Below are 261,508 nucleotides of genomic sequence, written 5' to 3'. Positions count from 1 at the left end.
TTATAGCTGCTGTGGTTTTGGGGGTTTTTTATAAGAAAAATTGCTGTAGGTTTAAGTGATTCTGGAAGGCCTTGAATTAAAGAGGTCATAATTTCAGTTTTCACAGGTAACTACACTGGTGATTTAGAACCAGCAATTAATTTTCTTTTGTGTATCATTTGCAAGCAGGCAGCTTTGTGAATGTTTTCCAGTAGTTGGTTGGGGGTACCAACTATAGCTATAGGGTCCCCCCTTTCCAAGGGGTTTAGCCCCTCTGCCTGATAAGCTGCATGCTGATTTAGGGACCATGGGTTATGTCTGTCTCCTGTTGTTACGAAGACTCCATGTCCCCAGTACCCACTGGCTTCCCATTCTCTCAATCGAATTTGATCACCTCCAGTAAGAGACACTCAGAATACATATTCTGTCTCTGACTCATGAGGCAGACTCCGTACTCCCTTTTTTTTTTTTTTATTCTTTTTTTTTTCTTTTTCTTTATTTTCAGTGGTTATATGCGGATCAAGATCCTTTTCATTATTGATATAATTATATTATAATCTGTTTTAATTAGAGGTTTCAAACTAAGACACCAGTGTTCCCCACAATTTTATCCAAGTTAGCTCCTTTTGAGGGTAAATTTGATTAATGAGAGGGGTTTCCCTCTCTTGTTTCCTTTAGCAAGTCAGCATTTTTTAAATTTTTATCATGGAGGGCTATTCACAACAGATTGATCTTACTCCTTTCTTCATCCAATTGTTTTTGCAAAATTTTAACTAGGTTTTGGAGGGAGTCTATTGTAGTTCTTTCCTCACTTCTTCACTTAAAGCGAGTTTCTATAGCTGCTGTAAGACAAGCTCCCAAAACTGAGCAGAGTATAGTTTTATTTTTGCCCAGTTTAAATTCTATTTCATGTTGTTAAAAAAAAACAACATACTCTATCAATCACATTTGCCAAATTAAACCAATTATTAAGCACGAACCTTTCCCTCCTGGAGGTTTGGCACTGTGTTTTGCTAACAAAGCATAACATGCATAGAATACAGCTTTAACTTCTGCAGACATTTTCTGTCATTTTTACAGAGGGAAAAACCACTACAGGGAGGTATCAACTTAAATTATACACACACACACACTCACAAATTTTTGCTTCCCTGTATGGGTAAAAAGAACAAATTTGCTTGGGAGGCACTCCTTCAGTTTAAAATTCTGGTTGTCTCTTTGCTACACCAAGCAGTCAAAATTCCTACACGCAACAACAAAAACAATCCAGTCCTTTTGCACTAAGACATCTTTTGCGAAATTCTGCAGACAGAGCCCTCAAGTGAGTGCGGGGTGCTTTTCACCTCGGCGTGTGCAGTTTGTGGGAAATTCAAGTTGCCCCCCTTGCTTTCTAGACACCGCTCACTCTTTTGGGAGTGTCGGGCTGGGTGCAACTGGAGCAAAACGTCCTTCCCCTAATACAGACTGCACAACAAACCTGCAGCCCCTTCTGTCTGTCAGAAATCCTGTCCGTGACTCCAGTTTAAATGCCACGATTCGCTAACGCGAGTGGGACTCGTGAGAGGTTCGTTTGATCTCAGAGTGCAAGACGGACACAAGGGATTTCAGTTTAAATCACAACAACAATAATGTACCTTTATTTTAGTGACAACAAGGGTTATGCGAGAGAGGAGAGGAAGAGAGGGAGAGATAAAGAAAACAAAGTAAAGAGAGAGAAGAGGGGGTTATAGCTACCAACAGAAGAGACGGGGTTGCTGGGGTCTTCTTCTGTGGGAAGATCTGACCGAAATCATCTTAGTCTTATGTAATTCTTCCCCAAAGTTACCTTGTTTCCAATGTGCTAATAAGCACCCAGAAGTATCCGGTATGGGAGCATTGCTGCCCAAAATCCCTTTAAGTTTCTCCATATTATAACTATAATATACCACAAATGCTGGATCTGTAACGCTATTGCAGTCATCTGACAGACGGCGCCTACGCAACTAACTCAAAGATTTCTGGGAGTAATACTTTTCTCTCTCTGAGAGAAAGTGCCTTGCCTCCAAGGGAGAGCCAGGATCTCTGAATCAGCTGGTTTCCTGACCCCCACAGTAAAGCACCTTACCTTTCTCTCCTGGGGAAATTGTGAGCAGCAGAGACGGTCGCAGCTGATGGGGTCCCCAAGAATCCCTCGGTGCCGGCTGGAGCGTGATCGGGTCGTGAGTTTGCTCAGCAGCACTCACAAGGTCCCATCTGGGGTCGCCAAAATGTTAGTGTTCAGGAACACACATAATCACAGAATGATTAAATTAAGGTGCTTTATTAAGAGCTCTGGGTGTCAGGGTTACACATACCCAAATCTGACCTGACTTGGTTTTGAGTTGAACATACTTTTATACTCTATCATTATATAACTTTCATATTAATTATTAAACTTACATTGTTCTATTGTATGCATTGTTTTTACCCAAGCATGGATTTCTCCTGATCCCCCTCAACCCCCTAACATTGTTCCTCATGTTCTTTAAACAATAATTATATCTAATCACACTTAACAATTGTATCATTCATCATATACCAATTACACAGGTACAGTTTGACATGATCTTTAGCAAGTACAAGGCCTAACACTTGCCAGGACCTACTCTTCCTGGGCTCACCAAACCTAACTTTCTTTCTAAGTCCCCAAATTTTCTAAGATTTTAAAACCTTATACTATCAGAGTGACACTTGTCTTTACAAACAAGCTGTGAGTCTGCCGATAAAATGAAACTATCACTGAGAGATAACAGAAACAATGGGATGGATTCAACTGAAAGATGAACGAGACACTGGGGAAACACCATAAAATTCCAACAAGGGCTAAGAACTAAGAAGGAGATTATGCACTGGGGGGAGGGGGGATGGTATCTCAGGTATCATGAGTACCAGGAAGTCTGTACCTCTCAAATCCCTCAGCCTATGGGGAAAGGGAGAAGGGACGTACGGCCTGGAATTGGGATAAAAGGGAGGCTGCGCCCTCCAAAAATTAGAGAGATCCCAGGGGAATGCCCCGTGGCCTCTCCCTTTATTTGAAAAAATTGAAAGCACTCCTCTGTCTCCTTTTTGGATATAAACCTCTGGTGTTTGTGGATTAATTTTTTCTGACACTAACAATTAATACGAAGTTCAAAACTACAAACCTAGGCAGTGCAGAATATGAAAAATATGAAAGCTAAAACTAAGGGCATCATAGCTGGGGGGGGGGGTGGAATTGACTAATTTTGGGGTGGGACTGATTAGCATTCAGAGGCACTGAGAGGTCTTGAGGTGACAGATTGAAGCCCCTCATCTCTTTGAGTGCCAAGAAATGGAGACAACTCCAAATACCCCACAACCCCTAAATACTCTCAAGTAGCTCCCTGATTCCCAGTTTCTCTTGAAGCACTAGTAAAATGTGAGGTTTTAGGTGCCATTGATTAATTAGATGCCATTAATTTGTTGATTTTTACCCCAATTTAGTCTGTTCCAAAGGGATGAAGATGAATCTAAAGATAATTCGAACAAAACCAAAACGACCACCAGCCCAGTGTCTTCCCAACACAGATCACAGAGAACATGGGCCATCAGGGCTCTGCCCAACGTGGGTCCACTGATGGGGGATGGAGTTGGAGCAGCGCACGAAGCTCTTCCTGCACTTGGAGCACTCGCAGGGCTTCCCTTAGTGGTGCCTCCGTTTGTGTCTGGTCAATTGAGAGCTGTCTGAGAAGTTCTTCCCACACTGGGGACACTCATAGGGCCTCTCCCCGGTGTGGATGCGTTTGTGGGTACTGAGGCTGGAGCTCTGGCTGAACCCCTTCCCACATTCGTCACACTTATAAGGCCTCTCCCCAGTGTGGATGCGCCGGTGGGTGATGAGGTGGGAGTTTTGCTTGAAGCGCTCCCCACAGTCACGGCAGCGGAAGGGCCTCTCATCCGTGTGAATCTGCTGGTGCCTGAGGAGCTGGAAGCTGGTCTGAAACCTCTTCCCACATTCTGGACACTCGTAGGGCCTCTCCCCAGTGTGGATCATCTGATGGATGGTCAGTTGGGAGCTCCGGCTGAAGCTCTTCCCACATTCCTCACATTCATAGGGACATTCCCCGGAGTGGGTCCTCTGGTGGCGGATCAGGTGGGACCTCCGGCTGAAGCTCTTCCCACATTCCCCACACTTGAAGGGCCTCTCCCCAGTGTGGATGCGCCGGTGAATGGTGAGGGTGGAGCTGTGCTTGAAGCCCTCCCCACAGTCAGGGCAGCAGAAGGGCCTCTCCTCTGTGTGAATCCTCTGGTGCACGAGGAGACTGGAGCTGATCCGAAACCTCTTCCCACACTCGGGACACTCGTAGGGCCTCTCCCCAGTGTGGCTGCGCTGGTGGATGATGAGTTTGGAGTTAAAGCTGAAGCCCTTCCCACATTTCCCACACTTGTAGGGCCATTCCCCAGTGTGGATCATCTGGTGGCAGATCAGGCTGTTGCTGTGGCTGAAGCTCTTCCCACACTCCAAGCACTCGTAGCGCTTCTCCCCATCCTGAAGCTGCTCATGGACCACCAGCTCAGAGCCCCGGCTGGATCTCCGGCCGCCTTCCTGGCACAGGGTGGGTCTTTCCTCCTCAGAGCACCCTGGGATGGGTTTGGAGCCCCTCCTCCTGCAGGATCTCCGGGGCTTTTCCTCCCCATTGGATTCCTGCACTGTGGAACTGCTCAAATCAGCCTCTTCCACAAGGTTCTGCTGCAGGGATTTGTCCTCCCTGGTCTCCATCCTCAGCTCCTTGTCTGGGGGAGGAAGGACAAGGAGAGGATGGGATTTGCCTCCGTGCCAGATGGAAGGGGAAGGAGATCCCCGCAGTGTGTCCCTGGCAGGACAGTGTTGGCAGTGGGGTTGTCCTGCAGCTGGGGGCCATGCTGGGCTGGGAGATGGAGCAGGAGAGAGAGGGAAAGGGGCACTGACTTCCTCCTCACCTGCCTGGGTGTCCCGGGGCATCTTCCTCTTCCTCACAGCCTCCTTCTCCATCCAGCCAAGGTTTGGCAATGGGAAATCCTGTTTTGGGGAAATACAAGGGATGAGGACATTGAGTTTGCAGGTCCCTCTGCCCGTGTTCATCTCTAGAAGTCACCGGACATCTGGGGTCCATAAAACCTCCAGAAAACACCAAAATTCAGCCTGAAAATGCCTCCCAGGAGTTCCCCATCTCTGGTCTCTCCTGTTTGGGGTTCAAGGGTTCCCCCTGTCCCAGCTGCTGGGAGTCACGCTTGTACTGGGGATCACCTGTCGGCTTGGTCCCTGCCCTCCCCGGGCTGCTGAGAGTGCCAGGAATCTGAAAAGTTCCCCCTGTTTCCATCTCCCCACTTAAGGATGGTGGGACCCCCCCAATGTCCCCCCAAGTAGGATTTTCCACTCAGCTTTGGAGTTCCACATTCTCCAAACATCCCCCCCCCAAATAAACCCAACCCAGGGACCCCCCCAGGATATCTGGGCAAAGCTCCCGCTCCCCAGTCACCTGTGGGATGGTGGGTGATGATCGCACAGGTGGGGGACTATAAATTCAGGGAGTGCTCGACCTTGTAGTTCCTTCTCCTTTCCCTGATCCTCATTTGTCCCTCCTCCTCCTCCTGCTCCTCTTTCATCCCTCCCCCTCCTCTCCCAGGAGCAGTGACACCCTCGGTGCCCCGTTCCCGAACCCCTCACAGCCCATGGGAGGAGCGGGGATGGAGCCGGGACAGGTCGGGATGGGCAGCGCGGGGCTCTCCGCTGCTCCCACCCGCTGGGGATGGAGGGAACCCGGCCTGGGGAAAAGGAGAGGGAAACTGGGAAAATTGGGGGCAGCAGATCCAACCTGGGGCTGGCTGGGGACCCTGGCTGGGGACTGCCAGCCCTTGGGGCTCCTCTGGGGAGATGCAGGAGGGGGGAACACAGAGAGGGCTGGGGGATTCCAGGAGTGGCAGCACTGGCAGGGACTGGTTTGTACTGGGATCGTCCTGGCACTGGCTGAGATTGCACTGGCCGTGTACTGACATCATACTGGGATATCATACTGGGATCGTCCTGGCAGTGAGTAGGAGACTGCAGGGGGCAATTGAGATCAGGTTGTGAGGAACTGGGAATATGCCCTGCACTCCCTAGAACCCCGGCATCGCCCCCCATATGTCTCGTAAGTCTCCCCCAAACCCTTCAGGATCCCCGAGTGCCCTCTCAGCGCTCGTTCAGGACCCCCCAAAGCATCTCTGGATCCCTGAATGCTCCCGACACCACAGATGCCCCTTCCAGACACAGCTGGGAATTCATCTCCCATCATCCCAGAACACAGTTCCGCGCCCAAACCTCCTGCCGTGCCCCACGCCCCAAAGAGCCCAGTTACAGCTCCCCAGGTTCCCCCCAAGTGCTCACGAGCTGTATACATTCACCCCGAGGACCTGCAACCACAGCTCGAACGGAAAAGTTCTCTCTGAGTGTTTCCCTGCAACACCAAACGCGCCTTCCGAGCCACTTACGGAACTACATCTCCCATCATGCTCCGCGGCGCCCATATGGTGCTATTCCAGCCATGACTCCATCTCCCGTCATGCCCCACGCCTCACCGGAATCCACTGGAGCTGCGCCTTTAACTCCCGTGATGCTCCGCGGCCCCATTAAACTGTATTATATCGGCACCTACAACTCCCATCATCCCCTGCGACCCATAGATTCCCCGTTACAGCCCCCCAAGTGCCCGCCCGGACCCCGAAGGGCCCCCAGATTCTCCTCCCTGACTTCCAAGCGCCCCCCTGGACGCTCAAGTGCTCCCCCAGACCACGAATTGTCCCACAGAATCCCTAAGTGCCCACCTGGCTCCCCCAAGTGTCCTCCAGACCACCAAGTTCTCTCTAAATTCCCTCCCCAGACACAAAACTGCCCCAAATGTTCCCCAGAAAAGTTTCCATGGACCCCAAAGTGGTCCCTTTTACCCTGTCTGAGAAAATTATTAAAAAATATTATCAAAGGACTAAAAGTAGGACAAATTAGCATAAAGAGGGAGAAATAGTGGTCAATTAATTAATGAAGGGAATGGTGGTACTTTGAACCAAGGACCGATAATGTTTTTTGTTCCTAAAATTGTATAAATTCTTTTATATAAATATAAAAATTAGGTTCTATAAGTACAGAACAATATTATTATAAAAAATAACATTTTATTTTTTTAATTAATTAGATTTTAATGATAAAGAAAAATTCTAAAGAGAAATGTTATCAATGTTTTGGGATGTCAGTCCCAGGTGGGCCATGTCAGACATGCTGAGGCTCGGGCTGAGGAGCAGGTTGTCCAAACAGGGGCAGCCCACAGGGTCCTCATTCTTCCCTGTGACCAGACTGCCTAAGGAGACATTCAGCATCAGGATTGTAAAGAGTAAATCATGACCTCCTGATCAGTACAGAAAGATATTTTACAGTTTGAACAGTAGAATGTTGTCACCGTAAGGTGCCTTCTTTGTTAATATAGCTCATATTGTGTCATGTTTGTTAAATACCAATGTTGTTGTACCAGCTTTCTTTGCTAAAATATTGTTATAAATGAAATTAGAATTTTGACAACTAGGTCCCTTGGCTTAATGGCAGTTTAATTAAAAATGAATACCATTTACTAAAGTGAATAGTAATGTGGTATAAAAGAATACAGTTTAGTAAAATAATACAGTTTAATAAAAAATTAAAATTTATATATATAATCTACTAGCAATTAAGTATGATTAAAGCATAAGCAAAACCGTCCAGGGTACGGAGGCTTCCCACCCTGCTTCACGTTCAAAACAAAGCACTTCAAGCTAAACTCATATACTGTATGCTTATACATATTCATTAATGTTTCCTGTAAGTTTCCTCCTATTTCCGATTTTTCTGACTTTACATCATTTTCCTTCACGGCACATGCCTCACTTGTTGTTAGGAGGTCTTCAGTCTTCTTTTGGTGGTCTTTTGGTGAAGGCTTCTCCTCTTCCTCATGGTCCTTTGGATAACCTTACAGGTTTGTATGTGCGTACTAAGCCTTGTGTTATATTAATCTACTAATTAGCCTTATATTTACTAGTCCTTACGTCCAATGCTTAAATTTGTTCTAATTTTGGTCCATCTCAAGGCCATTTTGGTCTTGAGACACCATTTATCTTCTAAACTACATCCTGTACCTTAATTTTGACATGTAACATCTGCAAAGGGGCACATCTGCTTTGTAACACTGATTCTTGATTGTTTCTAATAATAACTTTAAGAACAGCTACAATTTAGTTAGCACAAACCAATTCCATTTATTACCACTGCAAATACGCCTTATGCACCTTTTTATTGGTTTCCATGCTAACGGCCTTGCTTTCTTCCTTGCTATGGATAAACCTGTATTTTCTCAATTTCTTCTTTTGCTCCCTCAATTGTTTGGCCTGCAGACCAGTTGCTAAGCCCATCCACATTCACCTCTTAGTCTTCAGAGGGAAACTTTGAGCACAGTGAGAATCTCCCAGTGTGCAAGAGGGTCCCTGTGTGCCAGCTGCAGCTGGGGCCTCAGCCATCTCCTCTCTCAACAGGTTCCCCTCTGCAGCTTCACAGGAAAAGCCAAACACCTCCCTCAGGGACACCTGCACCACACATTTCACATCTCCATGCCCATACGTGATGTCCCTGTCACAGCTGCATTACCAGCTTGCTGCTGTGCAGATGCTGCCACCACCCAAAGCAAGGCCCTGTGTCCCTGAAGGGACCTGCCCTGCTCTGTGGCCTGGACTGAAGGTGGGTCCCTCCTGCCAGGGCAGGGCCTGACACAGCTCTTCTGTTCCAATAAAGAGATGGAGCTGTCACCCCAGTGTCTGGCTGGTACCACCAGCAAAGCCCACACAGCACCAGCCCCGGCTGAGCTCCATGTCCAGGAGCAGGCGGGGCTGACCACGGTGTGGGCAGGCAGGAGCCAGGCAGGGGCTGCTGTGACCAGCAGCGGGGCACTGAGGGGCTGGGGGAGTCTGTGTTGAGTGTCCCTGGGCTGAGGGCACATTTCCTTCAGTGGCATCACCTGGGCCTGGACCTCCTCCAGTGCCATGCCCAGGAAAAGAGGCAACGATCAAGAGCATCTCCTGGGACAGAACATGACCAGCAATGTCAGCAGGCAAAACCAAGGTTTTGTTTAGCAATGACCCTTAGATGAAGTCAAATATTTACAATCAGTCCCGTACAGTTTGGAGTACAGATGGGAGTACACTCGGGGGGTACAGCCAAGGCCATGAGGTCACAGCAGTCTCTGGGGTGACAGCAGGCTGAGGTGACAGCAGGCTCTGAGGTCACAGAGGTCCCAGAGCCCCGTGGTTGCACAGCACCACAAGGACCGAGCAGTCAGTCCTTGACCACGACTGTTGTGGCAGCAGCGGCGGCGGCAGCAGCGGTGCTGACATTGGGACAGCGGTGTCAGGACAGTGGTGGCAGCAAGAGCTGCAGGACTGGCAGTGGGCAAGGCACCATGGCCTTTGCTCTGCGCCTCTTCCTCCTGCTCCTCCTGGCAGTGGCCCTGCCTGACAGGGCTGCCCAGGCTGCTCCGTGGCGAGCAAGGCGAGCAGGTGAGCCCAGGGCCTGGCTTCCCTTTCCTGAGACAGCACTTCCTTCTCCCTGGGAAGCGTTGGGGATGGTTTTCCGCAGGGCTTCAGGGAGGGTTTCCTCTATGGATGGGAGAGAGTCCCCAGGGGCCCTGGGCTGGTCCCGCTGCCCCATCAGGGATGTTGCATGGGGCCTGCAAAGAGGGTGGAGAGTGTTCAGAGCCAGCCCAGAGCTCTCCAGGCCCCTCTGCAACTTTGGCCATGTCCATTGACATCTGGCTCCCACGGCCTTTCCCAACCCCCTTGCAGTGCCCAGTTCCCTAAGGCAGAAGGGGGTCCCAGCACACCATGGAATGGTTCTGATCTGTGCTCCCTTCTAGATGAGGGTGGTAGGAAGGCTTCTCCAGCAGCTTGGCTTCATGAAGATTTTCTGCCTCTGGAGACCCATGCAGGTATGTTCTCACTGTCCCAACAAGAAATAATCATTGACAACCTGTCACAAACCAGGTGACAGAAGCTTCTGTGGCTGTTGAGTTACAGGTGTGTCTGCATCAAGGACATTTCAAGCTCCTTTTCTGGTTGCTGCACGCAAGCCCAGCTCCCATCACGGGGGTGAGTGGTTTGTCCCTGCTGATCCCCCAGGCTGAGCCCTGGTTCTGTGGGATCCATTCATCTGAAATGGAAATACTTTCTGTTAAGGTTCTCTGAGAGGGAGGAATAAACCCACAGAAGACAAGATGCTGAGTGAACTGGATAGACGCTATGGTGGGTCCATGTCCTTCAGCCTTCTCCTGAGACTCAGCAGCCAGGGGCTTTCTCTGCACATCTGGACATGCCGTGCCTGGCACAGTGGGAAGGGATCCATGGCAGCCTTGCTGCCCCACTGCTGCTTTCTTGGCCTGCAGGGCTGTTTCCCAGCCTGGCCTGGCTACAGCTTCTCCCCAGCCTCTGCAGGAAGGCATTTGGCATCAGCTGACAGGGAGCCCAAACTGCAGCACAGGCCATGCACAGCCAGAGATCCCCTGCAATTTCCCAGTCTTGGGGTAGATGTGGAATGGCGGCTCTTTGGAGGAGGGAAGGCTCTGGCCTGGCTCCGAAGTTTTGATGGCTTCCTGAACCTTATTCATGACTTGGACAAGTATTGCCTTTTGAAGATGCCACCTTCCTGTTGGGGAACAGCCCCACCTGATCCAGCTGTGGCTCTTCTTTTCTCCAGAGATGAACCCTAAGGCTGTGCTGAAGGCAGCGTTTCCCGGAGGAAGCAGTGGCTCATGGGCAGCCTCTGCTGCAGGAAGGGAGGCCATGCCAGGCACAGTCCCAGGAGGTAATTGCTGTGCCTCTGGGCCTGAGCCCTGCTGAGGCTTGAGCTGCCATCTCTGTTGCTTGGCTTTGTGAGCACAGTGCAGAGGAATTATCCTGAGCAGGCTCAGGGCACTCGGCTACTGAGCAGTTCTGCTGAAGTCCCTCCATGGGAGACACATCCCAAAACCTGGCAGCGGCTGCAAGGAATGCCCATGGTGGGGAAAGGGCTGAGGGGAGGGTAAAGCTCCAGTGTGCCCTGAGAGGGCCTGGCTCTGTCCCCTTGGGCTGGGGGAGCTGTCCCAGCTGAAGGACGGAGGGCAGGAGAGAGGGCAGGACGGAGGTAGGGATGTCTGTGGCACTGAATGCTGCAGTTTGGCCCAGGGCTTAATGGTTTCCTCTGTGGCAGGGAGAGCCCCTGGGCCCTGGGCTGGTGCCGCTGCCCCACCAGGGATATTGCACAGGGCCTGCAAAGAAGGTGGAGAGTGTCCAGAGCCAGCCCAGAGCTCCCCAGGCCCCTCTGCAGCTTTGGCCATGTCCACTGACATCTGGCTCCCTTGGCCATCCCCCGACCCCCTTGCAGTGCCCAGTTTCCTAATGCAGAAGGGGGTCCCAGCACACCATGGAATGGTTCTGATCTGTGCTCCCTTCCAGATGAGGGTGGTAGGAAGGCTCCTCCAGCAGCTTGGCTGCATGAAGATTTTAAGCCTCTGGAGCCCCATGCAGGTATGTTCTCACTGTCCCAACAAGAAATAATCATTGACAACCTGTCACAAACCAGGTGACAGAAGCTTCTGTGGCTGTTGAGTTACAGGTGTGTCTGCATCAAGGACATTTCAAGCTCCTTTTCTGGTTGCTGCACGCAAGCCCAGCTCCCATCACAGGGGTGAGTGGTGTGTCCCTGCTGATCCCACAGGCTGAGCCCTGGTTCTATGGGACCCATACATCTGAAATGGAAATACTTTCTGTTAAGGTTCTCCGAGAGGGAGGAACAAACCTACAGAGGATAGTAAGTCGCTGGAGACATCCAAACACATGGATAAGATGTTGAGTGAACTGGAGAGACGCCATAGTGAGTCCATGTCCCTCAGCCTTCTCCTGTGACTCAGCAGCCGGGGGCTTTCTCTGCACATCTGGACATGCTATGGCTGGCACAGCAGGAAGGCATCCATGTCAGCCTCGCTGTCCCACTGCTGCTTTCACGGCCTACAGGGCTGTTTCCCAGCCTGGCCTGGCTGCAGCTTCTCCCCAGTCCCTGCAGGAAGGCATTTGGCATCAGCTGACAGGGAGCCCAAACTGCAGCATGGGCCATGCACACCCTGAGATCCCTTGCAATTTCCTGGTCTTGGGCTAGATCAGGTGTAGGGGCTGTTTGGAGGAGGGAGGGCCCTGGCCAGCCCAAATAACCTGGCCTTTCTCCTGATCCTTAACCATGACTTTAACAAATATTGCCACTTGAACATGCCACCTCCTCAATGGGGAATGGTTCTATCTGATCCAGCTGTGGCTCTTCCTTCCTCCAGAGATGAACCCAAAGGCTGTGCTGAAGGCGGCGTTTCCCGGAGGAAGCAGTGGCTCATGGGCAGCCTCTGCTGCAGGAAGGGAGGCCATGCCAGGCACAGTCCCAGGAGGTAATTGCTGTGCCTCTGGGCCTGAGCCCTGCTGAGGCTTCAGATGTAAATCTCTGCTCCTTGGCAGTGCCTGCCTTTCAGGGATTTTGCACAGAGCATGGAAAAGGTGTTGAGAATGTCCAGAGCCAGTCCAGAGCTTTCCTCAGGCCTCTCTGCAGCTTTGGCCATGTCCATTGACATCTGGCTCCCACGGCCTTACGTGACCTCCTTGCAGTGCCCAGTTCCCTAAGGCAGAAAGGGATCCCAGCACACCATGGAATGGTTCTGATCTGTTCTCCCTTCTAGATTGGGATGGTGACATGGAGCATCTGGAAGTGCTGGTAAATGGCGGTTTGAAGACCTTGCCAGATGCTGGAGGCAAGTTCTCAATGTCCCTTTCCGCACAGAACAATCCGTGTCAAGGTGGCAAAAGCTCACTCATGTGCCATTTCCCTCAAGAGTCTGAAGGTTGACGGATTCTGGAAACCTTGCCCTGCTCCCTTCTGGAGCCCTGAGTGATCCCACAGCATTGCTGTCAGTGGGAGGAAGGAGCATTTAGCTGTCGATCCTCTTCCTGTGTGTAATGCCAGTGTCTCCTTCCGTGTGCTCTGTACAGCCACGGAGAAGAGCAGAGAGGGAAGGGCTGGGCTCAGGGCTGTGCCCTGGGGCTCTGCCTTGTGTGGCTCCTTTCTGGCCCCAGGGAACCTGAGATGCTCCTGCTCCAGCTGCCAAGCCCTGGCCCTGCTTGAGGCTCAGTTCAGAGCTGCTGGCAGCTCCAGGGAGTCCTTTCTCCCCTGACTGCCGTGCAAGGGGCTCCTTCCATCCCACTGTGGGCCCACTGCAGGCAGGTGGTCCCCCTGCCCTTGCTACTGAGTTGAAAGCAGAGATGAGGAAGTGCCTTGGAGGGCAGCAGTCACCTGGGTGTACTCACTGCCACTCCAGCCTGAAGAAGAATCTTCAGCAGTGTCACGGGAGTTGTTCTGTCCTGACTTTCTTTGCAGATGAACCTGATGATGAAGATGATCCGGATTCCCAATCCATATCAGTTACTGAGCCTGATGATGAGGAAGATTCTGAGGGTAGGTCAAGGCCTTTCCCCCTGGGAGAGCCGCCAGCTCAGAGCCCAAGGGTCGGCCACGGTGGCATCTCTGCAGGTGCCAGGACAGAGCCGTGCATGGTTGTGCCCTCACCCTGCGTGATCCTCTCACTGCTCCTGTGGCTCAGTGCTGCCTGTGCAGATCAGCAGACATGACTGAAGCTTCTGTGGCTGTTGAGTTATAGGTGTGTCTGCAGGGAGGACTTTCCCAGCTCCTGAGCTAAATTCTGCCAGCAAGCCCAGCTCCCATCGCTGGGGTGTGTGGTGCCTCCCTGCTGATCCCACAGGCTGACCACTGGTTCTGTGGGATCCATTCCTGAGAAATGCAAATACTTTATATAATGGTCCCCTGAGAAAGAAGGACAAACCTATAGGAGATAGTAATGTAGCAATGGGGGAACTCAAATACCTGGACATAATCCTGAATGATCTGGAGGGACGCCATGGTGGGTCCATGTCCCTCAGCCTCCTCCTGACACTCAGCAGCCAGGGGCTTTCTCTGCACATCTGGACACGCCGTGCCCGGTACAGCAGGAAGGGATCCATGGCAGCCTTGCTGCCCCACTGCTGCTTTCATGGCCTACAGGGCTGTTTCCCAGCCTGGCCTGGCTGCAGCTTCTCCCCAGCCTCTGCAGGAAAGCATTTGGCATCAGGTGACAGGGAACCCAAACTGCACCATGGGGCACGCACACCTTGAGATCCCCTGAAAATTTCCAGTCTCAGGCTAGTTCAGGTTTAGGGTCTGTTTGGAAGAGGGGTGGCCCTGGAGCATTTCCAAAACCGTGGGCATTTTCCTGATCCTTATCCATGTCTTTGACAAGTATTGCCTGGAGAAGACCAGCACAGCACAGAGAAATTGTGCCATTCGAGCTCAGGGGGTTGAGCAGTCTTGTGCCAAGGGGTGGCAAGGTGCCTGCAGGCCCCAGCTCTGGGGGAAACAGAGAACGTCCTGGCTGTATCCAGCGTGCTGCCAGCTCAGCAGTGGAGCACAGCAAAGGCTCACGCTGCCCATTGCTCCCACAGATGCAGCTGGCACCACAGCACATGCTCAGAAGATCTGGGAGAGCATGAGAAGAGTTTTCTACCAGGGAACAGATGGTTTGATTAAGTTAATGGCCATTGTGGCTGGTGGAGCAGTTTTCCTGATGATGTGCTGTGCCGGAATCTGGTATTGCTGGAAGGGAAAACGGTGAGTGTTTTGCGATCTCAGCCTCAAACAGCTTCTTGAAAGGCTGCTCATAGTCAGGAAACATTCCCAGTGAGGCTGCTGTGCACTTGTGGGTAGGCCTTGGTTGCCCAAATAACTCTGCTGAGAGTTCTGCTGCTGCCCAGGCCTTTCATTGGCCTCTTAATTGCTGGGCCTTGTCCTGGGGAGCCCGCTGGGGCTGCAGCCAGTGCTGGCTGCCACTGAGGCTGCCTGGCCAAGAGCAGCCCCAGGAGCAGTGGGCAGAGGCAAAGCAAGGTGGGCAGGAGAAAGAGCGGGGACGAGATTGCCCTTGAAAGGCAGAGGTGCTCTGGGGCCCGCTCCCGGCCAGGGACCCTGCCCAGAGCCATCCCCTGCTCGCTGGGGCCTTGAGGGGCAGCTGTCCAGCTGGGCCAAGCTGTGCCAGCAGCTCCAGCGGTGCTGGGGAGCCTTGGCCGCTCTGGGCCCTGCTGTTCAGGAGGGTCCCTGAGTGCCAGCAGTAGCTGGGGGCCTCAGCCACCTCCTCTCTCCACAGGAGCACCTCTGCAGCTTCAGAAGAGCAGCCAAAGATTCCAGTGTCTGAGAAGCTGACCTGTTATCCTCGCTCTCCACATCTCTCCCTATCTGCTGTGCTGCAGCTGCAACCCCGTCTTGAGGGCATCCCAAGACCCACACCTCCCAAGCGAGACCCTCTGCCCCTGAGCCCCCTGGCCCTGTTCCCTGGCCAGGACTGAAATTGGGCAGCCCCTGTCCACCAGAGTGTTGCCGCCTGTTAGTTTACCTTCATTAAGTATGTTTGTTCACCTTCATTGAGTTTAGAGTTGGTTTGCCCCAGTTACTCCCCACTATCCCGATATAGTTTGTTCCCAGTTGCCTGTCATTGTAAACCTCTCCCCTCTTTCCAGATTGTTCCCCATCCATCACTTTGGTCCTACCCCCAAGCCCTATCAATCTATGTACACCACACCTTTTGTTCTGGTTCCTTCCCTGCTCATCATCCCTTACTCGATGCCCTATTGGTTGTATAGCTATCCTACCTCCCCCAAGTCCCTACCATTGGATTTGTGTATTGTAACCCCTTCCCACAACACCTCCCCTGCTGCAATATTATTGGTTGTTGTATGAGCCGCCCACGGGCTTTAAAACCTGGTGCACAGAGGTGCCCAGGGGCTCGGCTCGGACTTTCTCCTCGAGATCCCAGCCCTGTCCCTCATCGCCTTCTCCCTGCACCTGCTGGAATAAACTTGTTCCTGGGAAATTGGAGGACTCCGAGCACTCTCTCTCCCTTTACTTCACCTCGTGTCGCCCTGCATACTATAGAGCCCAAGCCCAAAGGAGCTCTAGAGGTTCCAGGTCGAGCCACATAGTGCTCACCTGGTTCCCCACTCCTGCCGCCGACGCTTGGCACAAGCTAGCCGGGCCGTGAAGGGCCGAGCAGGCAGCGACACCAGAGCAGGGGTTGGCCCATGTTTTTTGTTCAAATAAAGAGATGGAGCTGTCACCCCAGTGTCTGGCTGGTACCACCAGCAAAGCCCACATGGCACCAGCCTTGGCTGAGCTCCATGTCCAGGAGCAGGCAGGGCTGACCATGGTGTGGGCAGGCAGGAGCCAGGCAGGGGCTGCCGTGACCAGCGGTGGGGCCCCGAGGCGCTGGGGGAACCCGTGCTGAGCATCCCTGGGCTGTGAGGGCACATTTCCTTCTGTGGCATCACCTGGGCCTGCACCTCATGAGGCACACAGGGAAAATTTGGGCTCTCTCCTAAGGTGTGCAGGGATTCCCCATGAGGAGTGCAGTGGGGTTAAATTGAGAGGGTTTTTTACTCTTCTCAGCACAGCAAAGGGGACAGTCTTGGCCAAGGTTTTGCAGAGCTGGGAGGAAGCCTCTTGTGAGCCCTTGGGCCCGGCCTGTGGGCACAGCGGGCAGGTGGAGCCCATCCCTTGAGGCCAGTCTGGGCTGCTCGGGCCAGGCTGGGCCGGGTGAGCCGGGCCATTCTCTGGGGCACAGGAGGCACCCAGGGCTATAACTGGGGCCGTGGCTTTTCAGCCTGAAGGGAGGCTGGCTCTGTTGGTTCAGAGGGCACAGCTTAGATCCCAGTTACCTTTGTAAACCTGCTGGGGAAGTGTTGAGGGCAGAGAGTTCCAACCCTTCTCACTGGGAAGCTGGGCTGATGCTGTGGGGTTTTGTAATTTTTGCCCTCTAAATTTGTGTCCTGGCAGAGGATTAAGTTGCTCTCAGTAAGCCCCTTTTCTTCTTGGTGCTGTTGTAAATGAAATTAAAATCAGACAACTAGATCTATTGAATTAACAGCAATTAAATAACAAGGGAAAAAATTATACAACTGAGTGAATTGAATACAAGGATGCAATATAATAAAATAATACTATTTAGTGGATTGAATAGAAATTTAGTATAAAAGGAAAACAATTCAGTAAAAGAGTACAATTTAGTGAATATCTTCATATATATATATATATATATATATGTGAATATAATTTGCTAGTAATTGAGTATGATTAAAGCATGAGCAAAACTGACTGGGGTATGGGCAGGGCTTCTCACCCTGCCTCACGTACCAAAACAAAGCAATTCAAACTAAACTTATATACTGTATGCTTATACATATTCATTCATGTTTCCCCTAAGTCTCCTCCTGTTTTTGATTCTTTAATTTTACATCACTATTCTTCATGGCGCAAGCCTCACTTGTTGCTAGGGGGCCTTCAGTCTCCTTTCGATGGTATTTTGGATGAAGGCTTACGCTCATCCTCATTGTCCTCTGGATAAACTTACCGGTTTTGCATGTGTACTAAGTGTTATGTAAATAAGCATTGCGTTCCACTAATTAGTCTTACACTTCATAATCTTCAGGCCTATGCCTAAAGTTGTTCCAACTTTATCCATCTCAAGGTTGATTTCTTCTTGGGACACCACTTACCTCAAAACTACATCCTGTACCTTAATTTCAACACGTAACATCTGCAAAGGGGTACATCTGCCTTGTATCACCAATTCCCTTGATTGCTTCTAATAACAACTTTCCAAATAGTTACAATTTAGTTAGCACAAATCATTTCCATTTATTACGCTCCCCAAATTCCACTCCCAACATCTCCCCCGCTTCCAGCTCAGGATGGTGCCCTGATGAGACCCCTCCCCAAATCCCACCCCCAAGACACCTCCCCATTGCTGGAAAATCCCCCAAATCTCACTCGAAAATTGGGAATCCTCCCTGAGACCCCTCCCCAAATTCAGGCCTCCCCAAAATGCCCCTCCTCACTGGGATTAGGACCTCTCCCCATCAATGGAAATTCCCCCAAAAGACAAAAAATCCTCCCCAAATCCCCTTCCCAAAATCAGAACTCCACCAGGACCCCTGAATTTCCCCCCAAAACCACCAAATTTCCTCCCCCACCAAATCCCCAATTTTTTTCCCCAAACCCCAAATCCTCTCCCTAAAAACCCAAAAGTTCTCCCCAAAACCCCAAATCTCCTCCCCAAACACCCAAATATTAGAAAAAAGTCCTTAAATTCTTGCCCTAAAACCCCAAAATTCCCCCCAGGACCTTCAGAGTTTCGCCCCAAAACCCCAAATTTCTCCCTGAACCCCCAAATTTCTCCAATTCCACCCCAAATCCTGGGAGAACTCCCCAAAAAACAGCAAGCCTTCCCAAAACCTCCAACAAAACTGCAACTCTCTCCCCAAAAATCACCAAAAATCTGAGAACATAAATTTTTTCATACCTTGGGTGGGGGGAGAAACACCAGAAATCTCAGGATTTTTCCCGTATTTTTGGGGAGGGGGGTCTCCCTGCTTCCTGTCCCCCCAGGTGACCCCACCCCAAAATTCCTGCCCCTTGGCCCCCCAAATTAAGTGTAAATAAATAAAAAGATGAAAAAAGGAAAAAAAAAGGGGGGGGAAGGTAAAAAAAAAAAAAAAGCCAGAAAAAATTTAAAAAAACCATTTTCTCACCTCAGTTTGGGGGGAGGGGGATGGAGGAAATATTGGGGGAGGGGGTGAACCTCCAGAAAAAAAAAATTGAGGGACCCCCCGTGTCCTGGGTTGATTATGATGTTAAATTGTATCCCCATTCGTCCACCTAACCCAGACACAGATTTTGTATTCTTAAAATTCCATCTAAGAGTAAAAGTGAGTGGAAAAGAAGCACCGGGTCTGTTATCAGACTGTAATTGCTCCCCACACATCGGGAGTTTTGACTACAGCACAGACAGACACAAGACACAGATCGCCTTGGCTTTCCAACTAGCCAGAGCAGAGAGGTCTTCCTGGACTGTTTTCTTTCCCTTTTTCTGAAACGAATCGAACCTGCTCTGGACTGGGGACTCGGGGGAGCACCGGGAGCTTGCACTCGTGGACTACCGGGAGCCCAGCCTGGGCAGCGGCATTTTCCAGCGCCAGAGGGACTGATAACAGAGCGAACACCCACAGGAAAGAGACCCTCTGAAGTTTGTCATCTCTTCTGAATGGCGAGAGGTTTTGTAATTTGATATCGTTCATTCTTGTGCTGGGTAGAGCTGTGCCTGTGAAATCAACAGGATTTTTCCACTTCTCTCAGAGAAATCTCTTCCGAACCGGTTGAGGGGTGGGAGAAAAGGGCCACCTGGGTTTGCTTCCCGGGGGGAGGCCCATTGGAGGTTTTCTCCCAAATTTGCCCTAAACCAGGACAGCGTCCCTCGGCAGTTGGCTGCCTTTGGGGTGGAGCCCAGTGGCACGCGAGCGGCCTTTGGTGGCTGCTGTCGGCCGGCACCTGGGCAGACCTGCTGTCAGCCGGCGGGCCGCCGTGTGACGCGTCGAGCGGCTCTCCCCCATCGGCCTGAGCGCCTCGCCGCCTTCGCGTCTCCCTGAGAGGGAAGGAGGGAGCCCTCAGAAGCCGGCGGCGCTCCCTCCCGTGTCTGGGCCCGAGCAGATGGCGGCCCTGCTCCCGCCTCGGTTTCTGCCCGGCTGGCTCGGTCAGCGGGGCTGCCGTCCGCCTGCAGGTTTCGGTGGGGCCGGCCGGGGGCGAGCGGGAAGGAAGCCGCCGTCGGAGCGAAAGCCTCCGAGAGAGCGCCGGCGAGAAAGCTTCCTCGGAAAGGGAGGAGACCGAGCCTCAAGCCGCCGGTGGCCCCGTCGGCCCGCTCCTCAGCCCCCGCAGGCGCTGCCGCCGTGCCGAGCGGCCGGCCGCTTGAGGAGCCGCCTGGTCCATGATGCCAATTTATGTCACGATCCGCAAGGTGGGATTCGTGATGTGACTCTTTTATTTGATCGCAGAGTACAAAAGATTATCAGCAAACCAGGGACTCAAACCGCAGAACACACTTTACTGAGTGCTCATCAGCACTAATATGCGATAGAGGGAAAAGAGGAATAAGCAAAGCACAAAGAAAGAGAGTAAGGGGATTATAGCTACCAATGTCGAAGTCCACTCCGCCATCCAACGATGCAGAGTCTTCTGTCTGTTGGTGAGATCTCAAAGGAAAGTAAGTTTTGGGTTTATTTTACAATTTTTATTCCAGTTCCAGCAACTCACTGTATCACAATTACTCTCTCTTTTGCTCAAAAATCCACACTTTGAACACTCCATTCCTCCCAATATACTCTGTCATGAATTAAAGGAATCTTTTTAAGCTATTATTGTCCATCTCCATAGCTTTAACAGAAAGGTATTTCAGCTTGTAAAGCATCTCCTTATTCTCTCTTCCCCATTTAAAACTTAACTCTTTTCCTCACTGTTTTTAGTGGTTTTATGATGTCTTCTTCATGTTGATTGTCTCTCTCTTTCTCTGTCTTTCTGGGAAAAAGGAGTAATCTGTACATTTTATTCAGGTAGTAAAAGAATTAAAAGCTTTAGAAAAGCTGCAAGAGTTCATGGTGTCAGGTTTCAGTCCAGCAGCAGAAACTGAAAACTAAACCAGGTTGGCCGGCTCTGCTTTCTTTTCCTCCGCCCCCACCTTCATCCTCTGTGGCCTTGTCCGGCCTGGAGGGCGGAGCGGGAGAGGAGGAGGCCAAGACAGAGCCTTGTTACCTTTTCAGAAGCCAGAAACAAAAGAGGACAAGAGTGCTCTGACTTTACATCTTAAGGTGGTGTTCACAGGGTGAGTCTACGTTTTAATGGTCAAAACTGCTGTCAATTGTTAGAAATGACTGATAATTGGTCTGGAGGAAAGACTGCCATCAGCCACCAGCACCTTCAACTTCCTTAGCTCTCAAAACTACCATAAAGGTAAAACCACCCCATGACACTGTGACACAACTGCTGTGAATGTCCCAGTTTCCACCTCTCTGTGACAGCACAGCAGGGACAGCCCCAGTGTTCTCCTCTCTGTGACACCACAGCAGGCACAGCCCCAGTGTTCCACTCTCTGTTACGCCTGTCGTGGTTTTAAAGCATTAGTTAGAAAATCACTGTAAAACTTACTCATTTCTTGCTGTGAGATGTGGATGATGAGAAGGGCAAAAGAAGCTTAAAACCTAAAGGAATGAGTAAGTTTATTAACCAAACTACAAGGTTAAGAAAGCAGAATAAAACTTCCAGAAACCCTTTTTCCCCACCACGCTGCCATTCCTGTCTTTAATTGACAACATAGAGGAAAAAAAAACAAACCCTGGTGGTTAAAACAGTCCAAACTTTGCTATAGTCTTTTCAGCAGTCTTTGTCGAGAAAAAGAAGTTCTTTTTTGTCAATCTATGGAGTTTTTCATAAGAAAACCATTTTCTCGTGGCTTCCTATTGCTCTGATGCCAGTGGCCCAGGAAACTCTGCCATCAGTCCTTTCCTCCCATTTCACAGCACTCTGAGCTGTGTTCTTGGGCCGTGATTCAAGGGGTGTCCTTTGAAGGATGAGATCTTCCAAGGCAAAAGTTCTCTTCATTTGTCTCTGTGACCATCTCTGGAAACAGAAATTTTTGCTTTGTCTCTTAAGAGCCACAAATCTTCAACAACTCTCACTTCTCCTTTTCTCTTCCAGCATCTCCTAGGATTACAACCACTTCACCCTTGACTCAGCTTTATCAATGAATTACTTTTGCTCAGATCTACACTTTGAAATACTCCATTCCCCCCAAAATACTCTTTCAGGAATGAAAGGAGTTTTTTCAGGACATTATTGTCCCTCTCCATAGCTTGAACAAAAGAAAACTTCAGCTTATTCAGGCATCTCCTTATTGTCTTTCCATCTGAGGGTTAATTCCTTCCCTTGCTGCCTTTGATCCTTGATGCTGTCTCTTTCCATGGTGATCCCTCTCTCTTCCCCTCTCTCTGGAAAAAGGATTAATCTGCAAGTCTCATCTGCCTAGTGAAAGGGTTAAACTCTTGCCCAGGCCTTGATCTCTGCCGAGGCAGCGGCTGGAGCCGTTTGCCAGGGAAGATTTTTGGTAGCTGCTCTGGAGGAGTGTGGCCACTGTCTCAGCACGCCGCAGCTCAAGAGCTTTCCCTCCCCTTCCTCGGCAGTCTCTGCTGAAAGCCAGCAGCGTCAGAAACTGCAGCCGAGCCAGGAAGTGGCCTGACCCGGCAGCCCCGCTGCACAAGGCGCAGCTAGCCCTGCGAGGGCTTCAGCCCCTCTGGGAAGGGGCTCCTGTCACTTCACAGTCGCCATCCAGCACCAGGAACCGCAGAACTCCAGCCAGCCCCGCTCCCCGCCGCGGCCTTGTCTGACGTGGAGCGGCGGAGGCTGAACCAGAGCCCTGTTACCTCTTCAAAAGCCAGAAAGCAAAGAGAAAGAGAAATTCCCAGGCTTAAAATTGAAAGGGTGGTGTTCACAGCTTCATGTCACTTTTCAATGGGCAAAACTACTGTCAATTCCAGAAATGGCCAGGTATTGGCCAGGACAAAAATCTCCAATCAGTTTCCAGCAACCTTAACTTCCTTAGCTGTTTCTCTTTTTTTCATAAATGTCAATCTAACACACACTAGCACAAGTGACAGCCCCAGTGTTCCCCTCTCTGTGACACCACAGCAGGGACAGCCCCAGTGTTCTCCTCTCTGTGACACCACAGCAGTGATAGCTACCATGTCCTCCTCTTTGTGACACCACTGCTGTGACTGTCCCAATTTCCCCCTCTCTGTGACAGCACAGCAGGGACAGCCCCAGTGTTCTCCTCTCTGTGACACCACAGCAGGCACAGCCCCAGTGTTCCACTCTCTGTTACGCCTGTCGTGGTTTTAAAGCATTAGTTAGAAAATCACTGTAAAACTTACTCATTTCTTGCTGTGAGATGTGGATGATGAGAAGGGCAAAAGAAGCTTAAAACCTAAAGGAATGAGTAAGTTTATTAACCAAACTACAAGGTTAAGAAAGCAGAATAAAACTTCCAGAAACCCTTTTTCCCCACCACGCTGCCATTCCTGTCTTTAATTGACAACATAGAGGAAAAAAAAACAAACCCTGGTGGTTAAAACAGTCCAAACTTTGCTATAGTCTTTTCAGCAGTCTTTGTCGAGAAAAAGAAGTTCTTTTTTGTCAATCTATGGAGTTTTTCATAAGAAAACCATTTTCTCGTGGCTTCCTATTGCTCTGATGCCAGTGGCCCAGGAAACTCTGCCATCAGTCCTTTCCTCCCATTTCACAGCACTCTGAGCTGTGTTCTTGGGCCGTGATTCAAGGGGTGTCCTTTGAAGGATGAGATCTTCCAAGGCAAAAGTTCTCTTCATTTGTCTCTGTGACCATCTCTGGAAACAGAAATTTTTGCTTTGTCTCTTAAGAGCCACAAATCTTCAACAACTCTCACTTCTCCTTTTCTCTTCCAGCATCTCCTAGGATTACAACCACTTCACCCTTGACTCAGCTTTATCAATGAATTACTTTTGCTCAGATCTACACTTTGAAATACTCCATTCCCCCCAAAATACTCTTTCAGGAATGAAAGGAGTTTTTTCAGGACATTATTGTCCCTCTCCATAGCTTGAACAAAAGAAAACTTCAGCTTATTCAGGCATCTCCTTATTGTCTTTCCATCTGAGGGTTAATTCCTTCCCTTGCTGCCTTTGATCCTTGATGCTGTCTCTTTCCATGGTGATCCCTCTCTCTTCCCCTCTCTCTGGAAAAAGGATTAATCTGCAAGTCTCATCTGCCTAGTGAAAGGGTTAAACTCTTGCCCAGGCCTTGATCTCTGCCGAGGCAGCGGCTGGAGCCGTTTGCCAGGGAAGATTTTTGGTAGCTGCTCTGGAGGAGTGTGGCCACTGTCTCAGCACGCCGCAGCTCAAGAGCTTTCCCTCCCCTTCCTCGGCAGTCTCTGCTGAAAGCCAGCAGCGTCAGAAACTGCAGCCGAGCCAGGAAGTGGCCTGACCCGGCAGCCCCGCTGCACAAGGCGCAGAGAGCCCTGCAAGGGCTTCAGCCCCTTTGGGAAAGGGCTCCTGTCACTTCACAGTCGCCATCCAGCACCAGGAACCGCAGAACTCCAGCCAGCCCCGCTCCCCGCCGCGGCCTTGTCTGACGTGGAGCGGCGGAGGCTGAACCAGAGCCCTGTTACCTCTTCAAAAGCCAGAAAGCAAAGAGAAAGAGAAATTCCCAGGCTTAAAATTGAAAGGGTGGTGTTCACAGCTTCATGTCACTTTTCAATGGGCAAAACTACTGTCAATTCCAGAAATGGCCAGGTATTGGCCAGGACAAAAATCTCCAATCAGTTTCCAGCAACCTTAACTTCCTTAGCTGTTTCTCTTTTTTTCATAAATGTCAATCTAACACACACTAGCACAAGTGACAGCCCCAGTGTTCCCCTCTCTGTGACACCACAGCAGGGACAGCCCCAGTGTTCTCCTCTCTGTGACACCACAGCAGTGATAGCTACCATGTCCTCCTCTTTGTGACACCACTGCTGTGACTGTCCCAATTTCCCCCTCTCTGTGACACGACAGCAGGGACAGCCCCAGTGTTCTCCTCTCTGTGACACCACAGCAGGCACAGCCCCAGTGTTCCACTCTCTGTTACGCCTGTCGTGGTTTTAAAGCATTAGTTAGAAAATCACTGTAAAACTTACTCATTTCTTGCTGTGAGATGTGGATGATGAGAAGGGCAAAAGAAGCTTAAAACTTAAAGGAATGAGTAAGTTTATTAACCAAACTACAAGGTTAAGAATGCAGAATAAAACTTCCAGAAACCCTTTGTCATGGAGTTAACTTTACCTTTAAGGGAGTTGGAGTTGCTGGGAAGTGCTTGGAGTCTTTTCTCCTGACTAATTATCGGTCATTGCTGGAAATTGACAGCAGTTTAGGCCATTGAAAAGTGGGATCAACTTGTGAACCCTACCTTAAAATGTAAAAGCAGAGCTCTCTGGGTTCTCTTTGTTTTCTGGCTGTGGAGGGTGGCGGAGCTCCAGGCCTCCCGTCCCTGCCCAGGCCATGCGGCCGGGCGGGGATGGGGCCGGGCCTGCCCGGTCTCCCGGCCGGGAGATGGGGGGGGGGGGCCTGCGGAAGGTTTTCCTCGGGCTGGGCCAGGCCGAGCCGATCTCTGGCTCGGCTGCAGGTTTTGCTGTAACTACATTCACTAGAAACTGCCCAGTGAAGAAAGAGGGAGGCCCTGGACTTGCAGCGGGTTAGAGCAGAGACTACACGCTCCAGAGCAGCCATGAGGAACTTCCCATCGCAGACGGCTCCAGCTCCTGTTCAGCAGAGATCACCGAACCATCTACAAAAGCCTGGGCAAGATGTTAACTCTTTCATTACCCAGATGAGACTTGCGGATTAATCTTTTTATCCAGAGAGAGAGAGAGAGATCAACATGAAAAGAGACTTTATAAACTACCAGTGACAGGAAAAAAAAGAAGCTTCAAGAAAAGTAGAGAATTAAGAAGATGCTTTAATTAAGCTGAAATATCTCCCTGTTAAAACTATGGAGATGGACAATGAAGTCTTGAAAAGAACTCCTTTAATTCATGATATAAGATCTAGAGAGGAATAGTGTTCAAAGTGTAAATTTGAGTAAAGAGTAATTATAGTATAGTGAAGTACTGGGAGATTAAAAGCCTTGAGAGGCCATGAGAAAACTGTTGAGAGATTTGAAGCCCTGAGAGGCCATGAGAAAACTGTTTTCTAGTGAAGCTCACAGAAACAGATGAAGAAGACTTTTTTTTGCCTTTGAATAACTTATCCTTAAAAATGCTATCTCTAGACGCATGGCCCATACACACTTCAGAGTGATGTGAAAATGGGAGGAGTGAACTCTAATAATAGCAGCTCTGGACAGCTAACATTAGGGCAATAGAAAACTATAACAAAAATAGTTTTCTTGTGAGAAACTCCATAAATTAACAAGAAGAAACTTCTGTTTCTCTATAAAGATTGGTAAAAAGACTAGCAAGAATTGGGACTGTTTTAACCATCAGAGTTCCAGAGTTTTTGTCTCTGTTGTCATGTGAACAAGGGAATAGTAGGTAGATAGGGGATGGAAGGGTTTTTCTGGAAGTTTATTCTGGTGTTCTTATTATTGTGGTTTGTCAATAAACTTTCTTTTTTTTTTTCCCTTTTAAGTTGTATGCCTGTTTTGCTCTTATTCTAATCCATATCTCACAGCAAGAAGTAAGTAATTTTCTTAGTTAGTGGTTTAAAACCACGACACCCTTTTTCCCCACCACGCTCCCATTCCTGTCTTTAATTGATGTCATGGGGTGGCTTTACCTTTATAGTGATTTTAGGAGCTAAGGAAGTTGAAGGTGCTGGTGGCTGATGGGAGACTTTCCTCCTGACCAATTATCAGTCATTTTTAAGAACAATTGACAGCAGTTTTGACCATTAAAAAGTGAATTCAAACTGTGAACACCGCCCTAATATGTAAAGTCAGAGCACTCTGGTCCACTCTTTTGTTTCTGGCTTCTGAAAAGGTAACAAGGCTCTGTCGTGGCCTCCTCCTTCTCCCCTGCCCCCTCCCCCCCCAAGCCGGACAAGGCCGCAGAGGACAAAGGGGGGGGGGACGGGGGCGGGGGGGGGCGCAGAGGAAAAGAAAGCAGAGCCGGCCAACCTGGTTTAGTTTCCAGTTTCTGCTGCTGGACTGAAACCTGACACCATGAACTCTTGCAGCTTTTCTAAAGCTTTTAATTCTTTTACTACCTGAATAAAACGTACAGATTACTCCTTTTTCCCAGAAAGACAGAGAAAGAGAGAGACAATCAACATGAAGAAGACATCATAAAACCACTAAAAACAGTGAGGAAAAGAGTTAAGTTTTAAATGGGGAAGAGAGAATAAGGAGATGCTTTACAAGCTGAAATACCTTTCTGTTAAAGCTATGGAGATGGACAATAGTAGCTTAAAAAGACTCCTTTAATTCATGACAGAGTATTGGGAAGCTTGGAGTGTTCAAAGTGTGGATTTTTGAGCAAAAGAGAGAGTAATTGTGATACAGTGAGTTGCTGGAACTGAGTAAAGCGAAGATTTTGAAGCCTTGGGGGCAATGAGAAAACTGTTTTGTAGGAAAGCTCACAGAGACAGATGAAGAAGACTTTTGCCTTTGAATGACTCATCCTTAAAATGACATCCCTAGACTCATGGCCCATACACACCTCAGAGTGATGTGAAATGAGAGGAGAAGAACTGATGACAGATTTCCGGGCAGCTGGCATCAGAGCAACAGAGAACTGTAACAGAAATAGTTTTCTTGTGAGAAACTCCATAGGTTCTCAGAAAGAGACTTCTGTTTCTCTACAAAGACTGATGAAAAGACTGTAGCAAGAATTGGGACTGTTTTTAACCACCAAAGTTCAAAATTTTTTTTGTCTCTATGTTGTCATGTATACAAAGAAATGGTCAAGTAGTGAGAGACAGAAGAGTTTTCTGGAAGTTTATTCTGGTGTTCTTATTCTTGTAGTTTTGTTAATATACTTTCTTTATCCCTTTTTAAGTTTTAAGCCTGTTTTGCTCTTGCTCTAATCCATATCTCACAGCAAGAAATAAGTAATTTTTTTGTTACTGCTTTAAAACCATGACATCTCCTTTCAAAACCTAGTTGAAATTTTGCAGAAACAATTAGATGAAGAAAGGAATGAGACCCATCTCTTGCCAGTGGCCCGAAGAGAGGAATGGGTTAAAAATTCAAAGAATGCTTACTCACCAAAGAAACAATGGAGAGGGAAACCCCTCTCATTAATCAAATTTAGCCTCAAAAAGAACTAACTGATGAAAAATTGTGGGGAGCACTGCTGTCCTAGTGTCATGGGGTAGCTTTACCTTTAAGACAGCTTGGAGGGAGAGGAAGTTGAAGCTGCTGGTGGCTGATGGGAGTTTTTCTTCCTGACCAATTATCGGTCATTTCCAAGAATTGACAGCAGATCTGACCATTAAAAAGTGAATTCAACTTGTAAACACCCCCTTAAGAAGTACAGACAGAATTCTCTAGCCCTCTTTGGTTTCCGGCTTCGGACAAGGTAGCAAGGCTCTGTCTTGGCCTTCCCCCCACCTCTCCAGGCCGACAAGGCCGCAGGGTGGAGGGGGGGAGGGGGAAGAGAAGCAGCGCTGGTCAGCCGAGCTTGGTTTTCAGTTTTTGCTGCCAGACTGAAACTTAACACCATGAACTCTTGCAGTTTTCTTAAAGCTTTTAATTCTTTTACTACCTGGATAAACATACAGATTACTCTTTTTCTCAGAAAGACAGAGAGAGAGACAATCAACATAGAGGAGACATCATAGAACTACTAAAAACAGTGAAGAAAAGAGTTAAGTTTAAATAAGAAAGAGAGAATAAGGAGATGCTTTACAGCTGAAATATTTTTCTGTTAAAGCTATGGAGATGGACAATAATAGTATAAAAAGACTCTTTTAATTTATGATAAGAGTATTAGGAGGAATGAGATATTCAAAGTGTAACTTTTGAGCAGAAGAGAGAGAGAGTACTTGTGATACTGTGAGTTGCTGGAATTGAGTTGAGTGAAGATTTTGAAGCTTTGGGGGGTAAAGAGAAAACTGTTTTCTAGGAAGGCTCACAGAGACAAATGAAGAAGACTTCTGCCTTTGAATAACTTATCTTTAAAAATAAGATTCCTAAACTCTGTGACTCATACACACCTCGGAGATGTGAAATGAGAGGAGAAGATCTAATGACAGATTTCCGGGCAGCTGGAATTAGAGAAATAGAAAACTATGATGAAAAATAGTTTTCTCGTGAGAAACTCGGTAAGCTAACAGAAAGAGACTTCTGTTTCTCTACAAAGACTGATGAAAGACTGTAGCAAGAATTAAGACTGTTTTTAACCACCAGAATCCTAAAGTTATTTGTCTCTATGTTGTCATGTGTACAGAGAAATAGTTAAGATGTAGAAGATAAGGAGGTTTTCTGAAAGTTTATTCTGGTATTCTTATTCTTGTAGTTTGTTAATAAACTGTCTTTATTTCTTTTAAGTCTTAAGCCTGTTTTGCTCTTGTTCTAATCCATATCTCACAACAAAAAATAAGTAGTTTTTTTAGTTACTGGTTTAAAACCACGACACCTAGCTTGAAACCTTTAATTAAAACAATATAATCATATTGTCATGGAGTTAACTTTACCTTTAAGGGAGTTGGAGTTGCTGGGAACTGCCTGGAGTCTTTTCTCCTGACCAATTATCGGTCATTGCTGAGAATTGACAGCAGTTTACGCCATTGAAAAGTGGGATCAACTTGTGAACCCTACCTTAAAGTGTAAAACCAGAGCTCTCTTGGTTCTCTTTGTTTCCTGGCTGTGAAGGGTGGCAGAGCTCCAGGCCTCCCGTTCCCTGCCCAGGCCATGCGGCCGGGCGGGGCCGGGGCCGGGGCCAGCCGCGTGTCCCGGCCGGCAGATGGCGGGGGGCCTGCGGAAGGTTTTCCTCGGGCCCGGGCCGGGCCGAACCGATCTCTGGCTCAGCTGCAGGTTTTGCTGTAACTAAATTCACTGGAAAATGCCGAGTGAAGAAAGAGAGAGGCCCTGGACTTGCAGCGGGCTGGAGCAGCGACTACACTCTCCAGAGCAGCCATGAAGAACCTTCCATCGCAGACGGCTCCAGCTCCTGTTCAGCAGAGATCACCGAACCACCTACAAAAGCCTGGGCAAGATTTTAACTCTTTCATTACCCAGATGAAACTTGCGGATTAATCTTTTTATCCAGAGAGAGAGAGAGAGAGTGATCAACATGAAAAGAGACTTTATAAACTACCACTGACAGGAAAGAAAAGAAGCTTCAGAAAAGGTAGAGAATTAAGAAGATGCTTTAATTAAGCTGAAATATCTTTCTGTTAAAACTATGGAGATGGACAGTTCTGAAAAGAACTCCTTTAATTCATGATACAGAATCTAGAGAGGAATAAAGTGTTCAAATTGTAAATTTGAGTAAAAAGTAGAGTAATTGTGGTATAGTGAAGTGCTGGGAGATTTGAAGCCTTGAGAGGCAATGAGAAAACTGTTTTCTAGTGAAGCTCACAGAACAGATGAAGAAGACTTTTTGCCTTTGAATAACTTATCCTTAAAAATGCTACCCCTAGACTCATGGCCCATACAAACCTCAGAGTGATGTGAAAATGGGAGGAGTGGGCTTGAATAATAGCAGCTCTGGGCAGCTAACATTAGGGCAATGGAAAACTATAACAAAAATAGTTTTCTTCTGAGAATCTCCATAAATTAACAGGAAGAAACTTCTGTTTCTCTACAAAGACTGGTGAAAAGACTTTAGCAAGAATTGGGACTGTTTTAACCATCAAAGTTCCAAAGTTTTTGTCTCTGTTGTCATGAGAACAAGGAAATAGTGAGTAGATAGGGGATGAAAAGGTTTTCTGGAAGTTTATTCTGGTGTTCTTATTATTGTAGTTTGTCAATAAACTTTCCTTTTTCCTTTAAAGTTTTAGGCCTGTTTTGCTCTTGTTCTAATACATATCTCACAGCAAGAAAAAAGTAATTTTCTCAGTTATTGGTTTAAAACCACGACATCTCTTCAAAGTCTTTCAAATTCCAGAAACATTCCACAAAATCTCCACAAATTTGTACACAAACTATGAAAAATCTTTCAAAATTATTCAAGTCTAGTCAAAATCCAACAAAATTCCAGAAACATCCCAACAAACTTCTTAAATCTTCTCAAAACCCCACTAAATTCCAGAAACATCCCACAAAAACTTTACAAATTTCCACACATCCTAGAAAAATCCCTCAAAATTCTTCAAGTCTTCTCAAAATCTCACTAAATTCCAGAACATTCCACAACATTCCAAAAAAATCGCACAACATTCCAGAAACCTCCCACAAAATTCTTTACATATTCGCAAAACTCCACCAAATTTCAAAAACATCCCACAAAATCTCCACAAATTTCCACACAATCTAAGAAAAATACCTCAAAATTCTTCATGTCTCCTCAAAGTATTAAAATTCCACATACATCCCACACAATTGACTAAATCTTCTCAAAATACTACCAAATTCGAGAAACATCCCACAAAATTCCACAAAAATTTCAAGATTCCAAAAACGCCCCACAGAATTCCACAAACATCCCAACAAACTCCATAAATCTTCTCAAAACCCTACCAAATTCCAGAAACATCCCACAAAAATCTCCACAAATTACCACACAATCTAAGAAAAAAACCTCAAAATCCTTCATGTCTCCTCAAAGTCTTTCGAAATTCCACAAACATCCCACAGAATTCCCTAAATCTTCTCAAAGCCCTACCAAATTCCAGTAACATCCCACAAAAACTCTTCCGATTTCCAAAAATTCCGCAAACATCCCACAAATATCCAGAAAAATCTTTTCAAAACCCTACCAAACTCCAGCAATATCCTGCAAAATCCCACAAAAATCCCACAAAATTCCAAAAACATCCCACAAAATTACAGAAAAATCTTCTCAAAACTCTACCAAATTCCAGAAATATCCCACAAAATCTTGACAAATTTCCACACAATCTAAAAAAAACCCTCAAAATTCTTCATGTCTCCTCAAAGTCCTTTAAAATTCCAGAAACATCCCACAAAATACCACAAACATCCCAACAAACTCCATAAATCTTCTCAAAACCCTACCAAATTCCAGAAAAATCCAACAAAATTCCACAAACATCCCAACAAACTCCCTAACTCTTATCAAAACCCTACCAAATTCCAGAAATATCCCACAAAATCTTTACAAATTACCACACAATCTAAGAAAAATACCTCAAAATTCTTCAAGTCTTCTCAAAATCTCACCAAATTCCAGAGCATTCCACATTTGAAAAAAATCGCACAACATTCCAGAAACCTCCCACAAAATTCTTTACATTTTTGCAAAACTCCATCAAATTCCAGAAACATCCCACAAAATCTCCACAAATTTCCACACAATCTAAGAAAAATACCTCAAAATTCTTCATGTCTCCTCAAAGTCTTTCGAAATTCCACAAACATCCCACAAAATTAAACAAACATCCCAACAAACTCCATAAATCTTCTCAAAACCCTACCAAATTCCAGAAACATCCCACAAAATCTCTTCCAATTTCCACAAAATTCCACAAACATCCCACAAAATTCCAGAAAAATCTTCTCAAAACCCTACCAAATTCCGAAATAAATTGCAAAATCCCTCAAAAATCCCACCGAATTCCAAAAACATTCCATGGAATTCCAAAAACATCCCAACCAACTCCATAAATCTTCTCAAAACCCTACCAAATTCCAGAAACATCCCACAACAATCTCCAAAAATTTCCACAAAATTCCACAAACATCCCACAAAATTCCAGAAAAATCTTTTCACAACCCTACCAAATTCCAGAAACATCTTGCAAAATCCCTCAAAAATCCCACCAAATCCCAAAAACATTCCACGGAATTCCACAAACATCCCAACAAACTCCCTAAATCATCGCAAATCCCCACCAAATTCCAGAAATATCCCACAAAATCTTGACAAATTTCCACACATACTAAGAAATACCCTCAAAATTCTTCATGTCCCCTCAAAGTCCTTCAAAATTCCAGAAACATCCCTCAAAAATTTCAAAAAATTTCCACAAAATTCTACGAAAATTGCACAAAATTCCAGAAAAATCTTCTCAAAACCCCACCAAATTCCAGAAATATCCCACAAAAACTTGACAAATTTCCACAAAATCTAAAAAAACCCCTCAAAATGCTTCATGTCTCCTCAAAGTCCTTTAAAATTCCAGAAACATCCCAACCAACTCCCTAAATCTTCTCAAAACCTTCCAAATTCCAGAAACATCCCACCAAATCTACAAAAATTTCCACAAAATTCCACAAACATCCCAACAAACTCCCTAAATCTTCTCAAAACCCTACCAAATTCCAGGAACATCCCAAAAAACTTTTCCAATTTCCATAAAATTCCACAAACATTCCACAAAATTCCAGAAAAATCCCACAAAATTCCACAAACATCCCCACAAACGCCCTAAGTCTTATCAAAACCCCACCAAATTCCAGAAATATCCCACAAAATCTTTACAAATTACCACACAATCTAAGAAAAATACCTCAAAATTCTTCATGTCTTCTCAAAACCCTACCAAATTCCAGAAACCTCCCACAAAATCCTTTACAAATTTCCACATATCCTAGAAAAACCCTGAAAATTCCTCAAGCCTTCTCAAAATCTCACCAAATTCCAGAACATTCCATGACATTTCAAAGAAATCGCACAACATTCCAGAAACCTCCCTCAAAATTCCTCTAGCCTTCTCAAAATCTCACCAAATTCCAGAACATTCCATGACATTTCAAAGAAATCGCACAACATTCCAGAAACCTCCCACAAAATTCTTTACATTTTCACAAAACTCCACCAAATTCCAGAAACATCCCACAAAATCTCCACAAATTTCCACACAATATAAGCAAAATCCCTCAAAATTCTTCATGTCTCCTCAAAGTCTTTCGAAATTCTACAAACATCCGACACAATTCCCTAAATCTTTTCAAAACCCTTCCAAATTCCAGAAACATCCAACAAAAACTCTTTCAATTTCGACAAAATTCCACAAACATCGCACGAAATTCCAGAAAAATCTTTTCACAACCCTACCAAATTCCAGAAACATCTTGCAAAATCCCTCAAAAATCCCACCAAATCCCAAAAACATTCCACGGAATTCCACAAACATCCCAACACACTCCCTAAATCTTCTCAAAACCCTACCAAATTCCAGAAACATCCAACAAAAACTTTTCCAATTTCCACAAAATTCCACAGACATTCCACAAAATTCCAGAAAAATCCCACAAAATTCCACATACATCCCAACAAACTCCCTATGTCTTATCAAAACCCTAACAAATTCCAGAAATATCCTACAAAATCTTTACAATTTACCACACAATCTAAGAAAAATACCTCAAAATTCTTCATGTCTTCTCAAAACCCTACCAAATTCCAGAAACCTCCCACAAAATCCTTTACAATTTTGCAAAACTTTCTCAAATTCCAGAAACATCCCACAAAATCTTGACAAATTTCCACACATCCTTGAAAAATCCCTCAAAATTCTTCAAGTCTTCTCAAAATCTCACCAAATTCCAGAACATTCCACAACATTTCAAAAAAATCGCACAACATTCCAGAAACCTCCCAGAAAATTCTTTACATTTTCACAAAACTCCACCAAATTCCAGAAACATCCCACAAAATCTCCACAAATTTCCACACAATCTAAGAAAAATACCTCAAAATTCTTCATATCTCCTCAAAGTCTTTCGAAATTCCACAAACATCCCACACAATTCCCTAAATCTTCTCAAAACCCTTCCAAATTCCAGAAACATCCCAAAAACTCTTCCAATTTCCACAAAATTCCACAAACATCGCACGAAATTCCAGAAATATCTTCTCAAAACCCTACCAAATTCCAGAAATATCCTGCAAAATCCCTCAAAAATCCCACCGAATTCCAAGAACATTCCATGGAATTCCACAAACATCCCAACCAACTCCATAAATCTTCTCAAATCCCTACCAAATTCCAGAAACATCCCACAAAATCTCTTCCACTTCCCACAAAATTCCACAAACATCCCACAAAATTACAGAAAAATCTTTGCAAATCCCCACCAAATTCCAGAAATATCCCACAAAATCTTGACAAATTTCCACACATACTAAGAAATACCCACAAAATTCTTCATGTCCCCTCAAAGTCCTTCAAAATTCCAGAAACATCCCACAAAAATCTCTAAAAATTTCCACAAAATTCTACGAAAATTGCACAAAATTCCAGAAAAATCTTCTCAAAACCCCAACAAATTCCAGAAATATCCCACAAAAACTTGACAAATTTCCACAAAATCTAAAAAAACCCTCAGAATGCTTCATGTCTCATCAAAGTCCTTCAAAATTACAGAAACATCCCAACCAACTCCCTAAATCTTCTCAAAACCCTACCAAATTCCAGAAACATCCCACAAAAACTTTTCCAATTTCCACAAAATTTCACAAACATTCCACAAATTCCAGAAAAATCCCACAAAATTCCACAAACATCCCAACAAACTCCCTAACTCTTATCAAAACCCTAGCAAATTCCAGAAATATCTCACATAATCTTTACAAATTACCACACAAAGAAAAATACCTTAAAATTCTTCATGTCTTCTCAAAACCCTACCAAATTCCAGAAACCTCACACAAAATTATTTACAGTTTTGCAAAACTCTCTCAAATTCCAGAAACATCCCACAAAAATCTCCAAAAATTTCCACAAAATTCTACAAACATCCCGCACAATTCCAGAAAAATCTTTTCAAAACCCTACGAAATTCCAGAAACATCCAGCAAAATCCCTCAAAAATCCCACCAAATTCCAAAAACATTCCACGGAATTCCACAAACATCCCAACACACTCCCTAAATCTTCTCAAAACTCTACCAAATTCCAGAAACTTCCCACAAAATCTACAAAAATTTCCACAAAATTCCACAAACATCCCACAAAATTCCAGAAAAATCTTTTCACAACCCTACCAAATTCCAGAAATATCCCACAAAATCTTGACAAATTTCCTCAAAATCTAAAAAAACCCTCAAAATTCTTCATGACTCCTCAAAGTCTTACAAATTCCAGAAACATTTCACAAAATCTCCAAGAATTTCCACACAATCTAAGAAAAATACCTCAAATTGCTTCATGTCTCCTCAAAGTCCTTCAATTTCCAGAAACACCCCACAGAATTCTACAAAAATCACACCAAATTCCAGAAACATCCCACAAAATTCCACAAACATCCCAACAAACTCCCTAAATCTTCTCGAAACCCTACCATATTCCAGAAACATCCCACATAATCTCCACAAATTTCCACACAATCTAAGAAAAATACCTCAAAATTCTTCATGTCTCCTCAAAGTCTTTCGAAATTCCACAAACATCCACACAATTCCCTAAATCTTCTCAAAACCCTTCCAAATTCCAGAAACATCCCACAAAATCTCTTCCACTTCCCACAAAATTCCGAAAACATTGCACAAAATTCCAGAAAAATCTTCTCAAAACCCCACCAAATTCCAGAAATATCCCTCAAAATCTCCACAAATTTCCACACAATATAAGCAAAATACCTCAAAATTTTTCATGTCTCCTCAAAGTCCTTCAAAATTCTAGAAACATCCCACAAAATTCCACAAACATCCCAACAAACTCCCTAAGTCTTATCAAAACCCTACCAAGTTCCAGAAACATCTCACAAAATTCTAGAAAAAGCTTCTCAAAACCCTACCAAATTCCAGAAACACCCCACAAAAACTTGACAAATTTCCACACATCCTAGAAAAATCCCTCAAAATTCTTCAAATCTCCTCAACATCTCACCTAATTCCAGAACATTCCACAACATTTCAAAGAAATCGCACAACATTCCAGAAACCTCCCACAAAATTCTTTACATTTTCGCAAAACTCCACCAAATTCCAGAAACATCCCACAAAATCTCCACAAATTTTCACACAATTTAAGAAAAATACCTCTAAATTCTTAATATCTCCTCAAAGTCTTTCGAAATTCCACAAACATCCCACACAATTCCCTAAACCTTCTCAAAACCCTACCAAATTCCAGGAACATCCCACAAAAACTTTTCCAATTTCCACAAAATTCCACAAACATCCCAACAAACTCACTAAGTCTTCTTAAAACCCCACCGAATTCCAGAAATATCCCACTAAATCTTTACAAATTACCACACAATCTAAGAAAAATACCTCAAAATTCTTCATGTCTCTTCAAATTCCTTCAAAATTCTAGAAAAATCCCACAAAATTCCATGAACATCCCAACAAACTCCTTAAATCTTCTCAAAACCCCATCAAATTCCAGAAACTTCCCACAAAAACTTTAGAAATTTCCACACATCCTAGAAAAATCCCTCAAAATTCTTCAAGTCTTCTCAAAATCTCACCAAATTCCAGAACATTCCACAACATTTCAAAAAAACTGCACATTCCAGAAACCTCCTACAAAATTCTTTACATTTTCACAAAACTCCACCAAATTCCAGAAACATCCCACAAAATCTCCACAAATTTCCATACAATCTAAGAAAAATATTTCAAAATTCTTCAAGTCTAGTCAAAATTCCTCAAAATTCCAGAAACATCCCAGAATATTCCAGAAAAATCCCACAAAATTCCACAAACATCCCAACAAAATCTGTAAATCTTCTCAAAACCCTACCATTTTCCAAAACCATCCCACAAAATCTTTACGGATTTCCACAAAATCGAAGAAAAATCCCTCAGAATTTTTCAAGTCTCCTCAGTATCCCACAAAATTCCACAAAAATCCCACAAAATTCCAGAAACATCCCACAGAATTCCACAATTATTACACAAAATTCCACAAATATCTCCGAAAATTCCAGTAAAATCTGATTAAATTGTTAGCGTTCAGGAACACACATAACCACAAATGATTATATGCGGGTGCTTTATTAAGAGATCTGGGTGTCAGGGGTACACATACCCAAATCTCTCTCATCTTGGTTTTGGGTTGAACATATTTTCATAGTCTAGCATTATATAACTCACATATTAATTATTAACCTTACATTGTTCTATTGTATGCATTGTTTTTACCCAAGCATGGATTTCTCCTGATCCACCCCAGCCCCCTAACATTGTTCCTCACGTTCTTTAAACAATAATTACAGCTAATCACATCTAACAATTGTATCATGATCATCTACTGATTACACAGGTGCAATTTTGACCTGATTTTTAGCAAGTACAAGGCCTAACATTTCCCAGGGCCAACTTTTCCAAGGCCTTTCCAAACCTAACTAACTTTATAAGTCCCCAAATTTTCTAACATTTTGAGACCTTTTACTATCACTTACAGGACTTGTGTGCTCCAGAGCCCTCACCAGCCTTGTTGCCCTTCTCTGGACACGCTCCAGCCCATCCATGACCTTCCTAAATAAATTGGGGGCCCAGAACTGGACACAGCACTCGAGGTGCTGCCCAACCAGTGCAGAGTAGAGGGGAGGAATCCCTGCCCTGCTCCTGCTGGCCACACTGTTCCTGATCCAGGCCAGGAGCCATTGGCCTTCTTGGCCACCTGGGCACACTGCTGGCTCATGCCCAGCCTGCTGTCCATCAGTGTCCCAGCTCCCTTTCTGCCTGGCTGCTGTCCAGCCACTCTGTCCCCAGCCTGTAGCACTGCAGGGGTTGTTGGGGCCAAAGTGCACGACCCGACACTTGGACTTGTTAAACCTCACCTTGCTGGGTTTGGGCCCTGGATCCAGCCTGTCCAGCTGCCTGTGCAGAGCCCTCCTACGCTGCAGCACATCAACACTCCCAGCCAAGCTGGTGTCACCACGGTTCCATGGGGCCCTAGAGTGTCACAATGGTCTCCAGGATTCCATGAAGCCTCCCAGCAATCCAGTTTTGGATCATACTGAGAGTGACTGGACTCATACTGGGAGTATCTGAGAATGACTGGGAACATACCATGCACATCATCCCCCATACTGGGGGTGACTGGGAGCAACTGGGAGCATGCTGGGAGCCAACGGCATCATACTGGGACTGACTGGGTTGATCTAGTCAGAGGCAAATGGGACCATCCTGGGAGTGCTGCCATGTGACAAGGATCATACTGGAGCTTACTGGACTCATACTGGTGTTGAAAGGGAACAGCTGGGATCTCTGAACACCAAAGGTTCCTTTCCTGCTCACTGAAGAAGGAGCTTCCCAGTGTCCATGTGTGAGGGGACCTTCACCTGAACCAGATGCTGTTAGGAGAAAAAGCTGCCTCTGCTGGAAAATCCCACACAAGTCAATGCCAAGAGAGAGCATTTTACTTTCAAAACTTCCCTCCAGGAGCCACAGTCCTTTTGGATCACACAGCAAGCAAAAGAACAGCACAAAATATAAGGCTGTGTCCAGTTTTTGGCTGGGTGAGCAAACAGAGGGAGTGCCAGGGTTGGCTGCCACAGACTCTCCTCTTGGGGAACAGAACACCCCCAGGCTCCATTCCAAATGCTGTGCACACCCTGCTGGCTACAAACAACCCCTTTTTTAAGAAGTTGTTGGCAGGAGCTGTCCCAAATAAATGGCATCTTAATGGCAATTTTCATTCAAAATCACCTCCGTTCCAAAGGATGAACAGAAAGCCCACAGCAATCCCAAAGGCACATATGGTGCACCTGGGGAAATCCTCGATTTAGGGGCCCAGTGGGTTAAAAAATACCCATAAGAAGCCACAGAGTCCAGTGTGCAAACTGCAACAACCACTTGCTGGATCATTTTGGCTGTGCTGCACATGTCTGCAGACTGTCTGTCCCCCTGAAAGGACAGAAGGACACCCATCAGGGGCTGGGCTGGCTGCTGAGAATGCCTCGGGCAGGACAATCCTCAGGCAATGAGCAGGCGCCCAGAGCCTCTCTGACACTGAGGCCTCTGTGCCCCACAGCAACGGGAAACACCACAAGGACACGGCAACGTTCCTGTGACATCACAGCAGCAGCTCCCCCAAAAATTGCCTGCAAGGTTCTCCTGGGTCACCAAGGAGCACAAAGGACCCTCAGAGGGCACAACCTATTGCTCAAAGGATCCAAGAGGAGCTCAGAAAATGCAGCAAATGAGGACACCCCACAGCCCAGTCTGAACACTGAGAACGAACAAAGATGTGACCAAACCAAAGGAAATACAACTTTTGGTCACTGATGCTTCTGACTATAACCAGCAAGGCTTGTTCCATCTGGGATCTTTGTTCTAGAAACAAGCAACATTCTCTGCTGTAACTGTACATAAAGCTGGAACTTGGGGAAAAGAAGTCTTGTGTGACTTCTTGGACATCTTGTGGCTGAGGGTGTCCAAGGCAATGAACTCACAAGCGGGGTCCCTGCCCTCCCGACTGACAGCTGCCATCTCTCCTTCAGCCCCATGCGTATCTCCAACAACCTCCATCCACACACTCCATCCACACATTCCATCACCAGCCAAAGATCCTCATCGACGAGGTCACCCAGCATCCCTGAGGCCACAGCAGGGAGTGCTCCTGGCATCTGGTACAGCACTGTGGCTTTCCTGGGATCCTTCTGGTGCCTGTGGCTGAGAGGAGTGGGGTGGATGGAACCAGGACGGGTCACAGATCAGCAGCCCCACTGCAAGCAGTGCTTTCTCCTGCTGTGTGGGGACCGTGGGGTGACTGATATTGGGACTCCTCTGGCTTTGGCTCCTGCAGACCACACAGTGGCTCAGACACTGGCCTGAGGGAAGGGGTCTCATGGAAACCCGACACAGGCATTTCTCTTTGGAGAGGGGGTTCTGCAGGGAGAAGGGAGAACGAGAGACTTTCCTGTCTCCTGAGATTCCCCCTCCTCTTTCAGCAGCCATACCACAATCCATCAATACCAGAGTTCATAGGATCACTTCCATGCCAGGGAGCACAAGGCACTCAAAACTGAACCCTGCCAGAGCCCAGCCCTGCCTGCCCATTTGGAGGGTGTGGGGGAATGGAATTTCAGCAGGAGCTGACCCACAATGATACTTTGCCACTTGTGGGTTTCTCACAGCCTTAGAAGGAGTTTGAGATCTCTGTCCCCAACACCCGCTCACCCTTCAAGTGCACACACGTGCCTGGGGGCAATTCAGGGTCCCTGGAGTGGTGGCTTCTAATCTTGGAAACAGGAGCTGTTGTCTTTTCCAATGGGCTTAACTCCCTTCTAGCTATTAGAAAGTGGGTGAGTAAAGGAAATGACCCTGGAGGAAGGGGACCAGAACCTTGGAAAAAGATGAAACATCTTTTGTCTGAATTACAAATTAAATCGCTTTCATTTATTTCTTTAGTACTACTCTATTACTACAAACAAAAACATGTTTCTGAGCTGATTGTTGGGATTCGGGGCTTTATTTCTTGGTCTTGTTGTTATTATTATTTTTTAGTATTACTTTTCATTGTCAAGACTTTTAAATCTTAGACATAAATAACAAATGCTGGATGTCACACACTGGAAAAATTCCCTTGTTTTTCCCACCAGAATTAAACTGGACACTCAACTCCAAGTTGCCAGTGGATTCTAAAGACGGAAAATCCTGTTAATGCCGGGTTTGGTGTGGTTTGGAGCTGGGGAAGGGTCTCATCCCCTCCCAGAAGTGCCCCAAGCCCGCTCTGCTGCCACGTCTGCGCTCGCGGCCCCTCACGGCGGCCCTGCCCTGGGGACGTGGTGGGACCCCCTCCTGCCAGGGCTGAGGCTCCTCATGGCCCCTCACAGCCCCTCATGGCCCCATAGAACTTCTCATGGCCTCATAAAACCTCTCATGGCCTCTCATGGTCCCTCATGGCCTCTCAAAGCCCTTCATGGCCCCTCATTTTTCCTCACGGCCCCTCTCAGCTCCAGGCGCGGGGCTCCTCCCAGAGGAGAAGGGGTCGGGCACTGCTCTTTCTCCTTTTATTTCGGTCCCTTCATAGCGACGAGTAAACAAAGGCTGAATGAAGCCTTTCCCCAGCGTTTCCCTCGGGGTTCATTGCAGGCTGAAGCTCTGTGCTGGCGCTGGCCCGAGCACCAACATCCCTGCAGCCCCCAAGGCCTTTGCTGTCCCCCCGTGTCCATTCCCTGTCCCCGAGTCCCGCCCGGCTCTGGCAGCAGCAGCAGCCGCAGCGCAGCGGGCGCAGGCCCGGCCCGGCCGGGGCTCCCGGCCACGAGCAGCAGCAGCGCCGGCCCTTCCCACCTGCTCCTGCCTCGGCTTCCCAGGGCTTTTGCCAGGGCAATTCTGGACTACAGCAACAATCCCCCACAAACAGCCCTGATTCCTCAGGCCCGCCTCTGCTGCCCTCAGCCAGCCCTCAGAGGAAGAAAGGATCGGGTTCCAGCGCTGTTTTCAGCACTGTTTTACTCACCCTGAGGTGACAGCAGGAGGCTGTTGGGGCCTTGGCCTTGGCAATTGTGGATCCCAGCTGATCTTGCCCCTCTTCTGCTTGCCACTTGAATTTTAGCAGTACAGCTGCAATTGCCTCTTTCAATCAGTGCTACCCACTGTGCTTTTCTGACAGGGAACTCGGACTGCTTGTTAAAAAGGCCTCATGAGTAGTAGATCTCCAAATGCTCCCAACTCCCTGAGCACAAAATCAAAGAGAATTAAAGCCACACAGGTCACATTTGCAGTGATCAAACACAGCCCTGTTGCTGCTGCTGCTGAAATAGAATCAACTGACAGAGGCCATCACAGAAATTGCCTTTACAGTGGCAAATAAAATGAAAAAATCGACTAGGAGAAAAAAACCCCAGAACTCCCCAACTCACTTCACTGTTTCTACCGAGCAGCAGAAGAAAAAGGAACAGGGCACCTTTCAGGCAGTTCCACAAGCTCAGGGTTCTCATTTCATGGGGAATCTGAGATGCAATTGGCCTTTTTCAAAGGATAAAACAAAGGGAATGAATTGGAAATTATTAGGAAAAAATGTACCTTCTTATATACAAAGTTCACCAAGTCATTCCCTGCATTTCTCCTTTTCACATTCTTTCTGTCATCCAGAGAGGTCCAGCTTATCATGTTCTGATGCTTATCATCAACTGATTGTGCTCTTGATTTCTCCCAGTGCAAGAGATGTAGAATCATCTAAACTGAACACAGAAACAAACTCTCTCTGTCAGCCCATTTTCATGTTCCAGATCACTTTCAAGGTGTCCATGGGGGATTTGGAATGATCAGCTCTCCACTTCTGGCTGCACACCCTGGAGATTCTTTCTCCACATTCAGCCAGGCTTGTATTCCCTAACAATTCCTGGTACCTCATCATGTTTTCTTTGGCTAGAAGAGTAACAGTGGAAACCTTACCAATGGCACAACTCCCCAGTGCACAAGGAAAAGAAAGAACAAGTTTCAAGTGCTTCAAATATTTGTTCTGCTTTGCTGCAAGAGTTGTGCTGCAGTCACTTACAGTGTGGGAAGCCAAGAGAAGCTGCAGCTGGGGGCACATCTTGTGATAGGAGCTGCGCCTTGTTCTCCAGGACAGGTTTTTGGAAAGAACAGACGGGACTGTGGAGAAGATTCTGGGAAAATTGAAACAACTTTCTTATGAAATGAGAATCAAATCAAAAGAAACAACCAATATGTTTTTCTCTATTTTTCTCTATTTATTTTTATGTTCCCCTTTTCCATCTTGCACTTTCTCCATCCCATTCATTCCAAATGGATCTCACCTCTAAGATCTGAGACTTGGCAAATTTTAGACACTGTAAAATACCATGAGCTATACCCAGTTTGCCTTGCCCTGTTTTCCTTGGAAAGCAATGCTGGAGACACAAGTGCAGTGCTTGGGTCGGGTACAAATTCTGCATTCAGGGAATGTGCTCAGATGGTGCCTGACCCTCAGCAGGGACATGGTACAGCAGCAGCCAAGGGCATTCCTGTGCCCCTGTGCAGGAGTCAAGACTCTGGCTCTTGGCTCAACACGGCAAAGTTCCCGTGTTTGGCCAGGCTCAGGGGCTGCCCGGGGAGTGCGGGGCTCGGGCCGGGGCCGAGCGGGCAACGGACAAACGGACACGGGGACAAACGGTCCCGGTGCTTCAGTTGCAGCGGCGGCAGCGGCAGCAGCAGCAGCAGCGGCGGCAGCAGCAGCAGTGGAAGCAGCGAAAGCATCAAATTTATCACTTTTCTGTCTCTCCTCTCCCTTTCCCACGGACCCACATTCCCTCCGGGTCTCCCTTTTCCTGCGTCCCCCCCTCTTCCAGGTTCCCTCTCCCCGTACCCGCCCGGGCCATGCCCCCGGCCCGCCCCCGGACCCGCCCACGGGCCCAGGCGGGGTTGCCCCGGCCCCGTCCCCGTCCCCGGCCGTCCCGCCGTGGTCTCGCCTCCGCCGGGCTCTGGCTGTGCTGGCGCTGGCGCTGCTGGGCGGGCATCATTGCCTGGGGCTGGGGCGGAATCGCTGCCCTTTGGCTCCGCCTTGCCCGATCCCGGCCCCGGCCCCGACGCAGGCTCCGGTCCCGACCCCAGCTCCGGTCCCGACCCCAGCCCTGCCCCCGGCCCCGGCCCCGGCCCCGGCTCCTCCCGGGGCCCGCGGAGGACACAGGCGGCGCGGCCGCTGCCGCCGCCTCCGCTGCGGCTTCCCCGGCCCGAGCTCCGCCGCTCAGCAGCGCGGCCGCTGGCCCCGAGCCGCCGCTGCCGCGTTCCAATGAGGGAACGCCTGCGGATGCCCGGCCCGGGGAGCTCGGGGAGCGCTCGAGGGCCGTTCCTGTCCCCGGGCCGAGCGCTGATGGCCGCGACTCGCCCCCAGGGAAGGCGCAGGAGGCCCTGCAGCAGCGCTACGAGCTGGGCCCGCTGCTGGGGCGCGGCGGCTTCGGCAGCGTCTTCGCGGCCACGCGACTCTCGGACGGCGCCCCGGTGAGCGGTGGGCAGAGGAGGAGGAGGAGGAGGGGGCGGAGGAGATGGCGGGGGCGCGGCGGGGCGGGCAGCGAGCTCAAGCCTCTGCTGCTCCTTGCTCGCAGGTGGCCATCAAATGTGTGCCGCGGGATCGCGTCCGGCTCTGGGGCGAGCTGGTGAGTGTGCGGGGCTAGCGGCAGAAGCCGGGGCGTGCCGGGCAGGGATGAGCCGGGGCCAGGCGGGGTGGGAGCCGCCGAGAGCCCTGCGGGGAGAGCGGGCGCGGGGTGAGCGAGGTGTGCAGAGCATCCCGGGCTGGCAGAGGGGTCCCAGAGCCCTGGCCCGGCCTCAGCCCCACTGACAGCACCGTGCTCCTCCCGCAGCCCGACGGCACCCGTGCTCCCATGGAGATTGTGCTGCTGGACAGGGTTTCCTCTGGCTGTGCTGCAGTCATTCAGCTGCTGGAGTGGCTTGAGCTCCCCGACAGCTTCGTGTTAGTGTTGGAGCGTCCACAGCGGTGCCAGGACCTCTCGCATTTGCTGGCGGAGCGGAGGTTCCTGCCAGAGGAGGAGGCGCGGGGGCTCTTTCGCCAGGTGCTGGAGGCCGTGCAGCACTGCAGCAGCTGCGGGGTCCTGCACAGGGACATAAAACCGGAGAACATCCTGCTCGACCTGGCCACTGGGCAGCTGAAATTGATCGACTTTGGCTGTGGCGCCTTCCTGCAAGACACAGCCTACACCCAGTTTGCAGGTGAGCCCTCGCAGGGGATGCTCCTGGCCATCTCATGGCCCAGCCTGACTGTGGCACCGGGGATTCCCCGTGGTGCTGCCAGGATGGGATCAATGCTTGAGGCAAATTGATTTGGATGGGGGTGTGAGGGGGACCAGCTGCCAGCCCTGCCAAGAGCCTTCAGCACCCACTGTGCCCTGGGCTGGGGCTGGGACAGCCAGCCTGACAAAAACCCCCATGGGGGTAGCAGAGGGCGGGGATCGGACCCCATGCCCCAGAGAGTTTAGTGAGTCAGCGAGGAAGGGCTTGAACTCCTCTGCTCCCCACGTTTGCCTTGGCCTATTAACAATGTTTTGGAGGCCATGCAGGCAGCGAGGAGAGTGTGTTTTCTCTACCACGGGGTGTGTTTTTATTTGGTTGCCATGGTTGGGCCTCCCCAGTGCTTCTGCTGCCCTCTTCCAGCAGCAGTGGCTTCTTTTCCAACCCTGGGTTTGTAGCCAAGTGCCAGGTGCTGGCAAGAGGGCAGTGGGTCACCCCGTGTGCCGCTGGGGCAGCCCCCACATGCCCAGGGATGCTGGGGCCAGGCTCTGGGAGCAGCAGCATCCCCCTGATGAGCTCCATCTGTGTTCCACAGGAACCCTGTCCTACAGCCCACCAGAGTGGATCCACCAGCAACGCTACCATGGCCAGGCAGCAACAATCTGGTCCCTGGGCCTCCTGCTCTACCAGCTGGTCATAGGGAAGCACCCATTCATGAGGGGCCAGCAGATCATCTGGGGGCGGATCTTGTTCCCACGACGGCTCTCCCAAGGTGAATCCTCATCTCTGGGCACAGGGGGAACACCAGGCTTGGGAGACAGCTGTGGGCTTATGAGCATCCTGCTCTGGCAGCTGCTGAGGAGGTGGCACATGTCCTGCTCTCCTGCAAACAGGGAATCCATGGGGAAGTTGAGGCCCAGCTCTGGGCACACCCAGCATGGCCTGGGCACTGGAAGGGGGCGGCAACTTCTCCAACTGACTGGTGATTCCTGGTTTCTCTCTTCAGAATGCCAAGATATTATTAAGAGGTGTTTGTCCATGCAACCCTCGGACAGGCCATCCTTAGAAGACCTTTTGCGCGATCCTTGGATGCAGGCTGTTCATCTGCCCTAGGAGATGGGAGAGATCCACATGCACAGTTGGATCCAGGGGCCTGGCAGGTAACAGCTCCACACATTTCTTGGCAATCGGTGGCAAAGCAAACCAGGCTGTTTTTGTCGTGCCTGTAGCTCTGAGCAGGGGTCATCAGAAGGGAACACACAGCTCTTGGGCTGGAGCTGAGCTGGACACCTGGTGTGGCAAGCACTGGTGGCCACCATTCCCCCTGCTTTTGCTTGTCTGCTTCACTGATGGCTGGGACCCTGGGCAGAGCACTGACAGCCTGGTCTGGCCCCTAGGCAAGGAGAAGGAGCCCCTGGAGAAGCTGTTACCAGCTGGGGCTGCTGCTGGAGACACCAAGGGCAACCTCAAGGATGGCAGTCTCTTCCTCCAGCTGGCCAGCTGAAGATGATGGATTTCAATTCTGGCATGTCTTCTTCAAAGACTCGCTCCACGCCAAATTTGCAGGTGAGTCCACAGCCAGGGGATGCTCCCTGATCTGGGCATGGCACAGCCTGGCCAGGCACCAAAGGTTCCCCCCTTGGCTGGGGTGGATGCAAGCAATTCTTCAGTTGGCTGCCAAGCTGCTTTTTGTCTCTGGACAGCTGCTGAGGGGCTGGGTCTGCCGTGGCTGGCTGCAGGCTGGGCACATGGCCTGCCCTCCTGCTCTGCTCCCAAAGGCAGCAGTGATGGGCAGCTTTGGGCCCAGCTCTGAGCACGGCCAGCATGGCCTGGGCACCGCGGGTGGCTGGGACAAGGGGACAGGAGCCTTCAGCTGACGGGCAGTTTCTGGTTTCTCTCCTTGCAGCCGGGCTCTGCAGATGCTGAGGCTGCTCTGGGCTCTGCCAGGGCTCTGCTGGGCTCAGCCCCAGGCACAGCTGGGCTCACCCTGCCCTCCCATTGCTCTGACAGCTTTGCATCACACGAGCCCGTTCCCAGCACAGCGCCTGAGCTTTCTGCTTTTGCAGGTGAGTGAGACTCTCCTGCAGGCCAAGAGATTGCAGTTAGGGACACACATATAATTGGCAAGGACCCAAACACTCCACAGTCCCAGCTGAATGCCTGCATCTGCACAGGATGTTTTCTGTGTCCCACTCTTCCTTTCTTTTTGGCTGCAATTGTGCAATTGCACTTTCTTCCTCCTCTAGAAGTGCCACTGCTGTGTTCCTGAGGCAGTTCAGTCTGGAGCTGATGGATGAAGAATCGCCCCTCTGCACTTCCAAACCAGAGCAAAAAGCTGTAAGTGGGACTTTGCATCTTTAAGAAACCCCTGAATGTTTGAAAGGGAATGTGCAGCTCATTCACAGGGTGAGAAGGAAGGGCACCTTCTAAAGGATTTGGGGTTTGACAGAGTTTAGATTCCCAGCGCTGCTTGGAGCTGGCAAGGCGCAAAGCACTTTCTTCTTGCTTCACTCCAATTTCACCACAATTTAAAATAACAATATTGGAATCAAACCCCAAAAACTTTTTCAGAAAGGTTTCTGAGGCCGGTAAGATGCATCATGCCATCAGCACATTTACAAAGTAAATAACTGTGTTTTATGTTTCAAAAGACCAATTACACCTTAATTCAAAGTTAGAGAAGATTTTTCACTGTACGCTTGGGTTCTGTTTTTATCTTTCACATTTTATAGAAGTTTTTTTTCTTTTATTTTTCCGCATTTTTCCCCTTAAAACAGAAATCATGCTATGAAAAAGAAGTGTCCTTTGCTCCTGGTTCCTGTGTGGAGCAGCTCCCTTCCCGCTGGCTGAGCTGCTCAGGCAGAGCCCAGCAGCTCCTGGCCCTGCAGGGCTGAGGCTTTTTCCCGTTGCTGGGTACAGACTGATGGAGCAGCACTGCTGAACACAGGGACACGCAGAGGGAGCAGAGCAGCTGCCTTTGCCCAACTGAAGCTCCAAGGCCAAACTCTGAGCAGACACGGCTGGAAGAGACTCGCAGGTTCCCTGTTGGCTCTGCTGCCCCACTTGTGCCCGGCCCATCTCTGCGTGAGGCACAGGGAGAAGAAGGGGCAGCTCCCTCCCAGCCCCAGCCCAGGGACCCCTCCAGCCCTGGGCCTTGGGGCACTGTCAGCACCCGCTCCTCCAGCCACGGCTTCTGCTGGCACTGACAGCAACAACCAAACTGGGGCTGGTCCTGAGGGAGCAGCAGCAGTGCCTGGATCTGATCCCTCAGTGTGGGGCAGTGCTGGAAATATGATCGCAGCAGCAGCACCACCACCAGCAGCAGCACCAGCAGTACCAGCAGCACCAGCACCACCACCAGCACCAGCTTCACCAGCAGCGCCAGCAGCAGCACCACCAGCAGCACGATCAGCAGCAGCACGAGCAGCAGCACCAGGGGCAGGATCAGCACCAGCAGCAGCACCAGCAGCACCAGCAGTACCAGCAGTAGCAGCAGAACCAGCTCCAGCAGAACCCGCTCCAGCAGCTCCAGCAGCAGCAGCAGCACCAGGGGCAGGATCAGCAGCAGCAGCAGCAGCAGCACCAGCAGCACCAGCAGAACCAGCTCCAGAAGCACCAACAGCAGCAGCAGCACCAAAAGCAGCACCAGCAGCAGCACGACCAGCAGCCGAAGCAGCAGCAGCAGGACCAGCAGCACCAGCAGCACCAGCACCAACACCAACAGCACCAGCAGTGCCAGCAGTACCAGCACCAGCAGCACTAGCAGCAGCACCAGCACCAGCAGCACCAGCAGCACCAGCAGTACCAGCAGAACCAGCAGCGGTAGCAGCACCAGGGACAGGACCAGCACTAGCTTCACCAGCAGTGCCAGCAGCAGCACCACCACCAGCACGAGCAGCACCAGCAGCAGCAGCAGCAGCAGCACCACCACCACCAGTGCCAGCAGCACCAGAAGCACCACCACCAGCAGCACCACCAGCACCAGCAGTAGTACCAGGGGCAAGATCAGCACCAGCACCACCAGCACCACCAGCAGCACCACCAGCAGCACCACCAGCAGCAGCAACAGCAGCAGTACCAGTAGTGCCAGCAGCACCAGCGGCAGTGCCAGCAGCAGCACCAGCAGCACCTGCACCAGTACCAGCAGCAGCAGCAGCACCACCAGCACCAGCAGCAGCAGCAGAAGCAGAAGCACCAGCAGCAGCATCACCTGCAGCACCAGGACCAGCAGCACCAGCAGTACCAGCAGAACCAGCAGCAGCACTACCACCAGTGCCAGCAGCAGCACCACCAGCACCAGCAGTAGCACCAGGGGCAGGATCAGCACCAGCAGCACCAGCAGCAGCACCAGCCATAGCATCAGCAGCAGCACCAGGGGCTGGACCAGCACCAGCAGCAGCAGCAGCACCAGAAGAAGCAGCATCAGCAGCAGCATCAGTGGCAGCAGCAACAACAGCAGCAACAATAGCAGCAACAGCAGCAGCACCAGCAGCACCTGCAGCAGCACCACCAACAGCACCACCACCACCAAGAGCAGCACCAGCAGCACCAGTACCAGCAGTGCTAGCAGCAGCACCAGCAGCAGCAACAGCAGCAACAGAACCGCCAGCGCCAGCAGTAGCACCAGGGGCAGGATCAGCACCAGCAGCACCAGCAGCAGCACCAGCAGCAGCAGCACCAGCACCAGCAACAGCAGCACGAGCACTGCCAGCACCAGCAGCACCAGCAGCAGCACCAGGGGCTGGACCAGCACCAGCAGCACCAGCAGCAACATCAGTGGCAGCACCAGCAGTGCCAGCACCAGCAGCAGCAGTAGCACCAGCACCAGCAGCACCAGCAACAGCAGCACGAGCACTGCCAGCACCAGCAGCACCAGCAGCAGCACCAGGGGCTGGACCAGCACCAGCAGCACCAGCAGCAGCACCAGCAGAAGCACCAGCAGCACCAGCATCACCAGCACACAAGCAGCAGCAGCAGCAGCAGCAGCATTTGCAGCACCAGCATCACCACCAGCAGCATCAGTGGCAGCACCAGCACCAGCAGCACCAGCAGCACCAGCAGCACCAGCAGAACCAGCAGCAGCACTGCCACCAGTGCGAGCAGCAGCAGCACCAGCACCTGCACCAGTACCAGCAGCAGCATCACCAGCACCAGCAGCACCAGCAGTATCACCAGGGGCAGGATCAGCAGCAGCAGCAGCAGCAGCAGCAGCAGCAGCAGCAGCACCAGCACCAGCACTAGCACCAGCACCAGCAGCACCAGCATCACCAGCACAGCAGCAGCAGCAGCAGCAGCACCTGCAGCACCAGCATCACCACCAGCAGCATCAGTGGCAGCACCAGAACCAGCAGGACCAGCAGCACCACCACCAGTACCTGCACCACCAGCAGCAGCAGCAGCACCAGCACCAGCAGCAGCACCAGCACCACCAGCACCAGCACCACCAGCACCAGCAGCACCAGCACCAGCAGTGCCAGCACCCGCAGCAGTACCAACACCAGCACATGGAGCTGACTTTCAGTGCAGCCTCTGCCATGCTTCCCTCCCTGTGCAGCGGTGTCACAGCAGCCTGAGGCACCTGGGAGCCCTCAGTGCCAGCAGGTACTTGAGATGGCAGCCCTGGGCTCCTGCATATTACGCCAGGAACAGAGCTGGGGACTCCCTCCCCATGTGGAGCTTCCAGATGGAAAAGGCTGCTGTGACCAGGCAGCTCCAAGGGCACAGAAAGGAGGGGCTCAACCCCTTGATCTGTGCCAGTCCCACAGTCCTGGGCAGCAGCCACCGAGCCCTGGGGGAGCAGAGGGCACAGCAAGAGAGACAAAAGCAGTCAAGGTCAGAGACTGGGAAGAGCCAGACCTGGGAGCAGGAACAGCTGCTTCATTGAACTCCTGGAGAAAGCTCTTGGCTGGTTCAAAGCCCTGAAAGGTGTGAAGGGCAGAGAAGAGGCCACACCAAACAATGCTCCTGTTTTCACACCTCCCCTCTCTGTGTCCCAGAAGGAATTGGATGAACTGTATTCTTCTCTCTGAGTCGTCTCGTTCAGTGTGAGCAGCTCAGCACCAGGAGCTGAAGGAGCTGAAGCCTCAGGCCACAAGAGCTGAGTAAGAGGGGGCTTTTGGGCCAAAGTAATGCTGCTAAGTAATGGACCTAGCTGAATGCAGCAGATGGAATCCTGCAATTATAGAATCCATTTTGCTGGAAAAGGCCTCTGAGCTCATCCAGTCCAGCCAGTCATGCAGCAGTGTCAAGCCCAGCACTAAACCTCGTCCCTGAAGTGCCAAGGTCTGAACAACAGGCCCTGAGTGAGGCCTGAACAACAGGCCCTGAGCCAAAGGTGACCTCTGGATGAACCTTCCAACCAGAGGTTATCTGTCTGTCTGCTCATTACTGAAATATGCATGGTCATTAGCACTGTGATAGATGGATCCACTCATCAATGAAACATGGATTGACCTTTCTGTGTTTAGAAGCCAGACAAGGCCATTCAATCCGACATCTGGCCTTGTTTGGGGTGTATGGACAGAGTCAACTCCCTTGGTTCCTCCTTGAGGCCTGGCCAGGCTTTGGTAGGGACCCAAGAGGAGGATGAAACCAGATGTTCCCACAGCAGAAGTGCTGTCAGTTTGTTTATTCAGCACTATCAAAGCTGGGCCCTCTCTCACAGCGGGGGTTGAGCCTCACCTGTGGCTGGAGGCACCTGCAGGATTTCCCAGTGTCCAGGAGCGGCTCTCCAGTCCTTGGCTGTGACAGCATCCCCAGCTGATGGGTGGATCTGGGGATGGCAAAGTCTGAGGGGAACTGGATCTTTGTTAATGCCTGCAGGCAATCTTTGGCAGTGATGATTGGGTGCATTGCTGAGCTGCTCCTTTTGTGATCCTTTGCTGCTTGGAGCTGCAGTAAGTGACACTGATTCCTTCAGGTGGTGTTGGTGCCTTTGGTGCTGACTCTGCCCACTGGTGAAACCAAATTGGCAAAGTCTGGCCAGATCACAACAAAATATCACTTTTTAAATGTAAATGTAAGGAATCAGTCCCATCTGAAATTCCCAGAAGGGAAGCCCTCCCCAGAGTTCACTGGCTCTGGAGTGGGGCTGAGGTGGGAGCACCGTGCGAGCAGTGGGGCAGTCGGTTAAAAGAGGCTGAACCGCAGGATGTCTTAAAATGCATCCAAACATTGCATATGGAAAAAGGAAAAGAACTTGTGGGTTTGGGAAGACAAGGATGGATTTTCTTAACAGCACCAACAGAAGGAACAGTTGTTTTTTGGAATGCTCCCACATGAAGGTACAGAAAAAGGTTTTAGTCTTGAGCTCAGATTTGTTTGTGCAAGTAACATAATAACAATAACAATAACAATAACAACACAATAATATATATTTATATATATAACCAAAACTCAATAATGTGAAATAATGCTGAAAATACCAATTTGTGAGCTTTGGCTGCTCACTGTAACACTAAATACCCTACAAAAAAGAACTGGCAAAGACCCAAATGTCAGTGGTAAACTTTGTGAATTTTATACAAGGAATAAAGGAGGAACGGATAAAACTGGCTGTTTTTATAGGGTTTGTTGATACTATGATGCAGAATGCTTTGTCTGTTCCTGTGAAAAACACACTGATTAAGACTGCTGGGTTTTTCATGTACCAGACTCTCTACAAGCTGCAGGATTGGTTGAACAGGTGAAGGAGTTGTTAAAAGAGCAGTTGATAAAATGAGGAAATGGGAACCTGTCCTGGTGGAGAACCCATCTCCCAGATGTGTTCCATGCCCTTAACAATGGGCCCACTGGGGAAATGGAAACCCCTGGGTGTGCAGGGCTGCACCCAATTTGCAAACACAACCATGGACAGTGAGACTTGGACTGCCTGGGAAATTGTTCTGGGTGTGATGGCCCCTGACAGGGCCACCCCAGAGGCTGCAGGGCTGGACCTTCATGCACTGGAATTAATTAGGAAAAAGCCAAAGCAAATGAAAGTTAACAATACAAGAATAGGAATTCAGATTCCTCCAGGACGCTTTGGTTTGGTAACTGCTCACTTGAGCTTGGCCTTGCAAAGTGTTGATGTCATGGGAGGAGGAATTGATGCAGATTATGAAGGAGAAATTAAAGAAATTCTGTTAAAAATGAATGAACAAGATTGGATTATTCAACCCCATGACAGGTTATCACAAATATTGATATTGCAGTTTAAAAACGATTGTGAAAGAAGGAGATCCACCTCCAATCAGCACTGTTTGTGGAGATAAAAGGTTTGGATGCAGCAGTCCTAATAATTGGTCCAGAGTGTGGGTCCAGAGGCCAAATGGCCCTCCAGAGGCAGCTGAAGGAACAGCTCTGGGGAAAGACAACACTGTTTGAATCCTGAAACCTGAGCATGAAGAATGGGAATATATCCCTGCAGCCAAGTGTTCTCTGCCACAACAAGTCAATATTGTTTTACAGATGCTGCCAGAGCAAATCTCCCTGTTTGGCCCAACGACCCCTTTGGAAAATGCTCTGATCCACGGGGCTCCATGTGAAGGCTGATGTGACACTGAGGGACTTGCACACCAATTCCAGCCAGGAGCTGGAAACTGGGATCCTCTCCCCTTCGGCTGGAGAAGTGCCAGGTCCCAGTCCCTGACGGGCACCCAGGCTCCTGGCTGGAATTGGTGTGGAAGTCCCTCAGTGTCACATCAGCCTTCACATGGAGCCCCGTAGATCAGAGCATTTTCCAAAGGGGTCGTTGGGCCAAACAGGGTAATTTGCTCTGGCAGCATCTGTAAAACAATATCCCATAACATCAGCTTGTTGTGGCAGAGAACACTTGGCTGCAGGGACATATTCCCATTGTTCCTGCCCAGGTCTCAGGATTCAAACACTGTTGTCTTTCCCCAGAGCTGTTCCTTCAGCTGCCTCTGGAGGGCCATTTGGCCTCTGGACCAATTATTAGGACTGGTGCATCCAAACTCTTGATCTCCATGAACAGAGGTGATTTGAGGTAGATGTCCTTCTTTCACAATTGTTTTTAAAACTGCAGTATTAATAACTGTAATACCCTGCCATGGGGTTGGAAAACAAAATCTTGTTCATTATTGTTTAACAGACTTACTTTAATTTCTCCTTCATAATCTGCATCAATTCCTCCTCCCATGACATCAACACTTTGCAAGGCCAAGCTCAAGTGAGCAGTTACCAAACCAAAGCGTCCTGGAGGAATCTGAATTCCTATTCTTGTATTGTTAACTTTCATTTGCTTTGGCTTTTTCCTAATTAATTCCAGTGCATGAAGGTCCAGCCCTGCAGCCTCTGGGGTGGCCCTGTCAGGGGCCATCACACCCAGAACAATTTCCCAGGCAGTCCAAGTCTCACTGTCCATGGTTGTGTTTGCAAATTGGGTGCAGCCCTGCACACCCAGGGGTTTCCATTTCCCCAGTGGGCCCATTGTTAAGGGCATGGAACACATCTGGGAGATGGGTTCTCCACCAGGACAGGTTCCCATTTCCTCATTTTATCAACTGCTCTCTTAACAACTCCTTCACCTGTTCAACCAATCCTGCAGCTTGTAGAGAGTCTGGTACATGAAAAACCCAGCAGTCTTAATCAGTGTGTTTTTCACAGGAACAGACAGAGCATTCTGCATCATAGTATCACCAAACCCTATAAAAACAGCCAATTTCACCCCTTCCTCCTTTATTCCATGTATACAATTCACAAAAGTTTACCAGTGACATTTGGGTCTTTGCCAGTCCTTTTTTGTAGGGTGCTTAGTGTTACAGTGAGCAGCCAAAGCTCACAAATCAGTACTGTCAACATTATTTCAAATTATCAATTTTTAATTATGTATATAAATATATATTATTGTGTTATATTATCATTATCATTATCATTATCATTATCATTATCATTATCATTATCATTATCATTATCATCATTATCATCATCATTATCATCATTGTTCTTGTTGTTGTTTTTTCACTTGTACAAACAAATCTGAGCTCAAGACTATAACCTTCTTCTGTCACTCCACATGGGAGTGTTCCAAAAAGAATTGTTCCTTCTGTTGGTGCTTTTTCCTATTTGCTGTTAACAAAATCCATCCTACTCTTCCCAAACCCCCAAATTCTTTTCCTTTTTCCACATGCAATTTTTGGATTCATTTTAAGGCTGATTTATTAAAACATGGATATGATCTGGTATCAATATCCAACTGAGAAAGACAAAGACTCCTTAACTGTTTTAGGATTAAAAAGTGTATGTTTATTCACAGCACTGGGCTGATGTGTCAGGTCACCCCTTAATACACACGGCCCCAAGCACAGGTGAATACAGGCTTTTTATTTACAGAAGTATTGAATACAAATACATATTCATGACCCAGTTCCCACCAACTTTTCACTTCCTATGCTACTTAGGAAAAAAAGCAGTTAAGCATGATCCTTGAAATGGGTCGGTGGTCTTTTTCTGAGGAGGGGTCACAGAAGGGAGGAAGGGATATGGCTCTTCCTCGTTCTGCCCTTTCAACCTTTTCAATGCAAAGTGACAAATGGACCCTTGGCTGGGCTCCTTGTTTCATATCTTCAATGAGTTTCTGATTTGCAACTGTCTTATGTTCTTGAAGTTCTTTACCAGATACTTTATTTCTCACTATAAGCCCAACTGAACAAGCATAAAGTTGACAATTAGTTATTAGCCAATGTTTAACCTCTATTTTAGCAAGGCCTCTTGTGGATGCTAACTGAAACAGAGAGCACGGTGCCTGTGGGAATTGCAGGCCACATAGCTTTCTCAGTCTTGCCTGAGAAAGTGGCCTGGGAAATCATGAGGAGGAATTAAAACAATCCTCAGAGACAGAAAACAGCCTTGCAGGTGCTGTTTGTCTGTTCCTTGTTTTCTTGCAAGAGAAGGTCGAGGGGTGGTGTACCCCACTGACCAATGATAGTGATGTGTTAGTTTACTAACCAATAAGAGTTTCTTTTCTGTACTTTTCACGTATCGGTCTATAAAAAAGACCTGAGGTAATAAACCAGAGAGAAATTCTCCTGATCGACTCCCAAGAGAGTCTGTGTCGTTCTTCTCGCCGTTCCTAATAGAGCGACATCCTCTCTATCTACCTTTAATTTTAGCAAGGCCCATCTATTGATTTTAATTAGAGTTAGCAAGGCTTCTTTTTAATTAAGGCCTCAGCTTCTCTAGAATCTTAAATTCTTCAAAGTTTGTGTCTCACCGTGCCCCTTCTGCTTTTTGTGTGTTTTGTTGTAAAAAGGCAGAATTGGCAGGATTCAGTTCTGAGGCCGATTCTGCAGCTGCTGCCTTGCGGGGCTGGTGCTGTCCCTATGCAGGCCCAGGTATTTCTCATGCAGCTTCCTCTGTGGGGGCTGTAGGAAAACTTGAGGGGAAAGTATTTTATTATCTTTCCTTGGTTAATTTTTTAGTCACCTCCCTACGCCTAAGATGGACTTGATGCGAAAAATTGGGACAGGGAGCAATTGGTTACTAAAACAAAAAATGTGATTGGCTTTAGGCAGTGGCATTGCTTGCCACTGAACTGGAACATGTTTAAAAGGAAAATGACTGGAACAAAAGGAAGGAAAATGGTACAACAACATTTGACATGGACAGTCCTCCCACAGGGATATCCGGCGTCACTGGTTTTGTTTGGGCAAGCTTTGCAGAAAATATTAAGAGAGTTTACTCCAGCCTCAGGAGTTAGGATGTTGCAGGATGTGGATGATTTGCTTTTGTCAGGGGGACAAAAGGTGGTTGAAGAGGCTACTGTAAAGCTGCTTAATTTTCTTGCTAAAAAGACTTAAGGTGTCTGAAAAGGAGGCCAGTTGGTAGGAAAAAAAATAATAATAAAAAGGTCATATATAGAGCTGTCCTGGGGTGACTTTATGATCCTGGTATCCCCAATCGTCTGGTTTATGTTATATATTAAGTTGTGCACCTTTAAGCCTGGCTCTGAGAGCAAAGGGGGCGGAAGAAGAAGTGCGCAATTTGTGTTGAAAGAAAACATCACTCCCCCACATCCCGCTCCTGGACTGTGGTGTCTGCAGCACGGACACACTGCAGGACACAGCTTCTCTCTGGCTTTTAGTTAGTTTTAGCTAGCTGAGGCAGAGGAGTTCCCTGGACCTTTGTTTTTTCCCTTTTTACCTGCATCTGTGCAAGCCTGCTCTGGACCGAACACGCAGCCAAACCCCGGGAGCTCACGCCTGTGGCCCACCGGGGCCTGGGCCTCGGCACTTTCCAGCGCCGAAAGGACTGATAAGAACCTGAGCGAGCCGAGCTACAGCACATGAAAAGGACTTTTCTTCCTAGATTTGCCATCCCATTCAACAGCGAGAGGTTTTCTTATTTAATATTATTCAATTTCTGTTAAATAAACAGCTTCTCCCACTTCTCTCCAAGGAAATTTTTTTCCTTTCCCGGAACAGTTGAGGGGGAGGGGTCATTTCCCTGGGGAAACCCCCACTTGGAGTTTTCCTCCTAAATTGGCCTTAAAGAAGGACAAAAAGCCAACAAAACTCCACAAAAATGCCACAAGATTCCTTAAATCTTCTCAAAACCCTACCAAATTCCAAAAACATCCCACAAAATCTCCTCCAATTTCCACAAAATTGCAGAAAAATACCACAAGATTGAAGAAAAATCCCACAAAATACCCTAAATCTTTTCAAAACGCTACGAAATTCCAGAAACATCCCACAAAATCTCCTCCAATTTCCAGAAAATCTAAGAAAAATCTCTCAAAATTCTTCAAGTCTCCCCAAAATCCCACAGAATGCCAAAACATTCCACAACATGCCAAAAAAATTCCACAAAATTCAAGAAATGTCACACAAAATTCAAGAAAAATCCCACAAAATTCCAGAAATATCCCACTAAATTCCTGAAAAATCCAACATAATTCCCTAAATCTTCTCAAAACGCTACCAAATTCCAGAAACATCCCACAAAATTTTCTCCAATTTCCTACAAAATTCCAGAAAAATCCCACAATATCTCTGCCAATTTTGACAATATTCCAGAAAAACCTCACAAAATCCTTGGAAAACGTCACAAAATTCAAGAAAAATCCCATAAAATTCCAGAAACATCCCAAAAAATCTCAATATCCCACTAATATTCAAAAAAATCCCACAAAATTCCCTAAATCTCCTCAAAATATTTCCAAATTCCAGAAAAATCCCACTTAATTCCAGAGAAATCCCACAAAATCTCATCAATATCCTGGTAAATTGCAGAAAAATCACAAAAAATTTCCTAAATCTCCTCAAAACCCTACCAAATTCCAGAAACATCCCACAAAATTCCAGAAAAATCCCACAAAATTGCCTGAATATCCCATAAAATTCAAGAACAATCCTTCAAAATTCCAGAAAAGTCCCACAAAATTTCCGAAAAATCCCACAAAAATAATTTTAAAAAATCCTACAAAATTTTAGGCAATTCTAGAACATTCACAAAAATCCCACAAAATTCAAGAAACATCCCACAAAATTATTTTCATTTGTTCAAAGTCTCACATACTTCCACAAAAATCCCACAAAATTGAAAAAAAATCCCACAAAATTCCCTAAATCTTCTCAAAATGCTACCAAATTCCAGAAATATTCCACAATATCTCCACAAATTTCCACAAAATCTAAGGAAAATCCCTTAGAATTCTTCAAGTCTCCTCAAAATCCCACAAAATTCCATGAGAATCCCACAAAATTCCAGAAAAATCCCACAAAATTCCAGAAAAATCCCACAAAATTCCAGTAAAATCTGATGAAATTGTTAGCGTTCAGGAACACACATAATCACAAATGATTGTATGTGGGGGCTTTATTAAGAGATCTGGGTGTCAGGGGTTCACATACCCAAATCTGACCCATCTTGGTTTTGAGTTGAACATGTTTTATACTCTGTTATTATATAACTTATATATTAATTATTAAACTTACATTGTTCTATTGTATGCATTGTTTTTACCCAAGCATGGATTTCTCCTGATCCCCCCCAGCCCCCTAACATTGTTCCTCATGTTCTTTAAACAATAATTATAGCTAATCACATCTAACAATTGTATCATGATCATCTACTGATTACACAGGTGCAGTTTTGACCTGATTTTTAGCAAGTACAAGGCCTAACATTTCCCAGGGCCAACTTTTCCCAGGCTTGGCAAACCTAACTTTCTAAGTCCCTGGATTTTCTAAGATTTTGAGACCTTTTACTATCATTACATATTTGTATTATATATTTGATATTACATATCTAAATGAAAGCATTTTCACTTCACTATAAGTGCAAATGTTTTCACTTGATACAGTTCTTTGTTTCTGAGTTTATACTTGATGTTCTTTGAATCCTTGATTGATGTAAACCTCATCCAGGTGAGCTGTCCTGGATGCTGTCAGGAACTGGAGAACCAGAAGATGGTGGATCTCACATCAGTGCCTTTATTATTTTCTGGTTCCAGGACATTTTCTTCTGTATTTCTACCTTGAAGATGCTGCAAACTAACCAAATTGCTAAGAATACAATTAGTAAGATTATGGCACTCTCAATGATAGATTTACTCCACGACCTCACATTCCACCCTAACCCTTTGAAGATTCTGCCTAACCAATTGTAGTCAAATCCTTTTGCCCTTCCTGTGCTCCATGCTCTATTTGTTGCAACTGATTGATGTCATATTCTACATCTGCAGTTACATTTGGGATGTGGATGCAGCAATGATCAATCCATCCCTTTAAAAAACCCACACACTCCATGCTCTTTCAGGAGTAGTAAACTGTAATTGTATGTTTAGTTCTTTAAATCTTTCTCAGGTCACTCTTGCTAATTTATCTACCTGACCTGTAAGTTTGTACAACATTTCTTTATTCTGATAGTTTGCTATAGGACCGAGCAAAGACTCTAGGGCCCACCCAAATTTCGCTCTACTAAAGGGTTCTTACCAAGTGTCATCTTGATTCTATTCCTATCTTAATCCTTCCTAGCTCTGCCTGTGTCTAGCCACTGAGTTGATTTTGCCATTGTTAGCATCCATACCAAGATTAATTTTTGTTTTAGCAATTTCACCAATGTTTCTGCACCCCAATGGCATTTGTTATGTTTAATTTGTAGAACTTCTCTCATTATCAAGGGGGTTAACACTATTTGTGCAGTTACATACCACTCTTCTGAATTATTTTGTGCATTTAGCAAATGTCCCAATTTCTCATCTTCTACTGAATATTTTGGTTTTGGAGGCAAATTACATTGAGATACATTAACTTTTAAAGGTATCAATGCCATTGTTGTTTGCACTTCTCCAGCAATCTGTCGAGCTGTCCAGTCTGCTTTTCGATTTTCCTCACAAATTTTGGAGTTTCTTGATTGGTGTGCTTTACACTGTATAATTGATACTTGTTCAGGTTTTTGTATTGCTTTTATCAATTGCAGGACTGCATCTTGATGTTTAACGTGTGTACCTTGAGAAGCCAGTAGTCTTCTTTCTTTCTACAGTGCTCCATGTACATGTACTACTCCAAAAGCATACTTTGAGTCAGTCCATATGTTTACCCTTTTCCCTTTACTCAATTCTAGTGCTCTGCTTAAGGCAACCAGTTCTGCCCTCTGGGCAGATGAATTTGGTGATTTGTATTTGGTATTTGCTTTTGCCTCCACTATTGTACTGACTGTTGTTACCGCATATCCAGCGTATCTGGTCCCGTTCTCCACCAAGCTGCTTCCATCTGTGAATAGCTCTCACTCTGCTTGCTCTAGTGGGATGTCTTTCAGGTCTTCTCTTGCCAAATAGGTGTACTCTATTACTTCTACACAGTCGTGCTCTAATGGGCCTTCTTCAGTTGTGGTACGTGGGAACAAAGCTGGATTCAAGAGGTTAGTTGTCTTTAGTGTGACATCATCCTGCTCAGTCAGGATTACCTGTAATTTCATCATCCTACTTGGAGATAGCCAATGGCCCCCCTTTTGTTCTACAACAGTGGTCACCATGTGTGGCACATAGACATCTATGTCTCTACCCATTGTGAGTTTCCTGGCTTCTTGTATCAGCATCACAGTGGCTGCGACTGCCCACAGGCACGAAGGCCATCTGGCACTCTCATTGTCAAGTTGTTTGGAGAAGCAGCCTACCGGCCTTTTCCAGCCTCCCAAAGGTTGGGTCAGCACTCCCAGTGCTAGGTGTAGTCTTTCATGCACAAACAGGTGAAAATCTTTGGACAAATCAGGCAATCCTAATGCCAGAGCTGTTGTCAATGCTTTCTTCAGTTTGAGGAAGGTCTCCTTCTGTGGTTTGCCCCAGGTAAACGGCTGCGTCTTCTGGGCTTCATACAGGGGTTTTGCAATTAGTCCGTAGTCCATGATCCACAGGTGGCACTACCCTGTCATCCCAAGGAAAACTCGCAGCTCATGCAGGTTCTGGGGTTCTGGAATAGCACAAATAGCTTGAATATGATCAGTACCCAGCTTACGTTGCCCTTGTGAGATTTCACATCTCAGGTAAATCACAGTTTGCCGGGCAATTTGTGCCTTCTCTTTAGACACCTTATATCCTCCCATTCCCAGCTGATTTAAAATTTCAATTGTTACCTTTATGCAGGTTGTTTTCTCTTCTGTAATTGTCAGTGTATCATCAACATATTGGAACAGCAGGTATTGTTCTCTCAGTACTTGCTCATTCTCAGTCCAAATCTCCAGCTCCTTAGCCAGCTGGCTTCCAAATAGGGTTGGACTGTTCTTGTATCCTTGTGGGAGGTGTGTCCAGGTGAGCTGAGTTTTCCTTCCATTTTCTGGATTTTCCCACTCAAAGGCAAACAGTTTCCTACTTTCTTTGTCAAGGGTATGCAGAAAAATTGAGATACATTAAGTGTGTTATCTCATATATTTGTCTCATATATTTATCTCATATATTTTTATCATATATATTTATCAAGGGGTATGCAGAAAAAGGCATCTTTTAAATCAATTACAGTAAACCATTTATATTTCTCTTTTATGGATGTTAACAATGTGCAAGGATTAGCTACCACTGGGTAAATATCTTTAGTTATTGCATTTATTGCTCTCAAATCCTGTACTAGTCTGTATTGGTTAACACAGAAATTTGGGCTCTAGCGTTAACTGGAAGTAATAGGCGCACATTTGGGACCCACCATTGCTAAAATCAGTATGTCTCCAGTTTTGTTATTCCTAGTGAGCATTTTAAATACAACCAACCTCCACCTCTCTGCTCACCCATGAGAGGCAGAGTTCCCAGTTTCCCTGATTTGGGGTTTGAGGCTGTTTGGACTCCACTCCCAGAAGCTGAGAAGGAGACTGCTTTGGCTCACAGCCCAGAGCCTGTGGAGGTGTGCTGGGTTATACAATGGGGCATTCGATACAATGAACTTGGGACAGTGTTAATTAGAAACTACTTTACTCAACTTTTAAGTGATAAGTCATCCATTATGTTTCTGGGGACCCTCTTCTTTATCCTTAGTGACCACCAGTACTGGTGGTTAGAGATTTGTTTTCTCTTTTCTGGGTTTTCATTAAGAGAACCAATGTATCTAACACCCTTTGCTTTCTCTGATTTTTCTTCTGGGATTTTTACAGGTCCATAATTTCTACTGTAATTAGTTAACTCTTTTGCAACTTTGCTCCATGTCCAAATTTTATGGTTCCTAGCAGGAGAACGCAGTTGTGAACCTGTCTGCTGAGAGGGGGTGGTGAAGGGAGTAAACCCAGGATCAGTTGAACCAGGTCAATCAGTCGGGTTCCCAAGAAATCTATCTAGTCTATCCACAGGGGTTATAGCTGCTATGGTTTTGGGGGTTTTTTATGAGAAAAATTGCTGTAGGTTTAAGTGATTCTGGAAGGCCTTGAATTAAAGAGGTCATAATTTCAGTTTTCACAGATAACAACACCGGTGATTTAGAACCAGCAATTAATTTTCTTTTGTGTATCATTTGCAAGCAGGCAGCTTTGTGAATGTTTTCCAGTAGTTGGTTGGGGGTACCAACTATAGCTATAGGGTCCCCCCTTTCCAAGGGGTTTAGCCCCTCTGCCTGATAAGCTGCATGCTGATTTAGGGACCATGGGTTATATCTGTCTCCTGTTGTTACGAAGACTCCATGTCCCCAGTACCCACTGGCTTCCTGTTCTCTCAATCGAATTTAATCACCTCCAGTAAGAGACACTCAGAATACATATTCTGTCTCTGACTCGTGAGGCAGACTCCCGTACTCCCTTTTTTTTTTTATTTTTTTTTTTTTTATTTTTCTTTATTTTCAGTGGTTATATGCGGATCAAGATCCTTTTCAGTATTGATATAATTATATTAAATTCTGTTTTAATTAGAGGTTTCAAACTAAGACACCGGTGTTCCCCACAATTTTATCCAAGTTAGCTCCTTTTGAGGGTAAATTTGATTAATGAGAGGGGTTTCCCTCTCGTTTCCTTTAGCAAGTCAGCATTTTTTGAATTTTTATCATGGAGGGCTACTCACAACAGATTGATCTTACTCCTTTCTTCATCCAATTGTTTTTGCAAAATTTTAACTAGGTTTTGGAGGGAGTCTATTATAGTTCTTTCCTAACTTCTTCACTTAAAGCGAGTTTCTATAGCTGCTGTAAGACAAGCTCCCAAAACTGAGCAGAGTATAGTTTTATTTTTGCCCAGTTTAAATTCTTTTTCATGTTGTAAATAAAACATAGTCTATCAATCACATTTTCCAAATTAAACCAATTATTAAGCACCAACTTTTCCCTCCTGGAGGTCTGGCACTGTGTTTTGCTAACAAAGCATAACATGCATAAAATGCAGCTTTAACTTCTGCAGACATTTTCGGTCATTTTTACAGAGGGAAAAACCACTACAGGAAGGTATAAACTTAAATTATACACACACACACAGATTTTTGCTTCCCTGTATGGGTAAAAAGGAAAAATCTGCTTGGGAGGCACTCCTTCAGTTTAAAATTCTGGTTGTCTCTTTGCTACACCAAGCTGTCAAAATTCATACACACAACAACAAAAACAGTCCCGCCCTTTTGCACTAAGAGATCTTTTGTGAAATTCTGCAGACAGAGCCCTCAAGTGAGTGTGGGGTGCTTTTCACCTCGGCGTGTGCAGTTTGCGGGAAATTCAAGTTGCCCCCCTTGCTTTCCAGACACCGCTCACTCTTTGGGAGTGTCGGGCTGGGTGCAACTGGAGCAAAACGTCCTTCCCCTAATACAGACTGCACAACAAACCTGCAGCCCCTTCTGTCTGTCAGAAATCCCGTCCGTGACTCCAGTTTAAATGCCACGATTCGCTAACGCGAGTGGGACTCGTGAGAGGTTCGTTTGATCTCAGAGTGCAAGACGGACACAAGGGATTTCAGTTTAAATCACAACAACAATAATGTACCTTTATTTTAGTGCCAACAAGGGTTATGCGAGAGAGGAGAGGAAGAGAGGGAGAGATAAAGAAAACAAAGTAAAGAGAGAGAAGAGGGGGTTATAGCTACCAACAGAAGAGACGGGGTTGCTGGGGTCTTTTTCTGTGGGATGATCTGGCCGAAATTATCTTAGTCTTATGTAATTCTTCCCCAATGTTACCTTGTTTCCAATGTGCTAATAAGCACCCAAAGGAGAAGTATCCGGTATGGGAGCATTGCTGTCCAAAATCCCTTTAAGTTTCTCCATATTGTAACTATAATATACCACAAATGCTGGATCTGCAACGCTATTGCAGTCGTCTGACAGACGGCGCCTACGCAACTAACTCAAAGATTTCTGGGAGTAACACTTTTCTCTCTCTGAGAGAAAGTGCCTTGCCTCCAAGGGAGAGCCAGGATCTCTGAATCAGCTGGTTTCCTGACCCCCACAGTAAAGCACCTTACCTTTCTCTCCTGGGGAAATTGTGAGCAGCAGAGACGGTCGCAGCTGATGGGGTCCCCAAGAATTCCTCGGTGCTGGCTGGAGCGTGATCGGGTCGTGAGTTTGCTCAGCAGCACTCACAAGGTCCCATCTGGGGTCGCCAAAATGTTAGTGTTCAGGAACACACATAATCACAGAATGATTAAATGAAGGTGCTTTATTAAGAGCTCTGGGTGTCAGGGGTACACATACCCAAATCTAACCTGACTTCGTTTTGAGTTGAACATGCTTTTATACTCTATCATTATATAACTTTCATATTAATTATTAAACTTACATTGTTCTATTGTATGCATTGTTTTTACCCAAGCATGGATTTCTTGTGATCCCCCTCAATCCCCTAATATTGTTCCTCATGTTCTTTAAACAATAATTATATCTAATCACATCTAACAATTGTATCATTCATCATATACCAATTACACAGGTACAGTTTGACATGATCTTTAGCAAGTACAAGGCCTAACACTTGCCAGGACCTACTCTTCCCGGGCTCACCAAACCTAACTTTCTTTCTAAGTCCCCAAATTTTCTAAGATTTTAAAACCTTATACTATCAGAGTGACACTTGTCTTTACAAACAAGCTGTGAGTCTGCCGATAAAATGAAACTATCACTGAGAGATAACAGAAACAATGGGATGGATTCAACTGAAAGATGAACGAGACACTGGGGAAACACCATAAAATTCCAACAGGGCTGAGAACTAAGAAGGAGATTATGCACTGGGGAGAGGGGGGATGGTATCTCAGGTATCATGAGTACCAGGAAGTCTGTACCTCTCAAATCCCTCAGCCTATGGGGAAAGGGAGAAGGGACGTACGGCCTGGAATTGGGATAAAAGGGAGGCTGCGCCCTCCAAAAATTAGAGAGATCCCAGGGGAATGCCCCATGGCCTCTCCCTTTATTTGAAAAAATTGAAAGCACTCCTCTATCTCCTTTTTGCATATAAACCTCTGGTGTTCATGGATTAATTTTTTCTGACACTAACAATTAATATGAACTTCAAAACTACAAACCTAGGCAGTGCAGAATATGAAAAATATGAAAGCTAAAACTAAGGGCATCATAGCTGGAGGGGGGGGTGGAATTGACTAATTTTGGGGTGGGACTGATTAGCATTCAGAGGCACTGAGAGGTCTTGAGGTGACAGATTGAAGCCCCTCATCTCTTTGAATGCCAAGAAATGGAGACAACTCCAAATACCCCACAACCCCTAAATACTCTCAAGTAGCTCCCTGATTCCCAGTTGCTCTTGAAGCACTAGTAAAATGTGAAGTTTTAGGTGCCATTGATTAATTAGATGCCATTAATTTGTTGATTTTTACCCCAATTTAGTCTGTTCCAAAGGGATGAAGATGAATCTAAAGATAATTAGAACGAAACCAAAACGACCACCAGCCCAGTGTCTTCCCAACACAGATCACAGGGAACATGGGCCATCAGGGCTCTGCCCAACGTGGGCCCACTGATGGGGGATGGAGTTGGAGCAGCGCACGAAGCTCTTCCTGCACTTGGAGCACTCGCAGGGCTTCCCTTAGTGGTGCCTCCGTTTATGTCTGGTCAGTTGAGAGCTGTCTGAGAAGTTCTTCCCACACTGGGGACACTCATAGGGCCTCTCCCCGGTGTGGATGCGTTTGTGGGTACTGAGGCTAGAGCTCTGGCTGAACCCCTTCCCACATTCTCCACACTTATAAGGCCTCTCCCCAGTGTGGATGCGCCGGTGGGTGATGAGGTGGGAGTTTTGCTTGAAGCGCTCCCCACAGTCATGGCAGCGGAAGGGCCTCTCATCCGTGTGAATCTGCTGGTGCCTGAGGAACTGGAAGCTGGTCTGAAACCTCTTCCCACATTCTGGACACTCATAGGGCCTCTCCCCAGTGTGGATCATCTGATGGATGGTCAGTTGGGACCTCCGGCTGAAGCTCTTCCCACATTCCCCACACTTGAAGGGCCTCTCCCCAGTGTGGATGCGCCGGTGAATGGTGAGGGTGGAGCTGTGCTTGAAGCCCTCCCCACAGTCAGGGCAGCGGAAGGGCCTCTCCTCTGTGTGAATCCTCTGGTGCACGAGGAGACTGGAGCTGATCCGAAAACTCTTCCCACACTCAGAACACTCGTAGAGCCTCTCCCCAGTGTGGCTGCGCTGGTGGATGATGAGTTTGGAGTTAAAGCTGAAACCCTTCCCACATTTCCCACACTTGTAGGGCCATTCCCCAGTGTGGATCATCTGGTGGCAGATCAGGCTGTTGCTCTGGCTGAAGCTCTTCCCACATTCCAAGCACTTGTAGCACTTCTCCCCATCCTGAAGCTGCTCATGGACCACCAGCTCAGAGCCCCGGCTGGATCTCCGGCCGCCTTCCCGGCACAGGGTGGGTCTTTCCTCCTCAGAGCACCCTGGGATGGGTTTGGAGCTTCTCCTCCTGCGGGATCTCCGGGGCTTTTCCTCCCCGTTGGATTCCTGCACTGTGGAACTGCTCAAATCAGCCTCTTCCACAAGGTTCTGCTGCAGGGATTTGTCCTCCCTGGTCTCCATCCTCAGCTCCTTGTCTGAGGGAGGAAGGACAAGGAGAGGATGGGATTTACCTTGGTGCCAGAGGGAAGGGGAAGGAGATCCTCCCAGTGCGTCCCCGGCAGGACGGCCTCGGCAACAGGGTTGTCCTGCAGCTGGGGGCCATGCTGGGCTGGGAGATGGAGCAGGAGAGAGAGGGAAAGGGGCACTGACTTCCTCCTCACCTGCCTGGGTGTCCCGAGGCATCTTCCTCTTCCTTGCAGCCTTCCTCTCCATCCAGCCAAGGTTTGGCAATGGGAAATCCTGGTTTTGGGAAATACAAGGGATGAGGACATTGAGTTTGCAGGTCCCTCTGTCCAAGCTCATCTCTAGAAGTCATCGGACATCTGGGGTCCATAAAACCTTCAGAAAACACCAAAATTCAGCCTGAAAATGCCTCCCAGGAGTTCCCCATCTCTGGTCTCTCCTGTTTGGGGTTCAAGGGTTCCCCCCTGTCCCAGCTGCTGGGAGTCACGTTTGTACTGGGGATCACCTGTCGGCTTGGTCCCTGCCCTCCCCGGGCTGCTGAGAGTGCCAGGAATCCGAAAAGTTCCCCCTGTTTCCATCTCCCCACTTAAGGATGGTGGGACCCCCCAATATCCCCCCAAGTAGGATTTTCCACTCAGCTTTGGAGTTCCACATTCTCCAAACATCCCCCCCCAAATAAACCCAACCCAGGGACCCCCCCAGGATATCTGGGCAAAGCTCCCGCTCCCCAGTCACCTGTGGGATGGTGGGTGATGATCGCACAGGTGGGGGACTATAAATTCAGGGAGTGCTCGACCTTGTAGTTCCTTCTCCTTTCCCTGATCCTCATTTGTCCCTCCTCCTCCTCCTGCTCCTCTTTCATCCCTCCCCCTCCTCTCCCAGGAGCAGTGACACCCTCAGTGCCCCGTTCCCGAACCCCTCACAGCCCATGGGAGGAGCGGGGATGGAGCCGGGACAGGTCGGGATGGGCAGCGCGGGGCTCTCCGCTGCTCCCACCCGCTGGGGACGGGGGGAACCCGGCCTGAGGAAAAGGAGAGGGAAACTGGGAAAATTGGGGGCAGCAGATCCAACCTGGGGCTGGCTGGGGACCCTGGCTGGGGACTGCCAGCCCTTGGGGCTCCTCTGGGGAGATGTGGGAGGGGGGAACACAGAGAGGGCTGGGGGATCCCAGGAGTGGCAGCACTGGCAGGGACTGGTTTGTACTGGGATCGTCCTGGCACTGGCAGAGATTGCACTGGCTGTGTACTGACATCATACTGGGATATCATACTGGGATCGTCCTGGCAGTGAGTAGGAGACTGCAGGGGGCAATTGAGATCAGGTTGTGAGGAACTGGGAATATGCCCTGCACTCCCTAGAACCCCGGCATCGCCCCCCATATGTCTCGTAAGTCTCCCCCAAACCCTTCAGGATCCCCGAGTGCCCCCTCAGCGCTCGTTCAGGACCCCCCAAAGCATCTCTGGATCCCTGAATGCTCCCGACACCACAGATGCCCCTTCCAGACACAGCTGGGAATTCATCTCCCATCATCCCAGAACACAGTTCCACGCCCAAACCTCCTGCCGTGCCCCACGCCCCAAAGAGCCCAGTTACAGCTCCCCAGGTTCCCCCCAAGTGCTCACGAGCTGTATACATTCGCCCCGAGGACCTGCAACCACAGCTCGAACGGAAAAGTTCTCTCTGAGTGCTTCCCTGCAACACCAAACGCGCCTTCCGAGCCACTTATGGAACTACATCTCCCATCATGCTCCGCGGCGCCCATATGGTGCTATTGCAGCCATGACTCCATCTCCCGTCATGCCCCACGCCTCACCGGAATCCACTGGAGCTGCGCCTTTAACTCCCGTGATGCTCCGCGGCCCCATTAAACTGTATTATATCGGCACCTACAACTCCCATCATCCCCTGCGACCCATAGATTCCCCGTTACAGCCCCCCAAGTGCCCGCCCGGACCCCGAAGGGCCCCCAGATTCTCCTCCCTGACTTCCAAGCGCCCCCCTGGACGCCCAAGTGCTCCCCCAGGCCCCGAATTGTCCCACAGAATCCCTAAGTGCCCACCTGGCTCCCCCAAGTGTCCTCCAGACCACCAAGTTCTCTCTAAATTCCCTCCCCAGACACAAAACTGCCCCAAATGTTCCCCAGAAAAGTTTCCATGGACCCCAAAGTGGTCCCTTTTACCCTGTCTGAGAAAATTATTAAAAAATATTATCAAAGGACTAAAAGTAGGACAAATTAGCATAAAGAGGGAGAAATAGTGGTCAATTAATTAATGAAGGGAATGGTGGTACTTTGAACCAAGGACCGATAATGTTTTTTGTTCCTAAAATTGTATAAATTCTTTTATATAAATATAAAAATTAGGTTCTATAAGTACAGAACAATATTATTATAAAAAATAACATTTTATTTTTTTAATTAATTAGATTTTAATTATAAAGAAAAATTCTAAAGAGAAATGTTATCAATGTTTTGGGATGTCAGTCCCAGGTGGGCCATGTCAGACATGCTGAGGCTCGGGCTGAGGAGCAGGTTGTCCAAACAGGGGCAGCCCACAGGGTCCTCATTCTTCCCTGTGACCAGACTGCCTAAGGAGACATTCAGCATCAGGATTGTAAAGAGTAAATCATGACCTCCTGATCAGTACAGAAAGATATTTTACAGTTTGAACAGTAGAATGTTGTCACCGTAAGGTGCCTTCTTTGTTAATATAGCTCATATTGTGTCATGTTTGTTAAATACCAATGTTGTTGTACCAGCTTTCTTTGCTAAAATATTGTTATAAATGAAATTAGAATTTTGACAACTAGGTCCCTTGGCTTAATGGCAGTTTAATTAAAAATGAATACCATTTACTAAAGTGAATAGTAATGTGGTATAAAAGAATACAGTTTAGTAAAATAATACAGTTTAATAAAAAATTAAAATTTATATATATAATCTACTAGCAATTAAGTATGATTAAAGCATAAGCAAAACCGTCCAGGGTACGGAGGCTTCCCACCCTGCTTCACGTTCAAAACAAAGCACTTCAAGCTAAACTCATATACTGTATGCTTATACATATTCATTAATGTTTCCTGTAAGTTTCCTCCTATTTCTGATTTTTCTGACTTTACATCATTTTCCTTCACGGCACATGCCTCACTTGTTGTTAGGAGGTCTTCAGTCTTCTTTTGGTGGTCTTTTGGCAAAGGCTTCTCCTCATCCTCATGGTCCTTTGGATAACCTTACAGGTTTGTATGTGCGTACTAAGCCTTGTGTTATATTAATCTACTAATTAGCCTTATATTTACTAGTCCTTACGTCCAATGCTTAAATTTGTTCTAATTTTGGTCCATCTCAAGGCCATTTTGGTCTTGAGACACCATTTATCTTCTAAACTACATCCTGTACCTTAATTTTGACATGTAACATCTGCAAAGGGGCACATCTGCTTTGTAACACTGATTCTTGATTGTTTCTAATAATAACTTTAAGAACAGCTACAATTTAGTTAGCACGAACCAATTCCATTTATTACCACTGCAAATACGCCTTATGCACCTTTTTATTGGTTTCCATGCTAACGGCCTTGCTTTCTTCCTTGCTATGGATAAACCTGTATTTTCTCAATTTCTTCTTTTGCTACCTCAATTGTTTGGCCTGCAGACCAGTTGCTAAGCCCATCCACATTCACCTCTTAGTCTTCAGAGGGAAACTTTGAGCACAGTGAGAATCTCCCAGTGTGCAAGAGGGTCCCTGTGTGCCAGCTGCAGCTGGGGCCTCAGCCAACTCCTCTCTCAACAGGTTCCCCTCTGCAGCTTCACAGGAAAAGCCAAACACCTCCCTCAGGGACACCTGCACCACACATTTCACATCTCCATGCCCATACGTGATGTCCCTGTCACAGCTGCGTTACCAGCCTGCTGCTGTGCAGATGCTGCCACCACCCAAAGCAAGGCCCTGTGTCCCTGAAGGGACCCGCCCTGCTCTGTGGCCTGGACTGAAGGTGGGTCCCTCCTGCCAGGGCAGGGCCTGACACAGCTCTTCTGTTCCAATAAAGAGATGGAGCTGTCACCCCAGTGTCTGGCTGGTACCACCAGCAAAGCCCACACAGCACCAGCCCTGGCTGAGCTCCATGTCCAGGAGCAGGCGGGGCTGACCACGGTGTGGGCAGGCAGGAGCCAGGCAGGGGCTGCTGTGACCAGCAGCGGGGCCCCGAGGGGCTGGGGGAGTCTGTGTTGAGTGTCCCTGGGCTGAGGGCACATTTCCTTCAGTGGCATCACCTTGGCCTGGACCTCCTCCAGTGCCATGCCCAGGAAAAGAGGCAACCATCAAGAGCATCTCCTGGGACAGAACATGACCAGCAATGTCAGCAGGCAAAACCAAGGTTTTGTTTAGCAATGACCCTTTGATGAAGTCAAATATTTACAATCAGTCCCGTACAGTTTGGAGTACAGATGGGAGTACACTCGGGGGGTACAGCCAAGGCCATGAGGTCACAGCAGTCTCTGGGGTGACAGCAGGCTGAGGTGACAGCAGGCTCTGAGGTCACAGAGGTCCCAGAGCCCCGTGGTTGCACAGCACCACAAGGACCGAGCAGTCAGTCCTTGACCACGACTGTTGTGGCAGCAGCGGCGGCGGCAGCAGCGGTGCTGACATTGGGACAGCGGTGTCAGGACAGTGGTGGCAGCAAGAGCTGCAGGACTGGCAGTGGACAAGGCACCATGGCCTTTGCTCTGCGCCTCTTCCTCCTGCTCCTCCTGGCAGTGGCCCTGCCTGACAGGGCTGCCCAGGCTGCTCCGTGGCGAGCAAGGCGAGCAGGTGAGCCCAGGGCCTGGCTTCCCTTTCCTGAGACAGCACTTCCTTCTCCCTGGGAAGCGTTGGGGATGGTTTTCCACAGGGCTTCAGGGAGGGTTTCCTCTATGGATGGGAGAGAGTCCCCAGGGGCCCTGGGCTGGTCCCGCTGCCCCATCAGGGATGTTGCATGGGGCCTGCAAAGAGGGTGGAGAGTGTTCAGAGCCAGCCCAGAGCTCTCCAGGCCCCTCTGCAACTTTGGCCATGTCCATTGACATCTGGCTCCCACGGCCTTTCCCAACCCCCTTGCAGTGCCCAGTTCCCTAAGGCAGAAGGGGGTCCCAGCACACCATGGAATGGTTCTGATCTGTGCTCCCTTCTAGATGAGGGTGGTAGGAAGGCTTCTCCAGCAGCTTGGCTTCATGAAGATTTTCTGCCTCTGGAGCCCCATGCAGGTATGTTCTCACTGTCCCAACAAGAAATAATCATTGACAATCTGTCACGAACCAGGTGACAGAAGCTTCTGTGGCTGTTGAGTTACAGGTGTGTCTGCATCAAGGACATTTCAAGCTCCTTTTCTGGTTGCTGCACGCAAGCCCAGCTCCCATCACGGGGGTGAGTGGTGTGTCCTTGCTGATCCCACAGGCTTGAGCCCTGGTTCTGTGGGATCCATTCATCTGAAATGGAAATACTTTCTGTTAAGGTTCTCTGAGAGGGAGGAATAAACCCACAGAAGACAAGATGCTGAGTGAACTGGATAGACGCTATGGTGGGTCCATGTCCTTCAGCCTTCTCCTGAGACTCAGCAGCCGGGGGCTTTCTCTGCACATCTGGACATGCCGTGCCTGGCACAGTGGGAAGGGATCCATGGCAGCCTTGCTGCCCCGCTGCTGCTTTCTTGGCCTGCAGGGCTGTTTCCCAGCCTGGCCTGGCTACAGCTTCTCCCCAGCCTCTGCAGGAAGGCATTTGGCATCAGCTGACAGGGAGCCCAAACTGCAGCACAGGCCATGCACAGCCAGAGATCCCTTGCAATTTCCCAGTCTTGGGGTAGATGTGGAATGGCAGCTCTTTGGAGGAGGGAAGGCCCTGGCCTGGCTCCGAAGTTTTGATGGCTTCCTGAACCTTATTCATGACTTGGACAAGTATTGCCTTTTGAAGATGCCACCTTCCTGTTGGGGAACAGCCCCACCTGATCCAGCTGTGGCTCTTCTTTTCTCCAGAGATGAACCCTAAGGCTGTGCTGAAGGCAGCGTTTCCCGGAGGAAGCAGTGGCTCATGGGCAGCCTCTGCTGCAGGAAGGGAGGCCATGCCAGGCACAGTCCCAGGAGGTAATTGCTGTGCCTCTGGGCCTGAGCCCTGCTGAGGCTTGAGCTGCCATCTCTGTTGCTTGGCTGTGTGAGCACAGTGCAGAGGAATTATCCTGAGCAGGCTCAGGGCACTCGGCTACTGAGCAGTTCTGCTGAAGTCCCTCCATGGGAGACACATCCCAAAACCTGGCAGCGGCTGCAAGGAATGCCCATGGTGGGGAAAGGGCTGAGGGGAGGGTAAAGCTCCAGTGTGCCCTGAGAGGGCCTGGCTCTGTCCCCTTGGGCTGGGGGAGCTGTCCCAGCTGAAGGACGGAGGGCAGGAGAGAGGGCAGGACGGAGGTAGGGATGTCTGTGGCACTGAATGCTGCAGTTTGGCCCAGGGCTTAATGGTTTCCTCTGTGGCAGGGAGAGCCCCTGGGCCCTGGGCTGGTGCCGCTGCCCCACCAGGGATATTGCACAGGGCCTGCAAAGAAGGTGGAGAGTGTCCAGAGCCAGCCCAGAGCTCCCCAGGCCCCTCTGCAGCTTTGGCCATGTCCACTGACATCTGGCTCCCTTGGCCATCCCCCGACCCCCTTGCAGTGCCCAGTTTCCTAATGCAGAAGGGGGTCCCAGCACACCATGGAATGGTTCTGATCTGTGCTCCCTTCCAGATGAGGGTGGTAGGAAGGCTCCTCCAGCAGCTTGGCTGCATGAAGATTTTAAGCCTCTGGAGCCCCATGCAGGTATGTTCTCACTGTCCCAACAAGAAATAATCATTGACAACCTGTCACAAACCAGGTGACAGAAGCTTCTGTGGCTGTTGAGTTACAGGTGTGTCTGCATCAAGGACATCTCAAGCTCCTTTTCTGGTTGCTGCACGCAAGCCCAGCTCCCATCACAGGGGTGAGTGGTGTGTCCCTGCTGATCCCACAGGCTGAGCCCTGGTTCTATGGGATCCATACATCTGAAATGGAAATACTTTCTGTTAAGGTTCTCCGAGAGGGAGGAACAAACCTACAGAGGATAGTAAGTCCCTGGAGACATCCAAACACATGGATAAGATGTTGAGTGAACTGGAGAGACGCCATAGTGAGTCCATGTCCCTCAGCCTTCTCCTGTGACTCAGCAGCCGGGGGCTTTCTCTGCACATCTGGACATGCTATGGCTGGCACAGCAGGAAGGCATCCATGTCAGCCTCGCTGTCCCACTGCTGCTTTCACGGCCTACAGGGCTGTTTCCCAGCCTGGCCTGGCTGCAGCTTCTCCCCAGTCCCTGCAGGAAGGCATTTGGCATCAGCTGACAGGGAGCCCAAACTGCAGCACGGGCCATGCACACCCTGAGATCCCTTGCAATTTCCTGGTCTTGGGCTAGATCAGGTGTAGGGGCTGTTTGGAGGAGGGAGGGCCCTGGCCAGCCCAAATAACCTGGCCTTTCTCCTGATCCTTAACCATGACTTTAACAAATATTGCCACTTGAACATGCCACCTCCTCAATGGGGAATGGTTCTATCTGATCCAGCTGTGGCTCTTCCTTCCTCCAGAGATGAACCCAAAGGCTGTGCTGAAGGTGCCATTTCCCGGAGGAAGAAGTGGCTCATGGGCAGCCTCTGCTGCAGGAAGGGAGGCCATGCCAGGCACAGTCCCAGGAGGTAATTGCTGTGCCTCTGGGCCTGAGCCCTGCTGAGGCTTCAGATGTAAATCTCTGCTCCTTGGCAGTGCCTGCCTTTCAGGGATTTTGCACAGAGCATGGAAAAGGTGTTGAGAATGTCCAGAGCCAGTCCAGAGCTTTCCTCAGGCCTCTCTGCAGCTTTGGCCATGTCCATTGACATCTGGCTCCCACGGCCTTACGTGACCTCCTTGCAGTGCCCAGTTCCCTAAGGCAGAAAGGGATCCCAGCACACCATGGAATGGTTCTGATCTGTTCTCCCTTCTAGATTGGGATGGTGACATGGAGCATCTGGAAGTGCTGGTAAATGGCGGTTTGAAGACCTTGCCAGATGCTGGAGGCAAGTTCTCAATGTCCCTTTCCGCACAGAACAATCCGTGTCAAGGTGGCAAAAGCTCACTCATGTGCCATTTCCCTCAAGAGTCTGAAGGTTGACGGATTCTGGAAACCTTGCCCTGCTCCCTTCTGGAGCCCTGAGTGATCCCACAGCATTGCTGTCAGTGGGAGGAAGGAGCATTTAGCTGTCAATCCTCTTCCTGTGTGTAATGCCAGTGTCTCCTTCCGTGTGCTCTGTACAGCCACGGAGAAGAGCAGAGAGGGAAGGGCTGGGCTCAGGGCTGTGCCCTGGGGCTCTGCCTTGTGTGGCTCCTTTCTGGCCCCAGGGAACCTGAGATGCTCCTGCTCCAGCTGCCAAGCCCTGGCCCTGCTTGAGGCTCAGTTCAGAGCTGCTGGCAGCTCCAGGGAGTCCTTTCTCCCCTGACTGCCGTGCAAGGGGCTCCTTCCATCCCACTGTGGGCCCACTGCAGGCACGTGGTCCCCCTGCCCTTGCTACTGAGTTGAAAGCAGAGATGAGGAAGTGCCTTGGAGGGCAGCAGTCACCTGGGTGTACTCACTGCCACTCCAGCCTGAAGAAGAATCTTCAGCAGTGTCACGGGAGTTGTTCTGTCCTGACTTTCTTTGCAGATGAACCTGATGATGAAGATGATCCGGATTCCCAATCCATATCAGTTACTGAGCCTGATGATGAGGAAGATTATGAGGGTAGGTCAAGGCCTTTCCCCCTGGGAGAGCCGCCAGCTCAGAGCCCAAGGCTTGGCCACGGTGGCATCTCTGCAGGTGCCAGGACAGAGCCGTGCATGGTTGTGCCCTCACCCTGCGTGATCCTCTCACTGCTCCTGTGGCTCAGTGTTGCCTGTGCAGATCAGCAGACATGACTGAAGCTTCTGTGGCTGTTGAGTTATAGGTGTGTCTGCAGGGAGGACTTTCCCAGCTCCTGAGCTAAATTCTGCCAGCAAGCCCAGCTCCCATCGCTGGGGTGTGTGGTGCCTCCCTGCTGATCCCACAGGCTGACCACTGGTTCTGTGGGATCCATTCCTGAGAAATGCAAATACTTTATATAATGGTCCCCTGAGAAAGAAGGACAAACCTATAGGAGATAGTAATGTAGCAATGGGGGAACTCAAATACCTGGACATAGTCCTGAATGATCTGGAGGGACGCCATGGTGGGTCCATGTCCCTCAGCCTCCTCCTGACACTCAGCAGCCAGGGGCTTTCTCTGCACACCTGGACACGCCGTGCCCGGTACAGCAGGAAGGGATCCATGGCAGCCTTGCTGCCCCACTGCTGCTTTCATGGCCTACAGGGCTGTTTCCCAGCCTGGCCTGGCTGCAGCTTCTCCCCAGCCTCTGCAGGAAAGCATTTGGCATCAGGTGACAGGGAACCCAAACTGCACCATGGGGCACGCACACCTTGAGATCCCCTGAAAATTTCCAGTCTCAGGCTAGTTCAGGTTTAGGGTCTGTTTGGAAGAGGGGTGGCCCTGGAGCATTTCCAAAACCGTGGGCATTTTCCTGATCCTTATCCATGTCTTTGACAAGTATTGCCTGGAGAAGACCAGCACAGCACAGAGAAATTGTGCCATTCGAGCTCAGGGGGTTGAGCAGTCTTGTGCCAAGGGGTGGCAAGGTGCCTGCAGGCCCCAGCTCTGGGGGAAACAGAGAACGTCCTGGCTGTATCCAGCGTGCTGCCAGCTCAGCAGTGGAGCACAGCAAAGGCTCACGCTGCCCATTGCTCCCACAGATGCAGCTGGCACCACAGCACATGCTCAGAAGATCTGGGAGAGCATGAGAAGAGTTTTCTACCAGGGAACAGATGGTTTGATTAAGTTAATGGCCATTGTGGCTGGTGGAGCAGTTTTCCTGATGATGTGCTGTGCCGGAATCTGGTATTGCTGGAAGGGAAAACGGTGAGTGTTTTGCGATCTCAGCCTCAAACAGCTTCTTGAAAGGCTGCTCATAGTCAGGAAACATTCCCAGTGAGGCTGCTGTGCACTTGTGGGTAGGCCTTGGTTGCCCAAATAACTCTGCTGAGAGTTCTGCTGCTGCCCAGGCCTTTCATTGGCCTCTTAATTGCTGGGCCTTGTCCTGGGGAGCCCGCTGGGGCTGCAGCCAGTGCTGGCTCCCACTGAGGCTGCCTGGCCAAGAGCAGCCCCAGGAGCAGTGGGCAGAGGCAAAGCAAGGTGGGCAGGAGAAAGAGCGGGGACGAGATTGCCCTTGAAAGGCAGAGGTGCTCTGGGGCCCGCTCCCGGCCAGGGACCCTGCCCAGAGCCATCCCCTGCTCGCTGGGGCCTTGAGGGGCAGCTGTCCAGCTGGGCCAAGCTGTGCCAGCAGCTCCAGCGGTGCTGGGGAGCCTTGGCCGCTCTGGGCCCTGCTGTTCAGGAGGGTCCCTGAGTGCCAGCAGTAGCTGGGGGCCTCAGCCACCTCCTCTCTCCACAGGAGCACCTCTGCAGCTTCAGAAGAGCAGCCAAAGATTCCAGTGTCTGAGAAGCTGACCTGTTATCCTCGCTCTCCACATCTCTCCCTATCTGCTGTGCTGCAGCTGCAACCCCGTCTTGAGGGCATCCCAAGACCCACACCTCCCAAGCGAGACCCTCTGCCCCTGAGCCCCCTGGCCCTGTTCCCTGGCCAGGACTGAAATTGGGCAGCCCCTGTCCACCAGAGTGTTGCCGCCTGTTAGTTTACCTTCATTAAGTATGTTTGTTCACCTTCATTGAGTTTAGAGTTGGTTTGCCCCAGTTACTCCCCACTATCCCGATATAGTTTGTTCCCAGTTGCCTGTCATTGTAAACCTCTCCCCTCTTTCCAGATTGTTCCCCATCCATCACTTTGGTCCTACCCCCAAGCCCTATCAATCTATGTACACCACACCTTTTGTTCTGGTTCCTTCCCTGCTCATCATCCCTTACTCGATGCCCTATTGGTTGTATAGCTATCCTACCTCCCCCAAGTCCCTACCATTGGATTTGTGTATTGTAACCCCTTCCCACAACACCTCCCCTGCTGCAATATTATTGGTTGTTGTATGAGCCGCCCACGGGCTTTAAAACCTGGTGCACAGAGGTGCCCAGGGGCTCGGCTCGGACTTTCTCCTCGAGATCCCAGCCCTGTCCCTCATCGCCTTCTCCCTGCACCTGCTGGAATAAACTTGTTCCTGGGAAATTGGAGGACTCCGAGCACTCTCTCTCCCTTTACTTCACCTCGTGTCGCCCTGCATACTATAGAGCCCAAGCCCAAAGGAGCTCTAGAGGTTCCAGGTCGAGCCACATAGTGCTCACCTGGTTCCCCACTCCTGCTGCCGACGCTTGGCACAAGCTAGCCGGGGCGTGAAGGGCCGAGCAGGCAGCGACACCAGAGCAGGGGTTGGCCCATGTTTTTTGTTCAAATAAAGAGATGGAGCTGTCACCCCAGTGTCTGGCTGGTACCACCAGCAAAGCCCACATGGCACCAGCCTCGGCTGTGCTCCATGTCCAGGAGCAGGCAGGGCTGACCATGGTGTGGGCAGGCAGGAGCCAGGCAGGGGCTGCCGTGACCAGCGGTGGGGCCCCGAGGCGCTGGGGGAACCCGTGCTGAGCATCCCTGGGCTGTGAGGGCACATTTCCTTCTGTGGCATCACCTGGGCCTGCACCTCATGAGGCACACAGGGAAAATTTGGGCTCTCTCCTAAGGTGTGCAGGGATTCCCCAGGAGGAGTGCAGTGGGGTTAAATTGAGAGGGTTTTTTACTCTTCTCAGCACAGCAAAGGGGACAGTCTTGGCCAAGGTTTTGCAGAGCTGGGAGGAAGCCTCTTGTGAGCCCTTGGGCCCGGCCTGTGGGCACAGCGGGCAGGTGGAGCCCATCCCTTGAGGCCAGTCCGGGCTGCTCGGGCCAGGCTGGGCCGGGTGAGCCGGGCCATTCTCTGGGGCACAGGAGGCACCCAGGGCTATAACTGGGGCCGTGGCTTTTCAGCTTGAAGGGAGGCTGGCTCTGTTGGTTCAGAGGGCACAGCTTAGATCCCAGTTACCTTTGTAAACCTGCTGGGGAAGTGTTGAGGGCAGAGAGTTCCAACCCTTCTCACTGGGAAGCTGGGCTGATGCTGTGGGGTTTTTTAATTTTTTGGCCTCTAAATTTGTGTCCTGGCAGAGGATTAAGTTTGCTTGCTCTCAGTAAGCCCCTTTTCTTCTTGGTGCTGTTGTAAATGAAATTAAAATCAGACAACAAGATCTATTGAGTTAACAGCAATTAAATAACAAGGGAAAAAATTATACAACTTAGTGAATTGAATACAAGGATGCAATATAATAAAATAATACTATTTAGTGGATTGAATAGAAATTTGGTATAAAAGGAAAACAATTCAGTAAAAGAGTACAATTTAGTGAATATCTTCATATATATATATATATATGTGAATATAATTTGCTAGTAATTGAGTATGATTAAAGCATGAGCAAAACTGACTGGGGTATGGGCAGGGCTTCTCACCCTGCCTCACGTACCAAAACAAAGCAATTCAAACTAAACTTATATACTGTATGCTTATACATATTCATTAATGTTTCCCCTAAGTCTCTTCCTATTTTTGATTCTTTAATTTTACATCACTATTCTTCATGGTGCAAGCCTCACTTGTTGCTAGGGGGTCTTCAGTCTCCTTTCGATGGTATTTTGGATGAAGGCTTACACTCATCCTCATTGTCCTCTGGATAACCTTACAGGTTTTGCATGGGTACTAAGTGTTATGTAAATAAGCATTGTGTTCCACTAATTAGTCTTACACTTCATAATCTTCAGGCCTATGCCTAAAGTTGTTCCAACTTTATCCATCTCAAGGTTGATTTCTTCTTGGGACACCACTTACCTCAAAACTACATCCTGTACCTTAATTTCAACACGTAACATCTGCAAAGGGGTACATCTGCCTTGTATCACCAATTCCCTTGATTGCTTCTAAGAATAACTTTCCAAATAGTTACAATTTAGTTAGCACAAATCATTTCCATTTATTACGCTCCCCAAATTCCACTCCCAACATCTCCCCCGCTTCCAGCTCAGGATGGTGCCCCAATGAGACCCCTCCCCAAATCCCACCCCCAAGACACCTCCCCATCGCTGGAAAATCCCCCAAATCTCACTCCAAAATTGGGAATCCTCCCTGAGACCCCTCCCCAAATTCAGGCCTCCCCAAAATGCCCCTCCTCACTGGGATTAGGACCTCTCCCCATCAATGGAAATTCCCCCAAAACACAAAAAATCCTCCCCAAATCCCCTTCCCAAAACCAGAACTCCACCAGGACCCCTGAATTTCCCCCCAAAACCACCAAATTTTCCCCCCCAAATCCCCAATTTTTTTCCCCAAATCCCAAATCCTCTCCCTAAAAACCCCAAAGTTCTCCCCAAAGTCCCAAACTTCCTCCCCAAACACCCAAATGTTAGAAAAAAGTCCTTAAATTCTTGCCCTAAAACCCCAAAATTCCCCCCAGGACTTCAGAGTTTTGCCCCAAAACCCCAAATTTCCCTCTGAACCCCCAAATTTCTCCAATTCCACCTCAAATCCTGGGAGAACTCCCCAAAAAACAGCAAGCCTTCCCAAAACCTCCACCAAAATTGCAACTCTCTACCCAAAAATCACCAAAAATCTGAGAACATAAATTTTTTCACGCCGCGGGTGGGGGGAGAAACACCAGAAATCTCAGGATTTTTCCCGTTTTTTTGGGGAGTGGGGTCTCCCTGTTTCCTGTCCCCCCAGGTGACCCCACCCCAAAATTCCTGCCCCTCGGCCCCCCAAATTAAGTGTAAATAAATAAAAAGATGAAAAAAGGAAAAAAAAAAAGAGGGGGGGGGAAGGTAAAAAAAAAAAAAGCCAGAGAAAAAATTAAAAAAATATTTTCTCACCTCAGTTTGGGGGGAAGGGGATGGAGGAAATATTGGGGGAGGGGGTGAACCTCCAGAAAAAAAAAATTGAGGGACCCCCCGTGTCCTGGGTTGATTATGATGTTAAATTGTATCCCCATTCGTCCACCTAACCCAGACACAGATTTTGTATTCTTAATATTCCATCTAAAAGTGAGTGGAAAAGAAGCACTGAGCCTGTTATCAGACTGTACTTGCCCCCCCACATCGGGAGTTTTGACTACAGCACAGACAGACAACAAGACACAGATCGCCTTGGCTTTCCAACTAGCCGGAGCAGAGAGGTCTTCCTGGACTGTTTTCTTTCCCTTTTTCTGAAACGAATCGAACCTGCTCTGGACTGGGGAGTCGGGGGAGCACCGGGAGCTTGCACCCGTGGACTACCGAGAGCCCAGCTTGGGCAGCGGCATTTTCCAGCACCAGAGGGACTGATAACAGAGCGAACACCCACAGAAAGAGACCCTCTGAAGTTTGTCATCTCTTCTGAATGGCGAGAGGTTTTGTAATTTGATATCATTAATTTTTGTGCTGGGTAGAGCTGTGCCTGTGAAATAAACAGGATTTTTCCACTTCTCTCAGAGAAATCTCTTCCGAACCGGTTGAGGGGTGGGAGAAAAGGGCCACATGGGTTTGCTTCCCGGGGGGAGCCCCATTGGAGGTTTTCTCCCAAATTTGCCCTAAACCAGGACAGCGGCCCTCGGCAGTTGGCGGCCTTTGGGGTGGAGCCCAGTGGCACGCGAGCGGCCTTTGGTGGCTGCTGTCGGCCGGCGGCTGGGCAGACCTGCTGTCGGCCGGCGGGCCGCCGTGTGACGCGTCGAGCGGCTCTCCCCTATCGGCCTGAGCGCCTCGCCGCCTTCGCGTCTCCCTGAGAGGGAAGGAGGGAACCCTCAGAAGCCGGCGGCGCTCCCTCCCGCGTCTGGGCCCGAGCAGATGGCGGCCCTGCTCCCGCCTCGGTTTCTGCCCGGCTGGCTCGGTCAGCGGGGCTGCCGTCCGCCTGCAGGTTTCGGTGGGGCCGGCCGGGGGCGAGCGGGAAGGAAGCCGCCGTCGGAGCGAAAGCCTCCGAGAGAGCGCCGGCGAGAAAGCTTCCTCGGAAAGGGAGGAGACCGAGCCTCAAGCCGCCGGCGGCCCCGTCGGCCCGCTCCTCAGCCCCCGCAGGCGTTGTCGCGGTGCCGAGCGGCCGGCCGCTTGAGGAGCCGCCTGGGCCGTGGGCGGGGAGGGGCCGACGGCGGCGGCCCGAACCCAAGCCGCAGGGGGGCGGGGAAAGCCCGGAAGGCGGTGCCAAGGCAGGGTGACGTCAGAGGGCGGGGCCGCCCGGCGAGCCCCCGGAGGCGGGCCCGGGGCCAAAGACCTGCGCGGAGCGCCGAAGAGCCTGTGCAAGCGGCCGCCCGCTCGCCGCCTCTGCCGGGGATTCGAGTCGAGTCACGCCGGGGGCCGGCGGCTTCCAGCCGCGTCCCACCGCCCGCTTCCGCCTGCTTCCTTTTCCCCGCTGTCCGCCCCGAGGTGCCGCTTGCTGGCTGGTGCCGTGTCTGCTCCCCGCGGGGTGGGGACGCCCCGTTGCCGGCCTGTGCAAGCGGCCGCCCGCTCGCCGCCTCTGCCGGCGACTCGAGTCGAGTCACTATGACTCTTAACAGAGGTAAGTTTGCATTCCTAACTGGGCTTAGCCGCTGAAATCAGACCTCCTCGTGGTCCCGCTGGATACCCGCAAGGGTAACTAGCTGATTTCTGCCCCAGTGTGAGTGAGGTTGTGTTTTTCACTGCCTCCCTGCCTTTGGACTCGCCACCCAAAGTGCAGTTTCACGATTTTGCGTCGAAAAGTTATCGGCAGAAGCTCCTTAAAAGCTCCCTGCCTGAAACCGAGCCCGCGGTCAAGTTGGGTAAAGCTGACAGCGCTTGAGGGGGTGCTGTTAGTCAATATTCCCTCAATTGGACTTAGTTTTACTTTGAAACGGCACCACGGTAAAGGCTTTAAAGCTACTCCGTGTGTCCACGGCAACTCAAACTAATTTTAAAGACTGGCATATAAAATCGCCACAAAACCCAAATTTTAAACCCTCAGAATTGGAAAGGGAGGTTTGGAAAAGTTTAAAACTGGAGTTCTACAACTCGATGCATTGTGCCGAAGAATGTAATGCCCATTGTGTGGGGCGGGAGGGGCTGGAGGAATACCCTGATGTGTACTATGATGATACAATGACTTCCTTATCTCTAGATGATAACGGGATTGATAAGAGCCAGGAAAAGACTGCCACACCCCCACCCACCCAGGAAGAAGCAGCCGTTTTATCAGAGCCAGAGGAAACCACTATTCAACCACCAAACAATGGGGAATCAGAAGACTGCCCTGTCATATCAGTTCCAGATGAGAATCCACCCTGGCCGTGCTGCGGTATTAAAACGAATAAAATGCCTGGATTAATTGAACATTTACTCAGAGCACATGGAATTAGAGAATGCAAATTTAAATGCACCAAATGTGATTTGGAAAATACAAATTTTCACAGCATTGCCTGCCACTATCCAAAATGCAAAGGTAAAATAAAAAAAACATCCCCAGGAAAATGGCCCTGCAATGTATGCCAGATGAGTTTTCAAACTAAAATTGGACTGGGACAACATAAAAGAATTGCACATCCAGCAGTCAGAAACCAGGAGAGGCTAGAAGCCATGAGACCAAAAGAAACATCAGCAAGAGGAGCCCACAAGAAATGCTGGAGTGAAGAGGAGGAAAATCTGCTAATCCAACTAATTAAACAATATGAGGGTAATAAAAACATTAATAAACTGATTGCTGAACACATCCCATCCAAAACTGCAAAACAAATCAGTGACAAGAGATGCTATCTGATGTTAAAACAACAAGCCTCAATTGGATTACAAACTAACAGAAAAACAGAAGAGCAGCCACAGGAAAAAATTCAAAAGCCATCAAAGCGTAAAGAAACCAAAATAAAGCAGTTGAAAAAACACTAGGAAGATATTATCCCATCAAAGATCAGTGATGGCACCTTCATTTTGTATCAGGAAGCCTTCCAAGAAATTCTCAAAAAGAAAAATAAGAATCCCACCCACACCATTAGTGAAATAACCAAAGACTGCATGAAGGTATTTAAAGAGATGCACAGCTGGGAAAAGAACACGGCCTCGTCCGTGGGGCTGTGCCTGGCTGTGCTGCTGGAGCTCCACAGGGACCTGATCTGCAAGGCATTCTCCATTTATTTCAAGACTGTTCTTTTATCATTTTTCTGTAGTGTATAAATAAAAGATGTGTTCTAATAAACAGACTGCAAGACTGTTCTTTTGCTGCCCAGGGTCTGCAGGGCATAGGGGAAGAGGGGGAAAAGGGTCTTTGTGCTCAGCAAGCTGCCCAGGTGTGCAGTGGTGCAGGGAAAATGGCCAGAAGCCCCTTGGCCTTTGGTGGTTCTGCTGAAGGCACAAGCCCTGTCCCAGCCTGGCAGTGCCGTCTGTGTCCTCCTGCCCATGTGGTGCTGGCTGGATTGCTGAGGGCTCCCAGGTGCATCTTGCTCCAGCTCCATGAGCAGCCCCCAGGCTTGATTTGCCTTGTTCCTGACAGCCGGCTGCTCTGGTGCTTCCCTGGGGCTCCTAACTGGAGCAGGTTTATCTGAGGGGGTGAGAATGCCAGGATGTGCCAGGACCAGAGCCCTGGGGTTTCCAAGGAAGAATCCATCAATCCCCTTTTCCAGGAGATCCCAACCCTCTGAATCACACCTGGGATAGAGAATAGCAGAATCGCTGGAGTGCTTAAGACCGGAATGCTGGGAAAAAACCTGATCTTTAATTAACCCCATTTCCTGATGGGAAATAATCCAGGAATTTGGTTCCTGGAATTGGAAAAAGAAGGAAATGTTTTTTTGGGAGGTGCCATAGGTGCTCCTGGACGGGGGATTTCCCTAATCCATCCTTCCCTGATTGAGGAATGGAAGTTTGTGGGATGAGCCAGGATTAACAGACCCCTCCCTCAGGTGTGTGATCCAGGATTTTTCTGCTTTTTCCCAGCCCAGGTGAGCCATGTGCAGCCTTCCAAATGGATTGGTTCAAACCAGGAAGGATTTTATTCCCCATGGGAATAAACCTGGGCTCCAAAACACTCCCAGAATGGCAAAATCCTGATTTTAGCAGCTTTTTCCAGCTCCACATTGGAGGAATTCATGGATCTGCTGGATGATGGGTTCTCATCCCAAATAATCTGCCTGTTTGTCGAGGAACACTCTGGTGATGGTGCTGATACAAGTTGTGCTGACTCAGTCTTCTGAGAGTTTTGGGGATTTTTTTGGGGGCGGGATTTCAGGTGTCTGAGACAGCGGGGAGTGAGGCAGGAGAGAATCCAGATCCAGAAAAATACCGGATAGTGCAGGGAATGGGGAAATCGCAGTAGAAACAAGCACAAAGGAACTGGGAAAAAAAGCATTTTTAAGAAGGGAAAAAAAGGATAACATTCCAACCAAATGCACTGGATGCATATGGATGCTGAAAGCAGGCAGGGAGCACAGAGCCTGTGTGAAACTGAGTCACACAGGCTTCTCTCTCTGGCCTGGGAAAGCATAAGAAGGAATCCCAACAGTCCTTGTTAAAGGACACCAATTGGCAGGTGTTGTTTAGTCGAGGGCTGGTGTTCCACTTAAGCAATGAAGGTGATGTGTACCTTTAATGAGCAATGGGAGTTTTACCTCTCAGACCTTCTCAACCATGTGTATAAAAGTAGATTAAGAATAATAAACTTTGCTCTCTTGGACAATGCAGCCAAGGGAGTCAGTGTCGTACTCCTCGCCGTTCCTAATACAGTGCGAGAGAAAAGAATAACTTGGAGGTGGAATAGGAGAAATTCCAACACAACAGGTTACCAAGGCCTGGGAGAGCCCAAATTTTTCATTTTATTTGGGAATTTTTTTTGTGTTTATCAATGTTATTGCATTTTGTTTTTTTCCAGGAAAATCCCGGTTTCTTTCTGATGGGACTTGCAGTTGCCTCCTGTTCTTGTAGTTCTGATTTTGCCCATCCTCATTCCCAAAATTTTTTAGAAATTTCTGTAAAATGATGAAAATGATGATGGACTGTGGCCTTTTTTCTTTCTCCTTACTTGTGATGCTATTGCAGTGAAAAGAAGAAGAAAAAACACTGATAAGAAATGGTAAAAAAAAAGATAAAAAGATCAGCATTTTACCATGTATCAGTGCTTGGCTATTTGTTTTAAAGCTTTTTGGCAAATGTTCTTTTTGCTATAAAATAGAATTATATGAAGCCCTGAGGAGGTTTAAAAAATAAGAGAGAAAAAGTAAATTATAATTTAAAATTTGGCTTCTTTTTCAAAGGAGCAATCCTTTTAGACTACAAAAGTGTCGTGGTTTTAAAGCAGTAACTAAAAAATTACTAGAAAATTTACTTATTTCTTGCTATGAGATGTGGATTAGAACAAGAGCAAAACAGGCTTAAAACTTAAAAGGAATAAAGTAAGTTCATTAACAAAACTACAAGAATAAGAACACCAGAATAAACCTCCAGAAAAACCTTTTTATCCCCCACTACTTAACCATTCCCTTGTTCAAATGACAACAGAGACAAAAAAGTTTGGAACTCAGGTGTTTAAAACAGTCCCAATTCCTGATAGAGTCTTTTCATCAGCCTTTGTAGAGAAACAGAAGTCTTCTTCTGCTAATCTATGGAGTTTCTCACAAGAAAACTATTTTTGTTATAGCTTTCTATTTTTCTGATGTCCAGAAATCTGTCATCATATTTTCTCCTCCCATTTCACATCACTCTGAGGTGTGTTATGGGCCATGAGTCTAGGGATGTCATTTTTAAGGATGAGTTATTCAAAGGCAAAAGTTCTCTTCATTTGTCTTTGTGAGCTTCCCTGGAAAAAAGAAATTTTCTCTTTGCCTCTCAAGGCTTCAAATCTTCAACTATTACTTCTCCCCACTCTGTTCCAGCACTTCACTGTATCACAATTCCTCCACCTTTTGCTCAAAATCTATACTTTGAACACTCCATTCCTCCCTATATACTCTGTCATGAATTAAAGGAGTTTTTTCAGGACACTATTGTCCATCTCCATAACTTTAACAGAAAAGTATTTCAGCTTAATTAAAGCATCTCCTTATTCTCTACCTCTTCTGAAGCTTAACTCTTTTCTTTACTGTCTCTGATAGTTTATAAAGTCTCTTTACATGTTGATTACTATATTTTTCTTTTTCTGGAAAAAAAGGATTAATCTGAAAGTCTCATCTGGGTGATGAAAGACTTAAAATCTTGCCCAGGCTTTGTAGATGGTTCTGTTATCTCTGCCGGAGCAGCAGCTGGAGTTGTCTGCGATGGAAGATTGTTCATGGCTGCTCTGGAGAGTGTGGTCACTGTCTCAGCCCGCCGCAGGTCAAGAGCTTCTTTTCTTTCCTTACTTGGCAGTCTCTGGTGAATTCAGTCACAGCAAAAACTGCAGCCAAGCCAGGGACCGGCCTGGCTCGGCCAGAGCCCAGGGCAAGCCCCGCAGGCCCCATCTCCCGGCCGGGAGCCGCGGCAGGCCCAGCCCAGCCCCTGCCCGGGCCGCATGGGCTGGGCCGGGGACGGGAAGCCAGCTAAAGCTCAGTTACCTTTCACAGACAGGAAACAAAGAGACCAAGAAATTCCCAGGCTTGGGTCTTAAGGTGGTGTCTCACTTTTCAATGGTTAAGAACTGCTGTCAATTCTTAGAAATGACCAGCTGTTGGCTAGGAGACAAACTCCCATCAGGCTCCAGCGGTTTGAACTTCCTTAGGTGTTTCTCTTTGTTTTCTTAAATGCCAATCCATCACAGTTTGATAGACCATGCTGGATTAAATAGCATTTGTTGTTGGCCAGTTTTCCTGATTACATAGGGTCCAGTTTCAGAAATTTTTGGAGTCAATCTAATTGGTGGCTGTGTGGTAGGTATTACAACATGAACATTAAGCTCTCCCCAATATTTGGTATTGTTTTTACCACACACAATTTTGGAGGACAATTGTACAGCTGTTAAATTCAGCCAACAATCTTGATTCCAAGTTTCACAAGATTTAACCTGGCCACGAGATCCGGCGACTTGACTGTGTACAGGCTCAGTGTGGGATCCGGTACTCAGTCTGCAGCGTATTGAAACATCATCACCTTGAGTTAACAGGAAAGAAGGGAAAACATTAGTTTTGTAATTTAGCACAAAAAGGAGTGTTCACATCATGGTATGTGATTATTACACTAAATACAGGCCTTGCTACAGCATTTGTTTTAAATCTGGAAGTTCATGGTTTATCTGATCTTCATGTCCCTCGGTATTCTTCTGTAGAGAATAAACAAAACAGAGTCTGCCACATAGGGGCAGGAGATTAAAACAATGGAATTATCCAGCACGTGTTTATCCGATGCTCTTTCCCCAAGGCATCGAAGGATACCCATGCATATTCTCCTGTAGTTCTTTTAAAAGCTTCAGCTTGGACTAACCAAGATATAATCCCCACTCTTACCAGCACAAAGCGTAGAATTTCTTGCCACTTTTCCTTTTGCCATACCTGAATTCTGTTTACTTCCCAGTCCTTTTGTTGCCATAAAGGAAGCCACTCAGTATATCCCTTGAACATAGCATAGGAGTTAGTGTAGATACAGACAAGAGAGGTATTCTGTGCCTCACGCTGGAAAACACTCCAAACAGCTATCAGCACTGCATCCTGAGTGCTGCTTTCTTCCTCAGTAACAATTTGTTCAGCAGAGGAAAGGTGGAGGGTGTCGTGGTTTTAAACCACTAACTAAGAAAATTACTTACTTCTTGCTGTGAGATATGGATTAGAATAAGAGCAAAACAGGCATACAACTTAAAAGGGAAAAAAAAGAAAGTTTATTGACAAACCACAATAATAAGAACACCAGAATAAACTTCCAGAAAAACCTTTCCATCCCCTATCCACCCACTATTCTCTTGTTCACATGACAACAGAGACAAAAACTCTGGAACTCTGATGGTTAAAACAGTCCCAATTCTTGCTAGTATGTTCACCAGTCTTTATAGAGAAACAGAAGTTTCTTCCTGTTAATTTATGGAGATTCTCACAAGAAAACTATTTTTGTTATAGTTTTCTATTGCCCTAATGTTAGCTGTCCAGAGCTGCTATTACTAGAGTTCACCCCTCCCATTCTCACATCACTCTGAAGTGTGTATGGGCCATGCATCTAGAGATAGCATTTTTAAGGATAAGTTATTCAAAGGCAAAAAAAAGTCTTCTTCATCTGTTTCTGTGAGCTTCACCAGAAAACAGTTTTCTCATGGCCTCTCAGGGCTTCAAATCTCCCAACAGTTTTCTCATGGCCTCTCAAGGCTTTTAATCTCCCAGTACTTCACTATACTATAATTACTCTTTACTCAAATTTACACTTTGAACACTATTCCTCTCTAGATCTTATATCATGAATTAAAGGAGTTCTTTTCAGGACTTCATTGTCCATCTCCATAGTTTTAACAGGGAGATATTTCAGCTTAATTAAAGCATCTTCTTAATTCTCTACCTTTCCTGAAGCTTCTTTTCTTTCCTGTCACTGGTAGTTTATAAAGTCTCTTTTCATGTTGATCTCTCTCTCTCTCTCTCTCTGGATGAAAAGATTAATCCGCAAGTCTCATCTGGGTAATGAAAGAGTTAAAATCTTTCCCAGGCTTTTGTAGATGGTTCGAGGATCTCTGCTGAACAGGAGCTGGAGCCGTCTGCGATGGAAGGTTCCTCATGGCTGCTCTGGAGCGTGTGGTCGCTGTTCCAACCCGCTGCAAGTCTAGGGCCTCCCTCTTTCTTCACTGGGCAGTTTCTAGTGAATGTAGTTACAGCAAAACCTGCAGCCGAGCCAGAGATCGGCTCGGTCCGGCCCGGGCCCGAGGAAAACCTTCCCCAGGCCCCCCTATCTCCCGGCCGGGAGACGGGGCAGGCCCGGCCCCATCCCCGCCCGGCCGCATGGCCTAGGCAGGGAACGGGAGGCCTGGAGCTCCACCACTCTCCACAGCCAGAAAACAAAGAGAGCCCAGAGAGCTCTGCTTTTACATTTTAAGGTAGGGTTCACAAGTTGATCCCACTTTTCAATGGCCTAAACTGCTGTCAATTCTCAGCAATGACCGATAATTGGTCAGGAGAAAAGACTCCAAGCACTTCCCAGCAACTCCAACTCCCTTAAAGGTAAAGTAACTCCATGACAGAGGGCTACTGCCCTGCACCTCCACACCTCTCCCTCTCGTTTGGCAGAGGTATCAGTGAACCAAGAGTTTGCTGATTGTTTTTGCTCACTGTCCAGAACCTGTGAGTGGTGTTGCTTCAGCCCACTGCCCAGAATCAGTTGAGGGCAAGGTGGAGTGCTTGGTACAATGGGGCTGGAATCCTGCCACTGAGAGACCAATTTACTTAATTTTTCAAGCGGCAGGTTAACCATTAAACCCTTCAGTACCCCTTTCTTCACCCCCAAGTTCCACCAATACTGTAGACTAGAAATTTGCCTACCGTTTTCTGTTTTTATATTAGGAGGGGTTTCTTTAATTATCAAGTCAGGTTTATCATGGCTGCTACTTAAGCTCTCAGTTTTTTGTATCACCTGATTTTTTACAGCTCCTTCTGTTATTGAGAAGATGTTAGAGTAATGTTCAATCTGGGCATACCACTTTCTCACTGAGGCCCTCTGGACCACCCCATTGGAGGGGGGAATCCCAGTACTGACTGTCTTCATAACTTCAAAAGGGCCTTTTAATGCAATTGGTTGTTGTTGTGCAGTTTTTCCTACTTCTATGAGAGCTGGAATAACTACAAACAATCCTTTTTCCCAGGTAGTGTAACTCTTTTCAGCATCTTTATTTTTTATTACTTCTTTTTCATCTCCTCCCACGAGGATATCATCTATGGTTGTTTCGAGGAGAATTGCTGTAGGTTTCAGTGATTCTGGAAGACCACAAATTAAAGGGGTCATAATTTTAGCATTCACAGGTAGCAACATTGGTGATTCATAACCAGCATTTAATTTTCTTTCATGAATCACTTGCAAACAAGCTGCCTTATGAATATTTTCTAGAATTTGGTCTGGGGAACCAGCCAAAGCTACAGGATCTCCCCTTTCCAGGGGGTTAAGTCCCCCTGGCCAATATGCAGCTCGCTGGGTTAGGGACCATGGGTTGCGGTTATCTCCTGTTGTTAAGAAAACACTATGTCCCAAATAACCACTTGCTTCTTGTTCTGTTCATCGAATTTGATCTCCCCCTGTGAGAGACACTCGGAATACGTATTCTGTCTCTGAGTCATGAGGGAGACGCCCGTACTCCTTTTTTAACTTAGCCAATGCAGTAGCAGTGTACGGGATTTCTTTAGTGGTTATATGCAGATCAAGATCTTCATCATTGATGTAGTTATATTCTGTTTTAATCAAAGGTCTTACTTGGGAGCAACAGTTTTCACCACAATTTTTTACCAAATGTAATTCTGCTTGAGGATATATGTGATTTGTCTGAGGAGTTTCTTTTTCCAGCAACTCCTTAAAGGAGTCAGCACACTGTGAATTTTTGGCACACTCCTCACTCAGGGCAGTTTGTAAGAAATTATTTTCTTCATTTTGCAAACTTTCAACTAAATTTTGTAGGGATTGACCAATTGCATTTTCTTCCTACCTTTGTCTCATGCAAGCCTCTACAGCTGACGTAAGGCAAGCTCCCAATACAGAACAAATTATGGCTTTATTACGGCCAAATTTGAACTTTGCCTCATGTTGCAGGGAGCAAATTCTGTCAGTTACATTTTCCAGCTTGAACCAATTATTTTGAGCCCATTCTTCCCCAGCTGGAGAGGGCCTAGCATTATGTTTTGCTAACAAAACAAAATGCAGCTTTATCTTTTGCACTAGAGTTTTCAGAGTTTTCATTCATCTTTGTTTGTGAAGGGACCAATACCACTACAGGGAGTAAAGTAAAACTTAGTTACACTACGCAGCCCATGCTATGTTTCCCTTTGCTTCCCTGAATGGGTGAAGAGACCAAATCTGCTTGTGACTCTTTCAGTTTAAAATATCTGCTGGTCTCTCTGCTACACCAAGCAGTCAAAACAGAAAAAAATATCAGTCCCACCTTTTGCACTCGAAGATCCCTTGTGAAATTCTGAAGACAGAGCCCTCAAATGAGTGTAGGGGTGCTTTTCACCTGGGCATGTGCAGTTTGTGAGAAATTCGAGTCGCCTCCCTTGCTTTCTAAACACTGCTCAGCAGCGTGGCAGGCTAGGGGCGGCTGAAGCGAAACGTCCCTCCCCTGATACAGACTGCACAACAACCTGCAACCACTTCTGTCTCTCAGAATCCTGTCCATGATGCCAATTTATGTCACGATCCGCAAGGTGGGATTCGTGATGTGGCTCTTTTATTTGATCGTAGAGTACAAAAGATTATCAGCAAACCAGGGACTCAAACAGCAGAACACACTTTACTGAGTGCTCATCAGCACTAATATGCGATAGAGGGAAAAGAGGAGAAAGCAAAGCACAAAGAAAGAGAGTAAGGGGATTATAGCTACCAATGTCGAAGTCCACTCCGCCATCCAACGATGCAGAGTCTTCTGTCTGTTGGTGAGATCTCAAAGGAAAGTAAGTTTTGGGTTTATTTTACAATTTTTATTTTATTTTATAATATTTATAATTTTTATTATTATGTTTATATTTTATTATAGAAATAAATTTTATATTTATTATAGAATTATTTCTTTTATATTATTATTATTATTATTATTAAATTATATTTTATTTTATATTTGGGTGTATTTTATAGTTTTTTACAAAGCGAGGGGCACAAGGCCAAAAACAGAGGAGATTGATGACCATTGTGATGAAGCCCATTGCTCGGGGGGGCAGATGTGTGGTACAAATCTCTTCTCACCAGCAGGAATGAGGGCAGTGTACCATGGCAGCACAGCAAGCACACTGGCAAACAATCACTTGGCAAGCATCCACCTCAACCAGGTCAGAGCCCCTGTACCGAGTCCCTTGTGATATTCAGGGTCCTTCCTTGCAGCAGTTGTAAGACAGATGGGAGAATCTTCAGACCATCTCTTACAAAGGCTGAAGTGGAGCAGGGTTCCATGTGAACAGCAGTTGAACATGGGTCAGTTGGTCCTAAGCAACAGGCGAGCGTCGTTCCAAAAGGGCAGGCGATGGCCTTGTCATGGTTTTAAAGCAGTAACTAAAAAAATTACTTATTTCTTGCTGTGAGATATGGATTAGAACAAGGGCAAAACAGGCTTAAAACTTAAAAGGAATAAAGACCGTTTATTAACAAAACTACAAGAATAAAACCACCAGAATAAACTTCCAGACCACTCTTTTATCCCCCACTACTTGACCATTCTCTTGTACATGTGACAACATAGAGACAAAAAACTTTAGAACTTGGGTGGTTAAAACAGTCTCGATTCCTGATAGAGTCTTTTCATCAGTCTTTGTAGAGAAACAGAAGTCTCCTTCTGCTAACCTATGGAGTTTCTCACAAGAAAACCTCTTTTGTTATAGTTTTACATTTCCCTGATGCCAGCTGCCCAGAAATCTGTCATCAGATTTCCTCTTCCCATTTCACATCACTCTGAGGTGTGTATGGGCCATGAGTCTAGGGATGTCATTTTAAGGATGAGTCATTCAAAGGCAAAAGTCTTCTTCATCTGTCTCTGTGAGCTTTCCTAGAAAACAGTTTTCTCATTGCCCTCAAGGCCTCAAATCTTCGCTTCACCCTGTTCCAGCAACTCACTGTATCACAATTACTCTCTCTTTTGCTCAAAAATCCACACTTTGAACACTCCATTCCTCCCAATATACTCTGTCATGAATTAAAGGAGTCTTTTTAAGCTACTATTGTCCATCTCCATAGCTTTAACAGAAAGGTACTTCAGCTTGTAAAGCATCTCCTTATTCTCTCTTCCCCATTTAAAACTTAACTCTTTTCCTCACTGGTTTTAGTGGTTTTATGATGTCTTCTTCATGTTGATTGTCTCTCTCTTTCTCTGTCTTTCTGGGAAAAAGGAGTAATCTGTACGTTTTATTCAGGTAGTAAAAGAATTAAAAGCTTTAGAAAAGCTGCAAGAGTTCATGGTGTCAGGTTTCAGTCCAGCAGCAGAAACTGAAAACTAAACCAGGTTGGCCGGCTCTGCTTTCTTTTCCTCCGCCCCCGCCTTCGTCCTCTGCGGCCTTGTCCGGCCTGGAGGGCGGGGGGGGAGAGGAGGAGGCCAAGACAGAGCCTTGTTACCTTTTCAGAAGCCAGAAACAAAAGAGGACAAGAGTGCTCTGACTTTACATATTAGGAGGTGTTCACAGGGTGACTCTACGTTTTAATGGTCAAAACTGCTGTCAATTGTTAGAAATGACTGATAATTGGTCTGGAGGAAAGACTGCCATCAGCCACCAGCACCTTCAACTTCCTTAGCTCTCAAAACTACCATAAAGGTAAAACCACCCCATGACACTGTGACACAACCGCTGTGAATGTCCCAGTTTCCACCTCTCTGTGACAGCACAGCAGGGACAGCCCCAGTGTTCTCCTCTCTGTGACACGACAGCAGGGACAGCCCCAGTGTTCTCCTCTCTGTGACACCACAGCAGGCACAGCCCCAGTGTTCCACTCTCTGTTACGCCTGTCGTGGTTTTAAAGCATTAGTTAGAAAATCACTGTAAAACTTACTCATTTCTTGCTGTGAGATGTGGATGATGAGAAGGGCAAAAGAAGCTTAAAACTTAAAGGAATGAGTAAGTTTATTAACCAAACTACAAGGTTAAGAATGCAGAATAGTACTTCCAGAAACCCTTTTTCCCCACCACGCTGCCATTCCTGTCTTTAATTGACAACATAGAGGAAAAAAACCAAACCCTGGTGGTTAAAACAGTCCAAACTTTGCTATAGTCTTTTCAGCTGTCTTTGTCGAGAAAAAGAAGTTCTTTTTTGTCAGTCTATGGAGTTTTTCATAAGAAAACCATTTTCTCGTGGCTTCCTATTGCTCTGATGCCAGTGGCCCAGAAAACTCTGCCATCAGTCCTTTCCTCCCATTTCACACCACTCTGAGCTGTGTTCTTGGGCCATGATTCAAGGGGTGTCCTTTGAAGGATGAGATCTTCCATGGCAAAAGTTCTCTTCATTTGTCTCTGTGACCATCTCTGGAAACAGAATTTTTTGCTTTGTCTCTTAAGAGGCACAAATCTTCAACAACTCTCACTTCTCTTTTTCTCTTCCAGCATCTCCTAGGATTACAACTACTTCACCCTTGACTCAGCTTTATCAATGAATTACTTTTGCTCAGATCTACACTTTGAAATACTCCATTCCCCCCAAAATACTCTTTCAGGAATGAAAGGAGTTTTTTCAGGACATTATTGTCCCTCTCCATAGCTTGAACAAAAGAAAACTTCAGCTTATTCAGGCATCTCCTTTTTGTCTTCCCATCTGAGGGTTAATTCCTTCCCTTGCTGCCTTTGATCCTTGATGCTGTCTCTTTCCATGGTGATCCCTCTCTCTTCCCCTCTCTCTGGAAAAAGGATTAATCTGCAAGTCTCATCTGCCTAGTGAAAGGGTTAAACTCTTGCCCAGGCCTTGATCTCTGCCGAGGCAGCGGCTGGAGCCGTTTGCCAGGGAAGATTTTTGGTAGCTGCTCTGGAGGAGTGTGGCCACTGTCTCAGCACGCCGCAGCTCAAGAGCTTTCCCTCCCCTTCCTCGGCAGTCTCTGCTGAAAGCCAGCAGCGTCAGAAACTGCAGCCGAGCCAGGAAGCGGCCTGACCCGGCAGCCCCGCTGCACAAGGCGCAGCTAGCCCTGCAAGGGCTTCAGCCCCTCTGGGAAGGGGCTCCTGTCACTTCACAGTCGCCATCCAGCACCAGGAACCGCAGAACTCCAGCCAGCCCCGCTCCCCGCCGCGGCCTTGTCTGACGTGGAGCGGCGGAGGCTGAACCAGAGCCCTGTTACCTCTTCAAAAGCCAGAAAGCAAAGAGAAAGAGAAATTCCCAGGCTTAAAATTGAAAGGGTGGTGTTCACAGGTTCATGTCACTTTTCAATGGGCAAAACTACTGTCAATTCCAGAAATGGCCAGGTATTGGCCAGGACAAAAATCTCCAATCAGTTTCCAGCAACCTTAACTTCCTTAGCTGTTTCTCTTTTTTTCATAAATGTCAATCTAACACAAACTAGCACAAGTGACAGCCCCAGTGTTCCCCTCTCTGTGACACCACAGCAGGGACAGCCCCAGTGTTCTCCTCTCTGTGACACCACAGCAGTGATAGCTACCATGTCCTCCTCTTTGTGACACCACTGCTGTGACTGTCCCAATTTCCCCCCCTCTGTGACACGACAGCAGGGACAGCCCCAGTGTTCTCCTCTCTGTGACACCACAGCAGGCACAGCCCCAGTGTTCTCCTCTCTGTGACACCACAGCAGGCACAGCCCCAGTGTTCCACTCTCTGTTACGCCTGTCGTGGTTTTAAAGCATTAGTTAGAAAATCACTGTAAAACTTACTCATTTCTTGCTGTGAGATGTGGATGATGAGAAGGGCAAAAGAAGCTTAAAACTTAAAGGAATGAGTAAGTTTATTAACCAAACTACAAGGTTAAGAATGCAGAATAGAACTTCCAGAAACCCTTTTTCCCCACCACGCTCCCATTCCTGTCTTTAATTGATGTCATGGGGTGGCTTTACCTTTATAGTGATTTTAGGAGCTAAGGAAGTTGAAGGTGCTGGTGGCTGATGGGAGACTTTCCTCCTGACCAATTATCAGTCATTTTTAAGAACTGACAGCAGTTTTGACCTTTAAAAAGTGAATTCAAACTGTGAACACCGCCCTAATATGTAAAGTCAGAGCACTCTGGTCCGCTCTTTTGTTTCTGGCTTCTGAAAAGGTAACAAGGCTCTGTCGTGGCCTCCTCCTTCTCCCCTGCCCCCTCCCCCCCCAAGCCGGACAAGGCCGCAGAGGACAAAGGGGGGGGGACGGGGGCAGGGGGGGCACCGAGGAAAAGAAAGCAGAGCCGGCCAACCTGGTTTAGTTTTCAGCTTCTGCTGCTGGACTGAAACCTGACACCATGAACTCTTGCAGCTTTTCTAAAGCTTTTAATTCTTTTACTACCTGAATAAAACGTACAGATTACTCCTTTTTCCCAGAAAGACAGAGAAAGAGAGAGACAATCAACATGAAGAAGACATCATAAAACCACTAAAACCAGTGAGGAAAAGAGTTAAGTTTTAAATGGGGAAGAGAGAATAAGGAGATGCTTTACAAGCTGAAATACCTTTCTGTTAAAGCTATGGAGATGGACAATAGTAGCTTAAAAAGACTCCTTTAATTCATGACAGAGTATATTGGGAGGAATGGAGTGTTCAAAGTGTGGATTTTTGAGCAAAAGAGAGAGTAATTGTGATACAGTGAGTTGCTGGAATTGAGTAAAGCGAAGATTTTGAAGCCTTGGGGCAATGAGAAAACTGTTTTCTAGGAAAGCTCACAGAGACAGATGAAGAAGACTTTTGCCTTTGAATGACTCATCCTTAAAATGACATCCCTAGACTCATGGCCCATACACACCTCAGAGTGATGTGAAATGAGAGGAGAAGAACTGATGACAGATTTCCGGGCAGCTGGCATCAGAGCAACAGAGAACTGTAACAGAAATAGTTTTCTTGTGAGAAACTCCATAGGTTAGCAGAAAGAGACTTCTGTTTCTCTACAGAGACTGATGAAAAGACTGTAGCAAGAATTGGGACTGTTTTTAACCACCAAAGTTCAAAATTTTTTTTGTCTCTATGTTGTCATGTATACAAAGAAATGGTCAAGTAGTGGGGGATAAAAGAGTGGTCTGGAAGTTTATTCTGGTGTTCTTATTCTTGTAGTTTTGTTAATAAACTTTCTTTATCCCTTTTTAAGTTTTAAGCCTGTTTTGCTCTTGCTCTAATCCATATCTCACAGCAAGAAATAAGTAATTTTTTAGTTACTGGTTTAAAACCATGACATCTCCTTTCAAAACCTAGTTGAAATTTTGCAAAAACAATTAGATGAAGAAAGGAATGAGATCCATCTCTTGCCAGTGGCCCGAAGAGAGGAATGGGTTAAAAATTCAAAGAATGCTTACTCACCAAAGAAACAGTGGAGAGGGAAACCCCTATCATTAATCAAATTTAGCCTCAAAAAGAACTAACTGATGAAAAATTGTGGGGACCACTGCTGTCCTAGCTTGAAACCTTTAATTAAAACAATATAATCATATTGTCATGGAGTTAACTTTACCTTTAAGGAAAGTTGGAGTTGCTGGGAACTGCCTGGAGTCTTTTCTCCTGACCAATTATCGGTCATTGCTGAGAACTGACAGCAGTTTACGCCATTGAAAAGTGGGATCAACTTGTGAACCCTACCTTAAAGTGTAAAACCAGAGCTCTCTTGGTTCTCTTTGTTTCCTGGCTGTGAAGGGTGGCAGAGCTCCAGACCTCCCGTTCCCTGCCCAGGCCATGCGGCCGGGCGGGGCCGGGGCCGGGGCCAGCCGCGTGTCCCAGCCGGCAGATGGCGGGGGGCCTGCGGAAGGTTTTCCTCGGGCCCGGGCCGGGCCGAACCGATCTCTGGCTCAGCTGCAGGTTTTGCTGTAACTAAATTCACTGGAAAATGCCGAGTGAAGAAAGAGAGAGGCCCTGGACTTGCAGCGGGCTGGAGCGGCGACTACACTCTCCAGAGCAGCCATGAAGAACCTTCCATCGCAGACGGCTCCAGCTCCTGTTCGGCAGAGATCACCGAACTACCTACAAAAAGCCTGGGAAAGATTTTAACTCTTTCATTACCCAGATGAGACTTGCGGATTAATCTTTTTATCCAGAGAGAGAGAGAGAGAGTGATCAACATGAAAAGAGACTTTATAAACTACCACTGACAGGAAAGAAAAGAAGCTTCAGGAAAGGTAGAGAATTAAGAAGATGCTTTAATTAAGCTGAAATATCTTTCTGTTAAAACTATGGAGATGGACAGTTCTGAAAAGACCTCCTTTAATTCATGATACAGAATCTAGAGAGGAATAAAGTGTTCAAAGTGTAAATCTGAGTAAAAAGTAGAGTAATTGTGGTATAGTGAAGTGCTGGGAGATTTGAAGCCTTGAGAGGCAATGAGAAAACTGTTTTCTAGTGAAGCTCACAGAACAGATGAAGAAGACTTTTTGCCTTTGAATAACTTATCCTTAAAAATGCTACCCCTAGACTCATGGCCCATACAAACCTCAGAGTGATGTGAAAATGGGAGGAGTGGGCTCGAATAATAGCAGCTCTGGGCAGCAAACATTAGGGCAATGGAAAACTATAACAAAAATAGTTTTCTTCTGAGAAACTCCATAAATTAACAGGAAGAAACTTCTGTTTCTCTACAAAGACTGGTGAAAAGACTGTAGCAAGAATTGGAACTGTTTTAACCATCAAAGTTCCAAAGTTTTTGTCTCTGTTGTCATGTGAACAAGGAAATAGTGAGTAGATAGGGGATGAAAAGGTTTTCTGGAAGTTTATTCTGGTGTTCTTATTATTGTAGTTTGTCAATAAACTTTCCTTTTTCCTTTTAAGTTTTAGGCCTGTTTTGCTCTTGTTCTAATACATATCTCACAGCAAGAAATATGTAATTTTCTCAGTTATTGGTTTAAAACCACGACATCTCTTCAAAGTCTTACAAATTCCACAAACATTCCACAAAATCTCCACAAATTTGCACACAAACTGTGAAAAATCTTTCAAAATGATTCTAGTCAAAATCCCACAAAATTCCAGAAACATCCCAACAAACTCCCTAAATCTTCTCAAAACCCTAACAAATTCCAGAAACATGCCACAAAAATCTCCACAAATTTCCACACAATCTAAGACAAATATTTCAAAATGCTTCATGTCGCATCAAAGTCTTTCGAATTCCAGAAACATGCCACCAAATTCCAGAAAAATCCCACAAAATTCCACAATCATACCAACAAACTCCGTAAATCTTCTCAAAACCCCACTAAATTCCAGAAACCTCTCACAAAATTCTGGAAAAATCTTCTCAAAACCCCACCAAATTCCAGAAACTTCCCACAAAAACTTTACAAATTACAACACATCCTAGAAAAATCCCTCAAAATTCTTCAAGTCTCCTCAAAATCTCACCTAATTCCAGAACATTCCACAACATTCCAAAAAAATCGCACAACATTCCAGCAGAAACCTCACACAAAATTCTTTACATTTTCGCAAAACTCCACCAAATTCCAGAAACATCCCACAAAATCTCCACAAATTTCCACACAATCTAAGAAAAATACCTCAAAATTCTTCATGTCTCCACAAAGTCTTTCGAAATTCCACAAACATCCCACACAATTCCACAAACATCCCAACAAACTCCTTAAACCTTCTCAAAGCCCTACCAAATTCCAGAAACATCTCACAAAATTCTAGAAAAATCTTCTCAAAACCCCACCAAATTCCAGAAACTTCCCACAAAATCTTTACAAATTTCCACACATCCTAGAAAATTCCCTCAAAATTCTTCACGTCTCCTCAAAATCTCACCAAATTCCAGAACATTCCACAACATTTCAAAGAAATCGCACAACATTCCAGAAACCTCCCACAAAATTCTTTACAATTTTGCAAAACTCCATCGAATTCCAGAAACATCCCCCAAAAATCTCCACAAATTTCCACACAATCTATGAAAAATACCTCAATTGCTTCATATCTCCTCAGTCCTTAAAATTGCAGAAACATCCCACAAAATTCCACAAAAATCCCACAGAATTCCAGAAACATCGTACATAATTCCACAAACATCACAACCATCTCCCTGAATCTTCTCAAAACCCTACCACATTCCCGAAAAATCCCACAAAAACTTTTCCAATTTCCACTCATCCTAGAAAAATCCCTCAAAATTTTCAAGTCTCCTCAAAATCTCACCAAATTCCAGAACATTCCACAACATTCCAAAAAAATCGCACAACCTTCCAGAAACCTCATACAAAATTCTTTACAATTTCACAAAACCCTACCAAATTCCAGAAACTTCCCACTGAACCTCCACCAATTTCCACACAATATAAGCAAAATCCCTCAAAATTCTTCATGTCCCCTCAAAGTCTTTTGAAATTCCACAAACATCCCACACAATTCCCTAAATCTTCTCAAAACCCTTCCAAATTTTAGAAACATCCCAAAAAATCTTCCTATTTCCAAAAATCCCACAAACATCCCACAAAATTCCAGAAAAATCTTCTCAAAACCCTACCAAATTCCAGAAATATACCACAAAATCTTGACAAATTTCCACACAATCTAAAAAAAACCCTCAAAATTCTTCATGTCTCCTCAAAGTCTTTCAAATTCCAGAAACATCCCACAAAATCTCCAGAAATTTGCACACAATCTAAGAAAACTCTTTCAAAATTCTTCAAGTCAAGTCAAAATCCCACAAAATTCCCGAAAAATCCCAACAAACTCCCTAAATCTTCTCAAAACCCTACCAAATTCCAGAAACATCCCACAAAAACTTTTCCAACTTCCGTACAATCTAAGAAAAATACCTCAAAATTCTTCCTGTCTCCTCAAAGTCTTACAAATTCCACAAACATCCCACAAATTTCACAAACATCCCAATAAACTCCTTAAACCTTCTCAAAGCCCTACCAAATTCCAGAAACATCTCACAAAATTCTAGAAAAATCTTTTCAAAACCCCACCAAATTCCAGAGACTTCCCACAAAATCTTTACAAATTTCCACACATCCTAGAAAATTCCCTCAAAATTCTTCACGTTTCCTCAAAATCTCACCAAATTCCAGAACATTCCACAACATTTCAAAAAAATCGCACAACATTCCAGAAACCTCCCACAAAATTCTTTACATTTTCGCAAAACTCCACCAAATTCCAGAAACATCCCACAAAATCTCCACAAATTTCCACACAATATAAGCAAAATACTTCAAAATTCTTCATGTCCCCTCAAAGTCTTTCGAAATTGCACAAACATACCACACAATTCGCTAAATCTTCTCAAAACCCTTCCAAATTTAAGCACCATCCCACAAAAACTCTTCCTATTTCCAAAAATTCCACAAACATCCCACAAAATTCCAGAAAAATCTTCTCAAAACCCTAACAAATTCCAGAAAAATCCTGCAAAATCCCTCAAAAATCCCACCAAATTCCAAAAACATTCCACGGAATTCCACAAACATCCCAACACACTCCCTAAATCGTCTCAAAACTCTACCAAATTCCAGAAACATCCCACAAAATTCCAGAAAAATCTTCTCAAAACCCTACCAAATTCCAGACAAATATCCCACAAAATCTTGACAAATTTCCACAAAATCTAAAAAAACCCTCAAAATTCTTCATGACTCCTCAAAGTCTTTCAAATTCCAGAAACAACCCACAAAATATCCAAAAATTACCACACAATCTAAGCAAAATACCTCAAAATTCTTCATGTCTCCTCAAAGTCCTTCAAAATTCCACAAACATCCCACCAAATTCCACAAAAATCCAACCAAATTCCAGAAATATCCCACAAAATTCCACAAACATCCCAACAAACTCCTTAAGTCTTATAAAAACCCTACAAAATTCCAGAAATATCCCACAAAAACTTTTCCAATTTCCAAAAAATTCCACAAACATTCCACAAAATTCCAGAAAAATCCCACAAAATTCCACAAACATCCCAACACACTCCCTAAGTCTTATAAAAACCTTACCAAATTCCAGAAACCTCCCACAAAATTCTTTAAATTTTCACAAAACTCCACCAAATTCCAGAAACATCCCACAAAATCTCCACAAATTTCCACACAATCTAAGAAAAATACCTCAAAATTCTTCATGTCTCCTCAAAGTCTTTCGAAATTCCACAAACATCCCACACAATTCCCTAAATCTTTTCAAAACCCTTCCAAATAACAGAAACATCCCACAAAAACTCTTCCAATTTCCACAAAATTCCACAAACATTGCACAAAATTCCAGAAAAATCTTCTCAAAACCCTACCAAATTCCAGAAATATCCTGCAAAATCCCTCAAAAATCCCACCGAATTCCAAAAACATTCCATGGAATTCCACAAACATCCCAACCAACTCCATAAATCTTCTCAAAACCCTACCAAATTCCAGAAACATCCCACAAAAATCTCCAAAAATTTCCACAAAATTCTACAAACATCGCACAAAATTCCAGAAAAATCTTTTCACAACCCTACCAAATTCCAGAAACATCTTGCAAAATCCCTCAAAAATCCCACCAAATTCCAAAAACATTCCACGGAATTCCACAAACATCCCAACACACTGCCTGAATCTTCTCAAAACCCTTCCAAATTCCAGAAACATCCCACAAAATCTACAAAAATTTCCACAAAATTCCACAAACATCCCACAAAATTCCACAAACATCCCAACAAACTCACTAAATCTTCTCAAAACCCTACCAAATTCCAGAAACATCCCACAAAAACTTTCCCAATTTCCACAAAATTCCACAAACATTCCACAAAATTCCAGAAAAATCCCACAAAATTCCACAAACATCCCAACAAACTCACTAATTCTTATCAAAACCCTACCAAATTCCAGAAATATCCCACACAATCTTTACAATTTACCACACAATCTAAGAAAAATCCCTCAAAATTCTTCATGTCTTCTCAAAACCCTACCAAATTCCAGAAACCTCCCACAAAATCCTTTACAATTTTGCAAAACTTTCTCAAATTCCAGAAACATCCCAGAAAATCTTTACAAATTTCCACACATCCTAGAAAAATCCCTCAAAATTCTTCAAGCCTTCTCAAAATCTCACCAAATTCCAGAACATTCCACAACAATTCAAAAAAATCGCACAACATTCCAGAAACCTCCCACAAAATCTCTTCCAGTTTCCACAAAATTCCACAAACATTCCAACAAACTCACTAATTCTTATCAAAACCCTACCAAATTCCAGAAAAATCCCACAAAATCTCCTCCAATTTCCACAAAATTCCACAAACATCGCACAAAATTTCAGAAAAATCTTCTCAAAACCCTACCAAATTCCAGAAATATCCTGCAAAACCCCTCAAAAATCCCACCGAAATCCAAAAACATTCCATGGAATTCCACAAACATCCCAACCAACTCCATAAATCTTCTGAAAACCCTACCAAATTCCAGAAACATCCCACAAAAATCTCCAAAAATTTCCACAAAATTCCACAAACATCCCACAAAATTCCACAAATATCCCAACAAACTCCCTAACTCTTATCAAAACCCTACCAAATTCCAGAAATATCCCACAAAATCTTTACAATTTACCACACAATCTAAGAAAAATCCCTCAAAATACTTCAAGCATTCTCAAAATCTCACCAAATTCCAGAACATTCCACAACATTTCAAAAAAATCGCACAACATTCCAGAAACCTCCCACAAAATTCTTTACATTTTCACAAAACTCCACCAAATTCCAGAAACATCCCACAAAATCTCCACAAATTTCCACACAATCTAAGAAAAATACCTCAAAATTCTTCATGTCTCCTCAAAGTCTTTCGAAATTCCACAAACATCCCACACAATTCCCTAAATCTTTTCAAAACCCTTCCAAATAACAGAAACATCCCACAAAAACTCTTCCAACTTCCACAAAATTCCACAAACATTGCACAAAATTCCAGAAAAATCTTCTCAAAACCCTACCAAATTCCAGAAATATCCTGCAAAATCCCTCAAAAATCCCACCAAATTCCAAAAACATTCCACGGAATACCACAAACATCCCAACACACTGCCTGAATCTTCTCAAAACCCTACCAAATTCCAGAAAAATCCCACAAAATCTTTACAATTTACCACACAATCTAAGAAAAATACCTCAAAATTCTTCATGTCTTCTCAAAACCCTACCAAATTCCAGGAACCTCCCACAAAATCCTTTACATTTTTGCAAAACTTTCTCAAATTCCAGAAACATCCCACAAAATCTTTACAAATTTCCACACATCCTAGAAAAATCCCTCAAAATTCTTCAAGCCTTCTCAAAATCTCACCAAATTCCAGAACATTCAACATTTCAACGAAATCGCACAACATTCCAGAAACCTCCCACAAAATTCTTTACATTTTCACAAAACTCCACCAAATTCCAGAAACATCCCACAAAATTCTAGAAAAATCTTTTCAAAGCCCCACCAAATTCCAGAAACTTCCCACAAAATCTTTACAAATTTCCACACATCCTAGAAAATTCCCTCAAAATTCTTCACGTTTCCTAAAAATCTCACCAAATTCCAGAACATTCAACAACATTTCAACGAAATCGCACGACATTCCAGAAACCTCCCACAAAATTCTTTACATTTTCACAAAACTCCACCAAATTACAGAAACATCCCACAAAATCTCCACAAATTTCCACACAATATAAGCAAAATATTTCAAAATTCTTCATGTCTCCTCAAAGTCTTTCGAAATTCCACAAACATCCCACACAATTCGCTAAATCTTCTCAAAACCCTTCCAAATTTTAGCAACATCTCACAAAAACTCTTCCTATTTCCAAAAATTCCACAAACATCGCACAAAATTCCAGAAAAATCTTCTCAAAACCCTACCAAATTCCAGAAATATCCCACAATATCTTGACAAATTTCCACACAATCTAAAAAAAACCCTCAAAATTCTTCATGTCTCCTCAAAGTCTTTCAAATTCCAGAAACATCCCACAAAATCTCCACAAATTACCACACAATCTAAGAAAAATACCTCAAAATTCTTCATGTCTCCTCAAAGTCTTTCGAAATTCCACAAACATCCCACACAATTCCCTAAATCTTTTCAAAACCCTTCCAAATAACAGAAACATCCCACAAAAACTCTTCCAATTTCCACAAAATTCCACAAACATTGCACAAAATTCCAGAAAAATCTTCTCAAAACCCTACCAAATTCCAGAAATATCCTGCAAAATCCCTCAAAAATCCCACCGAATTCCAAAAACATTCCAAGAATTCCACAAACAACCCAACCAACTCCATAAATCTTCTCAAAACCCTACCAAATTCCAGAAACATCCCACAAAATCTTTACAATTTACCACACAATCTAAGAAAAATACCTCAAAATTCTTCATGTCTTCTCAAAACCCTACCAAATTCCAGGAACCTCCCACAAAATCCTTTACATTTTTGCAAAACTTTCTCAAATTCCAGAAACATCCCACAAAATCTTTACAAATTTCCACACATCCTAGAAAATTCCCTCAAAATTCTTCACGTTTCCTCAAAATCTCACCAAATTCCAGAACATTCAACAACATTTCAACGAAATCGCACAACATTCCAGAAACCTCCCACAAAATTCTTTACATTTTCACAAAACTCCACCAAATTACAGAAACATCCCACAAAATCTCCACAAATTTCCACACAATATAAGCAAAATTCTTCAAAATTCTTCATGTCTCCTCAAAGTCTTTTGAAATTCCACAAACATCCCACACAATTCGCTAAATCTTCTCAAAACCCTTCCAAATTTTAGCAACATCTCACAAAAACTCTTCCTATTTCCAAAAATTCCACAAACATCCCACAAAATTCCAGAAAAATCTTCTCAAAACCCTACCAAATTCCAGAAATATCCCACAATATCTTGACAAATTTCCACACAATCTAAAAAAAACCCTCAAAATTCTTCATGTCTCCTCAAAGTCTTTCAAATTCCAGAAACATCCCACAAAATCTCCACAAATTACCACACAATCTAAGAAAAATACCTCAAAATTCTTCATGTCTTCTCAAAGTCTTTCGAAATTCCACAAACTTCCCACACAATTCCCTAAATCTTCTCAAAACCCTTCCAAATTCCAGAAACATCCCACAAAATCTCTTCCAATTTCCACAAAATTCCACAAACATCGCACAAAATTTCAGAAAAATCTTCTCAAAACCCTACCAAATTCTAGAAATATCCTGCAAAATCCCTCAAAAATCCCACCGAAATCCAAAAACATTCCACGGAATTCCACAAACATCCCAACCAACTCCATAAATCTTCTCAAAACCCTACCAAATTCCAGAAATATCCCATAAAATCTACAAAAATTTCCACAAAATTCCACAAACATCCCACAAAATTCAACAAATATCCCAACAAACTCCCTAATTCTTATCAAAACCCTACCAAATTCCAGAAATATCCCACAAAATCTTTACAATTTACCACACAATCTAAGAAAAATCGCTCAAAATACTTCAAGCCTTCTCAAAAATCTCACCAAATTCCAGAACATTCCACAACATTTCAAAAAAATCGCACAACATTCCAGAAACCTCCCACAAAATTCTTTACATTTTCACAAAACTCCACCAAATTCCAGAAACATCCCACAAAATCTCCACAAATTTCCACACAATCTAAGAAAAATACCTCAAAATTCTTCATGTCTCCTCAAAGTCTTTCGAAATTCCACAAACATCCCACACAATTCCCTAAATCTTTTCAAAACCCTTCCAAATAACAGAAACATCCCACAAAAACTCTTCCAATTTCCACAAAATTCCACAAACATTGCACAAAATTCCAGAAAAATCTTCTCAAAACCCTACCAAATTCCAGAAATATCCTGCAAAATCCCTCAAAAATCCCACTGAATTCCAAAAACATTCCATGGAATTCCACAAACATCCCAACCAACTCCATAAATCTTCTCAAAACCCTACCAAATTCCAGAAAAATCCCACAAAATCTTTACAATTTACCACACAATCTAAGAAAAATACCTCAAAATTCTTCATGTCTTCTCAAAACCCTACGAAATACCAGGAACCTCCCACAAAATCCTTTACATTTTTGCAAAACTTTCTCAAATTCCAGAAACATCCCACAAAATCTTTACAAATTTCCACACATCCTAGAAAAATCCCTCAAAATTCTTCAAGCCTTCTCAAAATCTCACCAAATACCAGAACATTCCACAACATTTCAAAAAAATCGCACAACATTCCAGAAATATCCCACAAAATTCTTTACATTTTCACAAAACTCCACCAAATTCCAGAAACATCCCACAAAATTCTAGAAAAATCTTTTCAAAACCCCACCAAATTCCAGAAACTTCCCACAAAATCTTTACAAATTTCCACACATCCTAGAAAATTCCCTCAAAATTCTTCACGTTTCCTCAAAATCTCACCAAATTCCAGAACATTCAACATTTCAACGAAATCGCACAACATTCCAGAAACCTCCCACAAAATTCTTTACATTTTCACAAAACTCCACCAAATTACAGAAACATCCCACAAAATCTCCACAAATTTCCACACAATATAAGCAAAATACTTCAAAATTCTTCATGTCCCCTCGAAGTCTTTCGAAATTCCACAAACATCCCACACAATTCCCTAAATCTTCTCAAAACCCTTCCAAATTTTAGCAACATCCGACAAAAACTCTTCCTATTTCCAAAAATTCTACAAACATCCCACAAAATTCCAGAAAAATCTTCTCATAACCCTACCAAATTCCAGAAATATCCCACAAAATCTCCACAAATTACCACACAATCTAAAAAAACCCCTCAAAATTCTTCATGTCTCCTCAAAGTCTATCAAATTCCAGAAACATCCCACAAAATCTCCACAAATTACCACACAATCTAAGAAAAATACCTCAAAATTCTTCATGTCTCCTCAAAGTCTTTCGAAATTCCACAAACATCCCACACAATTCCCTAAATCTTTTCAAAACCCTTCCAAATAACAGAAGCATCCCACAAAAACTCTTCCAATTTCCACAAAATTCCACAAACATTGCACAAAATTCCAGAAAAATCTTCTCAAAACCCTAACAAATTCCAGAAATATCCTGCAAAATCCCTCAAAAATCCCACCGAATTCCAAAAACATTCCATGGAATTCCACAAACATCCCAACCAACTCCATAAATCTTCTCAAAACCCTACCAAATTCCAGAAATATCCCACAAAATCTTTACAATTTACCACACAATCTAAGAAAAATACCTCAAAATTCTTCATGTCTTCTCAAAACCCTACGAAATTCCAGGAACCTCCCACAAAATCCTTTACATTTTTGCAAAACTTTCTCAAATTCCAGAAACATCCCACAAAATCTTTACAAATTTCCACACATCCTAGAAAATTCCCTCAAAATTCTTCACGTTTCCTCAAAATCTCACCAAATTCCAGAACATTCAACATTTCAACGAAATCGCACAACATTCCAGAAACCTCCCACAAAATTCTTTACATTTTCACAAAACTCCACCAAATTCCAGAAACATCCCACAAAATTCTAGAAAAATCTTTTCAAAACCCCACCAAATTCCAGAAACTTCCCACAAAATCTTTACAAATTTCCACACATCCTAGAAAATTCCCTCAAAATTCTTCACGTTTCCTAAAAATCTCACCAAATTCCAGAACATTCAACAACATTTCAACGAAATCGCACAACATTCCAGAAACCTCCCACAAAATTCTTTACATTTTCACAAAACTCCACCAAATTACAGAAACATCCCACAAAATCTCCACAAATTTCCACACAATATAAGCAAAATACTTCAAAATTCTTCATGTCTCCTCAAAGTCTTTCGAAATTCCACAAACATCCCACACAATTCGCTAAATCTTCTCAAAACCCTTCCAAGTTTTAGCAACATCTCACAAAAACTCTTCCTATTTCCAAAAATTCCACAAACATCGCACAAAATTCCAGAAAAATCTTCTCAAAACCCTACCAAATTCCAAAATATCCCACAATATCTTGACAAATTTCCACACAATCTAAAAAAACCCCTCAAAATTCTTCATGTCTCCTCAAAGTCTATCAAATTCCAGAAACATCCCACAAAATCTCCACAAATTACCACGCAATCTAAGAAAAATACCTCAAAATTCTTCATGTCTCCTCAAAGTCTTTCGAAATTCCACAAACATCCCACACAATTCCCTAAATCTTTTCAAAACCCTTCCAAATAACAGAAGCATCCCACAAAAACTCTTCCAATTTCCACAAAATTCCACAAACATTGCACAAAATTCCAGAAAAATCTTCTCAAAACCCTACCAAACTCCAGAAATATCCTGCAAAATCCCTCAAAAATCCCACCGAATTCCAAAAACATTCCATGGAATTCCACAAACATCCCAACCAACTCCATAAATCTTCTCAAAACCCTACCAAATTCCAGAAACATCCCACAAAAATCTCCAAAAATTTCCACAAAATTCTACAAACATCGCACAAAATTCCAGAAAAATCTTTTCACAACCCTACCAAATTCCAGAAACATCTTGCAAAATCCCTCAAAAATCCCACCAAATTCCAAAAACATTCCACGGAATACCACAAACATCCCAACACACTGTCTGAATCTTCTCAAAACCCTTCCAAATTCCAGAAACATCCCTCAAAATCTACAAAAATTTCCACAAAATTCCACAAACATCCCACAAAATTCCACAAACATCCCAACAAACTCACTAATTCTTATCAAAACCCTACCAAATTCCAGAAACATCCCACAAAAACTTTCCCAATTTCCACAAAATTCCACAAACATTCCACAAAATTCCAGAAAAATCCCACAAAATTCCACAAACATCCCAACAAACTCACTAATTCTTATCAAAACCCTACCAAATTCCAGAAATATCCCACAAAATCTTTACACTTTACCACAAAATTTAAGAAAAATACCTCAAAATTCTTCATGTCTTCTCAAAACCCTACCAAATTCCAAAAACCTCCCACAAAATCCTTTACAATTTTGCAAAACTTTCTCAAATTCCAGAAACATCCCACAAAATCTTTACAAATTTCCACACATCCTAGAAAAATCCCTCAAAATTCTTCAAGCCTTCTCAGAATCTCACCAAATTCCAGAACATTCCACAACATTTCAAAAAAATCGCACAACATTCCAGAAACCTCCCACAAAATTCTTTACATTTTCGCAAAACTCCACCAAATTCCAGAAACATCCCACAAAATCTCCACAAATTTCCACACAATCTAAGAAATGTACCTCAAAATTCTTCATGTCTCCTCAATGTCTTTCGAAATTCCACAAACATCCCACACAATTCCCTAAATCTTTTCAAAACCCTTCCAAATAACAGAAACATCCCACAAAAACTCTTCCAATTTCCACAAAATTCCACAAACATTGCACAAAATTCCAGAAAAATCTTCTCAAAACCCTAACAAATTCCAGAAATATCCTGCAAAATCCCTCAAAAATCCCACCGAATTCCAAAAACATTCCATGGAATTCCACAAACATCCCAACCAACTCCATAAATCTTCTCAAAACCCTACCAAATTCCAGAAAAATCCCACAAAATCTTTACAATTTACCACACAATCTAAGAAAAATACCTCAAAATTCTTCATGTCTTCTCAAAACCCTACCAAATTCCAGGAACCTCCCACAAAATCCTTTACATTTTTGCAAAACTTTCTCAAATTCCAGAAACATCCCACAAAATCTTTACAAATTTCCACACATCCTAGAAAAATCCCTCAAAATTCTTCAAGCCTTCTCAGAATCTCACCAAATTCCAGAACATTCCACAACATTTCAAAAAAATCGCACAACATTCCAGAAACCTCCCACAAAATTCTTTACATTTTCACAAAACTCCACCAAATTCCAGAAACATCCCACAAAATTCTAGAAAAATCTTTTCAAAACCCCACCAAATTCCAGAAACTTCCCACAAAATCTTTACAAATTTCCACACATCCTAGAAAATTCCCTCAAAATTCTTCACGTTTCCTCAAAATCTCACCAAATTCCAGAACATTCAACAACATTTCAATGAAATCGCACAACATTCCAGAAACCTCCCACAAAATTCTTTACATTTTCACAAAACTCCACCAAATTACAGAAACATCCCACAAAATCTCCACAAATTTCCACACAATATAAGCAAAATACTTCAAAATTCTTCATGTCCCCTCAAAGTCTTTCGAAATTCCACAAACATCCCACACAATTCCCTAAATCTTCTCAAAACCCTTCCAAATTTTAGCGACATCCCACAAAAACTCTTCCTATTTCCAAAAATTCCACAAACATCCCACAAAATTCCAGAAAAATCTACTCAAAACCCTACCAAATTCCAGAAATATCCTGCAAAATCCCTCAAAAATCCCACCGAATTCCAAAAACATTCCACGGAATTCCACAAACATCCCAACCAACTCCATAAATCTTCTCAAAACCCTACCAAATTCCAGAAATATCCCACAAAATCTACAAAAATTTCAAAAAAATTCCACAAACATCCCACAAAATTCCACAAATATCCCAACAAACTCCCTAATTCTTATCAAAACCCTACCAAATTCCAGAAATATCCCACAAAATCTTTACAATTTACCACACAATCTAAGAAAAATCGCTCAAAATACTTCAAGCCTTCTCAAAATCTCACCAAATTCCAGAACATTCCACAACTTTTCAAAAAAATCGCACAACATTCCAGAAACCTCCCACAAAATTCTTTACATTTTCACAAAACTCCACCAAATTCCAGAAACATCCCACAAAATCTCCACAAATTTCCACACAATCTAAGAAATATACCTCAAAATTCTTCATGTCTCCTCAAAGTCTTTCGAAATTCCAGAAACATCCCACACAATTCCCTAAATCTTTTCAAAACCCTTCCAAATAACAGAAACATCCCACAAAAACTCTTCCAATTTCCACAAAATTCCACAAACATTGCACAAAATTCCAGAAAAATCTTCTCAAAACCCTACCAAATTCCAGAAATATCCTGCAAAATCCCTCAAAAATCCCACCGAATTCCAAAAACATTCCATGGAATTCCACAAACATCCCAACCAACTCCATAAATCTTCTCAAAACCCTACCAAATTCCAGAAACATCCCACAAAAATCTCCAAAAATTTCCACAAAATTCTACAAACATCGCACAAAATTCCAGAAAAATCTTTTCACAACCCTACCAAATTCCAGAAACATCTTGCAAAATCCCTCAAAAATCCCACCAAATTCCAAAAACATTCCACGGAATACCACAAACATCCCAACACACTGTCTGAATCTTCTCAAAACCCTTCCAAATTCCAGAAACATCCCTCAAAATCTACAAAAATTTCCACAAAATTCCACAAACATCCCACAAAATTCCACAAACATCCCAACAAACTCACTAATTCTTATCAAAACCCTACCAAATTCCAGAAACATCCCACAAAAACTTTCCCAATTTCCACAAAATTCCACAAACATTCCACAAAATTCCAGAAAAATCCCACAAAATTCCACAAACATCCCAACAAACTCACTAATTCTTATCAAAACCCTACCAAATTCCAGAAATATCCCACAAAATCTTTACACTTTACCACAAAATTTAAGAAAAATACCTCAAAATTCTTCATGTCTTCTCAAAACCCTACCAAATTCCAAAAACCTCCCACAAAATCCTTTACAATTTTGCAAAACTTTCTCAAATTCCAGAAACATCCCACAAAATCTTTACAAATTTCCACACATCCTAGAAAAATCCCTCAAAATTCTTCAAGCCTTCTCAGAATCTCACCAAATTCCAGAACATTCCACAACATTTCAAAAAAATCGCACAACATTCCAGAAACCTCCCACAAAATTCTTTACATTTTCGCAAAACTCCACCAAATTCCAGAAACATCCCACAAAATCTCCACAAATTTCCACACAATCTAAGAAATGTACCTCAAAATTCTTCATGTCTCCTCAATGTCTTTCGAAATTCCACAAACATCCCACACAATTCCCTAAATCTTTTCAAAACCCTTCCAAATAACAGAAACATCCCACAAAAACTCTTCCAATTTCCACAAAATTCCACAAACATTGCACAAAATTCCAGAAAAATCTTCTCAAAACCCTAACAAATTCCAGAAATATCCTGCAAAATCCCTCAAAAATCCCACCGAATTCCAAAAACATTCCATGGAATTCCACAAACATCCCAACCAACTCCATAAATCTTCTCAAAACCCTACCAAATTCCAGAAAAATCCCACAAAATCTTTACAATTTACCACACAATCTAAGAAAAATACCTCAAAATTCTTCATGTCTTCTCAAAACCCTACCAAATTCCAGGAACCTCCCACAAAATCCTTTACATTTTTGCAAAACTTTCTCAAATTCCAGAAACATCCCACAAAATCTTTACAAATTTCCACACATCCTAGAAAAATCCCTCAAAATTCTTCAAGCCTTCTCAGAATCTCACCAAATTCCAGAACATTCCACAACATTTCAAAAAAATCGCACAACATTCCAGAAACCTCCCACAAAATTCTTTACATTTTCACAAAACTCCACCAAATTCCAGAAACATCCCACAAAATTCTAGAAAAATCTTTTCAAAACCCCACCAAATTCCAGAAACTTCCCACAAAATCTTTACAAATTTCCACACATCCTAGAAAATTCCCTCAAAATTCTTCACGTTTCCTCAAAATCTCACCAAATTCCAGAACATTCAACAACATTTCAATGAAATCGCACAACATTCCAGAAACCTCCCACAAAATTCTTTACATTTTCACAAAACTCCACCAAATTACAGAAACATCCCACAAAATCTCCACAAATTTCCACACAATATAAGCAAAATACTTCAAAATTCTTCATGTCCCCTCAAAGTCTTTCGAAATTCCACAAACATCCCACACAATTCCCTAAATCTTCTCAAAACCCTTCCAAATTTTAGCGACATCCCACAAAAACTCTTCCTATTTCCAAAAATTCCACAAACATCCCACAAAATTCCAGAAAAATCTACTCAAAACCCTACCAAATTCCAGAAATATCCTGCAAAATCCCTCAAAAATCCCACCGAATTCCAAAAACATTCCACGGAATTCCACAAACATCCCAACCAACTCCATAAATCTTCTCAAAACCCTACCAAATTCCAGAAATATCCCACAAAATCTACAAAAATTTCAAAAAAATTCCACAAACATCCCACAAAATTCCACAAATATCCCAACAAACTCCCTAATTCTTATCAAAACCCTACCAAATTCCAGAAATATCCCACAAAATCTTTACAATTTACCACACAATCTAAGAAAAATCGCTCAAAATACTTCAAGCCTTCTCAAAATCTCACCAAATTCCAGAACATTCCACAACTTTTCAAAAAAATCGCACAACATTCCAGAAACCTCCCACAAAATTCTTTACATTTTCACAAAACTCCACCAAATTCCAGAAACATCCCACAAAATCTCCACAAATTTCCACACAATCTAAGAAATATACCTCAAAATTCTTCATGTCTCCTCAAAGTCTTTCGAAATTCCAGAAACATCCCACACAATTCCCTAAATCTTTTCAAAACCCTTCCAAATAACAGAAACATCCCACAAAAACTCTTCCAATTTCCACAAAATTCCACAAACATTGCACAAAATTCCAGAAAAATCTTCTCAAAACCCTACCAAATTCCAGAAATATCCTGCAAAATCCCTCAAAAATCCCACCGAATTCCAAAAACATTCCATGGAATTCCACAAACATCCCAACCAACTCCATAAATCTTCTCAAAACCCTACCAAATTCCAGAAACATCCCACAAAAATCTCCAAAAATTTCCACAAAATTCTACAAACATCGCACAAAATTCCAGAAAAATCTTTTCACAACCCTACCAAATTCCAGAAACATCTTGCAAAATCCCTCAAAAATCCCACCAAATTCCAAAAACATTCCACGGAATACCACAAACATCCCAACACACTGTCTGAATCTTCTCAAAACCCTTCCAAATTCCAGAAACATCCCTCAAAATCTATAAAAATTTCCACAAAATTCAACAAACATCCCACAAAATTCCACAAACATCCCAACAAACTCACTAATTCTTATCAAAACCCTACCAAATTCCAGAAACATCCCACAAAAACTTTCCCAATTTCCACAAAATTCCACAAACATTCCACAAAATTCCAGAAAAATCCCACAAAATTCCACAAACATCCCAACAAACTCACTAATTCTTATCAAAACCCTACCAAATTCCAGAAATATCCCACAAAATCTTTACAATTTACCACACAATTTAAGAAAAATACCTCAAAATTCTTCATGTCTTCTCAAAACCCTACCAAATTCCAGAAACCTCCCACAAAATCCTTTACAATTTTGCAAAACTTTCTCAAATTCCAGAAACATCCCACAAAATCTTTACAAATTTCCACACATCCTAGAAAAATCCCTCAAAATTCTTCAAGCCTTCTCAAAATCTCACCAAATTCCAGAACATTCAACAACATTTCAATGAAATCGCACAACATTCCAGAAACCTCCCACAAAATTCCTTACATTTTCACAAAACTCCACCAAATTACAGAAACATCCCACAAAATCTCCACAAATTTCCACACAATATAAGCAAAATACTTCAAAATTCTTCATGTCCCCTCAAAGTCTTTCGAAATTCCACAAACATCCCACACAATTCGCTAAATCTTCTCAAAACCCTTCCAAATTTTAGCGACATCCCACAAAAACTCTTCCTATTTCCAAAAATTCTACAAACATCACACAAAATTCCAGAAAAATCTTCTCAAAACACTACCAAATTCCAGAAATATCCCACAATATCTTGACAAATTTCCACACAATCTAAAAAAAACCCTCAAAATTCTTCATGTCTCCTCAAAGTCTATCAAATTCCAGAAACATCCCACAAAATCTTTACAAATTTCCACACATCCTAGAAAAATCCCTCAAAATTCTTCAAGCCTTCTCAAAATCTCACCAAATTCCAGAACATTCCACAACATTTCAAAAAAATCGCACAACATTCCAGAAACCTCCCACAAAATTCTTTACATTTTCACAAAACTCCACCAAATTCCAGAAACATCCCACAAAATTCTAGAAAAATCTTTTCAAAACCCCACCAAATTCCAGAAACTTCCCACAAAATCTTTACAAATTTCCACACATCCTAGAAAATTCCCTCAAAATTCTTCACGTTTCCTCAAAATCTCACAAAATTCCAGAACATTCAACATTTCAACGAAATCGCACAACATTCCAGAAACCTCCCACAAAATTCTTTACATTTTCACAAAACTCCACCAAATTCCAGAAACATCCCACAAAATTCTAGAAAAATCTTTTCAAAACCCCACCAAATTCCAGAAACTTCCCACAAAATCTTTACAAATTTCCACACATCCTAGAAAATTCCCTCAAAATTCTTCACGTTTCCTCAAAATCTCACCAAATTCCAGAACATTCAACAACATTTCAACGAAATCGCACAACATTCCACAAACCTTCCACAAAATTCTTTACATTTTCACAAAACTCCACCAAATTCCAGAAACATCCCACAAAATTCTAGAAAAATCTTTTCAAAACCCTACCAAATTCCAGAAATATCCCACAATATCTTGACAAATTTCCACACAATCTAAAAAAAACCCTCAAAATTCTTCATGTCTCCTCAAAGTCTTTCAAATTCCAGAAACATCCCACAAAATCTCCACAAATTACCACAAAATCTAAGAAAAATACCTCAAAATTCTTCATGTCTTCTCAAAGTCTTTCGAAATTCCACAAACATCCCACACAATTCCCTAAATCTTCTCAAAACCCTTCCAAATTCCAGAAACATCCAACAAAATCTCTTCCAATTACCACAAAATTCCACAAACATCGCACAAAATTTCAGAAAAATCTTCTCAAAACCCTACCAAATTCTAGAAATATCCTGCAAAATCCCTCAAAAATCCCACTGAAATCCAAAAACATTCCACGGAATTCCACAAACATCCCAACCAACTCCATAAATCTTCTCAAAACCCTACCAAATTCCAGAAATATCCCACAAAATCTACAAAAATTTCCAAAAAATTCCACAAACATCCCACAAAATTCAACAAATATCCCAACAAACTCCCTAATTCTTATCAAAACCCTACCAAATTCCAGAAATATCCCACAAAATCTTTACAATTTACCACACAATCTAAGAAAAATCCCTCAAAATACTTCAAGCCTTCTCAAAATCTCACCAAATTCCAGAACATTCCACAACAATTCAAAAAAATCGCACAACATTCCAGAAACCTCCCACAAAATTCTTTACATTTTCACAAAACTCCACCAAATTCCAGAAACATCCCACAAAATCTCCACAAATTTCCACACAATCTAAGAAATATACCTCAAAATTCTTCATGTCTCCTCAAAGTCTTTCGAAATTCCACAAACATCCCACACAATTCCCTAAATCTTTTCAAAACCCTTCCAAATAACAGAAGCATCCCACAAAAACTCTTCCAATTTCCACAAAATTCCACAAACATTGCACAAAATTCCAGAAAAATCTTCTCAAAACCCTACCAAATTCCAGAAATATCCTGCAAAATCCCTCAAAAATCCCACCGAATTCCAAAAACATTCCATGGAATTCCACAAACATCCCAACCAACTCCATAAATCTTCTCAAAACCCTACCAAATTCCAGAAACCTCCCACAAAATCCTTTACAATTTTGCAAAACTTTCTCAAATTCCAGAAACATCCCACAAAATCTTTACAAATTTCCACACATCCTAGAAAAATCCCTCAAAATTCTTCAAGCCTTCTCAAAATCTCACCAAATTCCTGAACATTCAACAACATTTCAATGAAATCGCACAACATTCCAGAAACCTCCCACAAAATTCTTTACATTTTCACAATACTCCACCAAATTACAGAAACATCCCACAAAATCTCCACAAATTTCCACACAATATAAGCAAAATACTTCAAAATTCTTCATGTCCCCTCAAAGTCTTTCGAAATTCCACAAACATCCCACACAATTCGCTAAATCTTCTCAAAACCCTTCCAAATTTTAGCGACATCCCACAAAAACTCTTCCTATTTCCAAAAATTCTACAAACATCACACAAAATTCCAGAAAAATCTTCTCAAAACACTACCAAATTCCAGAAATATCCCACAATATCTTGACAAATTTCCACACAATCTAAAAAAAACCCTCAAAATTCTTCATGTCTCCTCAAAGTCTATCAAATTCCAGAAACATCCCACAAAATCTTTACAAATTTCCACACATCCTAGAAAAATCCCTCAAAATTCTTCAAGCCTTCTCAAAATCTCACCAAATTCCAGAACATTCCACAACATTTCAAAAAAATCGCACAACATTCCAGAAACCTCCCACAAAATTCTTTACATTTTCACAAAACTCCACCAAATTCCAGAAACATCCCACAAAATTCTAGAAAAATCTTTTCAAAACCCCACCAAATTCCAGAAACTTCCCACAAAATCTTTACAAATTTCCACACATCCTAGAAAATTCCCTCAAAATTCTTCACGTTTCCTCAAAATCTCACAAAATTCCAGAACATTCAACATTTCAACGAAATCGCACAACATTCCAGAAACCTCCCACAAAATTCTTTACATTTTCACAAAACTCCACCAAATTCCAGAAACATCCCACAAAATTCTAGAAAAATCTTTTCAAAACCCCACCAAATTCCAGAAACTTCCCACAAAATCTTTACAAATTTCCACACATCCTAGAAAATTCCCTCAAAATTCTTCACGTTTCCTCAAAATCTCACCAAATTCCAGAACATTCAACAACATTTCAACGAAATCGCACAACATTCCACACACCTTCCACAAAATTCTTTACATTTTCACAAAACTCCACCAAATTCCAGAAACATCCCACAAAATTCTAGAAAAATCTTTTCAAAACCCTACCAAATTCCAGAAATATCCCACAATATCTTGACAAATTTCCACACAATCTAAAAAAAACCCTCAAAATTCTTCATGTCTCCTCAAAGTCTTTCAAATTCCAGAAACATCCCACAAAATCTCCACAAATTACCACAAAATCTAAGAAAAATACCTCAAAATTCTTCATGTCTTCTCAAAGTCTTTCGAAATTCCACAAACATCCCACACAATTCCCTAAATCTTCTCAAATCCCTTCCAAATTCCAGAAACATCCAACAAAATCTCTTCCAATTACCACAAAATTCCACAAACATCGCACAAAATTTCAGAAAAATCTTCTCAAAACCCTACCAAATTCTAGAAATATCCTGCAAAATCCCTCAAAAATCCCACTGAAATCCAAAAACATTCCACGGAATTCCACAAACATCCCAACCAACTCCATAAATCTTCTCAAAACCCTACCAAATTCCAGAAATATCCCACAAAATCTACAAAAATTTCCAAAAAATTCCACAAACATCCCACAAAATTCAACAAATATCCCAACAAACTCCCTAATTCTTATCAAAACCCTACCAAATTCCAGAAATATCCCACAAAATCTTTACAATTTACCACACAATCTAAGAAAAATCCCTCAAAATACTTCAAGCCTTCTCAAAATCTCACCAAATTCCAGAACATTCCACAACAATTCAAAAAAATCGCACAACATTCCAGAAACCTCCCACAAAATTCTTTACATTTTCACAAAACTCCACCAAATTCCAGAAACATCCCACAAAATCTCCACAAATTTCCACACAATCTAAGAAATATACCTCAAAATTCTTCATGTCTCCTCAAAGTCTTTCGAAATTCCACAAACATCCCACACAATTCCCTAAATCTTTTCAAAACCCTTCCAAATAACAGAAGCATCCCACAAAAACTCTTCCAATTTCCACAAAATTCCACAAACATTGCACAAAATTCCAGAAAAATCTTCTCAAAACCCTACCAAATTCCAGAAATATCCTGCAAAATCCCTCAAAAATCCCACCGAATTCCAAAAACATTCCATGGAATTCCACAAACATCCCAACCAACTCCATAAATCTTCTCAAAACCCTACCAAATTCCAGAAACATCCCACAAAAATCTCCAAAAATTTCCACAAAATTCTACAAACATCACACAAAATTCCAGAAAAATCTTTTCACAACCCTACCAAATTCCAGAAACATCTTGCAAAATCCCTCAAAAATCCCACCAAATTCCAAAAACATTCCACGGAATACCACAAACATCCCAACACACTGCCTGAATCTTCTCAAAACCCTTCCAAATTCCAGAAAAATCCCTCAAAATCTACAAAAATTTCCACAAAATTCCACAAACATCCCACAAAATTCCACAAACATCCCAACAAACTCACTAATTCTTATCAAAACCCTACCAAATTCCAGAAACATCCCACAAAAACTTTCCCAATTTCCACAAAATTCCACAAACATTCCACAAAATTCCAGAAAAATCACACAAAATTCCACAAACATCCCAACAAACTCACTAATTCTTATCAAAACCCTACCAAATTCCAGAAATATCCCACAAAATCTTTACAATTTACCACACAATTTAAGAAAAATACCTCAAAATTCTTCATGTCTTCTCAAAACCCTACCAAATTCCAGAAACCTCCCACAAAATCCTTTACAATTTTGCAAAACTTTCTCAAATTCCAGAAACATCCCACAAAATCTTTACAAATTTCCACACATCCTAGAAAAATCCCTCAAAATTCTTCAAGCCTTCTCAAAATCTCACCAAATTCCAGAACATTCAACAACATTTCAATGAAATCGCACAACATTCCAGAAACCTCCCACAAAATTCTTTACATTTTCACAATACTCCACCAAATTACAGAAACATCCCACAAAATCTCCACAAATTTCCACACAATATAAGCAAAATACTTCAAAATTCTTCATGTCCCCTCAAAGTCTTTCGAAATTCCACAAACATCCCACACAATTCGCTAAATCTTCTCAAAACCCTTCCAAATTTTAGCGACATCCCACAAAAACTCTTCCTATTTCCAAAAATTCTACAAACATCACACAAAATTCCAGAAAAATCTTCTCAAAACACTACCAAATTCCAGAAATATCCCACAATATCTTGACAAATTTCCACACAATCTAAAAAAAACCCTCAAAATTCTTCATGTCTCCTCAAAGTCTATCAAATTCCAGAAACATCCCACAAAATCTTTACAAATTTCCACACATCCTAGAAAAATCCCTCAAAATTCTTCAAGCCTTCTCAAAATCTCACCAAATTCCAGAACATTCCACAACATTTCAAAAAAATCGCACAACATTCCAGAAACCTCCCACAAAATTCTTTACATTTTCACAAAACTCCACCAAATTCCAGAAACATCCCACAAAATTCTAGAAAAATCTTTTCAAAACCCCACCAAATTCCAGAAACTTCCCACAAAATCTTTACAAATTTCCACACATCCTAGAAAATTCCCTCAAAATTCTTCACGTTTCCTCAAAATCTCACCAAATTCCAGAACATTCAACAACATTTCAACGAAATCGCACAACATTCCAGAAACCTCCCACAAAATTCTTGACATTTTCACAAAACTCCACCAAATTCCAGAAACATCCCACAAAATTCTAGAAAAATCTTTTCAAAACCCCACCAAATTCCAGAAACTTCCCACAAAATCTTTACAAATTTCCACACATCCTAGAAAATTCCCTCAAAATTCTTCACGTTTCCTAAAAATCTCACCAAATTCCAGAACATTCAACAACATTTCAACGAAATCGCACAACATTCCACAAACCTTCCACAAAATTCTTTACATTTTCACAAAACTCCACCAAATTCCAGAAACATCCCACAAAATCTCCACGAATTTCCACACAATCTAAGAAAAATACCTCAAAATTCTTCATGTCTCCTCAAAGTCTTTCGAAATTCCACAAACATCCCACACAATTCGCTAAATCTTCTCAAAACCCTTCCAAATTTTAGCAACATCTCACAAAATCTCTTCCTATTTCCAAAAAATCCACAAACATCCCACAAAATTCCAGAAAAATCTTCTCAAAACCCTACCAAATTCCAGAAATATCCCACAATATCTTGACAAATTTCCACACAATCTAAAAAAAACCCTCAAAATTCTTCATGTCTCCTCAAAGTCTTTCAAATTCCAGAAACATCCCACAAAATCTCCAAAAATTACCACAAAATCTAAGAAAAATACCTCAAAATTCTTCATGTCTTCTCAAAGTCTTTCGAAATTCCACAAACATCCCACACAATTCCCTAAATCTTCTCAAAACCCTTCCAAATTCCAGAAACATCCCACAAAATCTCTTCCAATTACCACAAAATTCCACAAACATCGCACAAAATTTCAGAAAAATCTTCTCAAAACCCTACCAAATTCTAGAAATATCCTGCAAAATCCCTCAAAAATCCCACTGAAATCCAAAAACATTCCACGGAATTCCACAAACATCCCAACCAACTCCATAAATCTTCTCAAAACCCTACCAAATTCCAGAAATATCCCACAAAATCTCCAAAAATTTCCACAAAATTCCACAAACATCCCACAAAATTCAACAAATATCCCAACAAACTCCCTAATTCTTATCAAAACCCTACCAAATTCCAGAAATATCCCACAAAATCTTTACAATTTACCACACAATCTAAGAAAAATCCCTCAAAATACTTCAAGCCTTCTCAAAATCTCACCAAATTCCAGAACATTCCACAACATTTCAAAAAAATCGCACAACATTCCAGAAACCTCCCACAAAATTCTTTACATTTTCACAAAACTCCACCAAATTCCAGAAACATCCCACAAAATCTCCACAAATTTCCACACAATCTAAGAAATATACCTCAAAATTCTTCATGTCTCCTCAAAGTCTTTCGAAATTCCACAAACATCCCACACAATTCCCTAAATCTTTTCAAAACCCTTCCAAATAACAGAAACATCCCACAAAAACTCTTCCAATTTCCACAAAATTCCACAAACATTGCACAAAATTCCAGAAAAATCTTCTCAAAACCCTACCAAATTCCAGAAATATCCTGCAAAATCCCTCAAAAATCCCACCGAATTCCAAAAACATTCCATGGAATTCCACAAACATCCCAACCAACTCCATAAATCTTCTCAAAACCCTACCAAATTCCAGAAAAATCCCACAAAATCTTTACAATTTACCACACAATCTAAGAAAAATACCTCAAAATTCTTCATGTCTTCTCAAAACCCTACGAAATTCCAGGAACCTCCCACAAAATCCTTTACATTTTTGCAAAACTTTCTCAAATTCCAGAAACATCCCACAAAATCTTTACAAATTTCCACACATCCTAGAAAATTCCCTCAAAATTCTTCACGTTTCCTAAAAATCTCACCAAATTCCAGAACATTCAACAACATTTCAACGAAATCGCACAACATTCCAGAAACCTCCCACAAAATTCTTTACATTTTCACAAAACTCCACCAAATTACAGAAACATCCCACAAAATCTCCACAAATTTCCACACAATATAAGCAAAATACTTCAAAATTCTTCATGTCTCCTCAAAGTCTTTCGAAATTCCACAAACATCCCACACAATTCGCTAAATCTTTTCAAAACCCTTCCAAATTTTAGCAACATCTCACAAAAACTCTTCCTATTTCCAAAAATTCCACAAACATCCCACAAAATTCCAGAAAAATCTTCTCAAAACCCTACCAAATTCCAAAATATCCCACAATATCTTGACAAATTTCCACACAATCTAAAAAAAACCCTCAAAATTCTTCATGTCTCCTCAAAGTCTTTCAAATTCCAGAAACATCCCACAAAATCTCCACAAATTTCCACGCAATCTAAGAAAAATACCTCAAAATTCTTCATGTCTCCTCAAAGTCTTTCGAAATTCCACAAACATCCCACACAATTCCCTAAATCTTTTCAAAACCCTTCCAAATAACAGAAGCATCCCACAAAAACTCTTCCAATTTCCACAAAATTCCACAAACATTGCACAAAATTCCAGAAAAATCTTCTCAAAACCCTACCAAATTCCAGAAATATCCTGCAAAATCCCTCAAAAATCCCACCGAATTCCAAAAACATTCCATGGAATTCCACAAACATCCCAACCAACTCCATAAATCTTCTCAAAACCCTACCAAATTCCAGAAACATCCCACAAAAATCTCCAAAAATTTCCACAAAATTCTACAAACATCGCACAAAATTCCAGAAAAATCTTTTCACAACCCTACCAAATTCCAGAAACATCTTGCAAAATCCCTCAAAAATCCCACCAAATTCCAAAAACATTCCACGGAATACCACAAACATCCCAACACACTGTCTGAATCTTCTCAAAACCCTTCCAAATTCCAGAAACATCCCTCAAAATCTACGAAAATTTCCACAAAATTCCACAAACATCCCAAAAAATTCCACAAACATCCCAACAAACTCACTAATTCTTATCAAAACCCTACCAAATTCCAGAAACATCCCACAAAAACTTTCCCAATTTCCACAAAATTCCACAAACATTCCACAAAATTCCAGAAAAATCCCACAAAATTCCACAAACATCCCAACAAACTCACTAATTCTTATCAAAACCCTACCAAATTCCAGAAATATCCCACAAAATCTTTACAATTTACCACAAAATTTAAGAAAAATACCTCAAAATTCTTCATGTCTTCTCAAAACCCTACCAAATTCCAAAAACCTCCCACAAAATCCTTTACAATTTTGCAAAACTTTCTCAAATTCCAGAAACATCCCACAAAATCTTTACAAATTTCCACACATCCTAGAAAAATCCCTCAAAATTCTTCAAGCCTTCTCAGAATCTCACCAAATTCCAGAACATTCCACAACATTTCAAAAAAATCGCACAACATTCCAGAAACCTCCCACAAAATTCTTTACATTTTCGCAAAACTCCACCAAATTCCAGAAACATCCCACAAAATCTCCACAAATTTCCACACAATCTAAGAAATGTACCTCAAAATTCTTCATGTCTCCTCAATGTCTTTCGAAATTCCACAAACATCCCACACAATTCCCTAAATCTTTTCAAAACCCTTCCAAATAACAGAAACATCCCACAAAAACTCTTCCAATTTCCACAAAATTCCACAAACATTGCACAAAATTCCAGAAAAATCTTCTCAAAACCCTAACAAATTCCAGAAATATCCTGCAAAATCCCTCAAAAATCCCACCGAATTCCAAAAACATTCCATGGAATTCCACAAACATCCCAACCAACTCCATAAATCTTCTCAAAACCCTACCAAATTCCAGAAAAATCCCACAAAATCTTTACAATTTACCACACAATCTAAGAAAAATACCTCAAAATTCTTCATGTCTTCTCAAAACCCTACCAAATTCCAGGAACCTCCCACAAAATCCTTTACATTTTTGCAAAACTTTCTCAAATTCCAGAAACATCCCACAAAATCTTTACAAATTTCCACACATCCTAGAAAAATCCCTCAAAATTCTTCAAGCCTTCTCAGAATCTCACCAAATTCCAGAACATTCCACAACATTTCAAAAAAATCGCACAACATTCCAGAAACCTCCCACAAAATTCTTTACATTTTCACAAAACTCCACCAAATTCCAGAAACATCCCACAAAATTCTAGAAAAATCTTTTCAAAACCCCACCAAATTCCAGAAACTTCCCACAAAATCTTTACAAATTTCCACACATCCTAGAAAATTCCCTCAAAATTCTTCACGTTTCCTAAAAATCTCACCAAATTCCAGAACATTCAACAACATTTCAACGAAATCGCACAACATTCCAGAAACCTCCCACAAAATTCTTTACATTTTCACAAAACTCCACCAAATTACAGAAACATCCCACAAAATCTCCACAAATTTCCACACAATATAAGCAAAATACTTCAAAATTCTTCATGTCTCCTCAAAGTCTTTCGAAATTCCACAAACATCCCACACAATTCGCTAAATCTTTTCAAAACCCTTCCAAATTTTAGCAACATCTCACAAAAACTCTTCCTATTTCCAAAAATTCCACAAACATCCCACAAAATTCCAGAAAAATCTTCTCAAAACCCTACCAAATTCCAAAATATCCCACAATATCTTGACAAATTTCCACACAATCTAAAAAAAACCCTCAAAATTCTTCATGTCTCCTCAAAGTCTTTCAAATTCCAGAAACATCCCACAAAATCTCCACAAATTTCCACGCAATCTAAGAAAAATACCTCAAAATTCTTCATGTCTCCTCAAAGTCTTTCGAAATTCCACAAACATCCCACACAATTCCCTAAATCTTTTCAAAACCCTTCCAAATAACAGAAGCATCCCACAAAAACTCTTCCAATTTCCACAAAATTCCACAAACATTGCACAAAATTCCAGAAAAATCTTCTCAAAACCCTACCAAATTCCAGAAATATCCTGCAAAATCCCTCAAAAATCCCACCGAATTCCAAAAACATTCCATGGAATTCCACAAACATCCCAACCAACTCCATAAATCTTCTCAAAACCCTACCAAATTCCAGAAACATCCCACAAAAATCTCCAAAAATTTCCACAAAATTCTACAAACATCGCACAAAATTCCAGAAAAATCTTTTCACAACCCTACCAAATTCCAGAAACATCTTGCAAAATCCCTCAAAAATCCCACCAAATTCCAAAAACATTCCACGGAATACCACAAACATCCCAACACACTGTCTGAATCTTCTCAAAACCCTTCCAAATTCCAGAAACATCCCTCAAAATCTACGAAAATTTCCACAAAATTCCACAAACATCCCAAAAAATTCCACAAACATCCCAACAAACTCACTAATTCTTATCAAAACCCTACCAAATTCCAGAAACATCCCACAAAAACTTTCCCAATTTCCACAAAATTCCACAAACATTCCACAAAATTCCAGAAAAATCCCACAAAATTCCACAAACATCCCAACAAACTCACTAATTCTTATCAAAACCCTACCAAATTCCAGAAATATCCCACAAAATCTTTACAATTTACCACAAAATTTAAGAAAAATACCTCAAAATTCTTCATGTCTTCTCAAAACCCTACCAAATTCCAAAAACCTCCCACAAAATCCTTTACAATTTTGCAAAACTTTCTCAAATTCCAGAAACATCCCACAAAATCTTTACAAATTTCCACACATCCTAGAAAAATCCCTCAAAATTCTTCAAGCCTTCTCAGAATCTCACCAAATTCCAGAACATTCCACAACATTTCAAAAAAATCGCACAACATTCCAGAAACCTCCCACAAAATTCTTTACATTTTCGCAAAACTCCACCAAATTCCAGAAACATCCCACAAAATCTCCACAAATTTCCACACAATCTAAGAAATGTACCTCAAAATTCTTCATGTCTCCTCAATGTCTTTCGAAATTCCACAAACATCCCACACAATTCCCTAAATCTTTTCAAAACCCTTCCAAATAACAGAAACATCCCACAAAAACTCTTCCAATTTCCACAAAATTCCACAAACATTGCACAAAATTCCAGAAAAATCTTCTCAAAACCCTAACAAATTCCAGAAATATCCTGCAAAATCCCTCAAAAATCCCACCGAATTCCAAAAACATTCCATGGAATTCCACAAACATCCCAACCAACTCCATAAATCTTCTCAAAACCCTACCAAATTCCAGAAAAATCCCACAAAATCTTTACAATTTACCACACAATCTAAGAAAAATACCTCAAAATTCTTCATGTCTTCTCAAAACCCTACCAAATTCCAGGAACCTCCCACAAAATCCTTTACATTTTTGCAAAACTTTCTCAAATTCCAGAAACATCCCACAAAATCTTTACAAATTTCCACACATCCTAGAAAAATCCCTCAAAATTCTTCAAGCCTTCTCAGAATCTCACCAAATTCCAGAACATTCCACAACATTTCAAAAAAATCGCACAACATTCCAGAAACCTCCCACAAAATTCTTTACATTTTCACAAAACTCCACCAAATTCCAGAAACATCCCACAAAATTCTAGAAAAATCTTTTCAAAACCCCACCAAATTCCAGAAACTTCCCACAAAATCTTTACAAATTTCCACACATCCTAGAAAATTCCCTCAAAATTCTTCACGTTTCCTAAAAATCTCACCAAATTCCAGAACATTCAACAACATTTCAACGAAATCGCACAACATTCCAGAAACCTCCCACAAAATTCTTTACATTTTCACAAAACTCCACCAAATTACAGAAACATCCCACAAAATCTCCACAAATTTCCACACAATATAAGCAAAATACTTCAAAATTCTTCATGTCTCCTCAAAGTCTTTCGAAATTCCACAAACATCCCACACAATTCGCTAAATCTTTTCAAAACCCTTCCAAATTTTAGCAACATCTCACAAAAACTCTTCCTATTTCCAAAAATTCCACAAACATCCCACAAAATTCCAGAAAAATCTTCTCAAAACCCTACCAAATTCCAAAATATCCCACAATATCTTGACAAATTTCCACACAATCTAAAAAAAACCCTCAAAATTCTTCATGTCTCCTCAAAGTCTTTCAAATTCCAGAAACATCCCACAAAATCTCCACAAATTTCCACGCAATCTAAGAAAAATACCTCAAAATTCTTCATGTCTCCTCAAAGTCTTTCGAAATTCCACAAACATCCCACACAATTCCCTAAATCTTTTCAAAACCCTTCCAAATAACAGAAGCATCCCACAAAAACTCTTCCAATTTCCACAAAATTCCACAAACATTGCACAAAATTCCAGAAAAATCTTCTCAAAACCCTACCAAATTCCAGAAATATCCTGCAAAATCCCTCAAAAATCCCACCGAATTCCAAAAACATTCCATGGAATTCCACAAACATCCCAACCAACTCCATAAATCTTCTCAAAACCCTACCAAATTCCAGAAACATCCCACAAAAATCTCCAAAAATTTCCACAAAATTCTACAAACATCGCACAAAATTCCAGAAAAATCTTTTCATAACCCTACCAAATTCCAGAAACATCTTGCAAAATCCCTCAAAAATCCCACCAAATTCCAAAAACATTCCACGGAATACCACAAACATCCCAACACACTGTCTGAATCTTCTCAAAACCCTTCCAAATTCCAGAAACATCCCTCAAAATCTACGAAAATTTCCACAAAATTCCACAAACATCCCAAAAAATTCCACAAACATCCCAACAAACTCACTAATTCTTATCAAAACCCTACCAAATTCCAGAAACATCCCACAAAAACTTTCCCAATTTCCACAAAATTCCACAAACATTCCACAAAATTCCAGAAAAATCCCACAAAATTCCACAAACATCCCAACAAACTCACTAATTCTTATCAAAACCCTACCAAATTCCAGAAATATCCCACAAAATCTTTACAATTTACCACAAAATTTAAGAAAAATACCTCAAAATTCTTCATGTCTTTTCAAAACCCTACCAAATTCCAAAAACCTCCCACAAAATCCTTTACAATTTTGCAAAACTTTCTCAAATTCCAGAAACATCCCACAAAATCTTTACAAATTTCCACACATCCTAGAAAAATCCCTCAAAATTCTTCAAGCCTTCTCAGAATCTCACCAAATTCCAGAACATTCCACAACATTTCAAAAAAATCGCACAACATTCCAGAAACCTCCCACAAAATTCTTTACATTTTCGCAAAACTCCACCAAATTCCAGAAACATCCCACAAAATCTCCACAAATTTCCACACAATCTAAGAAATGTACCTCAAAATTCTTCATGTCTCCTCAATGTCTTTCGAAATTCCACAAACATCCCACACAATTCCCTAAATCTTTTCAAAACCCTTCCAAATAACAGAAACATCCCACAAAAACTCTTCCAATTTCCACAAAATTCCACAAACATTGCACAAAATTCCAGAAAAATCTTCTCAAAACCCTAACAAATTCCAGAAATATCCTGCAAAATCCCTCAAAAATCCCACCGAATTCCAAAAACATTCCATGGAATTCCACAAACATCCCAACCAACTCCATAAATCTTCTCAAAACCCTACCAAATTCCAGAAAAATCCCACAAAATCTTTACAATTTACCACACAATCTAAGAAAAATACCTCAAAATTCTTCATGTCTTCTCAAAACCCTACCAAATTCCAGGAACCTCCCACAAAATCCTTTACATTTTTGCAAAACTTTCTCAAATTCCAGAAACATCCCACAAAATCTTTACAAATTTCCACACATCCTAGAAAAATCCCTCAAAATTCTTCAAGCCTTCTCAGAATCTCACCAAATTCCAGAACATTCCACAACATTTCAAAAAAATCGCACAACATTCCAGAAACCTCCCACAAAATTCTTTACATTTTCACAAAACTCCACCAAATTCCAGAAACATCCCACAAAATTCTAGAAAAATCTTTTCAAAACCCCACCAAATTCCAGAAACTTCCCACAAAATCTTTACAAATTTCCACACATCCTAGAAAATTCCCTCAAAATTCTTCACGTTTCCTCAAAATCTCACCAAATTCCAGAACATTCAACAACATTTCAATGAAATCGCACAACATTCCAGAAACCTCCCACAAAATTCTTTACATTTTCACAAAACTCCACCAAATTACAGAAACATCCCACAAAATCTCCACAAATTTCCACACAATATAAGCAAAATACTTCAAAATTCTTCATGTCCCCTCAAAGTCTTTCGAAATTCCACAAACATCCCACACAATTCCCTAAATCTTCTCAAAACCCTTCCAAATTTTAGCGACATCCCACAAAAACTCTTCCTATTTCCAAAAATTCTACAAACATCGCACAAAATTCCAGAAAAATCTTCTCAAAACCCTACCAAATTCCAGAAATATCCCACAAAATCTCCACAAATTACCACACAATCTAAAAAAAACCCTCAAAATTCTTCATGTCTCCTCAAAGTCTATCAAATTCCAGAAACATCCCACAAAATCTCCACAAATTACCACACAATCTAAGAAAAATACCTCAAAATTCTTCATGTCTTCTCAAAGTCTTTCGAAATTCCACAAACTTCCCACACAATTCCCTAAATCTTCTCAAAACCCTTCCAAATTCCAGAAACATCCCACAAAATCTCTTCCAATTTCCACAAAATTCCACAAACATTGCACAAAATTCCAGAAAAATCTTCTCAAAACCCTACCAAATTCCAGAAATATCCTGCAAAATCCCTCAAAAATCCCACCGAATTCCAAAAACATTCCACGGAATTCCACAAACATCCCAACCAACTCCATAAATCTTCTCAAAACCCTACCAAATTCCAGAAATATCCCACAAAATCTACAAAAATTTCCAAAAAATTCCACAAACATCCCACAAAATTCCACAAATATCCCTACAAACTCCCTAATTCTTATCAAAACCCTACCAAATTCCAGAAATATCCCACAAAATCTTTACAATTTACCACACAATCTAAGAAAAATCGCTCAAAATACTTCAAGCCTTCTCAAAATCTCACCAAATTCCAGAACATTCCACAACATTTCAAAAAAATCGCACAACATTCCAGAAACCTCCCACAAAATTCTTTACATTTTCACAAAACTCCACCAAATTCCAGAAACATCCCACAAAATCTCCACAAATTTCCACACAATCTAAGAAATATACCTCAAAATTCTTCATGTCTCCTCAAAGTCTTTCGAAATTCCACAAACATCCCACACAATTCCCTAAATCTTTTCAAAACCCTTCCAAATAACAGAAACATCCCACAAAAACTCTTCCAATTTCCACAAAATTCCACAAACATTGCACAAAATTCCAGAAAAATCTTCTCAAAACCCTACCAAATTCCAGAAATATCCCACAAAATCTTTACAATTTACCACACAATCTAAGAAAAATACCTCAAAATTCTTCATGTCTCCTCAAAACCCTACGAAATTCCAGGAACCTCCCACAAAATCCTTTACATTTTTGCAAAACTTTCTCAAATTCCAGAAACATCCCACAAAATCTTTACAAATTTCCACACATCCTAGAAAATTCCCTCAAAATTCTTCACGTTTGCTCAAAATCTCACCAAATTCCAGAACATTCAACATTTCAACGAAATCGCACAACATTCCAGAAACCTCCCACAAAATTCTTTACATTTTCACAAAACTCCACCAAATTACAGAAACATCCCACAAAATCTCCACAAATTTCCACACAATATAAGCAAAATACTTCAAAATTCTTCATGTCTCCTCAAAGTCTTTCGAAATTCCACAAACATCCCACACAATTCGCTAAATCTTTTCAAAACCCTTCCAAATTTTAGCAACATCTCACAAAAACTCTTCCTATTTCCAAAAATTCCACAAACATCGCACAAAATTCCAGAAAAATCTTCTCAAAACCCTACCAAATTCCAAAATATCCCACAATATCTTGACAAATTTCCACACAATCTAAAAAAAACCCTCAAAATTCTTCATGTCTCCTCAAAGTCTTTCAAATTCCAGAAACATCCCACAAAATCTCCACAAATTTCCACGCAATCTAAGAAAAATACCTCAAAATTCTTCATGTCTCCTCAAAGTCTTTCGAAATTCCACAAACATCCCACACAATTCCCTAAATCTTTTCAAAACCCTTCCAAATAACAGAAGCATCCCACAAAAACTCTTCCAATTTCCACAAAATTCCACAAACATTGCACAAAATTCCAGAAAAATCTTCTCAAAACCCTACCAAATTCCAGAAATATCCTGCAAAATCCCTCAAAAATCCCACCGAATTCCAAAAACATTCCATGGAATTCCACAAACATCCCAACCAACTCCATAAATCTTCTCAAAACCCTACCAAATTCCAGAAACATCCCACAAAAATCTCCAAAAATTTCCACAAAATTCTACAAACATCGCACAAAATTCCAGAAAAATCTTTTCACAACCCTACCAAATTCCAGAAACATCTTGCAAAATCCCTCAAAAATCCCACCAAATTCCAAAAACATTCCACGGAATACCACAAACATCCCAACACACTGTCTGAATCTTCTCAAAACCCTTCCAAATTCCAGAAACATCCCTCAAAATCTACGAAAATTTCCACAAAATTCCACAAACATCCCAAAAAATTCCACAAACATCCCAACAAACTCACTAATTCTTATCAAAACCCTACCAAATTCCAGAAACATCCCACAAAAACTTTCCCAATTTCCACAAAATTCCACAAACATTCCACAAAATTCCAGAAAAATCCCACAAAATTCCACAAACATCCCAACAAACTCACTAATTCTTATCAAAACCCTACCAAATTCCAGAAATATCCCACAAAATCTTTACAATTTACCACAAAATTTAAGAAAAATACCTCAAAATTCTTCATGTCTTCTCAAAACCCTACCAAATTCCAAAAACCTCCCACAAAATCCTTTACAATTTTGCAAAACTTTCTCAAATTCCAGAAACATCCCACAAAATCTTTACAAATTTCCACACATCCTAGAAAAATCCCTCAAAATTCTTCAAGCCTTCTCAGAATCTCACCAAATTCCAGAACATTCCACAACATTTCAAAAAAATCGCACAACATTCCAGAAACCTCCCACAAAATTCTTTACATTTTCGCAAAACTCCACCAAATTCCAGAAACATCCCACAAAATCTCCACAAATTTCCACACAATCTAAGAAATGTACCTCAAAATTCTTCATGTCTCCTCAATGTCTTTCGAAATTCCACAAACATCCCACACAATTCCCTAAATCTTTTCAAAACCCTTCCAAATAACAGAAACATCCCACAAAAACTCTTCCAATTTCCACAAAATTCCACAAACATTGCACAAAATTCCAGAAAAATCTTCTCAAAACCCTAACAAATTCCAGAAATATCCTGCAAAATCCCTCAAAAATCCCACCGAATTCCAAAAACATTCCATGGAATTCCACAAACATCCCAACCAACTCCATAAATCTTCTCAAAACCCTACCAAATTCCAGAAAAATCCCACAAAATCTTTACAATTTACCACACAATCTAAGAAAAATACCTCAAAATTCTTCATGTCTTCTCAAAACCCTACCAAATTCCAGGAACCTCCCACAAAATCCTTTACAAATTTCCACACATCCTAGAAAAATCCCTCAAAATTCTTCAAGCCTTCTCAGAATCTCACCAAATTCCAGAACATTCCACAACATTTCAACGAAATCGCACAACATTCCAGAAACCTCCCACAAAATTCTTTACATTTTCACAAAACTCCACCAAATTCCAGAAACATCCCACAAAATTCTAGAAAAATCTTTTCAAAACCCCACCAAATTCCAGAAACTTCCCACAAAATCTTTACAAATTTCCACACATCCTAGAAAATTCCCTCAAAATTCTTCACGTTTCCTCAAAATCTCACCAAATTCCAGAACATTCAACAACATTTCAATGAAATCGCACAACATTCCAGAAACCTCCCACAAAATTCTTTACATTTTCACAAAACTCCACCAAATTACAGAAACATCCCACAAAATCTCCACAAATTTCCACACAATATAAGCAAAATACTTCAAAATTCTTCATGTCCCCTCAAAGTCTTTCGAAATTCCACAAACATCCCACACAATTCCCTAAATCTTCTCAAAACCCTTCCAAATTTTAGCGACATCCCACAAAAACTCTTCCTATTTCCAAAAATTCTACAAACATCGCACAAAATTCCAGAAAAATCTTCTCAAAACCCTACCAAATTCCAGAAATATCCCACAAAATCTCCACAAATTACCACACAATCTAAAAAAAACCCTCAAAATTCTTCATGTCTCCTCAAAGTCTATCAAATTCCAGAAACATCCCACAAAATCTCCACAAATTACCACACAATCTAAGAAAAATACCTCAAAATTCTTCATGTCTTCTCAAAGTCTTTCGAAATTCCACAAACTTCCCACACAATTCCCTAAATCTTCTCAAAACCCTTCCAAATTCCAGAAACATCCCACAAAATCTCTTCCAATTTCCACAAAATTCCACAAACATTGCACAAAATTCCAGAAAAATCTTCTCAAAACCCTACCAAATTCCAGAAATATCCTGCAAAATCCCTCAAAAATCCCACCGAATTCCAAAAACATTCCACGGAATTCCACAAACATCCCAACCAACTCCATAAATCTTCTCAAAACCCTACCAAATTCCAGAAATATCCCACAAAATCTACAAAAATTTCCAAAAAATTCCACAAACATCCCACAAAATTCCACAAATATCCCAACAAACTCCCTAATTCTTATCAAAACCCTACCAAATTCCAGAAATATCCCACAAAATCTTTACAATTTACCACACAATCTAAGAAAAATCGCTCAAAATACTTCAAGCCTTCTCAAAATCTCACCAAATTCCAGAACATTCCACAACATTTCAAAAAAATCGCACAACATTCCAGAAACCTCCCACAAAATTCTTTACATTTTCACAAAACTCCACCAAATTCCAGAAACATCCCACAAAATCTCCACAAATTTCCACACAATCTAAGAAATATACCTCAAAATTCTTCATGTCTCCTCAAAGTCTTTCGAAATTCCACAAACATCCCACACAATTCCCTAAATCTTTTCAAAACCCTTCCAAATAACAGAAACATCCCACAAAAACTCTTCCAATTTCCACAAAATTCCACAAACATTGCACAAAATTCCAGAAAAATCTTCTCAAAACCCTACCAAACTCCAGAAATATCCTGCAAAATCCCTCAAAAATCCCACCGAATTCCAAAAACATTCCATGGAATTCCACAAACATCCCAACCAACTCCATAAATCTTCTCAAAACCCTACCAAATTCCAGAAACATCCCACAAAAATCTCCAAAAATTTCCACAAAATTCTACAAACATCGCACAAAATTCCAGAAAAATCTTTTCACAACCCTACCAAATTCCAGAAACATCTTGCAAAATCCCTCAAAAATCCCACCAAATTCCAAAAACATTCCACGGAATACCACAAACATCCCAACACACTGCCTGAATCTTCTCAAAACCCGTCCAAATTCCAGAAACATCCCTCAAAATCTACAAAAATTTCCACAAAATTCAACAAACATCCCACAAAATTCCACAAACATCCCAACAAACTCACTAATTCTTATCAAAACCCTACCAAATTCCAGAAACATCCCACAAAAACTTTCCCAATTTCCACAAAATTCCACAAACATTCCACAAAATTCCAGAAAAATCCCACAAAATTCCACAAACATCCCAACAAACTCCCTAATTCTTATCAAAACCCTACCAAATTCCAGAAATATCCCACAAAATCTTTACAATTTACCACACAATCTAAGAAAAATCGCTCAAAATACTTCAAGCCTTCTCAAAATCTCACCAAATTCCAGAACATTCCACAACATTTCAAAAAAATCGCACAACATTCCAGAAACCTCCCACAAAATTCTTTACATTTTCACAAAACTCCACCAAATTCCAGAAACATCCCACAAAATCTCCACAAATTTCCACACAATCTAAGAAATATACCTCAAAATTCTTCATGTCTCCTCAAAGTCTTTCGAAATTCCACAAACATCCCACACAATTCCCTAAATCTTTTCAAAACCCTTCCAAATAACAGAAACATCCCACAAAAACTCTTCCAATTTCCACAAAATTCCACAAACATTGCACAAAATTCCAGAAAAATCTTCTCAAAACCCTACCAAACTCCAGAAATATCCTGCAAAATCCCTCAAAAATCCCACCGAATTCCAAAAACATTCCATGGAATTCCACAAACATCCCAACCAACTCCATAAATCTTCTCAAAACCCTACCAAATTCCAGAAACATCCCACAAAAATCTCCAAAAATTTCCACAAAATTCTACAAACATCGCACAAAATTCCAGAAAAATCTTTTCACAACCCTACCAAATTCCAGAAACATCTTGCAAAATCCCTCAAAAATCCCACCAAATTCCAAAAACATTCCACGGAATACCACAAACATCCCAACACACTGCCTGAATCTTCTCAAAACCCTTCCAAATTCCAGAAACATCCCTCAAAATCTACAAAAATTTCCACAAAATTCAACAAACATCCCACAAAATTCCACAAACATCCCAACAAACTCACTAATTCTTATCAAAACCCTACCAAATTCCAGAAACATCCCACAAAAACTTTCCCAATTTCCACAAAATTCCACAAACATTCCACAAAATTCCAGAAAAATCCCACAAAATTCGACAAACATCCCAACAAACTCACTAATTCTTATCAAAACCCTACCAAATTCCAGAAATATCCCACAAAATCTTTACAATTTACCACACAATTTAAGAAAAATACCTCAAAATTCTTCATGTCTTCTCAAAACCCTACCAAATTCCAGAAACCTCCCACAAAATCCTTTACAATTTTGGAAAACTTTCTCAAATTCCAGAAACATCCCACAAAATCTTTACAAATTTCCACACATCCTAGAAAAATCCCTCAAAATTCTTCAAGCCTTCTCAAAATCTCACCAAATTCCAGAACATTCAACAACATTTCAATGAAATCGCACAACATTCCAGAAACTTCCCACAAAATTCTTTACATTTTCACAATACTCCACCAAATTACAGAAACATCCCACAAAATCTCCACAAATTTCCACACAATATAAGCAAAATACTTCAAAATTCTTCATGTCCCCTCAAAGTCTTTCGAAATTCCACAAACATCCCACACAATTCGCTAAATCTTCTCAAAACCCTTCCAAATTTTAGCGACATCCCACAAAAACTCTTCCTATTTCCAAAAATTCTACAAACATCACACAAAATTCCAGAAAAATCTTCTCAAAACACTACCAAATTCCAGAAATATCCCACAATATCTTGACAAATTTCCACACAATCTAAAAAAAACCCTCAAAATTCTTCATGTCTCCTCAAAGTCTATCAAATTCCAGAAACATCCCACAAAATCTTTACAAATTTCCACACATCCTAGAAAAATCCCTCAAAATTCTTCAAGCCTTCTCAAAATCTCACCAAATTCCAGAACATTCCACAACATTTCAAAAAAATCGCACAACATTCCAGAAACCTCCCACAAAATTCTTTACATTTTCACAAAACTCCACCAAATTCCAGAAACATCCCACAAAATTCTAGAAAAATCTCTTCAAAACCCCACCAAATTCCAGAAACTTCCCACAAAATCTTTACAAATTTCCACACATCCTAGAAAATTCCCTCAAAATTCTTCACGTTTCCTCAAAATCTCACAAAATTCCAGAACATTCAACATATCAACGAAATCGCACAACATTCCATAAACCTCCCACAAAATTCTTTACGTTTTCACAAAACTCCACCAAATTCCAGAAACATCCCACAAAATTCTAGAAAAATCTTTTCAAAACCCCACCAAATTCCAGAAACTTCCCACAAAATCTTTACAAATTTCCACACATCCTAGAAAATTCCCTCAAAATTCTTCACGTTTCCTCAAAATCTCACCAAATTCCAGAACATTCAACAACATTTCAACGAAATCGCACAACATTCCACAAACCTTCCACAAAATTCTTTACATTTTCACAAAACTCCACCAAATTCCAGAAACATCCCACAAAATTCTAGAAAAATCTTTTCAAAACCCTACCAAATTCCAGAAATATCCCACAATATCTTGACAAATTTCCACACAATCTAAAAAAAACCCTCAAAATTCTTCATGTCTCCTCAAAGTCTTTCAAATTCCAGAAACATCCCACAAAATCTCCACAAATTACCACACAATCTAAGAAAAATACCTCAAAATTCTTCATGTCTTCTCAAAGTCTTTCGAAATTCCACAAACTTCCCACACAATTCCCTAAATCTTCTCAAAACCCTTCCAAATTCCAGAAACATCCCACAAAATCTCTTCCAATTTCCACAAAATTCCACAAACATCGCACAAAATTTCAGAAAAATCTTCTCAAAACCCTACCAAATTCCAGAAATATCCTGCAAAATCCCTCAAAAATCCCACCGAAATCCAAAAACATTCCACGGAATTCCACAAACATCCCAACCAACTCCATAAATCTTCTCAAAACCCTACCAAATTCCAGAAATATCCCACAAAATCTACAAAAATTTCCAAAAAATTCCACAAACATCCCACAAAATTCCACAAATATCCCAACAAACTCCCTAATTCTTATCAAAACCCTACCAAATTCCAGAAATATCCCACAAAATCTTTACAATTTACCACACAATCTAAGAAAAATCCCTCAAAATACTTCAAGCCTTCTCAAAATCTCACCAAATTCCAGAACATTCCACAACATTTCAAAAAAATCGCACAACATTCCAGAAACCTCCCACAAAATTCTTTACATTTTCACAAAACTCCACCAAATTACAGAAACATCCCACAAAATCTCCACAAATTTCCACACAATCTAAGAAATATACCTCAAAATTCTTCATGTCTCCTCAAAGTCTTTCGAAATTCCACAAACATCCCACACAATTCCCTAAATCTTCTCAAAACCCTTCCAAATAACAGAAACATCCCACAAAAACTCTTCCAATTTCCACAAAATTCCACAAACATTGCACAAAATTCCAGAAAAATCTTCTCAAAACCCTACCAAATTCCAGAAATATCCTGCAAAATCCCTCAAAAATCCCACCGAAATCCAAAAACATTCCACGGAATTCCACAAACATCCCAACCAACTCCATAAATCTTCTCAAAACCCTACCAAACTCCAGAAATATCCCACAAAATCTACAAAAATTTCCAAAAAATTCCACAAACATCCCACAAAATTCCACAAATATCCCAACAAACTCCCTAATTCTTATCAAAACCCTACCAAATTCCAGAAATATCCCACAAAATCTTTACAATTTACCACACAATCTAAGAAAAATCCCTCAAAATACTTCAAGCCTTCTCAAAATCTCACCAAATTCCAGAACATTCCACAACATTTCAAAAAAATCGCACAACATTCCAGAAACCTCCCACAAAATTCTTTACATTTTCACAAAACTCCACCAAATTCCAGAAACATCCCACAAAATCTCCACAAATTTCCACACAATCTAAGAAATATACCTCAAAATTCTTCATGTCTCCTCAAAGTCTTTCGAAATTCCACAAACATCCCACACAATTCCCTAAATCTTTTCAAAACCCTTCCAAATAACAGAAACATCCCACAAAAACTCTTCCAATTTCCACAAAATTCCACATACATTGCACAAAATTCCAGAAAAATCTTCTCAAAACCCTACCAAACTCCAGAAATATCCTGCAAAATCCCTCAAAAATCCCACCGAATTCCAAAAACATTCCACGGAATACCACAAACATCCCAACACACTGCCTGAATCTTCTCAAAACCCTTCCAAATTCCAGAAACATCCCTCAAAATCTACAAAAATTTCCACAAAATTCCACAAACATCCCACAAAATTCCACAAACATCCCAACAAACTCACTAATTCTTATCAAAACCCTACCAAATTCCAGAAACATCCCACAAAAACTTTCCCAATTTCCACAAAATTCCACAAACATTCCACAAAATTCCAGAAAAATCACACAAAATTCCACAAACATCCCAACAAACTCACTAATTCTTATCAAAACCCTACAAAATTCCAGAAATATCCCACTAAATCTTTACAATTTACCACACAATCTAAGAAAAATACCTCAAAATTCTTCATGTCTTCTCAAAACCCTACCAAATTCCAGGAACCTCCCACAAAATCCTTTACATTTTTGCAAAACTTTCTCAAATTCCAGAAACATCCCACAAAATCTTTACAAATTTCCACACATTTTAGAAAAATCCCTCAAAATTCTTCAAGCCTTCTCAGAATCTCACCAAATTCCAGAACATTCCACAACATTTCAAAAAAATCGCACAACATTCCAGAAACCTCCCACAAAATTCTTTACATTTTCACAAAACTCCACCAAATTCCAGAAACATCCCACAAAATTCTAGAAAAATCTTTTCAAAACCCCACCAAATTCCAGAAACTTCCCACAAAATCTTTACAAATTTCCACACATCCTAGAAAATTCCCTCAAAATTCTTCACGTTTCCTCAAAATCTCACCAAATTCCAGAACATTCAACAACATTTCAATGAAATCGCACAACATTCCAGAAACCTCCCACAAAATTCTTTACATTTTCACAAAACTCCACCAAATTACAGAAACATCCCACAAAATCTCCACAAATTTCCACACAATATAAGCAAAATACTTCAAAATTCTTCATGTCCCCTCAAAGTCTTTCGAAATTCCACAAACATCCCACACAATTCCCTAAATATTCTCAAAACCCTTCCAAATTTTAGCGACATCCCACAAAAACTCTTCCTATTTCCAAAAATTCTAGAAACATCCCACAAAATTCCAGAAAAATCTTCTCATAACCCTACCAAATTCCAGAAATATCCCACAAAATCTCCACAAATTACCACACAATCTAAAAAAACCCCTCAAAATTCTTCATGTCTCCTCAAAGTCTATCAAATTCCAGAAACATCCCACAAAATCTCCACAAATTACCACACAATCTAAGAAAAATACCTCAAAATTCTTCATGTCTTCTCAAAGTCTTTCGAAATTCCACAAACTTCCCACACAATTCCCTAAATCTTCTCAAAACCCTTCCAAATTCCAGAAACATCCCACAAAATCTCTTCCAATTTCCACATAATTCCACAAACATCGCACAAAATTTCAGAAAAATCTTCTCAAAACCCTACCAAATTCCAGAAATATCCTGCAAAATCCCTCAAAAATCCCATTGAAATCCAAAAACATTCCACGGAATTCCACAAACATCCAAAGCAACTCCATAAATCTTCTCAAAACCCTACCAAATTCCAGAAATATCCCACAAAATCTACAAAAATTTCCAAAAAATTCCACAAACATCCCACAAAATTCCACAAATATCCCAACAAACTCCCTAATTCTTATCAAAACCCTACCAAATTCCAGAAATATCCCACAAAATCTTTACAATTTACCCCACAATCTAAGAAAAATCCCTCAAAATACTTCAAGCCTTCTCAAAATCTCACCAAATTCCAGAACATTCAACAACATTTCAATGAAATCGCACAACATTCCAGAAACCTCCCACAAAATTCTTTACATTTTCACAATACTCCACCAAATTACAGAAACATCCCACAAAATCTCCACAAATTTCCACACAATATAAGCAAAATACTTCAAAATTCTTCATGTCCCCTCAAAGTCTTTCGAAATTCCACAAACATCCCACACAATTCGCTAAATATTCTCAAAACCCTTCCAAATTTTAGCGACATCCCACAAAAACTCTTCCTCTTTCCAAAAATTCTAGAAACATCACACAAAATTCCAGAAAAATCTTCTCAAAACCCTACCAAATTCCAGAAATATCCCACAATATCTTGAAAAATTTCCACACAATCTAAAAAAAACCCTCAAAATTCTTCATGTCTCCTCAAAGTCTATCAAATTCCAGAAACATCCCACAAAATCTCCAAAAATTACCACACAATCTAAGAAAAATACCTCAAAATTCTTCATGTCTTCTCAAAGTCTTTCGAAATTCCACAAACTTCCCACACAATTCCCTAAATCTTCTCAAAACCCTTCCAAATTCCAGAAACATCCCACAAAATCTCTTCCAATTTCCACAAAATTCCACAAACATCGCACAAAATTTCAGAAAAATCTTCTCAAAACCCTACCAAATTCCAGAAATATCCTGCAAAATCCCTCAAAAATCCCACCGAAATCCAAAAACATTCCACGGAATTCCACAAACATCCCAACCAACTCCATAAATCTTCTCAAAACCCTACCAAATTCCAGAAATATCCCACAAAATCTACAAAAATTTCCAAAAAATTCCACAAACATCCCACAAAATTCCACAAATATCCCAACAAACTCCCTAATTCTTATCAAAACCCTACCAAATTCCAGAAATATCCCACAAAATCTTTACAATTTACCACACAATCTAAGAAAAATCCCTCAAAATACTTCAAGCCTTCTCAAAATCTCACCAAATTCCAGAACATTCCACAACATTTCAAAAAAATCGCACAACATTCCAGAAACCTCCCACAAAATTCTTTACATTTTCACAAAACTCCACCAAATTACAGAAACATCCCACAAAATCTCCACAAATTTCCACACAATCTAAGAAATATACCTCAAAATTCTTCATGTCTCCTCAAAGTCTTTCGAAATTCCACAAACATCCCACACAATTCCCTAAATCTTCTCAAAACCCTTCCAAATAACAGAAACATCCCACAAAAACTCTTCCAATTTCCACAAAATTCCACAAACATTGCACAAAATTCCAGAAAAATCTTCTCAAAACCCTACCAAATTCCAGAAATATCCTGCAAAATCCCTCAAAAATCCCACCGAAATCCAAAAACATTCCACGGAATTCCACAAACATCCCAACCAACTCCATAAATCTTCTCAAAACCCTACCAAATTCCAGAAATATCCCACAAAATCTACAAAAATTTCCAAAAAATTCCACAAACATCCCACAAAATTCCACAAATATCCCAACAAACTCCCTAATTCTTATCAAAACCCTACCAAATTCCAGAAATATCCCACAAAATCTTTACAATTTACCACACAATCTAAGAAAAATCCCTCAAAATACTTCAAGCCTTCTCAAAATCTCACCAAATTCCAGAACATTCCACAACATTTCAAAAAAATCGCACAACATTCCAGAAACCTCTCACAAAATTCTTTACATTTTCACAAAACTCCACCAAATTCCAGAAACATCCCACAAAATCTCCACAAATTTCCACACAATCTAAGAAATGTACCTCAAAATTCTTCATGTCTCCTCAATGTCTTTCGAAATTCCACAAACATCCCACACAATTCCCTAAATCTTTTCAAAACCCTTCCAAATAACAGAAACATCCCACAAAAACTCTTCCAATTTCCACAAAATTCCACAAACATTGCACAAAATTCCAGAAAAATCTTCTCAAAACCCTAACAAATTCCAGAAATATCCTGCAAAATCCCTCAAAAATCCCACCGAATTCCAAAAACATTCCATGGAATTCCACAAACATCCCAACCAACTCCATAAATCTTCTCAAAACCCTACCAAATTCCAGAAAAATCCCACAAAATCTTTACAATTTACCACACAATCTAAGAAAAATACCTCAAAATTCTTCATGTCTTCTCAAAACCCTACCAAATTCCAGGAACCTCCCACAAAATGCTTTACATTTTTGCAAAACTTTCTCAAATTCCAGAAACATCCCACAAAATCTTTACAAATTTCCACACATTTTAGAAAAATCCCTCAAAATTCTTCAAGCCTTCTCAGAATCTCACCAAATTCCAGAACATTCCACAACATTTCAAAAAAATCGCACAACATTCCAGAAACCTCCCACAAAATTCTTTACATTTTCACAAAACTCCACCAAATTCCAGAAACATCCCACAAAATTCTAGAAAAATCTTTTCAAAACCCCACCAAATTCCAGAAACTTCCCACAAAATCTTTACAAATTTCCACACATCCTAGAAAATTCCCTCAAAATTCTTCACGTTTCCTCAAAATCTCACCAAATTCCAGAACATTCAACAACATTTCAATGAAATCGCACAACATTCCAGAAACCTCCCACAAAATTCTTTACATTTTCACAAAACTCCACCAAATTACAGAAACATCCCACAAAATCTCCACAAATTTCCACACAATATAAGCAAAATACTTCAAAATTCTTCATGTCCCCTCAAAGTCTTTCGAAATTCCACAAACATCCCACACAATTCCCTAAATATTCTCAAAACCCTTCCAAATTTTAGCGACATCCCACAAAAACTCTTCCTATTTCCAAAAATTCTAGAAACATCCCACAAAATTCCAGAAAAATCTTCTCATAACCCTACCAAATTCCAGAAATATCCCACAAAATCTCCACAAATTACCACACAATCTAAAAAAACCCCTCAAAATTCTTCATGTCTCCTCAAAGTCTATCAAATTCCAGAAACATCCCACAAAATCTCCACAAATTACCACACAATCTAAGAAAAATACCTCAAAATTCTTCATGTCTTCTCAAAGTCTTTCGAAATTCCACAAACTTCCCACACAATTCCCTAAATCTTCTCAAAACCCTTCCAAATTCCAGAAACATCCCACAAAATCTCTTCCAATTTCCACATAATTCCACAAACATCGCACAAAATTTCAGAAAAATCTTCTCAAAACCCTACCAAATTCCAGAAATATCCTGCAAAATCCCTCAAAAATCCCATTGAAATCCAAAAACATTCCACGGAATTCCACAAACATCCAAAGCAACTCCATAAATCTTCTCAAAACCCTACCAAATTCCAGAAATATCCCACAAAATCTACAAAAATTTCCAAAAAATTCCACAAACATCCCACAAAATTCCACAAATATCCCAACAAACTCCCTAATTCTTATCAAAACCCTACCAAATTCCAGAAATATCCCACAAAATCTTTACAATTTACCACACAATCTAAGAAAAATCCCTCAAAATACTTCAAGCCTTCTCAAAATCTCACCAAATTCCAGAACATTCCACAACATTTCAAAAAAATCGCACAACTTTCCAGAAACCTCCCACAAAATTCTTTACATTTTCACAAAACTCCACCAAATTACAGAAACATCCCACAAAATCTCCACAAATTTCCACACAATCTAAGAAATATACCTCAAAATTCTTCATGTCTCCTCAAAGTCTTTCGAAATTCCACAAACATCCCACACAATTCCCTAAATCTTTTCAAAACCCTTCCAAATAACAGAAACATCCCACCAAAACTCTTCCAATTTCCACAAAATTCCACAAACATTGCACAAAATTCCAGAAAAATCTTCTCAAAACCCTACCAAATTCCAGAAATATCCTGCAAAATCCCTCAAAAATCCCACCGAATTCCAAAAACATTCCATGGAATTCCACAAACATCCCAACCAACTCCATAAATCTTCTCAAAACCCTACCAAATTCCAGAAACATCCCACAAAAATCTCCAAAAATTTCCACAAAATTCTACAAACATCGCACAAAATTCCAGAAAAATCTTTTCACAACCCTACCAAATTCCAGAAACATCTTGCAAAATCCCTCAAAAATCCCACCAAATTCCAAAAATATTCCATGGAATACCACAAACATCCCAACACACTGCCTGAATCTTCTCAAAACCCTTCCAAATTCCAGAAACATCCCTCAAAATCTACAAAAATTTCCACAAAATTCCACAAACATCCCACAAAATTCCACAAACATCCCAACAAACTCCCTAATTCTTATCAAAACCCTACCAAATTCCAGAAATATCCCACAAAATCTTTACACTTTACCACAAAATTTAAGAAAAATACCTCAAAATTCTTCATGTCTTCTCAAAACCCTACCAAATTCCAAAAACCTCCCACAAAATCCTTTACAATTTTGCAAAACTTTCTCAAATTCCAGAAACATCCCACAAAATCTTTACAAATTTCCACACATCCTAGAAAAATCCCTCAAAATTCTTCAAGCCTTCTCAGAATCTCACCAAATTCCAGAACATTCCACAACATTTCAAAAAAATCGCACAACATTCCAGAAACCTCCCACAAAATTCTTTACATTTTCGCAAAACTCCACCAAATTCCAGAAACATCCCACAAAATCTCCACAAATTTCCACACAATCTAAGAAATGTACCTCAAAATTCTTCATGTCTCCTCAATGTCTTTCGAAATTCCACAAACATCCCACACAATTCCCTAAATCTTTTCAAAACCCTTCCAAATAACAGAAACATCCCACAAAAACTCTTCCAATTTCCACAAAATTCCACAAACATTGCACAAAATTCCAGAAAAATCTTCTCAAAACCCTAACAAATTCCAGAAATATCCTGCAAAATCCCTCAAAAATCCCACCGAATTCCAAAAACATTCCATGGAATTCCACAAACATCCCAACCAACTCCATAAATCTTCTCAAAACCCTACCAAATTCCAGAAAAATCCCACAAAATCTTTACAATTTACCACACAATCTAAGAAAAATACCTCAAAATTCTTCATGTCTTCTCAAAACCCTACCAAATTCCAGGAACCTCCCACAAAATCCTTTACATTTTTGCAAAACTTTCTCAAATTCCAGAAAAATCCCACAAAATCTTTACAAATTTCCACACATTTTAGAAAAATCCCTCAAAATTCTTCAAGCCTTCTCAGAATCTCACCAAATTCCAGAACATTCCACAACATTTCAAAAAAATCGCACAACATTCCAGAAACCTCCCACAAAATTCTTTACATTTTCACAAAACTCCACCAAATTCCAGAAACATCCCACAAAATTCTAGAAAAATCTTTTCAAAACCCCACCAAATTCCAGAAACTTCCCACAAAATCTTTACAAATTTCCACACATCCTAGAAAATTCCCTCAAAATTCTTCACGTTTCCTCAAAATCTCACCAAATTCCAGAACATTCAACAACATTTCAATGAAATCGCACAACATTCCAGAAACCTCCCACAAAATTCTTTACATTTTCACAAAACTCCACCAAATTACAGAAACATCCCAAAAATCTCCACAAATTTCCACACAATATAAGCAAAATACTTCAAAATTCTTCATGTCCCCTCAAAGTCTTTCGAAATTCCACAAACATCCCACACAATTCCCTAAATCTTCTCAAAACCCTTCCAAATTTTAGCGACATCCCACAAAAACTCTTCCTATTTCCAAAAATTCTAGAAACATCCCACAAAATTCCAGAAAAATCTTCTCATAACCCTACCAAATTCCAGAAATATCCCACAAAATCTCCACAAATTACCACACAATCTAAAAAAAACCCTCAAAATTCTTCATGTCTCCTCAAAGTCTATCAAATTCCAGAAACATCCCACAAAATCTCCACAAATTACCACACAATCTAAGAAAAATACCTCAAAATTCTTCATGTCTTCTCAAAGTCTTTCGAAATTCCACAAACTTCCCACACAATTCCCTAAATCTTCTCAAAACCCTTCCAAATTCCAGAAACATCCCACAAAATCTCTTCCAATTTCCACAAAATTCCACAAACATCGCACAAAATTTCAGAAAAATCTTCTCAAAACCCTACCAAAATCCAGAAATATCCTGCAAAATCCCTCAAAAATCCCACCGAAATCCAAAAACATTCCACAAAATTCCACAAACATCCCAACCAACTCCATAAATCTTCTCAAAACCCTACCAAATTCCAGAAATATCCCACAAAATCTACAAAAATTTCCAAAAAATTCCGCAAACATCCCACAAATTTCCACAAATATCCCAACAAACTCCCTAATTCTTATCAAAACCCTACCAAATTCCAGAAATATCCCACAAAATCTTTACAATTTACCACACAATTTAAGAAAAATCCCTCAAAATACTTCAAGCCTTCTCAAAATCTCACCAAATTCCAGAACATTCCACAACATTTCAAAAAAATCGCACAACATTCCAGAAACCTCCCACAAAATTCTTTACATTTTCGCAAAACTCCACCAAATTCCAGAAACATCCCACAAAATCTCCACAAATTTCCACACAATCTAAGAAATATACCTCAAAATTCTTCATGTCTCCTCAAAGTCTTTCGAAATTCCACAAACATCCCACACAATTCCCTAAATCTTTTCAAAACCCTTCCAAATAACAGAAACATCCCACCAAAACTCTTCCAATTTCCACAAAATTCCACAAACATTGCACAAAATTCCAGAAAAATCTTCTCAAAACCCTACCCAATTCCAGAAATATCCTGCAAAATCCCTCAAAAATCCCACCGAATTCCAAAAACATTCCATGGAATTCCACAAACATCCCAACCAACTCCATAAATCTTCTCAAAACCCTACCAAATTCCAGAAACATCCCACAAAAATCTCCAAAAATTTCCACAAAATTCTACAAACATCGCACAAAATTCCAGAAAAATCTTTTCACAACCCTACCAAATTCCAGAAACATCTTGCAAAATCCCTCAAAAATCCCACCAAATTCCAAAAACATTCCACGGAATACCACAAACATCCCAACACACTGCCTGAATCTTCTCAAAACCCTTCCAAATTCCAGAAACATCCCTCAAAATCTACAAAAATTTCCACAAAATTCCACAAACATCCCACAAAATTCCACAAACATCCCAACAAACTCACTAATTCTTATCAAAACCCTACCAAATTCCAAAAACCTCCCACAAAATCCTTTAAAATTTTGCAAAACTTTCTCAAATTCCAGAAACATCCCACAAAATCTTTACAAATTTCCACACATCCTAGAAAATTCCCTCAAAATTCTTCACGTTTCCTCAAAATCTCACCAAATTCCAGAACATTCCACAACATTTCAACGAAATCGCACAACATTCCAGAAACCTCCCACAAAATTCTTTACATTTTCACAAAACTCCACCAAATTACAGAAACATCCCACAAAATCTCCACAAATTTCCACACAATATAAGAAAAATACCTCAAAATTCTTCATGTCTCCTCAAAGTCTTTCGAAATTCCACAAACATCCCACACAATTCCCTAAATCTTTTCAAAACCCTTCCAAATAACAGAAACATCCCACAAAAACTCTTCCAACTTCCACAAAATTCCACAAACATCGCACAAAATTCCAGAAAAATCTTCTCAAAACCCTACCAAATTCCAGAAATATCCTGCAAAATCCCTCAAAAATCCCACCGAATTCCAAAAACATTCCACGGAATACCACAAACATCCCAACACACTGCCTGAATCTTCTCAAAACCCTTCCAAATTCCAGAAACATCCCACAAAATCTACAAAAATTTCCACAAAATTCCACAAACATCCCACAAAATTCCACAAACATCCCAACAAACTCACTAAATCTTCTCAAAACGCTACCAAATTCCAGAAACATCCCACAAAAACTTTCCCAATTTCCACAAAATTCCACAAACATTCCACAAAATTCCAGAAAAATCCCACAAAATTCCACAAACATCCCAACAAACTCACTAATTCTTATCAAAACCCTACCAAATTCCAGAAATATCCCACAAAATCTTTACAATTTACCACACAATCTAAGAAAAATACCACAAAATTCTTCATGTCTTCTCAAAACCCTACCAAATTCCAGAAACCTCCCACAAAATCCTTTACATTTTTGCAAAACTTTCTCAAATTCCAGAAACATCCCACAAAATCTTTACAAATTTCCACACATCCTAGAAAAATCCCTCAAAATTCTTCAAGCCTTCTCAAAATCTCACCAAATTCCAGAACATTCCACAACAATTCAAAGAAATCGCACAAAATTCCAGAAACCTCCCACAAAATTCTTTACATTTTCGCAAAACTCCACCAAATTCCAGAAACATCCCACAAAATCTCCACAAATTTCCACACAATCTAAGAAAAATACCTCAAAATTCTTCATGTCTCCTCAATGTCTTTCGAAATTCCACAAACATCCCACACAAGTCCCTAAATCTTTTCAAAACCCATCCAAATTCCAGAAACATCCCACAAAATCTCTTCCAATTTCCACAAAATTCCACAAACATTCCAACAAACTCACTAATTCTTATCAAAACCCTACCAACTTCCAGAAAAATCCCACAAAATCTCTTACAGTTTCCACAAAATTCCACAAACATCGCGCAAAATTTCAGAAAAATCTTCTCAAAACCATACCAAATTCCAGAAATATCCTGCAAAATCCCTCAAAAATCCCACCGAATTCCAAAAACATTCCATGGAATTCCACAAACATCCCAACCAACTCCATAAATCTTCTCAAAACCCTACCAAATTCCAGAAAAATCCCACAAAATCTACAAAAATTTCCAAAAAATTCCGCAAACATCCCACAAATTTCCACAAATATCCCAACAAACTCCCTAATTCTTATCAAAACCCTACCAAATTCCAGAAATATCCCACAAAATCTTTACAATTTACCACACAATTTAAGAAAAATCCCTCAAAATACTTCAAGCCTTCTCAAAATCTCACCAAATTCCAGAACATTCCACAACATTTCAAAAAAATCGCACAACATTCCAGAAACCTCCCACAAAATTCTTTACATTTTCGCAAAACTCCACCAAATTCCAGAAACATCCCACAAAATCTCCACAAATTTCCACACAATCTAAGAAATATACCTCAAAATTCTTCATGTCTCCTCAAAGTCTTTCGAAATTCCACAAACATCCCACACAATTCCCTAAATCTTTTCAAAACCCTTCCAAATAACAGAAACATCCCACCAAAACTCTTCCAATTTCCACAAAATTCCACAAACATTGCACAAAATTCCAGAAAAATCTTCTCAAAACCCTACCCAATTCCAGAAATATCCTGCAAAATCCCTCAAAAATCCCACCGAATTCCAAAAACATTCCATGGAATTCCACAAACATCCCAACCAACTCCATAAATCTTCTCAAAACCCTACCAAATTCCAGAAACATCCCACAAAAATCTCCAAAAATTTCCACAAAATTCTACAAACATCGCACAAAATTCCAGAAAAATCTTTTCACAACCCTACCAAATTCCAGAAACATCTTGCAAAATCCCTCAAAAATCCCACCAAATTCCAAAAACATTCCACGGAATACCACAAACATCCCAACACACTGCCTGAATCTTCTCAAAACCCTTCCAAATTCCAGAAACATCCCTCAAAATCTACAAAAATTTCCACAAAATTCCACAAACATCCCACAAAATTCCACAAACATCCCAACAAACTCACTAATTCTTATCAAAACCCTACCAAATTCCAAAAACCTCCCACAAAATCCTTTAAAATTTTGCAAAACTTTCTCAAATTCCAGAAACATCCCACAAAATCTTTACAAATTTCCACACATCCTAGAAAATTCCCTCAAAATTCTTCACGTTTCCTCAAAATCTCACCAAATTCCAGAACATTCCACAACATTTCAACGAAATCGCACAACATTCCAGAAACCTCCCACAAAATTCTTTACATTTTCACAAAACTCCACCAAATTACAGAAACATCCCACAAAATCTCCACAAATTTCCACACAATATAAGAAAAATACCTCAAAATTCTTCATGTCTCCTCAAAGTCTTTCGAAATTCCACAAACATCCCACACAATTCCCTAAATCTTTTCAAAACCCTTCCAAATAACAGAAACATCCCACAAAAACTCTTCCAACTTCCACAAAATTCCACAAACATCGCACAAAATTCCAGAAAAATCTTCTCAAAACCCTACCAAATTCCAGAAATATCCTGCAAAATCCCTCAAAAATCCCACCGAATTCCAAAAACATTCCACGGAATACCACAAACATCCCAACACACTGCCTGAATCTTCTCAAAACCCTTCCAAATTCCAGAAACATCCCACAAAATCTACAAAAATTTCCACAAAATTCCACAAACATCCCACAAAATTCCACAAACATCCCAACAAACTCACTAAATCTTCTCAAAACGCTACCAAATTCCAGAAACATCCCACAAAAACTTTCCCAATTTCCACAAAATTCCACAAACATTCCACAAAATTCCAGAAAAATCCCACAAAATTCCACAAACATCCCAACAAACTCACTAATTCTTATCAAAACCCTACCAAATTCCAGAAATATCCCACAAAATCTTTACAATTTACCACACAATCTAAGAAAAATACCACAAAATTCTTCATGTCTTCTCAAAACCCTACCAAATTCCAGAAACCTCCCACAAAATCCTTTACATTTTTGCAAAACTTTCTCAAATTCCAGAAACATCCCACAAAATCTTTACAAATTTCCACACATCCTAGAAAAATCCCTCAAAATTCTTCAAGCCTTCTCAAAATCTCACCAAATTCCAGAACATTCCACAACAATTCAAAGAAATCGCACAAAATTCCAGAAACCTCCCACAAAATTCTTTACATTTTCGCAAAACTCCACCAAATTCCAGAAACATCCCACAAAATCTCCACAAATTTCCACACAATCTAAGAAAAATACCTCAAAATTCTTCATGTCTCCTCAATGTCTTTCGAAATTCCACAAACATCCCACACAAGTCCCTAAATCTTTTCAAAACCCATCCAAATTCCAGAAACATCCCACAAAATCTCTTCCAATTTCCACAAAATTCCACAAACATTCCAACAAACTCACTAATTCTTATCAAAACCCTACCAACTTCCAGAAAAATCCCACAAAATCTCTTACAATTTCCACAAAATTCCACAAACATCGCGCAAAATTTCAGAAAAATCTTCTCAAAACCATACCAAATTCCAGAAATATCCTGCAAAATCCCTCAAAAATCCCACCGAATTCCAAAAACATTCCATGGAATTCCACAAACATCCCAACCAACTCCATAAATCTTCTCAAAACCCTACCAAATTCCAGAAAAATCCCACAAAATCTTTACAATTTACCACACAATCTAAGAAAAATACCTCAAAATTCTTCATGTCTTCTCAAAACCCTACCAAATTCCAGGAACCTCCCACAAAATCCTTTACATTTTTGCAAAACTTTCTCAAATTCCAGAAACATCCCACAAAATCTTTACAGATTTCCACACATCCTAGAAAAATCCCTCAAAATTCTTCAAGCCTTCTCAGAATCTCACCAAATTCCAGAACATTCCACAACATTTCAACGAAATCGCACAACATTCCAGAAACCTCCCACAAAATTCTTTACATTTTCACAAAACTCCACCAAATTCCAGAAACATCCCACAAAATTCTAGAAAAATCTTTTCAAAACCCCACCAAATTCCAGAAACTTCCCACAAAATCTTTACAAATTTCCACACATCCTAGAAAATTCCCTCAAAATTCTTCACGTTTCCTCAAAATCTCACCAAATTCCAGAACATTCAACAACATTTCAATGAAATCGCACAACATTCCAGAAACCTCCCACAAAATTCTTTACATTTTCACAAAACTCCACCAAATTACAGAAACATCCCACAAAATCTCCACAAATTTCCACACAATATAAGCAAAATACTTCAAAATTCTTCATGTCCCCTCAAAGTCTTTCGAAATTCCACAAACATCCCACACAATTCCCTAAATCTTCTCAAAACCCTTCCAAATTTTAGCAACATCCGACAAAAACTCTTCCTATTTCCAAAAATTCTACAAACATCCCACAAAATTCCAGAAAAATCTTCTCATAACCCTACCAAATTCCAGAAATATCCCACAAAATCTCCACAAATTACCACACAATCTAAAAAAACCCCTCAAAATTCTTCATGTCTCCTCAAAGTCTATCAAATTCCAGAAACATCCCACAAAATCTCCACAAATTACCACACAATCTAAGAAAAATACCTCAAAATTCTTCATGTCTTCTCAAAGTCTTTCGAAATTCCACAAACTTCCCACACAATTCCCTAAATCTTCTCAAAACCCTTCCAAATTCCAGAAACATCCCACAAAATCTCTTCCAATTTCCACAAAATTCCACAAACATTGCACAAAATTCCAGAAAAATCTTCTCAAAACCCTACCAAATTCCAGAAATATCCTGCAAAATCCCTCAAAAATCCCACCGAAATCCAAAAACATTCCACGGAATTCCACAAACATCCCAACCAACTCCATAAATCTTCTCAAAACCCTACCAAATTCCAGAAATATCCCACAAAATCTACAAAAATTTCCAAAAAATTCCACAAACATCCCACAAAATTCCACAAATATCCCAACAAACTCCCTAATTCTTATCAAAACCCTACCAAATTCCAGAAATATCCCACAAAATCTTTACAATTTACCACACAATCTAAGAAAAATCCCTCAAAATACTTCAAGCCTTCTCAAAATCTCACCAAATTCCAGAACATTCCACAACATTTCAAAAAAATCGCACAACATTCCAGAAACCTCCCACAAAATTCTTTACATTTTCACAAAACTCCACCAAATTCCAGAAACATCCCACAAAATCTCCACAAATTTCCACACAATCTAAGAAATATACCTCAAAATTCTTCATGTCTCCTCAAAGTCTTTCGAAACTCCACAAACATCCCACACAATTCCCTAAATCTTTTCAAAACCTTTCGAAATAACAGAAACATCCCACAAAAACTTTTCCAATTTCCACAAAATTCCACAAACATTGCACAAAATTCCAGAAAAATCTTCTCAAAACCCTAACAAATTCCAGAAATATCTTGCAAAATCCCTCAAAAATCCCACCAAATTCCAAAAGCATTCCACGGAATACCACAAACATCCCAACACACTGCCTGAATCTTCTCAAAACCCTTCCAAATTCCAGAAACATCCCTCAAAATCTACAAAAATTTCCACAAAATTCCACAAACATCCCACAAAATTCCACAAACATCCCAACAAACTCACTAATTCTTATCAAAACCCTACCAAATTCCAGAAACATCCCACAAAAACTTTCCCAATTTCCACAAAATTCCACAAACATTCCACAAAATTCCAGAAAAATCCCACAAAATTCCACAAACATCCCAACAAACTCACTAATTCTTATCAAAACCCTACCAAATTCCAGAAATATCCCACAAAATCTTTACAATTTACCACACAATTTAAGAAAAATACCTCAAAATTCTTCATGTCTTCTCAAAACCCTACCAAATTCCAAAAACCTCCCACTAAATCCTTTACAATTTTGCAAAACTTTTTCAAATTCCAAAAACATCCCACAATATCTTTACAAATTTCCACACATCTAAGAAAAATCCCTCAAAATTCTTCAAGCCTTCTCAAAATCTCACCAAATTCCAGAACATTCCACAACATTTCAAAAAAATCGCACAACATTCCAGAAACCTCCCACAAAATTCTTTACATTTTCACAAAACTCCACCAAATTCCAGAAACATCCCACAAAATCTCCACAAATTTCCACACAATCTAAGAAAAATCCCTCAAAATTCTTCATGTCTCCTCAAAGTCTTTCGAAATTCCACAAACATCCCACACAATTCCCTAAGTCTTTTCAAAACCCTTCCAAATAACAGAAACATCCCACAAAAACTCTTCCAATTTCCACAAAATTCCACAAACATCGCACAAAATTCCAGAAAAATCTTCTCAAAACCCTACCAAATTCCAGAAATATCCTGCAAAATCCCTCAAAAATCCCAGCGAATTCCAAAAACATTCCATGGAATTCCACAAACATCCCAACCAACTCCATAAATCTTCTCAAAACCCTACCAAATTCCAGAAACATCCCACAAAAATCTCCAAAAATTTCCACAAAATTCTACAAACATCGCACGAAATTCCAGAAAAATCTTCTCAAAACCCTACCAAATTCCAGAAATATCCCACAAAATCTACAAAAATTTCCACAAAATTCCACAAAAATCCCACAAAATTCCACAAATATCACAACAAACTCCCTAATTCTTATCAAAACCCTACCAAATTCCAGAAATATCCCACAAAATCTTTACAATTTACCACACAATCTAAGAAAAATCCTTCAAAATACTTCAAGCCTTCTCAAAATCTCACCAAATTCCAGAACATTCCAAAACATTTCAAAAAAATCGCACAACCTTCCAGAAACCTCCTACAAAATTCTTTACAATTTCACAAAACCCTACCAAATTGCAGAAACTTCCCACTAAACCTCCACCAATTTGCACACAATCTAAGAAAAATCTTTCAAAATTCTTCAAGTCTAGTCAAAATCCCAAAAAATTCCAGAAACATCCCACCAAATTCCAGAAAAATCACACAAAATTCCACATACATCCCATCAAACTCCCTAAATCTTCTCAAAACCCTACCAAATTCCAGAAACATCCCACAAAATTTTCCCAATTTCCACACAATCTAAGAAAAATACCTCAAAATTCTTCATGTCTCCTCAAAGTCTTACAAATTCCACAAACATCCCACAAAATTCCACAAACATCCCAACAAACTCCTTAAACCTTCTCAAAGCCCTACCAAATTCCGGAAACATCTCACAAAATTCTAGAAAAATCTTCTCAAAACCCCACCAAATTCCAGAAACTTCCCACAAAATCTTTACAAATTTCCACACATCCTAGAAAATTCCCTCAAAATTCTTCACGTCTCCTCAAAATCTCACCAAATTCCAGAACATTCCACAACATTTCAAAGAAATCACACAACATTCCAGAAACCTCCCACAAAATTCTTTACATTTTCGCAAAACTCTATCGAATTCCAGAAACATCCCCCAAAAATCTCCACAAATTTACACACAATCTAAGAAAAATACCTCAATTGCTTCATATCTCCTCAGTCCTTAAAATTGCAGAAACATCCCACAAAATTCCACAAAAATCCCACAGAATTCCAGAAACATCGCACATAATTCCACAAACATCCCAACAAACTCCCTGAATCTTCTCAAAACCCTACCACATTCCCGAAAAATCCCACAAAACTTTTCCAATTTCCACTCATCCTAGAAAAATCCCTCAAAATTCTTCAAGTCTCTTTAAAATCTTACCAAATTCCAGAACATTCCACAACATTCCAAAAAAATCGCACAACCTTCCAGAAACCTCCTACAAAATTCTTTACAATTTCACAAAACCCTACCAAATTCCAGAAACTTCCCACTAAACCTCCACCAATTTGCACACAATCTAAGAAAAATCTTTCAAAATTCTTCAAGTCTAGTCAAAATCCCAAAAAATTCCAGAAACATCCCACCAAATTCCAGAAAAATTACACAAAATTCCACATACATCCCATCAAACTCCCTAAATCTTCTCAAAACCCTACCAAATTCCAGAAACATCCCACAAAAACTTTTCCAATTTCCACACAATCTAAGAAAAATACCTCAAAATTCTTCATGTCTCCTCAAAGTCTTACAAATTCCACAAACATCCCACAAAATTCCACAAACATCCCAACAAACTCCTTAAACCTTCTCAAAACCCCACCAAATTCCAGAAACATCCCACAAAATCTTTACAAATTTCCACACATCCTAGAAAATTCCCTCAAAATTCTTCAAGTCTCCTCAAAATCTCACCAAATTCCAGAACATTCCACAACATTTCAAAGAAATCGCACAACATTCCAGAAACCTCCCACAAAATTCTTTACATTTTCACAAAACTCCACCAAATTCCAGAAACATCCCACAAAATCTCCACAAATTTCCACACAATCTAAGAAAAATACCTCAAAATTCTTCATGTCTCCTCAAAGTCTTTCGAAATTCCACAAACATCCCACACAATTCCCTAAATCTTTTCAAAACCCTTCCAAATAACAGAAACATCCCACAAAAACTCTTCCAATTTCCACAAAATTCCACAAACATTGCACAAAATTCCAGAAAAATCTTCTCAAAACCCTACCAAATTCCAGAAATATCCTGCAAAATCCCTCAAAAATCCCACCGAATTCCAAAAACATTCCATGGAATTCCACAAACATCCCAACCAAGTCCATAAATCTTCTCAAAACCCTACCAAATTCCAGAAACATCCCACAAAAATCTCCAAAAATTTCCACAAAATTCTACAAACATCGCACGAAATTCCAGAAAAATCTTCTCAAAACCCTACCAAATTCCAGAAATATCCCACAAAATCTACAAAAATTTCCACAAAATTCCACAAAAATCCCACAAAATTCCACAAATATCACAACAAACTCCCTAATTCTTATCAAAACCCTACCAAATTCCAGAAATATCCCACAAAATCTTTACAATTTACCACACAATCTAAGAAAAATCCTTCAAAATACTTCAAGCCTTCTCAAAATCTCACCAAATTCCAGAACATTCCAAAACATTTCAAAAAAATCGCACAACCTTCCAGAAACCTCCTACAAAATTCTTTACAATTTCACAAAACCCTACCAAATTGCAGAAACTTCCCACTAAACCTCCACCAATTTGCACACAATCTAAGAAAAATCTTTCAAAATTCTTCAAGTCTAGTCAAAATCCCACAAAATTCCAGAAACATCCCACCAAATTCCAGAAAAATCACACAAAATTCCACATACATCCCATCAAACTCCCTAAATCTTCTCAAAACCCTACCAAATTCCAGAAACATCCCACAAAATTTTCCCAATTTCCACACAATCTAAGAAAAATACCTCAAAATTCTTCATGTCTCCTCAAAGTCTTACAAATTCCACAAACATCCCACAAAATTCCACAAACATCCCAACAAACTCCTTAAACCTTCTCAAAGCCCTACCAAATTCCGGAAACATCTCACAAAATTCTAGAAAAATCTTCTCAAAACCCCACCAAATTCCAGAAACTTCCCACAAAATCTTTACAAATTTCCACACATCCTAGAAAATTCCCTCAAAATTCTTCACGTCTCCTCAAAATCTCACCAAATTCCAGAACATTCCACAACATTTCAAAGAAATCACACAACATTCCAGAAACCTCCCACAAAATTCTTTACATTTTCGCAAAACTCTATCGAATTCCAGAAACATCCCCCAAAAATCTCCACAAATTTACACACAATCTAAGAAAAATACCTCAATTGCTTCATATCTCCTCAGTCCTTAAAATTGCAGAAACATCCCACAAAATTCCACAAAAATCCCACAGAATTCCAGAAACATCGCACATAATTCCACAAACATCCCAACAAACTCCCTGAATCTTCTCAAAACCCTACCACATTCCCGAAAAATCCCACAAAACTTTTCCAATTTCCACTCATCCTAGAAAAATCCCTCAAAATTCTTCAAGTCTCTTTAAAATCTTACCAAATTCCAGAACATTCCACAACATTCCAAAAAAATCGCACAACCTTCCAGAAACCTCCTACAAAATTCTTTACAATTTCACAAAACCCTACCAAATTGCAGAAACTTCCCACTAAACCTCCACCAATTTGCACACAATCTAAGAAAAATCTTTCAAAATTCTTCAAGTCTAGTCAAAATCCCAAAAAATTCCAGAAACATCCCACCAAATTCCAGAAAAATCACACAAAATTCCACATACATCCCATCAAACTCCCTAAATCTTCTCAAAACCCTACCAAATTCCAGAAACATCCCACAAAAACTTTTCCAATTTCCACACAATCTAAGAAAAATACCTCAAAATTCTTCATGTCTCCTCAAAGTCTTACAAATTCCACAAACATCCCACAAAATTCCACAAACATCCCAACAAACTCCTTAAACCTTCTCAAAACCCCACCAAATTCCAGAAACATCCCACAAAATCTTTACAAATTTCCACACATCCTAGAAAATTCCCTCAAAATTCTTCACGTCTCCTCAAAATCTCACCAAATTCCAGAACATTCCACAACATTTCAAAGAAATCGCACAACATTCCAGAAACCTCCCACAAAATTCTTTACATTTTCACAAAACTCCACCAAATTCCAGAAACATCCCACAAAATCTCCACAAATTTCCACACAATATAAGAAAAATACCTCAAAATTCTTCATGTCTCCTCAAAGTCTTTCGAAATTCCACAAACATCCCACACAATTCCCTAAATCTTTTCAAAACCCTTCCAAATAACAGAAACATCCCACAAAAACTCTTCCAACTTCCACAAAATTCCACAAACATCGCACAAAATTCCAGAAAAATCTTCTCAAAACCCTACCCAATTCCAGAAATATCCTGCAAAATCCCTCAAAAATCCCACCGAATTCCAAAAACATTCCATGGAATTCCACAAACATCCCAACCAACTCCATAAATCTTCTCAAAACCCTTCCAAATTTCAGAAACATCCCACAAAAATCTCCAAAAATTTCCACAAAATTCTACAAACATCGCACAAAATTCCAGAAAAATCTTTTCACAACCCTACCAAATTCCAGAAACATCTTGCAAAATCCCTCTAAAATCCCACCAAATTCCAAAAACATTCCATGGAATTCCACAAACATCCCAACACACTGCCTGAATCTTCTCAAAACCCTTCCAAATTTCAGAAACATCCCACAAAATCTACAAAAATTTCCACAAAATTCCACAAACATCCCACAAAAATCCACAAACATCCCAACAAACTCCCTAAATCTTCTCAAAACCCTACCAAATTCCAGAAACATCCCACAAAAACTTTCCCAATTTCCACAAAATTCCACAAACATTCCACAGAATTCCAGAAAAATCCCACAAAATTCCACAAACATCCCAACACACTCCGTAAGTCTTATCAAAACCCTACCAAATTCCAGAAACATCCCACAAAATCTCCACAAATTTCCACACAATATAAGAAAAATACCTCAAAATTCTTCATGTCTCCTCAAAGTCTTTCGAAATTCCACAAACATCCCACACAATTCCCTAAATCTTTTCAAAACCCTTCCAAATAACAGAAACATCCCACCAAAACTCTTCCAATTTCCACAAAATTCCACAAACATCGCACAAAATTCCAGAAAAATCTTCTCAAAACCCTACCAAATTCCAGAAATATCCTGAAAAATCCCTCAAAAATCCCACCGAATTCCAAAAACATTACACGGAATTCCACAAACATCCCAACCAACTCCATAAATCTTCTCAAAACCCTACCAAATTCCAGAAACATCCCACAAAAATCTCCAAAAATTTCCACAAAATTCTACAAACATCGCACGAAATTCCAGAAAAATCTTCTCAAAACCCTACCAAATTCCAGAAATATCCCACAAAATCTACAAAAATTTCCACAAAATTCCACAAAAATCCCACAAAATTCCACAAATATCACAACAAACTCCCTAATTCTTATCAAAACCCTACCAAATTCCAGAAATATCCCACAAAATCTTTACAATTTACCACACAATCTAAGAAAAATCCTTCAAAATACTTCAAGCCTTCTCAAAATCTCACCAAATTCCAGAACATTCCAAAACATTTCAAAAAAATCGCACAACCTTCCAGAAACCTCCTACAAAATTCTTTACAATTTCACAAAACCCTACCAAATTGCAGAAACTTCCCACTAAACCTCCACCAATTTGCACACAATCTAAGAAAAATCTTTCAAAATTCTTCAAGTCTAGTCAAAATCCCACAAAATTCCAGAAACATCCCACCAAATTCCAGAAAAATCACACAAAATTCCACATACATCCCATCAAACTCCCTAAATCTTCTCAAAACCCTACCAAATTCCAGAAACATCCCACAAAATTTTCCCAATTTCCACACAATCTAAGAAAAATACCTCAAAATTCTTCATGTCTCCTCAAAGTCTTACAAATTCCACAAACATCCCACAAAATTCCACAAACATCCCAACAAACTCCTTAAACCTTCTCAAAGCCCTACCAAATTCCGGAAACATCTCACAAAATTCTAGAAAAATCTTCTCAAAACCCCACCAAATTCCAGAAACTTCCCACAAAATCTTTACAAATTTCCACACATCCTAGAAAATTCCCTCAAAATTCTTCACGTCTCCTCAAAATCTCACCAAATTCCAGAACATTCCACAACATTTCAAAGAAATCACACAACATTCCAGAAACCTCCCACAAAATTCTTTACATTTTCGCAAAACTCTATCGAATTCCAGAAACATCCCCCAAAAATCTCCACAAATTTACACACAATCTAAGAAAAATACCTCAATTGCTTCATATCTCCTCAGTCCTTAAAATTGCAGAAACATCCCACAAAATTCCACAAAAATCCCACAGAATTCCAGAAACATCGCACATAATTCCACAAACATCCCAACAAACTCCCTGAATCTTCTCAAAACCCTACCACATTCCCGAAAAATCCCACAAAACTTTTCCAATTTCCACTCATCCTAGAAAAATCCCTCAAAATTCTTCAAGTCTCTTTAAAATCTTACCAAATTCCAGAACATTCCACAACATTCCAAAAAAATCGCACAACCTTCCAGAAACCTCCTACAAAATTCTTTACAATTTCACAAAACCCTACCAAATTGCAGAAACTTCCCACTAAACCTCCACCAATTTGCACACAATCTAAGAAAAATCTTTCAAAATTCTTCAAGTCTAGTCAAAATCCCAAAAAATTCCAGAAACATCCCACCAAATTCCAGAAAAATCACACAAAATTCCACATACATCCCATCAAACTCCCTAAATCTTCTCAAAACCCTACCAAATTCCAGAAACATCCCACAAAAACTTTTCCAATTTCCACACAATCTAAGAAAAATACCTCAAAATTCTTCATGTCTCCTCAAAGTCTTACAAATTCCACAAACATCCCACAAAATTCCACAAACATCCCAACAAACTCCTTAAACCTTCTCAAAACCCCACCAAATTCCAGAAACATCCCACAAAATCTTTACAAATTTCCACACATCCTAGAAAATTCCCTCAAAATTCTTCACGTCTCCTCAAAATCTCACCAAATTCCAGAACATTCCACAACATTTCAAAGAAATCGCACAACATTCCAGAAACCTCCCACAAAATTCTTTACATTTTCACAAAACTCCACCAAATTCCAGAAACATCCCACAAAATCTCCACAAATTTCCACACAATCTAAGAAAAATACCTCAAAATTCTTCATGTCTCCTCAAAGTCTTTCGAAATTCCACAAACATCCCACACAATTCCCTAAATCTTTTCAAAACCCTTCCAAATAACAGAAACATCCCACAAAAACTCTTCCAACTTCCACAAAATTCCACAAACATCGCACAAAATTCCAGAAAAATCTTCTCAAAACCCTACCCAATTCCAGAAATATCCTGCAAAATCCCTCAAAAATCCCACCGAAATCCAAAAACATTCCACGGAATTCCACAAACATCCCAACCAACTCCATAAATCTTCTCAAAACCCTACCAAATTCCAGAAACATCCCACAAAAATCTCCAAAAATTTCCACAAAATTCTACAAACATCGCACAAAATTCCAGAAAAATCTTTTCACAACCCTACCAAATTCCAGAAACATCTTGCAAAATCCCTCTAAAATCCCACCAAATTCCAAAAACATTCCACGGAATTCCACAAACATCCCAACACACTGCCTGAATCTTCTCAAAACCCTTCCAAATTTCAGAAACATCCCACAAAATCTACAAAAATTTCCACAAAATTCCACAAACATCCCACAAAAATCCACAAACATCCCAACAAACTCCCTAAATCTTCTCAAAACTCTACCAAATTCCAGAAACATCCCACAAAAACTTTCCCAATTTCCACAAAATTCCACAAACATTCCACAAAATTCCAGAAAAATCCCACAAAATTCCACAAACATCCCAACACACTCCGTAAGTCTTATCAAAACCCTACCAAATTCCAGAAACATCCCACAAAATCTCCACAAATTTCCACACAATCTAAGAAAAATACCTCAAAATTCTTCATGTCTCCTCAAAGTCTTTCGAAATTCCACAAACATCCCACACAATTCCCTAAATCTTTTCAAAACCCTTCCAAATAACAGAAACATCCCACAAAAACTCTTCCAATTTCCACAAAATTCCACAAACATTGCACAAAATTCCAGAAAAATCTTCTCAAAACCCTACCAAATTCCAGAAATATCCTGCAAAATCCCTCAAAAATCCCACCGAATTCCAAAAACATTCCATGGAATTCCATAAACATCCCAACCAACTCCATAAATCTTCTCAAAACCCTACCAAATTCCAGAAACATCCCACAAAAATCTCCAAAAATTTCCACAAAATTCTACAAACATCGCACGAAATTCCAGAAAAATCTTCTCAAAACCCTACCAAATTCCAGAAATATCCCACAAAATCTACAAAAATTTCCACAAAATTCCACAAAAATCCCACAAAATTCCACAAATATCACAACAAACTCCCTAATTCTTATCAAGACCCTACCAAATTCCAGAAATATCCCACAAAATCTTTACAATTTACCACACAATCTAAGAAAAATCCTTCAAAATACTTCAAGCCTTCTCAAAATCTCACCAAATTCCAGAACATTCCAAAACATTTCAAAAAAATCGCACAACCTTCCAGAAACCTCCTACAAAATTCTTTACAATTTCACAAAACCCTACCAAATTGCAGAAACTTCCCACTAAACCTCCACCAATTTGCACACAATCTAAGAAAAATCTTTCAAAATTCTTCAAGTCTAGTCAAAATCCCACAAAATTCCAGAAACATCCCACCAAATTCCAGAAAAATCACACAAAATTCCACATACATCCCATCAAACTCCCTAAATCTTCTCAAAACCCTACCAAATTCCAGAAACATCCCACAAAATTTTCCCAATTTCCACACAATCTAAGAAAAATACCTCAAAATTCTTCATGTCTCCTCAAAGTCTTACAAATTCCACAAACATCCCACAAAATTCCACAAACATCCCAACAAACTCCTTAAACCTTCTCAAAGCCCTACCAAATTCCGGAAACATCTCACAAAATTCTAGAAAAATCTTCTCAAAACCCCACCAAATTCCAGAAACTTCCCACAAAATCTTTACAAATTTCCACACATCCTAGAAAATTCCCTCAAAATTCTTCACGTCTCCTCAAAATCTCACCAAATTCCAGAACATTCCACAACATTTCAAAGAAATCACACAACATTCCAGAAACCTCCCACAAAATTCTTTACATTTTCGCAAAACTCTATCGAATTCCAGAAACATCCCCCAAAAATCTCCACAAATTTACACACAATCTAAGAAAAATACCTCAATTGCTTCATATCTCCTCAGTCCTTAAAATTGCAGAAACATCCCACAAAATTCCACAAAAATCCCACAGAATTCCAGAAACATCGCACATAATTCCACAAACATCCCAACAAACTCCCTGAATCTTCTCAAAACCCTACCACATTCCCGAAAAATCCCACAAAACTTTTCCAATTTCCACTCATCCTAGAAAAATCCCTCAAAATTCTTCAAGTCTCTTTAAAATCTTACCAAATTCCAGAACATTCCACAACATTCCAAAAAAATCGCACAACCTTCCAGAAACCTCCTACAAAATTCTTTACAATTTCACAAAACCCTACCAAATTGCAGAAACTTCCCACTAAACCTCCACCAATTTGCACACAATCTAAGAAAAATCTTTCAAAATTCTTCAAGTCTAGTCAAAATCCCAAAAAATTCCAGAAACATCCCACCAAATTCCAGAAAAATCACACAAAATTCCACATACATCCCATCAAACTCCCTAAATCTTCTCAAAACCCTACCAAATTCCAGAAACATCCCACAAAAACTTTTCCAATTTCCACACAATCTAAGAAAAATACCTCAAAATTCTTCATGTCTCCTCAAAGTCTTACAAATTCCACAAACATCCCACAAAATTCCACAAACATCCCAACAAACTCCTTAAACCTTCTCAAAACCCCACCAAATTCCAGAAACATCCCACAAAATCTTTACAAATTTCCACACATCCTAGAAAATTCCCTCAAAATTCTTCACGTCTCCTCAAAATCTCACCAAATTCCAGAACATTCCACAACATTTCAAAGAAATCGCACAACATTCCAGAAACCTCCCACAAAATTCTTTACATTTTCACAAAACTCCACCAATTTCCAGAAACATCCCACAAAATCTCCACAAATTTCCACACAATCTAAGAAAAATACCTCAAAATTCTTCATGTCTCCTCAAAGTCTTTCGAAATTCCACAAACATCCCACACAATTCCCTAAATCTTTTCAAAACCCTTCCAAATAACAGAAACATCCCACAAAAACTCTTCCAATTTCCACAAAATTCCACAAACATCGCACAAAATTCCAGAAAAATCTTCTCAAAACCCTAACAAATTCCAGAAATATCCTGCAAAATCCCTCAAAAATCCCACCGAAATCCAAAAACATTCCACGGAATTCCACAAACATCCCAACCAACTCCATAAATCTTCTCAAAACCCTACCAAATTCCAGAAACATCCCACAAAAATCTCCAAAAATTTCCACAAAATTCTACAAACATCGCACGAAATTCCAGAAAAATCTTCTCAAAACCCTACCAAATTCCAGAAATATCCCACAAAATCTACAAAAATTTCCACAAAATTCCACAAATATCCCACAAAATTCCACAAATATCACAACAAACTCCCTAATTCTTATCAAGACCCTACCAAATTCCAGAAATATCCCACAAAATCTTTACAATTTACCACACAATCTAAGAAAAATCCCTCAAAATACTTCAAGCCTTCTCAAAATCTCACCAAATTCCAGAACATTCCAAAACATTTCAAAAAAATCGCACAACCTTCCAGAAACCTCCTACAAAATTCTTTACAATTTCACAAAACCCTACCAAATTGCAGAAACTTCCCACTAAACCTCCACCAATTTGCACACAATCTAAACAAAATCTTTCAAAATTCTTCAAGTCTAGTCAAAATCCCACGAAATTCCAGAAACATCCCACCAAATTCCAGAAAAATCACACAAAATTCCACATACATCCCATCAAACTCCCTAAATCTTCTCAAAACCCTACCAAATTCCAGAAACATCCCACAAAATTTTCCCAATTTCCACACAATCTAAGAAAAATACCTCAAAATTCTTCATGTCTCCTCAAAGTCTTACAAATTCCACAAACATCCCACAAAATTCCACAAACATCCCAACAAACTCCTTAAACCTTCTCAAAACCCCACCAAATTCCAGAAACATCCCCCAAAAATCTCCACAAATTTACACACAATCTAAGAAAAATACCTCAATTGCTTCATATCTCCTCAGTCCTTAAAATTGCAGAAACATCCCACAAAATTCCACAAAAATCCCACAGAATTCCAGAAACATCGCACATAATTCCACAAACATCCCAACAAACTCCCTGAATCTTCTCAAAACCCTACCACATTCCCGAAAAATCCCACAAAACTTTTCCAATTTCCACTCATCCTAGAAAAATCCCTCAAAATTCTTCAAGTCTCTTTAAAATCTTACCAAATTCCAGAACATTCCACAACATTCCAAAAAAATCGCACAACCTTCCAGAAACCTCCTACAAAATTCTTTACAATTTCACAAAACCCTACCAAATTGCAGAAACTTCCCACTAAACCTCCACCAATTTGCACACAATCTAAGAAAAATCTTTCAAAATTCTTCAAGTCTAGTCAAAATCCCAAAAAATTCCAGAAACATCCCACCAAATTCCAGAAAAATCACACAAAATTCCACATACATCCCATCAAACTCCCTAAATCTTCTCAAAACCCTACCAAATTCCAGAAACATCCCACAAAAACTTTTCCAATTTCCACACAATCTAAGAAAAATACCTCAAAATTCTTCATGTCTCCTCAAAGTCTTACAAATTCCACAAACATCCCACAAAATTCCACAAACATCCCAACAAACTCCTTAAACCTTCTCAAAACCCCACCAAATTCCAGAAACATCCCACAAAATCTTTACAAATTTCCACACATCCTAGAAAATTCCCTCAAAATTCTTCACGTCTCCTCAAAATCTCACCAAATTCCAGAACATTCCACAACATTTCAAAGAAATCGCACAACATTCCAGAAACCTCCCACAAAATTCTTTACATTTTCACAAAACTCCACCAAATTCCAGAAACATCCCACAAAATCTCCACAAATTTCCACACAATCTAAGAAAAATACCTCAAAATTCTTCATGTCTCCTCAAAGTCTTTCGAAATTCCACAAACATCCCACACAATTCCCTAAATCTTTTCAAAACCCTTCCAAATAACAGAAACATCCCACAAAAACTCTTCCAACTTCCACAAAATTCCACAAACATCGCACAAAATTCCAGAAAAATCTTCTCAAAACCCTACCCAATTCCAGAAATATCCTGCAAAATCCCTCAAAAATCCCACCGAAATCCAAAAACATTCCACGGAATTCCACAAACATCCCAACCAACTCCATAAATCTTCTCAAAACCCTTCCAAATTTCAGAAACATCCCACAAAAATCTCCAAAAATTTCCACAAAATTCTACAAACATCGCACAAAATTCCAGAAAAATCTTTTCACAACCCTACCAAATTCCAGAAACATCTTGCAAAATCCCTCTAAAATCCCACCAAATTCCAAAAACATTCCACGGAATTCCACAAACATCCCAACACACTGCCTGAATCTTCTCAAAACCCTTCCAAATTTCAGAAACATCCCACAAAATCTACAAAAATTTCCACAAAATTCCACAAACATCCCACAAAAATCCACAAACATCCCAACAAACTCCCTAAATCTTCTCAAAACCCTACCAAATTCCAGAAACATCCCACAAAAACTTTCCCAATTTCCACAAAATTCCACAAACATTCCACAAAATTCCAGAAAAATCCCACAAAATTCCACAAACATCCCAACACACTCCGTAAGTCTTATCAAAACCCTACCAAATTCCAGAAACATCCCACAAAATCTCCACAAATTTCCACACAATCTAAGAAAAATACCTCAAAATTCTTCATGTCTCCTCAAAGTCTTTCGAAATTCCACAAACATCCCACACAATTCCCTAAATCTTTTCAAAACCCTTCCAAATAACAGAAACATCCCACAAAAACTCTTCCAATTTCCACAAAATTCCACAAACATCGCAAAAAATTCCAGAAAAATCTTCTCAAAACCCTACCAAATTCCAGAAATATCCTGAAAAATCCCTCAAAAATCCCACCGAATTCCAAAAACATTACACGGAATTCCACAAACATCCCAACCAACTCCATAAATCTTCTCAAAACCCTACCAAATTCCAGAAACATCCCACAAAAATCTCCAAAAATTTCCACAAAATTCTACAAACATCGCACGAAATTCCAGAAAAATCTTCTCAAAACCCTACCAAATTCCAGAAATATCCCACAAAATCTACAAAAATTTCCACAAAATTCCACAAATATCCCACTAAATTCCACAAATATCACAACAAACACCCTAATTCTTATCAAGACCCTACCAAATTCCAGAAATATCCCACAAAATCTTTACAATTTACCACACAATCTAAGAAAAATCCCTCAAAATACTTCAAGCCTTCTCAAAATCTCACCAAATTCCAGAACATTCCAAAACATTTCAAAAAAATCGCACAACCTTCCAGAAACCTCCTACAAAATTCTTTACAATTTCACAAAACCCTACCAAATTGCAGAAACTTCCCACTAAACCTCCACCAATTTGCACACAATCTAAGAAAAATCTTTCAAAATTCTTCAAGTCTAGTCAAAATCCCACAAAATTCCAGAAACATCCCACCAAATTCCAGAAAAATCACACAAAATTCCACATACATCCCATCAAACTCCCTAAATCTTCTCAAAACCCTACCAAATTCCAGAAACATCCCACAAAATTTTCCCAATTTCCACACAATCTAAGAAAAATACCTCAAAATTCTTCATGTCTCCTCAAAGTCTTACAAATTCCACAAACATCCCACAAAATTCCACAAACATCCCAACAAACTCCTTAAACCTTCTCAAAGCCCTACCAAATTCCGGAAACATCTCACAAAATTCTAGAAAAATCTTCTCAAAACCCCACCAAATTCCAGAAACTTCCCACAAAATCTTTACAAATTTCCACACATCCTAGAAAATTCCCTCAAAATTCTTCACGTCTCCTCAAAATCTCACCAAATTCCAGAACATTCCACAACATTTCAAAGAAATCACACAACATTCCAGAAACCTCCCACAAAATTCTTTACATTTTCGCAAAACTCTATCGAATTCCAGAAACATCCCCCAAAAATCTCCACAAATTTACACACAATCTAAGAAAAATACCTCAATTGCTTCATATCTCCTCAGTCCTTAAAATTGCAGAAACATCCCACAAAATTCCACAAAAATCCCACAGAATTCCAGAAACATCGCACATAATTCCACAAACATCCCAACAAACTCCCTGAATCTTCTCAAAACCCTACCACATTCCCGAAAAATCCCACAAAACTTTTCCAATTTCCACTCATCCTAGAAAAATCCCTCAAAATTCTTCAAGTCTCTTTAAAATCTTACCAAATTCCAGAACATTCCACAACATTCCAAAAAAATCGCACAACCTTCCAGAAACCTCCTACAAAATTCTTTACAATTTCACAAAACCCTACCAAATTGCAGAAACTTCCCACTAAACCTCCACCAATTTGCACACAATCTAAGAAAAATCTTTCAAAATTCTTCAAGTCTAGTCAAAATCCCAAAAAATTCCAGAAACATCCCACCAAATTCCAGAAAAATCACACAAAATTCCACATACATCCCATCAAACTCCCTAAATCTTCTCAAAACCCTACCAAATTCCAGAAACATCCCACAAAAACTTTTCCAATTTCCACACAATCTAAGAAAAATACCTCAAAATTCTTCATGTCTCCTCAAAGTCTTACAAATTCCACAAACATCCCACAAAATTCCACAAACATCCCAACAAACTCCTTAAACCTTCTCAAAACCCCACCAAATTCCAGAAACATCCCACAAAATCTTTACAAATTTCCACACATCCTAGAAAATTCCCTCAAAATTCTTCACGTCTCCTCAAAATCTCACCAAATTCCAGAACATTCCACAACATTTCAAAGAAATCGCACAACATTCCAGAAACCTCCCACAAAATTCTTTACATTTTCACAAAACTCCACCAAATTCCAGAAACATCCCACAAAATCTCCACAAATTTCCACACAATCTAAGAAAAATACCTCAAAATTCTTCATGTCTCCTCAAAGTCTTTCGAAATTCCACAAACATCCCACACAATTCCCTAAATCTTTTCAAAACCCTTCCAAATAACAGAAACATCCCACAAAAACTCTTCCAACTTCCACAAAATTCCACAAACATCGCACAAAATTCCAGAAAAATCTTCTCAAAACCCTACCCAATTCCAGAAATATCCTGCAAAATCCCTCAAAAATCCCACCGAAATCCAAAAACATTCCACGGAATTCCACAAACATCCCAACCAACTCCATAAATCTTCTCAAAACCCTTCCAAATTCCAGAAACATCCCACAAAAATCTCCAAAAATTTCCACAAAATTCTACAAACATCGCACAAAATTCCAGAAAAATCTTTTCACAACCCTACCAAATTCCAGAAACATCTTGCAAAATCCCTCTAAAATCCCACCAAATTCCAAAAACATTCCACGGAATTCCACAAACATCCCAACACACTGCCTGAATCTTCTCAAAACCCTTCCAAATTTCAGAAACATCCCACAAAATCTACAAAAATTTCCACAAAATTCCACAAACATCCCACAAAAATCCACAAACATCCCAACAAACTCCCTAAATCTTCTCAAAACCCTACCAAATTCCAGAAACATCCCACAAAAACTTTCCCAATTTCCACAAAATTCCACAAACATTCCACAAAATTCCAGAAAAATCCCACAAAATTCCACAAACATCCCAACACACTCCGTAAGTCTTATCAAAACCCTACCAAATTCCAGAAACATCCCACAAAATCTCCACAAATTTCCATACAATCTAAGAAAAATACCTCAAAATTCTTCATGTCTCCTCAAAGTCTTTCGAAATTCCACAAACATCCCACACAATTCCCTAAATCTTTTCAAAACCCTTCCAAATAACAGAAACATCCCACAAAAACTCTTCCAACTTCCACAAAATTCCACAAACATCGCACAAAATTCCAGAAAAATCTTCTCAAAACCCTACCAAATTCCAGAAATATCCTGAAAAATCCCTCAAAAATCCCACCGAATTCCAAAAACATTACACGGAATTCCACAAACATCCCAACCAACTCCATAAATCTTCTCAAAACCCTACCAAATTCCAGAAACATCCCACAAAAATCTCCAAAAATTTCCACAAAATTCTACAAACATCGCACGAAATTCCAGAAAAATCTTCTCAAAACCCTACCAAATTCCAGAAATATCCCACAAAATCTACAAAAATTTCCACAAAATTCCACAAATATCCCACTAAATTCCACAAATATCACAACAAACTCCCTAATTCTTATCAAGACCCTACCAAATTCCAGAAATATCCCACAAAATCTTTACAATTTACCACACAATCTAAGAAAAATCCCTCAAAATACTTCAAGCCTTCTCAAAATCTCACCAAATTCCAGAACATTCCAAAACATTTCAAAAAAATCGCACAACCTTCCAGAAACCTCCTACAAAATTCTTTACAATTTCACAAAACCCTACCAAATTGCAGAAACTTCCCACTAAACCTCCACCAATTTGCACACAATCTAAGAAAAATCTTTCAAAATTCTTCAAGTCTAGTCAAAATCCCACAAAATTCCAGAAACATCCCACCAAATTCCAGAAAAATCACACAAAATTCCACATACATCCCATCAAACTCCCTAAATCTTCTCAAAACCCTACCAAATTCCAGAAACATCCCACAAAATTTTCCCAATTTCCACACAATCTAAGAAAAATACCTCAAAATTCTTCATGTCTCCTCAAAGTCTTACAAATTCCACAAACATCCCACAAAATTCCACAAACATCCCAACAAACTCCTTAAACCTTCTCAAAGCCCTACCAAATTCCGGAAACATCTCACAAAATTCTAGAAAAATCTTCTCAAAACCCCACCAAATTCCAGAAACTTCCCACAAAATCTTTACAAATTTCCACACATCCTAGAAAATTCCCTCAAAATTCTTCACGTCTCCTCAAAATCTCACCAAATTCCAGAACATTCCACAACATTTCAAAGAAATCACACAACATTCCAGAAACCTCCCACAAAATTCTTTACATTTTCGCAAAACTCTATCGAATTCCAGAAACATCCCCCAAAAATCTCCACAAATTTACACACAATCTAAGAAAAATACCTCAATTGCTTCATATCTCCTCAGTCCTTAAAATTGCAGAAACATCCCACAAAATTCCACAAAAATCCCACAGAATTCCAGAAACATCGCACATAATTCCACAAACATCCCAACAAACTCCCTGAATCTTCTCAAAACCCTACCACATTCCCGAAAAATCCCACAAAACTTTTCCAATTTCCACTCATCCTAGAAAAATCCCTCAAAATTCTTCAAGTCTCTTTAAAATCTTACCAAATTCCAGAACATTCCACAACATTCCAAAAAAATCGCACAACCTTCCAGAAACCTCCTACAAAATTCTTTACAATTTCACAAAACCCTACCAAATTGCAGAAACTTCCCACTAAACCTCCACCAATTTGCACACAATCTAAGAAAAATCTTTCAAAATTCTTCAAGTCTAGTCAAAATCCCAAAAAATTCCAGAAACATCCCACCAAATTCCAGAAAAATCACACAAAATTCCACATACATCCCATCAAACTCCCTAAATCTTCTCAAAACCCTACCAAATTCCAGAAACATCCCACAAAAACTTTTCCAATTTCCACACAATCTAAGAAAAATACCTCAAAATTCTTCATGTCTCCTCAAAGTCTTACAAATTCCACAAACATCCCACAAAATTCCACAAACATCCCAACAAACTCCTTAAACCTTCTCAAAACCCCACCAAATTCCAGAAACATCCCACAAAATCTTTACAAATTTCCACACATCCTAGAAAATTCCCTCAAAATTCTTCACGTCTCCTCAAAATCTCACCAAATTCCAGAACATTCCACAACATTTCAAAGAAATCGCACAACATTCCAGAAACCTCCTACAAAATTCTTTACATTTTCACAAAACTCCACCAAATTCCAGAAACATCCCACAAAATCTCCACAAATTTCCACACAATCTAAGAAAAATACCTCAAAATTCTTCATGTCTCCTCAAAGTCTTTCGAAATTCCACAAACATCCCACACAATTCCCTAAATCTTTTCAAAACCCTTCCAAATAACAGAAACATCCCACAAAAACTCTTCCAATTTCCACAAAATTCCACAAACATCGCACAAAATTCCAGAAAAATCTTCTCAAAACCCTACCAAATTCCAGAAATATCCTGAAAAATCCCTCAAAAATCCCACCGAATTACAAAAACATTACACGGAATTCCACAAACATCCCAACCAACTCCATAAATCTTCTCAAAACCCTACCAAATTCCAGAAACATCCCACAAAAATCTCCAAAAATTTCCACAAAATTCTACAAACATCGCACAAAATTCCAGAAAAATCTTCTCAAAACCCTACCAAATTCCAGAAATATCCCACAAAATCTACAAAAATTTCCAAAAAATTCCACAAAAATCCCACAAAATTCCACAAATATCACAACAAACTCCCTAATTCTTATCAAGACCCTACCAAATTCCAGAAATATCCCACAAAATCTTTACAATTTACCACACAATCTAAGAAAAATCCCTCAAAATACTTCAAGCCTTCTCAAAATCTCACCAAATTCCAGAACATTCCAAAACATTTCAAAAAAATCGCACAACCTTCCAGAAACCTCCTACAAAATTCTTTACAATTTCACAAAACCCTACCAAATTGCAGAAACTTCCCACTAAACCTCCACCAATTTGCACACAATCTAAGAAAAATCTTTCAAAATTCTTCAAGTCTAGTCAAAATCCCTCAAAATTGCAGATACATCCCACCAAATTCCTGAAAAATCACACAAAATTCCACATACATCCCATCAAACTCCCTAAATCTTCTCAAAACCCTACCAAATTCCAGAAACATCCCACAAAATTTTCCCAATTTCCACACAATCTAAGAAAAATACCTCAAAATTCTTCATGTCTCCTCAAAGTCTTACAAATTCCACAAACATCCCACAAAATTCCACAAACATCCCAACAAACTCCTTAAACCTTCTCAAAGCCCTACCAAATTCCGGAAACATCTCACAAAATTCTAGAAAAATCTTCTCAAAACCCCACCAAATTCCAGAAACTTCCCACAAAATCTTTACAAATTTCCACACATCCTAGAAAATTCCCTCAAAATTCTTCACGTCTCCTCAAAATCTCACCAAATTCCAGAACATTCCACAACATTTCAAAGAAATCACACAACATTCCAGAAACCTCCCACAAAATTCTTTACATTTTCGCAAAACTCTATCGAATTCCAGAAACATCCCCCAAAAATCTCCACAAATTTACACACAATCTAAGAAAAATACCTCAATTGCTTCATATCTCCTCAGTCCTTAAAATTGCAGAAACATCCCACAAAATTCCACAAAAATCCCACAGAATTCCAGAAACATCGCACATAATTCCACAAACATCCCAACAAACTCCCTGAATCTTCTCAAAACCCTACCACATTCCCGAAAAATCCCACAAAACTTTTCCAATTTCCACTCATCCTAGAAAAATCCCTCAAAATTCTTCAAGTCTCTTTAAAATCTTACCAAATTCCAGAACATTCCACAACATTCCAAAAAAATCGCACAACCTTCCAGAAACCTCCTACAAAATTCTTTACAATTTCACAAAACCCTACCAAATTGCAGAAACTTCCCACTAAACCTCCACCAATTTGCACACAATCTAAGAAAAATCTTTCAAAATTCTTCAAGTCTAGTCAAAATCCCAAAAAATTCCAGAAACATTCCACCAAATTCCAGAAAAATCACACAAAATTCCACATACATCCCATCAAACTCCCTAAATCTTCTCAAAACCCTACCAAATTCCAGAAACATCCCACAAAAACTTTTCCAATTTCCACACAATCTAAGAAAAATACCTCAAAATTCTTCATGTCTCCTCAAAGTCTTACAAATTCCACAAACATCCCACAAAATTCCACAAACATCCCAACAAACTCCTTAAACCTTCTCAAAACCCCACCAAATTCCAGAAACATCCCACAAAATCTTTACAAATTTCCACACATCCTAGAAAATTCCCTCAAAATTCTTCACGTCTCCTCAAAATCTCGCCAAATTCCAGAACATTCCACAACATTTCAAAGAAATCGCACAACATTCCAGAAACCTCCCACAAAATTCTTTACATTTTCACAAAACTCCACCAAATTCCAGAAACATCCCACAAAATCTCCACAAATTTCCACACAATATAAGAAAAATACCTCAAAATTCTTCATGTCTCCTCAAAGTCTTTCGAAATTCCACAAACATCCCACACAATTCCCTAAATCTTTTCAAAACCCTTCCAAATAACAGAAACATCCCACAAAATCTCTTCCAATTTCCACAAAATTCCACAAACATTCCAACAAACTCACTAATTCTTATCAAAACCCTACCAACTTCCAGAAAAATCCCACAAAATCTCTTACAATTTCCACAAAATTCCACAAACATCGCGCAAAATTTCAGAAAAATTTCTCAAAACCATACCAAATTCCAGAAATATCCTGCAAAATCCCTCAAAAATCCCACCGAATTCCAAAAACATTCCATGGAATTCCACAAACATCCCAACCAACTCCATAAATCTTCTCAAAACCCTACCAAATTCCAGAAAAATCCCACAAAATCTTTACAATTTACCACACAATCTAAGAAAAATACCTCAAAATTCTTCATGTCTTCTCAAAACCCTACCAAATTCCAGGAACCTCCCACAAAATCCTTTACATTTTTGCAAAACTTTCTCAAATTCCAGAAACATCCCACAAAATCTTTACAGATTTCCACACATCCTAGAAAAATCCCTCAAAATTCTTCAAGCCTTCTCAGAATCTCACCAAATTCCAGAACATTCCACAACATTTCAACGAAATCGCACAACATTCCAGAAACCTCCCACAAAATTCTTTACATTTTCACAAAACTCCACCAAATTCCAGAAACATCCCACAAAATTCTAGAAAAATCTTTTCAAAACCCCACCAAATTCCAGAAACTTCCCACAAAATCTTTACAAATTTCCACACATCCTAGAAAATTCCCTCAAAATTCTTCACGTTTCCTCAAAATCTCACCAAATTCCAGAACATTCAACAACATTTCAATGAAATCGCACAACATTCCAGAAACCTCCCACAAAATTCTTTACATTTTCACAAAACTCCACCAAATTACAGAAACATCCCACAAAATCTCCACAAATTTCCACACAATATAAGCAAAATACTTCAAAATTCTTCATGTCCCCTCAAAGTCTTTCGAAATTCCACAAACATCCCACACAATTCCCTAAATCTTCTCAAAACCCTTCCAAATTTTAGCAACATCCGACAAAAACTCTTCCTATTTCCAAAAATTCTACAAACATCCCACAAAATTCCAGAAAAATCTTCTCATAACCCTACCAAATTCCAGAAATATCCCACAAAATCTCCACAAATTACCACACAATCTAAAAAAACCCCTCAAAATTCTTCATGTCTCCTCAAAGTCTATCAAATTCCAGAAACATCCCACAAAATCTCCACAAATTACCACACAATCTAAGAAAAATACCTCAAAATTCTTCATGTCTTCTCAAAGTCTTTCGAAATTCCACAAACTTCCCACACAATTCCCTAAATCTTCTCAAAACCCTTCCAAATTCCAGAAACATCCCACAAAATCTCTTCCAATTTCCACATAATTCCACAAACATCGCACAAAATTCCAGAAAAATCTTCTCAAAACCCTACCAAATTCCAGAAATATCCTGCAAAATCCCTCAAAAATCCCACCGAATTCCAAAAACATTCCACGGAATTCCACAAACATCCCAACCAACTCCATAAATCTTCTCAAAACCCTACCAAATTCCAGAAATATCCCACAAAATCTACAACAATTTCCAAAAAATTCCACAAACATCCCACAAAATTCCACAAATATCCCAACAAACTCCCTGAATCTTCTCAAAACCCTACCAAATTCCAGAAATATCCCACAAAATCTTTACAATTTACCACACAATCTAAGAAAAATCGCTCAAAATACTTCAAGCCTTCTCAAAATCTCACCAAATTCCAGAACATTCCACAACATTTCAAAAAAATCGCACAACATTCCAGAAACCTCCCACAAAATTCTTTACATTTTCACAAAACTCCACCAAATTCCAGAAACATCCCACAAAATCTCCACAAATTTCCACACAATCTAAGAAATATACCTCAAAATTCTTCATGTCTCCTCAAAGTCTTTCGAAACTCCACAAACATCCCACACAATTCCCTAAATCTTTTCAAAACCCTTCCAAATAACAGAAACATCCCACAAAAACTCTTCCAATTTCCACAAAATTCCACAAACATTGCACAAAATTCCAGAAAAATCTTCTCAAAACCCTAACAAATTCCAGAAATATCTTGCAAAATCCCTCAAAAATCCCACCAAATTCCAAAAACATTCCACGGAATACCACAAACATCCCAACACACTGCCTGAATCTTCTCAAAACCCTTCCAAATTCCAGAAACATCCCTCAAAATCTACAAAAATTTCCACAAAATTCCACAAACATCCCACAAAATTCCACAAACATCCCAACAAACTCACTAATTCTTATCAAAACCCTACCAAATTCCAGAAACATCCCACAAAAACTTTCCCAATTTCCACAAAATTCCACAAACATTCCACAAAATTCCAGAAAAATCCCACAAAATTCCACAAACATCCCAACAAACTCACTAATTCTTATCAAAACCCTACCAAATTCCAGAAATATCCCACAAAATCTTTACAATTTACCACACAATTTAAGAAAAATACCTCAAAATTCTTCATGTCTTCTCAAAACCCTACCAAATTCCAAAAACCTCCCACTAAATCCTTTACAATTTTGCAAAACTTTTTCAAATTCCAAAAACATCCCACAATATCTTTACAAATTTCCACACATCTAAGAAAAATCCCTCAAAATTCTTCAAGCCTTCTCAAAATCTCACCAAATTCCAGAACATTCCACAACATTTCAAAAAAATCGCACAACATTCCAGAAACCTCCCACAAAATTCTTTACATTTTCACAAAACTCCACCAAATTCCAGAAACATCCCACAAAATCTCCACAAATTTCCACACAATCTAAGAAAAATCCCTCAAAATTCTTCATGTCTCCTCAAAGTCTTTCGAAATTCCACAAACATCCCACACAATTCCCTAAGTCTTTTCAAAACCCTTCCAAATAACAGAAACATCCCACAAAAACTCTTCCAATTTCCACAAAATTCCACAAACATCGCACAAAATTCCAGAAAAATCTTCTCAAAACCCTACCAAATTCCAGAAATATCCTGCAAAATCCCTCAAAAATCCCAGCGAATTCCAAAAACATTCCATGGAATTCCACAAACATCCCAACCAACTCCATAAATCTTCTCAAAACCCTACCAAATTCCAGAAACATCCCACAAAAATCTCCAAAAATTTCCACAAAATTCTACAAACATCGCACGAAATTCCAGAAAAATCTTCTCAAAACCCTAGCAAATTCCAGAAATATCCCACAAAATCTACAAAAATTTCCACAAAATTCCACAAAAATCCCACAAAATTCCACAAATATCACAACAAACTCCCTAATTCTTATCAAAACCCTACCAAATTCCAGAAATATCCCACAAAATCTTTACAATTTACCACACAATCTAAGAAAAATCCTTCAAAATACTTCAAGCCTTCTCAAAATCTCACCAAATTCCAGAACATTCCAAAACATTTCAAAAAAATCGCACAACCTTCCAGAAACCTCCTACAAAATTCTTTACAATTTCACAAAACCCTACCAAATTGCAGAAACTTCCCACTAAACCTCCACCAATTTGCACACAATCTAAGAAAAATCTTTCAAAATTCTTCAAGTCTAGTCAAAATCCCAAAAAATTCCAGAAACATCCCACCAAATTCCAGAAAAATCACACAAAATTCCACATACATCCCATCAAACTCCCTAAATCTTCTCAAAACCCTACCAAATTCCAGAAACATCCCACAAAATTTTCCCAATTTCCACACAATCTAAGAAAAATACCTCAAAATTCTTCATGTCTCCTCAAAGTCTTACAAATTCCACAAACATCCCACAAAATTCCACAAACATCCCAACAAACTCCTTAAACCTTCTCAAAGCCCTACCAAATTCCGGAAACATCTCACAAAATTCTAGAAAAATCTTCTCAAAACCCCACCAAATTCCAGAAACTTCCCACAAAATCTTTACAAATTTCCACACATCCTAGAAAATTCCCTCAAAATTCTTCACGTCTCCTCAAAATCTCACCAAATTCCAGAACATTCCACAACATTTCAAAGAAATCACACAACATTCCAGAAACCTCCCACAAAATTCTTTACATTTTCGCAAAACTCTATCGAATTCCAGAAACATCCCCCAAAAATCTCCACAAATTTACACACAATCTAAGAAAAATACCTCAATTGCTTCATATCTCCTCAGTCCTTAAAATTGCAGAAACATCCCACAAAATTCCACAAAAATCCCACAGAATTCCAGAAACATCGCACATAATTCCACAAACATCCCAACAAACTCCCTGAATCTTCTCAAAACCCTACCACATTCCCGAAAAATCCCACAAAACTTTTCCAATTTCCACTCATCCTAGAAAAATCCCTCAAAATTCTTCAAGTCTCTTTAAAATCTTACCAAATTCCAGAACATTCCACAACATTCCAAAAAAATCGCACAACCTTCCAGAAACCTCCTACAAAATTCTTTACAATTTCACAAAACCCTACCAAATTGCAGAAACTTCCCACTAAACCTCCACCAATTTGCACACAATCTAAGAAAAATCTTTCAAAATTCTTCAAGTCTAGTCAAAATCCCAAAAAATTCCAGAAACATCCCACCAAATTCCAGAAAAATTACACAAAATTCCACATACATCCCATCAAACTCCCTAAATCTTCTCAAAACCCTACCAAATTCCAGAAACATCCCACAAAAACTTTTCCAATTTCCACACAATCTAAGAAAAATACCTCAAAATTCTTCATGTCTCCTCAAAGTCTTACAAATTCCACAAACATCCCACAAAATTCCACAAACATCCCAACAAACTCCTTAAACCTTCTCAAAACCCCACCAAATTCCAGAAACATCCCACAAAATCTTTACAAATTTCCACACATCCTAGAAAATTCCCTCAAAATTCTTCAAGTCTCCTCAAAATCTCACCAAATTCCAGAACATTCCACAACATTTCAAAGAAATCGCACAACATTCCAGAAACCTCCCACAAAATTCTTTACATTTTCACAAAACTCCACCAAATTCCAGAAACATCCCACAAAATCTCCACAAATTTCCACACAATCTAAGAAAAATACCTCAAAATTCTTCATGTCTCCTCAAAGTCTTTCGAAATTCCACAAACATCCCACACAATTCCCTAAATCTTTTCAAAACCCTTCCAAATAACAGAAACATCCCACAAAAACTCTTCCAATTTCCACAAAATTCCACAAACATCGCACAAAATTCCAGAAAAATCTTCTCAAAACCCTACCAAATTCCAGAAATATCCTGAAAAATCCCTCAAAAATCCCACCGAATTCCAAAAACATTACACGGAATTCCACAAACATCCCAACCAACTCCATAAATCTTCTCAAAACCCCACCAAATTCCAGAAACATCCCACAAAAATCTCCAAAAATTTCCACAAAATTCTACAAACATCGCACGAAATTCCAGAAAAATCTTCTCAAAACCCTACCAAATTCCAGAAATATCCCACAAAATCTACAAAAATTTCCACAAAATTCCACAAAAATCCCACAAAATTCCACAAATATCACAACAAACTCCCTAATTCTTATCAAGACCCTACCAAATTCCAGAAATATCCCACAAAATCTTTACAATTTACCACACAATCTAAGAAAAATCCCTCAAAATACTTCAAGCCTTCTCAAAATCTCACCAAATTCCAGAACATTCCAAAACATTTCAAAAAAATCGCACAACCTTCCAGAAACCTCCTACAAAATTCTTTACAATTTCACAAAACCCTACCAAATTGCAGAAACTTCCCACTAAACCTCCACCAATTTGCACACAATCTAAGAAAAATCTTTCAAAATTCTTCAAGTCTAGTCAAAATCCCACAAAATTCCAGAAACATCCCACCAAATTCCAGAAACATCACACAAAATTCCACATACATCCCATCAAACTCCCTAAATCTTCTCAAAACCCTACCAAATTCCAGAAACATCCCACAAAATTTTCCCAATTTCCACACAATCTAAGAAAAATACCTCAAAATTCTTCATGTCTCCTCAAAGTCTTACAAATTCCACAAACATCCCACAAAATTCCACAAACATCCCAACAAACTCCTTAAACCTTCTCAAAGCCCTACCAAATTCCGGAAACATCTCACAAAATTCTAGAAAAATCTTCTCAAAACCCCACCAAATTCCAGAAACTTCCCACAAAATCTTTACAAATTTCCACACATCCTAGAAAATTCCCTCAAAATTCTTCACGTCTCCTCAAAATCTCACCAAATTCCAGAACATTCCACAACATTTCAAAGAAATCACACAACATTCCAGAAACCTCCCACAAAATTCTTTACATTTTCGCAAAACTCTATCGAATTCCAGAAACATCCCCCAAAAATCTCCACAAATTTACACACAATCTAAGAAAAATACCTCAATTGCTTCATATCTCCTCAGTCCTTAAAATTGCAGAAACATCCCACAAAATTCCACAAAAATCCCACAGAATTCCAGAAACATCGCACATAATTCCACAAACATCCCAACAAACTCCCTGAATCTTCTCAAAACCCTACCACATTCCCGAAAAATCCCACAAAACTTTTCCAATTTCCACTCATCCTAGAAAAATCCCTCAAAATTCTTCAAGTCTCTTTAAAATCTTACCAAATTCCAGAACATTCCACAACATTCCAAAAAAATCGCACAACCTTCCAGAAACCTCCTACAAAATTCTTTACAATTTCACAAAACCCTACCAAATTGCAGAAACTTCCCACTAAACCTCCACCAATTTGCACACAATCTAAGAAAAATCTTTCAAAATTCTTCAAGTCTAGTCAAAATCCCAAAAAATTCCAGAAACATCCCACCAAATTCCAGAAAAATCACACAAAATTCCACATACATCCCATCAAACTCCCTAAATCTTCTCAAAACCCTACCAAATTCCAGAAACATCCCACAAAAACTTTTCCAATTTCCACACAATCTAAGAAAAATACCTCAAAATTCTTCATGTCTCCTCAAAGTCTTACAAATTCCACAAACATCCCACAAAATTCCACAAACATCCCAACAAACTCCTTAAACCTTCTCAAAACCCCACCAAATTCCAGAAACATCCCACAAAATCTTTACAAATTTCCACACATCCTAGAAAATTCCCTCAAAATTCTTCACGTCTCCTCAAAATCTCACCAAATTCCAGAACATTCCACAACATTTCAAAGAAATCGCACAACATTCCAGAAACCTCCCACAAAATTCTTTACATTTTCACAAAACTCCACCAAATTCCAGAAACATCCCACAAAATCTCCACAAATTTCCACACAATCTAAGAAAAATACCTCAAAATTCTTCATGTCTCCTCAAAGTCTTTCGAAATTCCACAAACATCCCACACAATTCCCTAAATCTTTTCAAAACCCTTCCAAATAACAGAAACATCCCACAAAAACTCTTCCAACTTCCACAAAATTCCACAAACATCGCACAAAATTCCAGAAAAATCTTCTCAAAACCCTACCAAATTCCAGAAATATCCTGCAAAATCCCTCAAAAATCCCACCGAATTCCAAAAACATTCCATGGAATTCCACAAACATCCCAACCAACTCCATAAATCTTCTCAAAACCCTTCCAAATTTCAGAAACATCCCACAAAAATTTCCACAAAATTCTACAAACATCGCACAAAATTCCAGAAAAATCTTTTCACAACCCTACCAAATTCCAGAAACATCTTGCAAAATCCCTCAAAAATCCCACCAAATTCCAAAAACATTCCACGGAATTCCACAAACATCCCAACACACTGCCTGAATCTTCTCAAAACCCTTCCAAATTTCAGAAACATCCCACAAAATCTACAAAAATTTCCACAAAATTCCACAAACATCCCACAAAAATCCACAAACATCCCAACAAACTCCCTAAATCTTCTCAAAACCCTACCAAATTCCAGAAACATCCCACAAAAACTTTCCCAAATTCCACAAAATTCCACAAACATTCCACAAAATTCCAGAAAAATCCCACAAAATTCCACAAACATCCCAACACACTCCGTAAGTCTTATCAAAACCCTACCAAATTCCAGAAACATCCCACAAAATCTCCACAAATTTCCACACAATCTAAGAAAAATACCTCAAAATTCTTCATGTCTCCTCAAAGTCTTTCGAAATTCCACAAACATCCCACACAATTCCCTAAATCTTTTCAAAACCCTTCCAAATAACAGAAACATCCCACCAAAACTCTTCCAATTTCCACAAAATTCCACAAACATTGCACAAAATTCCAGAAAAATCTTCTCAAAACCCTACCAAATTCCAGAAATATCCTGCAAAATCCCTCAAAAATCCCACCGAATTCCAAAAACATTCCATGGAATTCCACAAACATCCCAACCAACTCCATAAATCTTCTCAAAACCCTACCAAATTCCAGAAACATCCCACAAAAATCTCCAAAAATTTCCACAAAATTCTACAAACATCGCACGAAATTCCAGAAAAATCTTCTCAAAACCCTACCAAATTCCAGAAATATCCCACAAAATCTACAAAAATTTCCACAAAATTCCACAAAAATCCCACAAAATTCCACAAATATCACAACAAACTCCCTAATTCTTATCAAAACCCTACCAAATTCCAGAAATATCCCACAAAATCTTTACAATTTACCACACAATCTAAGAAAAATCCTTCAAAATACTTCAAGCCTTCTCAAAATCTCACCAAATTCCAGAACATTCCAAAACATTTCAAAAAAATCGCACAACCTTCCAGAAACCTCCTACAAAATTCTTTACAATTTCACAAAACCCTACCAAATTGCAGAAACTTCCCACTAAACCTCCACCAATTTGCACACAATCTAAGAAAAATCTTTCAAAATTCTTCAAGTCTAGTCAAAATCCCACAAAATTCCAGAAACATCCCACCAAATTCCAGAAAAATCACACAAAATTCCACATACATCCCATCAAACTCCCTAAATCTTCTCAAAACCCTACCAAATTCCAGAAACATCCCACAAAATTTTCCCAATTTCCACACAATCTAAGAAAAATACCTCAAAATTCTTCATGTCTCCTCAAAGTCTTACAAATTCCACAAACATCCCACAAAATTCCACAAACATCCCAACAAACTCCTTAAACCTTCTCAAAGCCCTACCAAATTCCGGAAACATCTCACAAAATTCTAGAAAAATCTTCTCAAAACCCCACCAAATTCCAGAAACTTCCCACAAAATCTTTACAAATTTCCACACATCCTAGAAAATTCCCTCAAAATTCTTCACGTCTCCTCAAAATCTCACCAAATTCCAGAACATTCCACAACATTTCAAAGAAATCACACAACATTCCAGAAACCTCCCACAAAATTCTTTACATTTTCGCAAAACTCTATCGAATTCCAGAAACATCCCCCAAAAATCTCCACAAATTTACACACAATCTAAGAAAAATACCTCAATTGCTTCATATCTCCTCAGTCCTTAAAATTGCAGAAACATCCCACAAAATTCCACAAAAATCCCACAGAATTCCAGAAACATCGCACATAATTCCACAAACATCCCAACAAACTCCCTGAATCTTCTCAAAACCCTACCACATTCCCGAAAAATCCCACAAAACTTTTCCAATTTCCACTCATCCTAGAAAAATCCCTCAAAATTCTTCAAGTCTCTTTAAAATCTTACCAAATTCCAGAACATTCCACAACATTCCAAAAAAATCGCACAACCTTCCAGAAACCTCCTACAAAATTCTTTACAATTTCACAAAACCCTACCAAATTGCAGAAACTTCCCACTAAACCTCCACCAATTTGCACACAATCTAAGAAAAATCTTTCAAAATTCTTCAAGTCTAGTCAAAATCCCAAAAAATTCCAGAAACATCCCACCAAATTCCAGAAAAATCACACAAAATTCCACATACATCCCATCAAACTCCCTAAATCTTCTCAAAACCCTACCAAATTCCAGAAACATCCCACAAAAACTTTTCCAATTTCCACACAATCTAAGAAAAATACCTCAAAATTCTTCATGTCTCCTCAAAGTCTTACAAATTCCACAAACATCCCACAAAATTCCACAAACATCCCAACAAACTCCTTAAACCTTCTCAAAACCCCACCAAATTCCAGAAACATCCCACAAAATCTTTACAAATTTCCACACATCCTAGAAAATTCCCTCAAAATTCTTCACGTCTCCTCAAAATCTCACCAAATTCCAGAACATTCCACAACATTTCAAAGAAATCGCACAACATTCCAGAAACCTCCCACAAAATTCTTTACATTTTCACAAAACTCCACCAAATTCCAGAAACATCCCACAAAATCTCCACAAATTTCCACACAATCTAAGAAAAATACCTCAAAATTCTTCATGTCTCCTCAAAGTCTTTCGAAATTCCACAAACATCCCACACAATTCCCTAAATCTTTTCAAAACCCTTCCAAATAACAGAAACATCCCACAAAAACTCTTCCAACTTCCACAAAATTCCACAAACATCGCACAAAATTCCAGAAAAATCTTCTCAAAACCCTACCCAATTCCAGAAATATCCTGCAAAATCCCTCAAAAATCCCACCGAATTCCAAAAACATTCCATGGAATTCCACAAACATCCCAACCAACTCCATAAATCTTCTCAAAACCCTTCCAAATTTCAGAAACATCCCACAAAAATCTCCAAAAATTTCCACAAAATTCTACAAACATCGCACAAAATTCCAGAAAAATCTTTTCACAACCCTACCAAATTCCAGAAACATCTTGCAAAATCCCTCTAAAATCCCACCAAATTCCAAAAACATTCCATGGAATTCCACAAACATCCCAACACACTGCCTGAATCTTCTCAAAACCCTTCCAAATTTCAGAAACATCCCACAAAATCTACAAAAATTTCCACAAAATTCCACAAACATCCCACAAAAATCCACAAACATCCCAACAAACTCCCTAAATCTTCTCAAAACCCCACCAAATTCCAGAAACATCCCACAAAAACTTTCCCAATTTCCACAAAATTCCACAAACATTCCACAAAATTCCAGAAAAATCCCACAAAATTCCACAAACATCCCAACACACTCCGTAAGTCTTATCAAAACCCTACCAAATTCCAGAAACATCCCACAAAATCTCCACAAATTTCCACACAATATAAGAAAAATACCTCAAAATTCTTCATGTCTCCTCAAAGTCTTTCGAAATTCCACAAACATCCCACACAATTCCCTAAATCTTTTCAAAACCCTTCCAAATAACAGAAACATCCCACCAAAACTCTTCCAATTTCCACAAAATTCCACAAACATCGCACAAAATTCCAGAAAAATCTTCTCAAAACCCTACCAAATTCCAGAAATATCCTGAAAAATCCCTCAAAAATCCCACCGAATTCCAAAAACATTACACGGAATTCCACAAACATCCCAACCAACTCCATAAATCTTCTCAAAACCCTACCAAATTCCAGAAACATCCCACAAAAATCTCCAAAAATTTCCACAAAATTCTACAAACATCGCACGAAATTCCAGAAAAATCTTCTCAAAACCCTACCAAATTCCAGAAATATCCCACAAAATCTACAAAAATTTCCACAAAATTCCACAAAAATCCCACAAAATTCCACAAATATCACAACAAACTCCCTAATTCTTATCAAAACCCTACCAAATTCCAGAAATATCCCACAAAATCTTTACAATTTACCACACAATCTAAGAAAAATCCTTCAAAATACTTCAAGCCTTCTCAAAATCTCACCAAATTCCAGAACATTCCAAAACATTTCAAAAAAATCGCACAACCTTCCAGAAACCTCCTACAAAATTCTTTACAATTTCACAAAACCCTACCAAATTGCAGAAACTTCCCACTAAACCTCCACCAATTTGCACACAATCTAAGAAAAATCTTTCAAAATTCTTCAAGTCTAGTCAAAATCCCACAAAATTCCAGAAACATCCCACCAAATTCTAGAAAAATCACACAAAATTCCACATACATCCCATCAAACTCCCTAAATCTTCTCAAAACCCTACCAAATTCCAGAAACATCCCACAAAATTTTCCCAATTTCCACACAATCTAAGAAAAATACCTCAAAATTCTTCATGTCTCCTCAAAGTCTTACAAATTCCACAAACATCCCACAAAATTCCACAAACATCCCAACAAACTCCTTAAACCTTCTCAAAGCCCTACCAAATTCCGGAAACATCTCACAAAATTCTAGAAAAATCTTCTCAAAACCCCACCAAATTCCAGAAACTTCCCACAAAATCTTTACAAATTTCCACACATCCTAGAAAATTCCCTCAAAATTCTTCACGTCTCCTCAAAATCTCACCAAATTCCAGAACATTCCACAACATTTCAAAGAAATCACACAACATTCCAGAAACCTCCCACAAAATTCTTTACATTTTCGCAAAACTCTATCGAATTCCAGAAACATCCCCCAAAAATCTCCACAAATTTACACACAATCTAAGAAAAATACCTCAATTGCTTCATATCTCCTCAGTCCTTAAAATTGCAGAAACATCCCACAAAATTCCACAAAAATCCCACAGAATTCCAGAAACATCGCACATAATTCCACAAACATCCCAACAAACTCCCTGAATCTTCTCAAAACCCTACCACATTCCCGAAAAATCCCACAAAACTTTTCCAATTTCCACTCATCCTAGAAAAATCCCTCAAAATTCTTCAAGTCTCTTTAAAATCTTACCAAATTCCAGAACATTCCACAACATTCCAAAAAAATCGCACAACCTTCCAGAAACCTCCTACAAAATTCTTTACAATTTCACAAAACCCTACCAAATTGCAGAAACTTCCCACTAAACCTCCACCAATTTGCACACAATCTAAGAAAAATCTTTCAAAATTCTTCAAGTCTAGTCAAAATCCCAAAAAATTCCAGAAACATCCCACCAAATTCCAGAAAAATCACACAAAATTCCACATACATCCCATCAAACTCCCTAAATCTTCTCAAAACCCTACCAAATTCCAGAAACATCCCACAAAAACTTTTCCAATTTCCACACAATCTAAGAAAAATACCTCAAAATTCTTCATGTCTCCTCAAAGTCTTACAAATTCCACAAACATCCCACAAAATTCCACAAACATCCCAACAAACTCCTTAAACCTTCTCAAAACCCCACCAAATTCCAGAAACATCCCACAAAATCTTTACAAATTTCCACACATCCTAGAAAATTCCCTCAAAATTCTTCACGTCTCCTCAAAATCTCACCAAATTCCAGAACATTCCACAACATTTCAAAGAAATCGCACAACATTCCAGAAACCTCCCACAAAATTCTTTACATTTTCACAAAACTCCACCAAATTCCAGAAACATCCCACAAAATCTCCACAAATTTCCACACAATCTAAGAAAAATACCTCAAAATTCTTCATGTCTCCTCAAAGTCTTTCGAAATTCCACAAACATCCCACACAATTCCCTAAATCTTTTCAAAACCCTTCCAAATAACAGAAACATCCCACAAAAACTCTTCCAACTTCCACAAAATTCCACAAACATCGCACAAAATTCCAGAAAAATCTTCTCAAAACCCTACCCAATTCCAGAAATATCCTGCAAAATCCCTCAAAAATCCCACCGAAATCCAAAAACATTCCACGGAATTCCACAAACATCCCAACCAACTCCATAAATCTTCTCAAAACCCTTCCAAATTTCAGAAACATCCCACAAAAATCTCCAAAAATTTCCACAAAATTCTACAAACATCGCACAAAATTCCAGAAAAATCTTTTCACAACCCTACCAAATTCCAGAAACATCTTGCAAAATCCCTCTAAAATCCCACCAAATTCCAAAAACATTCCACGGAATTCCACAAACATCCCAACACACTGCCTGAATCTTCTCAAAACCCTTCCAAATTTCAGAAACATCCCACAAAATCTACAAAAATTTCCACAAAATTCCACAAACATCCCACAAAAATCCACAAACATCCCAACAAACTCCCTAAATCTTCTCAAAACTCTACCAAATTCCAGAAACATCCCACAAAAACTTTCCCAATTTCCACAAAATTCCACAAACATTCCACAAAATTCCAGAAAAATCCCACAAAATTCCACAAACATCCCAACACACTCCGTAAGTCTTATCAAAACCCTACCAAATTCCAGAAACATCCCACAAAATCTCCACAAATTTCCACACAATCTAAGAAAAATACCTCAAAATTCTTCATGTCTCCTCAAAGTCTTTCGAAATTCCACAAACATCCCACACAATTCCCTAAATCTTTTCAAAACCCTTCCAAATAACAGAAACATCCCACAAAAACTCTTCCAATTTCCACAAAATTCCACAAACATTGCACAAAATTCCAGAAAAATCTTCTCAAAACCCTACCAAATTCCAGAAATATCCTGCAAAATCCCTCAAAAATCCCACCGAATTCCAAAAACATTCCATGGAATTCCATAAACATCCCAACCAACTCCATAAATCTTCTCAAAACCCTACCAAATTCCAGAAACATCCCACAAAAATCTCCAAAAATTTCCACAAAATTCTACAAACATCGCACGAAATTCCAGAAAAATCTTCTCAAAACCCTACCAAATTCCAGAAATATCCCACAAAATCTACAAAAATTTCCACAAAATTCCACAAAAATCCCACAAAATTCCACAAATATCACAACAAACTCCCTAATTCTTATCAAGACCCTACCAAATTCCAGAAATATCCCACAAAATCTTTACAATTTACCACACAATCTAAGAAAAATCCTTCAAAATACTTCAAGCCTTCTCAAAATCTCACCAAATTCCAGAACATTCCAAAACATTTCAAAAAAATCGCACAACCTTCCAGAAACCTCCTACAAAATTCTTTACAATTTCACAAAACCCTACCAAATTGCAGAAACTTCCCACTAAACCTCCACCAATTTGCACACAATCTAAGAAAAATCTTTCAAAATTCTTCAAGTCTAGTCAAAATCCCACAAAATTCCAGAAACATCCCACCAAATTCCAGAAAAATCACACAAAATTCCACATACATCCCATCAAACTCCCTAAATCTTCTCAAAACCCTACCAAATTCCAGAAACATCCCACAAAATTTTCCCAATTTCCACACAATCTAAGAAAAATACCTCAAAATTCTTCATGTCTCCTCAAAGTCTTACAAATTCCACAAACATCCCACAAAATTCCACAAACATCCCAACAAACTCCTTAAACCTTCTCAAAACCCCACCAAATTCCAGAAACATCCCCCAAAAATCTCCACAAATTTACACACAATCTAAGAAAAATACCTCAATTGCTTCATATCTCCTCAGTCCTTAAAATTGCAGAAACATCCCACAAAATTCCACAAAAATCCCACAGAATTCCAGAAACATCGCACATAATTCCACAAACATCCCAACAAACTCCCTGAATCTTCTCAAAACCCTACCACATTCCCGAAAAATCCCACAAAACTTTTCCAATTTCCACTCATCCTAGAAAAATCCCTCAAAATTCTTCAAGTCTCTTTAAAATCTTACCAAATTCCAGAACATTCCACAACATTCCAAAAAAATCGCACAACCTTCCAGAAACCTCCTACAAAATTCTTTACAATTTCACAAAACCCTACCAAATTGCAGAAACTTCCCACTAAACCTCCACCAATTTGCACACAATCTAAGAAAAATCTTTCAAAATTCTTCAAGTCTAGTCAAAATCCCAAAAAATTCCAGAAACATCCCACCAAATTCCAGAAAAATCACACAAAATTCCACATACATCCCATCAAACTCCCTAAATCTTCTCAAAACCCTACCAAATTCCAGAAACATCCCACAAAAACTTTTCCAATTTCCACACAATCTAAGAAAAATACCTCAAAATTCTTCATGTCTCCTCAAAGTCTTACAAATTCCACAAACATCCCACAAAATTCCACAAACATCCCAACAAACTCCTTAAACCTTCTCAAAACCCCACCAAATTCCAGAAACTTCCCACAAAATCTTTACAAATTTCCACACATCCTAGAAAATTCCCTCAAAATTCTTCACGTCTCCTCAAAATCTCACCAAATTCCAGAACATTCCACAACATTTCAAAGAAATCGCACAACATTCCAGAAACCTCCCACAAAATTCTTTACATTTTCACAAAACTCCACCAAATTCCAGAAACATCCCACAAAATCTCCACAAATTTCCACACAATCTAAGAAAAATACCTCAAAATTCTTCATGTCTCCTCAAAGTCTTTCGAAATTCCACAAACATCCCACACAATTCCCTAAATCTTTTCAAAACCCTTCCAAATAAAAGAAACATCCCACAAAAACTCTTCCAACTTCCACAAAATTCCACAAACATCGCACAAAATTCCAGAAAAATCTTCTCAAAACCCTACCCAATTCCAGAAATATCCTGCAAAATCCCTCAAAAATCCCACCGAAATCCAAAAACATTCCACGGAATTCCACAAACATCCCAACCAACTCCATAAATCTTCTCAAAACCCTTCCAAATTCCAGAAACATCCCACAAAAATCTCCAAAAATTTCCACAAAATTCTACAAACATCGCACAAAATTCCAGAAAAATCTTTTCACAACCCTACCAAATTCCAGAAACATCTTGCAAAATCCCTCTAAAATCCCACCAAATTCCAAAAACATTCCACGGAATTCCAAAAACATCCCAACACACTGCCTTAATCTTCTCAAAACCCTTCCAAATTTCAGAAACATCCCACAAAATCTACAAAAATTTCCACAAAATTCCACAAACATCCCACAAAAATCCACAAACATCCCAACAAACTCCCTAAATCTTCTCAAAACCCTACCAAATTCCAGAAACATCCCACAAAAACTTTCCCAATTTCCACAAAATTCCACAAACATTCCACAAAATTCCAGAAAAATCCCACAAAATTCCACAAACATCCCAACACACTCCGTAAGTCTTATCAAAACCCTACCAAATTCCAGAAACATCCCACAAAATCTCCACAAATTTCCACACAATCTAAGAAAAATACCTCAAAATTCTTCATGTCTCCTCAAAGTCTTTCGAAATTCCACAAACATCCCACACAATTCCCTAAATCTTTTCAAAACCCTTCCAAATAACAGAAACATCCCACAAAAACTCTTCCAATTTCCACAAAATTCCACAAACATCGCAAAAAATTCCAGAAAAATCTTCTCAAAACCCTACCAAATTCCAGAAATATCCTGAAAAATCCCTCAAAAATCCCACCGAATTCCAAAAACATTACACGGAATTCCACAAACATCCCAACCAACTCCATAAATCTTCTCAAAACCCTACCAAATTCCAGAAACATCCCACAAAAATCTCCAAAAATTTCCACAAAATTCTACAAACATCGCACGAAATTCCAGAAAAATCTTCTCAAAACCCTACCAAATTCCAGAAATATCCCACAAAATCTACAAAAATTTCCAAAAAATTCCACAAAAATCCCACAAAATTCCACAAATATCACAACAAACTCCCTAATTCTTATCAAGACCCTACCAAATTCCAGAAATATCCCACAAAATCTTTACAATTTACCACACAATCTAAGAAAAATCCCTCAAAATACTTCAAGCCTTCTCAAAATCTCACCAAATTCCAGAACATTCCAAAACATTTCAAAAAAATCGCACAACCTTCCAGAAACCTCCTACAAAATTCTTTACAATTTCACAAAACCCTACCAAATTGCAGAAACTTCCCACTAAACCTCCACCAATTTGCACACAATCTAAGAAAAATCTTTCAAAATCCCACAAAATTCCAGAAACATCCCACCAAATTCCAGAAACATCACACAAAATTCCACATACATCCCATCAAACTCCCTAAATCTTCTCAAAACCCTACCAAATTCCAGAAACATCCCACAAAATTTTCCCAATTTCCACACAATCTAAGAAAAATACCTCAAAATTCTTCATGTCTCCTCAAAGTCTTACAAATTCCACAAACATCCCACAAAATTCCACAAACATCCCAACAAACTCCTTAAACCTTCTCAAAGCCCTACCAAATTCCGGAAACATCTCACAAAATTCTAGAAAAATCTTCTCAAAACCCCACCAAATTCCAGAAACTTCCCACAAAATCTTTACAAATTTCCACACATCCTAGAAAATTCCCTCAAAATTCTTCACGTCTCCTCAAAATCTCACCAAATTCCAGAACATTCCACAACATTTCAAAGAAATCACACAACATTCCAGAAACCTCCCACAAAATTCTTTACATTTTCGCAAAACTCTATCGAATTCCAGAAACATCCCCCAAAAATCTCCACAAATTTACACACAATCTAAGAAAAATACCTCAATTGCTTCATATCTCCTCAGTCCTTAAAATTGCAGAAACATCCCACAAAATTCCACAAAAATCCCACAGAATTCCAGAAACATCGCACATAATTCCACAAACATCCCAACAAACTCCCTGAATCTTCTCAAAACCCTACCACATTCCCGAAAAATCCCACAAAACTTTTCCAATTTCCACTCATCCTAGAAAAATCCCTCAAAATTCTTCAAGTCTCTTTAAAATCTTACCAAATTCCAGAACATTCCACAACATTCCAAAAAAATCGCACAACCTTCCAGAAACCTCCTACAAAATTCTTTACAATTTCACAAAACCCTACCAAATTGCAGAAACTTCCCACTAAACCTCCACCAATTTGCACACAATCTAAGAAAAATCTTTCAAAATTCTTCAAGTCTAGTCAAAATCCCAAAAAATTCCAGAAACATCCCACCAAATTCCAGAAAAATCACACAAAATTCCACATACATCCCATCAAACTCCCTAAATCTTCTCAAAACCCTACCAAATTCCAGAAACATCCCACAAAAACTTTTCCAATTTCCACACAATCTAAGAAAAATACCTCAAAATTCTTCATGTCTCCTCAAAGTCTTACAAATTCCACAAACATCCCACAAAATTCCACAAACATCCCAACAAACTCCTTAAACCTTCTCAAAACCCCACCAAATTCCAGAAACATCCCACAAAATCTTTACAAATTTCCACACATCCTAGAAAATTCCCTCAAAATTCTTCACGTCTCCTCAAAATCTCACCAAATTCCAGAACATTCCACAACATTTCAAAGAAATCGCACAACATTCCAGAAACCTCCCACAAAATTCTTTACATTTTCACAAAACTCCACCAAATTCCAGAAACATCCCACAAAATCTCCACAAATTTCCACACAATCTAAGAAAAATACCTCAAAATTCTTCATGTCTCCTCAAAGTCTTTCGAAATTCCACAAACATCCCACACAATTCCCTAAATCTTTTCAAAACCCTTCCAAATAACAGAAACATCCCACAAAAACTCTTCCAACTTCCACAAAATTCCACAAACATCGCACAAAATTCCAGAAAAATCTTCTCAAAACCCTACCCAATTCCAGAAATATCCTGCAAAATCCCTCAAAAATCCCACCGAAATCCAAAAACATTCCACGGAATTCCACAAACATCCCAACCAACTCCATAAATCTTCTCAAAACCCTTCCAAATTCCAGAAACATCCCACAAAAATCTCCAAAAATTTCCACAAAATTCTACAAACATCGCACAAAATTCCAGAAAAATCGCTTCACAACCCTACAAAATTCCAGAAACATCTTGCAAAATCCCTCTAAAATCCCACCAAATTCCAAAAACATTCCACGGAATTCCACAAACATCCCAACACACTGCCTGAATCTTCTCAAAACCCTTCCAAATTTCAGAAACATCCCACAAAATCTACAAAAATTTCCACAAAATTCCACAAACATCCCACAAAAATCCACAAACATCCCAACAAACTCCCTAAATCTTCTCAAAACTCTACCAAATTCCAGAAACATCCCACAAAAACTTTCCCAATTTCCACAAAATTCCACAAACATTCCACAAAATTCCAGAAAAATCTTTTCAAAACCTTAACAAATTCCAGAAATATCCTGAAAAATCCCTCAAAAATTCCACCGAATTCCAAAAACATTACACGGAATTCCACAAACATCCCAACAAACTCACTTATTCTTATCAAAACCCTACCAAATTCCACAAACATCCCACAAAATCTTTACAATTTACCACACAATTTAAGAAAAATACCTCAAAATTCTTCATGTCTTCTCAAAACCCAACCAAATTCCAAAATCCTCCCACAAAATCCTTTACAATTTTGCAAAACATTCTCAAATTCCAGAAACATCCCACAAAATCTTTACAAATTTCCACACATCCTAGAAAATTCCCTCAAAATTCTTCAAGCCTTCTCAAAATCTCACCAAATTCCAGAACATTCCACAACATTTCAAAAAAATCACACAAAATTCCAGAAACCTCCCACAAAATTCTTTACATTTTCACAAAACTCCACCAAATTCCAGAAACATCCCACAAAATCTCCACAAATTTCCACACAATCTAAGAAAAATACCTCAAAATTCTTCATGTCTCCTCAAAGTCTTTCGAAATTCCACAAATATCCCACACAATTCCCTAAATCTTCTCAAAACCCTTCCAAATAACAGAAACATCCCACAAAAACTCTTCCAATTTCCACAAAATTCCATAAACATCGCACAAAATTCCAGAAAAATCTTCTCAAAACCCTACCTAATTCCAGAAATATCCTGCAAAATCCCTCAAAAATCCCACCGAAATCCAAAAACATTCCATGGAATTCCACAAACATCCCAACCAACTCCATAAATCTTCTCAAAACCCTACCAAATTCCAGAAACATCCCACAAAATCTCTTCCACTTCCCACAAAATTCCACAAACAACCCACAAAATTACAGAAAAATCTTCTCAAATCCCCACCAAATTCCAGAAATATCCCACAAAATCTTGACAAATTTCCACACATACTAAGAAATACCCTCAAAATTCTTCATGTCTCCTCAAAGTCCTTCAAAATTCCAGAAACATCCCACAAAAATCTCCAAATATTTCCACAAAATTCTATGAACATCGCACAAAATTCCAGAAAAATCTTCTCAAAACCCCACCAAATTCTAGAAATATCCCACAAAATCTCCACAAATTTCCACACAATCTAAGAAAAATACCTCAAAATTCTTGTCTCCTCAAAGTCTTTCGAAATTCCACAAACATCCCACACAATTCCCTAAATCTTTTCAAAACCCTTCCAAATAACAGAAACATCCCACAAAATCTACAAAAATTTCCACAAAATTCCACAAACATCCCACAAAATTCCACAAACATCCCAACAAACTCCCTAAATCTTCTCAAAACCCTACCAAATTCCAGAAACCTCCCACAAAATTCTTTACATTTTTGCAAAACTCTCTCAAATTCCAGAAACATCCCACAAAAATCTCCAAAAATTTTCACAAAATTCCACAAACATCCCGCAAAATTCCAGAAAAATCTTTTCAAAACCCTACCAAATTCCAGAAACATCCAGCAAAATCCCTCAAAAATCCCACCAAATTCCAAAAACATTCCACAGAATTCGACAAACATCCCAACACACTCCCTAAATCTTTTCAAAACTCTACCACATTCCAGAAACTTCCCACAAAATCTACAAAAATTTCCACAAAATTCCACAAACATTCCACAAAATTCCAGAAAAATCTTCTCAAAACCCTACCTAATTCCAGAAATATCCCACAAAATCTTGACAAATTTCCACAAAATCTTAAAAAACCCTCAAAATTCTTCATGACTCCTCAAAGTCTGTCAAATTCTAGAAACATCCCACAGAATCTCCAAAAATTTCCACACAATCTAAGAAAAATACCTCAAAATGCTTCATGTCTCCTCAAAGTCCTTCAAAATTCCAGAAACATCCCACAAAATTCTACAAAAATCCCACAGAATTCCAGAAACATCCCACAAATTTCCACAAACATCCCAACAAACTCCCTAAATCTTCACAAAGTCCTTCAAAATTCCAGAAACATCCCACCAAATTCCACAAACATCCCAACAAACTCCCTAAATCTTCTCAAAACCCTTCCAAATTCCAGAAACATTTCACAGAATCTCTTCCACTTCCCACGAAATTCCACAAACAACCCACAAAATTACAGAAAAATCTTCTCAAAACCCCACCAAATTCCAGAAATATCCCACAAAATCTTGACAAATTTCCACATGTACTAAGAAATACCCTCAAAATTCTTCATGTGTCCTCAAAGTCCTTCAAAATTCCAGAAAAATCCCACAAAATTCCAAAAACATCCCATCAAACTTCTTAAGTCTTATCAAAACCCCACCAAATTCCAGAAACTTCCCACAAAAACTTTACAAATTTCCACACATCCTAGAAAAATCCCTCAAAATTCTTCAAATCTCCTCAACATCTCACCTAATTTCAGAACATTCCACAACATTTCAAAGAAATCGCACAACATTCCAGAAACCTCCCACAAAATTCTTTACATTTTCGCAAAACTCCATCAAATTCCAGAAACATCTCACAAAATCTCCACAAATTTCCACACAATTTAAGAAAAATACCTCTAAATTCTTCATATCTCCTCAAAGTCTTTCAAAATTCCACAAACATCCTACACAATTCCCTAAACCTTCTCAAAACCCTGCCAAATTCCAGAAACATCCCACAAAACTTTTCCAATTTCCACAAAATTCCACAAACATTCCACCAAATTCCAGAAAAATCCCACAAAATTCCACAAACATCCCAACAAACTCCCTAAGTCTTCTCAAAACCCCACCGAATTCCAGAAATATCCCACTAAATCTTTACAAATTACCACACAATCTAAGAAAAATACCTCAAAATTCTTCATGTCTCTTCAAAGTCCTTCAAAATTCCAGAAAAATCCCACAAAATTCCATGAACATCCCAACTAACTCCTTAAATCTTCTCAAAACCCCATCAAATTCCAGAAACTTCCCACAAAATCTTTACAAATTTCCACACATCCTAGAAAATTCCCTCAAAATTCTTCACGTCTCCTCAAAATCTCACCAAATTCCAGAACATTCCACAACATTTTAAAAAAATCGCACATTCCAGAAACCTCCCACAAAATTCTTTACATTTTCACAAAACTCCACCAAGTTCCAGAAACATCCCACAAAATCTCCACAAATTTCCATACAATCTAAGAAAAACATTTCAAAATTCTTCAAGTCGAGTCAAAATTCCTAAAAATTCCAGAAACATCCCAGAAAATTCCAGAAAAATCCCACAAAATTCCACAAACATCCCAACAAAATCTGTAAATCTTCTCAAAACCCTACCATTTTCCAGAACCATCCCACAAAATCTTTACAGATTTCCACAAAATCGAAGAAAAATCCCTCAGAATTTTTCAAGTCTCATCAGTATCCCACAAAATTCCACAAAAATCCCACAAAATTCCAGAAACATCCCACAGAATTCCACAATTATTACACAAAATTCCACAAATATCTCAGAAAATTCCAGTAAAATCTGATTAAATTGTTAGTGTTCAGGAACACACATAATCACAAATGATTATATGCGGGTGCTTTATTAAGAGATCTGGGTGTCAGGGGTACACATACCCAAATCTCTCCCATCTTGGTTTTGAGTTGAACATATTTTCATAGTCTAGCATTATATAACTCACATATTAATTATTAAACTTACATTGTTCTATTGTATGCATTGTTTTTACCCAAGCATGGATTTCTCCTGATCCCCCCCAGCCCCCTAACATTGTTCCTCACGTTCTTTAAACAATAATTACAGCTAATCACATCTAACAATTGTATCATGATCATCTACTGATTACACAGGTGCAATTTTGACCTAATTTTTAGCAAGTACAAGGCCTAACATTTCCCAGGGCCAACTTTTCCAAGGCCTTTCCAAACCTAACTAACTTTCTAAGTCCCCAAATTTTCTAAGATTTTGAGACCTTTTACTATCACTTACAGGACTTGTGTGCTCCAGACCCCTCACCAGCCTTGTTGCCCTTCTCTGGACACGCTCCAGCCCATCCATGACCTTCCTAAATAAATTGGGGGCCCAGAACTGGACACAGCACTCGAGGTGCTGCCCAACCAGTGCAGAGTAGAGGGGAGGAATCCCTGCCCTGCTCCTGCTGGCCACACTGTTCCTGATCCAGGCCAGGAGCCATTGGCCTTCTTGGCCACCTGGGCACACTGCTGGCTCATGCCCAGCCTGCTGTCCATCAGTGTCCCAGCTCCCTTTCTGCCTGGCTGCTGTCCAGCCACTCTGTCCCCAGCCTGTAGCACTGCAGGGGTTGTTGGGGCCAAAGTGCACGACCCGACACTTGGACTTGTTAAACCTCACCTTGTTGGGTTTGGGCCCTGGATCCAGCCTGTCCAGCTGCCTGTGCAGAGCCCTCCTACGCTGCAGCACATCAACACTCCCAGCCAAGCTGGTGTCACCACGGTTCCATGGGGCCCTAGAGTGTCACAATGGTCTCCAGGATTCCATGAAGCCTCCCAGCAATCCAGTTTTGGATCATAATGGGAGTGACTGGACTCATACTGGGAGTATCTGAGAATGACTGGGAACATACCATGCACATCATCCCCCATACTGGGGGTGACTGGGAGCAACTGGGAGCATGCTGGGAGCCAAAGGCATCATACTGGGACTGACTGGGTTGATCTAGTCAGAGGCAAATGGGACCATCCTGGGAGTGCTGCCATGTGACAAGGATCATACTGGAGCTTACTGGACTCATACTGGTGTTGAAAGGGAACAGCTGGGATCTCTGAACACCAAAGGTTTTTTTCCTGCCCACTGAAGAAGGAGCTTCCCAGTGTCCATGTGTGAGGGGACCTTCACCTGAACCAGATGCTGTTAGGAGAAAAAGCTGCCTCTGCTGGCAAATCCCACACAAAAAGTCAATGCCAAGAGAGAGCATTTTACTTTCACAACTTCCCTCCTGGAGTCATAGTCCTTTTGGATCACACAGCAAGCAAGAGAACAGCACAAAATAGAAGGCTGTGTCCAGTTTTTGGCTGGGTGAGCAAACAGAGGGAGCGCCAGGGTCCGCTACCACAGACTCTCCTCTTGGGGAACAGAACCCCCCCAGGCTCCATTCCAAATGCTGTGCACACCCTGCTGGCTACAAACAACCCCTTTTTTAAGAAGTTGTTGGCAGGAGCTCTCCCAAATAAATGGCATCTTAATGGCAATTTTCATTCAAAATCACCTCCGTTCCAAAGGATGAACAGCAAGCCCACAGCAATCCCAAAGGCACATATGGTGCACCTGGGGAAATCCTCCATTTAGGGGCCCAGTGGGTTAAAAAATACCCATAAGAAGCCCCAGAGTCCAGAGTGCAAACTGCAACAACCACTTGCTGGATCATTTTGGCTGTGCTGCACACGTCTGCAGACTGTCTGTCCCCCTGCAAGGACAGAAGGACACCCATCAGGGGCTGGGCTGGCTGCTGAGAATGCCTCGGGCAGGACGATCCTCAGGCAATGAGCAGGTGCCCAGAGCCGCTCTGACACTGAGGCCTCTGTGCCCCACAGCAACGGGAACACCACAAAGACACGGCAAAGTTCCTGTGACATCACAGCAGCAGCTCCCCCAAAAATTGTTTGCAAGGTTCTCCTGGGTCACCAAGGAGCACAAAGGATCCTCAGAGGGCACAACCTATTGCTCAAAGGATCCAAGAGGAGCTCAGAAAATGCAGCAAATGAGGACACCCCACAGCCCAGCCTGAACACTGAGAAGGAACAAAGAAGTGACCAAACCAAAGGAAATACAACTTTTGGTCACTGATGCTTCTGACTAAAACCAGCAAGGCTTGTTCCATCTGGGATCTTTGTTCTAGTTCTAGAAACAAGCAACGTTCTCTGCTGTAACTGTACATAAAGCTGGAACTTGGGGGAAAGAAGTTGTGCGTGACTTCTTGGACATCTTGTGGCTGAGGGTGTCCAAGGCAATGGACTCACAAGCGGGGTCCCTGCCCTCCCGACTGACAGCTGCCATCTCTCCTTCAGCCCCATGCGTGTCTCCAACAACCTCCTGTCAAGGGCCTCCATCCACACATTCCATCACCAGCCACAGATCCTCATTGACGAGGTCACCCAGCATCCCTGAGGCCACAGCAGGGAGTGCTCCTGACATCTGGTACAGCACTGTGGCTTTCCTGGGATCCTTCTGGTGCCTGTGGCTGAGAGGAGTGGGGTGGATGGAACCAGGACGGGTCACAGATCAGCAGCCCCACTGCAAGCAGTGCTTTCTCCTGCTGTGTGGGGACCGTGGGGTGACTGATATTGGGACTCCTCTGGCTTTGGCTCCTGCAGACCACACAGTGGCTCAGACACTGGCCTGAGGGAAGGGGTCTCATGGAAACCCGGCACAGGCATTTCTCTTTGGAGAGGGGGTTCTGCAGGGAGAAGGGAGAACGAGAGACTTTCCTGTCTCCTGAGATTCCCCCTCCTCTTTCAGCAGCCATACCACAGTCCATCAATGCCAGAGTTCATAGGATCACTTCCATGCCAGGGAGCACAAGGCACTCAAAACTGAACCCTGCCAGAGCCCAGCCCTGCCTGCCCATTTGGAGGGTGTGGGGGAATGGAATTTCAGCAGGAGCTGACCCACAATGATACTTTGCCACTTGTGGGTTTCTCACAGCCTTAGAAGGAGTTTGAGATCTCTGTCCCCAACACCCGCTCACCCTTCAAGTGCACACACGCGCCTGGGGGCAATTCAGGGTCCCTGGAGTGGTGGCTGCTAATCTTGGAAACAGGAGCTGTTGTCTTTTCCAATGGGCTTAACTCCCTTCTACCTATTAGAAAGTGGGTGAGTAAAGGAAATGACCCTGGAGGAAGGGGACCAGAACCTTGGAAAAAGATGAAACATCTTTTGTCTGAATTACAAATTAAATCGCTTTCATTTATTTCTTTAGTACTACTCTATTACTACAAACAAAAACATGTTTCTGAGCTGATTGTTGGGATTCGGGGCTTTATTTCTTGGTCTTGTTGTTGTTATTATTATTTTTTAGTATTACTTTTCATTGTCAAGACTTTTAAATCTTAGACATAAATAACAATGGCTGGATGTCACACACTGGGAAAATTCCCTTGTTTTTCCCACCAGAATTAAACTGGACACTCAACTCCAAGTTGCCAGTGGATTCTAAAGACGGAAAATCCTGTTAATGCCGGGTTTGGTGTGGTTTGGAGCGGGGGAAGGGTCTCATCCCCTCCCAGAGGCGCCCCAAGCCCGCTCTGCTGCCACGTCTGCGCTCGCGGCCCCTCACGGCGGCCCTGCCCTGGGGACGTGGTGGGACCCCCTCCTGCCAGTGCTGAGGCTCCTCATGGCCCCTCACAGCCCCTCATGGCCCCATAGAATTTCTCATGGCCCCATAAAACCTCTCATGGCCCCATAAAACCTCTCATGGCCTCGTATGGTCCCTCATGGCCTCTCAAAGCCCTTCATGGCCCCTCATTTTTCCTCACGGCCCCTCTCAGCTCCAGGCGCGGGGTTCCTCCCAAAGGAGAAGGGGTCGGGCCCTGCTCTTTCTCCTTTTATTTCGGTCCCTTCATAGCGATGAGTAAACAAAGGCTGAATGGAGCCTTTCCCCAGCGTTTCCCTCGGGGTTCATTGCAGGCTGAAGCTCTGTGCTGGCGCTGGCCCAACATCCCTGCAGCCCCCAAGGCCTTTGCTGTCCCCCCGTGTCCATTCCCTGTCCCCGAGTCCCGCCCGGCTCTGGCAGCAGCAGCAGCCGCAGCGCAGCGGGCGCCGGCCCGGCCCGGCCGGGGCTCCCGGCCACGAGCAGCAGCAGCGCCGGCCCTTCCCACCTGCTCCTGCCTCGGCTTCCCAGGCCTTTTGCCAGGGCAATTCTGGACTACAGCAACAATCCCCCACAAACAGCCCTGATTTCTCAGGCCCGCCTCTGCTGCCTTCAGCCAGCCCTCAGAGGAAGAAAGGATCGGGTTCCAGCGCTGTTTTCAGCGCTGTTTTACTCACCCTGAGGAGACAGCAGGAGGCTGTTGGTGCCTTGGCCTTGGCAATTGTGGATCCCAGCTGATCTTGCCCCTCTTCTGCTTGCCACTTGAATTTTAGCAGTACAGCTGCAATTTCCTCTTTCAATCAGTGCGGCCCACTGTGCTTTTCTGACAGGGAACTCGGACTGCTTGTTAAAAAGGCCTCATGAGTAGTAGATCTCCAAATGCTCCCAAGGCCCTGAGCACAAAATCAAAGAGAATTAAAGCCACACAGGTCACATTTGCAGTGTTCAAACACAGCCCTGTTGCTGCTGCTGCTGCTGAAATAGAATCAACTGACAGAGGCCATCACAGAAATTGCCTTTACAGTGGCAAATAAAATGAAAATATCGACCAGGAGAAAGGAAAAACAGAACTCCCCAACTCGCTTCACTGTTTCTACCGAGCAGCAGAAGAAAAAGGAACAGGGCACCTTTCAGGCAGTTCCACAAGCTCAGGGTTCTCATTTCATGGGGAATCTGAGATGCAATTGGCCTTTTTAAAAGGATAAAACAAAGGGAATGAATTGGAAATTATTAGGAAAAAATGTACCTTCTTATATACAAAGTTCACCAAGTCATTCCCTGCATTTCTCCTTTTCACATTCTTTCTGTCATCCAGAGAGGTCCAGCTTATCATGTTCAGATGCTTATCATCAACTGATTGTGCTCTTGATTTCTCCCAGTGCAAGAGATGGAGAATCATCTAAACTGAACACAGAAACAAACTCTCTCTGTCAGCCCATTTTCATGTTCCAGATCACTTTCAAGATGTCCATGGGGGATTTGGAATTATCAGCTCTCCACTTCTGGCTGCACACCCTGGAGATTCTTTCTCCACATTCAGCCATGCTTGTATTCCCTAACAATTCCTGGTACCTCATCATGTTTTCTTTGGGTAGAAGAGTAACAGTGAAAACCTTACCAATGGCACAACTCCCCTGTCCACAAGGAAAAGAAAGAACAAATTGTCAAGTGCTTCAAATATTTGTCCTGCTTTGCTGCAAGAGTTGTGCTGCAGTCACTTACAGTGTGGGAAACCAAGAGAAGCTGCAGCTGGGGGCACATTTTGTGACAGGAGCTGCGCCTTGTTCTCCAGGACAGGTTTTTGGAAAGAACAGACGTGACTGTGGAGAAGATTCTGGGAAAATTGAAACAACTTTTTTATGAAATGAAAATCAAATCAAAAGAAACAACCAATATGTTTTTCTCTATTTTTCTCTATTTATTTTTATGTTCCCCTTTTCCATCTTGCACTTTCTCCATCCCATTCATTCCAAATGGATCTCACCTCTAAGATCTGAGACTTGGCAAGTTTTAGACACTGTAAAATACCATGAGCTATACCCAGTTTGCCTTGCCCTGTTTTCCTTGGAAAGCAATGCTGGAGACACAAGTGCAGTGCTTGGGTCGGGTACAAATTCTGCATTCAGGGAATGTGCTCAGACGGTGTCTGACCCTCAGCAGGGACAAGGTACAGCAGCAGCCAAGGGCCGTCCTGTGCCCCTGTGCAGGAGTCAAGACTCTGGCTCTTGGCTCAACACGGCAAAGTTGCCGTGTTTGGCCAGGCTCAGGGGCTGCCCGGGGAGTGCGGGGCTCGGGCCGGGGCCGAGCGGGCAACGGACAAACGGACACGGGGACAAACGGTCCCGGTGCTTCAGTTGCAGCGGCGGCAGCAGCGGCAGCAGCAGCAGCGGCGGCAGCAGCAGCAGTGGAAGCAGCGAAAGCATCAAATTTATCACTTTTCTGTCTCTCCTCTCCCTTTCCCACTGTCCCACATTCCCTCCGGGTCTCCCTTTTCCTGTGTCCCCCTCTCTTCCAGGTTCCCTCTCCCCGTACCCGCCCGGGCCATGCCCCCGGCCCGCCCCCGGACCCGCCCACGGGCCCAGGCGGGGTTGCCCCGGCCCCGGTCCCGGCCCCGTCCCCGGCCGTCCCGCCGTGGTCTCGCCTTCGCCGGGCTCTGGCTGTGCTGGCGCTGGCGCTGCTGGGCGGGCATCATTGCCTGGGGCTGGGGCGGAATCGCTGCCCTTTGGCTCCGCCTTGCCCGATCCCGGCCCCGGCCCCGACGCAGGCTCCGGTCCCGGCCCCGACCCCGGCCCCGGCCCCGGCCCCGACCCCGGCGCCGGCTCCTCCCGGGGCCCGCGGAGGACACAGGCGGCGCGGCCGCTGCCGCCGCCTCCGCTGCGGCTTCCCCGGCCCGAGCTCCGCCGCTCAGCAGCGCGGCCGCTGGCCCCGAGCCGCCTCTGCCGCGTTCCAATGAGGGAACGCCTGCGGATGCCCGGCCCGGGGAGCTCGGGGAGCGCTCGGGGGCCGTTCCTGTCCCCGGGCCGAGCGCTGATGGCCGCGACTCGCCCCCAGGGAAGGCGCAGGAGGCCCTGCAGCAGCGCTACGAGCTGGGCCCGCTGCTGGGGCGCGGCGGCTTCGGCAGCGTCTTCGCGGCCACGCGACTCTCGGACGGCGCCCCGGTGAGCGGTGGGCAGAGGAGGAGGAGGAGGAGGGGGCGGAGGAGATGGCGGGGGCGCGGCGGGGCGGGCAGCGAGCTCAAGCCTCTGCTGCTCCTTGCTCGCAGGTGGCCATCAAATGTGTGCCGCGGGATCGCGTCCGGCTCTGGGGCGAGCTGGTGAGTGTGCGGGGCCAGCGGCAGAAGCCGGGGCGTGCCGGGCAGGGATGAGCCGGGGCCCGGCGGGGTGGGAGCCGCCGAGAGCCCTGCGGGGAGAGCGGGCGCGGGGTGAGCGAGGTGTGCAGAGCATCCCGGGCTGGCTGAGGGGTCCCAGAGCCCTGGCCCGGCCTCAGCCCCACTGACAGCACCGTGCTCCTCCCGCAGCCCGACGGCACCCGTGCTCCCCTGGAGATTGTGCTGCTGGACAGGGTGTCCTCTGGCTGTGCTGCAGTCATTCAGCTGCTGGAGTGGCTTGAGCTCCCCGACAGCTTCGTGTTAGTGTTGGAGCGTCCACAGCGGTGCCAGGACCTCTCGCATTTGCTGGCGGAGCGGAGGTTCCTGCCAGAGGAGGAGGCGCGGGGGCTCTTTCGCCAGGTGCTGGAGGCCGTGCAGCACTGCAGCAGCTGCGGGGTCCTGCACAGGGACATAAAACCGGAGAACATCCTGCTCGACCTGGCCACTGGGCAGCTGAAATTGATCGACTTTGGCTGTGGCGCCTTCCTGCAAGACACAGCCTACACCCAGTTTGCAGGTGAGCCCTCGCAGGGGATGCTCCTGGCCATCTCATGGCCCAGCCTGGCTGTGGCACCGGGGATTCCCCGTGGTGCTGCCAGGATGGGATCAATGCTTGAGGCAAATTGATTTGGATGGGGGTGTGAGGGGGGCCAGCTCCCAGCCCTGCCAAGAGCCTTCAGCACCCACTGTGCCCTGGGCTGGGGCTGGGACAGCCAGCCTGACAAAAACCCCCATGGGGGTAGCAGAGGGCGGGGGTCTGACCCCATGCCCCAGAGAGTTTAGTGAGTCAGCGAGGAAGGGCTTGAACTCCTCTGCTCCCCACGTTTGCCTTGGCCTATTAACAATGTTTTGGAGGCCATGCAGGCAGGGAGGAGAGTGTGTTTTCTCTACCACGGGGTGGGTTTTTATTTGCTTGTCATGGTTGGGCCTCCCCAGTGCTTCTGCTGCCCTCTTGCAGCAGCAGTGGCTTCTTTTCCAACCCTGGGTTTGTAGCCAAGTGCCAGGTGCTGGCAAGAGGGCAGTGGGTCACCCCGTGTGCCGCTGGGGCAGCCCCCACATGCCCAGGGATGCTGGGGCCAGGCTCTGGGAGCAGCAGCATCCCCCTGATGAGCTCCATCTGTGTTCCACAGGAACCCTGTCCTACAGCCCACCAGAGTGGATCCACCAGCAACGCTACCATGGCCAGGCAGCAACAATCTGGTCCCTGGGCCTCCTGCTCTACCAGCTGGTCATAGGGAAGCACCCATTCATGAGGGGCCAGCAGATCATCTGGGGGCGGATCTTGTTCCCACGACGGCTCTCCCAAGGTGAATCCTCATCTCTGGGCACAGGGGGAACACCAGGCTTGGGAGACAGCTGTGGGCTTATGAGCATCCTGCTCTGGCAGCTGCTGAGGAGGTGGCACATGTCCTGCTCTCCTGCAAACAGGGAATCCATGGGGAAGTTTAGGCCCAGCTCTGGGCACACCCAGCATGGCCTGGGCACTGGAAGGGGGTGGCAACTTCTCCAACTGACTGGTGATTCCTGGTTTCTCTCTTCAGAATGCCAAGATATTATTAAGAGGTGTTTGTCCATGCAACCCTCGGACAGGCCATCCTTAGAAGACCTTTTCCGCGATCCTTGGATGCAGGCTGTTCATCTGCCCTAGGAGATGGGAGAGATCCACATGCACAGTTGGATCCAGGGGCCTGGCAGGTAACAGCTCCACACATTTCTTGGCAATCAGTGGCAAAGCAAACCAGGCTGTTTTTGTCGTGCCTGTAGCTCTGAGCAGGGGTCATCAGAAGGGAACACACAGCTCTTGGGCTGGAGCTGAGCTGGACACCTGGTGTGGCAAGCACTGGTGGCCACCATTCCCCCTGCTTTTGCTTGTCTGCTTCACTGATGGCTGGGACCCTGGGCAGAGCACTGACAGCCTGGTCTGGCCCCTAGGCAAGGAGAAGGAGCCCCTGGAGAAGCTGTTACCCGCTGGGGCTGCTGCTGGAGACACCAAGGGCAACCTCGAGGATGGCAATCTCTTCCTCCAGCTGGCCAGCTGAAGATGATGGATTTCAATTCTGGCATGTCTTCTTCAAAGACTCGCTCCACGCCCAATTTGCAGGTGAGTCCACAGCCAGGGGATGCTCCCAGATCTGGGCATGGCACAGCCTGGCCAGGCACCAAAGGTTCCCCCCTTGGCTGGGGTGGATGCAAGCAATTCTTCAGTTGGCTGCCAAGCTGCTTTTTGTCTCTGGACAGCTGCTGAGGGGCTGGGTCTGCCGTGGCTGGCTGCAGGCTGGGCACATGGCCTGCCCTCCTGCTCTGCTCCCAAAGGCAGCAGTGATGGGCAGCTTTGGGCCCAGCTCTGAGCATGGCCAGCATGGCCTGGGCACTGCGGGTGGCTGGGACAAGGGGACAGGAGCCTTCAGCTGACGGGCGGTTTCTGGTTTCTCTCCTTGCAGCCGGGCTCTGCAGATGCTGAGGCTGCTCTGGGCTCTGCCAGGGCTCTGCTGGGCTCAGCCCCAGGCACAGCTGGGCTCACCCTGCCCTCCCATTGCTCTGACAGCTTTGCATCACACGAGCCCGTTCCCAGCACAGCGCCTGAGCTTTCTGCTTTTGCAGGTGAGTGAAACTCTCCTGCAGGCCAAGAGATTGCAGTTAGGGACACACATCCAATTGGCAAGGACCCAAACTCTCCACAGTCCCAGCTGAATGCCTGCATCTGCACAGGATGTTTTCTGTGTCCCACTCTTCCTTTCTTTTTGGCTGGAATTGTGCAATTGCACTTTCTTCCTCCTCTAGAAGTGCCACTGCTGTGTTCCTGAGGCAGTGCAGTCTGGAGCTGATGGATGAAGAATCGCCCTTCTGCACTTCCAAACCAGAGCAAAAAGCTGTAAGTGGGACTTTGCATCTTTAAGAAACCCCTGAATGTTTGAAAAGGAATGTGTAGCTCATTCACAGGGTGAGAAGGAAGGGCATCTTCTAAAGGATTTGGGGTTTGAAAGAGTTTAGATTCCCAGTGCTGCTTGGAGCTGGCAAGGCGCAAAGCACTTTCTTCTTGCTTCACTCCAATTTCACCACAATTTAAAATAACAATATTGGAATCCAACCCCACAAACTTTTTCAAAAAGGTTCCTGAGGCCGGTAAGATGCATCATGCCATCAGGACATTTACAAAGTAAATAACTGAGTTTTATGTTTCAAAAGACCAATTACACCTTAATTCAAAGTTAGAGAAGATTTTTCACTGCACACTTGGGTTCTGTTTTTATCTTTCACATTTTATAGAAGTTTTTTTCTTTTATTTTTCCGCATTTTTCCCCTTAAAACAGAAATCATGCTATGAAAAAGAAGTGTCCTTTGCTCCTGGTTCCTGCGTGGAGCAGCTCCCTTCCCGCTGGCTGAGCTGCTCAGGCAGAGCCCAGCAGCTCCTGGCCCTGCAGGGCTGAGGCTTTTCCCCGTTGCTGGGCACAGACTGATGGAGCAGCACTGCTGAACACAGGGACACGCAGAGGGAGCAGAGCAGCTGCCTTTGCCCACCTGAAGCTCCAAGGCCAAACTCTGAGCAGGCACGGCTGGAAGAGACTCGCAGGCTCCCTGTTGGCTCTGCTGCCCCACTTGTGCCCGGCCCAGCTCTGCGTGAGGCACAGGGAGAACAAGGGGCAGCTCCCTCCCAGCCCCAGCCCAGGGACCCCTCCAGCCCCTGGCCTTGGGTCACTGTCAGCACCTGCTGCTCCAGCCACGGCTTGTGCTGGCACTGACAGCAGCAACCAAACTGGGGCTGGTCCTGAGGGAGCAGCAGCAGTGCCTGGATCTGATCCCTCAGTGTGGGGCAGTGCTGGAAATATGAACGCAGCAGCAGCACCACCACCAGCAGCACCAGCAGCAGCACCACCAGCAGCAGCTTCACCAGCAGCGCCAGCAGCAGCACCACCAGCAGTACGATCAGCAGCAGCACGAGCAGCAGCACCAGGGGCAGGATCAGCACCAGCAGCAGCACCAGCAGCACCAGCAGTACCAGCAGAACCAGCTCCAGCAGCACCAACAGCAGCAGCAGCAGCACCAGCACCAGCACCAAAAGCAGCACCAGCAGCAGCACGACCAGCAGCTGAAGCAGCAGCAGCAGGACCAGCAGCACCAGCAGCACCAGCACCAACAGCACCAGCAGTGCCAGCAGTACCAGCACCAGCAGCACCAGCATCACCAGCAGCAGCACCAGCAGCAGTAGCATCAGCATCAGCAGCACTACCAGTAGCAGCAGCAGCAACAGCAGCAGCAGCAGCAGCAGCAACAGCAGCAGCAGTGCCAGCAGCACCAGCAGTACCAGCAGAACCAGCAGCACCAGCAGCACCAGGGACAGGACCAGCACTAGCTTCACCAGCAGTGCCAGCAGCAGCACCACGACCACCAGCAGCAGCATCAGCAGCAGTGCCAGCAGCACCAGCACCACCACCACCACCAGTGCCAGCAGCACCAGAACCAGCACCACCAGCAGCACCACCAGCACCAGCAGTAGCACCAGGGGCAAGATCAGCACCAGCAGCACCATCAGCACCACCAGCAGCAGCAACAGCAGCAGCACCAGCAGCAGTACCAGTAGTGCCAGCAGCACCAGCAGCAGTGCCAGCAGCAGCACCAGCAGCACCTGCACCAGTACCAGCACCAGCAGCAGCACCACCAGCACCAGCAGCAGCACCAGCAGAAGCACCAGCAGCACCAGCATCACCAGCAGCAGCACCAGCAGCAGCATCACGTGCAGCACCAGGACCAGCAGCACCAGCAGTACCAGCAGAACCAGCAGCAGCACTACCACCAGTGCCAGCAGCAGCACCACCAGCGCCAGCAGTAGCACCAGGGTCAGGATCAGCACCAGCAGCACCAGCAGCAGCACCAGCCATAGCATCAGCAGCAGCACCAGGGGCTGGACCAGCACCAGCAGCACCAGAAGAAGCAGCATCAGTGGCAGCAGCAGCACCAGCAGCAGCACCACCAACAGCACCACCACCACCAAGAGCAGCACCAGCAGGAGCACCAGAAGCAGGACCAGCAGCACCAGCAGCACCAGTACCAGCAGCACCAGCAGCAGCACCACCACCACCAGCACCAGCAGTGCTAGCAGCACCACCAGCAGCAGCAACAGCAGCAACAGAACCGCCAGCACCAGCAGTAGCACCAGGGGCAGGATCAGCAGCACCAGCAGCAGCAGCAGCAGCACTAGCACCAGCAGCACCAGCACCAGCACCAGCAACATCAGTGGCAGCACCAGCAGTGCCAGCACCAGCAGCAGCAGCAGCACCAGAACTAGCAGCACCAGCACCAGCAGCACCAGAACCAGCAGTGCCAGCAGCACCAGCACCAGCACCAGCAGTACCAGCACCAGCAGCACCAGCAGCAGCACCAGCAGAAGCACCAGCAGCACCAGCATCACCAGCACAGCAGCAGCAGCAGCAGCAGCAGCAGCAGCACCTGCAGCATCAGTGGCAGCACCAGCCACCAGCAGCACCAGCAGAACCAGCAGCAGCACTGCCACCAGTGCGAGCAGCAGCAGCACCAGCACCGCCAGCACCAGCAGTAGCACCAGGGGCAGGATCAGCACCAGCAGCACCAGCAGCAGCACCAGCCATAGCATCAGCAGCAGCACCAGGGGCTGGACAAGCACCAGCAGCAGCAGCACCAGAAGAAGCAGCACCAGCAGCACCATCAGCAGCATCAGTGGCAGCACCAGCAGTACCAGCAGCAGCAGAGGCAGCAGCACCAGTAGCACCATCGTCACCAGCACCAACACCAGCACAAGCAGCACCAGTAGTGCCAGCAGCAGCATCAGCAGCACCAGCAGCAGGACCAGCAGTGCCAGCAGCACCACCACCAGCACCAGCATCACCACCAGCACGAGCAGCAGCAGCACCAGCACCAGAAGCAGGACCAGCAGCAGCACCAGCACCAGTAACAGCAGCACCAGCAGTGCCAGCAGCACCAGCAGCAGGAGCTGCAGTGCCAGCAGCAGCATCACCAGTACCTGCACCAGCACCAGCAGCACCAGCAGTAGCACCAGGGGCAGGATCAGCACCAGCAGCACCAGCCATAGCATCAGCAGCACCACCACCAGCACCACCAGCAGCATAAGTGGCAGCACCAGCAGGACCAGCAGCACCACCACCAGCACCTGCACCAGCAGCAGCAGCACCAGCAGCACCACCAGCACCAGCAGTGCCAGCACCCGCAGCAGTACCAACAGCAGCACATGGAGCTGACTTTCAGTGCAGCCTCTGCCATGCTTCCCTCCCTGTGCAGCGGTGTCACAGCAGCCTGAGGCACCTGGGAGCCCTCAGTGCCAGCAGGGACTAGAGATGGCAGCCCTGGGCTCCTGCATGTTACGCCAGGAACAGAGCTGGGGACTTCCTCTCCATGTGGAGCTTCCAGATGGAAAAGGCTGCTGTGACCAGGCAGCTCCAAGGGCACAGAAAGGAGGGGCTCGACCCCTTGATCTGTGCCAGTCCCACAGTCCTGGGCAGCAGCCACAGAGCCCTGGGGGAGCAGAGGGCACAGCAAGAGGGACAAAAGCAGTCAAGGTCAGAGACTGGGAAGAGCCAGACCTGGGAGCAGGAACAGCTGCTTCATTGAACTCCTGGAGGAAGCTCTTGGCTGGTTCAAAGCCCTGAAAGGTGTGAAGGGCAGAGAAGAGGCCACACCAAACAATGCTCCTGTTTTCACACCTCCCCTCTCTGTGTCCCAGAAGGAATTGGATGAACTGTATTCTTCTCTCTGAGTCGTCTCGTTCAGCGTGAGCAGCTCAGCACCAGGAGCTGAAGGAGCTGAAGCCTCAGGCCACAAGAGCTGAGCAAGAGGGGGGCTTTTGGGCCAAAGTAATGCTGCTAAGTAATGGACCTAGCTGAATGCAGCAGATAGAATCCTGCAATTATAGAATCCATTTTGCTGGAAAAGGCCTCTGAGCTCATCCAGTCCAGCCAGTCACCCAGCAGTGTCAAGCCCAGCACTAAACCTCGTCCCTGAAGTGCCAAGGTCTGAACAACAGGCCCTGAGTGAGGCCTGAACAACAGGCCCTGAGCCAAAGGTGACCTCTGGATGAACCTTCCAACCAGAGGTTATCTGTCTGTCTGCTCATTACTGAAATATGCATGGTCATTAGCACTGTGATAGATGGATCCACTCATCAGTGAAACATGGATTGACCTTTCTGTGTTTAGAAGCCAGACAAGGCCATTCAATCTGACATCTGGCCTTGTTTGGGGTGTATGGACAGAGTCAATTCCCTTGGTTCCTCCTTGAGGCCTGGCCAGGCTTTGGTAGGGACGCAAGAGGAGGATGAAACCAGATATTCCCACACCAGAAGTGCTGTCAGTTTGTTTATTCAGCACTGTCAAAGCTGGGCCCTCTCTCACAGCAGAGGTTGAGCCTCACCTGTGGCTGGAGGCACCTGCAGGATTTCCCAGTGTCCAGGAGTGGCTCTCCAGTCCTTGGCTGTGACAGCTTCCCCAGCTGATGGGTGGATCTGGGGATGGCAAAGTCTGAGGGGAACTGGATCTTTGTTAATGCCTGCGGGCAATCTTTGGCAGTGATGATTGGGTGCATTGCTGAGCTGCTCCTTTTGTGATACTTTGCTGCTTGGAGCTGCAGTAAGTGACACTGATTCCTTCAGGTGGTGTTGGTGCCTTTGGTGCTGACCCTGCCCACTGTGAAACCAAATTGGCAAAGTCTGGCCAGATCACAACAAAATATCACTTTTTAAATGTAAATGTAAGGAATCAGTCCCATCTGAAGTTCCCAGAAGGGAAGCCCTCCCCAGAGTTCACTGGCTCTGGAGCAGGGCTGAGGTCAGAGCACCGTGCGAGCAGTGGGGCAGTCGGTTAAAAGAGGCTGAACCGCAGGATGTCTTAAAATGCATCCAAACATTGCATATGGAAAAAGGAAAAGAACTTGTGGGTTTGGGAAGACAAGGATGGATTTTCTTAACAGCACCAACAGAAGGAACAGTTGTTTTTTGGAATGCTCCCACATGAAGGTACAGAAAAAGGTTTTAGTCTTGAGCTCAGGTTTGTTTGTGCAAGTAACATAATAACAATAACAACACAATAATATATATTTATATATATAACCAAAACTCAATAATGTGAAATAATGCTGAAAATACCAATTTGTGAGCTTTGGCTGCTCACTGTAACACTAAATACCCTACAAAAAAGAACTGGCAAAGACCCAAATGTCAGTGGTAAACTTTGTGAATTTTATACAAGGAATAAAGGAGGAACGGATAAAACTGGCTGTTTTTATAGGGTTTGTTGATACTATGATGCAGAATGCTTTGTCTGTTCCTGTGAAAAACACACTGATTAAGACTGCTGGGTTTTTCATGTACCAGACTCTCTACAAGCTGCAGGATTGGTTGAACAGGTGAAGGAGTTGTTAAAAGAGCAGTTGATAAAATGAGGAAATGGGAACCTGTCCTGGTGGAGAACCCATCTCCCAGATGTGTTCCATGCCCTTAACAATGGGCCCACTGGGGAAATGGAAACCCCTGGGTGTGCAGGGCTGCACCCAATTTGCAAACACAACCATGGACAGTGAGACTTGGACTGCCTGGGAAATGGTTCTGGGTGTGATGGCCCCTGACAGGGCCACCCCAGAGGCTGCAGGGCTGGACCTTCCTGCACTGGAATTAATTAGGAAAAAGCCAAAGCAAATGAAAGTTAACAATACAAGAACAGGAATTCAGATTCCTCCAGAACACTTTGGTTTGGTAACTGCTCACTTGAGCTTGGCCTTGCAAAGTGTTGATGTCATGGGAGGAGGAATTGATGCAGATTATCAAGGAGAAATTAAAGAAAATCTGTTAAAAATGAATGAACAAGATTGGATGATTCAACCCCATGACAGGTTATCACAAATATTGATATTGCAGTTTAAAAACGATTGTGAAAGAAGGAGATCCACCTCCAATCAGCACTGTTTGTGGAGATAAAAGGTTTGGATGCAGCAGTCCTAATAATTGGTCCAGAGTGTGGGTCCAGAGGCCAAATGGCCCTCCAGAGGCAGCTGAAGGAACAGCTCTGGGGAAAGACAACACTGTTTGAATCCTGAAACCTGAGCATGAAGAATGGGAATATATCCCTGCAGCCAAGTGTTCTCTGCCAGAAAAAGTCAATATTGTTTTACAGATGCTGCCAGAGCAAATCTCCCTGTTTGGCCCAACGACCCCTTTGGAAAATGCTCTGATCCACGGGGCTCCATGTGAAGGTTGATGTGACACTGAGGGACTTGTACACCAATTCCAGCCAGGAGCTGGAAACTGGGATCCTCTCCCCTTCGGCTGGAGAAGTGCCAGGTCCCAGTCCCTGATGGGCACCCAGGCTCCTGGCTGGAATTGGTGTGGAAGTCCCTCAGTGTCACATCAGCCTTCACATGGAGCCCCGTGCATCAGAGCATTTTCCAAAGGGGTCATTGGGGCAAACAGGGAGATCTGGTCTGGCAGCATCTGTAAAACAATATCCCATAACATCAGCTTGTTGTGGCAGAGAACACTTGGCTGCAGGGATATATTCCCATTGTTCCTGCCCAGGTCTCAGGATTCAACCAGTGTTGTCTTTCCCCAGAGCTGTTCCTTCAGCTGCCTCTGGAGGCCCAGTCGGCCTCTGGACCAATTATTAGGACTGGTGCATCCAAACTCTCGATCTCCATGAACAGAGGTGATTTGAGGTGGATGTCCTTCTTTCACAATTGTTTTTAAAACTGCAGTATTAATAACTGTAATACCCTGCCATGGGGTTGGAAAACAAAATCTTGTTCATTATTGTTTAACAGACTTACTTCAATTTCTCCTTGATAATCTGCATCAATTCCTCCTCCCATGACATCAACACTTTGCAAGGCCAAGCTCAAGTGAGCAGTTACCAAACCAAAGCATCCTGGAGGAATCTGAATTCCTATTCTTGTATTGTTAACTTTCATTTGCTTTGGCTTTTTCCTAATTAATTCCAGTGCAGGAAGGTCCAGCCCTGCAGCCTCTGGGGTGGCCCTGTCAGGGGCCATCACACCCAGAACAATTTCCCAGGCAGTCCAAGTCTCACTGTCCATGGTTGTGTTTGCAAATTGGGTGCAGCCCTGCACACCCAGGGGTTTCCATTTCCCCAGTGGGCCCATTGTTAAGGGCATGGAACACATCTGGGAGATGGGTTCTCCACCAGGACAGGTTCCCATCTCCTCATTTTATCAACTGCTCTCTTAACAACTCCTTCACCTGTTCAACCAATCCCGCAGCTTGTAGATAGTCTGGTACATGAAAAACCCAGCAGTCTTAATCACTGTGCTTTTCACAGGAACAGACAAAGCATTCTGTATCACAACATCACCAAACCCTATAGAAACAGCCAATTTCACCCCTTCCTCCTTTATTCCATGTATACAATTCACAAAAGTTTACCACTGACATTTGGGTCTTAGCCAGTCCTTTTTTGTAGGGTGCTTAGTGTTAAAGTGAGCAGCCAAAGCTCACAAATCAGTACTGTCAACATTATTTCACATTATCAATTTTTAATTATGTATATAAATATATATTATTGTGTTATATTATCATTATCATTATCATTATCATTATCATTATCATTATCATTATCATTATCATCATCATAATCATCATTATCATCATTATCATCATTATTATAATCATTATCATCATTGTTCTTGTTGTTGTTGTTTCACTTGCACAAACAAATCTGAGCTCAAGACTATAACCTTCTTCTGTCACTCCACATGGGAGTGTTCCAAAAACAATTGTTCCTTCTGTTGGTGCTTTTTCCTATTTGCTGTTAACAAAACCCATCCTACTCTTCCCAAACCCCCAAATTCTTTTCCTTTTTCCACATGCAATTTTTGGATTCATTTTAAGGCTGATTTACTAAAACATGGATATGATCTGGTATCAATATCCAACTGAGACAGACAAAGACTCTTTAACTGTTTTAGGATTAAAAAGTGTATGTTTATTCACAGCATTGGGCCGATATGTCAGGTCACCCCTTAATACACACGGCCCCAAGCACAGGTGAATACAGGCTTTTTATTTACAGAAGTGTTGAATACAAATACATATTCATGACCCAGTTCCCACCAACTTTTCACTTCCTATGCTACTTAGGAAAAAAAGCAGTTAAGCATGCGTAGTTTGATCCTTGAAATGGGTCGGTGGTCTTTTTCTGAGGAGGGGTCACAGAAGGGAGGAAGGGATATGGCTCTTCCTCATTCTGACCTTTCTACCTTTTCAATGCAAAGTGACAAATGGACCCTTGGCTGGGCTCCTTGTTTCATCTCTTCAATGAGTTTCTGATTTGCAACTGTCTTATGTTCTTGAAGTTCTTTACCAGATACTTTATTTCTCACTCTAAGCCCAACTGAACAAGCATAACGTTGACAATTAGTTATTAGCCAATGATTAACCTCTATTTTAGCAAGGCCTCTTGTGGATGCTAACTGTGAAACAGAGAGCACGGTGCCTGTGGAAATTGCAGGCCACATAGCTTTCTCAGTCTTGCCTGAGAAAGTGGCTTGGGAAATCATGAGGAGGAATTAAAACAATCCTCAGAGACAGAAAACAGCCTTGCAGGTGCTGTTTGTCTGTTCCTTGTTTTCTTGCAAGAGAAGGTCGAGGGGTGGTGTACCCCACTGACCAATGATAGTGATGTATTAGTTTACTAACCAATAAGAGTTTCTTTTCTGTACTTTTCACGTATCGGTCTATAAAAAAGACCTGAGGTAATAAACCAGAGAGAAATTCTCCTGATCGACTCCCAAGAGAGTCTGTGTCGTTCTTCTCGCCGTTCCTAATAGAGCAACATCCTCTCTGTCTACCTTTAATTTTAGCGAGGCCCATCTATTGATTTTAATTAGAGTTAGCAAGGCTTCTTTTTAATTAAGGCCTCAGCTTCTCTAGAATCTTAAATTCTTCAAAGTTTGTGTCTCACCATGCCCCTCTGCTTTTTGTGTGTTTTGTTGTAAAAAGGCAGAATTGGCAGGATTCAGTTCTGAGGCCGATTCTGCAGCTGCTGCCTTGTGGGGCTGGTGCTGTCCCTATGCAGGCCCAGGTATTTCTCATGCAGCTTCCTCTGTGGGGGCTGTAGGAAAACTTTAGGGGAAAGTATTTTATTATCTTTCCTTGGTTAATTTGTTAGTCACCTCCCTATGCCTAAAATGGACTTGATGCGAAAAATTGGGACAGGGAGCAATTGGTTACTAAAACAAAAAATGTGATTGGCTTTAGGCAGTGGCATTGCTTGCCACTGAACTGGATCATGTTTAAAAGGAAAATGACTGGAACAAAAGAAAGGAAAATGGTACAACAACATTTGACATGGACAGTCCTCCCACAGGGATATCCAGCGTCACTGGTTTTGTTTGGGCAAGCTTTGCAGAAAATATTAAGAGAGTTTACTCCAGCCTCAGGAGTTAGGATGTTGCAGGATGTGGATGATTTGCTTTTGTCAGGGGGACAAAAGGTGGTTGAAGAGGCTACTGTAAAGCTGCTTAATTTTCTTGCTAAAAAGACTTAAGGTGTCTGAAAAGGAGGCCAGTTGGTAGGAAAAAAAATAATAATAAAAAGGTCATATATAGAGCTGTCCTGGGGTGACTTTATGATCCTGGTATCCCCAATTGTCTGGTTTATGTTATATATTAAGTTGTGCACCTTTAAGCCTGGCTCTGAGAGCGAAGGGGGCGGAAGAAGAAGTGCGCAATTTGTGTTGAAAGAAAACATCACTCCCCCACATCCCGCTCCTGGACTGTGGTGTCTGCAGCACGGACACACTGCAGGACACAGCTTCTCTCTGGCTTTTAGTTAGTTTTAGCTAGCTGAGGCAGAGGAGTTCCCTGGACCTTTGTTTTTTCCCTTTTTACCTGCATCTGTGCAAGCCTGCTCTGGACCGAACACGCAGCCAAACCCCGGGAGCTCACGCCTGTGGCCCACCGGGGCCTGGGCCTCGGCACTTTCCAGCGCCGAAAGGACTGATAAGAACCTGAGCGAGCCGAGCTACAGCACATGAAAAGGACTTTTCTTCCTAGATTTGCCATCCCATTCAACAGCGAGAGGTTTTCTTATTTAATATTATTCAATTTCTGTTAAATAAACAGCTTCTCCCACTTCTCTCCAAGGAAATTTTTTTCCTTTCCCGGAACAGTTGAGGGGGAGGGGTCATTTCCCTGGGGAAACCCCCACTTGGAGTTTTCCTCCTAAATTGGCCTTAAAGAAGGACAAAAGGCCAACAAAACTCCACAAAAATGCCACAAAATTCCTTAAATCTTCTCAAAACCCTACCAAATTCCAAAAAATCCCACAAAATCTCCTCCAATTTCCACACAATTGCAGAAAAATACCACAAGATTGAAGAAAAATCCCACAAAATACCCTAAATCTTTCCAAAACGCTATGAAATTCCAGAAACATCCCAAAAAATTCTTTACAAATTTCCACAAAATCTCAGAAAAATCCCTCAAAATTCTTCAAGTCTCCTCAAAATGCCACAAAATGCCACAAAAACCCCACCAAATTCCAGAAACATCCCACAAAATCTCCTCCAATTTCCAGAAAATCTAAGAAAAATCTCTCAAAATTCTTCAAGTCTCCCTAAAATCCCACAAAATGCCAAAACATTCCACAACATGCCAAAAAAATTCCACAAAATTCAGGAAATGTCACACAAAATTCAAGGAAAATCCCACAAAATTCCAGAAATATCCCACTAAATTCCTGAAAAATCCAACATAATTCCCTAAATCTTCTCAAAACGCTACCAAATTCCAGAAACATCCCACAAAATTTTCTCCAATTTTCTACAAAATTCCAGAAAAAGCCTAGAAGATTCCACAAACATCCCACAAAAATCCACAAACATCCCACAAAATTCCAAAACATTTCCTCAAAATCCCACACAATTCCAGAAAAATCCTAACAAATTCAATAAAAATTCCACAAAATTCCATAAATCTTCAGGAAACCCTACCAAATTCCAGAAACATTTCACTAAATCTCCACAAATTTCTGAAAAAATCCTGAAAAATTTCACAAGATTACAGAAAAATCCCACAAGATTGAAGAAAAATCCACAAAATTCCAGAAACATCCCACAAGATCTTTACAAATTTCCACAAATTCTAAGAAAAATCCCTCAAAATTCTTCAAGTCTCCTCAAAATCCTACAAAAATTCCAGAAACATCCCACAAAATTTAAGAAAAATCCCACAAATTCCTGAAAAATCCCGCAAAATTCCCTACATCTTCTCAAAACCCCACTAAATAACAAAACATCCCACAAAATCTGCACAAATTCCCAGAAAATCTAGAAAAAAAATCCCACATCATTCAAGGAAAATCCCACAAAATTTCAGAAAAATCCCACCAAATTCCAGAAACATCCCACAAAATCTCCTCCGCTTCCAACAAAACTCCTGGAAAATTCCAAAAAAATCCAGAAAAATCCCACAATATCTCCGCCAAGTTTGACGATATTCCAGAAAAATTTCACAAAATCCTTGGAAAACCTCACAAAATTCAAGAAAAATCCCATAAAATTCCAGAAACATCCCAAAAAATCTCAATATCCCACTAATATTCAAAAAAATCCCACAAAATTCCCTAAATCTCCTTCCAAATTCCAGAAACATCCCACAAAATTCCAGAAAAATCCCACAAAATTGCCTGAATATCCCATAAAATTCGAGAACAATCCTTCAAAATTCCAGAAAAGTCCCACAAAATTTCCGAAAAATCCCACAAAAATAATTTTAAAAAATCCTACAAAATTTTAGGCAATTCTAGAACATTCACAAAAATCCCACAAAATTCAAGAAACATCCCACAAAATTATTTTCATTTGTTCAAAGTCTCACATACTTCCACAAAAATCCCACAAAATTGAAAAAAAATCCCACAAAATCCCCTAAATCTTCTCAAAATGCTACCAAATTCCAGAAATATTCCACAATATCTCCACAAATTTCCACAAAATCTAAAAAAAATCCCTCAAAAGTTTTCAAGTCTCCTCAGTATCCCACAAAATTCCATGAGAATCCCACAAAATTCCAGAAGCATCCCACAAGTCCCTAAATCTTCTCCAAACCCCACAATATTCAAGAAAAATCCCACACAATTCAAGAAAAATCCCACAAAATTCCAGAAAAATCCCAGAAAATTCCAGTAAAATCTGATGAAATTGTTAGCGTTCAGGAACACACATAATCACAAATGATTGTATGCAGGGACTTTATTAAGAGATCTGGGTGTCAGGGGTTCACATACCCAAATCTGACCCATCTTGGTTTTGAGTTGAACATGTTTTATACTCTGTTATTATATAACTTATATATTAATTATTAAACTTACGTTGTTCTATTGTATGCATTGTTTTTACCCAAGCATGGATTTCTCCTGATCTCCCCCAGCCCCCCAACATTCTCATGTTCTTTAAACAATAATTATAGCTAATCACATCTAACAATTGTATCATGATCATCTACTGATTACACAGGTGCAGTTTTGACCTGATTTTTAGCAAGTACAAGGCCTAACATTTCCCAGGGCCAACTTTTCCCAGGCTTGGCAAACCTAACTTTCTAAGTCCTTGGATTTTCTAAGATTTTGAGACCTTTTACTATCATTACATATTTGTATTATATATTTGATATTACATATCAAAATGAAAGCATTTTCACTTCACTATAAGTGCAAATGTTTTCACTTGATACAGTTCTTTGCTTCTGAGTTTATACTTGATGTTCTTTGAATCCTTGATTGATGTAAACCTCATCCAGGTGAGCTGTCCTGGATGCTGTCAGGAACTGGAGAACCAGAAGATTGTGGATCTCACATCAGTGCCTTTATTATTTTCTGGTTCCAGGACATTTTCTTCTGTATTTCTACCTTGAAGATGCTGCAAACTAACCAAATTGTTAAGAATACAATTAGTAAGATTATGGCACTCTCAATGATAGATTTACTCCACGACCTCACATTCCACCCTAACCCTTTGAAGATTCTGCCTAACCAATTGTAGTCAAATCCTTTTGCTCTTCCTGTGCTCCATGCTCTATTTGTTGCAACTGATTGATGTCATATTCTACATCTGCAGTTACATTTGGGATGTGGATGCAGCAATGATCAATCCATCCCTTTAAAAAACCCACACACTCCATGCTCTTTCAGGAGTAGTAAATTGTAATTGTACGTTTAGTTCTTTAAATCTTTCTCAGGTCACTCTTGCTAATTTATCTACCTGACCTGTAAGTTTGTACAACATTTCTTTATTCTGATAGCTTGCTATAGGACCGAGCAAAGACTCTAGGGCCCACCCAAATTTCACTCTACTAAAGGGTTCTTGCCAAGTGTCATCTTGATTCTATTCCTATTTTAATCCTTCCTAGCTCTGCCTGTGTCTAGCCACTGAGTTGATTTTGCCATTGTTAGCATCCATACCAAGATTAATTTTTGTTTTAGCAATTTTACCAATGTTTCTGCACCCCAATGGCATTTGTTATGTTTAATTTGTAGAACTTCTCTCATTATCAAGGGGGTTAACACTATTTGTCTTTGTGCAGTAACATACCACTCTTCTGAATTATTTTGTGCATTTAGCTAATGTCCCAATTTCTCATCTTCTACTGAATATTTTGGTTTTGGAGGCAAATTACATTGAGATACATTAACATTTAAAGGTATCAATGCCATTGTTGTTTGCACTTCTAAAGCAATCTGTCGAGCTGTCCAGTCTGCTTTTCGATTTTCCTCACAAATTTTGGAGTTTCTTGATTGGTGTGCTTTACACTGTATAATTGCTACTTGTTCAGGTTTTTGTATTGCTTTTATCAATTGCAGGACTGTATCTTGATGTTTAACGTGTGTACCTTGAGAAGCCAGTAGTCTTCTTTCTTTCTACAGTGCTCCATGTACATGTACTACTCCAAAAGCATACTTTGAGTCAGTCCATATGTTTACCCTTTTCCCTTTACTCAATTCTAGTGCTCTGCTTAAGGCAACCAGTTCTGCCCTCTGGGCAGATGAATTTGGTGATTTGTATTTGGTATTTGCTTTTGCCTCCGCTATTGTACTGACTGTTGTTACCGCATATCCAGCGTATCTGGTCCCGTTCTCCACCAAGCTGCTTCCATCTGTGAATAGCTCTCACTCTGCTTGCTCTAGTGGGATGTCTTTCAGGTCTTCTCTTGCCAAATAGGTGTACTCTATTACTTCTACACAGTTGTGCTCTAATGGGCCTTCTTCAGTTGTGGTAGCCAGGAACAAAGCTGGATTCAAGAGGTTAGTTGTCTTTTGTGTGACATCATCCTGCTCAGTCAGGATTACCTGGAATTTCATCATCCTGCTTGGAGATAGCCCATGGCCCCCCTTTTGTTCTAAAACAGTGGTCACCATGTGTGGCACGTAGACATCTATGTCTCTACCCATCGTGAGTTTCCTGGCTTCTTGTATCAGCATCACAGTGGCTGCGACTGCCCACAGGCACGAAGGCCATCCGGCACTCTCATTGTCAAGTTGTTTGGAGAAGTAGCCTACCGGCCTTTTCCAGCCTCCCAAAGGTTGGGTCAGCACTCCCAGTGTTAGGTGTAGTCTTTCATGCACAAACAGGTGAAAATCTTTGGACAAATCAGGCAATCCTAATGCCGGAGCCGTTGTCAATGCCTCCTTCAGTTTGAGGAAGGCCTCCTTCTGTGGTTTGCCCCAGGTAAATGGCTGCGTCTTCTGGGCTTCATACAGGGGTTTTCAATTAGTCCATAGTCCATGATCCATAGATGGCACCACCCTGTCATCCCAAGGAAAACTCGCAGCTCATGCAGGTTCTGGGGTTCTGGAATAGCACAAATAGCTTGAATATGATCAATATCCAGCTTATGTTGCCCGTGTGAGATTTCACATCTCAGGTAAATCACAGTTTGCCGGGCAATTTGTGCCTTCTCTTTAGACACCTTATATCCTACCATTCCCAGCTGATTTAAAATTTCAATTGTTACCTTTATGCAGGTTGTTTTCTCTTCTGTAGTTGTCAGTGTATCATCAACATACTGTAACAGCAGGTATTGTTCTCTCAGTACGTGCTCATTCTCAGTCCAAATCTCCAGCTCCTTAGCCAGCTGGCTTCCAAATAGGGTTGGACTCTTCTTGTATCCTTGTGGGAGGTGTGTCCAGGTGAGCTGAGTTTTCCTTCCATTTTCTCGATTTTCCCACTCAAAGGCAAGTAGTTTCCTACTTTCTTTGTCAAGGGTATGCAGAAAAATTGAGATACATTGAGTGTGTTATCTCATATATTTGTCTCATATATTTATCTCATATATTTTTATCATATATATTTGTCAAGGGGTATGCAGAAAAAGGCATCTTTTAAATCAATTACAGTAAACCATTTATATTTCTCTTTTATGGATGTTAACAATGTGCAAGGATTAGCTACCACTGGGTAAATATCTTTAGTTATTCTATTTATTGCTCTCAAATCCTGTACTAGTCTGTATTGGTCAACACAGAAATTTGGGCTCTAGTGTTAACTACAGAAGTAATAGGCGCACGTTTGGGACCCACCATTGCTAAAATCAGTATGTCTCCAGTTTTGTTATTTCTAGCAAGCATTTTAAATACAACTAACTTCCACCTCTCTGCTCACCCATGAGAGGCAGCATTACCAGTTTCCCTGATTCTGAGGCTGTTTGGGATCCACTCCCAGAAGCTGAGAAGGAGACTGCTTTGGCTCGCAGCCCAGAGCCTGTGGAGGTGTGCTGGGTTATACAATGGGGCATTCGATACAATGAACTTGGGACAGTGTTAATTAGAAACTACTTTACTCAACTTTTAAGTGATAAGTCATCCATTATGTTTCTGGGGACCCTCTTCTTTATCCTTAGTGACCACCAGTACTGGTGGTTAGAGATTTGTTTTCTCTTTTCTGGGTTTTCATTAAGAGAACTAGTGTAACTAACACCCTTTGCTTTCTCTGATTTTTCTTCTGGGATTTTTACAGGTCCATAATTTCTACTGTAATTAATTAACTCTTTTGCAACTTTGCTCCATGTCCAAATTTTATGGTTCCTAGCAGGAGAACGCAGTTGTGAACCTGTCGGCTGAGAGGGGGTGGTGAAGGGAGTAAACCCATGTCGTGGTTTTAAACCACTAACTAAGAAAATTACTTACTTCTTGCTGTGAGATATGGATTAGAATAAGAGCAAAACAGGCATACAACTTAAAAGGGGGAAAAAAAGAAAGTTTATTGACAAACCACAGCAATAAGAACACCAGAATAAACTTCCAGAAAAACCTTTCCATCCCCTATCTACCCACTATTCCCTTGTACACATGACAACAGAGACAAAAACTCTGGAACTCTGATGGTTAAAACAGTCCCAATTCTTGCTAGTCTTTTTACCAATCTTTATAGAGAAACAGAAGTTTCTTCCTGTTAATTTATGGAGTTTCTCACAAGAAAACTATTTTTGTTATAGTTTTCTATTGCCCTAATGTTAGCTGTCCAGAGATGCTATTATTAGAGTTCACTCCTCCCATTCTCACATCACTCTGAGGTGTGTATGGGCCATGCGTCTAGAGATAGCATTTTTAAGGATAAGTTATTCAAAGGCAAAAAAAGAAAAAAAAGTCTTCTTCATCTGTTTCTGTGAGCTTCACCAGAAAACAGTTTTCTCATGGCCTCTCAGGGCTTCAAATCTCTCAACAGTTTTCTCATGGCCTCTCAAGGCTTTTAATCTCCCAGTACTTCACTATACTATAATTACTCTTTACTCAAATTTACACTTTGAACACTATTCCTCTCTAGATCCTATATCATGAATTAAAGGAGTTCTTTTCAGGACTTCATTGTCCATCTCCATAGTTTTAACAGGGAGATATTTCAGCTTAATTAAAGCATCTTCTTAATTCTCTACCTTCCTTGAAGCTTCTTTTCTTTCTTGTCACTGGTAGTTTATAAAGTCTCTTTTCATGTTGATCTCTCTTTCTCTCTCTCTCTGGATAAAAAGATTAATCCGCAAGTCTCATCTGGGTAATGAAAGAGTTAAAATCTTGCCCAGGCTTTTGTAGATGGTTTGGAGATCTCTGCCGAACAGGAGCTGGAGCCGTCTGCGATGGAAAGTTCCTCATGGCTGCTCTGGAACGTGTGGTCGCTGCTCTAACCCGCTGCAAGTCCAGGGCTTCTCTCTTTCTTCACTTGGCAGTTTCTAGTGAATTAGTTACAGCAAAACCTGCAGCCGAGCCAGAGATCGGCTCGGCCCGGCCCGGGGAAAACCTTCCCCAGGCCCCCCCATCTCCCGGCCGGGAGACGGGGCAGGCCCGGCCCCATCCCCGCCCGGCCGCATGGCCTGGGCAGGGACGGGAGGCCTGGAGCTCAGCCACCCTCCACAGCCAGAAAACAAAGAGAACCCAGAGAGCTCTGCTTTTACATTTTAAGGTAGGGTTCACAAGTTGATCCCACTTCTCAATGGCCTAAACTGCTGTCAATTCCCAGCAATGACCGATAATTGGTCAGGAGAAAAGACTCCAAACACTTCCCAGCAACTCCAACTCCCTTAAAGGTAAAGTAACTCTATGACATTCCACCCCTTCAACTTGTGAACCCTTACTTAAAAAATTATCAATTATATTCAATATACAACTTAACACAATAAATTGTCAGAAAAGAAGAAACAGAACATTCACTACTTTCCACCCCTAGACTTTCATTATCACTGTTATATATAAACTTAAGACAATCATGCTTTGCTCTTAATTAACCTTTTATCTCACAGAAACACTATTAATGTAGTGGTCCAGATTTGTTAATTTTGTCTGCCCGCATTCTCCACCAAAAAATGTCGTGGTTTTAAACCACTAACTAAGAAAATTACTTACTTCTTGCTGTGAGATATGGATTAGAATAAGAGCAAAACAGGCATACAACTTAAAAGGGGGAAAAAAAGAAAGTTTATTGACAAACCACAGCAATAAGAACACCAGAATAAACTTCCAGAAAAACCTTTCCATCCCCTATCTACCCACTATTCCCTTGTACACATGACAACAGAGACAAAAACTCTGGAACTCTGATGGTTAAAACAGTCCCAATTCTTGCTAGTCTTTTTACCAATCTTTATAGAGAAACAGAAGTTTCTTCCTGTTAATTTATGGAGTTTCTCACAAGAAAACTATTTTTGTTATAGTTTTCTATTGCCCTAATGTTAGCTGTCCAGAGATGCTATTATTAGAGTTCACTCCTCCCATTCTCACATCACTCTGAGGTGTGTATGGGCCATGCGTCTAGAGATAGCATTTTTAAGGATAAGTTATTCAAAGGCAAAAAAAGAAAAAAAAGTCTTCTTCATCTGTTTCTGTGAGCTTCACCAGAAAACAGTTTTCTCATGGCCTCTCAGGGCTTCAAATCTCTCAACAGTTTTCTCATGGCCTCTCAAGGCTTTTAATCTCCCAGTACTTCACTATACTATAATTACTCTTTACTCAAATTTACACTTTGAACACTATTCCTCTCTAGATCCTATATCATGAATTAAAGGAGTTCTTTTCAGGACTTCATTGTCCATCTCCATAGTTTTAACAGGGAGATATTTCAGCTTAATTAAAGCATCTTCTTAATTCTCTACCTTCCTTGAAGCTTCTTTTCTTTCTTGTCACTGGTAGTTTATAAAGTCTCTTTTCATGTTGATCTCTCTTTCTCTCTCTCTCTGGATAAAAAGATTAATCCGCAAGTCTCATCTGGGTAATGAAAGAGTTAAAATCTTGCCCAGGCTTTTGTAGATGGTTTGGAGATCTCTGCCGAACAGGAGCTGGAGCCGTCTGCGATGGAAAGTTCCTCATGGCTGCTCTGGAACGTGTGGTCGCTGCTCTAACCCGCTGCAAGTCCAGGGCTTCTCTCTTTCTTCACTTGGCAGTTTCTAGTGAATTAGTTACAGCAAAACCTGCAGCCGAGCCAGAGATCGGCTCGGCCCGGCCCGGGGAAAACCTTCCCCAGGCCCCCCCATCTCCCGGCCGGGAGACGGGGCAGGCCCGGCCCCATCCCCGCCCGGCCGCATGGCCTGGGCAGGGACGGGAGGCCTGGAGCTCCGCCACCCTCCACAGCCAGAAAACAAAGAGAACCCAGAGAGCTCTGCTTTTACATTTTAAGGTAGGGTTCACAAGTTGATCCCACTTCTCAATGGCCTAAACTGCTGTCAATTCCCAGCAATGACCGATAATTGGTCAGGAGAAAAGACTCCAAACACTTCCCAGCAACTCCAACTCCCTTAAAGGTAAAGTAACTCTATGACAACCCAGGATCAGTGGAACCAGGTCAATCAGTCGGGTTTCCAAGAAATCTATCTAGTCTATCCACAGGGGTTATAGCTGCTATGGTTTTGGGGGTTTTTTATGAGAAAAATTGCTGTAGGTTTAAGTGATTCTGGAAGGCCTTGAATTAAAGAGGTAATAATTTCAGTTTTCACAGGTAACAACATTGGTAATTCATAACCAGCAATTAATTTTCTTTTGTGTATCATTTTCAAGCAGGCAGCATTGTGAATGTTTTCCAGTAGTTCGTTGGGGGTACCAACTATAGCTACAGGGTCCCCCATTTCCAAGGGGTTTAGCCCCTCTGCCTGATAAGCTGCATGCTGATTTAGGGACCATGGGTTATGTCTGTCTCCTGTTGTTACGAAGACTCCATGTCCCCAGTACCCACTGGCTTCCCATTCTCTCAATCGAATTTAATCACCTCCAGTAAGGGACACTCAGAATACATATTCTGTCTCTGACTCGTGAGGCAGACTCCCGTACTCCCTTTTTTTTTTTTCTTTTTTTTCTTTTTCTATATTTTCAGTGGTTATATGCGGATCAAGATCCTTTTCATTATTGATATAATTATATTATAATCTGTTTTAATTAGAGGTTTCAAACTAAGACACCAGTGTTCCCCACAATTTTATCCAAGTTAGCTCCTTTTGAGGGTAAATTTGATTAATGAGAGGGGTTTCCCTCTCTTGTTTCCTTTAGCAAGTCAGCATTTTTTGAATTTTTATCATGGAGGGCTATTCACAACAGATTGATCTTACTCCTTTCTTCATCCAATTGTTTTTGCAAAATTTTAACTAGGTTTTGGAGGGAGTCTATTGTAGTTCTTTCCTCACTTCTTCACTTAAAGCGAGTTTCTATAGCTGCTGTAAGACAAGCTCCCAAAACTGAGCAGAGTATAGTTTTATTTTTGCCCAGTTTAAATTCTATTTCATGTTGTAAAAAAAAAAAAAACATACTCTATCAATCACATTTGCCAAATTAAACCAATTATTGAGCACCAACTTTTCCCTCCTGGAGGTTTGGCACTATGTTTTGCTAACAAAGCATAACATGCATAGAATACAGCTTTAACTTCTGCAGACATTTTCGGTCATTTTTACAGAGGGAAAAACCACTACAGGGAGGTATCAAATTATACACACACACACACAAATTTTTGCTTCCCTGTATGGGTAAAAAGAACAAATCTGCTTGGGAGGCACTCCTTCAGTTTAAAATTCTGGTTGTCTCTTTGCTACACCAAGCTGTCAAAATTCATACACGCAACAACAAAAACAATCCAGTCCTTTTGCACTAAGACATCTTTTGCGAAATTCTGCAGACAGAGCCCTCAAGTGAGTGCGGGGTGCTTTTCACCTCGGCGTGTGCAGTTTGTGGGAAATTCAAGTTGCCCCCCTTGCTTTCCAGACACCGCTCACTCTTTCGGGAGTGTCGGGCTGGGTGCAACTGGAGCAAAACGTCCTTCCCCTAATACAGACTGCACAACAAATCTGCAGCCCCTTCTGTCTGTCAGAAATCCTGTCTGTGACTCCAGTTTAAATGCCACGATTCGCTAACGCGAGTGGGACTCGTGAGAGGTTCGTTTGATCTCAGAGTGCAAGACGGACACAAGGGATTTCAGTTTAAATCACAACAACAATAATGTACCTTTATTTTAGTGACAACAAGGGTTATGCGAGAGAGGAGAGGAAGAGAGGGAGACATAAAGAAAACAAAGTAAAGAGAGAGAAGAGGGGGTTATAGCTACCAACAGAAGAGACGGGGTTGCTGGGGTCTTTTTCTGTGGGAAGATCTGACCGAAATCATCTTAGTCTTATGTAATTCTTCCCCAAAGTTACCTTGTTTCCAATGTGCTAATAAGCACCCAAAGGAGAAGTATCCGGTATGGGAGCATTGCTGCCCAAAATCCCTTTAAGTTTCTCCATATTATAACTATAATATACCACAAATGCTGGATCTGCAACGCTATTGCAGTCATCTGACAGACGGCGCCTAGGCAACTAACTCAAAGATTTCTGGGAGTAATACTTTTCTATCTCTGAGAGAAAGTGCCTTGCCTCCAAGGGAGAGCCAGGATCTCTGAATCAGCTGGTTTCCTGACCCCCACAGTAAAGCACCTTACCTTTCTCTCCTGGGGAAATTGTGAGCAGCAGAGACGGTCGCAGCTGATGGGGTCCCCAAGAATCCCTCGGTGCCGGCTGGAGCATGATCGGGTCGTGAGTTTGCTCAGCAGCACTCACAAGGTCCCATCTGGGGTCGCCAAAATGTTAGTGTTCAGGAACACACATAATCACAGAATGATTAAATTAAGGTGCTTTATTAAGAGCTCTGGGTGTCAGGGTTACACATACCCAAATCTGACCTGACTTGGTTTTGAGTTGAACATACTTTTATACTCTATCATTATATAACTTTCATATTAATTATTAAACTTACATTGTTCTATTGTATGCATTGTTTTTACCCAAGCATGGATTTCTCCTGATCCCCCTCAACCCCCTAACATTGTTCCTCATGTTCTTTAAACAATAATTATATCTAATCACATTTAACAATTGTATCATTCATCATATACCAATTACACAGGTGCAGTTTGACATGATCTTTAGCAAGTACAAGGCCTAACACTTGCCAGGACCTACTCTTCCTGGGCTCACCAAACCTAACTTTCTTTCTAAGTCCCCAAATTTTCTAAGATTTTAAAACCTTATACTATCAGAGTGACACTTGTCTTTACAAACAAGCTGTGAGTCTGCCGATAAAATGAAACTATCACTGAGAGATAACAGAAACAATGGGATGGATTCAACTGAAAGATGAAAGAGACACTGGGGAAGCACCACAAAATTCCACAAGGGCTAAGAACTAAGAAGGAGATTATGCACTGGGGGGAGGGGGGATGGTATCTCAGGTATCATGAGTACCAGGAAGTCTGTACCTCTCAAATCCCTCAGCCTATGGGGAAAGGGAGAAGGGACGTACGGCCTGGAATTGGGATAAAAGGGAGGCTGCGCCCTCCAAAAATTAGAGAGATCCCAGGGGAATGCCCCATGGTCTCTCCCTTTATTTGAATAAATTGAAAGCACTCCTCTGTCTCCTTTTTGGATATAAACCTCTGGTGTTTGTGGATTAATTTTTTCTGACACTAACAATTAATACGAAGTTCAAAACTACAAACCTAGGCAGTGCAGAATATGAAAAATATGAAAGCTAAAACTAAGGGCATCATAGCTGGGGGGCGGGGGTGGAATTGAATAATTTTGGGGTGGGACTGATTAGCATTCAGAGGCACTGAGAGGTCTTGAGGTGACAGATTGAAGCCCCTCATCTCTTTGAGTGCCAAGAAATGGAGACAACTCCAAATACCCCACAACCCCTAAATACTCTCAAGTAGCTCCCTGATTCCCAGTTTCTCTTGAAGCACTAGTAAAATGTGAGGTTTTAGGTGCCATTGATTAATTAGATGCCATTAATTTGTTGATTTTTACCCCAATTTAGTCTGTTCCAAAGGGATGAAGATGAATCTAAAGATAATTAGAACGAAACCAAAACGACCACCAGCCCAGTGTCTTCCCAACACAGATCACAGGGAACATGGGCCATCAGGGCTCTGCCCAACGTGGGTCCACTGATGGGGGATGGAGTTGGAGCAGCGCACGAAGCTCTTCCTGCACTTGGAGCACTCGCAGGGCTTCCCTTAGTGGTGCCTCCGTTTGTGTCTGGTCAGTTGAGAGCTGTCTGAGAAGTTCTTCCCACACTGGGGACACTCATAGGGCCTCTCCCCGGTGTGGATGCGTTTGTGGGTACTGAGGCTGGAGCTCTGGCTGAACCCCTTCCCACATTCGTCACACTTATAAGGCCTCTCCCCAGTGTGGATGCGCCGGTGGGTGATGAGGTGGGAGTTTTGCTTGAAGCGCTCCCCACAGTCACGGCAGCGGAAGGGCCTCTCATCCGTGTGAATCTGCTGGTGCCTGAGGAACTGGAAGCTGGTCTGAAACCTCTTCCCACATTCTGGACACTCGTAGGGCCTCTCCCCAGTGTGGATCATCTGATGGATGGTCAGTTGGGACCTCCGGCTGAAGCTCTTCCCACATTCCTCACATTCATAGGGACATTCCCCGGAGTGGGTCCTCTGGTGGCGGATCAGGTGGGACCTCCGGCTGAAGCTCTTCCCACATTCCCCACACTTGAAGGGCCTCTCCCCAGTGTGGATGCGGCGGTGAATGGCGAGGGTGGAGCTGTGCTTGAAGCCCTCCCCACAGTCAGGGCAGCAGAAGGGCCTCTCATCTGTGTGAATCCTCTGGTGCACGAGGAGACTGGAGCTGATCCGAAAACTCTTCCCACACTCGGGACACTCGTAGGGCCTCTCCCCAGTGTGGCTGCGCTGGTGGATGATGAGTTTGGAGTTAAAGCTGAAGCCCTTCCCACATTTCCCACACTTGTAGGGCCATTCCCCAGTGTGGATCATTTGGTGGCAGATCAGGCTGTTGCTCTGGCTGAAGCTCTTCCCACACTCCAAGCACTTGTAGCGCTTCTGCCCTTTGTGAAGCTGCTCATGGACCACCAGCTCAGAGCCCTGGCTGGATCTCTGGCCGCCTTCCCTGCACAGGGTGGGTCTTTCCTCCTCAGAGCACCCTGGGATGGGTTTGGAGCTTCTCCTCCTGCGGGATCTCCGGGGCTTTTCCTCCCCATTGGATTCCTGCACTGTGGAACTGCTCAAATCAGCCTCTTCCACAAGGTTCTGCTGCAGGGATTTTTCCTCCCTGGTCTCCATCCTCAGCTCCTTGTCTGAGGGAGGAAGGACAAGGAGAGGATGGGATTTGCCTCTGTGACAGAGGGAAGGGGAAGGAGATCCCCCCAGTGCATCCCCGGCAGGACGGCCTCGGCAACAGGGTTGTCCTGCAGCTGGGGGCCATGCTGGGCTGGGAGATGGAGCAGGAGAGAGAGGGAAAGGGGCACTGACTTCCTCCTCACCTGCCTGGGTGTCCCGAGGCATCTTCCTCTTCCTCGCAGCCTTCCTCTCCATCCAGCCAAGGTTTGGCAATGGGAAATCCTGGTTTGGGGAAATACAAGGGATGAGGACATTGAGTTTGCAGGTCCCTCTGCCCGCGTTCATCTCTAGAAGTCATCGGACATCTGGGGTCCATAAAACCTCCAGAAAACACCAAAATTCAGCCTGAAAATGCCTCCCAGGAGTTCCCCATCTCTGGTCTCTCCTGTTTGGGGTTCAAGGGTTCCCCCCTGTCCCAGCTGCTGGGAGTCACGCTTGTACTGGGGATCACCTGTCTGCTCGGTCCCTGCCCTCCCCGGGCTGCTGAGAGTGCCAGGAATCTGAAAAGTTCCCCCTGTTTCCATCTCCCCACTTAAGGACGGTGGGACCCCCCAATATCCCCCCAAGTAGGATTTTCCACTCAGCTTTGGAGTTCCACATTCTCCAAACATCCCCCCCCCAAATAAACCCAACCCAGGGACCCCCCCAGGATATCTGGGCAAAGCTCCCGCTCCCCAGTCACCTGTGGGATGGTGGGTGATGATCGCACAGGTGGGGGACTATAAATTCAGGGAGTGCTTGACCTTGTGGTTCCTTCTCCTTTCCCTGATCCTCATTTGTCCCTCTTCCTCCTCCTCCTGCTCCTCTTTCATCCCTCCCCCTCCTCCCCCAGGAGCAGTGACACCCTCAGTGCCCTGTTCCCGAGCCCCTCACAGCCCACAGCAGGAGCGGGGATGGAACTGGGACAGGTCGGGATGGGCAGGGCGGGGCTCTCCGCTGCTCCCACCCGCTGGGGACGGGGGGAACCTGGCCTGAGGAAAAGGAGAGGGAAACTGGGAAAACTGGGGGCTGCAGATCCAACCTGGGGCTGGCTGGAGACCCTGGCTGGGGACTGCCAGCCCTTGGGGCTCCTCTGGGGAGATGTGGGAGGGGGGAACACAGAGAGGGCTGGGGGGATCCCAGGAGTGGCAGCACTGGCAGGGACTGGTTTGTACTGGGATCATCCTGGCAGTGGCTGAGATTGCACTGGCTGTGTACTGACATCACACTGGGATATCATACTGGGATCGTCCTGGCAGTGAGTAGGAGACTGCAGGGGGCAATTGAGATCAGGTTGTGAGGAACTGGGAACATGCCCTGCACTCCCTAGAACCCCGGCATCGCCCCCCATATGTCCCATAAGTCTCCCCCAAACCCTCCAGGATCCCCGAGTGACCCCTCAGCGCTCGTTCAGGACCCCCCAAAGCATCTCTGGATCCCTGAATGCTCCCGACACCACAGATGCCCCTTCCAGACACAGCTGGGAATTCATCTCCCATCATCCCAGAACACAGTTCCGCGCCCAAACCTCCTGCCGTGCCCCACGCCCAAAAGGGCCCGGTTACAGCTCCCCAGGTTCCCCCCAAGTGCTCCCGAGCCGTATACATTCACCCCGAGGACCTGCAATCACAACTCGGACGGAAAAGTTCTCTCGGAGTGCTTCCCTGCACCGCCAAACGCGCCTTCCGAGCCACTTCCTGGACTACAGCTCCCATCATGCTCCGCGGCGCCCATAGAGTGCTATTCCAGTCATGACTACATCTCCCGTCATGCCCCACGCCCCACCGGAATCCACTGGAGATGCGCCTATAACTCCCGTGATGCTCCGCGGCCCCATTAAACCGTATTATACCGGCGCCTACAACTCCCATCATCCCCCGCGACCCATAGGTTCCCCGTTACAGTCTCGCAAGTGCCCGCCCGGACCCCGAAGGGCCCCCAGATTCCCCTCCCTGACTTCCAAGAGCCCCCCTGGACGCTCAAGTGCTCCCCCAAACCATGAATTGTCCCACAGAATCCCTAAGTGCCCACCTGGCTCCCCCAGGTGTCCTCCAGACCACCAAGTTCTCTCTAAATTCCCTCCCCAGACACAAAACTGCCCCAAATGTTCCCCAGAAAAGTTTCCATGGACCCCAAAGTGGTCCCTTTTACCCTGTCTGAGAAAATGATTAAAAAATATGATCAAAGGACTAAAAATAGGTGTAATTAGCATAAAGAGGGAGAAATAGTGGTCAATTAATTAATGAAAGTGGAATTGTGTTACTTTGAACCAAGGACCGATAATGTTTTTAGTTGCTAAAAATGTATTAATTATTTTATATAAATATAAAAATTAGGTTCTAAAAATATAGAACAATATTATAATAAAAATCAAAAATTATTTTTATTAATTAATTATATTTTAATGATAAAGAAAAATTCTAAAGAGAAATGTTATCAATGTTTTGGGATGTCAGTCCCAGGTGGGCCATGTCAGACATGCTGAGGCTTGGGGTGAGGAGCAGGTTGTCCAAACAGGGGCAGCCGGCAAGGGATTCATTCTTCTCTGTGACCAGACTGCCTACGGAGACATTCAGCATCAGGATTGTAAAGAGTAAATCCTGACCTCCTGATCAGTACAGAAAGATGCTTACAGTCTAAAGAGTAGAATGTTGTCACCATAAGGTGCCTTCTTTGTTAATATAGCTCATATTGTGTCACGTTTGTTAAATACCAATGTTGTTGTACCAACTTTCTTTGTTAAAATATTGTTATAAATGAAATTAGAGTTTTGACAACTAGGTCCCTTGGCTTAATGGCAGTTTAATTAAAAATGAATACAATTTACTAAACTGAATAGTAATGTGGTATAAAAGAATACAGTTTAGTAAAATAATACAGTTTAATAAAAAAATAAAATTTATATATATAACCTACTAGTAATTAAGTATGATTAAAGCATAAGCAAAACCGTCCAGGGTACGGAGGCTTCCCACCCTGCCTCACGTTCAAAACAAAGCACTTCAAGCTAAACTCATATACTGTATGCTTATACATATTCATTAATATTTCCTGTAAGTTTCCTCCTATTTCAAATTTTTCTGACTTTACACCACTTTTCTTCACGGCACATGCCTCACTTGTTGCAATGGGGTCTTCAGTCTTCTTTTGGTGGTCTTTTGGTGAAGGCTTCTCTTCTTCCTCATTGTCCTTTGGATAACCTTACAGGTTTGCATGTGCGTACTAAGCCTTGTGTTATGTTAGTCTACTAATTACCCTTATGTTTACTCATCTTTAGGCCCAATGCCTAAATTGGTTCTAATTTTGGGCATCTCAAGGCCATTTTGGTCTTGAGACACCATTTATCTTCTAAACTACATCCTGTACCTCAATTTTGACATGTAACATCTGCAAAGGGGTACATCTGCTTTGTAACACTGATTCTTGATTGTTTCTAATAATAACTTTAATAACAGTTACAATTTAGTTAGCACGAACCAATTCCATTTATTACAACTGCAAATACGCCTTATATCCCTTTTTATTGGTTTCCATGCTAACGGCCTTGCTTTCTTCCTTGCTATGGATAAACTTGTATTTTCTCTATTTCTTTTATGCTGCCTCAATTGTTAGGCCTGCAGACCAGTTGCTAAGCCCATCCACATTCACCTCTTAGTCTTCAGAGGGAAACTGTGAGCACAGTGAGAATCTCCCAGTGTGCAAGAGGGTCCCTGTGTGCCAGCTACAGCTGGGGCCTCAGCCAACTCCTCTCTCAACAGATTCCCCTCTGCAGCTTCACAGGAAAGGCCAAACACCTCCTCAGGGACACCTGCACCACACATTTCGCATCTCCATGCCCATACGTGATGTCCCTGTCACAGCTGCATTACCAGCTTGCTGCTGTGCAGATGCTGCCACCGCCCAAAGCAAGGCCCTGTGTCCCTGAAGGGACCTGCCCTGCTCTGTGGCCTGGACTGAAGGTGGGTCCCTCCTGCCAGGGCAGGGCCTGACACAGCTCTTCTGTTCCAATAAAGAGATGGAGCTGTCACCCCAGTGTCTGGCTGGTACCACCAGCAAAGCCCACACAGCACCAGCCCTGGCTGAGCTCCATGTCCAGGAGCAGGCGGGGCTGACCACGGTGTGGGCAGGCAAGAGCCAGGCAGGGGCTGCTGTGACCAGTGGCAGGGCACTGAGGGGCTGGGGGAGTCTGTGTTGAGTGTCCCTGGGCTGAGGGCACATTTCCTTCAGTGGCATCACCTGGGCCTGGACCTCCTCCAGTGCCATGCCCAGGAAAAGAGGCAACCATCAAGAGCATCTCATGGGACAGAACATGACCAGCAATGTCAGCAGGCAAAACCAAGGTTTTGTTTAGCAATGACCCTTTGATGAAGTCAAAGATTTACAATCAGTCCAGTACAGATTGGAGTACAGATGGGAGAACACTCAGGGGGTACAGCCAAGGCCATGAGGTCACAGCAGTCTCTGGGGTGACAGCAGGCTGAGGTGACAGCAGGCTCTGAGGTCACAGAGGTCCCAGAGCCCCGTGGTTGCACAGCACCACAAGGACCGAGCAGTCAGTCCCTGACCACGACTGTTGTGGCAGCAGCGGCAGCGGCAGCAGCGGTGCTGACATTGTGACAGCGGTGTCAGGACAGTGGTGGCAGCAAGAGCTGTGGGACTGGCAGTGGGCAAGGCACCATGGCCTTTGCTCTGCGCCTCCTCCTCCTGCTCCTCCTGGCAGTGGCCCTGCCTGACAGGGCTGCCCAGGCTGCTCCGTGGCGAGCACAGGGAGCAGGTGAGCCCAGGGCCTGGCTTCCCTTTCCTGAGACAGCACTTCCTTCTCCCTGGGAAGCGTTGGGGATGGTTTTCCCCAGGGCTTAAGGGAGGGTTTCTTCTGTGGGAGGGAGAGAGTCCCCAGGGACCCTGCGCTGGTCCTGCTGCCCCTCCAGGAATTTTGCACAGGGCCTGCAAAGAGGGTGGAGAGTGACCAGAGACAGCCTAGAGCTCCCCAGGCCCCTCTGCAGCTTTGGCCATGTCCATTGACATGTGGCTCCCATGGCCTTACCTGACCCCCTTGCAGTGCCCAGTTCCCTAAGGCAGAAGGGCATCCCAGCTCCCCATGGAATGGTTCTGATCTGTGCTCCCTTCTAGACTGGGATCGTGACATGGAGCATCTGGAAGCCCTGGGACATGACAGTTTGATTCCCATGGAGAATGCTGGAGGCAAGTTCTCAATGTCCCTTTCTGCTCAGTATAATCAGTGTCAATATGGCACGAACTTACTCATGTGCCACTTCACTTAAGAATCTGAAGGCTCATGGATTCTGGAACCCTCGCTCTGCTCCCTTCTGGAGCCCTGAGTGATCCCACAGCATTGCTGTCAGTGGGAGGAAGGAGCATTTAGCTGTCAATCTCTTCCCATGTGCAATGCCAGTGTCTCCTTCCGTGTGCTCTGTGCAGCCACAGAGAAGATCAGAGAGGGAAGGGGCCGGGCCCAGGGCTGAGCCCCGGGGCTGTGCCTCGGGTGGCTCCTTTGCCAGCCCCAGGGAGCCTGAGGATCTCCTACAGAGCCACGGGAACTCTTCTGTCCTGCCTTTCTTTGCAGCCAAGCCTCTTGGTGAAGGTGATCTGGCTTCTCAACCCACATCCAGGACTGAGGCTCTGGGACATGGTGAGGGTAGGTCAAGGCCTTTCCCCCTGGGAGAGCTGCCTGCTCAGAGCCCGAAGCTCAGCCAGGGCAGCATCGCTGAAAGTGTCAGGACAGAGCCATGCACGTGTGTGCCCTCACCCTGCATGATCCCCTCACCGCTCCTGTGGCTCAGTGCTGCCTGTGCAGATCAGCAGACATGACAGAAGCTTCTGTGGCTGTTGAGTTACAGGTGTGTCTGCAGGGAGGACTTTCCAGGCTCCTGGGCTGGATGCTGCACGCAAGCCCAGCTCCCATCGCAGGGGTGAGTACTGTGTCCTTGCTGATCCCACAAGCTGAACCCTGATTTTGTAGGATCCATTCCTGGGAAATGGATATATATTTTTTTAATAAGGTCCTCCAAGAGGAAAGAACAAAGCTACAGGACACCAGAAACCCCATGAGCCATCCAATACCATGCAGCAAATGCTGAAGGAAATGCTGCAGGGAGGACAAGGTGGGTCCATGTCCCTCAACCTTCTCCTGTGACTCAGCAGCTGGGGGCTTTCTCTGCACATCTGGACATGCTATGGCTGGCACAGCAGGAAGGGATCCATGGCAGCCTTGCTGTCCCACTGCTGCTTTCATGGCCTGCAGGGCTGTTTCCCAGCCTGGCCTGGCTGCAGCTTCTCCCCAGCGTCTGCAGGAAGGCATTTGGCATCAGCTGACAGGGAGCCCAAACTGCAGCATGGGCCATGCACATCCTGAGATCCCCTGACATTTCCTGGTCTTGGGCTAGATCAGGTTGAGGGTCTGTTTGGAGGAGGGAGGGCTCTGGCCAATCCCATAAGTTTATATGATTTCCTAATCCTTATGCATGACCTTGACTAGTATCGCATCATGATGACACCACTTCCCTGAAAGGGGAATGGTTCCATCTGATCCAGCTGTGGCTTTTCCTTTCTCCAGAGATGAACCCAAAGGCTGTGCTGAAGGCGGCGTTTCCCGGAGGAAGCAGTGGCTCATGGGCAGCCTCTGCTGCAGGAAGGGAGGCCATGCCAGGCACAGCCCCAGGAGGTAATTGCTGTGCCTCTGGGCCTGAGCCCTGCTGAGGCTTGAGCTGTAAATCTCTGCTGCTTGGCAGTGCCTGCCTTTCAGGGATTTTGCACAGAGCATGGAAAAGGCGTTGAGAGCGTCCAGGGCCAGCCCAGAGCTGCCCAGGCCCCTCTGCAGCTTTGGCCATGTCCATTGACATGTGGCTCCCATGGCCTTCCCCGACCCCCTTGCAGTGCCCAGTTCCCTAAGGCAGAAGGGGGATCCCAGCTCGCCATGGAATGATTCTGATCTGTGCTTCTTTCTAGATTGGGATGGTGACATGGAGCATCTGAAAGCCCTGGCACATAATGGTTTGAGACCCATGGAGAATGCTGGAGGCAAGTTCTCAATGTCCATTTCTGCACAGAATTATCAGTGTGAGTGTGGCAAGAGCTCACCCTCATGCCATTTCCCTTAAGAATCTGAAGGCTGATGGATTCTGGAAACATCGCCCCCCTCCCTTCTGGAGCCCTGAGTGATCCCACAGAATTGTTGTCAGTGGGAGGAAGGAGCATTTAACTATCAATCTTCTTCCCATGTGCAATGCCAGTGTCACTTTCCGTGTGCTCTGTGCAGCTACAAGGAAGAGCAGAGAGGAAGGGGCCGGGCCCAGGGCTGTGCCCCAGGGCTGTGCCTTGCATGGCTCCTTTGCCAGCCCCAGGGGACTGAGCTGCTCCTGTTGCTGCTGCCAAGCCCTGGCCCTGTCTGGGGCTCAGTTCAGAGCTGCTGGCAGCTCCAGGGAGTCTTTTCTCCCCTGACTGCCATGCAAGGGGCTTCTTCTATCCCAGTGTGGGCCCACTGCAGGCACCTTGTCCCCCTGCTCCTGCTACTGAGTGGAAGGCAGAGAGGAGGGAGTGCCTTGGAGGGCACCAGGAATCCGGGTACACTCACTGCTACTCTGGACTGATGGAGAAACAGAACTACTTTCCATTAAGGTCCTCCAAGATGGAAGAACAAAGAGATAGAAGACAAGAAATCCCTGGAGGCATCCCAACTTCTGGACAGGATGCTGAGTGATCTGGAGAGACGCCGTGGTGGGTTCATGTCCCTCAGCCTTCTCCTGACATCCAGAAGCCAGGGGCACATCTGGACACGCCGTGCCTGGCACAGCAGAAAGGGATCCATGGCAGCCTTGCTGCCCCACTGCTGCTTTCATGGCCTTCAGGGCTGTTTCCCAGCATGGCCTGGCTGCAGCTTCTCCCCAGTCCCTGTAGGAAGGCATTTGGCATCAGATGACAGGGAGCCCAAACTGCAGCATAGGCCATGCACACCCTGAGATCCCCTGAAATACCTGGTCTTGGGCTAGATCAGGTGTAGTGGCTGTTTGGAGGAGCGAGGGCCCTGGCCCAGCCCCAATAACCTGGATATTTTCCTGACCTTTATCCATGACTTTAACAAGTATTGCCTCCTGAAGATACCTCCCCTAATGGTGAACAGTTCTATCTTATGCAGCTGTCCCTTTTCCTTTCTCAAGTGCTGGAGCAGATGTTTGTGCAGATGATGGCATATGCTAGAGGAAGGAATGGCCCTGTGCCAGCTCCTGGTGCAGGAAAGGAGGAGATCCCAGGCCCAGGCACAGGAGGTAATTGCTGTGCTGGGCTCTCCCTCGGCAGGGCTGTATGCCAGCAGCTCTTCCCTCAGGGCCTGCATGGCCCGGCAGCAGCCAAAGCTGGAGGTGCCGTGGCTTCCAGGCCTCTGGAGCTCATTCCCTGCCCCTGGGAATTGGGACTTGTGCACCAACATCTCTCCCCCTGCAGCTGCTCCTGGAGCTGGCCCTAAGCATCCAGAGGCCCAAGACACAGGAGCAGCCCAGAGTGGGAGCCCTGCCGTGAGCCCAGGGCCACAGCCAGCCCTGGCTCCCAACTGGGCAGGGGATTCACTGGCCCCTTACAGGGCCTGGCTCTGTCCCCTTTGGCTGGGGGAGCTGTCACAGAGCAGGGAGGGTCAGGGGTGGCAGTGGCTGCTCAGGGATGGGTTTGGCCCGTGTCCCTGGAAGGAGCCACTGCCCAAGCAGCTGTGCTGTCCCAGGCTCCGCTCTCGGCCTTCTGGGCTTTGTTGGGTGGCACAGCCTGTGCCAAGGGGTGGCAAGGTGCCTGCAGGCCCCAGCTCTGGGGGAAACAGAGAATGTCCTGGCCGTATCCACCGTGCTGCCAGCTCAGCAATGGAGCACAGCACAGGCTCACGCTGCCCATTGCTCCCACAGATGCGCTTGGCAAGTCCAGTATAAATGCTGAGAATCCATCGAGCACCCCAAGAGTGTTCTGCCTGCAGGATGTGCGCAAGTCCTGCATGATAGGCACAGCAGTGACACTGTTCACAGTGCCACTTTCCATGGTCCTGTGCTATGTTGGATTCCGGTGGTGGAAGGACAAGAAACGGTAAGTTGTTGTTCATCTCCACCCTCCAGCTTCTTGAAAGGCTGCTCATAGTCAGGAAACATTCCCAGTGAGGCTGCTGTGCACTTGTGGGTAGTCAGTGGTTGCCCAAATAACTCTGCTGAGAGTTCTGCTGCTGCCCAGGCCTTTCATTGGCCTCTTAATTGCTGGGCCATGTCCTGGGGAGCCCGCTGGGGCTGCAGCCAGTGCTGGCTCCCACTGAGGCTGCCTGGCCAAGAGCAGCCCCAGGAGCAGCAGGCAGAGGCAAAGCAAGGTGGGCAGGAGAAAGAGCGGGGACGAGATTGCCCTTGAAAGGCAGAGGTGCTCTGGGACCCGCTCCTGGTCAGGGACCCTGCCCAGAGCCATCCCCTGCTTGCTTGGGGCCTTGAGGGGCAGCTGTCCAGCTGGGCCAAGCTGTGCCAGCAGCTCCAGCCGTGCTGGGGAGCCTTGGCCACTCTGGGCCCTGCTGTGCAGGAGGATCCCGGAGTGCCCACGGCAGCTGGGGGCCTCAGCCACTCCTCTCTCCACAGTCACCCTGCTGCAGCTCCAGCATACCAGCCAAGAAGGTGTGATTCTCCCTTGCCCCCAGGGAGCCCAGAGACTGCCTCATTCGACAGCTCTCAGATGTGGCCTCAGAAGCAGGAGTCGACCTGGAAAGCAGAGCACCAGCACTCCGTGCCTCCCCCACGGCCCCCCAGCCCGGCTGTGAAGAGGAAGCCCCCTGAGATTCCCCCACCTCCTCCCCTCTCGAGCCAGCCACCCTGGTCCAGCTAGGACTGAAAGTGGGACAGCCATGACAGGGCTTGGGCCACCAGCAGCTTGGGGCATCTGCTCTTGGCTACAAATAACACATTACCTGTGGGTAACAGCCAGAGGCACTTTTCCTACTCTTTTACCTTCAATGGGAAGGGCTGAAGATTCTTCCCATGCCCTGTCTTATCCCTTTTGATTTTCATACAGCTGGGTGCTGGCTGAACCTTTACAGAGAACTTTATTTATTTACACTTCATGTTTTACCCCACCTAGCAAGGAAAAAATATAAAAATAAAAGATTTCTTCAGTTTAGACTTCATTTTTAATGTGGTTGGGCCACTCACATTTTGAGCAATTAATTTTCCATGGTGCCTCTTCCTTTTTCCTTCCTATCTACAAAAAAGTTCATCTGGACATGAAAATCAACAGAATTACTGAGATTCACCTCAAGGCCCAGAGGAGAATCTCACACAAAATATTCTCCCTGTATACTGCACAACAAGAAATATTCAGAGGAAAATACCATGGCAGCTGAGGCTCCTGGAACTCCCAGAATCCTGAGCCTGCAGAAGAGGCAAACAGCCCTGGCAGTGGCTGAGGGGAATTCTCCTCAGACTCCTCAGAAAGTGTGTCACTTCAAGAGGGGAAAGATTTTAAACCTTTGCCTTACCTTCCTCCTGTGCTAAAATGTAAGGCTCCTCCTGAGAAAATACTGAGCTACAAACAATTCTCCATTCCTCAACAAAGCTACTCAGGTGCTCAACTTAAAGAGCAAAACTAAATGTCGTCAGAAATTTCCCATCAAAGCCCATTTGCAGAGAAACCCCACCATATGTGAGCAAATCTTTATTAGCACTTCAGTTCACTCTAAAGATTGCCCCTTTTTTTTTCCCAGAGAGAATATTAGAACCATTTGCTCTTGACAGGACTCCTTGGATGGCCCCCAGATCTGGCTCCTCACCACGCCCTGCCTGAGCTGTTCATACAGCTAGGCAGCACCACCTGACTTTGCCACCCTTTTCAGGCCTTGGGCACGGCTGGTGCCACGGTCCCCTCTGGTGCCACAGTCCCCTCTGGTGACACAGTCCCCTCTGGTACCACGGTCCCCTCCTGGTTCATGGTGTGTCCCTGCTGCTGGAGGAGCCCTGCTCGTGCTGCTGCGTTCAACAAAGCCAGTGCTACTTCCCAGCCAAAGAGACACTAAAGTCACTGCTTTGGCCAGCTCATTGGAATGAGTTCAACACTTCCTCACCTCTATCACAGATAAAAACCCACATACTCCTAAAACCCACATACCAGCAGCATAAAGTCACCTCATCTACAGAGGTGAGGAGGCCTGAGCAAACAGAAGGTTGGCTTTCAAGCACCATGGGTTTTTAATTTAGTGGAAGCACTCAGTTGTGCACAAGCCTTATTTGTCAAACTGGACTGTGCGATGCTCTTCTCTTGCTCATATTAAAGAGGAGCCAGGGAGAAATTAGCTAAGAAACCAGAAACACTTGAGGCTCAGGCCTGGCACACAAATAGAGCAGGGTGGCACCTGCCCACTTTTCCCGCATCCCTTTTCCTGACAGACAAAGGCGGACACGGCTCCACTGGGGGCACCATGGAAAGACTTCTGATCTGTGCTCCCGTCTAGATTGATATCAGAACATGGATTATCTGGAAGCCCTGGCACATGACAGTTTGAGATCCATGGAGAATGCTGGAGGTTAAGTTCTCAATGTCCCTTTCTACGTAGAACAATGAGTGTCAATGTGGCAAGAGCTCACTCACATGCCATCGCCTCTTGAAGATGCCACCTCCTGTAATGGTTAACAGTTCTATTGTTGTGATGTCTGCTTTGTTTGAATGGTTTCTCCAATTATTCCCCTAAGTCATTGGTTTGCTCCTAGTTTGTATCCTCCTACCCACCTATCAATCCAACCTGCCTCAAGCCCAGCCCTTGTTTTCTCATGTTCCCCATCTGTCATTACACCCATTTGTCAGTCTTCCCTTAGGCCAGCCTCCTACCTGAACCGCCCCTCTGGAAATCCCCTAATCTCCAATTCCCCATTGGCCCATGTGACCCACTCTGCTCCCCTTGTTTCCCCTATTGTATTGTTGAATGGAACCTTCCACTCCTCCCATAGTTTCTTCCGATTGGTTAAAATTTTGTACCCTCCCTCTGGCCTCCCCCATATAAAAACCCACACTCAGTTGTGTTCTTGGTCTTCAGTCCCTGGATGCTCCAGTGGAGTAAAAGCCTTTGGAACCCATACTGGAGATCTCCTCCTCATCCTTGTCTCCACCGTGCGCCTACCAATATCCTTGTGCCGTGGAGCATTTGCTCTAAGCCGCACCTTGGGTCACCCCGCTCCCGAGTGTCACGATCCACTAACACAAGTGGGAGTCATGAGAGGTTCGTTTGATCTCAGATTGCAAAAAGGACACCAAAGGATTTCAGTTTAAATCACAACAGCAGTAATGCGTCTTTATTTTAGTGCCAGCAACAAGGGTGATGCGATAGAGGACAGGGAGAGAGAGAGGGAGAGAGGGATAAAGAGGCAAAATGCAAGGAGAAAAAAGGGGGGGGGTGGGGTTATAGCTACCAACGGACAAGACAGGGTCGCCGGTGTCTTCTTCCATGGAGACATCTCTCTCAAAGAAAGTAACTTGGAAAAGTCATTTTTACAGTCTGTTTCAAAGCAAGGGGCAGCTGGCCAAGAGGTGGGGAAATTCCTCGGCTATTTTGATGAGACCCCTTGCTCTGGGAAGCAGGTGTAAGGTACAGAACAGGCCGCTCCTTACAAGTCCCTGCTCACCAGCAGGAATGAAGGCAGTGTACCTTGACAGCACAGCAAGCACGCCTGCAAACAATCGCCTGGCAAGCTTCCACCTCAACCAGGCCAGAACCCCTGCACAAAGTCCCTTGGTGTCTTCAGGGTCTCAGTCTCTGTTCTTGCAATGATTATGAGGCAGATGAGGGAAACTCTGGACCGTTTCTTATAGGCCTCTGCCCATGTTTAGAGTTTGAACACTCCATCTCTCCATATTTTCTAATGAATTAAAGGGGATATTTTAGTGTATCATAGTCCATGTCCATGGCCTTACCAAAAGAACTTTCAGCCCCAATACTAAGGCATCTCCTCATTCTCCTTTCATCTGGGACTTGACTCCTTCTTTACTGACTTTGGCGTCTTCATGTTGTCTTCTACATATCCTCACTCTGTCCTTTTCTCTCACCCAAGGGGAGGATCGAGGTCTGCAGGTCTCATCTGTGCACTGAAATAGTTAATATCTCACCCAGGCCTGCAGATGATCATGATGGTTTTTGCCTGGTCCAAAAGCAGTCACAGTTATGAATTTCAGGCTGCCCTGGAGCTGTGCAAAGATCTCAGGGGGCCCAGCCAGAACAGTCATGGCTGTTCTGCCTGCATGGCTGGTCCTAGGCCCCTGCTTCCTTCAATTTCAGCTGCGGGCCGATGGCTTCCCCTCCCTGTGCCCGGCAGCCGCTGGTGAAGGGGGCCTGGCGGAGCCCGGCTCGGTGCAGGCCAGGGTGGAGCAGGGCCGGCGTGACCAGCACCCAGTTAACTTTTCACAGCTGGAAACAACAGAGAGCTTTCCTCGGCTTGACTGTCTTTAAAATGTCAATTTCACAGAGGAGAATCCAGCTTCTAAATGGTTTCATAGGTTGTCAATTCTCAGAGCCAGCCAGCTATTGGTTTTGCTAAGCACAGAGGAAGCTCTTAGCAGCCCCCTCCTAGAAAAAGCATTTGCATGGGTGGCTTCTTCCCTCCTCACCAACTATCAACTAATACAAACCAGCACAGACACTCACGGTGGAACAGGAAGCAATTTTGAAGCAATTATTTTAAAGCAAAATCAGTTATTGCACAGAGATTGATGTCACTCCCCCACACCACTGGAGAGAGACACAGTGACTCCACCACCTCCCCTCTGGCCAGCCCATTCCAATTCCCAATCAGCCTTTCTGTGAAGAACTCCTTCCTATTGTGAAAAACGAGGTTCACTCACTTAATAAATTATAAAAGGTTTAATATAAACAAAAAGACAATTAGGAGACAAAGACAATAAAGCAAAGGGTTAAAACAGCCAGGGTATCCTGGTGCGTTGCCAGGAACACACCTGATATCTTTGGAACACTCCCATTCTGCTGGGGGGTTTTAATGCATATTCATATTTTTCCAAAAAGTATTTTGCATGTCTACACCCTGAATCCGCCTTTTTAGAGCATGTGTCTTACAGATTTTATTTCCCTTTAGCACATTTTTATTTGGGCTGGGCTTCCTTCTTCTGCAGGTGGTCAGTGTTGATAGCAGCCTGGGCCCCATCATTTGTTTCCTGGAGGTTATCTTGCTTTGCACAGACAGGACATTGCCCTAATGTCCAAAATTCTTCTTGACCTATGCCTAAAACTTGCTAGCAGGAGAAAAAGACATTGCAAAAGCATACAACATACAGCATCCATCTTAATACTTGCGAAAGCCAGTATCACAATATGGATTTATAACAAGGTACCCTTTATTGTCCACTGTATTTTTGATCTAGTAGTGGCTCTTTTTGTTTTGTCCTATGTACTAAGTGGTCTATTTAAAGTCTGATGTCTGTTAATCCTTTGTCAATTCAATAAAGAATTCATTTTATAATAAACCAAATCAGCCATTCTTAAGAACTTGTGAATGAGAGACATTTGGGGTGCAGGCTGCCTCAAAATGAGCTGCTGTCACAAAGCTGAGACAAAGGCAGAACTTGTCTAAACTTGTCTCCATTTGTAACAGCAGAGCCCAAACAGAGGCGGAGGAAGAAGGAGCAGGAGCTGTTTTGTGGCCATGCCCAAGAGAGACTGGAAGGATGCCCTCCCTCTGGTCTCACTTGCTTGGCTTTCTGACAGGCTCTGAGGCAGGGGCTGCAGTTCCTCAGTTGTGGGGCCCAGAACCAAAGCCGGGATCCCGGCACTGCCTGACAGCGCTCCGGACGCCGGCACGGTTGTGCGTCCGAGTCTCAGCCACTGTGCTGCTGCTTCATTTGCTCTTAGACACACCCACAGCTCCCTGTTAAGCCCAGATGCTCTCTGGTTCTGCCCTCTTCCTGATCCTGAGCAGGGATGGAGCATTACTGTGCTTTCAGGAAGCTATTCTTGAAAGCCTCAGGCATTCTAAGCTCCTTTGCCATCTGTGGATGCTTGACACAGAACTCCTCACAGCAGGGTTCAGGGCATACTCAGCTTGGCTCTTCCAAAATCCAAGGCTCAGGGTGCTCAGCAAGACATTTAACTCCACAATGTTGTGGAACTGGACCTTCAGCACAGGGACCTATCCAGCCTGATCTGCGCTCGTTCCTCTGCATCTCTGAACAAAACACAGTGCAGAAGAGAACAGCAGGAGGGGCCCGTGTGTCTCAGGGCTCAGGATTTGTGTCACAGAACTCCAGAATTGTGACCCTTCAGCTCCACATAGATGCAGGTTAAGTGAAAAAGCCAAACTGTTTATTGCTGGAAGGCAAAGCAAAGGGATGAGCTGAGAGGCAAAAAAGGGGGTGGCACAGTCTGAGGGCTGGGGGGATGGAGCTGTCAAAAGGGAGGAAGAGTGGAAGGGAAAAAGAAGGAGTGGGCAGTGTCTGAGGGCTGCAGGGAGGGAACTATCTACAGGCAGGGAGAGGCCTGAAGCCACATGAGCTTCCCACAGGCTCAGCTGTGCCAATCATTAGCTGTGCCTGGAGCTCCAGCTGGTCTCTTCTGGTGTCAAGGTGTTCTCATCTTCCATGGCATCTGGAGGTCTTAAATGAACACTGTTTCTTCTGAGCCAGCAGATGAGTGTACTTCTGCAGCTCTTTCACTGAATATCAGTTGAACTACTATGTTTGTCTGGGAAGGGCTGTCATTCCTCCTCAGGGCTTAAAAGGCTGGAAGAGAGAGGAACAGAGCCACAATCAGAGCCCGTATCTGCGGGAATCCTAGGAGAATGTCCTGCCAAGGCCATCCCAGCCTGCTCTTGCCAGAGTTACAAGAGGGGAGTGGACAACGGGATCAGCTGCAAGGTCCTGGTCACGAATGCACACCTGCCAAATCCCCCGCCCCGCGTCCCTGAAATCTCTCTGTGCTCTGCCCTCACCGCCCCTTGTCCACACAAGGAGCAAAGCCCTCAGTGGCCAGGGCAGAGACTGCAGCTCCCCACGCCAGCCCCCACGGACAGCACTCACTCACCCTTACTGAAGGCCTAGAGCTCTTCCTGCTGCCCCCTCATTGGCACCTCGACCATCTCTGGGAACACAGAGCCTGTCAGGGCCCCAGCGGCACAGCTCCCTGCCAGCGGCGCTGCCAGCCCTGGGGCCACACGCCCTCCCGCCCCCGGCAGGGCTCAGCCCGGGCCCTTGCCGCATCCTGACTCAGCCCAAGGGCACGGCTGCCAGAGGCCGGCAGCAGCCCCGAGGGCAGCCGGGGCTCCAGGGCGCCGGGCCCGGGTGCCGCTGCCGGGGCAGCAGCCGCGGCTGGGGCCGAGCTGCGGCGGGGCGGGGAGGGAGCCCAGCCAGGTTCGTGGCTCACCGATGAACCTGATGGCCGCCGCTCGCAGGGACTCCTGTGGGCTCTGCAGGTACGGCAGGGCCCGGCGCAGGTGCTCAGCTGCTCGCCTCTCGTCCTGTGCCAGCTGCAGAGAGCGGCAGGAGGGAAGGGTTGGCGCGGGCTGTGCCCCTCGGTCGGGCACTGCCTGCGGCCAGCCCCGGCCTCCCGTGCCCGCCCAGCCCTGAGGCCCGGCCAGCAGCCGCTGGCGCCGGGCTCTGGAGGGGGCAGAGGGCCGGGTGCTGCCTGGGGAGCCGCGGTGCCGACCCGGCCCACAGCCCCAGTGGGCCAGGGTGAAACAGAGAAATTAGGAATTAGGAATCATTTATAAAAATTGCCTTGAGTAAAAGAAAGGGCTACAAAACCCGTGTGAAATGCTGACTGCTCCCATAAGAGCAGGAAGAGAATAAAGACTGCAGGATGAGATAAAGAGCTAGAATACGTAAACAGGATGCAAGCATAAATGCACCATAGGATGAGGGGGGTTCCTTGGATTCTTTTGGACCCCTAAGCCACAAGAAATGGAAAGAGAGGGTTCAAAAGAACTGAAAGGAGCATGCACAAAAAGACAAGGTGAAAAGTTCAGCTGAAGGAAAATTGCAGCCCTAAAGACCCCCAGACGACCACCAGAGTGACCAACAAGGAGCAGTGTGCAGCTGCAAATAGGCGTGGAACTAATTTTAGTATGAAGCGGGGAAAGGCAGGGTTAGCAAATGAATATGTATTAGGCATACTGTGTAACCCTGGTTTGTAGAGAATAAAAAGGGAGAAACAAGTCTCCAAGGTGTGCATGCTTTTGGAGGAGATATCCCCCATGCACCTCAGCACTGAATAAATTCATACCTACTCTCATAACTACTCTGTGAGCTATAGAGTTTTTCTATCCGCATACCAAGGGCTCCTTTGGCACCCGGCTCGGGGCCACAGGAGCCTGGAGAAGAACGTGTGCGGCCCAGGGAAGGGAGCGGTGTGTGCGGCGCAGGCTGGCGCCCCTGGGTGCGGCACCAGGCAGGGGCACAGATGCCAGCACCACACACTGAGTGCTGGGGCCAAGGGTCTTCTCCAGGCTGAGGCTGGGGCTTCTAGGCTGTCCTTACCAGACACTCTGCAAAGTTCGACAGCTGCTCCTTCTTCATCAGCTGCTTGAGATTTCTCCTCTTCAGGAACTCGGCCACACGAATCAGCGTTTTCTGAGAGGCCTGGAGAGCAGCAGAGATGCAGAGATGGCAATGCAGCCAAGGGCACAGGACTCTTGTCTGGGTGACAGGGCCCAGAGGAGGCTGCAGCCTGGGAGGTTCTAGGGCATGAGGAAGCCAATGCCCCTCCCAGGGATGCACCAGCATCACACAAAACCTGACCTTCGCCACATGCTGGTTCTCATCATAGCAGTGGATGAAGAGGGGAATCAGGCTCTGGCTCAAAATCTTCTCCAGAGGCTTTTTTCCCTCATCCATTACCAAGTCCATCATGTTGAAGAAGAGGTCAAGGGAGAGCAGCTGCACCTGGCTGTGGTCCTGAAGGAAGAGAAAAAGAACTTAATACCAATTACTCCAGGCTCACTGGGTGAAGGCCCAAATATCTGTCAAGCAAAGTTTTGTACAGCAGCCAGTGCTCGTGGCTGGGGGCACAGAGCCTTACATGGTCAAAGAGCAGCAGGAGTGCCTCAGCCAGCTTTGGGGCAGTGGTACTGGATATCAGGATGTCTTTGGTCTTGAGCATATTAGTGAACACGTGGAGGGTCATGCCAACCACATCTCTGTCTGCATCACCCAGCAGCTCCAGAAGGCTTTGAGACAGGCTGCACATTCTTATGGCCTGTGTGGAAAACAAGGCTGTGATGAGAAGCCATGAACGGCCCTGGCACTGCAGCCCCACTCTGCTGCCGCCGGGCCCAGAGGCCAAAGGGCTGTCCCAAAGCACTCAGGCAGGTGAGGCAGGAGAGCTGGGAGCAGCTGCCTCAGCTCCTGAAGCCCAGCCAGCACAAGGAGCTGCTTTCCCCAGCACAGCTTCAGCTGCTGCCCTGTCCTCACCATCGAGGGATCCTTGCTGAGCACCATGAGGCCTCTGAGCGCCAGGCGACGCCTCTGCCTGCACTCATTCTGCAGGTGCATTGACATGATCTCCAGGATGCTGTCACCACGTTCACGCAAGTCCAGGCAATCCAGGACCTGAAAGGCACAGGGCAGTGACAGGGGACCCAGCTGGCAGGAGCCTGGAACCACACAGGGCGGGGTCCAGGCAGCGGCACAGGGAGCAGGCACCGTCCCAGGCAGCTGTGGCTATGCAAGGGCAGAGAGCTGAGAGGAAGGTCAGTGAGGTAGTGCTGGCCATCAAGCTCACCTCCACAAGGAATGGCAGGAAGGGCAGATCCCAGCATGGCTCCTCCCTGCTGAGCAGCCGGAGCAGGCGGAGTGCAATCCCAGAACATAAGGATAGGGAGGCACCGTGCATCTCCCTGGAAGAGGGGAAAAAGGCACAAAGACCCTGAGGTGGGGAGGGCAAACCTCTCCTAGGAATGACTCACTGAGGTCTGGTCTTTCCTCAGCATCCCTGGAGGGACTGTGGGTACTTTGGGAGGTGGCTCCTTCTGGGCATCCTCTCCTGGCCTTTTCCAGTCTGCTCAGCCATCTCTCAGTGACCCTCTGGCCCAGGACCACAGGGACTGTGGGGGACACCTCAGGCACCGGGCACAAAAGCTGGAGGTAGTGGGGAGAAGGGGGTCTCACCTGGCCAACAGACCCACGGCATAGTGCTGGGTGTCAGCACAGAGCAGCGTGTCCCAGCCACGCTTGCGCTCCATAGCTATCAACTCACTATCATAGTGCAAACAGCAGAGCAGAGCCTTCATGGCCTGCACTGCAAACCTGTGTGCAGAGCAAAGCCCAGGTCACACTGGGAAAACTGGCAGTGTCTACAAAGGCATGGGAAGGACAGGAGGACTGGCACCTGTTGGGGTTGCTGGGAAGGCGGTGTTCCTCCTGGCATGCTCTCCAGAAGATGTCAACTTCCACTGGTGGCATCTGCTGGGTGGTGATGACAACATGGAACAGCAGAGCCACAAACAGGCGGGCGGAATAAAGGATCATGGCCTCGTGGCACTCAGGCACTTGGATAATCACCCAGAGCACCAGAGTTGCCTGCAAAAGAAGCACCCAAAGACAGTGCTCAGTGCTGAGGTGTCCATGGGGCAGGGCCCAAGGGGAGACGCAGGGGGAGCAGCGGGCCCGGTGTCCCTTGAGCCTTCCCCTAGCCCAGGTTTCAGCCCAGCGCTCGCAGAGGCAGGGAGAGGGTGATCTGGGACTGAGCAAGGGCCCATAAACTCACAGCCAGGGAAAAAACAGTCTTGTTGTCCCCATCGGAGGTGCACATGCTGTGCAGAGGCCAATCCTCCATCACACAGAGCAGTATTGCCAGCACCTTCTTCATTGTTGGTCCCGACGAGGCGATAGTTCTCCACATCATTGCAGCAGCTCTGTGGGATCAGAGCTCTGTATCAGGGGTGTCTCAGTCATAGCACCATGACCTATGCAGCTGTGGGAGCCCAAGTGACAAAGCCCCAGTGCCCTGAGGGGCAGGGAGGGAACATTGGCAGCAGCCTGGAGAAACAGAGGGGCCCAAGGCTCCTGGACCTCTCTGCCTGTTGGGCAGAGCCCATTGGACAGGCTGTGCAGGGCAATGGGCCCTAAAGGCTGGTGAGCCCTGAGCTCTCAAGGCACGTGGGCCCCATACCTGTCACATGATGGGGCACAGCGCAGGAGGGTCAGCACCACATCAACAGGGTGTTTTTCAGCCAGCTTCAGAATGTTCGTGGCCAGCCTGGCACCCACAGTGACATGGGACGTGAGACTCTGGTGAATGTTTTTCACCATGACTGGCACCTGGAGGAGGCATGGGAAAGACTTGGAGCACTGTAAAAGGGATCAGCTTCCCCAGCTTCCCCCAAGAAGTGCTTCCCTTCCCACCACACTGTGCTGGCCTGAAAGGCTGAGGGGGCCCAGTGGCCATGGCTTGAGGGGGCACACAACCCTGGGAGGCCTCCAGCCCTAGCCCCAGGCTGGGTACCTGCTGAGAAGCAAATCCTCTCTCCTCAAAGAAATCTGTAGAGGGAGCATGAATAACTGTGGGAGTTGGCATGGTGTCAGTATTTGCGATGTCCTGAGCCACTCCAGTGTCGGCGTTTGTGGTGGCCACGTCCTCAATCACTTCCATGTCAGCCTTTGCCCTGTGATCGTTCATTGCACTGTCAAAGTCTTCTGAGCACTCAGCCAAATCTGGGCTGGTTTCAGTCTTTGTCGTGCCCTGAGTCTCTTCATTGACAGTGTCTGTGATGGCCACACCAGTGCTAGAGTTGGTGATGGCCATGTCCTCAGTCACTTCCATGTCAGCCTTTGGCCTGTGATCATTCATTGCACTGTCAGAGTCTTCTGAGTGCTCAGCCCAATCTGGGCTGGTTTCAGTCTTTGTCAGGCCCTGAGTCTCTCCACTGATAGTGTCTGTGGTGGCCACATCCTCAGTCATTGACATGAGAAAAGCCTCTTCCCAGTTTTCAGTCACTGCGGTGTCAAACTTTTCTGAGAGCTCAGATGAATCTGGGCTGACATCAGGCTCTGCCTGGAGCTCGGTCAGCCCAGAGTCAGGCTCGGCTGTGCTCTCAGTTGCTGTGGTACTGGTCTTTCTGTGCTGAATGGGCACAAACTTCCGGAACATCTGCAGGAGAACAAAGGGTAGCTAGGCATGTTCCATGGAGTGCTAAAAGTGCAGTTCTCAGCTGAGCAGTGACAGCAGGCCCAGCCCAGGTGGGGATGGCTGCAGGTACCTTCAGCGTTCTGCGGAAGCGGCCAAGGGAGGGGTCCTGCTCTTGGGTCCGGTCCATGGCTGCATCTGGCAAAGAGCGAGTGCAGCCAGAGCTGAGGGGCTGTGGGAGAGGCTGGAGAACACAGCCCAGCCGTGCACTCCCCAGGCAGGGACAGCCCTGGGATGCGCCAGGGGATGGAGCAGGGCTGCTGTGGGGGGTGGGGCAGCCCTGGCCCCTCTTCCATTCTGTCTGTGGGCATGTCCAAAGCAGGTGGGATGGGATGGGATGGGATGGGATGGGATGGGATGGGATGGGATGGGATGGGATGGGATGGGATGGGATGGGATGGGATGGGGCCAAGCTGGCTGCAGCCATCAGCCCTGTGGCCCAGCTCTGCCACTCACCATCCTGCAGTGGCTGGAACTGCTCCGGCTCTTCAGGCTGTTGTGCTGGAGCAGCTCCAGTGTCCTTCTTCCTTTTCCCCCTGACCACTTTGAAGAGGCTGAGGAATCTGCCTGCCATGCTAGAGTCTGGCCTTGAGGGCACCTTAAAGAGAGATGCCTTGGGAAAACTCTGAGTCAACAAAGCCCGCAGTTGTGCCTTGAAGACACCTGCGGTAGAGATGCTGCAGGAAGACTACAGGACAGCAAGTCCTGCAGTCTGGTCTTGAGGGCTCCTGCCACAATGACAGGAGACTCCTCTTAAATGATTCTGGTCACCGAGTCCCACAGTCTCACCTTGAGGGCACAGGCCAGAAGGATGGCAGATGCCTCAGGAAAGCTCTGGGTTACCAAGTCCCACAGTCCGGCCTTGCAGACACCTGCAAAAGAAAAGCCTCGGGAAGGCCACGGCCACCGAGTCCCGCAGTCTTTCCACAAGGTCACCTGTGGGAGTAAAGCCTCGGAAAAGCTCCAGGTCAGACACAAATGAGTGCGCTGTGTGGGGGCTCCTCACAGCACCACTCTGGCGCGTCCTGTCCTGTCGCATGCACCGAGCACTGTGGTGTGGCCCTGTCACCGCCAGCTCCTATGTCACCATGTGTCACAAAGGGCCCTCTGACACCCTGTCCATTTCCATCCTATGGTGACCGTGCTGCGCCGTGTCACAAAAGGCCCTTACACACACTGCCCTCTACCCTGGGGCCGCCCCCCTCCCCCCATAAGTGGCCCAGGTTGGAAGGAATCCCTTGCCCAAAGTGTCTAAGACAGCCCAACAGGATTTTTGGAACACCTCAAACCATCAGCAAACGCTGCCCTGCTCTGCAGGCTCAGGGCAGCAGAAGGAGCCCCAGGGCTGCCGATGCAGCCACAGATGGAAGGGCACGGGGCCTTGCACAGAAGCTGATACGGCCTCTTTTGGACACGTCCTGGCTGGTGACCATTCTAAACTTGCAGGTGTGACACAGACAAGGAACGTGTGGGCCAGGGCACGAATGCTGCTCTGAGCCCTGGGGCCCAGCCAGCACTGAAATCAGCAGGTGTGGCAGAGTCCCCACCGAGGCAGACCTGCCACCCCACCCGAGCCCTGGCAGTGCTGGTGCCCATCTCCTGCCCCAGAGACCTGTGCCCCTGAGGGGCTTCTGTGCCAGAGGGCAGCCAAAGCCCATGTGCATTGGGGGCTGGGCTCCTTCCTGCAGGAAGCTCCTGGAGCTACTGCTGCCCACTTGCTATCTGTCAGATGATGTTGCTCCTTCCTGGAATGAGGTTTTCCATGGAAGGGGTTTGCAGTAGCACAAAAACACCATCAGCTGCTGAGTTTCCTAGGATGGTTTGATTGTACGGAGGCACTGTCACATTTCAGTCTGATCTTCGGTCTGTTTTTCTGGGAGAAACATTAGCCCACTCTCTGATGTTCAAGGCTTCAGTTGCTGCCTGTCTGTCTGTGTGCAGCTGGTACAAGGCAGACATTTTCCCCAGACACAAAAAGTCCTGCCTGGACAATCACAGGGCTACATCTTTTTTTAATTTTAACTTTTTAAAATTTTTCCAGAGCCTGCTGGCTGTGTTCAAGGTTTTCTCCCAGTTTTCTCCCAGGTGCACATTCTCCAGAAATTGTGCTTTTACATCCTTTTGCATTTATTAAATTTACCTGCAATGACCAGTCAATCAAAACCCTGGGAAAACATGAACTTCAGGTTGAACCCAGGCAAAATATTTATCTCCCACATCTGAAGCCATGAACTGCCAAGTACTGTCCCTGCTGTCACACCCTGTCTCCTGTAAGTGTGCTGATGCCATTTCAAAGGGGTTGCAAATGAGAAGTTTTAATATTTTTGTAGTTTCCGCATTGGCATTAAAATCCTTGACTAGAAAAATCACATGTCAAAATTTCTAGGATTCTTCCATACCAAAGCTGTCATTTTCACCCTGGATTTTAGAGTGTCTGAACAGTCACACAAGGTTTTAGTATTAGACATTAAAGAAAAAATCTTTGCTGTTTGGCTATATCTTTACATCAGCATGTAGTCCTGATGATTCCTTTAGGCAGGAGCAGCGAACACAAGAATGAGCCAAACAAGCTATTCCTGTGTTCTTATGTCCTGCACAGCAGTAACTGGGAATTCAAGAATGGATTCAGGAGGCAATGGGTGCACAGGGAACCACAAAGACTTGGGGATGCTGAAATGGACCAGCCTGGTGCCTGTGCCCAGGCTGCACCGGGCTGAGTCCAACTGGACGATCTAACAATGGTTGAATGGACACACCATGGGCCACTGGAGACTCCTGCTCCTAATTCTGTGAGCTACAATATTCATTTGTGATTCACCAGATGATTTTTTCATCTTTGCTTGAAATCCAGGAGAAGAAAAGGTCAACATGGAGAAGTGTTCTTCCAGTTCTAGTGACAGTTGTGTCTGCACACCACCTGTGCCCATGGCAGGGTGGTTGGAACTGGATGATGTTTATGATTCTTTGCAACACAAAGTGCTCTGGAATTCTGTGGTTCCCCAAGTGGAGAGCAAAACTGAGCTGTGTAAGTCCCTGCTTTTTTTCAGTGCCTGCTGCTTCTTCCTTTGTTCTAAGCAAGTCCAGGGTTTAGTTTCAGAGCTGACGCCTCTGTCATTAAGATGCCTTCACAGAGGAGAGGGAGGACAGGTGTGGCACAAGGCTTGAACCCCATCAGTGTCTCTCTCTCACGATGGCACCAATGCCGCTGCCTTGGGACACCTGAGTGTGGAAGGCGAGCCCACCCTCAAGCACGGCCATCCAAGTCAGTCACGGGCACAGGCTGCAGCTGAAGCTGCCAAGTGTTGCTGTGAGGCTGCAAGTGAAGAGAAAGCCATTGTGGCCAACTCTGCTGAAGGCTTTTGCCAAACCAAAGGCAGCTGTGCCCACAGCCTCCCCGTTTGGCACCCGGCTGCTGCGGACACCTCACTGTGCAGGTGCCGATGTTCGGGGTGCTGCTGTTCCTGTGCCCACTCTGCTGCTGTTTCTGTGGCTCCAGAGCCTCTTCAGCAGCAGCGACTCTGCAGCCCTGCTCGAGGAGACATCGCCACCCTCCCCATGGTGGCAGCAGCTCTGTGGGCCCCGAGCTCTGTGTCAGGGGGGCCTCGGTCACAGCACCGTGGCCTGGGCAGCCGTGAGGGCCTGGGCTGGTGGCCAGCCCTGCCTCTGCCCACTGCCCCTTCCTGGAGGCACCCAGTGGCCGTGGCCTGGCAGCACCCCCCTGCCTTCCATGTCCCCAGCCAGCCCAGCCTGGGCACCTTAGGCTGTCCCCACCCTCCTGGAGGGGTGGTGTCCCAGCCCTGAGGGCTTCTGCTGCAGGCCTGGGAGACATTTTGTGGAAGCACTGGAGCAGCTGGGTGTCAGGAACAA

At 43.5% G+C, this 261,508-nt stretch overlaps 8 protein-coding genes and 1 long non-coding RNA gene across 13 annotated transcripts in view; 5 read left to right on the top strand and 4 right to left on the bottom strand.

Annotated features, from left to right (window-relative positions):
- Window positions 1–2,262: 2,262 nt before the first annotated feature.
- On the bottom strand, window positions 2,263–5,008 carry LOC147646820 (uncharacterized). The gene is made up of 2 exons (XM_086872893.1): window positions 4,936–5,008; window positions 2,263–4,749 (listed from the first exon to the last, which is right to left on the bottom strand). The coding sequence occupies exons 1-2, from the start codon at window positions 4,985–4,987 to the stop codon at window positions 3,659–3,661; spliced, it is 1,143 nt and encodes a 380-aa protein (XP_086729019.1). The 5' UTR covers window positions 4,988–5,008; the 3' UTR covers window positions 2,263–3,658.
- Window positions 5,009–9,322: 4,314 nt separating this feature from the next.
- Window positions 9,323–15,965, top strand: LOC147646819 (uncharacterized). The gene is made up of 12 exons (XM_086872892.1): window positions 9,323–9,543; window positions 9,900–9,971; window positions 10,060–10,131; window positions 10,219–10,284; window positions 10,736–10,843; window positions 11,473–11,544; window positions 11,633–11,704; window positions 11,792–11,890; window positions 12,735–12,806; window positions 13,430–13,507; window positions 14,548–14,713; window positions 15,243–15,965. Exons 1-12 carry the CDS (start codon window positions 9,447–9,449, stop codon window positions 15,439–15,441), a joined length of 1,173 nt encoding a protein of 390 aa, XP_086729018.1. The 5' UTR covers window positions 9,323–9,446; the 3' UTR covers window positions 15,442–15,965.
- A 4,150-nt stretch (window positions 15,966–20,115) lies between these two features.
- LOC147646818 (serine/threonine-protein kinase pim-1-like) lies at window positions 20,116–52,379 on the top strand. The gene is made up of 10 exons (XM_086872950.1): window positions 20,116–20,165; window positions 44,198–44,447; window positions 44,552–44,602; window positions 44,807–45,173; window positions 45,787–45,963; window positions 46,198–46,351; window positions 46,589–46,757; window positions 47,098–47,257; window positions 47,438–47,528; window positions 47,969–52,379. The coding sequence occupies exons 1-6, from the start codon at window positions 20,116–20,118 to the stop codon at window positions 46,302–46,304; spliced, it is 1,002 nt and encodes a 333-aa protein (XP_086729076.1). The 3' UTR covers window positions 46,305–46,351; window positions 46,589–46,757; window positions 47,098–47,257; window positions 47,438–47,528; window positions 47,969–52,379.
- A 12,839-nt stretch (window positions 52,380–65,218) lies between these two features.
- LOC147646817 (uncharacterized) lies at window positions 65,219–69,351 on the bottom strand. Of its 4 annotated transcripts, none has more exons than XM_086872898.1 (3): window positions 69,232–69,351; window positions 67,807–67,885; window positions 65,219–67,620 (listed from the first exon to the last, which is right to left on the bottom strand). In XM_086872898.1, exons 2-3 carry the CDS (start codon window positions 67,856–67,858, stop codon window positions 66,614–66,616), a joined length of 1,059 nt encoding a protein of 352 aa, XP_086729024.1. In that variant the 5' UTR covers window positions 67,859–67,885; window positions 69,232–69,351; the 3' UTR covers window positions 65,219–66,613. The 4 variants fall into 4 exon arrangements, with proteins under 4 accessions (XP_086729024.1, XP_086729025.1, XP_086729026.1 ...); XM_086872899.1 differs by having other exon boundaries at window positions 69,258–69,337; XM_086872900.1 differs by having other exon boundaries at window positions 69,243–69,323.
- Window positions 69,352–72,175: 2,824 nt separating this feature from the next.
- Window positions 72,176–78,836, top strand: LOC147646816 (uncharacterized). Of its 2 annotated transcripts, none has more exons than XM_086872870.1 (13): window positions 72,176–72,413; window positions 72,770–72,841; window positions 72,930–73,001; window positions 73,090–73,155; window positions 73,607–73,714; window positions 74,344–74,415; window positions 74,504–74,575; window positions 74,663–74,698; window positions 75,213–75,320; window positions 75,606–75,677; window positions 76,301–76,378; window positions 77,419–77,584; window positions 78,114–78,836. In XM_086872870.1, exons 1-13 carry the CDS (start codon window positions 72,317–72,319, stop codon window positions 78,310–78,312), a joined length of 1,218 nt encoding a protein of 405 aa, XP_086728996.1. In that variant the 5' UTR covers window positions 72,176–72,316; the 3' UTR covers window positions 78,313–78,836. The 2 variants fall into 2 exon arrangements, with proteins under 2 accessions (XP_086728996.1, XP_086728994.1); XM_086872868.1 differs by having other exon boundaries at window positions 74,663–74,761.
- A 4,097-nt stretch (window positions 78,837–82,933) lies between these two features.
- LOC147646815 (uncharacterized) lies at window positions 82,934–84,843 on the top strand. Its single transcript, XR_015281781.1, has 2 exons — window positions 82,934–83,199; window positions 83,776–84,843. It is a non-coding gene; the product is annotated as an uncharacterized LOC147646815 (long non-coding RNA).
- An 8,258-nt stretch (window positions 84,844–93,101) lies between these two features.
- Window positions 93,102–217,440, top strand: LOC147646814 (serine/threonine-protein kinase pim-1-like). The gene is made up of 10 exons (XM_086872949.1): window positions 93,102–93,151; window positions 208,790–209,183; window positions 209,288–209,338; window positions 209,543–209,909; window positions 210,523–210,699; window positions 210,934–211,087; window positions 211,325–211,493; window positions 211,834–211,993; window positions 212,174–212,264; window positions 212,704–217,440. Exons 1-6 carry the CDS (start codon window positions 93,102–93,104, stop codon window positions 211,038–211,040), a joined length of 1,146 nt encoding a protein of 381 aa, XP_086729075.1. The 3' UTR covers window positions 211,041–211,087; window positions 211,325–211,493; window positions 211,834–211,993; window positions 212,174–212,264; window positions 212,704–217,440.
- A 17,958-nt stretch (window positions 217,441–235,398) lies between these two features.
- Window positions 235,399–261,508, bottom strand: part of LOC147646801 (uncharacterized) — a 442,845-nt gene continuing 416,735 nt past the window's right edge. The window contains exon 7 of the mRNA XM_086872948.1: window positions 235,399–236,203. Coding sequence (XP_086729074.1) covers window positions 235,399–236,203 — 805 coding nt within the window. The remainder of the gene's footprint in view (window positions 236,204–261,508) is intronic.
- LOC147646813 (maestro heat-like repeat-containing protein family member 7) lies at window positions 251,806–257,774 on the bottom strand. Its single transcript, XM_086872851.1, has 14 exons — window positions 257,715–257,774; window positions 256,961–257,605; window positions 256,628–256,776; window positions 256,223–256,370; window positions 255,845–256,035; window positions 255,625–255,762; window positions 255,239–255,353; window positions 254,929–255,066; window positions 254,537–254,713; window positions 254,257–254,412; window positions 253,996–254,097; window positions 252,884–252,986; window positions 252,545–252,601; window positions 251,806–252,243 (listed from the first exon to the last, which is right to left on the bottom strand). Exons 1-13 carry the CDS (start codon window positions 257,769–257,771, stop codon window positions 252,558–252,560), a joined length of 2,163 nt encoding a protein of 720 aa, XP_086728977.1. The 5' UTR covers window positions 257,772–257,774; the 3' UTR covers window positions 251,806–252,243; window positions 252,545–252,557.

This window comes from Cyanistes caeruleus, unplaced genomic scaffold (genome assembly GCF_971803275.1).
Source record: "Cyanistes caeruleus unplaced genomic scaffold, bCyaCae1.hap1.1 HAP1_SCAFFOLD_78, whole genome shotgun sequence".
Taxonomy (NCBI): domain Eukaryota; kingdom Metazoa; phylum Chordata; class Aves; order Passeriformes; family Paridae; genus Cyanistes; species Cyanistes caeruleus.
Note: the sequence above shows the minus strand (reverse complement) of the source record. Positions and strands in the feature narration are given on the sequence as shown.

What these genes read in the sequence shown, in the direction of transcription:
- LOC147646813 (XM_086872851.1), bottom strand. Translation starts at nt 257,771, where the DNA reads ATGGACCGGACCCAAGAGCAGGACCCCTCCCTTGGCCGCTTCCGCAGA. An exon ending in GCTTCCGCAGAACGCTGAAG is followed by an intron (nt 257,606 to 257,714) that starts GTACCTGCAGCC and finishes GTTCTCCTGCAG; the next exon opens with ATGTTCCGGAAGTTTGTGCC. An exon ending in AGAACCAGCATGTGGCGAAG is followed by an intron (nt 254,098 to 254,256) that starts GTCAGGTTTTGT and finishes GCTGCTCTCCAG; the next exon opens with GCCTCTCAGAAAACGCTGAT.
- LOC147646819 (XM_086872892.1), top strand. Translation starts at nt 9,447, where the DNA reads ATGGCCTTTGCTCTGCGCCTCTTCCTCCTGCTCCTCCTGGCAGTGGCC. An exon ending in GCCTCTGGAGCCCCATGCAG is followed by an intron (nt 11,545 to 11,632) that starts GTATGTTCTCAC and finishes GTTGAGTTACAG; the next exon opens with GTGTGTCTGCATCAAGGACA. An exon ending in TGAACTGGAGAGACGCCATA is followed by an intron (nt 11,891 to 12,734) that starts GTGAGTCCATGT and finishes TCTCCCTTCTAG; the next exon opens with ATTGGGATGGTGACATGGAG.
- LOC147646814 (XM_086872949.1), top strand. Translation starts at nt 93,102, where the DNA reads ATGTCGAAGTCCACTCCGCCATCCAACGATGCAGAGTCTTCTGTCTGT. An exon ending in GCAGAGTCTTCTGTCTGTTG is followed by an intron (nt 93,152 to 208,789) that starts GTGAGATCTCAA and finishes GCCCCGACGCAG; the next exon opens with GCTCCGGTCCCGGCCCCGAC. An exon ending in GACTCTCGGACGGCGCCCCG is followed by an intron (nt 209,184 to 209,287) that starts GTGAGCGGTGGG and finishes CCTTGCTCGCAG; the next exon opens with GTGGCCATCAAATGTGTGCC.
- LOC147646818 (XM_086872950.1), top strand. Translation starts at nt 20,116, where the DNA reads ATGTCGAAGTCCACTCCGCCATCCAACGATGCAGAGTCTTCTGTCTGT. An exon ending in GCAGAGTCTTCTGTCTGTTG is followed by an intron (nt 20,166 to 44,197) that starts GTGAGATCTCAA and finishes TCCGCCGCTCAG; the next exon opens with CAGCGCGGCCGCTGGCCCCG. An exon ending in AGCCTACACCCAGTTTGCAG is followed by an intron (nt 45,174 to 45,786) that starts GTGAGCCCTCGC and finishes TGTGTTCCACAG; the next exon opens with GAACCCTGTCCTACAGCCCA.
- LOC147646817 (XM_086872898.1), bottom strand. Translation starts at nt 67,858, where the DNA reads ATGGAGAGGAAGGCTGCAAGGAAGAGGAAGATGCCTCGGGACACCCAG. An exon ending in GCCTCGGGACACCCAGGCAG is followed by an intron (nt 67,621 to 67,806) that starts GTGAGGAGGAAG and finishes TTCCTCCCTCAG; the next exon opens with ACAAGGAGCTGAGGATGGAG.
- LOC147646816 (XM_086872868.1), top strand. Translation starts at nt 72,317, where the DNA reads ATGGCCTTTGCTCTGCGCCTCTTCCTCCTGCTCCTCCTGGCAGTGGCC. An exon ending in GCCTCTGGAGCCCCATGCAG is followed by an intron (nt 74,416 to 74,503) that starts GTATGTTCTCAC and finishes GTTGAGTTACAG; the next exon opens with GTGTGTCTGCATCAAGGACA. An exon ending in GCCCAGCTCCCATCACAGGG is followed by an intron (nt 74,576 to 74,662) that starts GTGAGTGGTGTG and finishes CTTTCTGTTAAG; the next exon opens with GTTCTCCGAGAGGGAGGAAC.
- LOC147646820 (XM_086872893.1), bottom strand. Translation starts at nt 4,987, where the DNA reads ATGGAGAAGGAGGCTGTGAGGAAGAGGAAGATGCCCCGGGACACCCAG. An exon ending in GCCCCGGGACACCCAGGCAG is followed by an intron (nt 4,750 to 4,935) that starts GTGAGGAGGAAG and finishes TTCCTCCCCCAG; the next exon opens with ACAAGGAGCTGAGGATGGAG.